General features: G+C 47.2%; 5 protein-coding genes across 6 annotated transcripts; 1 reads left to right on the top strand and 4 right to left on the bottom strand.

Annotated features, from left to right (window-relative positions):
• The first annotated feature begins 22,825 nt into the window (after nucleotides 1-22,825).
• C8H10orf120 (chromosome 8 C10orf120 homolog) lies at nucleotides 22,826-25,054 on the top strand. 2 transcript variants are annotated; one of them, XM_054522992.2, is made up of 4 exons: nucleotides 23,240-23,485; nucleotides 23,688-23,763; nucleotides 24,275-24,505; nucleotides 24,888-25,054. In XM_054522992.2, the coding sequence occupies exons 1-4, from the start codon at nucleotides 23,310-23,312 to the stop codon at nucleotides 24,903-24,905; spliced, it is 501 nt and encodes a 166-aa protein (XP_054378967.1). In that variant the 5' UTR covers nucleotides 23,240-23,309; the 3' UTR covers nucleotides 24,906-25,054. The 2 variants fall into 2 exon arrangements, with proteins under 2 accessions (XP_002821268.1, XP_054378967.1); XM_002821222.4 differs by having other exon boundaries at nucleotides 22,826-23,485; nucleotides 24,275-25,054.
• A 16,630-nt stretch (nucleotides 25,055-41,684) lies between these two features.
• Nucleotides 41,685-48,329, bottom strand: SPADH (spermadhesin family member). The gene is made up of 4 exons (XM_054522993.2): nucleotides 48,252-48,329; nucleotides 45,511-45,540; nucleotides 44,299-44,434; nucleotides 41,685-42,328 (listed from the first exon to the last, which is right to left on the bottom strand). The coding sequence occupies exons 1-4, from the start codon at nucleotides 48,295-48,297 to the stop codon at nucleotides 42,127-42,129; spliced, it is 414 nt and encodes a 137-aa protein (XP_054378968.1). The 5' UTR covers nucleotides 48,298-48,329; the 3' UTR covers nucleotides 41,685-42,126.
• Nucleotides 48,330-80,228: 31,899 nt separating this feature from the next.
• DMBT1 (deleted in malignant brain tumors 1) lies at nucleotides 80,229-162,356 on the bottom strand. Its single transcript, XM_063727239.1, has 52 exons — nucleotides 162,296-162,356; nucleotides 157,072-157,101; nucleotides 152,850-152,897; nucleotides 150,003-150,050; nucleotides 147,130-147,177; nucleotides 145,727-145,774; nucleotides 142,772-143,095; nucleotides 141,651-141,680; nucleotides 140,731-140,772; nucleotides 139,589-139,912; nucleotides 138,592-138,621; nucleotides 137,661-137,693; nucleotides 136,566-136,889; nucleotides 135,135-135,164; nucleotides 134,177-134,215; nucleotides 133,093-133,416; nucleotides 128,132-128,455; nucleotides 126,017-126,394; nucleotides 123,995-124,318; nucleotides 121,914-122,257; nucleotides 121,663-121,678; nucleotides 120,958-120,996; nucleotides 119,858-120,181; nucleotides 117,797-118,120; nucleotides 117,370-117,393; nucleotides 116,473-116,514; nucleotides 115,721-116,044; nucleotides 113,640-113,983; nucleotides 113,389-113,404; nucleotides 112,684-112,722; nucleotides 111,584-111,907; nucleotides 110,163-110,192; nucleotides 109,343-109,402; nucleotides 108,259-108,582; nucleotides 107,231-107,260; nucleotides 106,300-106,332; nucleotides 105,220-105,543; nucleotides 104,223-104,252; nucleotides 103,264-103,302; nucleotides 102,217-102,540; nucleotides 98,286-98,312; nucleotides 97,571-97,603; nucleotides 93,535-93,688; nucleotides 93,038-93,240; nucleotides 92,251-92,571; nucleotides 91,657-91,677; nucleotides 90,644-90,673; nucleotides 90,194-90,344; nucleotides 87,416-87,624; nucleotides 86,304-86,488; nucleotides 83,165-83,574; nucleotides 80,229-80,505 (listed from the first exon to the last, which is right to left on the bottom strand). Exons 1-52 carry the CDS (start codon nucleotides 162,354-162,356, stop codon nucleotides 80,229-80,231), a joined length of 8,184 nt encoding a protein of 2,727 aa, XP_063583309.1.
• A 46,042-nt stretch (nucleotides 162,357-208,398) lies between these two features.
• On the bottom strand, nucleotides 208,399-263,229 carry HTRA1 (HtrA serine peptidase 1). The gene is made up of 9 exons (XM_002821221.5): nucleotides 262,544-263,229; nucleotides 234,927-235,026; nucleotides 234,301-234,505; nucleotides 216,487-216,681; nucleotides 215,971-216,003; nucleotides 214,527-214,641; nucleotides 213,145-213,202; nucleotides 211,220-211,315; nucleotides 208,399-209,116 (listed from the first exon to the last, which is right to left on the bottom strand). The coding sequence occupies exons 1-9, from the start codon at nucleotides 263,139-263,141 to the stop codon at nucleotides 208,948-208,950; spliced, it is 1,569 nt and encodes a 522-aa protein (XP_002821267.3). The 5' UTR covers nucleotides 263,142-263,229; the 3' UTR covers nucleotides 208,399-208,947.
• Nucleotides 263,230-267,297: 4,068 nt separating this feature from the next.
• ARMS2 (age-related maculopathy susceptibility 2) lies at nucleotides 267,298-273,872 on the bottom strand. The gene is made up of 3 exons (XM_063727238.1): nucleotides 273,812-273,872; nucleotides 269,631-269,989; nucleotides 267,298-267,737 (listed from the first exon to the last, which is right to left on the bottom strand). The coding sequence occupies exons 1-3, from the start codon at nucleotides 273,870-273,872 to the stop codon at nucleotides 267,711-267,713; spliced, it is 447 nt and encodes a 148-aa protein (XP_063583308.1). The 3' UTR covers nucleotides 267,298-267,710.
• Between the last annotated feature and the right edge of the window lie 14,486 nt (nucleotides 273,873-288,358).

Below are 288,358 nucleotides of genomic sequence, written 5' to 3'. Positions count from 1 at the left end.
GAGATGACCGAGGTTCATTCTGAATTGGTCCAATGTCACTTTCTCCCATGGCCTACAATTACATCCCCAAAGCTGACACTTTGTCACTCTGAGCACCATCAAACTAGAATCATCTTTGCCACGAGTGGCACAAATATGATGAATGTGAATTTTGAATTCTCTCAGAAATTTCCAAATTTTTGCTATGCTTCAGAAAACTCGATCAATTTCCATACATGTTTGGTATAGCTCACAAATCCCCAAGTACTAACCTGTGTAGTGTTGATCTACTGGAAGACAAGAACTTCTTTCCTGCTATTTGTTTTTAAAATATTGAATCAATTATTCAAAACCTGTTACTGAAACATTGAAAGGGGAAAATATCTTGGTTTCCCAAGGAATTGATGTATCATGGTAAAATGTATTCTAAATCTGATAATCTGTATTTTCATCTCTTCTCAGTTTAAAATATCTATAGTTTATAATTTACAGTGTCTATAATAACAGTTAACATTGACTGAACATTTTCTATGCCTGAAGCACTCTTCCAAGTATTTTACAAACATTTCATTAAATCCCCCAAACAATCCTGTGAATTATATTCTTTTTACATGGGAGAAATAGCAGCACAGAGAGATTTAAAAACTTGTCCAAATTCACTGGTCCAAAAAGTGCCCAGTTAGCACTTGAATGATCCAGATCTTTCTGCCCTAAACCCCATATTCCCAAGTTGAAACTTCATTGGACAAATGGATAAGAAACTAGGCTTAGAAACTCAAAAGATTAAAAAAATTATTGAATCCTTCCTAACAACCTAGTATGTTTTAATAAATGTTTAAATATTGGATATAAACATACTCATACAATTACGTGCAGAACAAAAAAGTTTGAGCATATTACAAACTTTAAAGTCAATTGCTATTGTGTGGCGGGTGAGTTGTGTTTTTCCTTTATAGTTAATAAGAATTATAGTCAAACTACTTGTTGGTCAAGGGTATTTCCAAATGTTCATCTGTTAGTACAAGTGAGACACTAATGTTTTCCCCCAAAGCCACAAAATAATGATAAAAATAATTGAAGTTATATAGATATTTTAAATTAGTTTAGTTCCAAGTTAAATGTAAAATTTCCTTAAGAGGACTAGATGTGGAATACACATTAAAACCAATAATATCAAATCAATCTATTTTTATAGAAACGTACAGTTTTTCAGATTCGAAGGCATCATGAATCAAGTCCAGATAATTTTATGTCATGTCAAGTATTTCAAGCTAAGATTTTTTAATAGTATGTTTTATACCTCCATTCAGCAACAATAAAAAAAATGACTGTAATTCAATACTCCTAGTGCTAAATATCAATACATAAGCCAAAGAACATTTTAAGAACCCTTATTGGATTATACCATAGCCAAGTATTCTTTCTTTGTCTATTTCTATCCAGAATTTCACAATAGAGCTATGATTTTAAAGAGCAATAAATTGGCTAAGGCTTTGCTCACAGAAAACAAATCTTACAGAAAATATTCAATCAAACTTTCCTAAAATCAGTTATGATTATGCATTCAGCGATCATCACAGCAATATCTCATCAGTGGCTGGATTACATTAAGCAGAGTAAAAGCTCTATCTGCATTTAATTTTAAGCTGTTGTGCTGGTGGCCTATGTGCAAATAACCATCCTTTGCCTTTCAAGCTTGTAACAAGGCATGAGTAAAATGAACCTGTGCATCAGCTGTAGTACCTGCTTCAGGTAGAATAACGGCATGGAAGAACAGCAGCCAAAGTGGGAGGGATTGGCAGCCCATGTTGGGAGAGCTTCTAGCTACAGCAAAACCTGGAGTTTCAGCTTTATATACTCTCCAAGTTCCCCTGCTGGAGGTGGGTCAGTGCAACTTACGCTCTTCTCAGGCTTGGATTGGCGGGCACTCAGACCAGCAGACTCATTTGCTTTGGCATATTGTGTGTATTTGATATGGAAGAAAGGGTGATTCTACCTGTGAGAGGCATTCCATGGAACAGTTGGAAGTTAAAATCATAGAGAAGAAAAGTCAAACCATGTGCTAGTACCTGGCTAAGCAGCTGGGGCCCTCCTGACCCTTCTCTCCTGGGGAAAGAGGTCACCAGGAGCCCTGGATCTCATGGAGGGCATCACTTCTCTTTGCATGTGGCTGTTCCCAGTAGACGCTGCTGAAATTCTACTCATCTTTCAATGCCCACGCACTGCCCCTCCTCCTTTCTTGAAGTTTTCCTCTTATTTCCCAACTACGTGTGTTTGCACCCTTCTCTAATTCTATGACATCCACTTGGCATGGCTTTTATATTCTGCCTTGATTGTAATTAATACCATAATACATTCTTAATCATGCTTAATAAATTCTGCCTTGATTATCATTACTAGTGTTTTAGTCTGATTCCTTCCATTATCTTGTAAACTTTGAGGGCAGAACTTCTCTTTATATTGTTTATAGCCTTACTTATAATATTGCTTACTTATGGCAGGCTTAGCGTGATGCCTTTCTACTTAAATCTTTGTTGAATTGAACGTTGCAGTACACAGGGATATCTGACGTTCTACAAATTATTACTTCCCTAACACATATTTTTCTCTTGACTTAGATCATTGTTTTATATAACAAACTATCCCATAATCTCAAATAATTCTTAGTCTTCTAATAGAGGAACCCACCTTCTCTAGCATATGTCTAACTCCATATTCCTGTGAATGAAACAAAAAGACAAGGTTTTTTAGACCCAGTGGGTTCTGGGTTGTGAGGAGGAGTTGGCAAAAAAATATTTTTCCAATCTGAATACTCTAATCTTATTTATCAGGATCACTTGGCAATTTGGGTAAATCCAATGTGTTGGTCACTACATCCATCAGGAATGGCTTCCAGGCTTCTCTTGTGTGTGGAATATTAAAGATTGGAAAGGTCCACACTTGGTCACGATGGCAAAAATAGGGTCATGGGTGAAGTAGAAGAAGGGTGCGAGTTGGGGCTTGGGTTTGAAGGGCCTGCATCTTGTTCCCTCCATCGTGATTTGGGGCAATCCACTTAGCTTCACTGAGCCTTAGTTTCCTCATCTAAAAAGTGAGATAACACTATCTGCTCTGCTTACTTTAGCGGGTTGCTTGGAAAATAAAATTAGGCATATATAAGAGATTTATACATTATATGACCAAGATGACTTCTCAATAGATATCTTTATAACAGAGACTTTGAGCTTTTCTGACAGTCCCAATATTAAGTTGTAAAATAAATTCAGCCAAATTTAGCCAAGGTAGGGAAAAAAAGGCATAGAAGGAGAGAGGGTATGACACAGACAAAAATAACTGCAGCTGATACATCTCACAGACCAAAAGTGAATATTTTTCCATAACTTAACCTTTCCTTGGAAATCCCATTCAGCTAGAGGCACACTATAGAATGACAAGTCAAAATGAATCCCAACCATTTCAGGTTTATTCTTGGTAAGTCCACATGTTCCCTTTCCTCCTCATGACTAAAAGCATAAAGTACGTTGTGGCCCTTGGTGGAGGAGAATGCTGGTTCCTGCGTGTTGGCTTCCTTCACATTGCTATCCTCTGAGATAGATGCTAGTTTTGTCGCATCCTCAGACATGGTCATCCCTCCACCCTGGTACTTGCTGAGGTGTCAGTGGCTCTATCTGGTCTCAGGTTGCAGGGTCCTCACTGCTTTGTTCAGCATTATCTCCAGATCCCTTGCTTACACATCTTCCTTCTCTCTCCTCTGACTTCTGCAACCCTTTTGGGGAGATGAGCCACTCCAGGGGCTACCTTTAGCCTTTTGTCTTTGACAAGCCACCCAGCCCTCTCTCCTCTCACCTCCCAGAGGATGGGAGGGATGTAAATCTCTTTCTTCAGATCCCACAGTCCCCCAAATTATCTGAGCATTCTGTTGTCCTCTGGGCATCAGAGACCCACCAGTAACCTCCTTCCTCACTTCTGTCCCCTTGAGACTTCAGAGGACTTCTAATGGGGTGCAGCTTCTTCCAGATATTCCCTAGTTTACATCTTTTGACTAAAATGTCAATAACATGACATTTTTTACCTTCTAGTGCCATTGTTCCTGGAAATGATGGGGGACAGAGGGAGGTGGGAGAAAGACCATAGACAAATACTCCACAATATTGTCTCATCATACAATGGAGCAGCTGAATCCTCCACTCAGAAACCCCCCTGCTGTGAAATGGACTGAGCTTTGAAGCCAGAGCAGAGGCTGATTGCAGTTTCTCCTAGCTGTACTGTTTCAGCTCTCGGCAACTTTGCTCTCTCATGTAGGAATAGACATGTATCTCACAGGGTTGCTGTAAATAATCAAGAATAAATCCCAGCACTTTGGGAGGCCAAGGCGGGCGGATCACGAGGTCAGGAGATCGAGACCATCCTGGCTAACACAGTGAAACCCCGTCTCTACTAAAAACACAAAAAAAAATTAGCCGGGCGTAGTGGCGGGCGCCTGTAGTCCCAGCTACTTGGGAAGCTGAGGCAGGAGAATGGCGTGAACCCGGGAGGCGGAGCTTGCAGTGAGCTGAGATTGCGCCACTGCACTCCAGCCTAGGGGACTGAGCAAGACACCATCTCCAAAAAAAAAAAAAAAAAACAGATGTCTGAAGACCACCCAGGAGGAAGCCTGGAACATTAATGATAGGTGCTGTTCCTAATTGTTGTTATTGTTAAGAACCATTGCCTCTAACTTCCCGTGGAGTTGATATAAAACTACTGGAGATACGTGTGCAAGGGATTTGGGGTATTTTTATTATAGTAAGTATTGAGAAGTTGAATTGTATAAATAATAAAGCGACCTGAGTCTTGGACGTTTCAACCACTAATATTAGCATTTTGGATAACTTGGATCAGAACAAAAGCTTATTAGAGGTGGCGCTCTACCACACTGAACATTCACATACTGTGATGAGTAGTCGATTGTTTTATTAAGACCCAGTTTCAAATGGGCTTCTGTGAAAGTCAGGCAGCTTTCCCTTCAGAAACTCTAAAGGCACTCAGCTGACATTGGCCTGCAAATACGATATATAGGTGCTTGCCTGTTCACATGCCACTGCTGTTGTGTGCTAAATTGGCCTGGTTTCTCAGAACTTAACCTAGGAAAGCACAGACTTAGAGAAGTGCAGGAAGGACGCACCTTCCAAGCCTTCTGGGAAGGCTCAGCAGTTTCCTGGAAGTGGCTCTAGGATGGCAATGGTGAGCAGTGAGCAGTGATGATGACATGCTGCTATTTATTGCTGGGGTAATGGAGGTAAGGCGGGGGAATCCTACCCACACCTTCCTCCTTCCTTCACTTCAGTAAATACCTACTGAGCACCTGCTATATGCCAGACCCCATTCTAGGCACTAGGATATATCAGTGAACAAGACAGAACACGTCCCCTGTCCCTGGGAGCAATGTGTTCTAGTTGGCCAAGACGAAGAATACAAACCAGGCAAATATACAGCATCTTTGTACTTGAAGAACGATCGAACAGGAAAGTGGGGAGAGAATATGGGGAGGGGAGAGAGCTCCTGGAAGCTGGATAATCCAGGCAGCCTCCTTGAGAAGGTAACATTTGAGCAGAGATATTTGGACAAGGTGGCTGAGAGAAACTTCTCAACATGAGGGATGAGCAGTGGAGCAGATGCAGCCTGGACCACCCTGGTGCCTGTGTTCTAAATGCCCTCCTGGGGCCAGGTCAGGCCGGGGGCTAAGATATAGCTGAACCAGCTTGGGATCGCAAACCAAAGAATGATATAGAGCAAGGAGACATGAAGTCCCAGTGGGTGTCCAGGGGCCTGGAAATTCAGGATCTAGTATTCTTTGTAATACTGACAATGAACTGTCCATTTTAATGAAATGTCAAAAGACTTTCAATTTTCTCCTTTTCAATATTGCATTAGCCCAGGGAGAATATAAATTTTAGCTTTAATAAGTTGTCAAAAGTACTAACATAACATAACATAACATAACATAACATAACATAACATAACATAACATAGCATAGAACACTATCATCATCATAAGAAAATCTGAGTCCTAGTCTACTAGTCTGCTATTTGTTGCTTGTATGACCTTGGGCAAGTGCCTTACTCTCACTCAGGTGCAACTTGCGTAGAATAGTGATGATAATAGTGTAGCTGCCTGAGGCAGAAGGAGGGCCACATAAATAACTCTTGGGATCCTTTCCAGGACTAAACTTGGCCTTACCTTTTTTACCAACACAATATAACGTTGCAAAGGAACACAGTTAAAAAAAATCAGGATTGAATTCCATCAAAAGCTGATCATCTATTTTGTAACTTTTATTCGTTAACATGATGAAAATAATATTCACTAAACAAAATTATAAAGTACATGAAAATCTGCAGAAGGAAATAAAACCAGTACCCCTATGTTACACACTGTTAGTATATTTCCTTTAAAGCTTTCAAACAAAATGTATGTATGCCTTTTGTTGTTGCTGCTGTTAGTTCATCACTAATTTTGGACTTGCACCTTATGGTGTTATGCTTCTGTGCACTGTGTTTTTCAAACTTCTCATTACGTAATGAGACATTTCCAGTTTAAATGTTTTTTAAAACATAACTATGATTCTGAACAGATGCATAATATTTCACTGATAGAATGCTGCATAATTCATTCCACTCTGCTTCTATTGTCGGCTACTGGCATTGTTTCCAGCATTTGAATGAATTAGATGCATTTTAAAGCAACAGATGGTTGAAGATCAGCAAATTGTTTCCAAGTAGCCTCTGCTGCATTCTTAGGCTTGCACTGGTTCCTGCACAGCTGACTCCACATCCATTTCACTTCGGCTTCTCCCTGGAGCCTCTCGATTCTTCTCCTGTCTTTGCTGGAGACTGTGTCTCTAAGGAGCAGATTGCTTTTAGTACTGATGGGGTGTAGGGGAGGCATCAGTGGAGAAGCTGCTTCTGAAAAGTGATAAGAATTAACAGGAAACTCCTATTTTCTGGCTGTTTACCATGCATAGAAACAATAGATTCTTTCACTGGAATAAAATGCAGTCAGGTTGTATTATGTGGACATTTAAAGAAATTGAGACTCCTTGTTCTTTATGAGTGTTCAAAAGAAAACATTCATTTCATCGGTTCCCATTTCAGCCCAAAGTCCCATTTATTCCGCTAGGTTTGTGCCCAACTTGCAAAACTTCGCTGGTCATTCAGGAAGTTAGATCCAGGTAGAAGGCAGAGGTTATGGATGAAATCCTGCAGGGATTGGTCGGCCTCTTAGTTCCCGGGTCTCAGGTTGTCTGATGAGGACTGTCTGCTCAGCGGCTAACCTGGAACTGCTGACAGTTACTGAGTGCTCCCTGCGGCTCCCGACTGTGCTTGGTGTTTTACACACACATCACTCAGCCCTCCCCAACCTCTAGGAGGAGGACATGATGCGTTGCCCAGGTGTTGCCGATGTGGGGATTGTAAAGCTGACTTGGTAGGGTGCCGGTTTGTCATTGCCTCCTTGATGTCTAGATCAGTGGGACTCAAGATTTATTTTTAAAAATGAACTTGTAGAAGTTCACACAGCTTGCTAGAGGTGCAGGCCAGATTTTAACCCAGGGATCCTGACTCCTGCCGGTAGAAGGCAAACAAATTGTTTGGTTGCATCAGCACTAGCTTCAGCCTACGGTTGGAAAAAATACCCACCCTGCAAGATGGTGGCCAGGGGTAAGATGTTTGTGCATGGAGAATACATATTTTACCTGAGATAACTGGGACTGCGTTTATTATACCATTATTTATATTTATGTCACCTTCCAGAAAAAGAATCAAAAGCTTTAATAAAAGTGCAAACAATCTAAAAAGATATATATTTTTAAAGCCACTAGGTGAGGAAATGGGGGAAACAAAAATAAATAAAAGCAGGAGAAATAAATGGAAGCCAAGTAAATAAAAGCAGGAGAAATAAATGGAAGTCAAATGTAGAAGTGAGAAGCAGGAAAATTGATTAAAAGAATAAACTACATTTGAAAGGGGACATTTGCTACAGGAATAAAGTAAATAAGGGTTCTATAACTCCTTACATTTGCCTAGTATTTATTTACTGCTCTGAGTGTTTCACATTCATTATTTCAATTTTCTAAATAGTTCTGTAGGTAAGCAGAACATATATTCTTACCTTCATTTTATAGATGTGAAAACGGAGACAGGGAGAAGCTGACTAAGCCCAAGGTCAGCTGGTGAGAGAGTGAAGCTGTGGAATAAGAACTCAGGTTGGCTGGTTCTCATGCTCTCCATCTCTGTATCTTTTTTTTTTTTTAGTTTGTGTTTTTTTAGAAAGCCACCACAGGAGACACAGTATCTCTTGAGGATAAAAAGTAGGTGAGTACTCTTTCTCTCTAAGGTAGATTGTAACTTTATTATAATTTCTGGTATTAGTTTTAACTTTAGGTGTGTAACACTAGGTAAGAGATTATTGTTGTATCTACGATGGTCATTGTTACATAGCTCCACCAACCCAGCTACTTACCTTTTCCCTTTGTACAAAATGTGGCCTGCCTGGCCTGTGAAGCAGATGCCAGCTCTCTTTCCTAGACCAACTGTATAAAGTGATGGCACTGGATCTGGTTTTTTTTAAATAACATGATAAACATTTTAATCCTCAAGTGATAAAAAGATAATCTTGATATAAGTATACTTCTGTCACATAAACCAGCCAACAGCTAATATTATAAAATGTGGTCCTGCTAGAAATTTTAAACTTTTATTACTTGGTAAGTCATCAAAATCAAATAGATTTATCTCCTTGCTAGAATAGAGGTTGCATTTCTATGACAAAGGCACAGCAAAGGCAAGCTAGTCTAGAAACTACTTTAATTGGTTCTTCTGAACAACTTTTTCTAAGTAAATAGTGATCTCAGATGACAATTCTGATAAAACTCACAACTCTAGTCCTATTCCTACATGACAAAGCCATTCACAAGATGTAAATTATAGTGCCAATAAATACATAGAATTGGCAGCATCCTATAGACTGAGTTCAAAGTACATGATTATAATTCAAAGTGGAATAAATTGGTTTGCTTTTTTAAAACTTATTTTTTTTAAGAAAATCTTTTTTAAACAAGAAAAATTGAATGCACAAGATTTTAAGCCCTGGAAAGTTATATTTTAGTCTATAATAGTCAAGATTTTCCCCAAAGATTCACACAAACTGATTCATTATGACTTGCTCTCTGCTGGGTATGAATAGATGTTTGTTCTTTTTCTTATTCCTCCTGTTTTTCTGGGCTGCACTTTCTGCTTTGCGATCACCAGCATCTTGAGCTTCTGTATCACAGTTATCTTTGTAATCTTCTCCTATGAGGTAGCTATTGATTATGGCACTATACAGACATCGAGAAAGTGCCCCTATGTGTAATCTGCAGCAAAGACAGCTTTGAAAGCATTGAAGTCTTCACTCACAAGAATAACTTAAGAAAGAATCAACAGAAGGTGGTTTGTTCACTCTTCAAATATTTCCCTGCCCCGTGCATTTTTACAGCTTCCTTTCATAGTAGCATTCTTTTCTTTTCTCCTGGGTAGCCTCACATACCACTCAGCCTGGCACATCTGCTCCATTGGAGAAAAGGAGACCAGAATTGTCTGAGGATGATCTGATTGAGTAGGTCAACGTCTCATTTGTGAAATATCATTCAGTTCAAACAGAAAGTCCACTGTAAAACTTGTAGACTCACCAACATCTGAAACTTCACTCTGGAATATTTCAGGAGCTCTAGAACATGCTTCAGAACTGTATTTAGGAGCCAGTTAACATTTTTCAACACAGTTCACCAAAAATGAGGAACTCTCTAGGCAGTGGTTCTCTACCTTGGCTGCACAATGGAATCCCCCAGGGACCATTGCAAAATACTGATATCTGGGTCCCACGCCCAGAGCTTCTGATGTAATTAGTGTAGGATATTACATGAGTATCAGGAGTTATAAAAAGCCTTCCCTATAACCACCTCCCCAGGTGAATCCAATGTCAACCAAGGCTGAATCTCAGTCAAGGTTGAGAACCATTGCTTCTGGATCATCTTCTCCTCCACACTTTTCCCTTCTCCAAGTTTTGCCTTGTTTTCATTCCTTCAGGCAAGTCCCTCTGCAAATACCTGGTTCCTTTTCACTTCATCTTCTTTAGGGTCTTCTGCTACAATGAATACTTTCTATCTCTTATCTAACAGAGGTTGATAGAGACCAGCATACATTTTTTTCAAGATTAATAATTTCCTTATAGAATGTTAATTTTCTTTGGGCAGATTCTGCTGGAAAGATTGTGATGATGTATTAGTTTTCTAGGTCTGCTGTAACAAAGTACTATAAAGTGTGAGGCTTAAATAACAGAAATTTATTGTTTCACAGTTCTGCAGGCTAGAAGTCTGAAAAAGTTGTGGCAAGGCTGATTTCTTCTGAGGAAGGTGAGAAAGAATCTGTTCTGTGCCTCTCCCCTAGATTCCGGTGGTTTTCTGGTGTTCTTTGACATGTAGAAGCATCACCCCAATCTCTGCCTTCATCCTTACTTGGCATTCTCCCTCTGTTCATGCCTGCCTCCAGATTTCTCCATTTTTATAAGCACACTAGTCATATTGAATTAATACCCACCCCAAAGACCTTTTAACTTGATTACCTCTGTAAGGATACAATTTCTAAATAAGATCACATCCTGAGGGTTATGATTTCAACATATGAATTTTGGGGGAGACAATTCAATTCATAACATATAGCATTAACTGAATGCTCAGTCACCACAGGCAGGCTGAAATCTTGATCTTTATTGACAAAGTCAGCATATATAGTTGCAAAAGTCCTCAGTTACAAAGTGAAAGCCATCAAAATGGAGAGCTCCAAGTCACACTCTGCTCCCTCATTGCCATGTCCTGTGTCTTCATCCCTAATCCCACCGTGGCCTCCCCATGTCCCTCTCCTGAGGTGTGTTTGGCCTCTGCAGGATCATGAGAGCACTAAGCTACTTCAATATCGACACACAGTACTTTGATGTCTCCATTCTCAACACTTCCCCCTCCATTCTCTTTATCCTTTATGCCCCACAGCTAGTTGGATTCCTTGGTCAAATGTTTCCACTTCCTTGTTGTGAGAATGCCTAACACCTCAATTGCCCAACCAGAGTGACTGCAGTTGGGATGTAGTGACAGCAAGGACAGAAAAGATGAGAGTGGCTGCTGCTGAGGTGACACAACTGACAGAGGTGGCAGGGCTAAGGTGAGAGTGCTGGTGGAGGCTGCCTCAGGGGGACCACGGTGGGTGATACTGGCTAAGGTGGCTGCAGTTACAAGAACCAGCAACCTTGCCTGGGACTGAAAGGGTGAGAAGCGCAAGCACAGGACAGATGGTCAACTCAGTAGCTGCTGTCAGGCTCCAGAGATCGCTTTTTGTTTTGAACTCTACTATTAAAAATGTTAACAATAGATTGCCCGTTTAAAGAATCAATGGACTCCTGAACAAAAGAGAGGCAAAGCACTGCCTGAAGTAAGCAAGAGCCCAGACAGCCATTTGGAGATTCTCAGCACTGAACATTAGGGCTCTTCCCAGGACTCTGTTTCAAGGCACACAGTTGAAAGATCATGACAATGTACTCTTCTTGATGTTAGATTGCAAATAAGATATACGGTGACTCCTCCCTCTTACCCACCAAAGTTCCAGTACCTGTAGGAGATGCTTTGCCAACAAGGTGTTAAGATAAGATGGTTTCATGTTTGCACGTGGTAATTCATATGATCTTTTTATGCATGCTCAGTTAGGTTCAGCTTTCTTGAAAAAACACAAATCCTCCCCAGGGTGAGCCGAGAGAGGAGTGAGGGTGTACAGGGAAAGTTCAAAGTTATTTGCATCATCCTCTCATGATACAGAGAAAACTTTATGTCCTTAATAACAACTCTTAAACTCCACCTCAATTGGCACAAAAGGCCAGGGTCTCACGCAGGAATTTGCAAATTCTGGGAAAGCAAGCAGGGTTGCTTCTAGACAGAGGACACATCACACATTTCCAGGCAGGGAGAGATAATCAGGGGGGAACACTTTGTATTTTGTGAAATATATAGGAGGCTTTGCCCCAAGATTATGGTGACACTTGGCAAAGTTTCCTGAAAAAGGAAGGGTGAGTCAGGATTGACACCTGTCAGTAGGGCTGCTATTTGACCAGTATAGATTGCTATGGGTGTACCACTATAGAAAGATTGTAAATCTTTCCAACTGGTGGGTAATGACTCCCTGAGTGTCCCCTATAACCACTTGGAGCCCCAGCCCCTTCCCTGATCCAGAACCTAACATCAAGCATGAACACAGCATTAAATCCAGTCAGTGGCCCACGCTGTGCCCTGTGCCAGGCTCCAGTATTTCTAACCTCACCCTGCTTATCAAAGCAGATTCCTGAAGCTGTTAATCAGGTTTGTTTTGGAAGCAGTTGCCTTCCAAGAACCTTTATTACTGTTGTTTAAATATGTGTATATTTAAATGGGTTATGGCAGTTACAGCTGATAGACTGGTGCCTGCTTACGGTAAATGTTCAAAGAATATTAGTTGGTGTTATTATTAATTTTGATGGCATTCCTTGTTTCAGACAAAACATGTTGTTTAAAGGTGGTGACAGTGGGAAGTGCTACACCCTTGATGCTCAATATTTTTCTTTGTGAATTTCACCAGCCTCATATTCCATCTCAATCTTCTTATCAGACTGATTGGCATCGTTCAGTCACCACACCATTTCCTGGGGAATCTGACCTCAGGTTATACTGGGATTGGTGTTTTTTTGTTTTGTTTTGTTTTTTCCTAATTTTAAGTAGTATGACCTTGGGAAAATCACTGAAACTTTCCTTCAGTACATTGGCTTCTTTGTCTGCAAAAGTCTGCAAACCAGACCTCCTGAGAGAGAATGAGTAGGAGGGGTGCGTAGGAGCCCCTGCCTTGGCAGGGCTATTCTATGGGAAGGGACAGTCCTGGCTCCAACGCAGGCTCAGCTGTGATCAGGAAGTGATCTGTCCTTCACACAGGTTACCCAGGTAGTGGCAGCTTCTATGGATTCTCCTCTCCAATTTTCTCCAACATCTGACATCTTCTTTTACACATTCATAAATAGGACCTCCTGGAGGCACAAATGCTATAAATGCAAAATCACCCTTTTTATTCGTAATCCTTCCTTGCAGGATGGGGAGAGAAGGAATTTTTTTTTTCTCTTGAGCAGTCTCTGTCCTTGTAGTTTGATTCTAATACAGTTTCCCCAGTCAGTTCTTCCCTGCTGTGTCTTAGCCACCTCTCTCTTTGTCTTGTGTAAATTCCCATAGACGGGGAACAACAGAGCTGGGAATTGAACCCATACCACTCCTTTTACTGGGAGGCTATCATTTTCTTCTGAAAATGAAAAAGCCTGGACTCTTTCTCTTCCTTCTTCCACCACCGTGTCTCATTTGTGGGAATTGCTCTCCGTACAACCCAGGCCTCTGAGCTGACTTGTTGAGGCTCTAGGTCACATGATCATATTAGCAACATGGGGTTACTACTGCTGGAGTGCACGTCACCTAGTTAAGAGAACTAAAATGATTTGCTATTCTTATTTGTGCTTAAAGTTAATCACCACCCCTTCTCCTCACTTTTCTTTAAGCTAGCTTGCGCCTGTGGGTTTGGTCTGTAAAACACATCATCTTTTATTTTCACTTTCTGGAATACTATATCTTAATTAGACAGAAATAGGTATAGGTCTTAAGAATGAGAAGAAAGCTTTATTCTGAAGCACAGTGTGTCAAGCCTTGGCAGAATAGAGAACAGGGTCTCTATCCCAAGGGCAAGTTACCTGGGTCGCCCTCTCACTGGCTTCTAGCTTCCCATGCTCCATTTGGATTTGGTAAACAGGTTCCCTATCACTTTCCAATATTATGTTTTAAGTTTTATTCAAAAATCAAGCATTTAAAAGTCTACTTGGAGTTGTAGAAACTCTTTCTAAAGTATTTGCGGAATCAGAGCAACTGAAATCGTAGAATGAACAGCCTTCTCAATCTTTGTCAATGGCAAAATGTCTGTAATTTAAGGTGCAGTAACTGCACATGAGAACCTAAACAAAAACTTGCATCATAAATACTTTAAGTCTAGCTAAAATCTGACAGAATCGGGTAAAGTCACTGTTTATTTTTCCCATGCACTTAAAAGAAAAAAACATGTTATTTCTTTAATTGGCCTAAAACCAAGATTCTTAAAACTGTAAATGACCTTTTCAATATCTGAGAAGAAATTTGCTAAATTTTACAAACCAAAAACATTTGTATAAATTATGAAAGTTTATAGAACACTTCCTATGTATATTTCTTGGCATAAGATGAGCAAACATCCTTTACTGCTTCCTTATTTAAAAAAAAAGTAGTTGAAGAATATTTTCCCCTAATAATTGCCACTCATGTTATAGTATGGATAAGTATATATTCTTCAATAATCTTGTAAAAAATAAATGATAACTACAAACTTCCTTAAGAAGAGGAATGTTTTGGTAACTTTTTGATGGCTTTTACATCGAAAGAAGGTTTTTTTTTTTTTCATGCTTAATTATCATATTAGTTGCTTATGCTTAGGCTATCCTAAAGCCATAATCTATATTTACAGGTGTAGATGTTTTTCAATCCATATTCCAAGAACATTTATGACTATTGTTTTAAATATATGTATATTTAAATGAGTTACCAAGCTGGTAGACTGCTGCCTGCTTGCAGGCAGAAAGGAACATTCCAAATATGGAGAGGCTCCCATCCCCCTTGTCCCCTGCCCTGTCTTGTTTGGTGGGACCAACAGAATCACGGTCTGGTTTGCCTGGCACCATCTTCATGCCAGGCTAATACAGCAAGTTGTTATTTAAAGATAAGAGAAACCACAGTTAACACCCTTCCTCCATAATCTAATGGCATCTTGGAACAGCTAAATCATTTGTGCATCGGCCTATGGAGACTTAAGAGGATCTCCGGCCTGATTGTTCAGGGAAGTTGTGAAGACATGAGGAGCAGAGTGCTGTTTAAAATCATAGTCTCCTCTATGACACCATCGGCTCAGGGCACACCACATTCCGGAAAGTGTCTTCTAGGTCAGTGCTTCTCAAACGTTAAAGTGCATGTAAATCTCCTGTGGAAATGCAGAGTCTGATTCTGCAGGTCTGGGCTAAGACCTGCACCTCAAACAAATTCCCAGATGAGCCCAATGCTGCTGGCCCAAGAGAAACAAAGTTGCGACTCTCTGTGTGGGTCACTCAATAAGAGGTGCTCCTCAAAGCATGTCCTTGGACCAGTGGCAGCAGCAGCAGCATCACCCAAGATATGCAGACTGTCAGGCCCCACCCAGAACTACTGAGTCACAATCTGCATCTCAACAAGTTCCCGAGTGAATAGCAGGCGTGGTAAAGAGTGAAAGGAAGCTGGCCTGGGCAACGCCCTCAGCTGCTGCCTGTGAAGGATCAGACGATGCACAGGCTGCATCAGAGGGATCAAACGATGCACAGCCTCCACATAGATAGCGTGGGGGTACTTTGTCCATTAATCTAAAAATATTCCAAATCAAAAAGTTTGTTTTTTAGAAGGAGTACACACTGTGTGATTCAATTTATTAAAAATTATAGAAAATGGAAAGTAATCTATAGTGACAGAAAGCAGATCAGTGGTTGTGGGACAGAGGTGAGGGGAGAGAGAGATTACAAAGGGCATGAAAAAGCTTTGGAAGATGATGGATATATTCATTATCTTATTGTGAGGAAGGTTGTTTATATACATAAAGCCCATCAGATTCTATATCTAAATATGTGTAATTTATTTTGTATCAATTATACCTCAATGAAACTATAAAAAGAAAATTAAAATGTTAGAAATATTTATTCTTAGATATAAATAATCTGTCCCTAAAATAAAAATAACCTATTAGACTCATCACTGACTCCAGAAACCTACCACAAGTCCAGCCCACCAGGTCCCCAGGGAGGATGAATGCCCCCTTGGGGTTAGAATGTTTTAGACAGATGAAAGTTGTCAAAGAGACTAAGCAGATAGTGTCTGCCTTGCCAGAAGCAAGGCTACACTAAGACAAACCTCGTCCAGTTTGTCAGAAGACACAACAGGATTGTCAAGAATAAATTCCACTTGAGAGCAGGAACTCAACAAGAGTTCCTTGGAGAGGGTAGAGACAATGGTGGACTCCACCCTTTCTTGGACCAAAATGTTTGTGATGATTGGAGTGATACAATGAATATTCAGAGACTAGTATTTGCCACAATCCAGGACCCTCAAGCTCTTTATTGAGCATTTCCATGAATGTAACTTCTCACTCCATCTTCCCAACTACCCTCTAAGACAGGTCATATTACTATCCTAGTTGTACATATGAAACAGAGGCTTCCCAGTTTACATGACTCCCTAGAGATAGTAAGCCGTATACACTGCTGGTGGGAATGTAAGCTAGTTCAGCCTTTGTGGAAAGCAGTCTGGAGATTCCTCAAAGAACTGAAAACAAAACTACCATTCGACCTGGCAGTCCCGTGATTCAGTATATAGCTATGTCATTCTATGATAAAAACACAGCTTACATATGTTCATCACAGCATTATTCACAATAGCAAAGACACGGAGTCAACCTAAAAGAATAAACCCATTCTCCTATGTGAATTAATGCAGGAACAGAAAACCAAATATCACATTTTCACCTGTAAGTGGGAGCTAAGCATTGGGTACACACAGACACAAAGAAAGGAACAATAGACACCAGGGCCTACTGGGAGGAGAGTGAGGATTAAAAACCTACTGATTGGATACGATGCTTATTACCTGGGAAATAAAATAATCTGTACACCAAACCCTTGTGACATATAATTTATCCATATAACAAACCCAAATGTACCCCCTGAATCTGAAATAAAAGTTGGAAGGAAAAGAATGACATAGGCGTTAATGTTAAAAAGAAAAAGAGATAGTAAGCTGGCAAGAGGCACCCCTCTCCTCACATCCCACCCAGAAATAGGGTTGCCTGATAACAACAGGATACCCAATTAAATTTGAATTTTCAATAAAAATGAATAATTCTTTGTATAAGTAAATGAAACATATCTGAAATTCAAATTTAACAGATGCCCTGTATTTTTATTTGCTACATTTGTCAACTTCATTCAGAGAGCCGGTTGTTAACATTTACTAGCACGCCAGTGACTCCATACCCATGCTGTTGACCATCATACTCTAGTATCTCTTTATTAGGATCGTGGCATCAAAACCCATCAGAAAAGTCAACTAACACCTCAGAGTTTTATTCTGTGCCCTCAACTGACCACATTTCTAAAGAGAAAATTCAGGCATCTAGAGACATATTTTTTGGAGCCTTTTTTTTTTTTTCTTTGAGACAGAGTCTTGCTCTGTCGCCAGGCTGGAGTGCAGTGGCATGATCTCGGCTCACTGCAACCTCCAGGGTTCAAGCAATTCCCTTACCTCAGCCTCCCGAGTAGCTGGGACTACAGGTGCCTGCCACCACGCATAACTAATTTTTTGTATTTTAGTAGAGACGGGGTTTCAACATGTTGGCCAAGATGGTCTCGATCTCCTGTTCTCGTGATCCACCTGCCTCGGCCTACCAAAGTGCTGGGATTATAGGCATGAGCCACCGTGCCCGGCCAAGCCTATTGGCTCTTAAAATGTGCATCTATTGGCCTTACTGTGAAGATGAATGCCTACCATATTACCTCTCCAAATTCAAGAACCCAAGCCCTCCTGTACTTCAGAAAAGAATTCCTCATGCCCTTCGGTGGATTTTAATAGCAACAGAGGCAACCACAGGGGGATTCCCAAGGTCTCCTTTCAGAAAGAGAATGTGGTGTTGGACAATGGTCTCCATTTAATTGGCCAAGGGAGGCTAGAGAAGATCTCTCCTCATGAGCCCTGATGCCTGTTTATCATCTGCTTGGCCCCCAGTGGGACAGACTCCATCTCAGAGGGAAAGTGCTTGTTGGTAGGGCCTGCAAAGAACCCAGCAGAAATTCTGGGGGAAAATAAAAGACACATGCAGGCAGGAATGTCAGCATTGTTGACTAGAATCTGAAGTTTGATGAAAATCACCCTTTTAGGGTTTTGATTTCCCCAGTCAATAATCTGCTCCCCTAAGAGAGACAGAAGAAGCAAAGATCGAGCTTGTGACACCTCGGTGTGGCTGAAACCTCTCCCAGAGGGCTAAATGAGAATTGGCCTTTCCTGCTCCTGGGTCTCACTCTTCGGTGTGAACCTCTCAAAAGAGGCTCCTCAGAGAGGCACAGCTGACCCCATTCCTAGGTAATGGTTTGGAACAAGCCTGACTGAGCCAGGTCTCCTCAACCCTTGTGCCGAAAGGAAGGAGACTGAGGAAGCTAAGCATCAAAGGACTCTTTCATGCCAAGAAGGGTGAAGGCTCAGCCTGGAAACCAGGATGTTTGAGGCACTTTGCTGTGGAACCCATAGAATTCTGTCCACAGGTGCTCTGCAAAGGCTGTGCATCGTCTAATCCTTCACAGGCAGCAGATGAGAACATTGCCCGGGCCAGCTTCTTTTCACACTTCACCATGCCTGCCATTCACCCGGGAACTTGCTGAGATGCAGATTGTGACTCAGTAGTTCTGGAAGGGGCCTGACAGTCTGCATGTCTTGGGTGATGCTGCTGCTGCCACTGTTGGCCCAGGGACACGCTTTGAGGATCACCTCTTATTGAGTGACCTACACAGAGAGTCACAACTTTGCTTCTTTTGGGAACTTGTTAGAGCTGCAGGTCCTAGCCCAGACCTGCAGAATCAGACTCCGCATTTCCACAAGACCTCCAGGAGATTCACATGCACATTAATGTTTGAGAAGCACTGACCTAGAGGACACTTCCCAGAATGTGGTGTGCCCTGAGCTGGTGGTTTTGTAGAGGAGACTATGATTTTAAAGAGCACAGCTCCTTATATAAGGTGTGGATCTCATGCAATGTGAAGAAGGAGCACCATTTCCACGCTTCAAGGCAGCTACCTGCATAGACTCAGCCTTGGAGTGAGGGAGATGGCCGATGGGTCTTTGGAGAGCCAGCCTCTGCAAGATCCACCAGAGGGAGCCAGAGCCCAGGGACGGCTGCAGGGGCAGCTGCGAGAGGGTGAGGAGTCCCCAGGGTTTTGTGGATGAGTTATTCACACACCCTCACACTTTTTGGTAGCCATTATAAAAATAAGCTGCAAAATATACTTAAAGGAAAATAAGGTGGAAAAATAAAGTTAATAAAATAAGGGTAAGACGTTAACAAACTTCAAAAGAAAAAATATCAAAGGTTTTAGAGAGTGACATAGGAGAATATCACTGTGAATGTGTGTATGTGTCTCTGTGTGGGTGTGTGTATGTGTATGTGTGTGTTTATGTGTATCTGTGTGTATGTGTGTGTATGTGTATGTATGTGTATATGTCTGTGTATGTGTACGTGTCTGTGTGTATGTGTTTGTATGTGTGTGTATGTGTATGTATACGTGTGTGTGTATGTATGTGTATGTAGGTGTTTATGTGTGTGTGTATGTGTGTGTGTGTCTGTGTGTGTATGTGTCTGTGTGTATGTATTTGTATGTGTGTATGTGTATCTATGTGTGTGTATGTGTATATGTGTATATCACCCCTACTTGAGGTAGGAGATGATTTTTTAAACAAGACACGAAAGCACTAACCATAAAGGGAAAGGCTGATAAATTAGAGTGCAGCTAGTATAAAAATAAGGACTTCCATTAATCAAAAGACACCTTAAAGAGAGTAAAAAGGTGAATTGCAGAGTAGGAGTTGGTATTTGCAACACATTTAACTGACAAAGGGCCAATATCAAGAACATATAAAGAAATCTAACACATCAATAAGAAAACAAAAACTAGAAAATAGTGAGCAAAAGACTTGAATAGACATTTCACAAAGAATAATCTCAATGGCCAATAGAAAAAGTGTTCAATTTTATTTCTAACCAGAAAAATGTAAATTAAAACCATCCAAGATACCACAACCAATCTACCTGTATTGGCAAGATGAGTATCAACAGGGGTTCTCATACACTACTGATGGGAATGTGAATTGGTAGAGAAAAGCATGCACATAATCCCAAGGAGACAGGTACAAGAATGCTCCCCAAATCAGAAACCACCCAAATGTAAGCAACAGATGACTGATAAATCATAGCATCATCATGCTAAACAACAATAAAAAGGAATGTACAAGCATATCAATAAGAGAATTGTAACTTTTTTTTTTTCCCATAAGAAGGGGCACAAAGCAGACACAAAGGAATACATACTATGTGAATCTGTTAATATAAAGTTCAATAATGGGTAAAACTATGTATAGAAACTAAAAGCCTGATATTTTAAAACTATAATACATTTAAGCAAATTATTAAAAACCTATGAACTATAAGTAGGTGTCGTGGTTAATTTTATATGTCAACTCGATTAGGCCACGGTGCCTAGGTATTTGGTATGATGTATTATTCTAAATGTTTCTGGGACGGTGTTTTTGGATGAGATTAACATTTAAATCGGTGGAGTTTGAGCAAAGCAAATTGCCTTGCATTGTGTGGATGAGCCTCACGAAGGCCTGAACAGAACAAAAGACTGACTTTTCCTGAGCAAGAAGCAATTCTGCCATCAGATGACCTTTGGACTTGAACTGCAACACTGACTTCTTCCTGGGCCTCTAGCCTGCCAGCCTACCCTGCAGATTTTGCACTTGCTAGCCTCTATAATCATGTAAGCCAATTCTCTAAAATAAATAATAGATAATAAATCTCTCTCTCATATGATTTGTATATATATATGCATATATATATTTATATATGTGTGTGTGTGTGTGTACAAATATTAATTACAAATATTAAGAATAAATGAAATATGTATAAAAGATAAAGGCTACAAGACAAAGAAATAAAGTAAACATGAAGTAAAAGATGAAAGACAGATGTGAAAGGCAGTTCAAGAGAATTTGAAAATGGACCAGGAGATGAGATTGATGCCTATGAATACAAGTCAGGACAAAACCAGGTAAAAGTCAAGAATAAAACCTAATGTAAAAACAATGGAGGGGAAATATCTGTAAAAGAAAACAAAGGCAAAAAGCCTGGGAATGACAATGAGAGAAAGAGAAGGAGAGAAGGAAGTGAGCTAAAAGCAGAAGTTTGTGGAACCAGGTGTGAGAAAACCAGACTTTCCCACAGCATAGAGCTTCGTTGCTGTGGTGACACCCCTCCCAGGTGTATCCTTTCTCACCCTCCTTTTCTCTGAAGTCTGGAGGAGCTGGACCCTGACAACGGCACCTTTACCTGCCTGTACCTGCTGTGGCAGGGCAATAACTTTTCCATCTAAATATCTGGAGTTGACCAGGCTGCTGATGCCCCATCAGCCCTGGACTATCCCCACAAGCCCATAGCCTGAAGTAACCTTAGTATCACTGTGTATTTCCTTTTGGTCTTTTCTTCCTCTTGCATATTTGTATTTTTACAGCATCCAAATTATACCCTATATAAGTTTTATATTCTGCCTATTTTTGCATCCCATTATGTCGTATTACTGAAAATTTTTTAAAGACTCAATTTTTAATGGGTACACGATATTCCATCAATTGGAGTCCAACAATCCCATCGATTGTTCCACAAATATTTGTTGAATGCATATGATGTGCCAGGTGTTGTATGGCTTGCTCAAGGTCACTTAATTAGCAGTTGAGTGTGGGACACATGGGAAAGCCAATGAATGCACTGCAAAAGGCATTTTCTTCACTGCTCAGAGGCCCTCTGCTGATGTTCAGGCTCACAGATGGTCCAGGTAACTGAATTTGCCTGTGTCAACTGGAAAAGTACCTCTGTATTTTAGTGCCTACATAGGTATGAGCACTGGCCCAACTCTTAATATCCACCTTGGATTTCTGGTAAGACAAAGGAGTTTTAGGACCCGTGTTTGTCAGCGATAACATGGCAATCTTTTTCCATGAGCTGCTTCTTTACTTTTTAAATTTATGTTTTCAAATACCTAATACATTCATGTGATTCTACATTCAAGACAATATCATCATGTATACCATGAAATGGCTCATTCCCACCACTTCTTCATCTGCTGAATACCTACTGTTTTATTAGTTTTTTGTGTATTATTCTGGTTTCTTTATGCAAATACAAATATATACATGCTTTTTTTTCCCTCCCCAACACAAAAGAGTATTCTAGAATTTATATATGTTTTCATCTTGCTTTTTGCATTTGATTATGTTTCTTGGAGTTATTTCCATATAAGTAAAGGTCTTCCTTCCTTGATCTTTTTGACTCCTATAGTCCTATACTCCGTTGTATTGCCAACTAGAATTCTCTGACCAATTACTGGTTAATGGGTATTTGAGTTTGCCATGAGGTTTGTCACCTCAAACAAAGTCGCACGGACCAACCTTGGGAGTAATTTATTTTGTACACATAACTGGGTGAAAGGGCAAACACATTTATAACTTTGATACATATTGCCAAATTACCTTCCGTCGAGTTTTGGCAACATCCATTCCCACCAGTGCCACTCTTAACCACACCTTTGAACAGGGACTCAGGACAATTGTTTATTGAGTTAGCAAACTGAGCATCTGCCCTACACCATGCCCTATGCTGACAACCACACACCAAAGAATAAGATGCTGTTGGTACCTTCTTTCAATAGAGGGAGAGACAGACTTACCAAGAAATCTGACTTACCAAGCAAGTCAGTATGTGAGAAAGCACCATAGCATGATGCAGAAAGTGCTATGAGAACATGGACAAAGGGTGGTTTATTCTGCAGGGAGACATGCAGAGGAAGCAACAATTAAGCTGAGTCTTGAGAGACAAGCAAGTTGCCAAGGATAAGAGAGTTATTCAACACATGAGGGGACTGTGAACAATAGCTTAGATGCTTGTTTTGAGAATGATGGATAGTGTGGCATTGATCAAGCATGAGGAGCTAAGGCTGAAGAGACTAGTGAAAGCCAGTGACAGAGATTTTGGTTGACTGAGTCTTCCTCTTGTGAAAACTGAGCAGTCTTGTGGGTTTGTCAGTGGCAGTGACATGGTCAGATTGCCTCCCAGCCACATTCTCTATCCATTCTCTTCCTCTGGACTCCAACACACCAGGAGCCTGGTAGTGTGTGTCCATTTCACCCCAGGGGACCATTCAATGTCTTAAACTCAGACCTCACAATAGCCCCCAGGTAAGCCAGTTATGATGCAAGAAATGTTTGTGACTTACCCTCGGGCCCTCATCACATTGTCTTAGAAACAAACTCCAGGCATGAACACCTCCCGTCCTAGCTTATTGCTGGAGTATGATCAGAGAATGGAAGAATGACTGTCAGAGGATTGAAAAACAGACGGCTCGTGACACAATGGTCCAAGAAAGGAAGAATGAAAAGCCAGTTAGAATATTTAATACCAACTATTCCTTTCAGGATCAAGCCCCAATGTGTTGCCAAGAGGATCTGAGTTCCGCTTCACCGTTGCGGTGAGTCTGACTTGCACTTTAGTCTGTCCATGTCAGAAAGAGGCCAAGTGCAGGAGCTTACCCAGTGGCTACAGAAACCCCTGCTCATGGCGGCCTCAGCCTGGCTAGTGTAGAATAACCCTTTATGAGCCTTCCCACTCCAGGAGGGAAAAGTAGGAAGAGCCTTTCCAGAATTCTGATACTCCTGCTTCTCTTCTTTCAGGATATGGAGCAAATTCTACAGACCAGACCCACAGATTGCCCTTGGGAAATACTCCCCCTTGGAAAAAGAGATCCTAGTAAGTGTCCCACAGTTTTCACATGGAGAGGCCCCACTGAAGCCAGCCAGTTTAGCTAGGGGGAGCCAAAGGTTCAGAAACCACCAGTAACAGAGCCGCCTCTCAAACAGTAGACTCACATTGGTTGAATCTGCTAGTGGCTTCCCCACTTGCACAGCAAAATACCCTTATTGACAAGTCCCACTTACAAATATAAGTAAATAACAAACGTTGAAACAGTTATTTCTTCAGCTCCTACCTTGCGCTGGTCACTTTCATTTGTGTTGTCTTGTCGAGGCTTCACCATGACCCTGTAAAGTCAATAAAATTATTCTGAATTCATTGTAGGTCAAAGGGAAGACAGGATTTGAACCCAAGGTTATCTGACCCCAAAGGTTCACCTGTTTTCCACTACAGTGGGGCTCAAACACTTTCCACAATGGAGGGAGAACCAGCCACTAGCGAATTGTTTCTGTGGGTGCCACCTGCCCCTGTGCTCTTGAGATTTTAATAATCCTTTCTCCATTGTCAGCGTCTAGGTGGCATTCACACCATAGCAGCAAGAAGGCTTTTGGCTTACAAGCAAGAGGAAGAATGCAGAATGCTCAAGGAACTACAGTTGCTGTCTCCGGACTACAAACGGGCAATGGAGTATAAAAAGGAACATTCCTCTCCTTGTGCTATTTGTGTACCCCTAGAAAAAATATGGACAGCAAAGGTGATTGTGCCCCTGGAGGCATTTAAAATGCCACAACGCGAGCAGGTGAATGTCAGTAAGCACATAGAGAGAATGAGGCTTGCTCGGGCTCTGGGAAATCATCAGCTTTTACCCTACATTGAAAGGTTTACACGCTCCTCATTTCTGTCTGGGGTGGGCCTGGGTCCAATGGCAAAAAATAAGGCCAGACGAAAGGAAGACAACTATGACACCCATAATTGTGACGATGCCAACCAAGATAAGAAAGAGGAGGCAGAGGGAAAAAACACAAAAAGACGAGAAATAAAAATGAATGTAGTTTTCAAGTCAAAAGAACCAAAAAAATGTTTAACATACCATGGAAATGATCGCAAATCATTCCTCCCTACAAAGAAACCGGAACGGTCCATCACAGGCCTAACAAACCGAAATCTTTTCTGCATATCAGAATTCCCTGGTGACTTAATGCTAATGAATCAGGATTTTATATCACGGAGAGACCACTTCAGTGATCTGGTCAAGACCCACAGCCTGGAAGAAGAGAGTATCTGGAAAGAGCGCATGCGTAAAGCAACTCCTTATCATTATTAAAGTTTTATTTGTTGCCTAGGGTAACCACGTGTACTAGTCCTTATTATTCCCATCAGCTGTGCCCCAGGCTACTTGCCACTCCATCTTATATTGGGATTTGGGCTTCCCCTGCCCAATCTCCAGGAGGGCCTCAAGGTAAGACCTACCTGCCGAGGTTTCCTGACCTCAGGCAACTCTTGGCTGTCGCTCCCACCCTCAGCAACAGCCCAGGCCTTCTCCTAACCTACTCCCATTGGGGTGTGTGTCTGTTATCTATGTCCATGAAACAAATCAACCCCAAATTTAGTGGCTTAAAACAACAATCATTAATTTTGCTTGTAATTTTGTGGGTTAGCAATTTAAGCTGGGCTCAGCTGGGCGCCTCTCCTGATCTCACCTGGGTTCCTCATGTGTCTGTAGTTAACTGCAGGTAAATTAGTTGACTCTCCTTCTGGGAACTGACAGCTATCAACTGGGTCCATGGGGGTGACTGGGCCACATTTTTCCTCCCTCCAGTAGGCTAGCCCAGGCTTGTTCACAGAGTCATTATGGGGCCCAAGAGGGTAAGTGGAAGTTTGCAAGGCCTCTTAAGATCGAGGCTCATAACTGGCACACTGTCACTTTTGCCACATTTCTGTTGTCCAAAGCAAGATCTGAGGCCAGCCTAGATGCAAGAGGGGGTAGACGAACTTTATCCCTTGATGAGAGGCCACACTGCAAAAGGCATGAAGACAAAGAAGTGGGAATATTTGGAACCATTATACAGTCAATAGCAGAGTCCCTGGAACTGGGAGCAGCCTGTAGTACAACCGAAGAAAAGAACGCTATGCCCACATCTAAAAGTTGGAGGTCTATTTCATGCTCTCCACTTCCTGCCCAGGCATACAGCTTCTGCCCTGGAAGGCAGAGCCAGCCCTTTCCAGCCTTATTTCTTTGCTACCCTCGTCTTCAATGCAGCCAGGCGGTCCACACCCTCCCCATCAAGTCAAGTGCAGCCACAGGGCAGGCATGGCTGTAGCATGCACAGTTCCTTTGGGCATGTCAGGAGCAGGTACCAAATGTCTCTGAGGTCACTATTGCTGCTCCTATCAAGGCTTTGCCTGTGCCCCAATGTGGCAGATATAGTAGACAACAACTAGGGTAGTCAGACTTTACCAAGATGGAGCTCTTGTTTCTTACAGATGCTTGGCCATCAACAAGGAGGGTGGCTCAGAGAAGGGCTGACCCTTCCAGGTTTGCTTCAAAATATGAAAATGGGATCTCATGGGAGGAAAGAATTTGAAGCCAGGATTTTTCTAGCCTCTTCCCTGTACACTGCCTCCTCTAAATGGACACACACACACATAGACAATGCCAAGGGAACTTGCTTATTGTGCAGTTCTCATGACAAGTCTTAAGTTTTCACCAATGACCCTCATACCTGCTCTGAGCCACACTCACAACCAGCCACCAACTCATAGCCACTCTGTCAGACTTTCATGGCTAGCACAGACTTCATCAAATTCAAAGCACACATAGCCTGTATAGAACCTGGACATGTCAGTCCAATCTCGTTCCCTCCTTTCCCAGTAATCAAGACAGAAGACAGCTGGCCATTGTCCATGACCTCAGGGAACTGTTCCAAATTGTAGGCTTGCTCATAGGCCATTTTCTTGATGCTGAGCTATTCAGCGAAAAACTGAAGTGCCCATTAATCAGTGGGCAATGGGAGTTGGGAGACAACCAGACCCTGAGCTGCACAGAGACAGGGGCCCTCACCCTCCTAAGTATCTTATGGGTCAGACTCGAGTTCCAGGTGTAAATATGAGGTGAAGCATTTTTAGACATCTAGAAGAAATGAGGATTATTTTCCCCAAAAGACAGAACTCTTGTTGCCGAAAAAGGGGGTCCTGATCCAGACACCAAGAGAGGGTCTTGGATCTCGTGTAGGAAGAAAGTCAAGGCGAGTTGCAGAAAGCACAGAGAAGAGATAGCTAATTGAAAACTACTCAGTTACAGAGTAGGGCGTCCTCAGAAAGCAAGCAGAGGAATGCATCATCTTTAAGTTTTTCTTATACAAGGGTCTTATCTATGTAAAAGCTAAGCTATGACAACGTGAGGGTGGGCTAACAGCGTGACAAAATGTATTACTTTGTTGGTTTAAAGGAAGTTATTTTTGGTATTTTAGTGTGCAGGTACATCAAAGCATGTCTAGAATCATCTTAAAAGCATATATTATTATGTGATATCGGGACAGCTGGACATTTCATTGTAGTAGGAGTTTCCTCAGCCAGAAACATTTCATGACCACGGGTCATGACCGGCAAGGAATGTGCCTTGCTAGCTTTAAGATGGAGTTGATTTTAAAATGGTGTCACCCTGTTTCCCTAACAATCTCACCCTGAGTCCAGCCAGCACCTTCACTATTTGAGATGCATGATGCACTTACTCACCGTCTGCATCTGAAGCATACAGGAATTCCTCCTCCATTAATCACACTGTGTCCTCAGCAACTCCTCACAGAATTGGGAAGACAATGAACTTGTCCACAGGAGCCTACAACTGCCTGAGGCAAGGTCAGGTTCCTTTCTAGCTCCCTCTTGCCAGTGGATTTTCCACAATCAGCCCTTTCAGAACCACAGCTCCCCTCCAAGCAGAGGGAATGTCATTAGCAAGAGGCTTCACCCTTTCTGATTTTTCAGGACAACTCCATTAGCCACAGCTCCAAGTTAAGACCATTTTGAAGTATTGTATCAGCAGCTGCAGTGGCCAAGGCAGTGATTCTGGGAAGTGTAGCATTGTTCCCAAATATCAGTAGATTCTGACTAAAGAATCAGCATGACTCAAAGAAATGGGTTAGCTTTTCAGCTGAGGCAAAGTTAGAAATTGGAGGTGGGTGGGGGGAGGAGAATATTATTTCCAATGTTGATATAACCTCCTAAATATGTATAAAATAGTGAATACCAAAGCATCATCTGACAACTCAAGCCAGTTTGAAAAAACTGAAAACGATTTATCTGGACCCTAAAAATTGCTTAGGATCAGTAATATGATGTGGTATAAAGTTATCTAAATGAGAAATAAGGAGATCAGTGCTCTCCCTACAGCTCTGTTCTCAACCAGCTGTGAGGCATGGGTAAGCCACCAGGCACTCTGTGACTCAACTTACCCATCAGTTAAACAAGTGCATTGAACTAAATGGTCAGCAAGGCTCAGTTCTGTAATTCATTTAATTAGCTGCGTTCAGTGGAGTTGGGAGTTGACTCAATACTTGCCGACTCCTCACCATCTGCTTAGTGCGGACAGTTACAACCTAAGTATTGTGTTACAAGAAGGCCAGGTGGTGCTGGCATAAGATATTTTCACTGACCCAAATTCTCTGAGATTGTGAAATCACCTCTGAGAACAAATTCAACCCTTTGGAAAGAGAAGAGGTCAACAGAATGCCAAGATATTGTCTTACTGGCTGTTATCAATACCAAACTTGTTGATAAGTGTGATATTAATTGCAGTAAACATTAATTACCTGGAGCCATCCAGAATATGCCCACAGTTTACCATGTATGTGTATGCCATCTTTCAGGAAGTCTATACGAAAATAAATGTAGATTCAGATTTGAATTTTTGAAGGCTTTAGAAAATGCCCTGAATTAAGCACTTATTTATCTTAACCACCACTTACCTGAGTTTCATAAATACATCCAGATGATAATATTTGATAAAGAGATAAGTGACCACAAGGCCCTATGAGAGTCTTCTGCTCAGTAGATTACGCTAATGGTGATGACGAATTTAGAAAGTCTTTGACATAAGCACTGGACGCAAAAGACAGTTCTGGTAATGAGTTGCTTAATCTGAAATTTCTAACAATCCCTGTTCCCTGAGAACGCTGATTAACAAAGAAGCCTTGGAGAACAAGTGATCAATTAAATTTTTACCAAAAGTTTATTATTGGGTTATCCAACAGACAAAAGCAAAATATAAATAGGCTGGGCATGGTGCCTCACACCTGTAATCTCAGCACTTCGGGAGGCTGAGGTGGGTGGATCACTTGAGGCCTGGAGTTTGAGACCAGCCTGGTCAACATGGTGAAAACCCATCGCTACTAAAAATACGAAAATTATCCAGGTGTGGTGACATGCCTGTAATCCCAGCTACTTGGGAGGCTGAGGCAAGAGAATCACTTGAATCCTGGAAGTGAAGATTGCAGTGAGCCAATATTGTGCCACTGCCCTCCAGCCTTGGCAACAGAGCGAGACCCTGTCTCAAAAAACAAAAAGATAGATATTTTGGAGGAAAAGAGTCTGATAGCAGATTTTCATATAAGCTGAAAGTAGTCATTATTGAACAAGTCAGAACTTCTTTGAACTTCCTTTTACTTATAAATTGGTATTGGTTTTATTTAGAATTGCTTTTGTAAACAGACAGCGCCATTTTCTCCATTCCTAGAGGCTATATAGTTTTTAATGTGGTCTCACCCCTGATTCACAAGGGCCCAGTGAAATCAGACAGGGCTCATCTATGATGATGGTGTCAGAAGTGGGTGACTAAATTTGGGTCAAACAAGCTAAAGAAGGCTGAGTGTGGTGGCTCACCACTGTAATCCCAGAACTTTGGGGTGCTGAGGCAGGTGGATCACTTGAGGTCAGGAGTTCAAGACTAGCCCAGCCAACATGGTGAAACCCCATCTCTACAAAAAAAATAAATAAATAAAATAAAATAAAATAAATTAGCCGGGCATGGTGGTGCATGCCTAATCCCAGTTACTCGGGAAGCTGAGGCAGGAGAATAGCTTGAACCAAGGAGGCAGAGGTTGCAGTGAACTGAGATTACGTCACTGCACTCCAGCCTGGGCGACAGAGCAGGACTCCATCTCAAAACAAAAACAAAAACAAACAAACAAAAACAAGCTGGAGGATCCTCAGGTAAAACATCTGGTTAACAATTTGGATATGACCAGACATTTACCTCCATTTCCTGAAGAGACACTGCACTTGTTCTATAATTCATCCCTAAACTGAATCCATTGCCCTCTTCAGGGATCCCACAGCAACTTGACTCTGCTCCTTCCCTCTCACTGACTGGTTTCCTCCTTCCACATGCCATCTGTCTCATGTATAACCCACTGGATAACAAGCCATTTCTGTAGCCAGTGCATAAGCCCAATTTAATCACTCTAGTATCCTTAGTACCTAACATACTATATGTACTTCAATAAATGATTTTAAAACCATAATGAGGCAACATTTATATTCCTTAAGAACCAGCACCCAAATTTATCTTAAGGTAAATTGTTTTTCTTGGGGAAAAATACCTTACAGTTTATTTGGGGCTGGAAGGGGATACTTGAGAAGCCTCCTAACAATGAAAGAATGGTTAGCCTCTTTGCATGGGGAAATGAGAGGAATTTTGTTTTTCTCTTGAAAAGAGAAGGAAGAAGGGAGGAAGAGGAGAGAACCACTAGTGAGATGTACTCCACTGCATGGGGATGAAGGGCCATGTAAAACCCCATGTATCAAGGAGGCTGTGGGCTTTTGAGACAAGAAGTACCTAACATGTTGTAAGTTGTTTGCTATGCAGAGCTCCAGAGATTCCTCCCTGAGACCCTCATCATCAGAAAAGCCCATTCAATTCATGAGTACAGTGTATGAATGAGCTTCGGGGACTGGCGTTTGTGAGTTGAGGACAGGGCTGAGTTTCATATCAGGCAGAGAGTTCAGAAAAGAGACAGCATGTGTGGAAATGGTGTCCTACAGCCTCCCGGCAGTTTGCAGAAATCCCAAAGAAGGCTTTGAACTTCAACCAGAGGGAAATTGAGAAGTGGAGCCTGCCTCATCTAGAGCCTAAGAAGCCAGTGAGCTCAAGCTAGATTTGGGGTTACAGACTGAATGAATGAATGAATAAGTGAATGAAAAATATAGGTGCTTAGAAATGCAGGCAGCTTGAATATTGTGTTGGCCATACATTATCTCAGTCACCCAGCTATTTGCTCTAGTCAGCTGACCATGAACACAGAACAAGTCCACCATTTGTTACCATATTATACCATTTTCAGAGATGGTTCCCTCTGTAGAAGAATTGGTCCCAAGTCCACCTTGCTCTGGTCAGGATGGGTTTCTCACCTGGCTCTTGGAGAGCAGCCCCAGTGGCATTGGAATGAGCTACTGTTTGCCCTGCACATGACCACTTTACACTGAGAATGCACTGCACTGTGTTAAGAGACTGGAAGTCTTTAAGCTTAAACTTGACCATTTTGGAGTTGATAGAATAGTAAATAAAGTAGTTAGAAAATAAAGTTAATATGAATGAAGTGCCTTCTGCTCTGGGGGATGGGAACGTATAAATTAAAAGTGTATGAGTGAGTCAGGGTGGGGCACAGCGGTCATGTCTATTTGTAATGCTGTCACCAAAATCTTGACAATGTAAGAGATAAAAGGGAGCACTCAGGGCTGCCCATAGACAATGTAGTTTGGGACTAGATGCCTTGGACTGTAAGGAGAAATAGATTAAGCGAAGAAGAACCTCTTAAGTTTCCCAAATCCAGAGCCGCATGGAAAAGGAAGAATAATGATTTCTTCCGATGAATTGATGAGGAACACTCTACATACTACACACAAGATATTTTCTTGGAAAGGAGATCATGAGTTGAGTGCCTATTTTTCCTCTTTTGTCTCTTTCCTGGATTTTTAGTAAGTGTTTCTTTTTTTAATGCTATGTCAGTTTTAATTTGACTATAGTGGAATCAACTGGCATTCATCAGGTCTCATACAATTTTGTCAACCAGTAATAATTGAATGGATGCATTGGATTCCTGTTGGATCATGCAGTGATGCTACCCCCGACCTTCAAATAAAAGTTAAAAAAATGGTAGGTGGTTTTTATTTCATTTAAAAGCCAAGTTGTAGCTTTGTTGGCAAATGGAGATTTTGTCTGTTCACTGCCCATTTATGTCTTGGAAATTACTGGGAGCCAGTGAACAGTAATTGCATTAAACATTCACAGGGGGTTGTAATTAATCCTTATGCTCTTATTACCAAAATGTCTAGGGAGTGACAAGAAGCTGGATTCCTAGAGGATCTTATGTAATTTGGTAGAAAGAAAATTTCATAAGAGAAGAGGAAAGGAGGAAGCAGAAAAGCATCGGTGGTCTTTGGAACACTTTCCTTCCTGGATGAGGTTACCCTCTAATCCCTTCTGACCCCAGGCCCAAGGATCCCAAATACGAAGTTATCTTTGAAGATAGGAGGGAGTCTTTGAGTTTTCTGTAAACTTCTGCTTTTCTCAGATCACTACTCTGGTCAAAAACCTTTCATGGTTTCCTATAATGCTTAGCCATGCATAAACATCTCTGCCTCAATGTCAAAGCTACCTGCAATCCATCCAGCAAGTGTCCTGTCAACACCTGCCATGAGCTCAGATGTTGGAGGGGTTATATGAACGCTGGCTGTATCATCTAGGACATCTATCTCAACATCTCTGAGCTTCGAGTTCCTCTCCCACAAATGGAATCAGAACAGTAGCTGCCTAATGGGGCTCCTGGACATGTTAAATGTGAGGTATTAGACAGTAATTCTCAACCAGGGGGAATCTTGTCCCTCAGGAGGTATTTGTTAATGTCTGGAGATATTTTTGATTGTCACAACTGGCATCTAGTGGAGGGTAGAGATGCTGCTAAACATCTTGCAATGCACAGGACAGCCCCGTGACAAACAACGACCTGACCAAAATGCCAATATCGCTGAGGTTAAGAAACCCTGATTCAGAACAAGGCCTAGAACATGATAATAGCTCAATATTAGCATTGATATAGATATATAGCTGTATATCTATGTATCTATATATGGGTATGTGAATATATATACACCCTTGTTAAGGGTAGAGTCCAGACTATATATATACACTTATATATGGGTATACACAACCCATATGTACTTATATATGGGTATATACACACCCATGTCTACCTCTATATGGATATATATATAGAGAGAGAGAGAGCCTGGACTCTACCCTCAACAAGCTTATAAATAGTTGAAGAATGAGACAAATACTCATAAATGATTAAAATAGGAGCCCCACCTATCCAACCTTATCTACCTCTGTGCCATAAATCTCCAGTCTCAGCAAACAAGCCTTCAGCGTGTTCTGAAACAGAGTGCTGAGATGTCACAAAGAGCCTGGATGTGGCAGCAGCAGACATGGGCGGGCATAGCTGCTTCATTATCAGATGAGCTGTGGGATCTCAGCCAAGTTTCTAGGCAGTGCTCAGCTTCATGTTCCCCATCTGTGAGTAGAGGCAATAATAGTGTACATCATAGGGAGTTGGAGGATTAAATGAGATAAGTCATGGGAAATATTAAGAACAGCTAATTGACCATGAGGCTTAGTGAGTACTTCATAGTTACTTCATATTAGCTAAGAGTTTATAATATCTGAGTCTCTATTATTATCATTGGCTTCAAGCTGCCTCACTTCCTGCCTATATTGCAAGCTCAAGCCAAGGCTACAGCCAGGTAGCCAGTTCTCTCCATCCAAACTACCACCATCTTTCACCTGGACTAATGCAGGAGGCTCTTCAAAGGACCCTCTTATAACTCACAATCCACCCAGCAGCCAGAGTGATATTTTTAAAACACATTATGTTACTTCCTTGTTTAAAACTGCTATGTGTTGAATTGTGTCTCCCTCCCTGTAAAAGATATGTTGAAGTTCTTATCCCAGTACCTCAGAATGTGACCTCATTTGGAAATAGGGTTTCTACAGAGGTAGTTAAATTAAAACAAATTTGGGAGGATGGTACCTAATCCAACATAACTGGTGTGCTTATAACAAGGGGGAATTTGGGCACAGACACTTGCGGGGGAAGAGGATGTGAAGAAACATGGGGATGAGATGGCCATCTACAAGTCAAGGAACACCAGAGGCTACCAGAAGGTGGGAGAACGGCCTGAAACACATTGTTTTCTAGCTCCGTCAGAGGAAGTGTGGCCCTGTTGACAGCTTGCTGTTGGACTTCTAGCCTCTGGAACTGTGAGAGAAGTTTCTGTTGTTCTAAACCATCCAGCTGGTGGTGCTCTGTTACAGCAGGAAATGAATGTAAAACCCTTCCATGCTTCCTCTTGCACTTAAACAGGATCCAAGAGTCTAACGGTGACCTACAAAACCTTCCCTGGTCTGGCCCCTGGTCCTTTCTCTGCTCTCACCTCTTCCTCTTCCCCCACCCTCACTCACTTGAGCCACGCTGAACCTCTTTGAGCACCCAGAACAAGCCTAGCTTGCTCTTGCTAAAGATTCTCTGCACTTGCAGGAATGCTCTTTCTGCAGATAGCTGGCTCCACATTTTGGATGAAATGTCACCTCTCCAGAGACAGAGGTCACTGAATGCTTAATATATCTGGGCTTCATCAGCACGACAGAACAAATGGTCTTTGCTGAGCTTCCCTCACCCACAGATGATTGCCAAGGTCAACAATATGTCCCCAGAAGGCAGAATATTTGATGGGCAAAGACAGTTTCCTCATTCCTTTGCTGAATTCACTTTTCCACTGGTCATGTTCAGTTTATCATCACTTTCCCTTTTTAATTTCCTCTCTTTAACCACTCATTTCCTACTGGATACCTGAAGTATTCAGTAAAGATAAGATAAAAACTCAAGTTCAAGAGCAATATGGAAAAAAAAAATGTCGGCCCGGCAGACATGACAGGTGACACTGTAATAGTTTCTGGAATGACTGCTCCTTGGGGCCCCACCAACCTCCCTCTGAAACCTGAGCCCAGTGTTGCCTGAATGGGCACCCTCACATTTATGCTCTATGAGTCTCCCCTGCTGGTGATCAGCCATCCAACCGGAGGTGGATGCTCAACCGAATTCACACAAATCAGTCTCTCCCTGGAAATTTCCAGACAGAAATCAGAGGTGCAAGTGAATCTTTGCTGTCATTTTGAACTATGAACAGTGATATGGCTTGAATCTGTGTCCCCTCATAAAATCTCATGTCGAACTGCACCCCCCAATTCCCCAGCGTTGGAGGTGGGGCCTGGTGGGGGGTGGTGATTGGATTATGGAGGAGGATTTCTCATGAATGGTTTAGCACCATGCCCTTGGTGCTGTTTTCATGACAGTGAGTGAGTTCTCTTGAGATCTGGTCATTTGAAAGTGTGTGACACCCCACACCCCCTGCTTCTCTCTTGCTCCTGCTTTGACCCTATGAAGTATCTGCTCCCCCTTTGCCTTCTGCCATGATTGGAAGCTTCCTGAACCCTCTCTGGAAGCTGAGCAGATCCCAGCGCCATGCTTCCTGTACAGCCTGTGGAACTGTGAGCCAACTAAACCTCTTTTCTTTGTAAGTTACCCAGTCTCAGGTATTTCTTCATAGCAATGTGAGAATGGACTAACACAAACAGATACACTTGGGAGCTGAGCTATAAGGCAGCCGTGCTCTACAATGTGCACAGAAAAGAGGATGTTGCCAGGCTGGAGGGGAGGAGATGGCATCAAAAGGCAGAGGTGAGGGTAGCTTCCCAAATTGCTTCCCTGTCTCCGCCACCCCTTCAGTTCTGAAACTTACTCTTGAATCCTTCGGTAAATTTCCTCAATTTTTGCTCAATCTACCTAAAGTGTATTTCTGTTACTTGTAACAAAAAGGACATTCACTAAGGTAATAGCAAGTGGTTCTTCTCAGCATTCAGTCAACCTGAAAGAAGCAGGTAAATGGAGGTAGATAAATAGATATATTAATATATTGGTTTATACAGAAACATAGATACAGGAACAAATATTGGTGGTGATTCTTGCTGGTGTCATTATCCTGTTTTGGAACAGCATGATAAGAAGTACTGAATCAGGCTGGGCATGGTGACTCATGCCTGTAATCCCAGCACTTTGGGAGGCCGAGGCGGGCAGATCACCTGAGGTCAGAAGTTCGAGACCAGCCTGGCCAACATGATGAAATCCTTTCTCTACTAAAAATACAAAATTTAGCCAGGTGTGGTGGCGGGTGCCTGTAATCCCAGCAACTCGGGAGGCTGAGGCAGGAGAATCACTTGAATCCAGGAGACAAAGGTTGCAGTGAGCTGAGATTGTGCCACTGCACTCTAGCCTGGGTGACAGAGTGAGGCTCCATCTCAAAAAAAAAAAAAAAAAAGAAGTACTGAATCAGATTGGCCAGCCAATCTGTTGGGTCCCTAACTGCTACAGTTTGGTTGTGTATTCCCTCTAAATCTCACATTGAAATGTAATCCCCATTGTTGAAGGTGGAGCCTGCTGAGAGGTGATTGGATCATGGGGGTGGACTTCTCATGAATGCTTTATCACCATCTCCTTGGTGCTGTCTTTACAATAGTGAGTGGGTTCTCGCAAGAAGTGGTTGTTTAAGAGTGTGTGGCACCTCCTCCCCAACTCTCTCGCTGTCTTGCTCCTGCTTTGCCATGTAAAGTGCCTGTTCCCTCTTTGCCTTCCGCCATGATTGGAAGCCTCCCAAGGCCTCCCCAGAAGCAGATGCTGCTATGCTTCCTGTATAGCCTGCAGAACCATAAGCCAATTAAACCTCTTTTATTATAAATTACCTAGTCTCGGGTATTTCTTTATAAGAATTCAAGAATGGCCCAACACACTAACCCAGCTAGATTATAGTATAGTAATAGCCATTAAGTCAGTTCACTAAAACACTGAACTTCCATCTCGTTGGGAGAGGATGTCTTCCCAGAAGGCCACGGATATTTTTCAGTAGAAAATGATTCCAGGAGCCTTCAAAGATGTCAAGTTAACCAAACAGCAATTGGAGAAGGGTACCAGCCTATAAGTGAGGAGTGAAAAGATTAGATCCCACCTCAAACATCCAAGATAGCATTTGAAGTCAACTTTCCACTCAAAGCAAAGAGCATTGAACTGATTCTCGTCCATAAATATTATGGAAAGTTTCATTTTATACATAGCAGGAATGTAAGCGTCATTTGTAGGCCAACTACTATCATGAGCAAAGCAGAACTACTGGTTTTATGGAGAGTTGACTATACATATGGTCATGCACATTTGAGCTATGATTGGAGAGGTTTCTATTCCTTAATCTCTACATTTCACAGAAAAACCTTAGCTGGGTATATTCATAGAGATACCAACATCTGTTCAAAATGTTATGTGACAGCTGAAAACAACATAGGTGACTGGAGTGTGATGATCACACAAACAAGGTGGGGTTTTTGTTTTACTCCATGCAGAGGTTTTTAAGGGACCCAGTTCCATATGTAGTCTAATGTGTTTTTGACCAGTGGGAGATAGTAGAACTTTAACACCATCACCGTAGCATACTGCATCACCACATTGGCAGAATGGTGATCAGAAATCTGGCACCTTCTCAGTTGTTTGTCCCTACAGGTCTTTTCCCAGTACAGGGGAGACAAATAGCAAACAGGCTGTTCTCCTGCCTCAAGAGAGACCTCAGACAAACAAGAATCCATCTTATTTTAAAGACAGGTCAGAAGAGGCTGCATGATCATGCTCAGTGATGCCCAGGCCCCCAAACTGTGATAGGAAGATTGACAAATAATAAACCAAATCCCAACGTAGCTTTAAATAGATTGATATGTTTTGGCTGTGTCTCCACCCAAATCTCATCTTGAATTGTAGCTCCCATAACTCCTATGTGTTGTAGGAGGGACCCAGTGGGAGGTAATTGAATCATGAGGGTGGGTCTTTCCCATGCTGTTCTCATGACAGCGAATGAGTCTCATGAGAGCTGATGGCTTATAAATGGGAGTTTCCCTGCACAAGCTCTCTTTTTGCCTGCCACCATCCACGTACAATGTGACTTGCTCCTCCTTGCCTTCTGCCATGATTGTGGCTGCTCCCCAGCCATGTGGAACTGTGAGTCCATTAAACTTCTTTTTTTTGTAAATTACCCAGTCTCATGTATGTCTTCATGAGCAGTGTAGAAACGGACTAATACAAAGACTTTATTCAAAATGCTTATAGCAGTACTGAGAATGCTCCAACCAGGGGATTGGCAAGGATCTCAGAGGTCAGAGAGAAAGGAATTTGGTTTCTAGGAAGGATGACAGAAGCTGGAAGGACTGAGGGTGGGAGATGGGATGAACAGGTAGTGTGACAGGTGACCAGGAATATGTGTCTCGTGGTCAGCTCATTTCCAGAAGGGTCTTTGGCAGGATTATTCTGCTTTGCAGTGCTTGTTTATCTTGAGGGATGAATCAAAGGTGGGGAAGCTGTGGTGGGAGACCAGCTTAACTAAAGTTTGGTTAGGTCAATTTGGCAAGCATTTCATTTCAATTGATAAGGAAGGAAAATAGTTCAGCTAATCATTGAAGAGAAAATGAGTGAGAATTTGGGGTGTCCAGGTTGCCCAAGGAAAATGTGGGATCAAATGAGTCTTATCTAAGTCATACAGGTAAGGGTGGTCTTTCTAGTAAGCCATTCTCCAGAACAAAAATGGTGAAGAACTTTCCTCAACCTTGTTGTTTTCCATTATCACAGACAAGGAAGATTAGTCTCAGATAAGTTTAAATTGTCACGATAATTGTACCTATCACAGTGGGTGATCTAGGATCAATTGTGTTCTTATTTGTAAAGCGCTTAGCCCATAATTGAGCCCATAATTTCTGCCTTTTAAGCACTAGGTGGATAAACACTTTGGAAATCCCCTATATCCTGAGAAAAACTCTCCTCCCTCCAACCAGCCCCCTCCATGCTGCAGTTCTTCGCTCTTCCTTCAATGCTCTCATCTCTGACACTGAGGATGGAGCCATCCCTCAGCTCTCCAGACTTCAGGGGTTTAGAGGAGTCTCCTCTCCTGGGAACAGGCTCTGGAGGAGGTGGCCACTTTCTCTGCCCAGGAAGCTGCCCAGAAGGGAGGGCAGAGGAAGGTCCCTAGGACTTGGAGTTGCAGAGGGAGAGGGGAGGAGGAACAGGGAGGAAAGAGTGGTGAGCACCTGGTAGAGAGGGTGATCTAGGGATTGTGAAGTGCTTAAGCAGGTAGTCAGTTACTTATTCCACTTTTCTTTGGCCAAGAACATGTCTCAGAACATGATTTTTAGAGGTGAGCTGTTTGGATTCCAACCTGAAAATGCATAGCCTCCTTGTGAGAAGAATGAAGGCATGAAATTAGATTGCCCACATTTACCTCATATCCTTCTTGGCTAATTGATTTTCCATAAAAGGACACAAAACAAAAACAACATGCAAAGCTGGGAGTTAGCTGTAGGTCAAGGCAGGAGAATCGATAATGACCAGACTGTGAAGAGGGACTTGAGTGCAAAGAGATGGAGCTGAGCAGGGAGAGGAGGTGGCATCGCTGTCCCCATCCCTGAGAGCAACGCTGGGTCCCTCAGGGGGAAGGGAGGAAAGAAGGACTGGCTCTCAGCATTTACAGACCAGCTCACTCACTGCTTTCTTCTTGTTTCTTTGATTCCACTCAAAGTGCAATATCCTCACTCTGGAGCCACAGACAGAAAAATCAGCCCTGACCAAGGCAACCTTCACGTCCTAGTTTTTGATAACATTTGTTGTTTAGCACTGAAGTTCTCCTGTCCCTGAAACCTCTTATTCTGGGCAAACCAGAAAAGTCAGCCAATCTAACCCTCACCTGAATATTTCTTGTTTTAAATTCTGTAATGAGACCAATAATCAACCTAATGTTGAAGTAAACCTATTGAATACGTTTTTTTTTTGGAGTTAGGAGAAGTAAGCCATCTTAATTTATGAAATCTTCACCGTTTCAGGGACCTGTCATGGACTTGAATGCAGGAGCCCTGAGTGCAGTCACAGGGCCTCCCTCTGGGACATGGCTCTGTGGGTCACACTCATGATGGACGTGTTGGCAGGAGCCCAGCCTCTGCCTCAGATGGCCCTCGTCACAGTCCTAGCTGGCATGACAGTGTGTGCCTCTGGAGAAGTTATTTTCAACTAACTTTCTTAAATCCTAGGCCAGATACAATGGCTCACACCTGTAATCCCAGCACTTTGGGGGGCTGAGGCGGGTGGATCACCTGAGGTCAGGAGTTCGAGACCAGCCTGCCCAACATGGTGAAACCCTGTCTGTACCAAAAATACAAAAATTAGCCAGGCAAGGTGGAGTGCGCCTGTAATCCCAGCTACAAGGAAGGCTGAGGCAGGAGAATTGCTTGAACCCAGGAGGCGGAGTTTTTGGTGAGCCAAGATCGCGACACTGCACTCCAGCCTGGGCGACAGAGTGAGACTGCATCTCAGAAACAAACAAACAAACATACAGAAAACAAAACAAAACAAAACCTTCTCAAATCCTAAGTAAACTAGGGATAGTAATACTACCCCAAAAGACTTCATGTCATGATGAAATTAGACAATCTGTATGACATTATTAAGGTAGTACCTAGAGAATGTTGTGTTGAATAAACATTTAATGGTTTTCACTATTATTATTCCTTTGTCATCTGTTTCTATCTCCAGTTCACACATGAGAAAACCATGGTTGACAGAGGTAAAAGGTCTGACCTGGAGCCGCATGTCACTCAGCAGGAGAATGGACACAGGTAGCTTCTTATTTTTCTTTGACTCTGCTTTTTGTCCAGGGTTTCCCTGGACCTTTTCCAGTCAAAGATATCAGCATGCTAAGCAGAAGTCATGTTTAGCTGGTAACATTGTATTATTCTACTCGAAGATGCTCTTGGAACATTAAAGACCTGACCTGCTCACACAAAGTCCCAGGCTACCGTGTGCTGTGCACCAGAGCTAGAGGACAAGGCCTACCTGCTGTGTCTCCATATCTGTACATTTAGAAAAACCAGAAAAGCCAACCAAAACTAGGATTTGTTTTTTTTTCTTCAAACATGTGAGTTTCAGGTGATCCTTAAGGCTCCAAGACAAACATTCTGGAACAACTTAGATGACAGACAGAGATGTTTGCTTCATGTGAGGTTTACAGGATCCAGATGCTCTTTCCAGCTTCATGGGTGGAGGGAAACCCCGCAAGGTCAGCTCTGGAAGGTCCCTGACCCTGTGTCCTCCTCTCCCCTGGTCACGTTCAGGGAGGACTGTGGGCCTCCTGGGGACCAACCAAGTATCCCGGGGAAAACAAAACAAAACAAAACAAAAAACTGGACTCATCCAGAACCAAGACCAGGAGCCAAGCCTTCTTCTGTCCCCAGATAGACCTCACCCATGGTGAAGGAAGAAGTAGCCACTTCAACAATGTGCCTGAAATGCACTCAAATATGCCCAACACAGCCCCCACCGGGAGCTCTGCCCTTTCTGAAACACTCAGAAAGATGGAGGGAGCACTTTTCTCCGTGTTCTCTTTGTTCCTAAATTCACCCCATTTGGGTGACTCCACCTCTGCTCACGGCACCTGATCAGGAGGTCCTACTCTGGCCTTTCCAGACCTCCCCATGCTGGAAGCCAGACCTGAGCTCCACCTCACTGGGAAGCCTGGTGTGAACAGCATAGCTGGGTGAACCCCAGACCTCACAGTGTCTGCCGCTGTCACCCACTGCCTGATGGGGGTGTCAGGGACCATTGCTTCTTGTGCTGCTGTTTGACTCTATGCAAGCTGGTTTCAGTCCTCAACTGAATACAAGTCTCTTAGGGATGGAGAATGTGTGCTGTGTATTTCAGTGTGTCCAGAGACTCATAGGGCACCAAGTATAATCTCAGTCCAGGAGGCACAAGTTTCTTATTTATATATATTTTATGTATATATAATATATATTTCTTGTTTATATATATTTTCTAGGATTATATATTCATATAGAATATGTATATATACATTCCTTATAGTATATAGTTCATATACTACTCGCTTTGCAGAAATACACTAGAAATGCTACAGGGCATATAATAAGATCAATAGAGAGAAAGATGGCTTCTCAGAGATACACACTTCTATATCAAGAAGACAGGAAACAAAGTTTTCACATATGATCTTCTAACACCAAAGATGTGGGTGTACAGAAATGCTGAGACAGAACCCGTATCTTTTTCTGGAAGGGTCACAGGGTCACAGTCCCTCTCCCTCACCCAGTGCTGGTCCAGGAGAACTATGACTCAATCTTATTTCTGCAGTCCCAGGTGTAGCCTCTGCACAACAGATGCAGAACCAGGCTCAGGCAGAGCAGGGGAGCATCAGCAGGTGCCTCTTCCCCCGACCTACCTATTAATGTGTTGACCAAGCGTCAACAAAGTAATATATTTCAAAGAAGGTGGGTGGATGACTGGGTTCTCTGGAGTACTTGATGGTGATGATGTTGGAAGAAGAGTAATAGAATGTACTGAAGGCTTTACAAATCCTGCCCAAGGACTCAGACCCTGGAGGTCCATCCAGCACTTCCACGTACTCTTTGCCACATGCAAATCCTCTGGGTCAGAAGAAAAGGCAACCATCAGCATTTGGATTTGTCCTCCAGCCAGGCTGCCACCTCCCTCCACCAATGAATCCACACTAGATCCCAACAGCTTTGCTCATGAAAAGTGCAAGGACAGATGAGAACGAAAGAAGGAAAGCTCGTCAGTTCTTCAATAACGCAAGCAGGGGCCCGAGCACCCCCTCCATCTTCCCAGAAATCTTCCCCTCCACCAGGGCAGCAGGTGGCTTCCCAGTCTCATGGTTTCCATGTCTTCCAGGAAGCCCAGCCCATGGCCCTAGGATTCCAACCCAGGAATTTTAGTCAAAACATCAGCTGTGTTTCAAGTTCCCCAAACAGGGAATGCAGCCAGCAGAGTGGTGTGTTTCCTTAAACCACAACCTCTGTGTCAGGACAAAAATCACCAGAAATGAGTGTGTGGACACCACTCCCTGGTTCCTGCCTTCCTCTCCCCTGGCAGATGGGACAAGAAGAGGTGAAGAATAACCCCCCACTAGCATAAGCTTGGCCTTGCTTACTCATTGCAGAGGAGAGAGGGGTCTCCATCTCCATCCTGTGAGAGACAAGCTGCACATGGAAGCTCTCAGTCCTAGGAGACCTCCCTACTTCCCTCTCCTCCCTGTGCTTTTCCAGTCCTAATCTCCACCCCTCATCCTCAGCCCCCAACAGGTCTCAGTTCACAAGAGAGGGGCTGGATCCTCTCTGGGGTATAATAAGACAACAAGGGGACACCTCACCAGGACACACACAGGGCTGACTTTATACTAGTTTTGCTCTTGGCCCAGCCTGAGTCCCTCCTTCGTGCCAAGGACAATCAGATTCAAAATCAACTTTGAAAAGGACAAAGGGACAATATGGGAAAATGTCCACAGCTGCCCATCCCTCTGGCCCTGGGGAAATTATGACACAGGAAGTGCATGACTCTTTCATTCCAGGTCCCTCCTCAACCTCCTTCTCTCCTTGTTTCCCCATCTGGGTCTTCTTGGCCACACATCCTTTTTTGAATCCCTGGGCCTCAGGTTGGGTAGACAGTTCAAGCCCTGTATTTGAGGCAGCTGTCTCGAAGTGTCCTTGATCCCATAGAACTCCTGCATAACGTAGTGGGATTCTGAGCCCATAGGCTGTCTGGAGGGGACAGGACCTCTGGGTCACACAGTTCCACCATCTGTCTCATCCACCATTGTGGGCTGTGTTTGGCTTGGTCTGGAATTGATGGAAATGTGGTTTCCATGCTGAAATCTGTGAACAGTGCCCTGGGATAGCAATGCAGTGCCCTGGGATAGCAATGCAGTAACTTAGGCTGCATTGGAAATGCCTTCTGTGGCTTTATCACTTCATTCATTTAAGAAAAACACCTGCAATCCAAAGACAGACTCCGAGTAGACACAAACGAAGTCATAGGCAAGAGTAATATTACACTATAAATTCAGTGTAGAGCTTTCCAGGTGTATTATGTAAACCCCTGTGAGAAAAAGATCTATCCTCCTCTGCAGAGAGTCAGGAAAGTGGTTTTATTGTTATGGAGGTTGTTGTCCTTGAGCTAACTCATGATATACAACATGAAAAGCCTTTGCAGAGGGCAGATGAGTCTGGCAGGGATTGAAGGATGCATTCCAGGCAGAGGGCAGGTGTGAGCAAAGGCAAGGAGCTGCTGGACCCTGGTGTGTCCAGGAAACTCAGTGTAATGGCTCAGCCCATAGCAGGATCCAGAGAGGAGAAGTGATCAGAAGTGAGCAGAGAAGAGAAGCCAATTGTGAGGAATGAGAAAGGCACGACAAGAAGATAAACTTTATATGGAGAAAACGAGCCAGTGAAAAGCTTTCAACAGGAAGTGAAAATGCAGTCAAATTGTGTGTCAAATGGCTGTAATGGATAGGGTGGAGGGTGAACCATAAGAGGTCAAGATGGGATCTTTCCTAGAAATAACAACAACATCAAAGAAAACTCACAACCCCAGTACTCACTTGAGGTTTGGAATGGCCACCGTGACTATATCCCCAGGGTTCAACTCGATGATCCAGACACATTCAGTTTTCGGCCCAACGTAGTTGAAGATCCTGCCATATTCATCTGTGTAGTGGCCCCCACAGTCACTGGGTGCTACAAGAGGAGAAACAGGGCCCAGGCACTGCAGGGATGCTCTAGGTCTGGGATTGGCTTGTGTCATTCCAGGGGCCCCCGTTATTACTGATTCTCCCAACTTCCCATCCTTGGGAAGAAAATTCAACCTTAATGGCCCAGTCTGATCGCTCCACAAACAAGGTGAGCTTTTTGGTTTCAGACTTTATTAGGGGACCCACAACTTATTTTAAAGTACAATTTGTTTATGACCAGTGGGAAATAGAGGAACTTAACTCCCCTTACTAAAACTTTCTCACCAATCGTATTGCCCGATTAGTGAACAGAAAATCAGCACAAACACTATCTTTACATTTCCCTACAGATCTTTTCTTAGGGCAGGCTGGACAAATAACAAATAGGCAGTGCTCCTGCCCCAACAGTAGCCCAATCCCTGAACAAATGAGAATCCATCTCCTTAAGGCTCAACGATGCCTCAGGCTCCGAAAGTGTGACTGAAGATGAAAAGAGCACTTTCCTTGAGTGGTCAAATGTGTTCTGGTTTCTAAAGCACTTAGCTTGTGCCCAGCAACTGGTTAAGCACTAGGTGAATCCACCAATCAATCAACAAGCCACCCTGCATCACAAGAAACTGCTCCTCCCTCTAGCCTGCATCCTCACAGAGAAGCTCGAAGGAAGAGGGAAGAACTGCAGCCTGGAGGAAGCAGGTTAGAGGGAGGAGCAGTTTTCTGACACCGAGGATGGAGCAGCTCCTCAAATCTCCAGACTCCAGGTGTTTAGAGGAGGCTCCTATCCTCCAGGAACACAGGCTCTGTGGAGTGGTGGCTCCTTTCCCTGCCCAGCAGGCTGGTCAGACAAGAGGGCAGAAGAGACTTCGGGGGGCTTGGAGGTGTTGGGGAGGTTGGGAGGAGGCTCATGGAGGGGAGCACTGAGAGGGTGGGAGGGGGGATAATGAAGGCTGAATCCAATTACCAAGTCCTTTTGGACAAGAATTATCCCTGGTACGTGCCCTTCTCATTGATCCATTTGGATTTCAACCCCAAAACAGTGTCTCTGTGTGAGGCAAGGGAAAGAGGATACAGTCTTGCTGCATTTACCTGTGGCAAATGGAGCTGTAACAGTTGTGGCTGAAAGACAAAACAAAACAAAAAAACCATGAAAATCTGAACTTACCAATGGGTGAAAGCAGAAGAAAGGAAAATGACTACGCTGTGAGGAGGAGCTTGAGTGCGAAGGGACAGAGCTGAGCACAAAGAGACAGAGCTAAGCAGGAAGAAGAGATGGCATTACTATCTCCATTTCTGGGAACAGCCCTGGGTCACCCAGAGAGAAGGATGGAAGGAAGCATTGGTTCTCAGCACTCACAAATTCACAAACCAGCTCACTCACAGCATTCTTGTTTTTCCCATTCCACTCAATTAAAGTTCAATTGTCTCACTCTGGAGACGTGGTCAGAAATGACTGCTCTGATAGAGTGGTCAGCTTATCTTAAATTATCTGAGACATTCCTGATTTTTTAGCTAAAGGTCTCACATCCCACTTTCCTGGGAAAAAATAAAAGTCAGCTATCTTAACTCTGATGTAAACACTTCTCCTTGTAAATTCTATAACAAAACCAGTGATTAATTTGATTTTGAAATAAATCTGTTGACTAAAATTTTTAAGTGAGTAGAAGTAAGCCATGTTTATTTACGGAAATTTCACTATTCAGGGACCAGAGTTAAATATCTGGATCTCAGCCAGCCCTCCATGCAATCTCATATGTCCCACAGTGCACATGACACTGGGCTCATTGTCAGGCTATGATCTAGCGGGCAGGCACATGGGTTCAGAATCAGACGGCCCTGGTTAACTGTCCTAGCAGCCTACAGCTGAATGGCTTTGGAGAAAGTTTTTAACTCTCCCTAAGCCTCAGTCACTCGTCTATACAATGGGCATCTTGATTTTAACTACCTTACAGGATGAAGCTGGGTGCACGATCCCATGGCCCAATGCCCAGCACAGGGTAGCCTGGCACACACCTGATCCGTCACTCTAATGCTTTCAAGACAGTTGCTTCGTTTTCCAAATTAGATGATGTTTCTTTACTAAGTATATTAGCAGTCCTCATAATGCTACACAACCTATTCTGACAAGAAAGTCAACCAGGACATCTTAGCTGTCCTTCCTGGGCCTGAGACTATATTGGTCCTTTGGGGGTGCAAAAAGCGTCTCCCCACAGCTGGGGCCTCTATCAAGTTGGCTCTGGAAGAAATAAATCATGATTCCCCAGAAAGCAGACCTCAAGTGCAAATCCTGAACATGCCTGTCATATTGAGTGACATTTCTGTACTGTAACCACATCTACCTTAAATTCCTTTCATCTAGATTCTTAGGCAAACACCTTGAGGCATGGGGAAGAAGCTGCCCCTTAACAATCACTAACTACATAGCCTTTCAGGCTGTGAGGCTCGTGATCACTCCAGGGAGCTTTAGTAATGAACTTTTCTAAATTTGCTTGAATGTCATCTTTTGCTTCACTAACTCCTCACAACAGCCCTGTTGAGGCACCCCAATTCTACAGCTGAGGTTAGGAGAGGTTGGGTGACTTGGCCAAGCCTATGCAGCACTCATTAGTTTTTGCATTTAAGCTCGGCGCCTCTGTCTCTTTTTCATCAAGTTGTCTTTGTGTCTCTTGATTTCACCAAGGACAAGGAAACCAAATGTCAAGAATATTAAGTTTTTCCACCAAGCTCTTAGGGTTCCTATGACCAGTTGCCCTAAGGCCTCACTGTAGCCCTAATTTAGACAGAAGCTGTAAGCTGTTATCTGAGTTGGAAATGTAGATGGGCAACTGAAGCTTTAGCCAGAGGTGGCCACGTGGAGCTGGGGCCTACAGTGAGGCTGAAATCCTGGCAGGGGAGGACAGCACCCGGTGATGGGGCAGCCCCTGACGTGAGTGTGCAGTCAGCAAAGTGGAGCAGCGCAGGAGAAATGGGCAAGGTTGGAAAGGACCGGGCAAGGGCAAGAGAGGACAAAGAAGTGAGGAGAGTAGGAAACAAGGAGCTCAGGAAGGAAAGGGGAGAGAAAGAGGAGGATACAAAGAAAGAAGCTGGGGAGAATGAGGGAAACAGGAAGCCAGGGGAAGAGAGACATAGAGACGAAGACATCTCCCTGAGGAAATCTATACCCTCTTCCTTTCCTGCCTGCATTCAAAATCAGTTGGCCAATCCTCATGCATTTGACACAATTCCCAGGGCCCAGCCCTCTAGAGGGCAAGTGACTCCCCCTCTTCCAGGCATTCCCAGCCAGCGGTGGGAGCTGCTGGTTATTGCTCCTTCTGAAGTTGCTGCAGCAGCCATGTGACAACCCGCTGGGCAGATGCAGAGCTCCCTCCTGCTGTGGGCTCCCCCAAGGGCCACAGTTACCCCCTCAGAAGTCCCCAGACACATTCCATGCAGGGCACCCTCACCAAGACACTGCCTGCCGTCAGACCACCTGGAAAGCCTAGAAAGCAAGACCATGTCTGATTTTCTCAGCCGCTTCTGGGTGAGCCCTGCAGAATCTCAGCATACATTGCTTAAGGCAGGAAGGAGGGTCACAGAACACATCAAGACCGGGAACTCAGGAACCCAGAAATGTTTAAAAATCACGATGGCATCAGCACAATGACACAGATATTTTCCTATTTGTCTCTTCCTCCACCAGCACTAAGTGAAACATTTTGTATGGAAGAGAGTATCTTTCAGCTAATCAGCCATGGGCTTCTTCCTTGGCAATAAGCAAATTTAAAAATCTCTGCAGTTGAAAAGGAAAACAGTGCAAGGCCCAGAAGAAAGGGCCTGGGGCCATGCGTTACCTATACTGCACAGCAGCGGCCAAGCGAAGGCTCTGGACAGCCTCATCCTCAGCAGGGCCTGGCACCAACCTCAGGAGTGAGCTCAGCTCTGGTGGCTTGGGGTTATATAGAAACACCCATGAAATCTGATCTTCTCCCTCCCATCTGGAGCCAAGATTGGCCAAGCTGTAGGATCTGAGGGTGCTGCAGGATCACCTGGGTGGTCTAGGGAGGGAGGGGTGAGGTGTGGCTAGATGCTAATCAACACTGATCTTTCTCAGCCAGGTTCCAGGTTTCACCTAGACAGAGATATAATGGCCAGGTGCTTCTTCTCCTTTCCCCCCAGGCAGACTCAAGGGAAGTATCACAAACTGGCCTCAATCCGTGATCTCCTACTGGGGCAGCCCTCTTTCTTTGGGTTAACTTGCAGCATTTGCAGCTGTATTATGTTGCAGAAGCCTCACAACACCCCAGAGATGAGGCAGGCCAGGAGTCCTTGGAAAGCTGAAGATCCGAGACCCAGAGAGAACCAGGAGACTTTCCCAAAGTCACAGGGCATCAGGGGCAGAACCAGGGTGAGGTCCCGAACTCCTGACTGCCCATCTCTCCCACAGCCCTCTCTGTGTCACAGGAGAGCAAAGGCATGAAATCAGGCCCTTGAGCGGATCAAGGTGTGAGTGGGTCACAGTGGGGCCACTGCAGGGACAGGCCCACCCATGTGGGAATGTCCAGGTAGATGGCATGAGTACCTGTGTCTGCCTGTATTACACATGTGTCATGCCAGGATCCACATGGCTCAGTCACAGGGCAGGGTCATGGTTAAAAGAGGCTTCTGTGGAGAACAGGCTGGAAATTTCTTAGAAGGTTACACAGAGAGTTCCTTTATGGTCTAGCAATTCCACTAGCTGTATGCTAAAGAGAATTAACGGCATATGTCTAGATATAAATTTGTACATGAATGTTCATAGCAGCATTGCTTATATTAGCCAAAGAGGGGAAGCAATCTAATATCAACTGAGAAACAGATGAAGAAAACTTGGTATAGCCATAATGGGAATTTTTTCAGCCATATGAAGGAATGCGAGCCAATTTGCCAACCAAAGACTGTGACCAATTTATACAACAACCAGGACTTCATGAGGACCCATTTTCCTAAACTCTAACCAACTCCTGATTTTGTCATATCTTTTAATATGTCTTGTAATCAAATATGATGGAAATAATACCTAATGTTATAAAATGCATTTCCCCAAAGTCCAGTGGGGCTGGCACCCTTTCAATGCCTCCACTCCCACTGCAGCTCTTTCGGAAATGCCTGTTCATATCTTCAGGACAATCTTGTATTGCATCATTTGTCTTCTTATGAATCAAAGAAGCCACCCTTGGCCTTTCCTTCCCACAACTTTGTTTGCACAGGCCATGATGGGTTCACAGTGTGAAGGGGCTTTCCAACTCAAGTAGAACAGACTGACACTGCTGGGCTGGGAGCCCAGTTGTTTCTCCCTACTCAGAAGTCACTGAAAAAGGCTGTTTTAGTGTGAAGCCCCCATGTATTACTAAACTAAACTGCAATACTTCCTCACAATTCTCCTTCCTCCTCTTACTCCAGATACCCTGTCCCATTACCCCTCACTCACCCTACCCCTGGCCCTGGGCTGGGAAGAGGTCAAAGCTCCCCACCATTGGATGTGAATGCCTAGATGGAGCAAATGCTGGAGCCCATGGAGAGGATGCATCCTTCCTCTTGTACCCCAGCCCAAGGATCTTGCCATGGGCTCCAATGTGTCAGGATGGCTATGTGTCTTCCAGCATCATCCCCGCATGGCTGTGGCTACCTGAAGGAACAAAGACCTAGTATCTTTTCTGGAGGACCCTGGAAACCAAAGTCTTAGGTGCCCCAAGTCACGATGTCAGCTGGGAGGAAAGATTTGGGTTAGCACCAGCCTCTGAGGATTTGCGTCCCTCAGATCTTTATCTTCCCAGGTCGTCCCTTGCTCCTATGTAGCCCTAAGTGGATTTGTTTATTTCCCCTTGTATGTTCTTCTCTCATAGCCTGCTGCACTCAGACCTGTCCTCTGCTTCTCCAGGAGAGGTTAGTAATTCTCTGCACCTTGTTCAAAGACCCCTGTGACTGACACCATCCACAGTGTCAGAACTGTCCAACTGGTCTCCTCTGTTCCAGGTCTGCCATTATCTGCCTCCCCACCACCCTTACTTTTACTTTACCAGGAAGAATTTTAGGGTCTAATGGGCATTTTGTGTGTTGTCTCCCTAGCATCATTTCCCGGTTGGAAACAAAAAACCTCAACTTTTTCCAGGTATCTATTCTCACCCAGCATACCCAATGTGTCCTGGGAGCAACTTGCTCCAAGCCTAGCTCCAAACGCTGGCCTGAGTAGAGTAGGAAGGTGGCATGGATGGTAACAAAAGGCTCACCCTCTGCATCAGTGACAGACACAGACTTGAGTATGTGACCCAAATTGGTCCAATGGCATCGAAGGAAGGTGTGACTCAGAGGGAGGCAGACATGGCTGCTCCCCCTTGCTACCAGGATGAGGATGAAGCCAACTGGCAGAGCTGCAGAGCAAGGCAATGGTGGGAAGGCCACGCCAGAGCTGCTGCTGATGTCAACCCCAAAGCCTCTGCATTGTCCAGACACAGGCATCAATCCTTGTCCTCGTTGTTTAAGCCAATTTGAGATGGGGTTTTTGTGCATGTAGCTGAAAACATCCTAAGCTCTACAAGGCCCCTTGAATACCAGAAATTAAAGTGCTTGCTCTTTAGAAAGTCTTAGAATAATGAGAACCATCCATCACCTGCTAAAATCCCCCAGGCTGAGCAGACCTCCCACAGCACCTCATTTGGGAGATTCCAAACAGCTTGGGCAGGTGGCGCCACAGAAACCTCCAAGGTCCCTTTGACAAAATGCCGACTATGTCAACTTCTCAGAGGCCCTGAGGCACATGTGCATGTGGGTCCTTCTATTTACTGCCTCACCAAAATCTCCAGAAGCCAGCCACAGCCATCAGAAAATACAGCCATCTAAATTACAAGAATAAGCAGAGGGAAATATGCAAAACATTATGCTTGGGAAACACTCATCCTGAAGATTTACATAAAATGGTAGTTATTGAGTAAAGTAACCGTAATCTATTGACTGGGCTTCTGAAAATCAAATAATGGAAAGCCAGGCTATGGCTAAACTCCAAGCCCTTATGCTGGTAACTACAACAAAAATTCCATCTTCATTTGGCGGTATCTTTTCCTATGCTTATTTGTTATCTATCTTCTGTGAAAGAAAAATAAAAACTCCAAACTCCAATTTACTATGCCAAAAGGAAAAAGGAAACTAAGCTGAAAGCTGAGGCATGCAAGAAGCTGCCTTTCCTTTTGTGCCTAAGCAGAGAGCTACAGATAAAAGGTTAAATATCTCCACAGGTAGTTACTCTATGTTCACCTCATCTTATGTAAATGCGTATTTACTGAGGGTGAGACAAACTCATGATTGACTATCCCCTAGCTGCTCCTTTTCTTAAGACTTTAAAAACATTTTTAAAGTAATTGAGTTAAGATTATTGATTGGGAAGGAAAAAAAATTAACACAATGAAATGAAGGAACAGAAATGCAAGAGAAGTTGCTTAATCCTACGCCTTCCAGCCAAGATTATTGATTGGGAAGGAAAAAAAAATTAACACAATGAAATCCAGGAACAGAGATGCAAGAGAAGTTGCTTAATCCTACGCCTTCCAGCCCGAGCAGCACAGCATAGACATGTGGATGACCATACCCTCCCTCTTTCTCTTCCAGCCATCTTTTCCCCTTTAAGTATTGATGCCCACAAAATCACCTTGGGACCACAGGCTTTTTCTGTGATTGTGTGTGTGTGTGTGTGTGTGTGTGTGTGTGTGTGCGCGTGTGTGTGTTTGTTTTCCCAATTTCTAGTCATGTCATTAACCTTGGCAAAATAAACTTTTAAATCAATTGAGACCTGTCTCAGATACCTTTTGGTTTACAAATTGGTGACCAACTGAAGAGACTCTGAGTGGAGGTGCCCCTGACCTTTGATGAATCTCCTGTGGGTGCTTGGTACCGGCTTGGGCTATCTTTATTGCTCAAACCAATGGGACAATTTGCTGAGGCCTGGGAGCTTCCCCACTCCAGAGAATCCCTGATCTCCCCCAAACTTGGGTGAGATCTAAGGTGTATTTCACCGTACAACTGCTTTTCTGGAGTTTTACTCGCTTCTGACAAGGAAGGCAAGTTTTCCTGCTTTCCATGACATTGGAAACAGGAAAGCAAGTCCTTCCTGGAATTTCCGCTTATTTGCAACAGGGAAGGTGAGTTTGAGTTTCTTTCCTGCTTCTAAGATGGTAGAGAGCAATCTTCAGCCTGGGCCCCATTCCTAGGTAAGTAGCTGAATTGGGATATTGTGTTGAAAATTCTCCTTAATGACTAAAAGTTAAGACTGATAACCAGCTGGTCTTAATTTCTCCTTACCATTAGAGTGTTCAGTGGGGCAGGTGGTGACACAGAAACCTTCAAGGTCCCTTTGACTAAATGCTGACTATGTCAACTTCTCAGAGGCCCAGAGGAACATGTACATATTGGCTCCTCCAGTTCACTACTTCACCAAAATCTCCAAATAGCCATCGTCAGCCATCCAAAAAATATAACTATGTGAATAAGAAGAATAAGCATATTGTTTGGCTTTTCACTGTTGTTTTTTTTTTTTTCAGTCTTTCTCCCATTGGATTTGATCAACTGTACTGGACTTGGTCAAATCCAGCTAAGAATTCCAAATTATGAAGGCCTCTGAATTGGCTAAAATCTCCCACAGCTGCAAAAAGAAAAACAAAAAGGTGCTTGGCTTCTCAGTTCACTTCCTTTCTTAAAAATTATCGTTTCACTTACTTCCACCCTGTTACCATCTTCAGTACCAAGTGAAAAAATATCTAGAAAGGCTTCTAATAATTTGGATCCCTTAAAGAGCTCAGGATAAAGGCACCACTCACTCCTTTTAGGGGTGTTCTTCTTTCTTTGTGGAGTTTCAAGAGTCTTGGGCAGATTGTTCTCAGGTCTAAAGCTCTGCTGTCTTGTATTGCATTACCTGGTTTCTTTGGCTTTGGGGAGTACCAGAGATTACCTTGTACTGTGAGAGGATCTGACTTTAGTGTGTGAAATGGTGGACGATAGCTACAATTTTAGGGGTGGCTGAGGACAGTTGGCAGGAAATGGTCATTACTGCAGGGAGATACTCCTTTCTTCACACATTTGGATAAGAACATTGTGGTTTAGTCCTTAAGAAATGCATGCATTCTTGGCCCCATTCCCCAAAGAGCTTTACCCTAAAGCCGGTGATCTAATCAAGCTAAGTTAAAAGACCACCTATCATTAGCCGGGCGTGGTGGCGGGCCCCTGTAGTCCCAGCTACTCAGGAGGCTGAGGCAGGAGAATGGCGTGAACCTGGGAGGTGGAGTTTGCAGGGAGCCGAGATTGCACCACTGCACTCCAGCCAGGGCAACAGAGCGAGACTCTGTCTCAAAAACAAACAAACAAACAAATAAAAACACCTATTAAATTAAGTCACTTTAATAAAAACATTTTGTAAAGAAAATTTACATCATTAAAGGAAATCTTCGTTTTGTAAGAGCATCTCTGTCTCCGCATCTGTACCACTAGGAACCTTAACTAGGGGGAAGACAATGGCTTAAAGTTTACATAACAGACCTTGACTTTGTTTAGGTCTAAGTCTGTGCCTTTGAGATGTACATTTTCTACCCTGTTTCACCAAAGTCATGTCTTTGGAGTTGTACATTTAGAGTTGCTTAGGTTAGCAATTATTTTGGACATGGAACAGATCATCAGGAGACTAATAATCTGAAGTAGGGGACAGAAAAATTTGGAAAACACACAAATGAAAAATCTAAAATGTATAAGATCTGCCTCTGTCTGTGTCCTTCTATAGAACTGTATGTGTCATATGGAAGTGAAATTTCATGACCAAGTTATATGAAACAGCGCTAATTGTCTTAAAGAAAAGTCTAAAGAACTCTAATTAATTGTCTTCAAGAAAAGTCTAAGTGTTTATTGGACTAACAGAAACTAGTTCAGAGGCTTTTCAGTTCACATGACTTTGGTAATCTTTGGTCAGATTAATTTGGTAAATTTAATTTTCTCTATTGATTTGAAATCTTAAAGTCATGTTATGTTAAATTAAGTAATCCTAGAATTTTCACTGGGAATTAGAGTTACTAAGAGTTAGAGAAGTAGGAGAATAAGATGTGTTTTTGGTGAAACAAAAACATAAGGGTATGGTTTTTGCTTAAGTAAATGTATTTTTTCTGGTTTACAGGACCATTCTACTGGTATTAAGATAAAAACTACTGCTTACATCCAACCATTTTTTAATAAGCTGGTGAGTTTGTGTTGATATCTCTTGGCTAGAGTCCCAAAGTAAAAGCTATAGGATCTTTGTATGAGTGTGTGTGTGTGCTCAGATGTATTTACATGTGCATACATCTGTTTCGTTATGTGTTGTGGCCAGAAGGTACTAAATTGGCTTAAAAATAAAGGAGTACTCATAAATTAAGGAAATATGCCCAAATGTGTGAGAAGGCCCCATATACTGGAGCCCTTTCAGCACTTTCTTGAAGAAAACTACAAAACAAAATAGAGGACCAGTGACTTAAAAGCCCACCTGAGCAGATGACACCAACCTCTCACCCATGGCCACAGTTACGGGAGAGCAAGTTGTTGTTGGGGCAGCTCCACAGGAGCAGCCCTGTTCTGAGCAGAGCGTGTCCTCCAGGAAGAAGGCCTGCAGCCCTGGCCAGACCAGGCACTTTTCAGGGCCAACACTTTAGCCTGATCTACCACTCCTCATCTTCACTTAGCCCCCAGTGCACCTCCTGCTCCCAGGAGGGAGCCCAGAGGCTCTGTAGGATAAGAAGATAAGAGGGGCACATCCCAGAACAGCAGAAATACGGGGACCTTCTGTACTAGTTTTCCTATTGGCTGAACCTTGAGCCTCTTGGTAACAGGGACCGTCAGAACCAAAAAACCTTTGAAAAAGGAAAGGGTCCTTAGGAAAATGTTCCAAACATCTCACTCTTCTGACCCCTGGAGAAATAGCGACATAAGAAATTCCTGGCTCATTCAGCCCTGTCCTCCCCTCAAGCTCCTTGTCTCTGTTCCCTGAATCATGACCTTCATGAACATACCATTATTTGCTGCCTTATGAAAACAAAGTTTGTGTAGAGGGTTGTAGCACTGCTTGTGTAAGAGCCATTTCCCAGGTGTCCTTCATCCTAGAAAGCCCCGAGTAACTTAGTGAGGGTCCTGACACCACTCCACCTCTGGAGAGGGAGGAGCCCTTAGTCACTCAGATTTCATCACCTGTCTCATCCGTTACTGTGGCCTGCGCTTGGCTTTGTCTGGAGTTGTTGGAAATGTGACTCCCACGTTAAAATCCATGATGATGGCCCTGGGATAGCAGGGCAGTAACTTACTGCTATGTTGCTAATGCGTTCCGTGATCTTATCACACTAGTCACAAACTCATTCATTTAGGAAATATGGCTTGAACCCAAAGTTAGAGTTTCCATAGTGGCAGACAAAAATAAAAATGCAAATAACATTTTATGCTAAAATCCACTATAGATTTTCATGGGGTGACAGATGGGGCAAAAAGGAGAGAGAGACACAGTCACCTGAGGAGTTAAAAAAGAAGTGGCATGGAAGAGGTGTTCTAGGATCCAATATGTTCCTATTTTAAAAGGTTTGTTCTATGCCTGGCAAGTCCTCTGTCCTTGGTAAATAATAAATTAATAAGCTGCCTACATCACAAGGAAACCACTCCTGCCCCCAGCCCGCATCCTCCATGCTGCGGTTCTTCCCTTTTCCTTCACAGCTCTCACTTTTGACTCTGAAGTTGGAGCAGCCGGTCTGCTCTCCAGATTCTGGGTGCTTAGAGGAGGCTCCTGTCCCCCTTGGGACACAGGCTCTGTGGAGAGGCAGCTCCTTTCCCTGCCCAGTGAGGCTTCCCAGATGGGAGGGCAGAGGGGTCCCCCATGCTGGAGAGGAGTTGACAGAGCTGGGGGGATGTTCCAGGAAGGAGACCCCTAAGAGGTCCAGCCTCATATCTGAGCCTCTCAAATGCTCCACCCAGCTGTCCTGCCCCAACCCACCCCAGTGCATACATCTCTGGACCAGCAATGCCCACAGGGACCATGAGGAAATGCCTCTCTCTCCTTGTCCTTCAGTTCACCCCACTCAGGTGACTCCATTCCTGGTCACGGCACCTGCCCAGCACATCCTATTGCAGTCTTCCCAGACCTCCCCATGCTAGAGGCCAGGCCTGAGCTCCACCTCACTGGGAAGCCTGGTGTGATTAGCACAGGTGGGGCCGACCTCAGACCTCACAGTGTCTGCAGCTTCCACCCATTTCCTGGTGGACGTGTCGGGGGCCATTGCTTCTTGTGCTGCCACTTGACTCTGTGTGAGCTGGTTTCAGTCCTCAACTGAACACAAGCCTCCGGGGATACAGACTGGGCATTGTTCTACTCGTGTGTCAACATGAGTTGCTCCAGGCTATAATCATATGTCCCAATGCATTTTTTTGTAGTACCTGTACTCAATACTTGGCCACTGGAAGGCGGTCTCACCTTTTCTTCTGGCAGTCACAGAAACATCTGTATATGCAACATGTCACTCAGCTGGATTCGACAGAGAAGGGGAGAATCAGCAGGTTTCCCCCTTCCTCACCTACCTTCTGAGTCACTATGGTAATATGCATCAAAGAATGTGGATAGTTGGCTGAAAGTTCTGTTATATATGATGGTCATAATAGTGGAAGAGGATTGGTAGGTCAGAGACATATCTTTACACATTTTGCTCAGGGATCTGGACCCCAGAGATCCATCCGAGACTTCTACCTGTTCACTCCCACAGGTGAGGCTGTGGGGCAGAGAACTGACAGGTGTCAGCATTTGGAATCACCCTAACTCCAGCAGGCAACTTCCTCCCCAGCGAATGGCACCAGCTCTCATTAGCTTCACTTCTCAGAAGTGCAAGGCTCGGGGCAAGCAAGGAATGGAAAGTCTAACAGCTCTTCTGCAAACAGATTAGTCTCTTTCCATAACCCCTGAATAAAATAAATGTTTTGTTCACCAGGACTGCAGGCATCTTCCGAGTCCCCTTGGAAGCCCTGCCTGCGGATGGGAATACCACTCAGGAATTTTAATTCCAGCCGCCAGCTGTGTTTCAGGCCCCACAAGCTACAAAATCTGCATCTCAGAGACATGTGTTTTCAGCCACAGCCTCTGTGTCTCGATGAGATGCTCCAGACATGAGTGTGTGGATGCCACTCTGTGATTCCTGCCTCTCCTTCCCTTGGCAAATAGAGGGGCAACAAGCATCCCCAGCCCAAGTTTGGCTTCCCTGACTCAAGGCAGGGAGGGGCCTCCATTTCTTACCTACAGTGAGATATTGTGGACATGGATTGTCACCCTCCTGAGGGGTCTCCCCACTCCTCTCACCCCCTTCGCTCTTCAAACCTGACCTCTCATCCTCAATTAGCCCCCAGCAAGCTTTATGTACATGGGAGAGTGTTTACAGCTTATCTGAAGTATGAGAAGACAGTTAAGACATATCCCATTAGGACACACACAGGGTTGACTTTATACTAGTTTTGCTTTTGGCCCAGCCTGAGTCATTCCTTGATGCCGAGGACAGTGAGATCTAAAACCAATCTTTGAAAAGGGCAAAGGGACAATACAGGAAAATGTTCAGAGCTGCCAATCCTCCTGAGCCTGGAAAAATGGTGGCACAGGGAATTCCCAACTCCAACCTCCTTCTCTCCTTGTTTCTCCATCTTGGTCTCCTGTGCTGCATGTCCTTTTTCAGAATCACTGGAGCCTGTGTTGGGCAAATGGTCTAAGTTCTATATCTGAGGCAGCCATCCGAAAGATGTCCTTCATCACACAGAGCACCTGCATAACCTGGAGGTCCCAGCCCAAAAGCCAGTATGGAGGGAAGGGGGGACCTTAGTCACACATATTCCATCATCTTTCTCATTCACATCCTGGGTTGTGTTTGGCTTGGTCTGGAATTGATGGAAATGTGGCTGCCATGCTCAATCAGAACAGAGTGTGTTGGGTATAAATGCTACAGGGTTTTCTGCCTTCTGGGATCTTATCACTGCTTTCATTCATTCAATCATTCATTCATGTATTCATTCATTATCAATTTTGCCTTGAACCCCAAAAGAGAGCTTTCATTGCAGTGGCGTCAAAGAATGAAACAAGTGTCGGTGTACATTGAAAAGACACCTCGGCCTTTTCTGAAGGTATCTAGTAGGGTGCAAAAGAGAGAGCTCTGCCCAGCTGGAAAGGAGTCACGCAGACACTATGGAAGAGCTGGGCCTCCAGCTGAATCATGAAATCCTCGTAGAGGACCCTAAGAAGAGGGCAGATGAATCTGACAGGGGTAGAAGGAGGCGTTCTCATCAGAGCCCAGTGTGAGCAATGGCATGGAGCTGCTTCACAGGTGGTGCCAGGAACCCCAGTGTGGAGGGGGCCGAGGGCAGGAGTGGGTGGAGGGGAGGAGAGGTCCAGGAGCCACATTGGGAAGTATTTCACAATGCAGGCTAAGGAGGGAGCACCTGACCTGGAAGACAGGGAGGCACTAAATGCATTTGCAGCAGGAGTGGAAGCCTCCAATTCTATTTAGAGGCCTCTGGGTTGGGTGGGGTAAACTGGCAAGATGCCATGTGGATTTCATCCCAGAAAACTGTACCATCAACAAAGGAAATCACATCCTGAGCACTCACTTGAGGAGAGGAAATAACAGATAGATTTTCTCTTGGTTTCACCTGGATGGCCCAGACACATTCTGTTTTGTTCCTGACTGAGTTGAAAACCTTCCCAGAGAATGTGTGAGGACACCCCCCACACTGAGAACACCCCCACACCGAGGACGCCCCCACACCGAGACGCCCCCACACCGAGACGCCCCCAAACCGAGGACACCCCCCACACCAAGGACACCCCCACACCGAGGACACCCCCCACACCGAGGACACCCCCTACGCCAAGGACGCCCCCACACAGAGGTCGCCCCACACTGAGGACACCCCCTACACCGAGGACACCCCCCACACTGAGGACACCCCTACACTGAAAGGGTCCTACAACCAGAGAATCAGGAACCACCGTGGCTCCAGGGCATCTCCTGAGCTGAGGGACTTTGCTATCTCTGGGGCAAATGGTTGTTGATACTCACAACTTTAAGGAGTTCTCAGAAAAATTGGTGATCAGGCCAGGTGCGGTGGCTCACGCTTGTAATCCCAGAACTTTGAGAGGCCAAGGCGGGCGGATCACTTGAGATCAGAAGTCTGAGACCAGCGTAGCCAACATGGCGAAACCCCGTCTCTACTAAAAAGTACAAAAATTAGCTGAGTGTGGTTGTGCACGGCTGTAATCCCAGCTATTCAGGAGGCTTAGACACAAGAATCACTTGAACCCAGGAGGTGGAGGTTGTAGTAAGCCAAGATAGCGCCACTGCCCTCCAGTCTGGGTGACAGAGCCAGACTTGGTCTCAAAAAAACAAACAACAACAACAAACAAAACAAAAACAAAAAAAGAAAATTGGTGACCAGATAGCCATTCCCCCAAAACTAATGTGGCTTCTGTTTCATACACTCAGAGATTTGGAGTTCTCACACCCATTTGTAGTATAATTTCTTTTAGATCACTGGGAAATAGAAATTTAGCACCCCTCACCAAATCTTATCATCTACCCCGCTGCCACAGTGGAAAACAGAAAGTCAGCACGAATACCTCCTTTCTACCACTCTGACTGTCCTTTCCTAAGGAGGCCAGAAAAAATAGCAAACAGGCAGTGTTCCTGCCCCCAGAGAGGCCTAACCCCCCATACATGAGAATCCATGTCACTGTAAGACCTGAGGGTGCGGTTCCAGAACACTGTTCAGAGAGGATGAAAGTAGCACCTAGCATAAGGGGGCAAACGTGTTCGGGTGTGTAAAGTGCCCAGCAGGTACCCAGCAACTGGCTAAGCACTAAGTAAATGAATCCATCCATCAACAGGCTGCCTGCAGCAGGAGGAAACCTCTCCTCCCTCTGACCCACACTCTCCATGCTGCAGTTCTTCCCTCTTCCTTCAAGGCTTTCATCTCTGACTCTGAGGATGGAGCAGCCCGTCAGTTCTCCAGGATTCCAGGTGTTTAGAAGAGGCTCCCATTCTCCTGGGACATAGCTCTGTGGAGAGGCGGCTCCTTTCTCTGCACAGTGAGGCTGCAGAGAAGGCAGGAAAAGAGAGGGGGCTCCACGGGGCTGGAAGGAGTTGAGGGGCGCACAGAGGAAGACCATGTATGGAGAGAGAAGTTTCAGGATTGATCTGAAGTTGTATCAGTGCTGAAGCTGATATTCAGATACATGTACCACATTCTTTTGGCCCAGAAAAAGGCTCAGGTCCTACACTTCCTGTCGAGACATATGGTGTCCAACTCAGAAATATATAGTCCTTGTGTGAGGAGAGGGAAAGGGTGAATATATATTGCTCATGTTTACTTCTTGTCATTGTTGGTAAATGGATTATTCCTGAATAATCATGAAAACAGAAAAGCAAAATGAAAAGCCGAAGTTACCAATGGATCAAGGGAGGAGAATGGAAAATGACCACACCATGAAGAGGAGCTTGAGTGCAAAGGGACAGAGCTGGGCAGGGAGAGGAGGGGACATTGCTGTCCCCATCCCTGGAGCAGCCCTGGGTCACAAGGAAAGAAGGAATGGCTCTCAGCATTCACGGCCCAGCTCACTCACTGCTTTCTCCTTATTTGGTTCGACTCAAAATGCGATGTCCCCATCCTGACACCACAGTCTGAAAAACTGTTCTGATCAAGGAGACTGTCTTGTCCTAGTTTTTGATGATTTTTGTTGCTTTAGCGTGGAAGATCACTTGTCTATGAAACCTTTCATCCTGGGCAAAACTGGAGAGTTTTTCACACTAAACGTTTTCTAAACATTTCTTGTTGTAAATTTCATAATAAAATCAATAATCAACTTGAATAAAATTGTTAAGTGAAGGGAAATTACATGTTTATTTATGGAAGGCTCACCATTTCAGGGACATGTCACGGACTTAGATGCAGGAGCTCTGGGTGCAGTCTCAGGGCCTCCCTCAGGAGACGTGGCTCTGTGGCTCACACACTTGTGACAGACATGGTGGCAGGAGCCCAGCCTCTGCATCAGACGGCCCTCATCATAGTCCTAGCTGGCATGACAGCACGTGCCTCTAGGGAAGCTGTTTGCAACTTATTTACTTTCTCAAACCTTAAAAATTTTGGGAAAATGATTACTATTCAAAAAGTTCCAATCATGATGAAATTAGACAACCTGTATGAAATTATTGATGTAGCACCTAGAGAATGTTGAGTGTTGAATAAGTGTTTAATGGTCTTCACCATTATTATTCCTTTGTTACCTCTTTCTATCTCCAATTCATAAATGAGAAAATCATGGTTGACAGAGGTGAAAGGTCTGACCTGGAGCCGCATGTCAGTCAGCAGGAGAATGGACATAGATGCCTTGTTATTTTTATTTCTTTGGCTCCTTTTTGGCCAGGGTTTCCCTAGACCCTTTCCAGCCAAAGACTCAGCTAGGACTCAGCTGGTCCCACCGTATTATTCTACTCCAGGGTGCTCTGGGAACATCAAAGACCTGGATCTGCTCTCACTAAATCCCAGGGGACCGTGTGCTGCATGCCAGAGCTAGAGGATGAGGCCTGCCTGTAGCACCTCTGTATCTGTTAATTTAGAAAAACCAGAAAGGGCAAATAAAAGTAGGATTTGTTTTTCTTCTTCAAACGTGTCAGTGAGTTTCAGGTGATCCTTCAAGCTCCAGGACAAACATTCAGAACAACTTAGATGACACGACAGAGATGCTCACTTCATGTGAGGTTTACAGGATCCAAATGCTCCTTCCAACTTCATGAGTGGAGGGAACTCTGCAAGGTCAGTTCTGGAAGGTCCCTGACCCTGTGTCCTCCTCTCCCCAAATCACATTCATGGAGGACTGTGGGCCTCCCCAAGGCCTACCAAGTGTCTTGGAAAAAGCCCAGACCCATCTAGAACCAAGACCAGGAGCCAAGCCCTCTTCTGTCCCCAGAGAGACCTCATGCATGGTGAAGCAAGAAGTGGCCACTTCAGCAATGTGCCTGAAATGCACTCGAATATACTCAAATGTGCTTAACTCAAGCCCCAGTGTGAGCTTTGCCCTTCCTGAAACACTCGGACTAAGGAGGGAGCAGCTTTCTCTGTGTTCTTCTTGTTCCTAAATTCACCCCACTCGGGTGACTCCACCTCTGCTCACGGCACCTGCTCAGCACATCCTATTCTGGTCTCATCAGACCTCCCCATACTGGAGGCCAGGCCTGAGCTCCACCTCACTGGGAAGCCTGGTTTGATCAGCACAGCTGGGTGAACCCCAGACCTCACAGTGTCTGCAGCTGCCACCCGCTGCCTGGTGGGGGTGTCGAGGACCATTGCTTCTTGTGCTGCTATTTGACTCTGTGTGAGCTGCTTTCAGTCCTCAATTGAATACAAGCCTTTTAGGGATGGGGAATGTGTGCTGTGTGTTTCAGTACAGAGACTGATTCATAGGGCACCACCTGTCATCACATTCCCTGAGTTATGAGTTTCTTTATTTTATGCATTTTTTCCAGGATTATATATCTTATCTAGACATTGGGTATTATACATCCTTGATATTATAAAGTTCATATGCTACTCATTTCACATAAATACATTGGGAAATGCCATAGGGCTTATAATAAGATCAACAAAGAGGAAGAAAATAGAGTCTAAGAGACACATGCTCCAATATCAAAAGGACGGGAATGATAGAATAGTTTTCACATCCGACCTACTGACCCCAAAGAAGTAAGTGTACAGAAATACTGGAACAGAATCCATGTACGTTTCTGGAAGGGTTACTGGGTCATACTCCTTCTCCTTCACCTGAGGCTGATCCAGGAAAACTGTGGCTCAATCTTATTTCTGCAGTCACAGGTGCAGCCTCTGCCCAACATGTGCAGGGCCAGGTTTGCATGGGCCAGAGGAGCATTGGCAGATGCTCACACCACCTGGAATGCCTCCAAAGCAAGACCATATCTCATTCTCTCAGCCATTTCTGGGTGAGCCCAGGCTGGCCCCCTGTAGAATCTCAGCATAAGTTGCTTAAGGCAAGGAAGAGGCCCATAGATCCAAGAACTGAGAAATGTTAAAAATCGTGCTGACATCAGCCTAGTGACCAGAACAATCCCTGTCTGTCCCTTCCTCCTCCAGTACAAAGGGGAAAGTGACACATTTTGTATGGAGGAGAGTATCTCACAGCCAATCAGCTTCTTCCTATGCAAAAAGCAAACTACAACACCCTCAGAGTGGAACAGGAAAGCAAAGAGAAGCCCAGGACAAAGGGCTCAGGGGCCACACATTACCTGTACTGCGCAGCAGTGCCCAAGCGAAGGCTCTGGACAGCCTCATCCTGAGCAGAGCCTGGCACCAGCCTCAGGAGTGAGCACAGCTCTGGTGGTTCGGGGCTATAGTGAGCCGCTCCTGAAATCTGATCTCCTCCCTCTCACCTGGAGCCAAGGCTGTCCAAGCTGCAGGATCTGAGTGTGCTGCAGGATCACCTGCAGCACTGGGTGGTCTAGAGAGGGAGATGTGAGGTGTGGCTAGATGCTAATGAACACTGTTCTTTCTCAGTCTGGTTCAGAGTCCTCTGTCACCTAGAATGAGATATAATGATCAGGTTCTCCTCTTTTCCTCTCTGGGTGGTCTCAGAGGAGGAATCACAAGTTGACCACAGACCATCATGACCTCCTGATTGGGCAGCCCACCTGCCTTAGGTTTAGCTCATAGCACTTTCACCTGTGTTACACTGAAAAAGCCTCATAACACCTGAGAGGTGAAGCAGGCCAGGAGTCCTTGGACAAGCAAGGAACCAAGACCCACAAAGACCAGGAGACTTACCCAAAGTCACAGGGCATCAGGGGTGGAACTAGGGCAAGGTCTCAACCTCCTGACTGCCTGTGGCTCCCACGGCCCTCTCTGTGTCTGTGGAGGACAAAGGCACAGAATCAGGCCCTTGAGCTGTTCGAGGTGTGAGTGGGTCATGGTGGGGCCGCTGCAGGGGCAGGTCCACCTGTGTGGTAATGTCCAGGTGGATGGCATGAGTACCTGCATCTGTATTTATTATACATGGGTCAAGCTAGGACCTACACGGTTCAGTCCCAGGGCAGGGTTGTGGTTAAAATAACACAGCACAAGCCTCTGTGGAAACAGGTTGGCAGTTTTCCTTAAGGTTACACAGAGAGTGCCTTTATGGCCCATAAATTCCATCAGATATATACTTAAGAGAAACGAAAACATAAGCCCACACAAAAATTGGTACATGAATTTCTGTAGCAGCATTGCTCATAATAGCCATCATGTGGAAGCAACCCAAGTGTCCATCAGCTGATGAATAAGTAAATAAAACGTGGTATGGACTTACGATGGACTGTTCCTCTACCATGAATAGGAATGTGAGCTGCAATGCCTACCAAGGACTGTTGCCAATTTATACAACAACCAAGACAACAGGAGTATCCACTTTTCTGAACTATTTACCAGATCTTTTAATGTGTCTTGCTGATCAAATATGCTAGAAACAATACCTAACTTTATTAAATGTGTGTCTTCCTGAATTCCAGTGGGACTGGCATCTTTTCAGTGTCTCTGCTCCAGCTGAGGCTCTTTTGGAAATGCCAGTCCATGCCTTCAGAACAGTTTTCTCTTGCATTGCTCTTCTTCTTCTTATGAATCATAGAGGACACATTTGTCCTTTCCCTCCCATAACTTTACTTGCACAGGCCCTTATGGGTTCATAGTGTGAAGGAGCTTTCCAATTCAAATAGAACAGGCCGACACTGCTGGGCTAGGAGCCATCTAGCTACTCATAGCATCCCAACTGAGGAAGGCAGGCAGAAGCGAAGTTGGTAAGTTTCCTCTCTGCTCAGAATTCAGTGCTAAGGCTGTTTTAGTGTTAAGCTCCCAGGTATTACCAAAGTAAACTGCAATGCTTCCTCACAATTCTCCTTCCTCCTCTTACTCCAGATATCCTGTCCCATTACCCCTCATTCATCTTTCTTCTGGCCCTGGGCTGGGGAAGGACAAAGCTCCCCACCATTGAATGTGAATACCCACATGGAGCAAATGCGGGAGCCCATGGAGAGGATATGCCCTTCCTCTTGTAGTCCATGCTGAGGATGCTACCATGGGTTCCAATGTGTCAGGGCAGCTGTGCTCCCCGCCCAGCAGCATCCCAGCATGGCTGCAGCTGCCTGGGAAGAAGAAGCAGTTAATCTCTTACTATCTAATTTGTTTTCTGGGGGACCCCAGAAATCAAAGTCTTAGGTACCCCAAGCAGTGTCCTCTTGGAGGAAAGATCTGGGTTCACACCAGCTTTTGAGGAGCTATGTCCCTTGGATCTTTGTTCCTTCAGATAATTTCTAGTTTCCAAATGGTCCTAGGCAGACCGGCATTTCTCCCCTTTGTATGTTCCTTCCTCATGGCCTTCTGCACTGCAGTTTTTCTCTCCGCTTCTCCAGGAGAGTTTAGGAATTCTCTGCATCTTGTTCAAAGACCCCCTCTGACTGTCTGCCCCCCACAGATTCAGAACTGTTGCACTGGTCTTCTCGCCACTGCCCCAGCGTCTGTCATCATTCACCTCCCTAGCACCCTTGCTTTTATTTTACCAGGAAGAGTTTAACGATCTGGTGGGCATTTCATAAGTTGCTTCTCCAGCATAATTTCCCTCCTTTTTCATACAACCCCAATTTTGTCCATGTGTCTATTCTCACCCCATGCGCCCAATGTGCCCAGGGGGCAACTGACCTCATGCTCAGGTCTGAGAACTGGCCTGAGTTGCCACTTCCCACCTGCCCATTATTCACTTAGGAGCCATCTGGGTTACCACATTGAGTGTGTTGGATAGCAGTGCTTGCATCCAAATAAACTTTATTTTATTTAAAAATGGCCTTAAGGTGCAGGACATGGAATCACGGCAATCTGGATATGCCATAGGGAAGTCATGAAGTGCTTTCTTTAAGTGAAAATGTGAATCTTCCTGGCTTAATAAGGAAAAAAGATGTGTATGTGAAGTTGCTAAGATCTACAGTACAATAAGATGTTTTGAGAGACAAAGGCAGACCACATTTACATAACTTTTATTATAGTGTATTTTTATAATTGTTCTATTTTATGATCATTGTTGTTAATTTCTTACCATCTACTTTATGAAATAAAGTTTGTCATAGGTATGTATGAATAGGAAAAAACACTATCTGCAATTTCAGATATTCATTAGGGTCTTCAAATGTACACTTTGTAGATAAGGGGGAACTACTGTATTTGTCGTTGTTGTTTAAGCCAACTTGAGTGGGTTTCTGTTATATGAAGCTGAAAATATCCTAACCCCTACAATGTCCCATGAATACCAGAAAATAAAACACTTGCCCCTTAAGAAAGTCTTTCAACAATAAGAACAACACTCCATCACCTGTTAGTCACGCCCCTTCCAAAACTAACCAGACATGCTCTGCCTGTTCACTTTTAGAGATACCAAACTCCTTGGACAGGTGGTTACAAAGAAATCTTCCAGGTCCCTCTGACAAATGTTAACTTCACCTTCTTAGAGGCATATGGGCATATCTGCGACTTTGGTTCAGTGCTTCACCCCAATCTCCAAAAGCCTGTCAAAGCTGTTCTAGAATACAACCAAATAAATATCAAAAATAATCAGATAGAAATATGAAAAATACTATGCTTGGAAAACACCTATCCTGACAGTTTACACAAAATGATTCTTAATGACTTTTCTAATCTTAAACTATATTGACAGGGCTTGCAAAAATTAAACCATGGAAAACCAGGACATAGCTAGAACCAGTGGACTATATATTGCTAACTACCACTACAATTCCATATTCACAACACAACAAATAACCGCAGTACCCTTGTGAGCAATTATTGCTCATCTTTGGTACAGACTCAGAATGCTTTAAATTAAACAGACCCAAAAATTTCAAAAGACTTCATTTTCGATGAAAATATCCAAATTCCCATATAGATTAATTGATGCTTTCATTTAACCTCTCTTTTTTTTAATTCTGTGGTAATAGCCATCAGAGAGATGAAGCACTTAAGACTTAAAGTCTACAAAAATACCGAATGCATCACTGAATTTCACTCCATTCCAAATTGGCCTATCACTTTTCATTCGGTAACTGCTCTTATTAAAGAGTTGTATAGCTTTTAGCTTTCAAGTCAGCCACTATCTTGAAATCCTTTTCATTCACTGCTTTTGACCATCCAATTCATCTCACATATCAGAGGTTGTTTCAGCCATTTTTGACATGGAGAGCATAAAATATTCTTTCCTGCTTATAGGGGAGCTTTTTCTATTTAAACATGAAATGCTTTCAAAGAGAAATACCATGGCTTTTAAAGAGTTAAAAAGCATTCCTGTCACGGTAGTATTTATTGTTTGTAAGGTGAAGGTTAAATGTTAGCCAGTTATATTTACATCCTAATGAGTAACTGGTTCATAGCTACCAAATGATAAACATTATGACCTTAGTAACTATGTCTCCAATAGAAAAAAGAAAGAAAAGAAAAGAAAGGAAGGAAGGAAGGATCAACATCAACCTACTTTCACATTGCTCCTTATATTGAAGGTGATTGTGTACACCCACAAATGTAGGCCTAAGAAACTTTTATTACAATTATCCAGGCTTATACAGTTCAAGGCTATATGCCAACTGATGAATTTGTTTGTTTAAAGAAAAAATGTCCAAGGCAGAGGGAAGGGTGATGTGAGCAAGATGGCAGAATAGGAATCCCCAGCTCTCACTTCTCCACAAAACAACAATTTGGCAACTATCCACAGACACATATACCTTTATGGAAGCTTCAGGACCCAGGTAGGAGGCTGTGACACACCATTGAAACATAAGAGCATAGAAATCTGCTTCTAGAAGGTATGCCTGTGTCCCAGGAACAGGTCAGCTACCATAGACTCAGCCCCAGACTCAAAACCAGCCTGCATAATCAACTCTAGCCCTGCTTTCCGTAGTGTTAAAGGCAGTCTCTTTTCTCTGGGGGCCCCATAGAAACTATACCCACCCACACCCAGGATAACAGGACTGCCAACCATGGACCCAACTGAAGACATGAAAGAAGCCCCATGACCAAGGGCCATCCCAGCTAAACTGCAGTCCCAGAGGCAGTATATCTGTCTTGAGACCCAGTAGATCGTTTCCTACAAAATCCAGCCTTTAAAGATCAGAAGAGGCGACTGCTCCTTCAGATGCACAGACACCAATGCAAGATTACAAGAACCATGAAGAATCAGGCAAACATGATTTCATCAAAGGAAACTAATAAGGCTCCAGTAACCAACTCTAAAGAAGTGGAAATCCATCAACTACTTGACAAATAATTCAAATAATTGTCTTGAAGTTCATTGAAAAGAACAGATTTAGTACTACATGAAATCTACGAAACAACAATGAACAAAATTATAAGTTCATTTAAAAAATAGAAACCGTAAAAAAGAAACAAGCAGAAATCCTACAGCTGAAGAATACAATGACTGAGCTGAAAAACTCAAGAGATCTTTAATAGTAAGCTTGATTCGCAGAAGAATCAGTGAACTCAAACACAGGTTATTTGAAATCATCTGGTTAGATAAATAAAAAGAAGAAAGATGAAAAAGGGGGAAAAGACTGTGGGATTTATGTGACACCATCAACTAACCAGTGTACATATTCTGAGAATTCTAGATGCAGAAAAGAGACAGAAAAGGGAGAAAAACATATTTAAGAAAATCATAATTGAAAATTTCTGATATCTAGGCAGAGAAATGGACATCCAGATTCATGAAGATCAAAGGTTCCCAATAGGTTGAATCCTAAAACGTTTACACTGAGACACAATATAATAAATTTTCAGTAGTCAAAGAGAGAATTTTGAGAGCAACAAGAGAAAAGCAACTTATATACAAAGGAGCTCCCCTTAAGTCTATGAGTTAATTTGTCAGCGAAAACTTTGCAGGCCAGGAGAGACTGGGATAATGATTTATTCAAAATACTAAAAGAAAAAAGTCAGCCAACCAAGAATACTTTAGACAGGAAAACTGTCCTTTGTAAATGAACGAAATATAAAGACTTTCCCAGACTAACCATAACCAAGGGAGTTCATCAGTTCATCACCACTAGACCTTCCCTACAAGAAATCCTGAAAGGAATTATTCAAATTGAATTTAAAAGAGACTAAAAAGGTGAAAGTCTAAATTTCATTGCTAAAGGTTTTCCAGTCTTCTGTGTTTGATGATTGTTATAGCATCTGGACCTCCTCTTCCGTATAGCCTTGTCCAGAGGCTCTAAAGTGACCAGCCATTCTGGCTTGTCTGGGATTGAAGGGTTCCAGAACTTGAGATTTTCAGTGCTAAAACTGGAAAAGTCCCAGGAAAATAGTACTGAATTGTTTCCGCTACCAAAGTTCTGGGTGTAATTTAAAGGAAAATCCAGTGACCAGAGGAAGGGAGAAGAGACAGAGATTTTATTAACCAAAGTCCCAGGAAAATAGTACTGAATTGTTTCCCCTACCAAAGTTCTGGGTGTAATTTAAAGGAAAATCCAGTGATCAGAGGAAGGGAGAAGAGACAGAGATTTTATTAACCAAAGTCCCAGGAAAATAGTACTGAATTGTTTCCCCTACCAAAGTTCTGGGTGTAATTTAAAGGAAAATCCAGTGATCAGAGGAAGGGAGAAGAGACAGAGATTTTATTAACCAAAGTCCCAGGAAAATAGTACTGAATTGTTTCCCCTACCAAAATTCTGCATGTAGTTTGAAGGAAAATCCGGTGATCAGAGAAAGGAAGAAGAGACAGCAATTTTATTAACCAGGCAGCCATCCTGACACAATGGGAGCCAACCAGATCCTGACCAAACTTAACCAGAGAGGCTTCCACAAAGATTTAAGAGTTCCAGTAGCTTCCTGATACCCCCTCACCAACTCCACTGCTCTCCTCACAGCACACAGAAGGCATCCCTCTGGGAGAAGGTGACAAGCTGGGACAGTCACTGTGGGTCTGTATCCTGAGAAGTTACTGATCCTGTGTCCCCTGTGAGTTTCTTCATAATCTTCCACCCCCACCCACCCTTCCAATACAAAAGTCTGGGCTTGGCACTATGCCTAGGCACCCCAGGTCAACACTCAGCCATCCAGTATTTACATACTTGGGAGAAGACAGGTATCAAGAAGCAGACTCTCCATCTTTGCCACCTGTAGTCCCATATGTAGACAGCTGCAGTGGTGCACGGGGTGGAGGTGGGTTGGTTGAGGAGAGATTCTAACTCATCAGAACACAGGAAAGCCTGGGTAGCTGTGCACCCATTCCAAGCCTCCTTGACCATAGAGAGCTCCCCAGCAGGCTGTGAATGAGGATGGAGCAAATTTTGAAAGCGTTCACTCCTCTATGTTCCCTGCTAGCTCTGTACAAATCTTAGATCTCAATCAGATGAGTCACAACCCAGCATAGTGGCCTCACTCTGCCTTGGCTTCTCCTTTGTCCTGAGCAGCTGTCCCAGGCCAAGCCCTTGGGGCCATCACTGCCCCCACATGACTCCATCACTTAATCTTGGAGCTTAAGCCTCTTGGAAGATGCTGTTGCAGAAACAAATCTTTGTCTCTGATTCAGCAGGGATGCTGTTCCTCATTTCGAAGCTTGGACAAATCATATGGGCTCCCAGGCACTTATAGGTATAGAGTTCCAGGGAAAACAGAACTGTCACCTGAAGGTTGGCTCAGGCCAGATATCCAAAGCTGGGGCTGAGGGATATCAGACTTCCTCATGGCTAAGAGGAGCAGGAGAGGGAATTTGGTGCTGGACTCAGGCGGAGGGAGATGAGGCAGGACTCTAACGTGTGCCATCCCATAGCCTCCACCACCTGGCTCCCCATCTTTGGCCAGCCCCTAACCTGCACCTGGACAGCTTTCCCTTCCCCAGGGGCCCAGAGCAGGCCAAGTGCCACAACCACTGCTTTCATCAGAGCCTGTGGGAGCTTCCCAAGGCATCTCCTTGCCGAGGTAGCTTTGGATTCCACACTTGCTAAAATACAGATGCTTTCCAAAAAGATGTAATGCCAATGAAGGAAACTTGAACACAGTGGCAGGCCAATGAAGGCTTTTTCCAAGCTCTCCTAGTGTGTTTGCCCCTTTCTGGGTGACCTGTAGGCAGTGGGGCGTTGTTAAATCTTTAACAACAGGCTCTGGGAAGGGGGAAGCTTCCTTTGTAGCGTGATTTCCATGGTGCGAATCCTCCACCCACGGCCATTTTATGCCAGCAATAAGACGCCACTGCATGTGCAGCTGGGAGAGCTGGGCAGTCACTCCGCAGGGGACAGTATTTCCAGCAGACAGACACGATGTGATGTAAATATCCTTGGGCACGGATAATAGTAAAATGGAGTCAAATAACCAGAAAGTGCTGAGTTTTGGTATTTAATATTTTTATTTTTAATATAATTTACTTAATTGTAAGACTCTACAATTTGATTTTTAATAATGGTCATATAACATCCAGTTTGTATGATTTCTGAAAATGCAGCATTTCACAGACACAGGTTTCCCGAGAGGACCTTCTCCCTCCAGTCAGTGCACACCTGAGTGGCCTTGCCAAGCACTCGGGACACTAAGTACTCCAGCCAACGCAGGCAATGGGGAGAGATGCTGAGGTCAAAGGTTTCATCCCCTACAGGAAATGACCATTGGCTGGGGCTGTCCCTGATTCCCACACACAGAAGCCATTCAGGTGCCATCAAACTGGCAGAGGATAGAGCCCCTGCCCAGGGCAGAACCCCTTACTAGCCACTGCAGGGATTCAGATGCCAGGAACAGGGCTGGAGGGGACAAGATCTCAAGGGGCTGCTGGAGGCCACCTTCAGCCTGTGGTAGGGACCAGGCAGAAAGGGGAGCTACCATCCACTCTGTTGTCAGACAGTAGATCGGATTCTGTCCCCTTAAAGTAATGGAAAGGAGCCAGGACAGGCTTTCACAAGAGTCCTTTATTAGAGCTGAAAACTGTGGAACCCCTTCCTGTAATGGACAACCACTGGCGCTCACAGTAAACACAGAAACAAGTTCTTCAGGAATAAAATAGCTCCAAGGTTGTTCTGCAGCGCCCTCTGGCACTGGCAGGTGGGATAACAGGAGAGTGGTGAGACGCTGTGGTTTGAAGGGGCTGGAGGGCAGCCTCTGTCCCTACAAGGTCACAGAAGACAGCTCAAAACAGGTGCCATGTGGCCCGGCCTTGTGTTCTCCTGGCCCCTGGTTGTCAGTCACTCTGCTGAGGGTGGAGCCTGGGGCAGGATCACCGGGCTATGAGCAGGTCCTGGAGGTGCGGAGAATTTGGAGGAGCCACCACAGGTCAAGTGAGTAGTCCTGTGGGGCCAGCTGGGGTGTGGGTGTGGTGTAGACATCACAACCCTCCTGTAAGCCCTCCTTTTGCACCTGGTACTACATCTTACACAGGAGCTGCAGACAGGACTGTGTCTGATGCAGTTCTCTGTGCAAACTCAATGTGAGGCCAGGCCTCCTGGGCTCCTGGGCTCCTGGTGCCTTGGGGATGATGGAACAGGGAGGAGGGAACCTAGGACCAGAAGCCAGTGACCCTGACTCAGACCCCAGCTCTGCCACTCGCTACCCAAATCCTGTGCAGTTCTGTGCTGACTTGCCTCTCTCAGCCTTAGTTTCCATCCCTGCCAGGTGAGAATAATACCTGACCACACAGAGGATTAGAGGATTATGTCCAAGGTGCCAGGCTGGCAGAAGATGCTTAATCAGTGTTTCCTCCATGGCATGTTCTTATGGATGGCAGAGGCTGGGGCAAATGTGAATCAGCAGAAATGAGGCACTTTAGGTCAGTGGGATTTTGATATGGTCTTTTGGGACTTGGAAAATAGATCTTTCAGGACCACTCGGGGCAAGCCTGCTGAGACCCCAGCCCCAGGGTCCCCCTTATCCTCACAGCAGGGACCCATAGTCTCCACTGCTCCTTCTTAAGCACAGGGCACAATCTGGACTCTCTCAGAGGGATTTAAGAAGCCTAAACCAGCAGCTCTCAATCTTGGAACAACCTGAGTCTGGTGGGTCACCAACGTCCAGGCCTACCCTCTGGTTAGATTCTGATCTAACTGGCTTGGGTGCAGCCTGACAGCAGCAGGTTCAAAAGCCCCTGGGCCATTCTCATGTGCAGTAGGGTTGAGCACCCTTGCCTCAAACCACAGTCTCAGTTGCTGGGAATCACAGCCACTTGGTGTCAGCCCAATCCTCCCTGAGTGTGGAGATGTGGTGTGGATGGGGAGGATGGGTCCCTGCTCCCAAGCAAGCCCGCTTCTCTGTGTCCCCTGTGACTGGACCCTCAGTCACACTCTGACAGCTTTAGTCCAAAGCCCCTGTCACCAGTGGCCCTGTCTTCTGCTCTACGTGTCACCTGGACCTCACTGCCTCTTCCTACCAAACTCATCTGTCCCTACTAGCCACTCTTCTGGCTGGGCCCTGCTGATAAAGGGGCCATTACCTCCTTCCTTGAGAGGCTGTCAAGTGGCTAAGACTGTGATGGTTATCTATGAAGAAGCACTGGCTTCTGGGGCTATTTTTAAGGAGAAAGGACACTTCAGGAGGTGGAAATGTTTCCAGTGGAAATAAATTTCCCCTTTATAGTGGTGACCCCTGCATGACCCCTCTTTGTATCCACAGGTTCAAGTACAGAGCCTGGCTTGGGGCTGGCACCCATGGGGACCACTCAGGGCAAACCCGCTGAGCCCCCAGCCCCAGGGTCCCCCTCATCCTCACAGCGGGGACCCGCAGCCTCCACTGCTCCTTCTCAAGCACAGGGTACAACTTGACATTCATGAATGAATGAATGAATGAATGAATGAATGAATGAATGAATGGAGTTGAGATTCCATGTTGGGTTCCCAGCCTCTGAACTTTTTTGAATTCTCGGATGTCTGACTTGCCACTTTGTTACTCCGATTGACGTGTATCTCAAACCCGCACACCACTCCAGTTTCCTGCTTCTTCTGCATCTGCTCAGATCCAGTCCTGGGCTGGTGCCTGCATTCCACCGCATTGACATTGCTTTTCAGGGCAGACTCATGGTCACAGGAGAACCCTCAAGGTTTTCCTTAACTGTCCCAGCCTGGGAGGTTAAGGGTGAGTGTTGGGGGTGATGGCAAGGAGAATGGAAACCAACAAGAGACAGTCCCTGGGGCCCCCTAGCTCCTCTGACTCCTGGTAGGGCTCAGGACTCATTCTGCATCCCACGGAGGCTCACGGCCTCTCACCACAGCTGCCAGTGGTGGGCAGCTCTCGGGCAGCCCTAGTCAGAGCTGGCAGCTATGGCCAAGTCTCTGTTGGAATTTTCTGTCCCCTTGTCCTGAGGTTTCCCCTGTAGCCATTGCCCTGCTGGGATCTCATGCAGCTCAACTCACACATCCAGAGTTAGGCTGTCTTAGCTGTCCCCTCTTGGGACAGGGGTCCTGAGATTGGCTTCATGGGGCAAACGCTGGCATTGCCAGGGCAGTACACGAAAGCTCCCATTCCTGCCAAGCCTGACCTAGGAGTCCTGAGCCTGATTTATCTCTGATTTTCTAGGCAAATTTACTGCTTCCTTGGAACCCACCTCATCCCTTTGTTTCTTCTAAGCTCCTCGGGTCACCTTTCAATCTCCTTCTCTCTGGAGACCTCATGCAAACAGGACTCCCTTCCTAAGGGCCCTAAGGAGTTTGCTTCTTTCCCTGAACCGCCCCAGCCCACAGTTCTGGAGATGATGTGTCAAAAACCAAAAGAGGCAGATCCCTAGAGAAATGGAGGCAATCATCTGTAATTTTCAATCACAGCCACTGAAACTTACGACGCAGTTAGCATTCTTGTCTTTCTCCAGGCTGCATCCTGCATATCCTGCTTTGGGAAGAACCAACACTCCAAGGACACTGGGAAGACACACGAGCTGCCCCTTCTCATTCTGTATGACAACCACCCCACCTGTCTGCTTAATTTGAAGGGATCTAGTTCTTAGGGGAAACAAAGGAAACAGTGGCAAAACTGACACTTACTCTGAAAAAGGTTCTTTATTCAGCTGGCTCTACCCTAAGGAAAGGCTGAGATTTATGCTACAGGCCTAAGAAGCGAGCTTATAAAAGGTCAGAAAAGAGGCCGGGTGCAGTGGCTCACGCCTGTAATCCCGGCACTTTGGGAGGCCTAGGCGGGCAGATCACTTGATGTCAGGAGTTTGAGACCAGCCTGGCCAACATGATGAAACCCCGTCTCTACTAAAAATACAAAACTTAGCTGGGCGTGGTCTAGCGTGTCTGTAATCCCAGCTACTAGGGAGGCTGAGGCAGAAGAATCGCTTGAACCCAGGAGATGGAGGTTGCAGCAAGTTGAGATTGTGCCACTGCACTCAAGCCTGGGTGACAGAGCAAGACTCCGTCTCAAAAAAAAGAAAAAAAAAAAGGCTCAGAAATTCCACCTAGAGAAAGCTCTGCTGTTGCTAATGTTTGCCTTAGAGTTGCAGGTGAGGCTTTAGACGTTAGCACCTGTCTACCTTTGACATTTTGACCCAGGACTGAGCCTTTGGATCTGGGGAAAACCTCACTCCACCTTTCTTCACCCCACCTCTACCCACCCCATCTTTCTTCACCCCACCTCCACCCACCCCACCATACACCTATGCCAAGATAAACGGAGTTCAGGTGCTGCTGGGCGCCTAGCTCTGCACCATTGTTTCTTCCATCCTCTCTCGGGTGCCTGGGCTGGCAGAGCCAATATCTAAACACCTTCTCTGGGCTTCACATCTTGGAGCTCAGAGGCCGGCCACTGGTGCTGTGTCTTCCTCCCCAGGGTGAAGGCTGCCACAGCCAGGACCACAGCCAGGAAGACCCCAGCAGAGATGGCAGTGCTGTGATAGCTCCCCTGGGAGCTGGCTGTCTCCTCCACATCAGCCACCAACACGTCTGGGAAGGAAAGGAGACCGCAATAACAGAGAGGGCACCAGGACAGAGCCCGGCAGAGGAGGAGAGGAAGACAAGTAAAGGCCGTGGCCCCCTGGGCATAGTAAAGGCAATCAGAACTGTTCGGTGGGAAGGGATAAAAAACTTGGAGAAGGAAGTGCTGAACGGGAAACTGAGGCCAGACCCCAATGGGCAGCTGACTGTCAGACTAGAGAGATTTCACGTTTATCAGCCAAGGAGAGTCAGGGAAGGTTTTCTTAGCAGGAACTGGGAACTGCGCTTTGGGAGAACAAATCTGGCCTGAGGCTCCAGATGAATGGGAGGGGAGAGAGTTGGGCATTTTAGACCAGCTAGGAAATGATTACAAGAGTCCCAGGTAAGAGGCCCCCGGGACGTGAGCTACTACAGCAGCTGCAGGGAACAGGAGGGAGAGGAAGGAAGTGAGCCTGTGCCCGCAGGCACCTTCGCCCTGTCCTGATGTCCTTTGCTCCTCACTCCGACCCCATTGCATGCACTATTCATGAGACTTATTCTGAATTGCATCTTTTCCTGCAAGACTTTATCTGCCTCCTGGTGCATAACAGTCCTTCATTAAACATGCAGTGAATGAATGAACAAGTGAGGAAAGAGTCTGGAATCAGCTGGACATAAAGACGGCCTGAATAGGAATCAAGAGGAGAGAGAGCTGTCAAAGATGCCCCATGGGCAGCGCCCTGACCAAGGAGAGGGCTTGTGACAACTACTGCTGCTCCACCCACCCCCAACACTATGGCCACCACATCCGTTGACCTGGCCCCAGAATGGGCCAGAAATCCTGGGCATCACTCTGCAAATATTCATTGCCTCGTCCATGCCCACAACACAGCAGCACAGCAACACAGCAACACAGCAGCACAGCAGCACAGCAGCACAGCATCACAGCAGCACAGCAGCACAGCAGCACAGCAGCACAGCAACACAGCATCACAGCAACACAGCAACACAGCAACACAGCAGCACAGCAACACAGCAGCACAGCAGCACAGCAGCACAGCAGCACAGCAACACAGCAGCACAGCCGCACAGCAGCACAGCATCACAGCAACACAGCAGCACAGCAGCACAGCAGCACAGCAACACAGCATCACAGCAACACAGCAACACAGCAACACAGCAGCACAGCAACACAGCAGCACAGCAGCACAGCAGCACAGCAGCACAGCAACACAGCAGCACAGCCGCACAGCAGCACAGCATCACAGCAACACAGCAGCAGAGCAACACAGCAGCACAGCAGCACAGCAGCACAGCATCACAGCATCACAGCAGCACAGCAACACAGCATCACAGCAACACAGCAGCACAGCAGCACAGCAGTACAGCATCACAGCAGCAGAGCAACACAGCAACACAGCAACACAGCATCACAGCAGCACAGCAGCACAGCAGTACAGCATCACAGCAGCACAGCAGTACAGCAGCACAGCATCACAGCAGCACAGCAACACAGCAACACAGCAGCACAGCATCACAGCAACACAGCAGCACAGCAGCACAGCAGTACAGCAGCACAGCAGCACAGCAGCACAGCAGCACAGCATCACAGCAACACAGCAGCACAGCAGCACAGCAGCACAGCAGCACAGCAGCACAGCAGCACAGCAGCACAGCAGCACAGCAGCACAGCAGCACAGCAGTACAGCAGCACAGCAGCACAGCAGCACAGCAACACAGCAACACAGCAACACAGCAGCACAGCAGCACAGCAACACAGCAACACAGCAACACAGCAACACAGCAGCACAGCAACACAGCAACACAGCAGCACAGCAGCACAGCAACACAGCAACACAGCAGCACAGCAACACAGCAACACAGCAACACAGCAACACAGCAACACAGCAGCACAGCAACACAGCAACACAGCATCACAGCAACACAGCAACACAGCAACACAGCAACACAGCATCACAGCAACACAGCAACACAGCAACACAGCAACACAGCAACACAGCAACACAGCAACACAGCAACACAGCAGCACAGCAACACAGCAACACAGCATCACAGCAACACAGCAACACAGCAACACAGCAGCACAGCAGCACAGCATCACAGCAGCACAGCAGTACAGCAGCACAGCAGCACAGCAGCACAGCAGCACAGCAGCACAGCAACACAGCAACACAGCAACACAGCAGCACAGCAGCACAGCAGCACAGCATCACAGCAGCACAGCAGTACAGCAGCACAGCAACACAGCAACACAGCAACACAGCAACACAGCAGCACAGCAGCACAGCAGCACAGCAACACAGCAACACAGCAACACAGCAACACAGCAGCACAGCAGCACAGCAGCAGAGCAACACAGCAGCACAGCAGCACAGCAGCACAGCAGCACAGCAGCACAGCAGCACAGCAACACAGCAACACAGCAACACAGCAACACAGCAGCACAGCAGCACAGCAACACAGCAACACAGCATCACAGCAGCACAGCAGCACAGCAGCACAGCATCACAGCAGCACAGCAGTACAGCAGCACAGCAGCACAGCAGCACAGCAGCACAGCAGCACAGCAACACAGCAACACAGCAACACAGCAGCACAGCAACACAGCAACACAGCATCACAGCAGCAGAGCAACACAGCAGCACAGCAGCACAGCATCACAGCAGCACAGCAGTACAGCAGCACAGCAACACAGCAACACAGCAACACAGCAACACAGCAGCACAGCAGCACAGCAGCACAGCAACACAGCAACACAGCAACACAGCAACACAGCAGCACAGCAGCACAGCAGCAGAGCAACACAGCAGCACAGCATCACAGCAGCACAGCAGCACAGCAGCACAGCAGCACAGCAGCACAGCAGCACAGCAACACAGCAACACAGCAACACAGCAACACAGCAGCACAGCAGCACAGCAACACAGCAACACAGCATCACAGCAGCACAGCAGCACAGCAGCACAGCAGCACAGCAGTACAGCAACACAGCAGCACAGCAGCACAGCAGCACAGCAACACAGCAACACAGCAGCACAGCAGCACAGCCGCACAGCAGCACAGCCGCACAGCCGCACAGCCGCAGAGCACAGCAGCACAGCCACACAGCAGCACAGCAGCACAGCAGCAGAGCAACACAGCAACACAGCAACACAGTAGCACAGCCGCACAGCAGCACAGCCGCACAGCCGCACAGCAGCACAGCAGCACAGCCGCAGAGCACAGCTGCACAGCCGCACAGCCGCACAGCAGCAGAGGAGCACAGCAACACAGCAGCAGGTGCACTCCCTGTTCTAGAGAAGAAAAGTGACATGGCTTGTGCCAAACAGAGCCTGCCAACGATCAGGACAAATCCATGCAGCTGGCGTCCCCATGGCCCTGTCTAGACCCTGATGTCAACACGTCTGCTGTTATAGTTATTATCGTTGTGAGGAATACTGTCATCATTGGTGTTAACATGGATGACAATAACAGGAGTAACAAAAACTACCATTTACCAAGCACTCAATGACTTGCACCAGGAACAGGCTGAGGCAGTTTCACCAAAATTCCTTTATGTAACCCTCTCAACAGTGCTAAGAAGTAAGTATTGACATTTTCATTTTGCAGATGAGAAGCATGGATTCTGGGACGTCAGGTCTATGGGCCATCCAGGTCAGAACTCTCTTGACCTCGCCCTGCAACGGGTCCTCCAAGGACCATGAGGCTTGGGGGAGGTGGGAACCAGGTCTGATTCAACTCTGTATGACCAGGTGTAGCACAATGTAGGGCTCAATTTGAGTTGGAATATGACACCAAGAGGAACATCCCAAGTCCCCGAGTCAGGGGTCTGTGCCCCAGTGGGCAGTGGGGTCTGAGAGCGACCACCTACTGAGGCTCCTCTTCTCGGCGTGTGGGAGTCTGCAACTGGATGGGACCCAGGACGACGTCCACCTTTTCCTGGTAGGAGCCCACATCCCTCTTGGACCTCACCACACAGCCTCGGTAGCAGCGGGAAGAGGGATCATACGCTCTGCACACCACCATTTTACAATGCAGGTACACGGAGGGGAAGCGGTTCAGGAAGTGGAAGGCCCTGAACCGGAAACGGGCAATGCGAAGAGACGGCGGGGAGTAGGGTCCGTAGGTGTCATCTCTCACGCATCTGGAAGAGAACAGTAGCCCTTTAGCTCTCACCAAGGCCCGATTCTTCCTTCGTGACTCAGTTGTACCAGGTGAGGAACTCCACAGCCTGTCCTCACTGCCCCTGCCTCCTGCACACCTCACCTTCCTTCTGTCAGAACGTGTGGATCAGACACTCACTGAGGGGCCTGCAGACAAATCCTGGCAGCTCCGGTACCTCACCGCCATCCTTAGGCAGCAAAGCCTGCGAGGGCTTTCCCGATAGACAAGCAGGCCCCATACTGCACAGTGGGTTGGGGCCTAATCCCACAATGACTACATGCTCCATGCACCCAGGTAAACCAGATGAGTCAGGGAAGTAGCTGGAGTTTGGAGCCCAGGAGCGGGACCCAGAGACAGGGCAGAAAAGTAAATGACCTTCCCTTCTCTCTCCTGGTGTCAGGGCCAGGCAAGGTCTCATTTGGCTGCACTCTGAGTACAGTGCCCTGGCCCTCCCTCTTCCAGGGCCTCCCTCTCCTGAGCCTCCTCAGCCTGCCCTGAGCCCCATGCAGCTGTACTTTCCACACTGGCCTGCGAACCCTCCAGGAGCCCCTACGCCGATATCAACCCCCTCCTCATTCCCTGGGGCACCTCCTCTCAGCAAGGGTCAGAAGGAAAATAACCTAAGGATATGCTTACAGGAATTTTCCTAAGATATGGAAGAAGCAGCTCACACTAACCCAGTTATTATAGATTGGTGGGATTTTGAAGGGCGTGGCAAAGAGAAGAACCAGGAAAGCTGGCCCACTGGCCTAGGATGGGCATTTCTCATGGGTGGTGGATGTGGTCTCCAGGGCAGTCTGGCTCAGCCTGGGAACCCGGCCAGGATCTGCTCCCCAACTTCTGTCTTCTAGAGCCTCCTTCCTTCCTCCATAGGCAACCCAGATTCTCTCAAATACCAAGTTTTTTTTTTTTTTTCTTTTCACAGTAGCTCCCTTAGTGGCAAAAGAGGAAGCAAAAATAGCCAGAGGCTTGTTCAGAGGTGGGACACCTGGGAAAAAGGTCAGGGTCACTCAGAAGCCCCCGGGCAGTCATTGCATTTGCCATAAAACCCTGCCATTCAGGGCTCCACGCAGACCAGAATGCCACAGCGAAGCCACAGCCAAGACTCTACCTCAGAATCACTCAAGAGTTTTTAAATGTAACATACCCAGGCCCCACCAGGCCAAATAGAGGATGTATGGGTGGGGCCTGGGCAGGGTGTGTTTGGAGCCCCAGGTCATTCTAATGGACTTCCAGGTGGATGATCTGGTTGATGGCCAGGTGTAGCCAATAACTCCCTGTGCTCCAGGCATAGCCAGGGTACATCTACCCCTGCACACACATCCCCATCTTCCCAGCAAATTGCATTGTCATATAGAAATGGCAGGATTTGACCAGAAAGAATCCTTTGGCAAGGAAGAACTAAGGTCACCCACTCGTTTTCATTAACATCAATCAATTCACACAAATTCAAAAGTCACCTTATGACTATTTGTACAAAGGGAATCTGGTTAAGCTTTCTCCCCTCCTCTCAGCCACCAAGGGGGCTGCTGTGAATTGAACAAACTGCATAGACTGTGAACAAGGTGAGCTTCAACACCTGCTTACTGAACTGACATATGTTCACACTGTGCCTGGGAAGAGGTGCTATGTTTAGCATATCAAGAGGGTGTCGAATTGAATCTGCCCACCTCTAATTCCTAGTAGAACCCTTTATCCTATTGGTATAACTTCTCTTGGAAGGCAATGAAGTGTCCAGGTCTATATTGTAAGCCAAGAAGTATGGTACACACCCATCAACAGAGACTTCAGAGGGGGCTGGAGTTGCACATCATGGTGTCGTCATGAGTGCAGAAGAGTCAAACCCCACTTTACCCACATGCAGTCATCCAGGGAAGCTGGACTATGGTAGAGCAACCCAGCCTGCACACCCTCTGGCCCCAGCCTGACATCTCTGGCCTGACCTCTGCACCTCCTGAGCTTGACTGGAACCCGTGGACTCCCGGAGCTTCTATTCCCAGGCTGAAGGAGGGCAGCAGGGCTCCTGCCATCTTCAGTGCACATTCCTGGTGGACCACCTGCCGCACACTCTCTGTGCTCAGTGCCACATCCACTCTCTCTCATCCCATCCTCCCAACAGCCTTACGATGTGCGTGTCATTATCCCCACTTGACAGGCGAGCAACTGGTCCATAGAGGTGCTTTCACTGGCCCAGAATCATGCAACTGGCACGTGGCAGAGCTGGCATTTCAACCGTGGTCTGCTCCAAATCAATGCTTTTCCCACTATACGCAGGTCTTTTTAACCGTATGGCTGGAGTTCAGTCACCTAGAGTCTAATCCCAGTTTACAGCTAACCTGCTGAGTGAACACTGCTGAGCTGTTCTATTCTCCAGACACCCATCTCCCCAGATGTTAACTGGAGATGATACATGGTCATCCTACCTGATGAGAAATCAGGGATGTGACACAGAACACAGAGTAAAAGCACCTCAAAGGTAAAAGCTACAGGACGTTACTACATGTAGAAAGGGATCTAGTTAAGCTTGAAATACTGGGAACTGCAGTTCATCAAAATTTGCATTCTTCAAGCGTTTGGGGCTACTCATGTTTGAGTTATCAAGCAAAGGTTTAAGGCCATCCCATAAAGACACTCCTTACCCACTCCGGATTAGATCATAAGTCAAAGACGTGAAGTCACTGGAGTATGGTGATGCCACGCAGGTGTCCACAAACAAGGTCAGTGCAGCATCAGAATGGAGGATTTCAGCCTGAACATACAAGTCCTGGTTCAGGTCCACATAGTAAGGGTGGCTGGTCACAGGATACAAGAAAGAGGAGGAAGTATAAAAGGAAATGTTCACGTCAAAATTGCCATACTGGACTTCCTCGACCTGGATGGTGTCATTAGCAATGTGGGTGGTGCCATTAGCAATGTACATGGTGTCGACCCAGGTGTTCTGAAGCATCCTGCAGCTGACATGAATACGGAGGTCTGTCCTCCTCTTGATGATGCCACCTGAGGCAGCTGCTGTGAGGAAGTTGGAATAGTCGATGGTGTCATTGTCTGCCTAGGAGAGGCAGGCAAGAGAGCAGAGTCAGGCACATGTCACCTGCTAACGGAATCCCATAGCTGATTTGGGTGCGAATGAGAGGGACATGACTCAACAAGACTTCCACCCCTCCCAGAACCACTCAGAGATGGCCATGGCACGTGCCTATCCTTTGGCTATGAACCAGCACAGGGTGCCAGAGCTCACACTCTGGGTCCAGGTCTGGGGAAGACCCACAGGAAGGGGTTCTACCTTGTCCACCTGCTCTTAGCATACGTTTTCTGACTTTAAACTGTCTTAAAATTTTTTTTTTGCTTTATATTTCAGTGCCAACAGTTATCACAATAAACCATATGACTTAAACCATATGACCACAATAAATCCTTTTGTCAGGCCTCTGAGCCCAAGCCTGCACATATACATCCAGATGGCCTGAAGTAACTGAAGACTCACAAAACAAGTAAAAATGGCTGGTTCCTGCCTTAACTGATGACGTTACCTTGTGAAATTCCTTCTCCTGGCTCAGAAGCTCCCCCACTGAGCACCTTGTGACCCCCGCCCCTGCCCGCCAGAGAACAACCCCCTTTGACTGTAATTTTCCACTACCTACCCAAATCCTATAAAACGGCCCCACCCCTATCTCCCTTCGCTGACTCTCTTTTCGTACTCAGCCCACCTGCACCCAGGTGATTAAAAAGCTTTATTGCTCACACAAAGCTTGTTTGGTGGTCTTTTCACATGGACGCACATGACAGTATGACCCTTCTTACTCTTTCAAAGACCCTCTCAAGTGCTTTCCATTGAACCCTGTACATTAACATGATCATTTGCATGGACGTCACATTTGCCTATGGTGCCTACGATGGAGATAAATTCTGAATCCGCTCCAAATAATGAACGTGGAGTGCAGATTTATTTCTTGGTCAGAAGAAGCAGTTCTAATTTTAGATTAAAATTCACTGTCACAGGCCAGCCTGGTGGAGCTGTGAGCAGCTCCAGCCATGGATGGCACAGCCCTACTTCTGTGTCCTATACTCGCAGCTCATGGCCATATGGTCCTGGGCAAGTGGCTTACCTTCTGCAAGCCTCCGTTGCCTCATAATTAAGTGGGAATAAAGTTGTCCTGAGAATTTTAAAAGTTATATAGCACACTTAGTTCAGTGTCTCATATCTGTATGAGCTGTTAATAATACTATATCAACTCTTAGGCTCAGGACCAGGGGCACTGGGGGTTGCAAAGATGAACAAAACATTGGCCCTGCCCCTGAGGCACTCAGTATGATAGACAATATTGTTATTTAAAGAAATAGAGGAGGTCAGGAGCAGTGGTTCATGCCCGTAATCCCAGCATTTGGGAGGCCAAGGCAGGAGGATCACTTGAGCTCAGGAGTTCGAGACCAGCCTGGGATACATAGAAAGATCCCACCTCTATAAAAACAATTTTTTTAATTAGCTGGGTGTGGTGCTGCATGCCTATAGTCCCGGCTACTCTGGAGGCTGAGGCTGGAAGATCGCTTAAGCCCAGGAGTTCAAGTCTGCTGTGAGCCATGATGCACCCCTGCCTGGGCATCCAGCCTGGGCAACAGAATGAGAATCTGTCATTAAAAAATTAAAATAAAATAAAAATAAAATAAATGAGTGGAGGAATAAGAATGTGGCATGTGCTGTGCATGATCAGCCAAGTTAGAAGAAACAGGGCTGACAGAGTTGTCTGGCTGCTCCAAACGGGTGTGAATGGGTGTGAACGAGTGTGAATGGGTGTGAACAGGTGTGAATGGGTGTGAAGGGCCCTCAGCAGGGCCGCTCAGGCAGTCTCCAGGCTGCACACTTGGCATAGGAACAATGGTCACCTTCAGTGGACTGACTTCCACTGACCAAACCACAGCAAGCCAGAACCCAACACAATTAAGGCCGGGCCTTCACTGGGGGAGTATGACAAGGACTAATCACAGCATCTGCCACTTGTAGGGTGACTAACTGTCCTCGTTTGCCTGGGAGTGAGGGGTTTCCTGGAACGTGGGACTTTCTATGCTAAAATCTGCAAAGTCCCAGGCAAACCACAGAAATCTGTGGTAGGGGCTGTTGAAAACTTCAGTATAATCATAGTTGCAGCCATCTTCAAGCCTGTAGAGAAGGGACACACCATTTTGGCTTCACTTTCACCCAAAATTGGATGCAGGGGGCCATCTTAGATGGTGATAGCTCAACAAATGGTAGCTGCAGAGGCCAACTGACTGTGGAGCTAATGATGCTGAAGCTTTTGGGCCCCCTCTTCCCCGCCTAGTACAATGTGCAGGCCTCCTCCAAGGCCTAGCAATGTGTTTGCACAGCCATATGTTTTTGCAAAGTTTATAAAAGTTCATAGATATTGCATTCTTTGACTTAATGAGGCCACTGCCCATCTCAACACCTGCCCCTCACCGCCGAGCCTAACTGTATAAGCTTCGGGCCCTGCAAAATCTGGAGCTGCTCCAGGAGCTGCTGTTGTTATTGCTGATGGGAGTGGCAGCCTGCCAGACTGCTGGACATAGCTGGAGATACTCTGCCTGCTCAGCTTCCTTCCTCCTATTTGGAAGTCGCTGCAGCCATATCATAGCACCAAAGGTTTTTTATCTTCCTTTATTCCAATTTTGTCCTGATTATGCCAAAATCATAATTTCTTCATCTCCAGAATTCAAGAAGCACAGGACATACCACTATAAGAAAGCTTGTGCACTGGGAAATGGAATGGGAAGCCCCAGGCTTACCTGCTTGAAGGTGCCGCAGCCTGAGTAGGGAATTGTGAATATCACCAGGCTCGGCGTTATCTGGGGCCGACACTCGTGGTATCCATTCCAGGTAGAAATGACAAGGTCACTGGCAGAAAAGCCCAAGGATTGGAGGTAGCTCCTGCTCACGCTAGCTTGCATGTGATTTGGCAGACAGAGTAGGTCTGATAGACAAGGACAGATAAGGCACTCAGTCACTGCCCCGGACTCCACAAGTCCTGTGGAGCCAGAGGCTGTTTCCACTTAAAAAGTGCACAGACCAGGGTGGCTGACAGGGAGGGTCGGCACTTAGGATGTGGGCATAGACCTCGCTGCAATCCCCCAAGGACCCTAGGGTCAAGTCAGCCCCATCCTTATGAAAGCCCAAGGAGAGCATGTGGACTCAGGATTTCTCTGATGGAGAATTGGAGGCAGGATTTTTAAATAAGTGGAATGTTTGGCCAAGTTACCATTTATCTATAAAGTAAAGTAACTGTATGGTCAAATCGTGGGAATGTCATGAAACAAGGTCTTTTAGCCATGAAGCAAGTCAATCTTTAATCCTGACTGCATAAGAGACCCTGGATGTCACCTTGCCTGGCCCTTGGCCAATCTACACATCAGTCCATACAGCAACTCAAATCATGGCCATACAGGTTCTGCTGGAAGTGGCTGAGTGACCTTATCTCAGCCACTTCCAGCCACCCAGCTCAGTCCATCTTAAGATAGAAACCAAATGTGTTAGGTCTCAGGCCATGGCCACAGTGTCCCACACTCTGAGAAGGCCACAAGGTTTCAAGCCAAGAGGTCACCTCTGCCTTTGGCACTGACTCATCACTCTCCACTAAAAGCATCATCTAGGGCCCTCTACTTAGTCTCTGCTGACTACAGTAAGACCAATCATCACCCGTCAGCCAGTTCTAGCCCTGACTTTATTTCTGGGCAGCCAGAGTCCTGAGGCCCACTGCTCCTGGCCCCTTCAGCTGAAAATCAAGCCCTGGTGACCTGAAAGGGTTCCTTCATTTCTTATTTCACAACGACAGGACAGTTGAGCCACAGATGCTCTCAGGATGTCCCCAGTCCCAACAGAGCATTTCCACAAGGGGACTTACTGGTGCTGTCATTGGAGGGACTGGAGTAGTACTCAGCCTGGAACCCTCTCCTCGTGATGCTGTGGTCACTGATGAAGCGAATGGACATGAAGTTGGAGGAAGAAGTGAAGGAGCCTCTGGACCCATCACAAACTCGAGCAATGAGAGGGGAACTGTGGTAGGGGCCATCGAAAACTTCAATATAATCATATTTGCAGCCACCTTCAAGCCTGCAGAGAGAGGATACACCATTTGGCTTCATTTCCTCCCAGAATTTGACGCAGGGGGTCAGATCTCAGGGTGGGGTCACACCTCTGTGCCAGAAACTCTGACAAAGTTCATCAATGAAAGTCATAGGTCTCCTTGGCTGGGCGCAGTAGCTCACACTTATAATCCCAGCACTTTGGGAGGCCAAGGCAGGTGGATCATCTGAGGTCATAAGTTCGAGACCAGCCTGGCCAACGTGGTGAAACCCTGTCTCTACTAAAAATACAAAAATTAGCCGGGCGTGGTGGCACAAGCCTGTAGGGTGAGGGAGGCTACTCAGGAGGCTGAGGCAGGAAAATCACTTGAACCAAGGAGGCAGAGGTTGCAGTGAGCCGAGATCGTGCCACTGCACTCCAGTTTGGGCAACAGAGTGAGGCCCTGTCTCAAAAAATAAAAAGAAAAATAAAAATTGAAAAAATAGAAAGTCATAGGTCTCCTTAAATCAAGAGAGTCTCATTTTCCCTCAACCTCCATGCCTGGGTCTTAGTCCTGCCCTTTGCGATCACACATATGAAATCTACAGCCCCTCACCTGTCAGCCCTTTACATCAGGAAAGGAAGGGCTCGCATCCTGATTTAGACCATTTTTCTTCCATCGAAAAGTCCCTAGTGCCCCCACAGAATAAAATCAATATGCATGAATTCATAGTGAGAGAAATAAATAATTGAATAAATAAACACTGGGCAAGTCAAATAATCTCTCTAAAGTTTTCCTGTTTACAAAGGCAAAGTAATCTGATCCATGCACGCTGAAGAGGGCTATGGTGAAGCTCAAATAAAACAACATACAGAAAAAGGATTTGTAAAATGTCACAAATGGTGATGGTCATTGCTATCAAGATGCTGGTTAAAGAACCAGTCATGGTCAACCTTTTCCCATAGGACTGCATCAGCTTTAAGTGCAATCTTTGTATTGTAATGACAAAGAGAATAAAATGATGTATCTTTTGCAAAATCCCAAATGAATTACTAAAGCAGAGACTGCAAAGCCCACTGTAAACAGAAATCAACAGGGAAAACTATTTTGTTCAACAGTTGCTGTTAGAGAAGAAATTAGTGTAGCCCCTTGTTCAGGACACTAGAAAACACTGATGCCTCTTCACAGTCAGCTGGGCCACCCGCCTCCTTGGATAAATCATATTAATGTGCTTTTGATGTCAGGCATGGTGGCTCACACCTGTAATCCCAGCACTTTGGGAGGCCGAGGTGGGAGAATCACCTGAGGTCAGGAGTTGAAGACCAGCCTGGCCAACATGGTGAAAACCCGTCTCTAATAAAAATACAAAAATTAGCCAGGTATTGTGGCGTGTGCCTGTAAGCCCAGCTACTTGAGAGGCTGAGGCAGGAGAATCGCTTGAACCCGGGAGGCGGAGATTGCAGTGAGCCGAGACCGTGCCACTACACTCCAGCCTGGGTGACAAAGCGAGACTCTGTGTCAAAAAAAAAAAAAAAAAAGAGAGAAAGAAAGAGAAAGAAAGAAAGGAAGAAAGGAAGGAAGGAAGGAAGGAAGGAAGGAAGGAAGGAAGGAAGGAAGGAAGGGAAAGAAAGAAAGAAAGAAAGAAAGACAGACAGACAGAAAGAAAGAAAGAAAGAAAGAAAAAGTGCTTTTAGTAATGTCCCCTCTGCTTAAAACGATGATGTCTACTTATGATTGGATGCAGAGCAGATACCCTACCCTCTGCAGCAGCAATTCCTCCATCTCTGCCCGATCCCTGGTGAACTCACATGAAGAAAGGAGAGGGTGGAGAAAAAGGGTTCCACAAAACAGATACAATTGTTCTTTTCGTTTTGTTTTGTTTTCCTGAGACAGGGTCTCATTTTATTCCATAAGCTGGAGTGCACTGGTGCTATCATAGTTCACCACAACCTTCAACTCCCAGGGCTCTGGCGATTCTCCCACCTCAGCCTCCTGAGTAGCTGGGACTACAGGTGCAGGCCACAACGCCCAGCTAATTTTTGTATTTTTTTGTAGAGATGAGGGTCTCCCTGTGTTGCTCAGGCTGGTCTTGAGCTCCTGGGTTCAAGTGATCCTCCTGCCTCGGCCTCCCAAAGTGTTGGGATTACAAGCCTGAGGCACCATACCTGGCCAGTGTGGTTGTTAATAGGATTATTTGTGCTATTATTGCCCCTAAGTCTATCATTACTACTTAACAACCATCTTTTCCATTGGACAATATTTTGTAAATATTTTCACATCTCTCTCCCTCTCTCTCCTCTCTCTTTCTCGTGACCTTCCCAGTAACCAATGAGGTGAGGAAAGCAGGTATTTTATCCCCCTCTTTTGACTGAGGCTCAGGAAAGTTGAGTGACTTCCTGTGGTCACACAGCAAATTGTTGGCAGACCTAGGACTTGAAACCAGAGCTTTTGTCCACTCTAAGGCTCTTGTGGCCCCTCCCCAACTCTCCACGGGATGCCTCTGGGCTAGGTCAAAAATGTCTCCCAGCAAACATCTCTCCTGACGTTCTAAGTACCATTTATTCCCCCTTGAAAGGTCTGTGAGGCCCCAAGGCATTCTTCTTGGCGCACACTTACTGGACGTCTCTGAAGATCACAGTCACACGGTAGTTGTTTTTCACCTCAATGTCCCACACACACTTGGCATTGTTTGGATAGTTCCCGGGATAGAATGGGCTGGAAAAGTCCCCTGATGGTTGGGATAGGAAGCCTCCGCAGGAATAATTTGCTGTCAGGACAAAAAGTGGGAATGTCAGTGACCCCCAGAGCACACTGCACAGTCACCTGGGGACTATTTTAAATTTAAATTACTTTAAAATTTTAAAAAATAATTCCCAAGACAGAAACCAATTAAGAGCAAGAGGTGGCCTAGATCTGGACCGTCCACTGAGGGCTGGCGGGGCACTCTTGCAGGGAGACCACTTTGGGGGAAGCCATCTCCTCCCCAGCCGCATTGTCACTGAGGAAATGGGAAGAGGAATTTCCAGGCCACTCTGCCACAGACTTGTCAGGGAGCTCGGAACTTACTGTTTGGACGGGTGATGTTGAGAAAAGGAGCTGTTGACAAAAAGAAAAGATCAGGATCAGTTTTCTGGCATCCCTGACACAGCTGTCGACTGCTCGTGAGCTGTGCAGATGCTGTGCCAAGCCCAAGTCCACAGGGAGGAGCTGGACACAGGCCTTGCCCTTGGGGAGCTCACTTGCCCTTGGGGAGGTCTGGAGGAGAGCGAATCCCAGCATGCTGGGAAGAGGCCGAGATTGACCAAAGCCTGGGGAAGGAGAGGAGCCCGGAAGTCTGGCCCCTGCTCCAGATGGAGTGGGGAAAAAGGGGCAGTAATTAGGGGGCAGGGAAAGAGGTAGAAACGGGGTGTCCCAGGCAGAGGAACAGCAGGTGCAACTGCACCTGGGTGGAAGAGATTTGGGAACCTCCGTGTAGATGGAGCAGGCAGAGGATGGGGTGAGGCACCAAGCATAGGCAGCAGATCATGGGGAGCCCTGGCAGTCATGCTGTGCTGAGGAGGGGAGTCACCACCAGAAGACCCTGAGGAATCACTTGAAGGGACTGCACAGTGAAGAATGGATGGGAGGGGACAGGCCTGAAGCTGCTGCTATGGGAGGCCAGGAGGGGATGACAAAGCAAGCAGGGGGCGGGGCGGGGGGGGTGCTGGAGAGGTGCCAGGGCCATGCTGGGAACACTTGGAGCAGCTCAGGAGCAGGCAGGGAGTAGCTCTGCAATGCAGTGGGCCCCCTTTGGCCAACACTGGTCAGGGTCTGGTGTCTGTGAGGACAGTCAAATCTGACAGGTGGCGGGCCTCGCCTCGGGACTGACTGGAGATCCTAATCTTAGGTGGGTCAGGCCACTGAAGCACAGAGAGGGGCACACCATCCTGGTGGCCGGCAGGGGAGGGGACAGGGGCTGTAGAGGATGGCACCACAGACGAACTCCTTGGAGAGTGAGGAACATGCCCTGCACAGTCTAGGCAGCAGCAATGGAGAGACCTGGAGACCAGGGAAGTGGAATGGAAATTGGGTGGACTTACCAGGTGTCGATAGCTGGTTTCCTGAAAAGGAATAGAAGAAAAGCATAGGTCGCAGATGTGTGGCTTGGAGGAGGGGCCGGAATGAGGCAGAGATACACTTACATGGCTCATAACCTGACCCCCATCGCCGAGGGCCCCCAGGTCCACCCAGCAATTGCTGTTGAGAAGCCTTCCCAGCTTCCCCAGATGCTCCCTAAGTCCCGTCATACTTGTGGTCATCAGGATTACAGCTGAGGTCATAACACCCATCACTCTGTCCTTGACCATGATTGTTCTAAAACCATCCCAATTGTCACTGGTAGCAAGCACTATCAGCCACCCTGACTCAACAATCAAGGAAACTAAAGCATAAAGAAGTTAAATCATTGCTGGAAGTCCTTCAGTCAGATGAGTGTTCAGCATAATGGCCCTGGGTCCAGAAACTGGCCAAAGATAAAGCAGCCCCCTGCATGCTCTTCTGGAGTGTGCAGCAGCCCACGAGGACACAATGACCAGCTCCTGCCTGGGCCACAGACACCATCAGCCACTGGCCTTAAGCTCTCACTTTATAGCAAGTTACAGGTGAAATGGGCCTTCCATGGCATTGGGCCATACCTGAGCAGATGACACCAGCATCTTCGTGGTGATTACAGTTGTGGGAGAACCAGCCTCGGTTCCGGCACTGCCAGAGAGTGGATTCTGTCCCTGAGCACTCTACATCGTCCAGGGTGATGGGGCCAGAGCCAGAGCCAAAATATGCATTTCCAAGGGCTGAAACTGCACGTCCACACCCTAGCTGTCTGCAGACCACCTCAGCTTCCTGAATGGTCCAGGAGTCGTCACAAACTGTCCCCCAGGTGCCACCATGGTAAATTTCTACACGCCCAGCACATAGACCATAGGATGAATTTAAATTGACCAACCTCAAGGTGGCATCTGAAAGACACATTAACTGAGATATCATGGCCATGTCCCACAACAAATGTCCCACAACCTCAAAGGCCAAGCATCCCCCAGGCCTTTTCCCACCTCCAAAGTCGCCAAATAGAAATGCAGAAAAGCTGGGGTGGAGGTACTGGACCGCTCCATGCAGAGCTGAAAGGGGCTCTAGACATCGCCAAGCTCAGATCCCCTCACCTCCAGATGGAGAGGGGTGGCTCTGAAGGAGAGTCACCAGGTCCCCCGGAGAGTTGGTGGCAGACCCAAGGCCAGGTGTGACCCCCAGTCTGCACCCTTTGCTGCCTTCCCAAGGGCCTGCCCACACAGTCAGTGCCAAGAGAAAGAGAATGGGCAATGCATCGCTGAGGCCCTTCTTTGATTTCCTTGGGGAACCATGGTGCCCCCAAAGAGGCAGCTGGGTAAATCCACCAAGCCTCATAGGCATGGTCTAGCGTGCACTTACCACTTGGGAAGGAGTTATACCAAGCCAAAAAGCCAGTGTTTTGGAAACTGATGTCACTTCGAAAGTGAATGGTCATTCGGTTGTAAGAAGATGTAAATATTTGCCTGGTATCATTACAGATTTTCCCCAGCAGGAGACTGCTATTCAATGATCCATCAAAGATTTCAACATAATCAAAACTGCAGTTATGGTGTGCCTCCAACCTGTATGGAGAAAATGTATTCAAGTCAACATTGAAATTCCTATTGCCCCTCCATTTTATAAATAGGGTGCACTTTACAAGGGATGCCATTGAATAAAGGTTTTTCTTCTAGCTCTTCCTTAATTAAGTCAAAGGACATCAGTGTTCCCTGATGCTTTGTGGTAGGAATCAAAGCCACCAAAAGCTTGTCCACGGCACATGAGAGTGAAAAGCATCCCAGCCCAGGACACAGTCTAAACCAGTGGGTGTGCTGCAGAGGGACTCACCCCTCACCAGATGACCAGGCATTACTTACTGCAGATTACTGAAGCCCAGGTTTATGCGATAACCAGAATTCACTTCTATTTCCCAAACACACTTCGCATTGTTGGGGTAGTATGCAGGGTAGGATGGGCTGGAGAATGTCCCACTGGCATAGAATAAGAAGCCACCACAATTTGAAGAGGGTCCTAGAGAGGAGAAAGGGGACATCTCCATTGTACCAGGTCTTCAGGTATTTTGTGGCAAGCAATCATCTGCGTCAGTATCATCCAGTTTCATCTTCTGCACTTTATAACATGACTTAACTTCCCCTGTAAACAAGTCCCCTCTCTTGGGCCTGGTTCTAGGTGGCCCAACATTAGAAGTTTTGAGTCGAGTCCCTGCTTTACCTGTTGGGCCTGGACAGCAACCCTCTGGGAGGATGTGACCCAAGCTTCAGAGGGAGCATGTGTCACCTCTAGCAAAAATGCCAAGAAAGCAACAAAGTGACTGTTATCATTGTTCAATCAGCTACAGACAGGGACGTGGGATAGTCCTGGCTGAACACAGTGCTGACCCATGGAGAGCACTCCATAACACAGTGTGTTCCCTAGCGTCTTCCTTGAGCCCAGGACTCTGCCAATTCACAAGTAGCACAACATTGGGTAAGGAGCAAGGTTTCTGCAACAAGAAGCCTGGGTTTGCATCTTGGCTCTGCCTCTATCAGCTCCATGATCTGGAGCCAGTTACTTAACCTCTCTGCCTCAGTTTCCTCATCAGAAAAATGAGAGTGGTAATGGCATCTGCCTCATCAGACTCTTACGGGTATTAAATAAGATATGTATACATGAACATTTATACATAAACATGAGATAGGTTTCTATGTCTATATAAACTCTTAGAGAGTGCCAGGCACATAAGCACCCAGCAATATTAGCTATTGTTATTTATCAGAAAAGGATAAATACTAAGTGGTCAAACATTTTGTTGGTTGGTTTATAGTAATAAAAACTTTTTAAAAACATGTGCGCACTCAGTGATAGAAATTAAAACGTTTTCTTTTTTTTTTCTTTTTCATAACTCTTTGTTTACTTTTTCTAAGGGGATAAGTCCATGGTTTTTAGCATACCGAGAGCTCTGAAATCACCATAGTCAATTTTAGATTATTTTCATCACCCCAAAAAGAAACCCTGTACTCATTAGCAATCAATCCCCATTTCTTCTCAACACCCTCCATTCCTGGGACCCACTGATCTACTGTTCTGTCTCTATAGATTTGCCTATTGTGGACATTTCATATAAAACAAATTACACAATACGGTAGTCTTTTTTGACTGACTTCTCAATGTGTTTTCAAAGTTCATCATGTTGTAGCATAAATCAATATTAAATTCTTTTTTTTGTTTGGTTTTGTTTTGAGATGGAGTTTCACTCTTGTCATCCAGGCTGGAGTGCAGTGGCACGATCTCAGCTTACTGCAACCTCCGCTTCCCAGGTTCAAGCGATTCTCCTGCCCCAGCTTCCTGAGTAGCTGGGATTACAGCCGCCCACCACCATGCCCAGCTAATTTTTGTATTTTTAGTAGAGACAGGGTTTCACCTGTTGGCCAGGCTGGTCTCGAAGTCCTGACCTCAGCCGATCTGCCCATCTTGGCCTCCCAAAATGCTGGGATTACAGGCGTGAGCCACCGTGCCTGGCCACTATTAAATTCATTTTTATTGCCAAATAATACTCCACTGCATGGACGTATCATATTTGTTTCTCGATTCGCCATGATGGACATTTGCATTGCGTTCACATTTGGCTACTATGAATAAAGCTGTCCTGAACATTCACAGACAAGTTTCTGCGTGGACATATGTTTTCATTTCTCCTGGGTATATATGCCTAGGAATACAACTGGTGGGTCATATTGGTGACTCCAGGTCTAACCTTTCGAGGAGCCACCAAACTGCTTCTCAAAGTGGCTGTACCATTTTGCATTCCCTGCAGCTGTGCATAAGGTTTCCAATTTCTCCACATCCTCATCAACACTTGCTATTATCTGGCTTTTTGACTACAGCCCACCTACTAAGTATTTCATTTGCATGTCCTTGATAGCTAATGATATTGAGCACCTTTCCAATGCCTTCTCTGCCATCTGTGAATCTTCTGTAGAGAAATATCTTTCAGGTCTTTTGCTCATTGTTCAGTTGGGTTATTTGACTTTTTATCATTGACTACAAGAGTCACTTATATATCCTAGGTACAAGTCCCTTATGAGATAGAAATACGTTCTCTCATTTGGTGGGAAGACAGTGCTTCTTGAAGATCATGTGGCCTGCCCTCCCATTCTATTTCTACACTGGGAAATAATTAAGGATAAAGTCAAACTTTCAGAGACAAGGATATGAATTACATATTTCTAAACATTAAATATAAATGGTTATAAAATATGCTATTGTATATAGTCACTTAACATTATAAAATATAATTGGAAACAATGTTTTTGCTTCACAATTAGTAACCGTTTAGCTAAATGATGGTATATCTATACAGTGGAAAATGATGTAGTCATTAAACCTTCTTCTATAAAGTAATTTCAATGCTATAAAAATGCTAATTTTAAGGTCATGAAGAAAGTATTATATAAACTTAAATGAAAATGATGGGTTATACAATGGGATATAAAGCATGCCATACTGTGTGTGTGTGTGTGTGTGTGTGTGTGTGTATACAGTGTATGGAATATATGCCAAAATGCCAACAGTAATTATGTATTTATTCATTAATTTATCCATTCATTCATTCACTCATTTATTCTTTCAATAAACAGTTCTTGAAAGGAAGACACAATGCTTGATAATAAGGATACATTATGAAAAAGGCAGACATGGCCCCTGCCTTCAGGAAATGCAGTTTGGCAGAAAAGATAAACATGATCTTTTGCAAATATATTTCCAATTAGCTAATTCTCAAGATTAAAATCTTTCTGCAGCCTCCCTACCTTTAGGATAAAGATGGGAGTCTTAACCCACCCACAAGGCCCTGAATGATCTGGCCTCACCTGACAGATTTCCTGCAGTCCCTCCTTGCCCCCACCCTACCCTCCTTCAAACAGCCAAGCTCCTTCCCACCCTATGGCCTTCAAAGCATTCCTTCTGGTTAGAAGACACTTCAGCAAATGAACCTGCTCCTCTATTAACTCCCAGCTTGAATGTCACTTCCATAAGGAACTTCCCCTAACTCCCCAATCAGGGAAGATCTCTACTAATACTTCCTCTTTGCACACTGAATTTTCCCTTGGAAACAGTTGTTACAACTGTAATTTTCTAGTTGGTTTTGTATTAAATAATATTGTGAGCTCTGAGGAAGAAGATCATTTTGTCTCTTACATCATTCCATAATTTTACAACCATTCTTGACGGTAGTTTGACCATACACACAGCAAGATCTTAAAATACCTAACACAGTAAAAGTTAATATGCACGAAGTACGTTCTATGTACCAGGCACTACAATGACGTTGACTTTGGTCCAGTAAACCCATTTATATCCTAAAGGAAAAATTAGTGAGGTATGCAAAAAAATTGTCTATAAAAATATTCTTCATCACAAAATCATTTACAGTAATGATGAAATACAAACAAATATCTAGCATCTGAGGATTTGTCAAATAATTCATGGCATATCTGTATAATCAAATACAATATAGGCATTTAAAATGATTGTGAGAAAAGATTTAATAACACAGAAAAGTAGCCCTATTATTTTTTAAAAGCAATGAAAATCTATTGAAACATAGCCATATAGTGAAATAAAAATGACGTGGAAAAGCATAATTTGTAGTAAAATTATCCATTTACTATTTGTCTCCCTTCTTCCTCCTAAAGCTTTGGAGATACCCCCCAAAATAAAGGCCTTTAAGTCTATTATTTTAAGAATACTTATCTCATTGATTCAAATGAAGAGGTGAAGGGTGTAGTGGGACAGGCCAGGGCTATATGCAGATTGAGGAAGGCTGGGGTGGGGCAGAGCATTCGCTCATGGATAGCCAAGCTTGGGGATAAGAAATGTATGACCTATGGTTCAGGTAGAAAATGTGATACTTACTTGCAGTAGTTGTAGTTGTTGGATGCCACCAATCTAGAAAAAAAATGAAGCTGTTTAGGATTTTACTAGATAATTTTTCCATTCCATAGTCATTTGTTTGACTAACAAAGTTAAATCCTTTTCCTTAGTACAGGACTTCTCAGAGCCTTGACCATTCCAGTTTACACTGCTCATGGCCAGTAAGGTCTAGAGTATGTAGCACCTCCCAACATATTTGGCCCAGGATGTTTTCACTGTGGCACAAAAACACTTTGGGGATGGCTCCCTCAAAGTGAAAGAATTCTTTATTTGACAAATACGTGCAGAAGTATTACTAGGCTATGTTTCTAAAATGAAGGTCCTAATTTCCCATGGGTTAATTTAGACAGTTATTTTCATCTGAAATGATGGGAGGGTTAATTTGACAGTTATTTTAGACAGTTGTTATTTTCATCTGAAATGATGGGAAGACCAAAGCCTCCTTCCACAGCAGCATCTCTGCCAGCACTTAGCACTATCAGCAGGCAATAGCAGGAGGCCACAGTGGCCCTCCGCGGTGAGCCAGACATGAGAGTGATGGCAGTGGGAACTCAGCTCGTCACCCTAACAAAGGTCAGAGTCCTCAGAGAGAAATTACCCCCCAGGGGGATTCTACCCTACTCCTCCTACTTCTGGAAACAAGAGCGGGTGGAATTCCCAAGAGACATATTGCTGGGCTGCGGTGTAGCAGACTCACCTGTCGTAGTAGAATTTATCTGGGTGGCTGCAAGGAAAACAAGAAAACATGAGTCAGTCCCAGTGCCCAGGATGATGAGCGAGAGAAATGCTGAGTGCCTGTCCCCGTCTCATCACTTAGAAATACTCCCCAAGAGTCATCCAGGAGAGTGGAATAGTAGATATAAACCTTAGTGGTTAGTCTCAAAAAAAGATGTTGGAAGAATTCATTCTTACAGCCTGAAAGTAGATTGAACCCTTGTTTGCTATAGGAACCTACATAAGAAAGAAGCTAGTGCCTACCCATAAAATTCAAAGACACCAACAACATTTGCTGAGGTTATTGCCCTGTTGAGGTATCAGAGAAACTGGCCATCTTGAAGAGAAGCTCAGGCTGGGAGGAGGCCAGTGCAAAGAGAAGCCTTGTCATGGAGAAAACCACACACTAAAATAGAGGCCCAAGGTCTTGGAGGTCCATCTGAACAGATGACACAGCATCTTCACTGTGCTGACAGCTGTGGGAGAGCCAGCCATTGTGGGGGCAGCTCCACAGTTAGGACTCATTCCCTGAGCAGCACACATCATCCAGGACAACGGGTCCTGAGCCCTGATCAAACCAGGCATTTCCTGGGGCTGCCATGGCCCAGCCACAGCCCAGCTGCCTGCAGACCACATTGGCGTCATTGGTGTCCCAGCTGTCATCACACAGGATGCCCTAGGAGCCTTGGTACAGGACCTCCACCTGGCCCTGACACTGGTCACCTCCATTCACCAGCCTCAGGGCCAAACCAGAATTGGATTCTAGAAAAGACAGGAAAATTAACTCTCTCCTGTATCTCCTAAAGGAAGAGGATCTGAGGTCGAGTGAAGTTCAGAATTCTTCCAGAAGGCCAAGGTTTCTGGGTCTCCAGTTAATGTTCTCCAGCAGCATAGACATTGATGGAAGCCTGTTCTTCATCATGTTATCCTAAAGGGTTGTTTTCTAGAACCCTTGGGTGTGGACTGAGCTGTGCATGTTCTCTGATGGAGTTAACCCAGTGCCCAGCAATTCAAGAGCTGAGCCAGGCCTTCAGATTCAGAGGTTAAAGTGCAGGAGCCATCAGCATGGATCTGCAGGGACCACTGGGCTCAAGCGCCTCTGCAGCAGGATGAACCGAGACCAGCTCCCAGCTGCCTGGCAAGGTGCAGCCCTAGGACCTGGTTCTTGGGAGATTCCACCTCTCCACCTCTGGCTGACTCACTCTGCTCACAGGGACCACCCCATCAGGCCCAAGGCTTGTTCCTGAGTCACTTTCAAACCCACAGCTTGCCTTCAATCTGAAACAAAACCTGGACCCAGTGAATACCATGAGCTACAGGGACAGTGGGCAGAAGCAACTATGAGGATACTTTGTTGTGCATACCTAGCAGTGCCTATGCCTGAGAATGGAGAAAAAACGGCAGAGTTAGGCCTCCATGAAGGAATGTCACATGCTAGACACAACACTGGGCCAGGCATCCTGATCACTCTGTGTACCTGAACCCTGTCCTGTGAGCCTGGGAGCTGGGCTAAGATACTAACATTAGTCTAGTTCCTCTGGCGTTCAGCTCAGTATCTATAAAATGAAGCCCCTGTTCTCCCAAGAATATATACAAAGGGCCCACCAACACATGAAAAGATGCTCAACATCATTAGTCATCAGGGAAACGCAAATCAAAACACCATGAAATACCACCTTACACCCACTAGGATGGCCATGATGAAAAAGACATCATAACAAGCGTTGGTGAGGATATGGAGGAATCAGAATTCTCAGGCATTGCTGGGGGGAATGCAAATTGGTGCAGCGGCTGTGACAACTGTTCAGTGTTTCCACAATAAATTAAACATAATTACCCTATTACCCAGCAATCCCAATCCTAGGTATATATCTCCCAAAATTGGAAACACAAGTGCAAACAAAAAATAGTACACTAATGCTCATAGCAGACTTATTCACAACAGCCAAAAGATGGAAGCAACCCATATGTCCATAAGCTGATAAATGGATAGACAAAGATGGCGTAGCCATACAATGGAATATTAGTTGGCAGTTAAAAGTAGTGGAGTTCTGACACACGCTAAAACATGAATGAACCTTGAAAACATTGTGTTAAGTGAATGAAGCCAGGCAGAAAAGGCTATGATTCCATTCATAGAAAATGACCACAGTTCTTAGTAAAATCTGTATACAGAGACAGAAAGCAGATTAGTGGTTGCCAGGGGCTGAGGGAAAGAGGAATGGATTATGAATGGTTAAGGGGTAAGAGCTTTCAGCTGGGGATGATGAAAAAGTCCTGGAACTAGATAGAGATGATGGTAATGAACATGGGCAACAGCCAGGGAGAGGGAAGGTTCCATCTCGGGATAGAGGGGTAAAGTCAACCAGCAAAGAGCAGAGAGTATCAAAGGAAAGGAAGGGTCCAACTGAGGGACTGCTAGCTCTGTCACAAACATCCTGCCTGTTTTTTATGCCAATAGAAACAGTCATTCCTATTTTAAAAAGTAGCATCCTACAAGGTTGAAGTAGAGCCTAGTGCCCCCATCCTTCCCATCGCCCCAAAGGAACACAAAGATGGGTATAGAACTCTGGCTGAGCCATCAGAGCTAATAGAGATGGTTTGGAAGAAAGCACCTGTTTACAAGCAGGTCAATCAAAGTCCTCCCAGGCCTTGTCAGCCAGAGGTACTGGGACAGACTGACTCCTTCTCCTGCTGGGATAGAGACTTGGGGCTGCTCACTGCTGTCTCTCAGCCATATGCAAAAAGCAAGTTGATAGTGAAGCCCACACAGATAAAAGAGTAGATGTAAGCAAAGCATGGGGAAAAAAGACTTGGAACTTCTGGAACCAGCTGTACCTGAAGCTCCAGATCCACCACTAACCATTCTGGATACCTGAGCCAATGAATTCCTTTCTAGCTTAAGAGTGTTTGAGTTGAGTTCTTGCCATGTGCAAACAAAAGCATCCCTAATAATAGATCCTCTTTAAAGATCAATTGACAACTGGTAGATAAGGGAACCTTCCACATTGATTGAGGTACGGAGTGGCCAGAGGCTTCAAGCAAGACCCAGCAGTTTCACCCAGACCTGCTGAATGCCAGTGCTTTGGCTGGACTCAAAGACGCTCCTTATAAGGGGTCCAAGCAGATTCTGTCCACCATTTCCAGCTCTGAGGTGATTAACTCTGTGTCTGGATGTGATGTCCAAGTTGAACCAAAACCAACCCTTTCCCTTGCAGGTTTTAGCAATTCACCAAGTCAGCAAGTCTCAGGATACCACTCCAGCAAAAATCCCCTGTGTGATCTTCCAGCCCAAACCACAGGTAATAACAAGGCTTTGCCTGGCAGATCTCATGGGAGCTGCCCTCCCGACACCAGGCTTGCTAGACAGACAATGCACTGCAGTTCTTTGGAAGGAGCTGAAACTGACCAAGATCCAGGTCACACATGCACAGATACCCATTTGCACTCCTAGCCCATATGCCTCCAATCCAAATGCTCCTTACTGGGGTCTTAAGTGAGAATTCCCTACCCCAACATATGTCCTTTCCTTACCATGAGCCTCCTCCTAAGGAGAGGATCCCTCCTCTGCCCTGCTGTCTGTGCTGTGTCCACCATACTCTCACCCAGTGCTACTCAGCAGGGGAGAAATGGAGCGCTGGGGAGCTAGAACTTTTTTCTTCTGCCTCTTCCTTGCACTGCCTCAGGAAGGGGATAAAGTCTGGATTGTTGTTTCAGTTTGGTCCCCTGTCCTAAGTGACCACAGGAACACTAGGCAGTGAATTCATATGGATTCTTAGCAGAGAGCTAACAAGTCTTCAAAAACATAGGAAACATAGAAGAAGTTTTGAGCCAGGAGATCAGAATGTAATTAGGACTTTCTTCTGGAGCAAACTCCACCCCAACAGAGGGAGCTTAAGGTCTTGAAGGCCCACCTGAGCAGATGACACCAGCGTCTTCACGATGGCCACAGTTGTGGGTGAGCCAGCCATTGTGGGGACAGCTCCACAGGTAGGACTCACGTCCTGAGCAGCGCACATCATCCAGGACAATGGGTCCTGAGCCCTGGCCAAACCTGGCATTTCCTGGGGCCGACGTGGCCCAACCACAGCCCAGCTGCCTGCAGACCACATTGGCATCATTGGTGTCCCAGCTGTCATCACACACGGTTCCCCAGGAGCCTCGATACAGGACCTCCACTCGGCCTTGACACCTGTCACCTCCATTCACCAGTCTCAGGGCAAAACTGGATTCAGATCCTACAGGGGAACACAAGAACCCTTCATCCATACTGATTATGAGGTCAAGGATTTAAGGAATGTTCCACACTCAGGGCACTTCCTAATGGCCAAAGTCATGTGTGCAGGTAATCATCTTTGAATACGAATACAAACAGAGGTTCAGCTTCATCATAGTGGAAGAAGCAGTGATGTCCTACTCTGCCCAAGTCTATGGAAGCTCAAGTATTGGGGAAGCACCTGTGACCCCACTGGAGGTGACAGGAATGGACGCCTCACTCCTCATTCTGAGCTCCATTCTCACACAGGATGAAGCTGCACAGCTCAAGATAGGAGGCCAAGACCTGCCTCACGTTCAGGAGTTTGGTGGCACCCACGTGGTCCTCTCTGGCTTCTAGCAAAGTGCCAGGAATGGCAGGACATTGGCCAGACAGCTACGGGGACAGGCACTTTCCCCACTATTCGCAGGTCTGCAGCCTGTGGCCTGAGGGCCAGGAATAAGGTCCCAGTGGGATTAGGGAGCCCTCCAGGGCTGTCTCCCAGGAGAGACAGGTCACCGGTACCCTCCAGCCTCTAACATCAGACCCAGGACTAGGTTCCCAGGGAATCTACCTTCCTCCCCAGGCAACTCGCAGAAACATGAAAACAGAGGCGCCACCTTGAGCCTCATTCTATCATTTTCAAAAGAAACGTTTGTCCAGAGGTAGAGAGTGAGCCCGAGGGAGGAGTGAGAGGATGATTTACCTATTGGCGATGCCAGTAAGTTGGTGGTCAGCCAAGTATCTGTAAATTGCAACAAAGAGAAAGGACAAAATTAGACTTGAGGGTGAAAAGCTACAAAAAAAAAAAAAGTCTCTGGACCAGGCAAGCATCATGAAAACTATTCAATTTCTGGTTCCTGCCACTTGCTCCAAGTGCTACCCAAGTCTTCAGCTCAGTGAGCACAGCCAGGAACAAAGGCCTTGCTGGAGACCAGTTCCATCCCTCCTACCTCTGAAGTGTGAGATGTCCTCTTCTCGGCTACAAAGGGTTAGCCTGCCCCATCCAGTGACACATGGACTGATGGGCACATCTGACACCATTGCTGAGACTCTGACAGTTCGAGCTAAAATGTTAGGGGAACCAAGGAGCCACCCAAAGGGATATCAAGTTTCCTAGTAAGTGGAGGCACCAGAAATATTTATTATCCCTCTCCCTGCCCGAGCATGGCCTCTGCCTTTTCTGGATGCAGATGTGGCCCTGAAAAATCTGGGGTGTTTGAAGGAGTGAGGGATGGAGGTATCAGGCCTGCACTGACATTGCTTGCCCATGGCAGAAGTCATGCTTAAGGCTTGAACTGACGTTGCCTTCCCAGGTGACTTTGGCAGTCACTCTCAATTCTCAGAAAGGTTATATCAGCTCTGAATATAAAGGAGCTAAAGCTCATTAAACATGAGGTCACTTCCTGAACCTGTAAGGGTTGTCCATTGTACAGTATGAAACTGCTTCATGAAAGCTGAGATAAATTGAACAGAAGACAGAAGCCTCCTGAACCCTATGTCTGTTGAAGCACTGTGCTGGGGTCTCAGTTACAGAGTGGTGGGGGGAAAAATAATATGCCCCACAGTATCCACACAGAGAAGCAGGAGAGCTCTGTGGAGTGGGGAAGAGGTAACTGGGCAGAAAGAGAAGGGACATCCTGAGGAAGGATGCTGGGGACTCACCTGGCCTGGGTGTTGACTGGGACTGAGCAGCTGTGAGAAAGAGAAGAGAAGGTCAGATCAGATGCACTATACAGAAAATGGCAAAACTGGAACAAAGATAGAAGGAACTGGGCAAAACTGACACTCAGTCCATCCTAGTCCCTATCACAGAGGGAGGGGCATTGCCATGTACATCCCCACAGAGATGCAACATATAAGAAGGGGTGCAGGCAGATCCTGGCCACTATTGTCAGCTCCGAGGTGATTAACTTTGTGTCTGCCCAGGGTGACCAGGTTGACCCAAAACCAACACTCTCCCTTGCATGTTTTGGCAGTTCCTGAGTCAGCAAGGCTGAGGAGGCCACTCCAGCCCAAATGCCTTGTGTGATCTTACAGCCCCGACCACAGACAATAACAAGGCCATGCCTGGCCAGCCTCATGGGGGCTGCCATCCCCACACCAGACCTGGGGCACAGGCAGTGCTCTGCAGCATTCTGAGAGGACCTGAGGTCAAGGACTCCAAGCAGGCCTGACACAAACAGACATGCATTTGCACTCCTAACCCTTGAGCCTCTATTTCCAGACCTCCTCACTGGGTCTTAGCTGAGAACCCACTTCCAGACAAGTATCTTTAGTTCAGAGTTCCTTGTAGTGACAGGATCCCTCCCTGTCCCTGCTATCTGTGCTGTGTCCACGATACCCTCACCCAGTGCTACTCAGCAGGGGAGAAATGGAGTCCTGGGGAGCCAGCACTTTTCTCTTCTGCCTCTTCCTTGCACTGCCTCAGGAAGGGCATAAAGTCTGGGTTGTTTCAGTTTGGAGCCCTGGCCTAAGTGGCCACAGCTGCACCAGGTACTGTAGCAAAATTCACAAGGATTCTTAGCAGAGAGCTAACAAGACTTCAGAAATATAGAAAACACAGAAGAAGCTTTGAGTGAGGAGATCAGAATGTAATTAGGAGTTTCTTCCTGAGCAAACTTCAACCTAAGAGAGGGAGCCCAAGGTCTTGAAGGCCCACCTGAGCAGATGACACCAGCATCTTCACCATGGCCACAGTTGTGGGTGAGCCAGCCATTGTGGGGACAGCTCCACAGGTAGGACTCACGTCCTGAGCAGCGCACGTCATCCAGGACAATGGGTCCTGAGCCCTGGCCAAACCGGGCATTTCCTGGGGCCAACGTGGCCCAGCCACAGCCCAGCTGCCTGCAGACCACATTGGCATCATTGGTGTCCCAGCTGTCATCACACACAGTGCCCCAGGAGCCTCGGTATAGGACCTCCACTCGGCCCTGACACCTGTCACCTCCATTCACCAGTCTCAGGGCTAAACTGGATTCAAATCCTACAGGGGAACACAAGAACCCTTCATCCATCCCTACCAGGAGGTCAACAATCTAAGGCAAGTTCCACACTCAGGGTACTTCCTAATGGCCAGAGTCACCTGGGCAAGCAGTCACAATTGCATACAACTGCTACCAGAGGTTCAGCTTTATCATAGGGGAAGGAGAGGTGATACACTATACTGCCCGGGTTTATGGAGGCTCAGATTTTGGGGAAGCACCTGTGACCCCAGTGGAGGTGACAGGAATGGATGCCCCACTCCCTACTCTGGGCACACACAGGATGGAGCTCCACAGCTCCAGAGGTCAGGCCCACACTGGCCCCATGTTCAAGAGTTTGGTGGCACCCACGTGGTCCTCTCTGGTTTCTGGTAAATTGCCAGGGATGGCAAGGACTTGGCCAGACAGCTGCAGGGACAGAAATTTTCACCCACCCTTGCAGGGCTGCAGTGCATGATCAGAGGGCCAGGAAAGAGGTCCCAGCGGGATTAGGGAGCCCTCCAGTGCTCGTCCTGAGCACCTGGATGACGATCGTTCCTAACCACTTGGAACAGGTTCCCATGAAAGACAGTCACTAGCACCCTCCATCCTCAAACATCGAACCCAGGGCTGGCTCCCCAGAGACTCCACCTTCCTCCCACCCAACCCACAGGGACATGAAAAGAGAGGGGCCCACCTTGAGCCTCATCCTATCAGTTTCAAACACAAAATACGTCCAGAGATAGTGAGCCCTAGGGAGGGGTGAGAGGATTATTTACCTGCTGTTGATGCAGGTGAGGTCGGCCAAGTGTCTGTAAGTTGCAACAAAGAAAAAAGACAGAATTAGACTTGAAGGGAAAAGGCCTAGAACAAAAGGTTCTTTGGGAGGGGGAATCAACCTGGCAACAATTCCACTTCCTGTTCCTGTCACTTGCCTCCCATGTGTCTGCCCAGGTCTCCTCTGCTGTGAACTCATCCAGGGACAAACGTCCTGCTGGAGACCAGACTGAGCCCTCCATTTCTCTAATCCTGGGGTATCTTTCTATCTGTTAGAGGACGCCCCCCACCATGCCATCCCACATCTGCTGATGCATGGACTGACTAGGACATCAGATGCCATTGCTGAGGCTCGGACACTGGCAGCTAAAATGTTAGGGGAACCAGGGACTGCCCAGGGGACAATCAGGAATCAGGTTTCTGGCTAAGCAGAGACACCACAAACCTTTATTATCCCTCTCCCTGCCCAAGCACAAACTCTGCCTCTTCTGGATATAAATGTGGCCCATCATAATCTCGGAATTTTTCCAGCAGTGATGGATGGGGGTATCGAGCCTGCCCTGACGATGCCTTGAACAGGTCAGAGGGTGACACCCTCAATTTTCAGACACTATATGTGAGTCCTGAATATAAAAGGACCAAAGCTCATTAAACATGGGGCCACTTCCTGAACCTGTAAGGGCTGTCCACTGGGACAGTATGAAACTGTTTCATGAAAGCTGAGAGGGGTTGAAAAGAAGACAGAGGCCTCCTGAATCCTGTGTGTGTTTAAAAAGCGCTGTGCTGGGGTCTCAGTTACACAGCGGTGTTGGGGGTAGAAATAATATGCCCCACAGTATCCACACAGTGAAACAGGAGAGCTCTGTGGAGGGGGGAAGGGGTGATTGGGCAGAAAGAGAAGGGACATTTTGAGGAAGGACACTGGGAACATACCTAGGCTGGGTGTTGGCCAGGATTGGGAAACTATGAGAAAGAGAAGAGAAGGTCAGATCAGGCATGTTACACAGAAGTCAGCAAAACTGGAATGAGGAGGGAAAGAAATGGGCGAGTCTGACACTCAGTCCATTCTGGTTCCTATCACACAAGGAGGGACATTTTCATGCACATCCCCACAGAGATGCACCGTGTAAGGTGTCAATGCGGATCCTGTCTACTATTGCCAGCTCTGAGGTGCTCAAATTGTGTCTGCCCAGGGTAACCCCCTTGGCCTAAACCAACCCTCTCCCTTGCACATCTTAGGTGTTCCTGAGTCAGCAAGGCTGAGGAAGCCACTCCAGCCAAAATCCCTTGTCTGATCTTCAAGCCCTGAACACAGGCAATAACAAGGCCATGCCTGGCCGGCCCTCATGGGGGCTGCCCTCCCCACACCAGACCTGGAGCACAGGCAATGCTCAGCAGTGTTCTGAGAGGACCTGAGGTCAAGGACTCCAATCCCACGCAACCCAGGCCTGACATGAATAGAAACCCATTTGCACTCCTAACCCTTGAGCCTTTATTTCCAGACCTCCTCACTGGGTCTCAGCTGAGAATCCACTTCCAGACAAGCATCTTTAGTTCAGAGTTCCTCACAGTGAGAGGATTCCTCCCCTGCCTTGCTGTCTCTCCTATGTCCATGATACCCTCACCCCATGATACACTCAGGGTCCCCAGCTTCTATTCAGCTGGGGAGAAATGGAGCCCTGGGGAGCCAGCACTTTTCTCTTCTGCCTCTTCCTTGCACTGCCTCAGGAAGGGCATAAAGTCTGGATTGTTGTTTCAGTTTGGGACCTGTCCTAAGTGACCACAGGAACACCAGGCCCTGTAGCAAAATTTATACAGATTCTTAGCAGAGAGCTAACAAGACTATATAAACACAGGAAACATAGAAGAATCTTTGAGTGAGGAGATCAGAATGTAATTAGGATTTTCTTACTGAGCAAACTCCAGCCTAGGAGAGGGAGCCCAAGGTCTTGGAGGCCCACCTGAGCAGATGACACCAGCATCTTCATGATGTCCACAGTTGTGGGTGAGCCAGCCATTGTGGGGGCAGTTCCACAAGTAGGACTCGTGTCCTGAGCAGCGCACGTCATCCAGGACAATGGGTCCTGAGCCCTGGCCAAACCGGGCATTTCCTGAGGCTGATGTGGCCCAGCCACAGCCCAGCTGCCTGCAGACCACATTGGCATCATTGGTGTCCCAGCTGTCATCACACACAGTGCCCCAGGAGCCTCGGTATAGGACCTCCACTCGGCCCTGACACCTGTCACCTCCATTCACCAGTCTCAGGGCTAAACTGGATTCAAATCCTACAGGGGAACACAAGAACCCTTCATCCATCCCTACCATGAGGTCAAGTATCTAAGGCACGTTCCACACTCAGGGTACTTCCTAATTGCCAAGGTCACCCGGACAAGCAGTCACGATTGAATACGACTGCAACCAGAGGTTCAGATTCATCATACTGGAAGGAGAGGTGATACCCAATTCTGCCTGGGTTTATGGAGGCTCAGATTTTGGGAAAGCACCTGTGACCCCAGTGGAGGTGACAGGAATGGACACCCTACTCCCTACTCTGATCACACACAGGATGGAGCTCCACAGCTCCAGAGGGCAGGCCCATGCTATCCCCATGTTGAAGAGTTTGGTGGCACCCGCGTGGTCCTCTCTGGCTTCTGGCAAATTGTCAGGGATGGCAAGGCATTGGCCAGACAGCTGCAGGGACAGAAATTTTCACCCACCCTTGCAGGTCTGCAATGCATGGCCAGAAGGCCAGGAATGAGGTCCCAGGAGTAGGGAGCCCTCCAGAGTTTGTTGAGCACCTGAATAAGGATCTTTCCTGATACTTGGAACAGGGTCCCACAGGAGACAGGTCACCAACACCCTCCACCCTCTAACACCCGACCCAGGACTGGTTCCCCAGAGACTCCAACTTCCTCCCACTCAACGCACAGGGACATGAAAAAGACAGGGGCCCACCTTGACCCTCATCCTATCATTTTCAGAAAAAGCATCTTTCCAGAGGTAGAGAGTGAGCCCTAGGGAGGGGGGAGAGGATTATTTACCTACTGTCGATGGAGGTAAGGTGATGGTCGACAACGTGTCTGTAAATTGCAACAAAGACAAAGGCTAGAATTAAAGTTGAGGGAGAAAAGCTCCAAAAGGAAAGGTCTCTGGACAAGGCAAGCATCATGAAAATTTCTCCATTTCTGGTTCCTGCCACTTGCTCCCCATGTGTCTGCCCAAGTCTGTAGCTCAGGAAGCACAGCCAAGGACTTAGGCCTTGCTGGAGACCAGTATGATCCCTCCTACCTCTGAAGTGTGGAATACCCTCTTCTCAGCTACAAAGGGTTTACTTGCCCCATCTGCTGACACATGGACTGATGGGCACATCTGACACCAATGCTGACACTCTCACACTTGAAACTAAAATGTTAGAAGGATCAGGGAGCTGCCTAAAGGAGTATAAAGTCTCCTGGCAAGTGGAGGCAACAGAAATATCTAATATCTCTCTCCCTGCCCGAGCACAGCCTCTGCCTATCTGGAGGTAGATGGGGCCCTGCCGCATCTGGGGGTGTTTGAAGGAGTGAGGAATGGAGGTATCAGGCCTGCACTGACATTGCTTGCCCATAGACAGGCATGTTTAAGGCTTTAGCTGAAATTGCCTTCCCAGAAGACTTTGGCAATCACTGCCAATTCTTAGAAAGATCATACCTTCTTAACCATGTCTGGTTAAGAAGCTCCATGCTAGGGTCTCAGTTACAGAGCAGGGAAAATAGTATGACCCACAGTATCCACACAGGTAAGAAGGAGGGCTCTGCCGAGTGGGAAAAAGGATAATTGTGCAGAAAGAAAAGGGACATCCTAAGGAAGGACACTGGGGACTCACCTGGCCTGGGCGTCAACCGGGACTGGGCAGCTGTGAGAAAGAGGAGGTCAGATCAGATGCACTATACAGAAGCTGGCAAAACCGGAACAAAGGTAGAAGGAACTAAACAGGTCATGCCTTAAGTCCACCCTAGGTCCCCATCACAGAGGGAGGAGCATTGCCGTGCACGCCCCCACAAGGATGCTCCCTGAAAGGTGTCTGGGCAGATCATGTCCACTACTGCCAGCTCCAAAGTGATTAAGTTTGTGTCTACCCATAGTAATTAGGTTGACACAAAACCAACCCTCTCCCTTACACGTCTTAGCAGTCCCTGAGTCAGCAAATATGAGGAGGCCACTCCAGAAAAAATCCAGCCTGTGATCTTCTAGCCCAGCCCACAGGCATTCATAACAAGGCTTTGCTCAGCAGGCCTCATGGGCACTGCCCGTCCCCACACCTGACCAGTGTACAGGGAAGACACTGCAGTGCTCTGGAGGCAATTGCAGTCAAGCACTCACACCCCCAAAACTCAGGCCAGACATGAACAGACACAGATCTACACTCCCACCCTTGTGTTTCCAGTCTGATGCCTCCTTACTGGGCCTCAGCGGAAGACCCTCCCTTCCCAGCATGAGCCTTTGGTTCTGGACTCCTCCCAGTGAGATCGTCCCTCTCCCAACACCTATATGTGCTGCATCCACCTGACCCTCATCTAAATCTTTCAGTAGGGGAAAGATGGAACCCTGGAGAGCCAGTGTGCTATAGATTGGATGTTTGTCCCATCCAAGACTCATCTTGGGAGTGGATCCCCAAGTATAGCACTGAGGCCTGATGCACCATGTCTGGGTCATGGAAGCCAACATTTCATGAATAAATTAGTGCCCTCCCTGGTCAGGGGTGAGTTCTTCTCTTAGTTTCTAGCAAGAACTGGTGGTTGACAAGAGCCTGGGCCTTCCTTCTTGCCCTCTGTTTCTTCCTCCCTTGCCACGTGACCTCTGCTCAGGTCACCTCCCCATCTTCTGCTGCCAGGAGCACAAGCAGCCTGAGGCCGTCAGCAGAAGCCAAGCAGATACCATGCTCCTATGCAGACTGCAAAGCCAAGACCCAAATCAGCATCTTTCTTCATGAATAACCTGGCCCCAGCCATCGCTTTCCAGCCACACTAAAATGCAAAGACCCGGCCCTTTCCTCCTCTCCCTCTGCTTGCACTGCCTTCGTGGGTGAACAAAGGCCCTTATTTCACTTTGGCCCATTGTCCTCTCTGACCTCCTCAAAACCTGGTAATGGGGCGAAGACTCATGTGGTTTCCTAGGAAAGAGCTGAGGAGATATCAGAAATATAGGAAAGGTTGAAAAAGATCTGAGTGAGGAGATGAGAACATAATAAGACCTTCTTGAACAAAATCTACCCCAAGAGAGGAAACCAAATTGCTGGAGGCCCACCTGAGCAGATGACACCAGCGTCTTCACCATGGCCACAGTTGTGGGTGAGCCAGCCATTGTTCGGGCAGCTCCACAAGTAGGACTCCTGTCCTGAGCAGCGCACATCATCCAGGACAATGGGTCCTGAGCCCTGACCAAACCGGGCATTTCCTGGGGCTGACGTGGCCCAGCCACAGCCCAGCTGCCTGCAGACCACATTGGCATCATTGGTGTCCCAGCTGTCATCACACACAGTGCCCCAAGAGCCTCGGTATAGGACCTCCACTCGGCCCTGACACCTGTCACCTCCATTCACCAGCCTCAGGGCCAAACTGGATTCAGGTCCTACAGGGGAACACAAGAACACTTCATCAATCCCTATCAGGAGGTCAAGGATCTAAGGCACATTCCACATTCAGGGCACTTCCTAATGGCCAAAGTCACCTGGGCAGACAGTCACGATTAAAGATGACTGCAACCAGAGGTTCAGGTTCATCACAGTAGAAGGAGAGGTGATACGCCATTCTCGGGTTTATGGAGGCTCAATTTTGGGGAAGCACCTGTGACCCCACTGGAGGTGACAGGAATAGACACCCGACTCCCTACTCTGGGCACACACAGGATGGAGCTCCACAGCTCAAGAGGGCAGGACCATGCTGTCCCCATGTTCAACAGTTAGGTGGCACCCACGTGGTCCTCCCTGGCTTCTGGCAAATTGCCAAGGATGGCAAGGCCTTGGCCAGACAGCTGCAGGGACAGAAACTGTCACCCACCCTTGCAGGTCTGCAGTGCATGGCTGGAGGGCCAGGAACGAGCTCCCAGTAGGAGTAGGGAGCCCTCCAGGGCTGGTCCTCAGCACCTGGATGAGGATCATTTTTTTTTCCTTATTATTTCCTGATACTTGGAAGAGGATCCCATGGGAGACAGGTCACCAGCACCCTCTACCCTGCAACACCAGAACCAGGACTGGCTCCCCAGAGACTCCAACTTCCTCCCACTCAACGCACAAGGATATGAAAAAGACAGGGGCCCATCCTGACCCTCATCCTCTCATTTTCAGAAAAAAACATTTGTCCAGAACTAGACAGTGAGCCCTAGGGAGGGGTGAGAAGACTATGTACCTACTGTTGATGCAGTTAAGGTGGTGGTCGGCAACGTGTCTTTAAATGCAACAAAGATGAAGGCTAGAATTAAACTTGAGGTGAAAAGCTCCAAAAGGAAAGTCTCTAGACATGGCAAGCATCATGAAAACTACTCGATTTCTGGTTCCTGCCACTTGCTCCCCATGTGTCGGCCCAAGTCTTCAGCTCAGCGAGCTCAGCAAGGGACATAGGCCTCACTGGAGACCAGTCCAATCCCTCTTATCTCTGAAGGACCTTGAGGATTGGATCCTCAACTTTACAGGTGAGGCTTGATGTGCCACGTCTGGGTTATGGAGGTCAACCCTTCATGAATAACTTAGTGCCCTCCCTGGTCAGGGGTAAGTTCTTCTCTTAGTTCCTAGAAAGAGCTGGTGGTTCAAAAGAGCCTGGGACCTCCCTCTTGCTTTCTCTTACTTCCTCCCTCACCATGAGACCTCTGTCCAGGCCACCTCCCCATCTTCTTCTGCCATCTTGCTTCCTCCCTCGCCGTGTGACCTCTGCCCAGGCCAGCTCCCCATCCCCTTCTGCCAGGAGTACAAGCAGCCTGAGGTCCTCAGCAGAAGCCGAGCTGATGCCTGCACCATGCTTCTATGCAGCCTGCAAAGCCACAACTCAAATCAACCTCTATCTTCATGAACAACATGGCCCCAGCTATCCTTTTCCAGCCACATTAAAAGCAAAGACCTGGCGCTTTCGTCTTCTCCCTCTGCTTGCCCAGCTTCGGTAGGGGAACAAAGGTGTGACCCTTATTTCACTTTGGCCCATTGTCCTCTCTGACCTCCTCAAAACCTGGCAATGTGGCGAAGACTCATGCGGTTTCCTAGGAGAGAGCTAAGGAGATATCAGAAATATAGGAAAGGTTGAAAAAGCTCTTAGTGAGGAGATGAGAACATAATAAGACCTTCCTGAGCAAAATCTACCCCAAGAGAGGAAACCCAAATTGCTGGAGGCCCACCTGAGCAGATGACACCAGCGTCTTCACCATGGCCACAGTTGTGGGTGAGCCAGCCATTGTGGGGACAGCTCCACAGGTAGGACTCATTCCCTGAGCAGCGCACGTCATCCAAGACAATGGGTCCTGAGCCCTGACCAAACCGGGCATTTCCTGGGGCTGACATGGCCCAGCCACAGCCCAGCTGCCTGCAGACCACATTGGCATCACTGGTGTCCCAGCTGTCATCACACACCGTGCCCCAGGAGCCTCGGTATAGGACCTCCACTCGGCCCTGACACCTGTCACTTCCATTCACCAGTCTCAGGGCCAAACTGGATTCAGGTCCTACAGGGGAACACAAGAACCCTTTATCAATCCCTATCAGGAGGTCAAGGATCTAAGGCACGTTCCACATTCAGGGCACTTCCTAATGGCCAAAGACACCTGGGCAGGCAGTCACGATTGAATATGACTGCAACCAGAGGTTCAGGTTCATCACAGTAGAAGGAGAGGCAATATGCTATTCTGCTCGGGTTTATGGAGGCTCAAGTTTTGGGGAAGCACCTGTGACCTCACTGGAGGTGATAGGAATGGGCGCCCGACTCCCTACTCTGGGCACACACAGCATGAAGCTCCACAGCTCCAGAGGGCAGAACCATGCTGTCCCCATGTTCAACAGTTAGGTGGCACCCACGTGGTCCTCCCTGGCTTCTGGCAAATTGCCAAGGATGGCATGGCCTTGGCCAGACAGCTGCAGGGACAGAAACTGTCACCCACCCTTGCAGGTCTGCAGTGCATGGCCGGAGGGTCAGGAACGAGGTCCCAGTAGGAGTAGGGAGCCCTCCAGGGCTTGTCCTCAGCACCTGGATGAGGATCTTTCCTCTTACTGAGAAGAGGATTCCACGGGAGACAGGTCACCAGCACCCTCCACCCTCCAACACCAGAACCAGGACTGACTCCCCAGAGACTCCAACTTCCTCCCACTCAATGCACAGGGACATAAAAAAGACAGGGGCCCACCCTGACCCTCATCCTATCATTTTCAGAAAAAAACATTTGCCAGAGATAGAGAGTGAGTCCTACAGAGGTGGGAGAGGATTATTTACCTACTGTAAATGCAGATAAGGTGGTGGTGGACAACGTGTCTCTAATTGCAACAAAGACAAAGGCTAGAATTAAACTTGAGGGTGAAAAGCTCCAAAAGGAAAAGTCTCTAGACATGGCAAGCATCATGAAAACTACTCGATATCTGGTTCCTGCCACTAGCTCCCCATGTGTCTGCCCAAGTCTTCAGCCCAGTAAGCTCAGGAAGGGACATAGGCCTCGCTGGAGACCAGTCCAATCCCTCCTATCTCTGAAGGACCTTGAGGACTGGATCCTCAACTATACAGGTGAGGCTTGATGTGCCACGTCTGGGTTATGGAGGTCAACCCTTCATGAATAACTTAGTGCCCTCCCTGGTCACGGGTAAGTTCTTCCCTTAGTTCCTAGAAAGAGCTGGTGGTTCAAAAGAGCCTGGGCCCTCCCTCTTGCTTTCTCTTGCTTCCTCCCTCACCATGAGACCTCTGCCCAGTGCACCTCCCCATCTTCTTCTGCCATCTTGCTTCCTCCCTCGCCATGTGACCTCTGCCCAGGCCAGCTCCCCATCCCCTTCTGCCAGGAGTACAAGCAGCCTGAGGTCCTCAGCAGAAGCCGAGCTGATGCCTGCACCATGCTTCTATGCAGCCTGTAAAGCCACCACCCAAATCAACCTCCATCTTCATGAACAACCTGGCCCAGCTATTCCTTTCCAGCCACATTAAAGGCAAAGACCTGGCGCTTTCGTTTTCTCCCTCTGCTTGCCCAGCCTCAGTAGGGGAACAAAGGTCTGACCCTTATTTCACTTTGGCCCATTGTCCTCTCTGACCTCTTCAAAACCTGGTAATGTGGCGAAGACTCATGCGGTTTCCTAGGAGAGAGCTAAGGAGATATCAGAAATATAGGAAAGGTTGAAAAAGCACCGAGTGAGGAGATGAGAACATAATAAGACCTTCCTGAGCAAAATCTACCCCAAGAGAGGAAACCAAATTGCTGGAGGCCCACCTGAGCAGATGACACCAGCGTCTTCACCATGGCCACAGTTGTGGGAGAGCCAGCCATTGTTGGGGCAGCTCCACAAGTAGGACTCCTGTCCTGAGCAGCGCACATCATCCAGGACAATGGGTCCTGAGCCCTGACCAAACCGGGCATTTCCTGGGGCTGACGTGGCCCAGCCACAGCCCAGCTGCCTGCAGACCACATTGGCATCATTGGTGTCCCAGCTGTCATCACACACAGTGCCCCAAGAGCCTCGGTATAGGACCTCCACTCGGCCCTGACACCTGTCACCTCCATTCACCAGCCTCAGGGCCAAACTGGATTCAGGTCCTACAGGGGAACACAAGAACACTTCATCAATCCCTATCAGGAGGTCAAGGATCTAAGGCACATTCCACATTCAGGGCACTTCCTAATGGCCAAAGTCACCTGGGCAGACAGTCACGATTAAAGATGACTGCAACCAGAGGTTCAGGTTCATCACAGTAGAAGGAGAGGTGATACGCCATTCTCGGGTTTATGGAGGCTCAATTTTGGGGAAGCACCTGTGACCCCACTGGAGGTGACAGGAATAGACACCCGACTCCCTACTCTGGGCACACACAGGATGGAGCTCCACAGCTCAAGAGGGCAGGACCATGCTGTCCCCATGTTCAACAGTTAGGTGGCACCCACGTGGTCCTCCCTGGCTTCTGGCAAATTGCCAAGGATGGCAAGGCCTTGGCCAGACAGCTGCAGGGACAGAAACTGTCACCCACCCTTGCAGGTCTGCAGTGCATGGCTGGAGGGCCAGGAACGAGCTCCCAGTAGGAGTAGGGAGCCCTCCAGGGCTGGTCCTCAGCACCTGGATGAGGATCATTTTTTTTTCCTTATTATTTCCTGATACTTGGAAGAGGATCCCATGGGAGACAGGTCACCAGCACCCTCTACCCTGCAACACCAGAACCAGGACTGGCTCCCCAGAGACTCCAACTTCCTCCCACTCAACGCACAGGGATATGAAAAAGACAGGGGCCCATCCTGACCCTCATCCTCTCATTTTCAGAAAAAAACATTTGTCCAGAACTAGACAGTGAGCCCTAGGGAGGGGTGAGAAGACTATGTACCTACTGTTGATGCAGGTAAGGTGGTGGTCAGCAATGTGTCTTTAAATGCAACAAAGACAAAGGCTAGAATTAAACTTGAGGTGAAAAGCTCCAAAAGGAAAGTCTCTAGACATGGCAAGCATCATGAAAACTACTCGATTTCTGGTTCCTGCCACTTGCTCCCCATGTGTCGGCCCAAGTCTTCAGCTCAGCGAGCTCAGTAAGGGACATAGGCCTCACTGGAGACCAGTCCAATCCCTCTTATCTCTGAAGGACCTTGAGGATTGGATCCTCAACTTTACAGGTGAGGCTTGATGTGCCACGTCTGGGTTATGGAGGTCAACCCTTCATGAATAACTTAGTGCCCTCCCTGGTCAGGGGTAAGTTCTTCTCTTAGTTCCTAGAAAGAGCTGGTGGTTCAAAAGAGCCTGGGACCTCCCTCTTGCTTTCTCTTGCTTCCTCCCTCACCATGAGACCTCTGTCCAGGCCACCTCCCCATCTTCTTCTGCCATCTTGCTTCCTCCCTCGCCGTGTGACCTCTGCCCAGGCCAGCTCCCCATCCCCTTCTGCCAGGAGTACAAGCAGCCTGAGGTCCTCAGCAGAAGCCGAGCTGATGCCTGCACCATGCTTCTATGCAGCCTGCAAAGCCACAACTCAAATCAACCTCTGTCTTCATGAACAACATGGCCCCAGCTATTCTTTTCCAGCCACATTAAAAGCAAAGACCTGGCGCTTTCGTCTTCTCCCTCTGCTTGCCCAGCTTCGGTAGGGGAACAAAGGTGTGACCCTTATTTCACTTTGGCCCATTGTCCTCTCTGACCTCCTCAAAACCTGGCAATGTGGCGAAGACTCATGCGGTTTCCTAGGAGAGAGCTAAGGAGATATCAGAAATATAGGAAAGGTTGAAAAAGCTCTTAGTGAGGAGATGAGAACATAATAAGACCTTCCTGAGCAAAATCTACCCCAAGAGAGGAAACCCAAATTGCTAGAGGCCCACCTGAGCAGATGACACCAGTGTCTTCACCATGGCCACAGTTGTGGGTGAGCCAGCCATTGTGGGGACAGCTCCACAGGTAGGACTCATTCCCTGAGCAGCGCACGTCATCCAAGACAATGGGTCCTGAGCCCTGACCAAACCGGGCATTTCCTGGGGCTGACATGGCCCAGCCACAGCCCAGCTGCCTGCAGACCACATTGGCATCACTGGTGTCCCAGCTGTCATCACACACCGTGCCCCAGGAGCCTCGGTATAGGACCTCCACTCGGCCCTGACACCTGTCACTTCCATTCACCAGTCTCAGGGCCAAACTGGATTCAGGTCCTACAGGGGAACACAAGAACCCTTTATCAATCCCTATCAGGAGGTCAAGGATCTAAGGCACGTTCCACATTCAGGGCACTTCCTAATGGCCAAAGACACCTGGGCAGGCAGTCACGATTGAATATGACTGCAACCAGAGGTTCAGGTTCATCACAGTAGAAGGAGAGGCAATATGCTATTCTGCTCGGGTTTATGGAGGCTCAAGTTTTGGGGAAGCACCTGTGACCTCACTGGAGGTGATAGGAATGGGCGCCCGACTCCCTACTCTGGGCACACACAGCATGAAGCTCCACAGCTCCAGAGGGCAGAACCATGCTGTCCCCATGTTCAACAGTTAGGTGGCACCCACGTGGTCCTCCCTGGCTTCTGGCAAATTGCCAAGGATGGCATGGCCTTGGCCAGACAGCTGCAGGGACAGAAACTGTCACCCACCCTTGCAGGTCTGCAGTGCATGGCCGGAGGGTCAGGAACGAGGTCCCAGTAGGAGTAGGGAGCCCTCCAGGGCTTGTCCTCAGCACCTGGATGAGGATCTTTCCTCTTACTGGGAAGAGGATTCCATGGGAGACAGGTCACCAGCACCCTCCACCCTCCAACACCAGAACCAGGACTGACTCCCCAGAGACTCCAACTTCCTCCCACTCAATGCACAGGGACATAAAAAAGACAGGGGCCCACCCTGACCCTCATCCTATCATTTTCAGAAAAAAACATTTGCCAGAGATAGAGAGTGAGTCCTACAGAGGTGGGAGAGGATTATTTACCTACTGTAAATGCAGATAAGGTGGTGGTGGACAACGTGTCTCTAATTGCAACAAAGACAAAGGCTAGAATTAAACTTGAGGGTGAAAAGCTCCAAAAGGAAAAGTCTCTAGACATGGCAAGCATCATGAAAACTACTCGATATCTGGTTCCTGCCACTAGCTCCCCATGTGTCTGCCCAAGTCTTCAGCCCAGTAAGCTCAGGAAGGGACATAGGCCTCGCTGGAGACCAGTCCAATCCCTCCTATCTCTGAAGGACCTTGAGGACTGGATCCTCAACTATACAGGTGAGGCTTGATGTGCCACGTCTGGGTTATGGAGGTCAACCCTTCATGAATAACTTAGTGCCCTCCCTGGTCACGGGTAAGTTCTTCCCTTAGTTCCTAGAAAGAGCTGGTGGTTCAAAAGAGCCTGGGCCCTCCCTCTTGCTTTCTCTTGCTTCCTCCCTCACCATGAGACCTCTGCCCAGTGCACCTCCCCATCTTCTTCTGCCATCTTGCTTCCTCCCTCGCCATGTGACCTCTGCCCAGGCCAGCTCCCCATCCCCTTCTGCCAGGAGTACAAGCAGCCTGAGGTCCTCAGCAGAAGCCGAGCTGATGCCTGCACCATGCTTCTATGCAGCCTGTAAAGCCACCACCCAAATCAACCTCCATCTTCATGAACAACCTGGCCCAGCTATTCCTTTCCAGCCACATTAAAGGCAAAGACCTGGCGCTTTCGTTTTCTCCCTCTGCTTGCCCAGCCTCAGTAGGGGAACAAAGGTCTGACCCTTATTTCACTTTGGCCCATTGTCCTCTCTGACCTCTTCAAAACCTGGTAATGTGGCGAAGACTCATGCGGTTTCCTAGGAGAGAGCTAAGGAGATATCAGAAATATAGGAAAGGTTGAAAAAGCACCGAGTGAGGAGATGAGAACATAATAAGACCTTCCTGAGCAAAATCTACCCCAAGAGAGGAAACCAAATTGCTGGAGGCCCACCTGAGCAGATGACACCAGCGTCTTCACCATGGCCACAGTTGTGGGAGAGCCAGCCATTGTTGGGGCAGCTCCACAAGTAGGACTCCTGTCCTGAGCAGCGCACATCATCCAGGACAATGGGTCCTGAGCCCTGACCAAACCGGGCATTTCCTGGGGCTGACGTGGCCCAGCCACAGCCCAGCTGCCTGCAGACCACATTGGCATCATTGGTGTCCCAGCTGTCATCACACACAGTGCCCCAAGAGCCTCGGTATAGGACCTCCACTCGGCCCTGACACCTGTCACCTCCATTCACCAGCCTCAGGGCCAAACTGGATTCAGGTCCTACAGGGGAACACAAGAACACTTCATCAATCCCTATCAGGAGGTCAAGGATCTAAGGCACATTCCACATTCAGGGCACTTCCTAATGGCCAAAGTCACCTGGGCAGACAGTCACGATTAAAGATGACTGCAACCAGAGGTTCAGGTTCATCACAGTAGAAGGAGAGGTGATACGCCATTCTCGGGTTTATGGAGGCTCAATTTTGGGGAAGCACCTGTGACCCCACTGGAGGTGACAGGAATAGACACCCGACTCCCTACTCTGGGCACACACAGGATGGAGCTCCACAGCTCAAGAGGGCAGGACCATGCTGTCCCCATGTTCAACAGTTAGGTGGCACCCACGTGGTCCTCCCTGGCTTCTGGCAAATTGCCAAGGATGGCAAGGCCTTGGCCAGACAGCTGCAGGGACAGAAACTGTCACCCACCCTTGCAGGTCTGCAGTGCATGGCTGGAGGGCCAGGAACGAGCTCCCAGTAGGAGTAGGGAGCCCTCCAGGGCTGGTCCTCAGCACCTGGATGAGGATCATTTTTTTTTCCTTATTATTTCCTGATACTTGGAAGAGGATCCCATGGGAGACAGGTCACCAGCACCCTCTACCCTGCAACACCAGAACCAGGACTGGCTCCCCAGAGACTCCAACTTCCTCCCACTCAACGCACAGGGATATGAAAAAGACAGGGGCCCATCCTGACCCTCATCCTCTCATTTTCAGAAAAAAACATTTGTCCAGAACTAGACAGTGAGCCCTAGGGAGGGGTGAGAAGACTATGTACCTACTGTTGATGCAGGTAAGGTGGTGGTCAGCAATGTGTCTTTAAATGCAACAAAGACAAAGGCTAGAATTAAACTTGAGGTGAAAAGCTCCAAAAGGAAAGTCTCTAGACATGGCAAGCATCATGAAAACTACTCGATTTCTGGTTCCTGCCACTTGCTCCCCATGTGTCGGCCCAAGTCTTCAGCTCAGCGAGCTCAGTAAGGGACATAGGCCTCACTGGAGACCAGTCCAATCCCTCTTATCTCTGAAGGACCTTGAGGATTGGATCCTCAACTTTACAGGTGAGGCTTGATGTGCCACGTCTGGGTTATGGAGGTCAACCCTTCATGAATAACTTAGTGCCCTCCCTGGTCAGGGGTAAGTTCTTCTCTTAGTTCCTAGAAAGAGCTGGTGGTTCAAAAGAGCCTGGGACCTCCCTCTTGCTTTCTCTTGCTTCCTCCCTCACCATGAGACCTCTGTCCAGGCCACCTCCCCATCTTCTTCTGCCATCTTGCTTCCTCCCTCGCCGTGTGACCTCTGCCCAGGCCAGCTCCCCATCCCCTTCTGCCAGGAGTACAAGCAGCCTGAGGTCCTCAGCAGAAGCCGAGCTGATGCCTGCACCATGCTTCTATGCAGCCTGCAAAGCCACAACTCAAATCAACCTCTGTCTTCATGAACAACATGGCCCCAGCTATTCTTTTCCAGCCACATTAAAAGCAAAGACCTGGCGCTTTCGTCTTCTCCCTCTGCTTGCCCAGCTTCGGTAGGGGAACAAAGGTGTGACCCTTATTTCACTTTGGCCCATTGTCCTCTCTGACCTCCTCAAAACCTGGCAATGTGGCGAAGACTCATGCGGTTTCCTAGGAGAGAGCTAAGGAGATATCAGAAATATAGGAAAGGTTGAAAAAGCTCTTAGTGAGGAGATGAGAACATAATAAGACCTTCCTGAGCAAAATCTACCCCAAGAGAGGAAACCCAAATTGCTGGAGGCCCACCTGAGCAGATGACACCAGTGTCTTCACCATGGCCACAGTTGTGGGTGAGCCAGCCATTGTGGGGACAGCTCCACAGGTAGGACTCATTCCCTGAGCAGCGCACGTCATCCAAGACAATGGGTCCTGAGCCCTGACCAAACCGGGCATTTCCTGGGGCTGACATGGCCCAGCCACAGCCCAGCTGCCTGCAGACCACATTGGCATCACTGGTGTCCCAGCTGTCATCACACACCGTGCCCCAGGAGCCTCGGTATAGGACCTCCACTCGGCCCTGACACCTGTCACTTCCATTCACCAGTCTCAGGGCCAAACTGGATTCAGGTCCTACAGGGGAACACAAGAACCCTTTATCAATCCCTATCAGGAGGTCAAGGATCTAAGGCACGTTCCACATTCAGGGCACTTCCTAATGGCCAAAGACACCTGGGCAGGCAGTCACGATTGAATATGACTGCAACCAGAGGTTCAGGTTCATCACAGTAGAAGGAGAGGCAATATGCTATTCTGCTCGGGTTTATGGAGGCTCAAGTTTTGGGGAAGCACCTGTGACCTCACTGGAGGTGATAGGAATGGGCGCCCGACTCCCTACTCTGGGCACACACAGCATGAAGCTCCACAGCTCCAGAGGGCAGAACCATGCTGTCCCCATGTTCAACAGTTAGGTGGCACCCACGTGGTCCTCCCTGGCTTCTGGCAAATTGCCAAGGATGGCATGGCCTTGGCCAGACAGCTGCAGGGACAGAAACTGTCACCCACCCTTGCAGGTCTGCAGTGCATGGCCGGAGGGTCAGGAACGAGGTCCCAGTAGGAGTAGGGAGCCCTCCAGGGCTTGTCCTCAGCACCTGGATGAGGATCTTTCCTCTTACTGGGAAGAGGATTCCATGGGAGACAGGTCACCAGCACCCTCCACCCTCCAACACCAGAACCAGGACTGACTCCCCAGAGACTCCAACTTCCTCCCACTCAATGCACAGGGACATAAAAAAGACAGGGGCCCACCCTGACCCTCATCCTATCATTTTCAGAAAAAAACATTTGCCAGAGATAGAGAGTGAGTCCTACAGAGGTGGGAGAGGATTATTTACCTACTGTAAATGCAGATAAGGTGGTGGTGGACAACGTGTCTCTAATTGCAACAAAGACAAAGGCTAGAATTAAACTTGAGGGTGAAAAGCTCCAAAAGGAAAAGTCTCTAGACATGGCAAGCATCATGAAAACTACTCGATATCTGGTTCCTGCCACTAGCTCCCCATGTGTCTGCCCAAGTCTTCAGCCCAGTAAGCTCAGGAAGGGACATAGGCCTCGCTGGAGACCAGTCCAATCCCTCCTATCTCTGAAGGACCTTGAGGACTGGATCCTCAACTATACAGGTGAGGCTTGATGTGCCACATCTGGGTTATGGAGGTCAACCCTTCATGAATAACTTAGTGCCCTCCCTGGTCACGGGTAAGTTCTTCCCTTAGTTCCTAGAAAGAGCTGGTGGTTCAAAAGAGCCTGGGCCCTCCCTCTTGCTTTCTCTTGCTTCCTCCCTCACCATGAGACCTCTGCCCAGTGCACCTCCCCATCTTCTTCTGCCATCTTGCTTCCTCCCTCGCCATGTGACCTCTGCCCAGGCCAGCTCCCCATCCCCTTCTGCCAGGAGTACAAGCAGCCTGAGGTCCTCAGCAGAAGCCGAGCTGATGCCTGCACCATGCTTCTATGCAGCCTGTAAAGCCACCACCCAAATCAACCTCCATCTTCATGAACAACCTGGCCCAGCTATTCCTTTCCAGCCACATTAAAGGCAAAGACCTGGCGCTTTCGTTTTCTCCCTCTGCTTGCCCAGCCTCAGTAGGGGAACAAAGGTCTGACCCTTATTTCACTTTGGCCCATTGTCCTCTCTGACCTCTTCAAAACCTGGTAATGTGGCGAAGACTCATGCGGTTTCCTAGGAGAGAGCTAAGGAGATATCAGAAATATAGGAAAGGTTGAAAAAGCACCGAGTGAGGAGATGAGAACATAATAAGACCTTCCTGAGCAAAATCTACCCCAAGAGAGGAAACCAAATTGCTGGAGGCCCACCTGAGCAGATGACACCAGCGTCTTCACCATGGCCACAGTTGTGGGAGAGCCAGCCATTGTTGGGGCAGCTCCACAAGTAGGACTCCTGTCCTGAGCAGCGCACATCATCCAGGACAATGGGTCCTGAGCCCTGACCAAACCGGGCATTTCCTGGGGCTGACGTGGCCCAGCCACAGCCCAGCTGCCTGCAGACCACATTGGCATCATTGGTGTCCCAGCTGTCATCACACACAGTGCCCCAAGAGCCTCGGTATAGGACCTCCACTCGGCCCTGACACCTGTCACCTCCATTCACCAGCCTCAGGGCCAAACTGGATTCAGGTCCTACAGGGGAACACAAGAACACTTCATCAATCCCTATCAGGAGGTCAAGGATCTAAGGCACATTCCACATTCAGGGCACTTCCTAATGGCCAAAGTCACCTGGGCAGACAGTCACGATTAAAGATGACTGCAACCAGAGGTTCAGGTTCATCACAGTAGAAGGAGAGGTGATACGCCATTCTCGGGTTTATGGAGGCTCAATTTTGGGGAAGCACCTGTGACCCCACTGGAGGTGACAGGAATAGACACCCGACTCCCTACTCTGGGCACACACAGGATGGAGCTCCACAGCTCAAGAGGGCAGGACCATGCTGTCCCCATGTTCAACAGTTAGGTGGCACCCACGTGGTCCTCCCTGGCTTCTGGCAAATTGCCAAGGATGGCAAGGCCTTGGCCAGACAGCTGCAGGGACAGAAACTGTCACCCACCCTTGCAGGTCTGCAGTGCATGGCTGGAGGGCCAGGAACGAGCTCCCAGTAGGAGTAGGGAGCCCTCCAGGGCTGGTCCTCAGCACCTGGATGAGGATCATTTTTTTTTCCTTATTATTTCCTGATACTTGGAAGAGGATCCCATGGGAGACAGGTCACCAGCACCCTCTACCCTGCAACACCAGAACCAGGACTGGCTCCCCAGAGACTCCAACTTCCTCCCACTCAACGCACAGGGATATGAAAAAGACAGGGGCCCATCCTGACCCTCATCCTCTCATTTTCAGAAAAAAACATTTGTCCAGAACTAGACAGTGAGCCCTAGGGAGGGGTGAGAAGACTATGTACCTACTGTTGATGCAGGTAAGGTGGTGGTCAGCAATGTGTCTTTAAATGCAACAAAGACGAAGGCTAGAATTAAACTTGAGGTGAAAAGCTCCAAAAGGAAAGTCTCTAGACATGGCAAGCATCATGAAAACTACTCGATTTCTGGTTCCTGCCACTTGCTCCCCATGTGTCGGCCCAAGTCTTCAGCTCAGCGAGCTCAGTAAGGGACATAGGCCTCACTGGAGACCAGTCCAATCCCTCTTATCTCTGAAGGACCTTGAGGATTGGATCCTCAACTTTACAGGTGAGGCTTGATGTGCCACGTCTGGGTTATGGAGGTCAACCCTTCATGAATAACTTAGTGCCCTCCCTGGTCAGGGGTAAGTTCTTCTCTTAGTTCCTAGAAAGAGCTGGTGGTTCAAAAGAGCCTGGGACCTCCCTCTTGCTTTCTCTTGCTTCCTCCCTCACCATGAGACCTCTGTCCAGGCCACCTCCCCATCTTCTTCTGCCATCTTGCTTCCTTCCTCGCCGTGTGACCTCTGCCCAGGCCAGCTCCCCATCCCCTTCTGCCAGGAGTACAAGCAGCCTGAGGTCCTCAGCAGAAGCCGAGCTGATGCCTGCACCATGCTTCTATGCAGCCTGCAAAGCCACAACTCAAATCAACCTCTGTCTTCATGAACAACATGGCCCCAGCTATTCTTTTCCAGCCACATTAAAAGCAAAGACCTGGCGCTTTCGTCTTCTCCCTCTGCTTGCCCAGCTTCGGTAGGGGAACAAAGGTGTGACCCTTATTTCACTTTGGCCCATTGTCCTCTCTGACCTCCTCAAAACCTGGCAATGTGGCGAAGACTCATGCGGTTTCCTAGGAGAGAGCTAAGGAGATATCAGAAATATAGGAAAGGTTGAAAAAGCTCTTAGTGAGGAGATGAGAACATAATAAGACCTTCCTGAGCAAAATCTACCCCAAGAGAGGAAACCCAAATTGCTGGAGGCCCACCTGAGCAGATGACACCAGCGTCTTCACCATGGCCACAGTTGTGGGTGAGCCAGCCATTGTGGGGACAGCTCCACAGGTAGGACTCATTCCCTGAGCAGCGCACGTCATCCAAGACAATGGGTCCTGAGCCCTGACCAAACCGGGCATTTCCTGGGGCTGACATGGCCCAGCCACAGCCCAGCTGCCTGCAGACCACATTGGCATCACTGGTGTCCCAGCTGTCATCACACACCGTGCCCCAGGAGCCTCGGTATAGGACCTCCACTCGGCCCTGACACCTGTCACTTCCATTCACCAGTCTCAGGGCCAAACTGGATTCAGGTCCTACAGGGGAACACAAGAACCCTTTATCAATCCCTATCAGGAGGTCAAGGATCTAAGGCACGTTCCACATTCAGGGCACTTCCTAATGGCCAAAGACACCTGGGCAGGCAGTCACGATTGAATATGACTGCAACCAGAGGTTCAGGTTCATCACAGTAGAAGGAGAGGCAATATGCTATTCTGCTCGGGTTTATGGAGGCTCAAGTTTTGGGGAAGCACCTGTGACCTCACTGGAGGTGATAGGAATGGGCGCCCGACTCCCTACTCTGGGCACACACAGCATGAAGCTCCACAGCTCCAGAGGGCAGAACCATGCTGTCCCCATGTTCAACAGTTAGGTGGCACCCACGTGGTCCTCCCTGGCTTCTGGCAAATTGCCAAGGATGGCATGGCCTTGGCCAGACAGCTGCAGGGACAGAAACTGTCACCCACCCTTGCAGGTCTGCAGTGCATGGCCGGAGGGTCAGGAACGAGGTCCCAGTAGGAGTAGGGAGCCCTCCAGGGCTTGTCCTCAGCACCTGGATGAGGATCTTTCCTCTTACTGAGAAGAGGATTCCACGGGAGACAGGTCACCAGCACCCTCCACCCTCCAACACCAGAACCAGGACTGACTCCCCAGAGACTCCAACTTCCTCCCACTCAATGCACAGGGACATAAAAAAGACAGGGGCCCACCCTGACCCTCATCCTATCATTTTCAGAAAAAAACATTTGCCAGAGATAGAGAGTGAGTCCTACAGAGGTGGGAGAGGATTATTTACCTACTGTAAATGCAGATAAGGTGGTGGTGGACAACGTGTCTCTAATTGCAACAAAGACAAAGGCTAGAATTAAACTTGAGGGTGAAAAGCTCCAAAAGGAAAAGTCTCTAGACATGGCAAGCATCATGAAAACTACTCGATATCTGGTTCCTGCCACTAGCTCCCCATGTGTCTGCCCAAGTCTTCAGCCCAGTAAGCTCAGGAAGGGACATAGGCCTCGCTGGAGACTAGTCCAATCCCTCTTATCTCTGAAGGACCTTGAGGATTGGATCCTCAACTATACAGGTGAGGCTTGATGTGCCACGTCTGGGTTATGGAGGTCAACCCTTCATGAATAACTTAGTGCCCTCCCTGGTCAGGGGTAAGTTCTTCTCTTAGTTCCTAGAAAGAGCTGGTGGTTCAAAAGAGCCTGGGACCTCCCTCTTGCTTTCTCTTGCTTCCTCCCTCACCATGAGACCTCTGTCCAGGCCACCTCCCCATCTTCTTCTGCCATCTTGCTTCCTCCCTCGCCATGTGACCTCTGCCCAGGCCAGCTCCCCATCCCCTTCTGCCAGGAGTACAAGCAGCCTGAGGTCCTCAGCAGAAGCCGAGCTGATGCCTGCACCATGCTTCTATGCAGCCTGTAAAGCCACCACCCAAATCAACCTCCATCTTCATGAACAACCTGGCCCAGCTATTCCTTTCCAGCCACATTAAAGGCAAAGACCTGGCGCTTTCGTTTTCTCCCTCTGCTTGCCCAGCCTCAGTAGGGGAACAAAGGTCTGACTCTTATTTCACTTTGGCCCATTGTCCTCTCTGACCTCTTCAAAACCTGGTAATGTGGCAAAGACTCATGCGGTTTCCTAGGAGAGAGCTAAGGAGATATCAGAAATATAGGAAAGATTGAAAAAGCACCGAGTGAGGAGATGAGAACATAATAAGACCTTCCTGAGCAAAATCTACCCCAAGAGAGGAAACCAAATTGCTGGAGGCCCACCTGAGCAGATGACACCAGCGTCTTCACCATGGCCACAGTTGTGGGAGAGCCAGCCATTGTTGGGGCAGCTCCACAAGTAGGACTCCTGTCCTGAGCAGCGCACATCATCCAGGACAATGGGTCCTGAGCCCTGACCAAACCGGGCATTTCCTGGGGCTGACGTGGCCCAGCCACAGCCCAGCTGCCTGCAGACCACATTGGCATCATTGGTGTCCCAGCTGTCATCACACACAGTGCCCCAAGAGCCTCGGTATAGGACCTCCACTCGGCCCTGACACCTGTCACCTCCATTCACCAGCCTCAGGGCCAAACTGGATTCAGGTCCTACAGGGGAACACAAGAACACTTCATCAATCCCTATCAGGAGGTCAAGGATCTAAGGCACATTCCACATTCAGGGCACTTCCTAATGGCCAAAGTCACCTGGGCAGACAGTCACGATTAAAGATGACTGCAACCAGAGGTTCAGGTTCATCACAGTAGAAGGAGAGGTGATACGCCATTCTCGGGTTTATGGAGGCTCAATTTTGGGGAAGCACCTGTGACCCCACTGGAGGTGACAGGAATAGACACCCGACTCCCTACTCTGGGCACACACAGGATGGAGCTCCACAGCTCAAGAGGGCAGGACCATGCTGTCCCCATGTTCAACAGTTAGGTGGCACCCACGTGGTCCTCCCTGGCTTCTGGCAAATTGCCAAGGATGGCAAGGCCTTGGCCAGACAGCTGCAGGGACAGAAACTGTCACCCACCCTTGCAGGTCTGCAGTGCATGGCTGGAGGGCCAGGAACGAGCTCCCAGTAGGAGTAGGGAGCCCTCCAGGGCTGGTCCTCAGCACCTGGATGAGGATCATTTTTTTTTCCTTATTATTTCCTGATACTTGGAAGAGGATCCCATGGGAGACAGGTCACCAGCACCCTCTACCCTGCAACACCAGAACCAGGACTGGCTCCCCAGAGACTCCAACTTCCTCCCACTCAACGCACAGGGATATGAAAAAGACAGGGGCCCATCCTGACCCTCATCCTCTCATTTTCAGAAAAAAACATTTGTCCAGAACTAGACAGTGAGCCCTAGGGAGGGGTGAGAAGACTATGTACCTACTGTTGATGCAGTTAAGGTGGTGGTCGGCAACGTGTCTTTAAATGCAACAAAGATGAAGGCTAGAATTAAACTTGAGGTGAAAAGCTCCAAAAGGAAAGTCTCTAGACATGGCAAGCATCATGAAAACTACTCGATTTCTGGTTCCTGCCACTTGCTCCCCATGTGTTGGCCCAAGTCTTCAGCTCAGCGAGCTGAGCAAGGGACATAGGCCTCACTGGAGACCAGTCCAATCCCTCTTATCTCTGAAGGACCTTGAGGATTGGATCCTCAACTTTACAGGTGAGGCTTGATGTGCCACGTCTGGGTTATGGAGGTCAACCCTTCATGAATAACTTAGTGCCCTCCCTGGTCAGGGGTAAGTTCTTCTCTTAGTTCCTAGAAAGAGCTGGTGGTTCAAAAGAGCCTGGGACCTCCCTCTTGCTTTCTCTTACTTCCTCCCTCACCATGAGACCTCTGTCCAGGCCACCTCCCCATCTTCTTCTGCCATCTTGCTTCCTCCCTCGCCATGTGACCTCTGCCCAGGCCAGCTCCCCATCCCCTTCTGCCAGGAGTACAAGCAGCCTGAGGTCCTCAGCAGAAGCCGAGCTGATGCCTGCACCATGCTCCTATGCAGCCTGCAAAGCCACAACCCAAATCAACCTCTATCTTCATGAACAACCTGGCCCCAGCTATTCTTTTCCAGCCACATTAAAGGCAAAAACCTGGCGCTTTCGTCTTCTCCATCTGCTTGCCCAGCTTCGGTAGGGGAACAAAGGTGTGACCCTTATTTCACTTTGGCCCATTGTCCTCTCTGACCTTCTCAAAACCTGGCAATGTGGCGAAGACTCATGCGGTTTCCTAGGAGAGAACTAAGGAGATATCAGAAATATAGGAAAGGCTGAAAAAGCTCTGAGTGAGGAGATGAGAACATGCATGATAAGACCTTCCTGAGCAAAATCTACCCCAAGAGAGGAAACCCAAATTGCTGGAAGCCCACCTGAGCAGATGACACCAGCGTCTTCACCATGGCCACAGTTGTGGGTGAGCCAGCCATTGTGGGGACAGCTCCACAGGTAGGACTCATTCCCTGAGCAGCGCACGTCATCCAGGACAATGGGTCCCGAGCCCCGACCAAACCGGGCATTTCCTGTGGCTGACATGGCCCAGCCACAGCCCAGCTGCCTGCAGACCACATTGGCATCATTGGTGTCCCAGCTGTCATCACACACGGTGCCCCAGGAGCCTCGGTATAGGACCTCCACTCGGCCCTGACACCTGTCACTTCCATTCACCAGTCTCAGGGCCAAACTGGATTCAGGTCCTACAGGGGAACACAAGAACCCTCCATCAATCCCTATCAGGAGGTCAAGGATCTAAGGCACGTTCCACATTCAGGGCACTTCCTAATGGCCAAAGACACCTGGGCAGGCAGTCACGATTGATTATGACTGCAACCAGAGGTTCAGCTTCATCACGGTGGAAGGAGAGGCAATATGCTATTCTGCTCGGGTTTATGGAGGCTCAAGTTTTGGGGAAGCACCTGTGACCCCACTGGAGGTGATAGGAATGGGTGCCCGACTCCCTACTCTGGGCACACACAGCATGGAGCTCCACAGCTCCAGAGGGCAGAACCATGCTGTCCCCATGTTCAACAGTTAGGTGGCACCCACGTGGTCCTCCCTGGCTTCTGGCAAATTGCCAAGGATGGCAAGGCCTTGGCCAGACAGCTGCAGGGACAGAAACTGTCACCCACCCTTGCAGGTCTGCAGTGCATGGCCGGAGGGCCAGGAACGAAGTCCCAGCAAGAGTAGGGAGCCCTGCAGGGATTGTCCTCAGCACCTGGATGAGGATCTTTCGTGATACTTGGAAAAGGATCCCATGGGAGACAGGTCACCAGCACCCTTCCCCATCCAACATCAGAACCAGGACTGACTCCCCAGAGACTCCAACATCCTCCCACTTAACGCACAGGGACATGAAAAACACAGGGGCCCACCTTGACCCTCATCCTACCATTTTCAGAAAAAACATTTGTCCAGATTTAGAGAGTGAGCCCTAGGGAGGTATGAGAGGACTTATTACTAGTTTACCTACTGTTTTTACCTACTGTTGCTGCAGGTAAGGTGGTGGCCGGCAAGGTGTCTTTAATTGCAACAAAGACAAAGGCTAGAATTAAACTTGAGGGTGAAAAGCTCCAAAAGGAAAAGTCTCTGGACATGGCAAGCATCATGAAAACTACTCGATTTCTGGTTCCTGCCACTTGCTCATGTGTCTGCCCAAGTCTTCAGCTCAGCGAGCTCAGCAAGGGACATAGGCCTCGCTGGAGACCAGTCCAATCCCTCCTACCTCTGAAGTGTGGGATATCCTCTTCTCAGCTACAAAGGGTTTGCCTGCCTCATCCACTGACACATGGACTAATGGGCACATCCGACACCATTGTTGAGCCTCTGACTGTTAGAGCTAAAATGTTAGAAGGATCAGGGAGCTGCCCAAAGGAGTATAAAGTCTCCTGGCAAGTGGAGGTACCAGAAATTTCTAATATCTCTCTCCCTGCCTGAGCACGGCCTCTGCCTTTCTGGATGTAGATGGGGCCCTGCTGCATCTGGGGGTGTTCGAAGGACTTTGTATCTGCCCATAGTAATCAGGTTGACATAAAACCAACCCTGTCCCTTGCACGTCTTAGCAGTCCCTGAGTCAGCAAGTATGAAGAGGCCACTCCTGCAAAAAAAAAATCCAGACTGTGATCTTCTAGCCCAGCCCACAGGCATTCATGACAAGGCTTTGCTCAGTAAGCCTCATGGGCATTGCCCGCCCCACACCTGACCGGTGCACAGGCAAGACACTGCAGTGCTCTAGAGGCAATTGCAGTCAAGCACTCACACCCCCAAAATCCAGGCCAGACATGGACAGTCACAAATCTCCACTCCCAGCCTTGTGTTTCCGGTCTGATGCCTCCTTATTGGTCCTCAGCAGAAGACCCTCCCTTCCCAGCATGAGCCTTTGGTTCTGGGTTCCTCCCAGTCAGACCATCCCTCCCCCAACACCTATATGTGCTGCATCCACCTCACTGTGACCTAAACCTTTCAGTAGGGGAAAGGTGGAACCCTGGAGAGCCAGCGTGCTATAGTTTGGATGCTTGTGCCATCCAAGACTCATGTTGGGATTGGGTCCTCAAGTATAGAGGTCAGGCTTGATGTGCCATGTCTGGGTTATGGAGGCCAAACCCTTCATTAATAACTTAGTGTCCTCACTGGTCAGGGATGCGTTATTCTCTTAGTTCCTAGAAAGAGCTGGTGGTTGAAAAGAGTCTGGGCCCTCCCTCTTGCTCTCTGTTGCTTCCTCCCTCACCATGTGACCTCTGCCCAGGCCACCTCCCCATCTCCTTCTGCCATCTTGCTTCCTCCCTCACCATGTGACCTCTGCCCAGGCCAGCTCCCCATCCCCTTCTGCCAGGAGTACAAGCAGCCTGAGGTCCTCAGCAGAAGCCAAGCTGATGCCTGCACCATGCTCCTGTGCAGCCTGCAAAGCCACCACCCAAATCAACCTCTATCTTCATGAACAACCTGGCCCCAGCTATTCCTTTCCAGCCGCACTAAAAGGCAAAGACCCGGCGCTTTCGTCTTCTCCCTCTGCTTGCACAGCCTCGGTAGGGGAACAAAGGTGTGACCCTTATTTCACTTTGGCCCATTGTCCTCTCTGACCTTCTCAAAACCTGGCAATCTGGCGAACACTCAGACAATTTCCTAGGAGAGAGCTAAGGAGATATCAGAAATATAGGAAAGGTTCAAAAAGCTCTGAGTGAGGAGATTAGAACATATTAAGACCTTTCTGAGCAAAATCTACCCCAAGAAAGGAAACCCAAAGTCTTGGAGACCCACCTGAGCAGATGACACCAGCGTCTTCACCATGGCCACAGTTGTGGGAGAGCCAGCCATTGTGGGGACAGCTCCACAGGTAGGACTCTCGTCCTGAGCAGCGTACGTCATCCAGGACAATGGGTCCTGAGCCCCGACCAAACCGGGCATTTCCTGGGGCCGACGTGGCCCAGCCACAGCCCAGCTGCCTGCAGACCACATTGGCATCATTGGTGTCCCAGCTGTCGTCACACACGGTGCCCCAGGAGCCTCGGTATAGGACCTCCACTCGGCCCTGACACCTGTCACTTCCATTCACCAGCCTCAGGGCCAAACTGGATTCAGATCCTACAGAGGAACACAAGAACACTTCATCAATCCCTATCATGAGGTCAAGAATCTAAGGAATGTTCCACACTCAAGGCATGTCCTAATGGCTAAAGTCACCTGGGCAGGCAGTCACCTTTGAATATGAATAAAACCAGAGATTCAGCTTCATCAAAGTCAAAGAAGCAGTGACACCCTATTCTGCCTGGGTTTATGAAGGCTCAAGTTTGGGGAAGCACCTGTGACCCTACTGGAGTTAACAGGAATGGAAACCCCATTCCCTAACCTGGGCACACACAGGACGGAGCTACACAGCTACAGTAGGCAGGCCAGACTCTCCCCATGATCAGGAGCTTGGTGGCAATCCTATGGTCTTGTCTGGCTTCTGAAAATTTCACAGGTATGACAAGGCCTTGGCCAGACAGGTGCGGGGACAGTCACTTTCACCGACTCTTCACACCTCTGCAGCCCATGGGCTGAGGGACAGGAATGAGATCTTAGTAGGATTAGGGAAGCCTCCAGGGCTTTTCCTCAGCACCTGCATGAGGATATTTCCTGACCACTTGGAACAGGATTCCACGGGAGACAAGTCACCAGCACCCTCCAGCCTCCAACATCAGACCCCGAGCTGGGTCCCCAGAGACTCTACTTCCTCCCATGCAACCCACAGGGACATGAAAAAGAGAGGGGCCCACCTTGACCCTCATCCTATCATTTTCAGAAAAAACATTTGTCCAGAGATAGACAGTGAGCCCTAGGGAGGGGTGAGAGGATTATTTACCTACTGTTGATGCGGGTAAGGTGACGGTCGGCAACATGTCTGTAATTGCAACAAAGACAAAGGCTACAATTAAAGTTGAGGGTGAAAAGCTCCAGAAGGAAAGGTCTCCAGAGAAGGCAAGCATCATGAAAACTACCCCACTTCTGGTTCCTGCCACTTGCTCCCCATGTGTCTGCCCAAGTCGGCAGCTCAGCAAGCTCAGCAAGGGACATAGGCCTTGCTGGAGACCAGTTCAATCCCTCCTGCCTCTGAAGTGTGGGATGTCCTCTTCTCAGTCACAAAGGGTTAGCCTGTTCCACGCACTGACACATGCATTGACGGGCACATCTAACACCATTGCTGACACTCTACTAGCTCGAGCTAAAATGTTTGGGAAACCAAGGAGCTGACCAAAGGGGTATCAAGTTTCCCAGTAAGTGGAGGCACCAGAAATATTTATTATCCATCTCCATGCCCAAGCATGGCCTATGCCTCTTCTGGATGCAGATGTAGCCCTGCAGAATCTGGGGTGCTGGAAGGAGTGAGGAATGGAGGTATCAGGCCTGCACTGACATTGCTTGCCTGTGGCACCAGCCATGTTTAAGGCTTTAGCTGACATTGGCTTCCCAGGAGACTTTGGCAATCACTCTCAATTCTCGGGAAGGTCATATCAGCTCTGAATAGAAAAGGGCCAAAGCTAATTAAATATGAGGTCATTTCCTAAACCTCTAAGGGTTGGCCATTGAGACAGTGTGAAACTGCTTCATGAAAGCTGAGATAAATGGAACAGAAAAAAGAAGCCTCCTGAACCCTATGTCTGGTTCAGAAGCGCCATTCCAGGGTCTCAGTTACAGAGCAGGGGAAAATTGTATGCCATGCAGTATCCACTCTGAGAAGAACAAGGGCTCTGTGGAGTGCAGAAAGGGATAACTGTGCAGAAAGAGAAGGGACATCCTAAGGAAGGACACTGGGGGCTCACCTGGCCTGGGCGTCGACCAGGAGTGGGCAGCTGTGAGAAAAAGGAGGTCAGATCAGATGCACTGTACAGAAGCTGGCAAAATCAGAACAAAGGTGGAAGGAACTAAACAGGTCATGCCTTCAGTCCATGCTAGGTCCCCATCACAAAGGGAGGGGCATTGCCATGCACATCCCCACAGAGATGCTCCTTGGAGGGTGTCTGGGCAGATCCTGTCCACTATTGCCAACTCCAAGGTGATTAACCTTGTGTCTGCCCATAGTAATCAGGTTGACACAAAACCAACCCTGTCCCTTGCACGTCTTAGCAGTCCCTGAGTCAGCAAATGTGAGGAGGCCACTCCAGCCAAAGTCCTGCCTGTGATGTTCCAGTCCAGCCCACAGGCGTTCATAACAATGCTTTGCCTAGCAGACCTCATGGGGGCTGCACACTCCACACCAGACCAGTACACAGGCAAGACACTGCAGTGCTCTGGAGGGAGTTGTGGTCAAGGACTCACAGCCCCCAAATCCCAGGCCAAACATGGACAGACACAGATCTGCACTCCTAGCCTTGTGTCTCTATTAAGACACCACCTTATTGGGTCTCAGCAGAAGACCGCGCTTCCTAGCAGGAGCCTTTAGTTCTGGGCTCCTCCCAGTGAGACAGTCCCTCCACCATCCCCTATATGTGCTTCATCCACATAACCCTTATGCAAAATATTTCAGTAGGGGAAAAATGGAACCCTGGAGAGCCAGGGTGCTATACTTTGGAGGCTTGTCACGTCCAAGTGTTATGTTGCAATTGAATCCCCAAGTTTAGAGGTGAGGCCTGATGCACCATGTCTGGGTCATGGAGACCAACCCTTCATGAATAACTTAGTGCCCTCCCTGGTCAGGGGTGAGTTCTTCTCTTAGTTCCTACCAAGAGCTGGTGGTTGAAAAGAGTCTGAGCCCTCCCTCTTGCTCTGTCTTGCTTCCTCCCTCACCATGTGACCTCTGCCCAGGCCACCTCCCCATCCCTTTCTGCCAGGAGTACAAGCAGCCCGAGGCCCTCATCAGAAGCTGAGCAGATGCCTACACCATGCTCCTATGCAGCCTGCAAAGCCAAGACCAAATCAGCCTCTTTCTTCATAAAAAAACCGGCCCCAGCTATTCCTTTCCAGCCACACTAAAAGGCAAAGACCTGGCACTTTCCTCTTCTCCCTCTGCTTGCGCTGCCTTGATAGGTGAACAAAGGCATGACCCTTATTTCACTTTGGCCCATTGTCCTACCTGACCTCCTCAAAACCTGGCAATGAAGACTCATGCAGTTTCCTAGGAGAGAGCTAAGGAGATATCAGAAATATAGGAAAGGTTGAAAAAGCTCTGAGTGAGGAGATCAGAACATAATGAGATCTCACTTCCTAAGCAAAATCTACCCCAAGAGAGGGAGCCCAAGGCCTTGGAGGCCCACCTGAGCAGATGACACCAGCGTCTTCACTGTGCTGACAGTTATGGGAGAGCCAGCCATTGTGGGGGCAGCTCCACAGGTAGGACTCATAGCCTGAGCAGCGCACATCATCCAGGACAATGGGTCCTGAGCCCTGACCAAACCGGGCATTTCCTGGGGCTGATGTGGCCCAGCCACAGCCCAGCTGCCTGCAGACCACATTGGCATCACTGGTGTCCCAGCTGTCATCACACACGGTGCCCCAGGAGCCTCCGTATAGGACCTCCACTCGGCCTTGACACCTGTCGCCTCCATTCACCAGCCTCAGGGTCAAACTGGATTCAGATCCTACAGGAGAACAAAAGAACCCTTCATCTATCTCCATTATGAGGTGAAGGAAAAGGCATGGACAACACTCAGGGCAGTGGGCAAAGTAGTCAAGTTTGAATACAAATGCCAAAGTCACCAGCGCACACAGTCACAATTGAAGATGACTGGACCCAAAGGTTAAGCTTTGTCATAGTGGAAAAAGTGATGCCCTATTCTACTCAAGTCTATAAAAGCTCAAGTTATGGGTAAGCATGTATGACCCCAGAGGACAGGACAGGAATGGACACCCCACTCCCCACTCTGGGTACACACAGGATGGAGCTACACAGCTACAAATGACAGGCTTAGACCCCCTCCATATTCTGTTTATTGGCACCTGCATGGTCCTCTCTGCCTTCTGGCAAATTGCCAGGGATGGCAAGGCCTTGGCCACACAGGTGCGGGGACCGGCACTTTCACCCACTCTCCAGAGGTCTGGATCCCATGGCCTGAGGGCCAGGAACGAGGTCCCAGTAGGATTAAGGAGCCCTCCAGTACTCATCCTGAGCACCTGGATGAGGATCTTTCCTGACCACTTGGAACAGGATTCCATGGGAGACAGGTCACCAGCATCCTCCATCCTCAAACCTCAGACCCAGCACTGGCTCCTCAGAGATTCCACCTTCCTCCCATGCAACCCACAGGGACATGAAAACAGAGTGGCCCACATTGAGCCTCATCCTATCAGTTTCAAACACAAAATATGTCCAGGGATAGTGAGGCCTAGGAAGGGGTGAGAGGATTATTTACCTGCTGTTAATGCATGTGAGGTGGGCCAAGTATCTGTAAATTGCAACAAAAGGAAAAGACAGAATTAGACTTGAAGGGAAAAGGCACAGAACAAAAGGATCTCTGGGAGGAGGAATCAACGTGACAACAATTCCACTTCTTGTTCCTGCCATTTGCCTCCCATGTGTCTGCCTAGGTCTCCTCTGCTGTGAACTCATCCAGGGACAAAGGTCCTGCTGGAGACCAGACTGAGCCCTCCATTTCTCTAATCCTAGGGTATCTTTCTATCTGTTAGAGGATGCCCCCACCATGCCATCCCACATCTGTTGATGCATGGACTGACGAGGACATCAGATGCCATTGCTGAGGCTCGGACACTGGCAGCTAAAATGTTAGGGGAACCAGGGACTGCCCAGGGGACAATCAGGAATCAGGTTTCTGGCTAAGCAGAGACACCACAAACCTTTATTATCCCTCTCCCTGCCCAAGCACAAACTCTGCCTCTTCTGGATATAAATGCAGCCCATCGTAATCTCGGAATGTTTCCAGCAGTGATGGATGGGGGTATCGAGGCTGCCCTGACGATGCCTTGAACAGGTCAGAGGGTGACACCCTCAATTTTCAGACACTACATGTGAGTCCTGAATATAAAAGGACCAAAGCTCATTAAACATGGGGCCACTTCCTGAACCTGTAAGGGCTGTCCACTGGGACAGTATGAAACTGTTTCATGAAAGCTGAGAGGGGTTGAAAAGAAGACAGAGGCCTCCTGAATCCTGTGTGTGTTTAAAAAGCGCTGTGCTGGGGTCTCAGTTACACAGCCGGTGTTGGGGGTGGAAATAATATGCCCCACAATATCCACGCAGTGAAACAGGGGAGCTCTGTGGAATGGGGAAGGGGTGATTGGGCAGAAAGAGAAGGGACATTTTGAGGAAGGACACTGGGGACCTACCTGGACTGGGTGTCGGCCGGGACTGGGAAACTGTGAGAAAGAGAAGAGAAGGTCAGATCAGGAACATTACACAGAAGTCGGCAAAACTGGAACGAGGAGGGAAAGAAATGGGCGAGTCTGACACTCAGTCCATCCTAGCTCCTATCACACAGGGAGGGACATTGCCATACACATCCCCACAGAGATGCACTGTGTAAGGGGTCGAGGCAGATCCTGTCCACTATTGCCAGCTCTGAGGTGATCAACTTTGTGTCTGCCCAGGGTAACCAGGTTGGCCTAAACCAACCCTCTCCCTTGCACGTCTTAGGCATTCTTGAGTCAGCAAGGCTGAGGAAGCCACTCTAGCCAAAATCCCTTGTGTGATCTTCAAGCCCCAATCACAGGAAATGACAAGGCCATGTCTGCCAGTCTCATGGGGGCTGCCCTCCCCACACCAGACCTGGGGCACAGGCAGTGCTCAGCAGCGTTCTGAAAGGAGCTGAGGTCAAGGACTCCAACCCCACGCAACCCAGGCCTGACATGAATAGAAACCCATTTGCACTCCTAACCCTTGAGCCTCTATTTCCAGACCTCCTCACTGGGTCTCAGCTGAGAACCCACTTTCAGACAAGCGTCTTTAGTTCAGATTTCCTCGCAGTGAGGGGATCCCTCCCCTGCCTTGCTGTCTGTCCTGTGTCCATGATACCCTCACCCCGTGCTACTCAGCAGGAGAGAAATGGAGTCCTGGGGAGCCAGCACTTTTCTCTTCTGCCTCTTCCTTGCATTACCTCAGGAAGGGGATAAAGTCTGGGTTGTTTGAGTTTGGTCCCCTGTCCTAAGTGACCACAGGAACACTAGGCAGTGAATACATATGGATTCTTAGCAAAGAGCTAACAAGTCTTCAGAAATATAGAAAACACAGAAGAAGCTTTGAGTGAGAAGATCAGAATGTAATTAGGAGTTTCTTTTGGAGCAAACTCCACTCCAAGAGAGTGAGCCCAAGTTCTTGAAGGCCCACCTGAGCAGATGACACCAGCATCTTCACTATGGCCACAGTTGTGGGAAAGCCAGCCATTGTGGGGGCAGCTCCACAGGTAGGACTCACGTCCTGAGCAGCGCACGTCATCCAGGACAATGGGTCCTGAGCCCCGACCAAACCGGGCATTTCCTGGGGCCGACGTGGCCCAACCACAGCCCAGCTGCCTGCAGACCACATTGGCATCATTGGTGTCCCAGTTGTCATCACACACGGTACCCCAGGAGCCTTGGTATAGGACCTCCACTCGGCCTTGACACCTGTCGCCTCCATTCACCAGCCTCAGGGCCAAACTGGATTCAGATCCTACAGGGGAACACAAGAACCCTTCATCCATCCCTGTCAGCAGGTCAAGGATCTAAGGCAAGTTCCACACTCAGGGCACTTCCTAATGAACTAAGTCACCTAGGCAGGCAGTCACCTTTGCATATGACCAGAGATTAGGCTTCATCACAGTGAAAGTAGCACTGATGGCCTACTCTACCAAGGTCTATGGATGCTCAACTTTTGGAGAAGCACCTGTGACCCCAGTGGAGGTGACAGGAATGGATACCCCACTCCCCAGTTGGGTACACACAGGATGGAGCTGCTCAGCTCCAGATGGCAGGCCCAGACCCCTCCCTTATTCAAGAGCATGGTCCTATCTGGGATCTGGCTGGCAAAGTACCAGAGATGGCAGGGATGAGGTCCCCGTAGGATTAGGGAGACCACCAGGGCTTGTCCTGAGCACATAGATAAGGATCTTTTCTGACCACTTGGAAAAGGATCCCGCAGGAGACAGGTCACCAGCACCCTCCATCCTCCAACATCACATCTAGTTCTGGGTCTTCAGAGACTCCAGCTTCCTCCCTACCCAACCCACGGAAATATGAAAAAGCAAGGGGCCCACCTTGAGCCTCATCCTATCATGAGCCTAATGATTCCTAATGATCTTCTGGGAGGTCCTGCTCTTGTTCCCAGTGCCGAGCTGACTCTTGAGCCAACTGTTTATCACCTGCTGCCATCCTCCCACCCTTAGCCCACTTCCCCCCCTCTCTTTATGGCAATCATAAGTGAACTATGAAATCCAAAGTGTATCCAGAGGTAGAAAGTGAGCCCCAGGGAGTGTTGAGAGGATTCTTTACCTTCTGTGGGTACAGGTGGTGATATCCCGACAGGCCAACTTTCTGTAAACAGCAACAAAGAGAAAGGATACAATTGGACTTGAAGGGAAAAAGGTAAAAAACTAGCGGTTCTCTGGACCAGGCAAGCACTGTGAAAACAATTCCACTCGAAGTTCTGGCCACTTGCTCCCCATGTGTCTGCCCAGGTCTCCTGCCCAGGGAACTCATTCAGGGACAAAGGACACCATGCAGGCCCTTCCATCTCTCTCTGAGACACGGATGACCTATTCTCAGTTAGGAAACCTTCACCACCCCCATCCCCCACCATCCACTGACGCGTGGACTGACTGGCTCATCTGACACCACTGCCAAGACTTGACACTTGCAGCTAAAATGTTCGGGGTACTAGGGGTCCGCCCTGGGGGAAATCAGGTTTCCTGGTAAGTGAAGGCACCAGAAACGTTTCTTAGCTTCTCTCTCCCCTCAGCATGGCCTCTGCCTCTTCTGAATGCAGACATGGCCCTGCAGAATCTGGCGGACTTTCAAGTAGTGAGAGATGGGGGTATCAGGCCTGTACTGACCTTGCCTTCAACAGAACATTAGAGGGTCTCACCCTCAAAATTCTCAGAAAGGTTGTGTCAGCCCTGAATATAAAGGGACCAAAGCTCGTTAAACAGCAGGCTTCTTTCTGAACCTGTAAGAGTTGTCCATTGGGACAGCATGGAACTGTGTGATGAAAGCTGAGATGGACTGAAGAGAAGGCAGAAGCTGAATCCTATGTGTGGTTAAGAAGCCCATGCTAGGGTCTCAGTTACAGAGTTGGGGGGGAAACAATATGCCCCAGAGTATCTGCAGAGAAGCAGGAGGGCTCTGTGGAGTGGGGAAGGGGTAACTGAGCAGAAAGAGAAGGGGTATCCCGAGGAAGGATTCTGGGGACTCACCTGGCCTGAGTGTTGACTGAGGCTGGGCAGCTGTGAGAAAAAAATAGCAACATCAGACACCAAACACTCAGTGACTCCAACTAGAGTTAACTAGAGTGACTTGGGGTGTCCACACACTGAGCTGATGCCCATCACATGCCCACCAAGTGGGCCCTGCAAGTGCCCACCATGAAGCCCTTGGTGCCTCAGGGACCCCACAGCCCCTGGCATTGCCTTCTCTGTGCCTGCGGCTCACTCTCCAGGGATATGAAGTTCACTTTGTTGCCTGGGACTGGCCACAACAACCTCGGTATCAACACCCAGGGAGCAGCAAACAGCCACCCTAAGCAATGAGTAGATGAAGACCCTAACTCTCCACCCTTGAGCTGCGATGAGTCTGAGGTTTGACGTGGATTCCTGGTGATACTCTGGGAGGTCCCCCCGATCCCTATGCTGAGCTCACTCATGAGCCCACCATTTGTGACTCACTGCCATCCTCCCACCCTTACCCCACTTCCCTGCCTCTCTTCACAGCAATCATAAGTGAACTATTTACAATTGCGTCCTTCCCTCTGGGTCAGCGGCTGACAGCACTCAAGGTAATACAGCGTTCAAGGGGAGGGGAGGCTTCACCAACCAGATCCCCAAAACATGCTGTCCCTGAGAAGGAGCCTTGGGGAAAACGGGGCTATGAGTTATGCGGATGTTCCTGGAGCAGAATAAAAAGCTCATCATTTCTGATGTCAGCATGCTGGACCCTGTGTCTGAACACCAGTGCCTCAGTCACCTCCAAACCAATGTTGGGGCACTGCTCGCAGCTTGGGGATTTGTGCTGACTGTGGCATTGTACCCACAGGCCAGCTGCCCCAACTAAACTCCAGAGCCACCAGATAACCAGGAAAGACTTGGGTGGGGGCCCTGGAGTGAGAAACCTGTTTGTTACTATATTCTCTGAATACAGTCTGTCCCCAGAATGGGCCCAAGTGATTTTCTTTTTTTAATAGAGACAGAGTTTGCCATCTTGCCTAGAGCTGGTCTTGAATGCCTGAGCTCAAGGAATCTGCCTACCTCATCCTCCCAAAGTGTGGGGATTAAAGGCATGAGCCACCACACCCGACGCTCCAGGGATCTTTGATGCCTACCTGAGCAGATAACACCAGCATCTTCACCATGGCCACAGTTATGGGAGAGCCAGCCATTGTGGGGGCAGCTCCACAGGTAGGACTCATGCCCTGAGCAGCGCACATCATCCAGGACAATGGGTCCTGAGCCCTGACCAAACCGGGCATTTCCTGGGGCTGACATGACCCAGCCACAGCCCAGCTGCTTGCAGACCACATTGGCGTCACTGGTGTCCCAGCTGTCATCACACACGGTGCCCCAGGAGCCTCGGTATAGGACCTCCACTCGGCCTTGACACCTGTTACCTCCATTCACCAGCCTCAGGGCCAAACCAGAATCAGATCCTAGAGGAAGGCACAGAATTTCTCTTGCACATTCCTACTGAGGCACAAGGTCTCAGGGCCTGCAGGGCATGCAGGGTCTTCCCCATAGGCAGATATCTTTGAAAGAATCTCTAACTAGGCTGGGCTCTAACAGGCCTTAAGGTGAGAGTTCTTCATGGGGAAGAGGACAGTGACTGCTTGGCCCAAACCCAAGCCTTAGAGCTTCAGCTGGAGCAGAATAAAAGCCTCCTCCTGATCTGCATCCTGGAGGGGGCCTAGAGACACACATGACCCTTCTCTAAGCAGACCATGGGCTCTGCCTGATTCCCTCAGACAGGGGACACACAACACCCCACACTGAAGAGCAGCACGATAACATCAGGATGTCCCAGGAGGAGCTCTGATGTGTATCTGCAGCTCTAAGGTTGGTTTGCAGCACATTTTTCACGTGATATTCCTGGCCTTATAGCCTTCCTCAGGGCCAGGATGGCCGGGGTCAGCACAGAGCTGTGGAGATAGGGGAGCTGGGCTGTCACTCTGGACTGGAGACTGATCCCACTGGTCTCTGCTTCCAAAGCACACAGGCTCTTGGAGACACCATATTCTGACTGATTTCTCCCTACCTCCAGGAACATGGGCAATGAAGGAAGCTTCACTCTAGCTGACCTCTGGGATCCAGAAGGTCACTGTGTACTTAAAACATTCCCTCCCATCCCATTCCCTAAAATTTTTCCTGAGTAACAGTAAAGCCCATGGATATAGTTGGCATCATGACCTACAGAAAGGGATTCAAAGTTACTCATTACCTGTCACAACAGTAGACTCAGTATTTGTAGTGGTAGTCTCTGTTTTTGCCAACTGTAGAAGATGGAAAACAAACCCCCCACCCCCCCCCAAAAAAAAAAAACAGAAAATATAAAGTTAGGTCTCCTCTGAAGACACTCCTGGGCTGAAAGTAAACTAGGATCTGCTGAGGAGCCATCACTCCTGATCTGGATATTGTCTTGCTGTGTAAATTTGGGAAAGTCAAGAAACCTGTCTAGCATTGAGTTCTTCAATTCTAAAGGGCTGCTTGTGGAGGAAATATTTCTGTACCAATATACTCACTCTGATTCTGATATGCCTACAGGTAACCTACACAGAACTCCAGAAGAGGGATGCAAAAATAACTTTTCCCATTCTTAGGCCTCTAATTGATTTCTCTTCTCTCATTGCATTGGCTACTACCTCCAGTACAACACTGAACAGCAGTGAGGATGGAGGGCATACTTGCCTTGTTTTTCACATTAGCAGAAATGCTTCTAATATTCCCCTTTAAGTAAGATACTGGCTTGGAATCTCTGTTTTTGAATTGCTCCAGACCCCTGGAATTTGTCCAGCGCACCTACAGGAGCTGACTGAGTGCTGGGGCTTGGAGAGGAAGTGATCTGAGAGTTACCCTTAACCCACTGCAGCCACAGCACTCAGCTGCTGTCTGAGCTCTCCACTGGGCTGCTACATGAGGTCTCCGGATCTAAAAGAAATGTGACTCCCACCTGACACTAGACTTCCTGATAAGAGCAACTACAGGTAAGTCCTATCTGCAGTCCTGTGTGACAGGCAGATCAACCAAATCCCTCTGCCCCCTCACTTCCATCCCTGGCTGGACCAGTTATACCAAAGGGCTTGTCAGGCCATGGTGTGGTCCTTAACAGGTAATAGGGACCTCAGGGGAAACCACTCAAGAGGAAGGAACAGATTCTCCTCTTATAGCTGCTGCAAATAAGAAAATGTGGGAATCTTGGGAAGGGACATGGCTAAGTCAGAATAAAGCCAGTCTCACCCTCATTTCTAGTGTCTTCTTTGTCCTTCATCATAGGAAAGAGAAAGAGGTTAAGTCAGGCCTCACCCCATGGGTCAGAGGGAGAAGAAAGAAGATGGCCTGAGGAACAGGAGGGCCTGATGCATGTACCATCAGCATTCCCAACTGCATGCCAACCCTGGGAAGGGCAGAGGCCTTGGTGAGAATGTTGTCCTTGAGCTTCTCCTAGGGCCAAGGTTTCCCATGGGAAATGGGAAGTGACTTCCCCTCCCAAAGCCCAGGGTGCCAGAATCCCAGGATGTATTGACTATGTCTCCCAGATTTCTCACTGGAGATACCCAAGGGGGAAGTACATGAGCTCTGATGCCCATGAGCTGAAGGATTGTGATTTCTCTCTGTTAAGAAAAAACAAGGGTGGCATAATATAGGCTTAAAGATAGGGCAAGGGCAAGGATGCTGTCCTAGCAATTTGGCTACGTTAGCAGGTAGGCATCTGACTCTCAAGGCCCTGTAGCCAGAGATCCAGAACCCTAGGCTAGCCAGTGATGAGCACAGCTGGGTGAGGAACACAGGAGTGAGCAACAAGCAAAGATAACAGAATCTCTAGAGACAGAACAAAAGGCTCCACTGAGAACTCCTTGGAGATGCATCTTCAAGTTGATTCCTCCTCAGTCTCAGACATGATCGATGCAAGATATACCTGTTCAGACCTGAGGCCTTATGTGGAAGGGCCCCTCGTGGGAGCTAAGCACCCTACTTTCTATGCCCTCTGCACCTCATCTGAATCAGAGATGAACCTAGGGGTGCAGGGGAGTAATGAGCCTACAGGGATCCCCCATAGTAGATGTTACCTTCTGCTACAGTTGGCTCCAGGGTGGACTCCGAGGGAATCAGAGAACCTGCAGGGTGGAGAAAAGAAGAGCTCACTGATTGTAGCCCTCGCTTAGGGAGGGTTGGTCCAGGGCTTGCTCATCTCTGAAGCAAGGGCTGGAAGCACAGGTCCTAAGGGCACCATCCTTGCCACATTGCTAAAAGCCAACCATGTGCTAATCGCTTTGTCATTGTACTGGCCCCAGACTGGGCTAGGATGCCACATGAGCATCCTTTACTCTTATTACCCTACCCCCATCTCCTCTGCTGCCACAGCCTGTATTCAAAAAGTCACCCAGTCCATTCACAACCCCACGCTAGTCACAAGATTGAATGTCAAAAGACATCTGGCAGTTTCTATGGCTCAAACACACCCTCAAATGACAAATATTCACCATCACTGAAATATTCCTGAGAAGGTGGTTCAACTAGAAAAAAGGTGGTTTCAAAAGAAAATCAACCTTTCCAGAATGCAAAACTAAGCCACTCACAAAGTGGCTGCATGGAGGACGATGCCCCCCTGGGGAGCCCAGTCCTACTTGGTGGTTGGATTACCAAGGACACATCCCAGGCATGGTAGCATGGGTTCAGTCCAGCCCACACTCCAAATGCCAGAGTTGTTCTTGAAGTAGACAGTTTAACCAGAAAATCCTCTTTGGGGAACACGCCATGGGTCAGTGTCTTTGTAGGTCTCTTTGTGAATTAAAAAATCTCTTGGTGTCTGCACACATCCTGGCACTATGTGAACAAAGGAAATCAGCACTGGGACTTCCTGGGTTGGGTCCAGGAGAAGTTCTCTTTTCCATTGAGCATGTTAAGTATCTTTTATTTGTCACTTAATTTCCAGTAAAGAGAATGCCTGGGTTCTCTCCTCAATTTGATGTTGATATACATTTATGTCTTAAGTCCCAAGAGTTCTCCCACCCTCCTCAAATTTTGAAAAGGGAGAAACTGCCACTTAGGAAGATATATATTTGGTATCCCAGGCCAGGTCGTGATGCTACTGAAGTGATTGCATCAGCAGGCTCTGAGGGGCTGAGACTGAAGCCTACATCCACCACATCCAGCTTCAGAAGGACATGCAGATGATCCCTTGGCCTTCATTGTCTATGAAAAGGGGCGGTACTACTTACAATCCAACATCAATTAAGACATCACTTACAGCAAAGCAAGTAAACTACAGAGCACACATACGTGTACAAACGTGCTCATGTGTGGTGATATGGACTCAGAGTTGCACAGCACAAGGTGATATCCACACTACCTGAGCACCTGACGCCAGCACACTACTTTCTATGCCCTCTGCACCTCATCTGGATCAGAGATGAATCTAGGAGTACAAAGAGGTACTGAGCCCATAGGGATCTCCCATAGTAGACATTACCTTCTGCTACAGTTGACTCCAGGGTTGACTCCAAGGAAATCGGAGAACCTGCAGGGTGGAGAAAGGAAGAGCTCATTGATGGTAGCCCTTGTTTGGGGAGGGTTGGTCCATGGCTTCCTCAGGTCTGAAGCAAGGGCTGGAAACACAGGTTCTAAGGGCAACCTCCATTGCCAAGAGCCAACCATGTGCCAATCACTCTGTCACAGTACTAGCCCCAGGCTGGGCTAAGATGCCGCACAAGCATCGTTTGTTCTCCTTACCCTCCCCCAACCTCTTCTGCTGCCACAGCCTCTATTCAACAAGTCACACAGTCTATTCACAGCCCCATCCTAGTCACAAGAATGGATGTCAAATGACATCTGGCTGTTTCTATAGCTCAAACACACCCTCAAGTGACAAATATTCACCATCACTGAAATATTCCCGAGAAGGTGGTGCAACAAGAAAGAAAGGTGGTTTCCAAAGAAAACCAACCATTCCAGAATACAAAACTAAACCACTCAAAAAAGTGGCTGCATGCAGGACAATGCCCCTTTGGGGAGCCCAGTTCCACTTGGTGGTTGGATTATCAAGGGCACACCCCAGGCATGGTAGCCTGGGTTCAGTCCAGCCCGCACAAGGAATGCCAGAGTTGCTCCAGAAGTAGACAGTTCCACCAGAAACTCATCTTTGGGGAGCACACCATGGGACAGTGTCCTTGCAGGTTTCTTCGTGAATTAAAAAAAACCTCTTGGTGTCCGCACACATCCTGGCACTATGTGAACAAAGGAAATCAGCACTGGGATTTGCTGGGCTGGGTCCAGGAGAAGTTCTCTTTTCCATTGAGGATGTTAAGTATCTTTTATTTGTCATTTAATTCCCAGTAAAGAGAATGCCTTGGTTTGCTACACAATTTGATGTTGGTATACCTTTATGTCTTAAGAACCAGCAGTTCCCCCATCCTCCAAAGCCTTTAAAAAAGGAGAAACTGCCACTTAGGAAGATATATATTTGGCATCCCAGGACAGGGGTTGTCGTGATGCTGCTCATCAGAACCAGTCCACAAGGTGATTCCATCAGCAGATTCTGAGGGGCTGAGACTGAAGCCTGCCTCCACCACATCCAGCTTCAGAAGGACAGGAAGATAACCGCTTGACCTTCATTGTATATGAAAAGGGGCAGTACTACCTACCCTCCAAACATCAATTAAGACATCACTTACAGCAAACCAAGTAAAATGCAGAGCACACACAGGAGTACAAACACGTGCTCATGTGTGGTGATATTGACTCTGAGTTGCACATACACAGAGCAAGGTGATATCCACATTACCTGAGCACACGACACCAGCACCCTACCTTCTATGCCCTCTGCACCTTGTCTGAATCAGAGATGAACCTAGGGGTGCAGTGGGGTAATGAGCCCACAGGGATCCCCCATAGTAGACGTTACCTTCTGCTACAGTTGACTCCAGGGTCAACTCCGAGGGAAACGGAGAACCTGCAGGGTGGAGAAAGGAAGAGCTCATTGATGGTAGCCCTTGCTTAAGAGGGTTGGTCCATCGTTTCCTCAGGTCTGAAGCAAGGGCTGGAAACACAGGTCCTAAGGGGAACCTCCATTGCCAAGAGCCAACCATGTGCCAATCACTCTGTCACAGTACTAGCCCCAGGCTGGGCTAAGATGCCGCACAAGCATCGTTTGTTCTCCTTACCCTCCCCCAAGCTCTTCTGCTGCCACAGCCTCTATTCAACAAGTCACACAGTCCATTCACAGCCCCATCCTAGTCACAAGAATGGACGTCAAATGACATCTGGCTGTTTCTATAGCTCAAACGCACCCTCAAGTGATAAATATTCACCATCACTGAAATATTCCTGAAAAGGTGGTGCAACAAGAAAGAAAGGTGGTTTCCAAAGAAAACCAACCATTTCAGAATACAAAACTAAACCACTCTAAAAAGTGGCTGCATGGAGGACAATGTCCCCTTGGGGAGCCCAGTTCCACTTGGTGGTTGGATTATCAAGGGCACACCCCAGGCATGGTACCCAGGCATGGTAGCCTGGGCTCAGTCCAGCCCGCACAAGGAATGCCAGAGTTGCTCCAGAAGGAGACAGTTTCACCAGAAACTCCTCTTTGGGGAGCACACCATGGGACAATGTCCTTGCAGGTTTCTTCGTGAATTAAAAAAACCTCTTGGTGTCCGCACACATCCTGGCACTATGTGAACAAAGGAAATCAGCACTGGGATTTGCTGGGCTGGGTCCAGGAGAAGATCTCTTTTCCATTGAGGATGTTAAGTATCTTTTATTTGTCATTTAATTCCCAGTGAAGAGAATGCCTTGGTTCGCTCCTCAATTTGATGTTGGTATACCTTTATGTCTTAAGGACCAGCAGTTCCCCCATCCTCCAAAGCCTTTAAGAAAGGAGAAACTGCCACTTAGGAAGATATGTATTTGGCAACCCGGGCCAGGAGTGGTTGTGATGCTGCTCATCAGAACTAGTCCATGAGGTGATTCCATCAGCAGGCTCTGAGGGACTGAGACTGAAGCCTACCTCCACCATGTCCAGCTTCAGAAGGACACGAAGATGAACGCTTGACCTTCATTGTATATGAAAAGGGGCAGTACTACCTACCCTCCAAACATCAATTAAGACATCACTTACAGCAAACCAAGTAAAATGCAGAGCACACACAGGAGTACAAACACGTGCTCATGTGTGGTGATATTGACTCTGAGTTGCACATACACAGAGCAAGGTGATATCCACATTACCTGAGCACACGACACCAGCACCCTACCTTCTATGCCCTCTGCACCTTGTCTGAATCAGAGATGAACCTAGGGGTGCAGTGGGGTAATGAGCCCACAGGGATCCCCCATAGTAGACGTTACCTTCTGCTACAGTTGACTCCAGGGTCAACTCCGAGGGAAACGGAGAACCTGCAGGGTGGAGAAAGGAAGAGCTCATTGATGGTAGCCCTTGTTTGGGGAGGGTTGGTCCATGGCTTCATCAGCTCTGAAGCAAGGGCTGGAAACACAGATCCTAAGGGCAACCTCCATTGTTAAAAGCCAACCATGTGCCAATCGCTGTGTCACTGTACTGGCCCCAGGCTGGGCTAAGATGCCACATGAGCATCCTTTGCTCTACTTACCCTCCCCCAACTTCTTCTGCTGCCACAGCCTCTATTCAACAAGTCACACAGTCCATTCACAGCCCCATCCTAGTCACAAGATTGGACATCAAATGACATCTGGCAGTTTCTATGGCTTAAACACACCCTCAAATGACAAATATTCACCATCACTGAAATATTCCTGAGAACGTGGTTCAACTAGAAAAAAGTTGGTTTCGAAAGATAACCATCCTTTCCAGAATGCAAAACTAAGCCACTCACAATGTGGCTGCATGGAGGACGATGCCCCCTTGGGGGGCCCAGTCCCACTTGGTGGTTGGATTATCAAGGGCATATCCCAGGCATGGTAGCATGGGCTTAGTCCAGCCCACACACTAAATGCCAGAGTTGCTCTTGAAGTAGATAGTTTAACCAGAAACTCATCTTTGGGGAACACGCCATGGGTCAGTGTCCTTGTAGGTCTCTTTGTGGATTAAAAAACCCCTTGGTGTCTGCACACATCCTGGCACTATGTGAACAAAGGAAATCAGCACTGGGATTTGCTGGGTTGGGTCTAGGAGAAGTTCTCTTTTCTATTGAGGATATTAAGTGTCTTTTATTTGTTATTTAATTCCCAATAAAGAGAATGCCTTGGGTTACTCCTCAATTTGATGTTTGTATACAATTACGTCTTAAGGACCAGCAGTTCCCCCATCCTCCTCAGCCTTTAAAAGAGGAGAAACTGCCCCCTAGGAAGATATTTATTTGGCAACCCGGGCCAGGAGTGGTCGTGATGCCGCTCATCAGAACTAGTCCATGAGGTGATTGCATCAGCAGGCTCTGAGGGACTGAGACTGAAGCCTACCTCCACCACATCCAGCTTCAGAAGGACAGGCAGATGATCCCTTCACCTTCATAGTCTATGAAAAGGGGCAGTACAACCTGCCCTCCAACATCAACTAAGACATAACTTATATCAAAACAAATAAACTGCAGAGCACACACATATGAACACACACATGCTCATGTGTGGTGATATTGACTCAGAGTTACACATACACAGTGTAATGTGATATCCACACTACCTGAGCACACGACGCAAGCACCCTACCTTCTATGCCCTCTGCACCTCGTCTGAATCAGAGATGAACCTAGGGGTACAGTGGGGTAATGAGCCCACAGGGATCCCCATAGTAGATGTTACCTTCTAATACAGTTGACTCCAGTGGTGCCTCCGAGGGAAACGGAGAAACTACAGGGTGGAAAAGGAAGAGCTCATTGATGGTAGCCCTCACTTGGGGAGTGTTGGTCCATGGCTTCCTCAGCTCTGAAGCAAGAGCTGGAAGCACAGGGCCTAACTGCACCCTCCATTGCTAAAAGCCAACTATGTGCCAATTGCTCTGTCACTGTAATGGCCCCAGGCTGGGCTAGGATGCCACATGAGTGCCCTTTGCTCTTATTACACTTCCCCCACCTCCTCTACTGCCACAGCCTCTCTTCAAAAAGCCATCCAGTCTATTTACAGCCCCATGCTAGTGACAAGATTGAATGTCAAATAACATCGGGCTGTTTCTATATCTCAAACACACTCTCAAATGACAAATATTCACCATCACTGAAATATTCCTAAGAAAGTGGTTCAACCAGAAAAAAAGGGTGGTTTTGAAAGAAAACCAACCTTTGCAGAATGCGAAACTAAACCACTCACAAAGTGGTTGCATGGAGGACGATGCCCCCTTGGGGAGCCCAGTCCCACTTGGTAGTTGGATTATCAAGGACACATCCCAGGCATGGTGGCATGGGCTCAGTCGAGCACACACTCCAAATGCCAGAGTTGCTCTAGAAGTGGACAGTATAACCAGTAACTCCTCTTTGGGGATCACGCCATGGGACAGTGTCCTTGCAGATTTCTTCGTGAATTAAAAAACCTCTTGGTGTCCGTACACATCCTGGCTCTATGTGAACAAAGGAAATCAGTACTGGAATTTGCCAGGTTGGGTTCAGGAGTTCTCCTTTCCATTGAGGATGTTAAGCAACTTTTATCTGTCATTTAATTCCCAATAAAGAGAATGCTGTGGTTCACTCCTCAATTTGATGTTAGGATATATTTATGTCTTAAGGACTAGCAGTTCCCCCATCCTCCTCACCCTATGAAAAAAGGAAAACCTGCCACTTAGGAAGATATATATTTGGTATCGCAGGACAGGGATGGTCGTGATGCTACTGATCAGAACCAGTCCGTGAGGTGAAGGCATCAGCAGGCTCTGAGGGGCTGAGACTGAAGCCTGCCTCCACCACATCCAGCTTCAGGACAGGCAGATGATCCCTTCACCTTCTTTGTCTATGAAAAGGGGCGGTACCACCTGCCCTCCAACATCAATTAAGACATCACTTACAGCAAAGCAAGTAAACAATAGAGCACACACACGTGTACAAACATGTGCTCATGTGTGGTGATATTGACTCAGAGTTGCACATACACAGTGCAATGTGATATCCACACTACCTGAGCACACGACACCAGCACCCTACATTCTGTACCCTCTGCACCTCTTCTGGATCAGAGATGAACCTAGGGGAGCAGTGGGGAAATGAGCCCACAGGGATCCCCCATAGTAGACATTACCTTCTACTATTGCTGTCTCCAGGGGCGCCTCTGAGGGAATCAGAGAACCTGCAGAGTGGAGAAAGGAAGAACTCATTGATGGTAGCCCTCACTTGGGGAGGGTTGGTCCATGGCTTCCTCAGCTCTCAAGCAAGGGCTGGAAGCACAGGGCCTAAGTGCAGCCTCCACTGCTAAAAGCCAACCATGTGCCAATCCCTCTGTCACTATAATGGCCCCAGGCTGGGCTAGGATGCCCCATGAGCATCCTTTGCTCTTGTTACCCTTCCCCCACCTCCTCTGCTGCCACAGCCTCTATTCAAAAAGTCACACAGTCCATTCACAGCCCCATCCTAGTCACAAGATTGGATGACAAATAACACCTGGCTGTTTCTATGGCTCAAACACACCCTCAAATGACAAATATTCACTATCACTCAAATATTCCTGAGAACATGGTTCAACTAGAATAAAAGGTGGTTTCCAAAGAAAACCAACCTTTCCAGAATGCAAAACTAAACCACTCACAAAGTGGCTGCATATAGGACCTTGCCCCCTTGGGGAGCCCAGTCCTACTTAGTGGTTGGATTATCAAGGGCACATCCCATGCATGGTGGCATGGGCTCAGTCCATTCCACACAGCAAATGCCACAGTTCCTCTAGAAGTGGACAGTTTAATCCAAAACTCCTCTTTGGGGAGCACGCCATTGTCCAGTGTCCTTGGAGTTTTCTTTGTGGATCAAAGGACCCCTTGGTGTCTGCACACATCCTGGCACTATGTGAACAAAGGAAATCAGCACTGGGAATTGCTGGGTTGAGTCCAGGAGAAGTTCTGTTTTCCATTGAGGATGTTAAGTATCTTTTATTTGTCATTTAATTCCCAGTAAAGAGAATGCTTTGGGTTACTCCTCAATTTGATGTTGGTATACATTTATGTCTTAAGGACCAGCAGTTCCCCCATCCTCCTCAGCCTTTAAATGAGGAGAAACTGCCACTTAGGAAGATATTGATTTGGTATCTCAGGCCAGGGATGGTGGTGATGCTGCCCATCAGAACCAGTCCATGAGGTGATTGCATCAGCAGGCTCTGGGGGGATGAGACTAAAGCCTGCCTCCACCATGTCCAACTTTAGAAGGACAGGACGATGATCCCTTGACCTTCATTGTCTATGAAAACGGCCAGTACCACCTGCCCTCCAATATCAATTAAGACATGACTTACTGCAAAGCAGGTAAGCTCTAGAGCACACACATATGTACACACACGTGCTCATGTGTGGTAATATTGACTCAGAGTTGCAGATACACAGAGCAAGGTGATATCCACACTACCTGAGCACACGACGCCAGCATCTTCCCTGTGGCCACATTCGTGGTTGTACCATCCGCTGTGGGGACAGCTTGAAAGGTAGGGCTCCCTTCCCAAGCAATGCAAGTCACCCAAGAGAATGTTTCCCAAGCCCTGACCAAAGTGGGCCCCGCCCAGGGCTGACATGGAGTAGCCACAGCCGAGCTGCCTGCAGACAACATCTGCATCCTGGGCGTCCCAGCTGTCATCACACACAGTGCCCCATTAGCCTTGGTACAGGACCTCCACCCAGCCCTGACACAGGTCACCTCCATTCACCAGCCTCAGAGGCAGACCTGCAGTGACACAGTGAGAAGCCTTTATCTTGGTGCTCTCGGCCCCCTTGACTTGCCTCCCTACCCTCCTCACTCCCCCTTCTTCCTCTCACCACCCTGCCTATTTACAATCTTTCTCCCAGCAGGATCTTAAGTATCCCTGTTCTTCCACATTCCCTCTTTGCCCTCTTCGCATTCTGTATTTTCCCCCTGGAGAACCTCATGTACTCTGAGAACTTTCCAGAAGACCCCCAAATCCACCTCTCTGGTCCTGACTCAGCCCTGACAGCCCAGCCCTGAGCTCTAGACCAGCATTTTCAGTGGCCTCCTAGTCATCCCACCCCCTACATCATCCCAAACTCAACATAGCCTCTTCCCTCCATTTGAATTAAGGATGTCATCATGCTCCATATCAACCATGCTGGGAATGAGGGCATCATATTCGACTCCTCCTTCTCCTCACATCCTACATCTAACATCACCAAGGTCATTCTTTCCATGTCATTCCCACTGCCATTTCACTGGGATAAGCCTTCATCCCCTTGAACCTGGCCTCCTCCCAGCTGAATCCTCAATGTCTGCTCTTCCTTTCTCTGGTCCATCCACATTCATTGATTCGATCAGCATTGATGGAGTGCTTACTCTGCGCCCATTTCTATGCTAAGAGGATTCATTGGTCTCCAGGTGGTTTTCAAGTTTTATCTTTACAAAGTACAAATATATTCAATTCAATTCCTTGCTCAAAATGCTTCAGTACACTCTCCAGTCCCATCAGGATCAAGTCCAAGAGCAAGCCTCGACCTACTTTTCCAGCCTCCTCTCCTGGGAGGGGCTGAGAGAGCCTGCTTCCCACCATGGAGCTGGCCGTGCTGGGAAGTCAATAAGCACCACGTTCCTGCCTGACATGATGCCACTAGACCACCCACTGGGGTAAGCTGTATTGATGGTGTGAGGAAAATAGGCACAGGTCCTGAGGGATGCAGCCCACCATCCTGACAGTAGGAGCCAGATCCTGGGTGTGGCTTTTCAATGGTGAGTTTGATATTATGAGAAACTTGTGGTCACAGAGTGAGAGGCTGGAATGGGATGCAAAGGGAGGGGGCAGGTTGCTTTTCCTCCCAGAAGGAGGAAAGGCCAGCTGGACCATCTTCAGGGCATCCCCAAAGTACATTCTGGACTTCCCATGCTCTGTCCCTCCCCAGTCTCAGGGACATAATCCATGGAGAAACCTGTTCAGACCCGAGGCCTTATTCGAAAGGGCCCCTCTTATGAGCGAAACACCCTACCTTCTATGCCATCTGCACCTCTTCTGGATCAGAGATGAACCTAGAGGTGCAGCGGGGCAATGCGCCCCCTCCTGGTCACCCTGTGAATGGTCCCTCCAGGAGAGTGCTCAGTCTCCCTGCCTCAGCCTCTCCCTTGCTGGGTGTTGGTCAGAAAGCTGCCTTTCCCAGGCCATTTCTGGATCTCTCAAGTCATGTCCTAGAAGGGGAGGGACTGACTTCAACAGGGCCAAGGGCCCAGGAGCAGAGTCATCCTAAGTGAACACATAGAAGACCCTGAAAAATCAAACTTGGGCACAAAGTTCTGCACATTCTCACTGGAGAGGCGGGGACATTTAGCCAAAGTCAAAGACCAGGGCAGGGGTAGGAGAAGGCACCCATCCTAGGCTCAAATCTCTGCCCTGCTACTCACCAGACACATGATCTTAGACATAGAAATATTGACAAATTAGCTAACTGTGCCCTGGTTTTCCCATCTGCAAAATGGGTATAATCATATTACTTACCTCAAAGTGTTCTCAGGAAGATTTCATAATAATAGCACCCATTATGTGCATTAGTTGAGCACTTATTGTGTGCCAGGTGGTATTTTAAGTATTGTTTTAAATATATCAATTCATTTCATACATGAAAATCATTTTATGCAGGGTATATAACAAGTGCTTGATAGATGTTAGTTATCTTCAAGATACCTGTCATTATTAGTGAAAAGAAAAGGTAGGCCAGGCGCAGTGGCTCATGCCTGTAATCCCAGCACTTTGGGAGGCTGAGGTGGGTAGATCACGAGGTCAAAAGATCGAGACCATCCTGGCCAACATGGTGAAACCCCATCTCTACTAAAAATACAAAAATTAGCTGGGCATGGTGGCGCGCGCCTGTAGTCCCAGCTACTCTGGAGGCTGAGGCAGAAGAATTGCTTGAACCCGGGAGGTGGAGGTTGCAGTGAGCCGAGATTGCACCACTGCACTCCAGTCTGGCGACAGAGCAAGACTCCGTCTCAAAAAAAAAAAAGAAAAAGAAAAAAAAAAAAAAAAAGGTACTGACCTTTATTTTCAACTATCTCTCCTCACACCAAACTGAAGCTAACCTCATCTAATAAATGACTGAGAGTCAGAGAGCAAGAGGAAAGAGAATGACAGCTGGGATTGGCCAAGTGTGCACTTGAGACATGCCCCAGATCTTGGCACCCACATCTCCTGTCTCCCCGGCATTCCTGCGTTCGACAAGGCAGGCGTTTGCTCTGTGACCTCACCTGTGCTCAGCCTCAACTAGCCTAGCCAACAGCAGCAGAAGAGAACTGGCCAACCCCACCAGGGAAGAGGAGTGAAGAAAAGGTCTTACCATAGTCTGTAGTCCTTGGGATCCACCCACCTGGAAAGAATGCAAATTCGTCTTAGAAACACTGTTTAGAAATGATTTCCTACAAGTCATAGAAATTGGCTTTCGCTTCACCGTACAATCACACCAGAGGGCGCTGTGGCTCAATCTTGGGTTTGTGTGTCCCCTACGTTCTTGCTAAATGAATTTTGCAATAGCAGATTAAAGCAAGTGGATTGGATATGAGGAGCTCAATCATTTTAGATGTAATGAAGCACATGTCTCTTTACTAGGCCCCTAACGCTACAGTTATGGTGACAGGATGTAATCTATCCTTGGAAAGAAGGGCTGGACAAGAGAAGACAGCTTAAGCTGGTTGTCCAGTCTGAAATTTGAGTATAGCTGGCATTGACAACAGCCACTCAGATGACCCCTAAAGAAGAAAATATGTTAATGACAGATATTCTATTCCTTCTGACTCATAAGCTGAAAACATTTTATTCTATCTTGAAGCAAATGGAAATCTAGAGATCCCTGGATCTTTATATTCAGTGAGGCCAGACAAGGTCCGTCGGACGCAACTGTAGCTTTTGAGTTTCTTTTTGAGCAGTTCTAACTATACTTGTGAGTGTTGATATTTCACAACTTTTATATATTTTAGAGGTCTTTCAAAGATCAGAGAGAATATTTATTCATTTTAAAAAAGGATAAAACGCATCCTATCTTATAATCACCATATGGATCCATCAGATCTTTTTATAAATCCAAGGTTCATTATTGGCTTCTGATTTTATTTTTCCTATATCTTGAAACATTTCACTATTTCATCATCCAAGAAAGTATTGTCTCATTCTTCATCAATTATTAAATAGTAAGAAAATGGTAGAATGGTGAAGTTGCCTAGAAGGAAGACGAACTAGTGAAACAAGTCATAATTCTTCCATGCCTAAAGTATTGTATTATCTTTCAAGAAGATTTTTTTTAAGGCTGGAGACACTTTCTTCATAGTCTGCTTTTACCTTTCATTGAATGCAGTTAAGAATTTGAATCTTTTCATTTTCTACTTGTGATGGCAAAGAGAAGAAAACTGACAAGGGAAGATGTTTTTGCAATAATTAGATGAGCCAGAAGAAGAATATAGAGACAAGTTATAGCACTCCAGATACTAATAATTGTAGAATTGATTGTACAACAGAAATCTCAGACTATGAGTCTTCAGATGATGATATCCTAGATGAATTTCTCAAATTCAAGAATCCAGGAGTCAATGATACAATTCTAAGGACGAAAATAAAATACGGTACTCTTACACACTTCAATAGGGATTTCATCATATGATATTTGCAACAAGAACTTCAACCATCTTATTTTGCTAAAAAAAAAAAACCTGTGATGGTATTCTTTTGTCTTTTATGATGTTTATATACCAAAATCTATGTGATACAAAAAGGTCTGCTATGTTTAAATTCTTATTAACAATTCCAGCATACTTTCTTTCATTATTCCTTTTCTTTTTACTTCCTGGTAAAAGGAGGATTAAGGCATTTGACAAAATTATCAGATTATTATTTTATTTTTAGAGACAGAGTCTTGCTCTATTGCCCAGGCTGGATTCAAATTCCTGGGTTCAAGCGAGCCTCCTGCCTCCAGCCCTAGAGTAGCTGCAACTACAGGCATGTGCCACCACGCCCGGCTCTTCAGATTCTTTGTAAATGTGGGTCCTGATAGCAGTGACAATCATGGCTCAGGGATTTGAATTTCTCTAATGGAACCAACAGGCCAGTGACAGGACTTGCTGTATGTCAGAGAACCTCTCCACCTGCCTCAACAGCCTGAATATGAGCTCCACGATGGGCTCCCCCAGCTGCCCTGCTTCATATTGATGGCTTACGAAGGGGGCCACTGAAACCATGTGGCTATGCATCCCTGAAAATGAAGAAGAAACTCGCAATAGAAACCAGAACATTCTTTCAACAGAGATAGCAAACTAGGGAACTCTGTACCAGAACATCCCCGCCTCTTTTCTGACATGCCATCCCTGCTCCCACACTCAAGAACGAGCTGATAGATGTGCCTGAGAGAGCCTTCCATTCAAAACTCAGCCATTTAAACACATTCTACATGACACCATGCAATTCCCACTGCCAGGCCCCAGGTATCCTGCCTAATCTCACGGCAGTCGAACTCATCCAGCCAGAGCCTTGACAAGGCTCATCCACAGCATGGAACACAACATTGAAGTTGTTCCTGGTTCTGCTATGTCCACACATTTTGAATAGACCCTTCTGCACATATTGAGACCAATTTGTAGTCTTCCAAGAATCAACCACATAGCTGTGGATTACTCTAGCTGCCATTGTGGGAATGGTGGTAAATTGCCTGAAGGGAGAAGAATCACTTCTGGAAAATGATTTATTAATTTTTTTGTTTTGAGACAGAGTCTCACTCTGTCGCCCAGGCTGGAGTGCAGTGGCACAATCTCGGCTCACTGCAACGTACATATATATATATATGCCTCCTGAGTTCAAGTGATTCTCATGCCAACAAACAAACACTGGTACCTTCCTACTAAGTTTACTCCAGGCTTTATCTGGATTTTACCAGTTTTTCATTTTCTGTTGCAGGATCCAATCCAAGAGCTCACATTACTTTTAGGAAGCTGCTTTTGGATAAAATATGAGGAAAATGTCTAGAGTAGTAACACTAAATGGTTCTGAGGCTCTGTCCATGTGCCAGACACTGCATGGGTTGGAACATAACCTCCATTTATAAATGAGTAAACTGAGGCTCGCAGAGGATCCACAGCGGGCAAGTGGCAGAGGAGGGGCATTGCTGGGGCTAGCAATGGATACCACAGCCTTTCCTGCCCAGCACAAACCTGGGCATACTGAGTTTTTCTCAAGAGTTTGTGTGAAGACCAGAGCTGACAGGTGCCTGCCACCTCGGTACTTCCAGCGCAAAGCTCTGTGGCCAGGCTCCAAGCACTGAGTTAGATGCCACGGTTCAGTTCATCACCTCAGCTCCCTGCAAGGAGAAGCAAGGGCCAGTGGGCCAGAGCTGTCATCTGAATGCTAGTGAATTTGATCCAGATTCAAGCCCTAACCCAGCCACTCACCAGTGCTGTCTTTGGACAAGGCAATAACCTTTATGAGCCTCAGTTTCCCCATCTGAAATGTGGAAATAATTGTTCCTAACTTCAGGGATGTTAGCAGATTTAAATAAGATAACACAGGTCCACTTCAGAGAGCATGAATTCCCACCTCTGAACGGCAAACACAGGCATGCATGCACGTAACATCATGGGCAAACTACAAATTTCCTCAATCCAAGAGCACTGCTGCCTGTTGTTTCTTTGCAGATAAAGACAAGGCAATTCACTCCCTGTCTACAGAGGCTCATGTGAATTCCATGTCACGGTTCAGAGACAATCTGGAGGGTGAACTCGGTACTGACAAGAGCTGGGGCTGAGGATGCAGCCTCCCAGTTTCAGATGCTTCTGATGGAGGCAGGATGAGGATGCCCAGTCTCCACTCCCCTGAGGTCCTGGGCCTGGTGGCCCCCAGCCCCTCCACATGCTCATCACAGGGTGTGGGCCTGCTCCCTACAACCCAGGTGTGAGGGCTGGGTTTGGGGGTGCTGCTTTCATGAAAGCAACCTACCAAATGAACCTTAATCTTCAAAGCTTCCCCCACTGAGCCTAGGGGGAAAGTGAGAGTTCTGGAAGTTATCTGAAAATTAGGTGGTTTTTACCCTGTATCCTGAAATTCATAAATCTAGCAAAAGGTGACACAAAAGAAAAAAAAAGGCAGTAGGAAAGATAAAAGAGAAGAAGGAAGAAAGAAATGAATAAAGAGACGGAGAGAAAGAAAAAGGGATGGAAGGAAGGTAGAAAGAAGATAGAAACAAAGGGAGAGAGAGAGAAAGAAATAGGGAGGAAGAGTGATAAGAGCTGCCCAATAGATGATGAGAAAGAGCGAGAGAGAAAAAGAGAGGAGGAGGGAAGGTGACAATAGCTGCCTGAGAGAGGAAGAGAAACAGATAGAGAGAGAGAGGAAAGGTGATAATAGTTGACCAATAGTTGAAGAGAAAGAGAGACAGAGACAGAGAGAAAGGTGATAATAGCTGCCCAATAAAGAGAAAGAGAGATGGAGAGAGAAACAGAGAAGGGGGAGGAGGGAAGGAGGAAAGGTAATAACTGCCTGATAGATGAGAAAGACAGGAAGATACAGTGAGGGGGGCGGGGAGAGAAAGGCAGAGACAGAAACGGAGGGAGGAGGAGGAAGAAAAGGTGATATCTGCCCAAAACATGGGAAAGAGAGAAAGATACAGAGAGAGAGAGAAACACAGACAGACAGACAGAAACAGAGGGAGAGAGGGGGGAGAGAAAAGATGATAATAACTACACAATAGATAAGAGAGAAAGATACAGAGAGAGAGAGAAACAGACAGACAGACAGAAACAGAGGGAGAGAGGGGGGAGAGAAAAGATGATAATAACTACACAATAGATAAGAGAGAAAGATACAGAGAGAGAGAGAAAGGCAGAGAGAGAGAGAATAGGCAAACTGAGAATCACTTGTTCCTCTAGTATCTCTGCAAAACGCCATTGAGATGCAGCAATCAGAGTGCTCTACCGACGGCTCTCTCACGTTTATCATCTGACTCTCTAAGAACATACAGCTATGCTTGAGTGACTGGGCTTCAAGTGTTTGTTTAAAGCTGTGCATGACAGACAAACTTGGAATCTTAATGATCTTGTCTGCACTCAATTACTTGACCTGATTTTGCTCGGCAAATATTAGCCATCAAGTCAGACACACCTGTAGAAAGAAGCCACATAAAGGGCATTTACAGTGGGAGTCCTTTCTGCCTGTTTTCATAGCACACAAATTGTGTGTTTAACCAATTGCTGCAAAGTTTGAGGGCCTCTTAATAATACACATCCACCTTTCCTAAACTTCAGAGATTTTTCTAAGGCAAATCAATCATTCCTTTAGTTGAATGACTTACTGAAAACATTGACATAATGACTGACTTTTTCTAACTACAACCATTTATATTTCTCTGCCAGAAACAAAACAAAAAAGAGCCATTCCTCCTGAACACCTGCAAACAATTACAATTATCAGCAAAGGGCTACCCACTCTTTGATATAAAACTTCCCTTGTAATGGAAAGTAGTAGATATAATTTGCCATGATTGGGTCTGCAGGAGAGACATTAATGAATATAATAATTAAATGTAATACCTGTAGATAGAACTTGTCCCCACAAAAGACACATTTCAAGGATGACTGTGGAGATCCCCATTTTGCTGGGTTCTTCTCAATTGAATAGAAAATCCTGGACATTTATAGGTACCTAGCTAAAAGGAGGTGTGTCCTCTAGGGTGGTATATTTCTACTGCTGCTATAAATCAATATAAAGGAAGTGAGGGCTTTTGCTAACAGTCGATGGCTAATATGTGGAAAAAACTTAGGTGTGTTTGATTGATTGCCATATGAACAATCTGGCTGTTGCCCAACTGCAAACGCACTGACATAAGTGAACCACTTCCAACTTCCTTCTCGGTGAACCTCAAGGACTCCCAAGTGTTTCCTGAATACGGGCTTGATTTTAATCTTGGGGAGTTCAAATTAACCTGTGGGAAGTCTGCCCCAAGGTTTGGGGCAGAACAGGATGTGGGCTGCTGAGCAAATACAGGACACAGTGCCAAGGGGGAAAGCATCTCTTTGGGATGGTTTTTCCTGGCAGGACATGCTCTCATTGGCCCCTGTGCAGTGCTAGTAACCTCGCCTTGGAAGAATGAGGATGACATGAGTGTGGATGTGATCAGAGAGCAGAAGTCATGAGGGATGATTCCACGAAGACCATGGGTCCATAACAGCTTTGGCCACAGTCTTCTGGGTCTCACACTAATTCCACAACAGGAGCTGAGAAACACATGACCTCAAACTGAACCACCTCCAACCATTTCACACGGCTTTGATTTCTTGTTCTTGACATGCACATTGTATGAACCTCAGAGCTTGGCAAACCCACAAAACCTGTCCCCAACCTCCACCTATATTGCACACAATCCCCCTCCTTGGATTTGCTATGTAAATATCACTTCACTCTTTGGGACCCTCAGAAGTCATTACCAGATTCTGATAATCCCCCCACACACTCTACTGAGAAGGTTGCCTGACACTTATTTTTTAACCAAGACACTTGATGGCCAGTAACTCTTGGTTAAAAGCAGACAGCTTTCCAGGACTTGCCTCTGTTCCTAGCCTGGGTGAGCTGTGCCCTGCTTCTCAGCTGAGAGGCTGAAGCCATGAAATGACACTTGGCTTCTTTGCCATGCACTGTTCATCAGTAGTCTGTGCTGCATTCTAGAAGGGTACCATGAACCCATGTCCTGTGTTAGCCACCAGTCAGAATTTAGGGCTGGAAGTCTGCATTTGGCTTCATCCAGATGAAAGTTGCATTCAATCTTGGATGCCCTTTTTAATCCTACAACTTTCCTGTTGTTTCCAGGTGCCTCTTCACCCCTTGAGTAGAACAGGAACACAGAATAGGCTCACTGTGTTTCATCCTCCTACTGCCAGATCAGCGACTGATAAGCATTGGGTGACAAGAGAACAGGGTTACTCAACTACCAGGTAATGCCCAAGACCAGGCACATGCTGGATTCCTCTTAGAAGGGGATTGTGATCCCTTGGTTCCTGGAGTGTTGGACTGAGAATAATAATGCAGCTGGGTCTGGGATCATCAGAGTGTCACGACAGATTAGAATTGTCTGCCGGGATCACAGCAGGGAAAGATGATGGTAAGAATACTAAATACCTGTGAACAGGAAGGGGTAATAAGTGTCCTTCCAAGACAAAAGCAGACTGTCTGGTCTTAGAGACAGACCTGCCTGGTGACAATTTCAACAGGGGGTAGCAAGTATTAGTACAAGCTGCTATGAGAAGGTAAAGAAAAGCATCTAAATTAGATGAGGGAGGCCATCTCTCAGAGAGGGTGGCACCAAACGGTCTTGAAATACCAGCAGAGGTCAGCCCAGCAAATGAGAGCGAGAAGATGGGATGAGGAACAGGAGCGATTCTCCCAGCTGTGCAGGAATGGGGGCAGGTAGCCTTCCCCTCCCGGAAAGCATGATGTCCCAGGTATCTCTCAGCTTGCCAGAGACACCCTTCTTGAGAATGTGTGGGATTTTCTGAACTGCATAACCTCCCTGTTTTTGTTGTTTTGACTGCATCCTTTGCCCACGGTGGTTAGCAGAAAAGATTCTGAGACAATAAGGGTTTGTGAGCTTTTTGTTCAGGAGACACCAGGAAGAAGGAAGTAGTGAAGCCTAGCTGTCATTTCAAAGCCAGCCCAGGTAGGCAACCCAGATGGGAAATGGGTGACGTCAGTGGAACAGGAAGGATGTGGCGGTCCTGGGCATGCAGGCAGAAGACAATGGGGTTGAGGGCCACCTGTGAACACTGTGTGGGACCTTGGGCTTCACCGTCAGGTGCCTCATCTTGTCCCAAGGCCATTTTGTGGCCCATAAGACACCATTTAGGGAGGTCTTTCCTTGGACAAAGAGAAGGGTTCAGGGGGACAATCCCCTCCAGCAGCAGCCCCTCCCAGAGGACCCTCATCTTCCCCTTCCTACTGGTTAGAAGCATCTGCTTAAACAGCACGGGTTGGAAGACCACAAGCACAAAGTTCCATTTTATTCACCCCAGAACTGCCATGAAGAACAACAGGAAGCAAGAGAAGCCCATTAAAGCTCAGAGACTCAGCGCCCGGGCCCCATTTGCAAAGCACCTTCCCCAGGCAATTAGGTCAGTGGAACCCCCACAGCATACTCCAGGAGGTGGGACCAAGCCCCTAAATCCCAGCACCAGAGGACTGGTCATCATAGGGAAGAGCCCCCTGGATCATATGTGGCTATTTATTTATTTATTTATTTATTTTAAGACAGAGTCTTGTTCTGTCACCCAGGCTGAAATGCAGTGGTGCAATCTCGGCTCACTGCAACCTCCACCTCCCCAGTTCAAGCGATTCTCCTGCCTCAGCCTCCCAAGTAGCTGGAACTACAGGCGTGCATCACCACACCCAGCTAACTTTTGTATTTTTAGTAGAGACAGGGTTTCACCATGTTGGCCAGGATGGTGTCAATCTCTTGACCTTGCGATCTGCCTGCCTCGGCCTCTCAAAGTTCTGAGATTATAGGCATGAGCCACTGCACCCGGCCATAAAGCTACAGAATCCTTTCCTAAATCGGAATTCATGGGGAAGCCCCAAAACATAAAACAGGCCAGTGGAATGCTCCTGACTGTAGTGAGGGAGTCCCCTTCCAGTTCCCTCCCCTAGGGCCACCTGCCGTCAGAGCTGATGATTACCTGTGGGAGGTCAAGCTCTCCCTTCATAAGACAGGGCACTGAGAGGCCCAGCAGGGCCCCTGGGGCTGCCAGGCACACATCCCTGCCACGAAGCTGAGCTGGGGTCCCAGGCAGACTTCCCAAAACAGCCGGTTGTTCTCCTTCTTCTAAAGATTCTTTTACCCACAGACCAGTGCCCTGGGAAGCCAGAGGAAGACGGAGATCAGGGAGGCAGCCCTGAGTCCCTCCCACCTCCCACCTCTGAGGGGTCTCTGATTTCTGAGCCAGGAGCCCTGTGACCTGACAGACAGACGAGGCAGACAGAAGGACAGGGAGCCTGGTGGGATGGGTCGGGGCTGTAGCACCTTCCGGCTGCTGCTGTTTGCCTTCCCGTCCCTGCATCCTGTAATCTGTGTGACCAGGGCTCCCCTTCAGGTGTCAGTCTGACCCCAAACTCTAATTTTACCCTCATTGAGTAGTACACCATAATTGCCAGTCATTGTTACTGTTGTAACAATCTTTTGACATTGTATGTCTGATATTTATAATGTCGCTCATTTTTGTTGCTCAGAGAGCCGGCAATCGGGTTATAAGGGGACCCCTTCCTACCCTCCTTCACTCACTCCCCAACCCCCACCGCCCTACACCTCCCTGCTGGGCTTTGAGGATCAAGCTGAGACCCATTGTCTCCTGCTGCCCCTCTGTAATCCCAGTGCCCCAGCAGAGCAGGCGCTCGGCAGGCAATGGCTTTGAAGGTGGAGATTGTGAGCGGCTCACCCATGCTGTCCAGAGGTCCCCGGAAAGAAGTTTTGTGGTTCAATGGGGGCTGGTGACGAGCCAGTTCTCCTTCACCACTCAGCCTCCAGCTGGGGACGATGAGGTCCAGAGAGGGGAAATTACACACAGAGCTGAGACCGTGTCCAGGACAGCAGTCACAGCAGCTGCTGCCTCCCATCTGAAGGACAGATGAGCTCCATGTTCATCAGGATGCCATCCAACCGCAGAATCTTCCAGCAACAAACACAGCCCTCTAGGGACCCCTGACACACAGAAATCTCATTGCATGCCTCCAGTCTTGCTCAGAGTAAGGCTCAAAGCCCTCCCATGGTTTATAAGGCCCTGCACAAGATACCCCTGCCTCTCCCTCCCCCTTGCCCACTGTAACCATCATCCAGCCCCAGGGCCTTTGCACTTGCTGCTCCCTCTGCCTGAAGACTTTTTCCCCAAATGGCTGGAGACTCACTCCTTCCCCTCCTCCAGAGATTTTCTAACATAGCACTTCCTCCATGAAGCCTTACCAACTGCCCCTCCCCAGCACTCCCTAACACTCCCATCCTCTCCCCACAGCACCCCTCACCACCTGGCCACCTTCTATTTCACTTCTTTATTCTTTTGCCTGTCTGCTCTGACTAAAATGTAAGCTGTACAAGGTGGGATTTTTGTCTGTTTTATCCATTGCTGTATACTCGGAACCTAGAACAATGCTTCACACATAGTAGTAGACGCTCAAGAAATATCTGCATTCAGGCCAGGCACAGTGGCTCATGCCTGTAATCCCAGCACTTTGGGAGGCCGAGGTGGGTGGATCACTTGAGTTTGTGACCAGCCTGGCCAACATGGCAAACCCTGTCTCTACTAAAAATACTAAAAAATTAGCTGGGAGTGTGGCACATGCCTGTAGTCCCAGCTACTCAGGAGGCTGAGGCAGAAGAATCACTTGAACCCAGGAGGCAAGGGTTGCAGTGAGCTGAGATCACGGCACTGCACTCCAGCCTAGACAGCAGAGCAAGACTCCATCTCGAAAAAAAATTGTATATATAGATATATATATATATGCAGATAGATAGATAGATAGATAGATAGATAGATAGATAGATAGATAGATCTGCAGATTGATTGACTGGATGAGCATGGGCAGAACTGGAAGAGGGGGACTAGGCCCCTTTGCACAGATGGTTCAAGTGAGTTCTGTGTTTGCCAAAGGATAATACTGTTCATTCATCTGCTCATTCAGCAAATACACGCTGATGCCTCCAATGTGCCAGACACTGCTCTGGGGAGTGCTCTAGGGGGTGGGGCTGCAGCCTGATGCCAGATGGACATGCTCCCTGTCCTCACAGGGAGGCAAAACAGACAACAGACAAGAAATCAATCAGTAGGGAGGAGGGTTTCAGATTGTGGTAAGAATTACGGAGGAAATGAACAAGGCAATGGCATAGAGAATAGCTGTGGTAGGGAGGACAACTTTGGATAGGGCATCACATTTACCTACTAACTGCCCCTGGTATGAGAAATCTGAGGCTCAGAAAGGTTAAGTAACTTGCTCAAAGTCACACACCCAGAAACTGGCAGAGCCAGAGCTTAAATCAATGTCTGACCCCAAAGCCTGGTGTTTTTCTAAAAGACGCTGAATCTTTCCCCTTCCCACCAAAAGACTATGTTTCCATTCAAATGGTGGGTTTGAGTCCTCTCCACCAAAGGACATCTTGCTATTCAGAACCATTCAAAAGAATGGGTGGGTAGAGAAGGAAAACTAGCTCTGAGGTCATCAGGAAGAGCGCAGATTTTTTGACATAAGCCCTACAAAAGGTGGTAAGTGGCCTATCCCCGAAAGAGTGAAGGGAGAATATTTTTAACGACAACACTAGATCTACACTGACCTGGTTATAATCACAAAGGCAACTAGTAGTTCAGGAGAGGCTTACAGCAAAGGGGGAAAATAAAAGGAGATTTAAGCTGTGACTGCCACTCCCGGATCCTCTGTGCTACCCTCATTCCTCCACCTCAGATCCCAAGAGCCATTCTGTTTCAACCATCACCGTCCTCCCGAAGTTATTTTGCAACTCTTTCCCATTAAGGCACTTGAGCCTGGTGAAGCACAGTGTGCTGCCTCTCCAAGGGGGTTATTGGAACTGAGCAAAGAAACCCTGGTTTCAGGTCCAAGAACAAAGTCAACAAAGCACCAGCCGGGGGGTAGCCATTTCAGGCGGGATAGCATCACTAAGCCTCAGCCTTTCGGAGTTTGCTCAGCCCAGAGTGATCAGGTTCCAGGAAACCCAGATACACTAATTGTACTCACCAAACACTAATTGGTAAACCAGGAGGCCAATTCATTCATTTCCAATAGGGTGTATACTTTGGCTCCAGAATTAGTCTGCTTGAGGGACAAAATTATATACCAAAAATTTGCTTGGGGAGCAAAGAACAAGGACAAGGAAATTGGATGGTGTCCAAAAGAAACTCTTATCAAGATAATGGAACCTGTCATCGTCCTTCCTGCATAAAGAACTGTTCTGGGCACCTCTAAATGCTTATCAGCATGACTGCCCTCCCAAATCCCACACATGAAGCCTGGTACATAAGAGATATGGGACTCTTAAAAAGAGTCCACTTCTGGTACATAAGAGATATGGGACTCTTAAAAAGAGTCCACTTCTGGTACATAAGAGATATGGGACTCCTAAAAAGGCCAACTCCAAGCCAGAGCACCCATGAGCTTAGGCTAAGGCCAATTCAATTCACTTCATAATTATTCATGTTCAATTCAAGTTGCTTCAGAAGGGTAGTATCTGTTGGTCTTTTTGCTGAATTAAGAGAGTGGGGCTCAGTTCCTTTAGAGGAAGTCTTGTGGTTCAAAGGGGGTCGATCATGGTCAATGTCTACCCAAAGGATGTTCCCAGCTGTAGGACATTCTCTCATCCCCTTCAACACTTGTACACATGACTTGGAAAAGACATAGAGGGAAGGATGAATAGGAAGCCAAAGATACCAGCATTATGCATGTCAATCTAGAAAGACTGAAACGAGTGACCAAACAGACATGACCAAATCAGACCTGTCCTTAAGCCTAGCAAACAACTGCACAGTTCCTGAACAATGGGGACAGTGGGGTGGGTTTTACTGAGTTGTGTGAAAACAAGTTGTATGAAAACAAGTTACAATTGGTTGGAATTGCCTGGAAGTCCAGTAGAATAAGGATGCCACAAAAAGCAGATGGATCGGGCTGGGTGCGGTGGCTCAGGCCTGTAATCCCAGCACTTTGAGAGGCCGAGGCAGGTGGATCACCTGAGGTCAGTAGTTCAAGACCAGCCTTGTCAACATGTGAAACCTCGTCTCTACCAAAAATACAAAAATTAGTCTGGCATGGTGGTGGCCTGTAATCCCAGCTACCCAGGAGGCTGAGGCAGGAGAATCACTTGAACCCAGGAGGTGGAGGTTGCAACGAACTGAGATCACACCATTGCACTCCAGCCTGGGTCACAGAGACTCCATCTCAAAAGAAAAGAAGAAAAAAAAAAAAAAGCAGATGGATCTAAGGGCATTCTAATTGTTGCATGGACCCCTGAACCACTTCTATCTGAATGGGCCAGACCATACCTTGAGTACCAGCATAGTTGCAGCCAATCAGTCCATGCACGAGAGCACTGGTTCTCAAAGCCAGGCCCTAGACCACTAGCATCAGCATCGCCTGACAACTTGCTGGAACTGCAAAATCTGAGGCTGCAGAGTGGGACCCAGCAATCTGTGTTTTAACACACCCCCCAGGGGATTCTGAGGCTTGCACAACACAGAGAACATCTGCATGAAGCAAACCTGTAAGGAACACTGGTCTGTTTGCCAGGCCAGCTCCCCATCCAGGCACACGCAGGTGAATAAGTCATGGACCCTGCATTCCAGGGATGAAGCAGAGCCAGCGGCCGTGGGGAAGGAAGATATTTCAGAGATGATGGGAACTACAGTGAGAAACATGAGCTGGGGGCTGAATGGATATCAGGGGAGGGGGGACAAAGGGCACCAAGAAGCCCAAATGACGCCCAGGTCTGATTGGATTCATTGCCACCAAGTGTGGGTGCCACCATATGAGACAGGTAACCCAGAGGGAGGGGTGGGCTCTGCGGACAGTGAGTGCATTCCAGGCTCTGCTGCAGCCCTCTTCTCCCTCCCACCCCTGTTGGGCTCCAGCTATTCCCACTGACCCTGGCCCTCTCCACCCAGTGCCTGCTTCCTGTCCATCCTCCAACTGCTCACTGGTCATCTCCACCTAAATGAAAGCTTAACCTGCACACCAAGGGCATTTAGCCCTGGAGAGGGTAGGACAGGGCCCTGACCTAAGGTACACAGAAGGACTAACAAGAGCCCAGCAGCAGCTGGGTTTGGGCCACAAATAAGAGGAGCCCACGCCCACTCGACTGTGGGGTCTTTGGCAGCTACACTCGGCCTCATGGGTTAGGGTGAAGAAAACAGCCCCAGGTGGTTCCAGGGGTGAGGGTCTGGAAGGCGGGCAAACAGAGGGTCATGGGTGTGATATCGGGGCTGGGGAATGGTTGTAAGAGGTACCAGGGAAATGGGATGCGGCTCCATCACCAGCCATGTGGCTGCCATCAGGGAAGGGAGGGCTGGGGCCCTGGCCTGAGTGGAGACTGGCACATCAGACCACAGTCCTGGAAGCTGCTATGGTCAGGGTATGGCCATGGGGCTAAGGAGCCAAAGTGGAATAAAGACAAGGCCCCTGGGCACAGAAGCTGGAGAGATCCCTAAAAATCACAAGGCAAATCCAATGTTGTCCTGTGAAATAAACCCTTCAGTGGCAACCCCAGTGTGTGTTGATTGCTCCATTACAGAGCCTCTAGCTAGGGCCACAGGTCCCAGTCTGGCTGCTTTTTCTTTTTTCTTTTCTTTTCTTTCTTTTTTTTTTTTTTTTTTTTTGAGACAGAATTTTGCTCTTGTTACCCAGGCTGGAGTGCAATAGCACAATCTTGGCTCACCGCAACCTCCACCTCCCAGGTTCAAGCAATTCTCCTGCCTCAGCCTCCTGAGTAGCTGGGATTACAGGTATGCACCACCACACCTGGCTAATTTTGTATTTTTAGTAGAGACGAGGTTTCTTCATGTTGGTCAGGCTGGCCTTGATCTCCCAACCTCAGGTGATCGGCCTCCCAAGGTGCTGGGGTTACAGGTGTGAACCACCACGCCTGGCCCCAGTCCTGCTTTTTTTTTTTTTTTTTGGAGATGGTGTCTCGCTGTGTCGCCCAGGGTGGAGTGCAGTGGCACGATCTTGGCTCACTGCAAGCTCCACCTCCCGGGTTCATGCCATTCTCCTGCCTCAGCCTCCTGAGTAGCTGGGACTACAGGTGCCCGTCTTGCGTCTTATCCCAAGGCAGTGATTGCTTCAGCCCCCTTCCCCTTAACCAAGCAAGCGGGTTGGGTTGGGATATTATGTGGTCACCTCCCCCAAAGTCATCTCCTGTGCACATCTGGCCCCTGCTCACGGTCCTCCTGCCCTCTGACCTGCAGCCCAGCCAGGCTGCCTTCTCCTCGGGGCCCGGCATGCTCTATCCACCTCTCTTTCTCACCTTCAGCCAGAAGCATGGGCCTTTCAAGTCAGTGAAACCACACGGGGGCAGAAGAGGAAGGCAGCATGAACAACAGGAGGCAGGGGACGCTGGTGACAAACGGCACTGTGCCTTCACAACTCACTGTGCCCCAGGATTGGAGGGAAGATACACAGGAGCCCGGTCCTGAGCAGGAGCCCAGTAGGGCCCTTGTAGGGCCTCTGGGCAGGGCATCGGCCCAAGCCACCCACGCTCCAGTCATGGAGACGTTGTCTCTGCCAGCCTATTATTCCTACACTGAGGATGGTGGTCGTGGCTCGGGACTGCAAGCAAAGTGGGCCAAGTTGAGCGGCTCAGAGGACACCCATCACCCAGAAGGAAAGCCTTAAAAAAGGAGGGGGGCAAGGATCTGTTGACCATGTTGGCTGAAGAGCCTACTGTAGTCCCAAAGTGAGCTCAGTGGCAGGTGTGGCCCTGGGGGCCCTGAAGCCCTGGCCGTGCCCTCTGTCCCAGAGAGCTGGTTCACATAGAGTTTAAGGCAGAGGCCCAAATCCACTGCTCACTTGTCAACAACTACCAAGTCAGCCGTGGTTGAGAGCTTGGTAGGTAGTATTAAAAACCACAACAAGTACTCTAAGGAAATTGAAACAAAGGAAGAGCTTTAAACACGTATAGGGCAATGACAAGCACACAACACTCAGCCAAACCAAAGGACAAAAGAGCCACTGGTGTCACCAAAGCTAAAGGGGGGCATGGCCACAATGGGGTCCCTATGCCTGACCAGTGAGGAGGGAAACCGCGATGGATGGCCTCCATGAAGCTATCACTGGCGCTCAGCTAGTTCCTTGAGTGGGAAATATTCCATTTATACTTCCTTCTTCCTCGTCATAGCACCAGGCCCAGGAGCCAGTGCCTCTGTGTGTGTGTGCACGTGTGCTGTGTGTGCGAGTGCTCGAGTGTGGGCAGGTGCGTGTGCGCATAGATATGGGTGCATGGGTGTGCACATATGTGTGCGTGGGCACGGGTGTGTGTGTGCACACATACGGGGCACATGTTTGTATGTGGGGGGTGCATGCATGCATGTGTGCACCACTGATTGCATGTGTGTGCGTGCAGGGGGGCACATGTTGTGTGGGAGTACCTGTGTGTGTGTGTGCACGTGTGTGAGAGTGCGTATGTTTGTGCCCATGCATATGGCAGTAACTCACAACAGATGCATAAACAACACCCACTGCAGTGGATGTACATGAACAAACATGCTTTTTCGTGGCATTCAAGGCCACCTTGCTGGTGGTTTTGATGGGACTGAGGGGTCAGCACCAGGGGAACCAGGAGGTCCAGCACAGCAAAGAGCTGGTCCCAGCAGTTCTGGAAACGGGGAGTGTCAGCCCCATGAAAGGAGCTGCCACTCGTCCCCCAGGTGGAGTGGAGCAGCTGCACCCTCCATCACCTCTGCAGTAATGCCCTCCTCAAGACTGTGGCAATTGGGCAGTTTGTTTGCCTTGCTCCAAAGCATTTGATGCAATTTTCACAACTGCACACAAAGCAACAGCAAAGAATGAAGTGGTTAGGAAGACCACATAAATGGAAAAATAACGGTAGACTAGGGAAACAAAGGCAGGGTACATTGAGAACATAAAATTGAGGAATACCACAAGGCCTTCCACTGGAGGGACTTGGCTGCAAGAGATCAACTTGAATTGTGGCTCTAAGGTTCCTAGCAGCCAAAGCAAACAAAGAAACAAGATCAGTGCTTATAGGACTTAACCATTTGCTGTTCTTAGGCGTTACTTCTGTTCCCAGGGCCTGGAAAAATGTTTCCCATGTGGCCTCATGGAGGTCTTGCCTGGGAGAAGGGCTGTGGCTTTCAAATCATGTTTCCACATCCCAGAGATGTTGGAAGTGATGAAACGGGGAGAAGGGATGAGCTCAGCTCCTGGGACTTCTTCCTCCCCACAACCTCAGCTCCTGCAGAGCAGCTCTACTTTTCTGGGTAACACTTAGAATGCTGCCCAGAGCTGGCAGCTGCTCATTTCAATTCACAGCTGCCAGAAATATCACCTTTGACTTTGTTAAAATTTCTTCTGTCCGTTTTCTAGCACCCAAGACTCCCAGGGGCCTTTCCCTTTTCCAGGCCAGCAGAGTGCTCAGTGAGACCCAGGAAGCCCACATCTGGGTCCCTGTCCCCTTCTCCTCTCCCTCCTCCTCACTCCCAGCATACCCAGGCGATGTTCTCAAGCCTTACCTGGGCTAACAAGGCCTCTGGGAGGGTAGATTTTCTCCTAAAATTGCTATTCTCTCGAGAATTCTCCTGTAGGGCTTTTTTCTCCTCGCAAAGAGAAGGGAAAAAAACTAAACACTCAACAGGGAGGGAAAGGTTGTGTCCCCAACATAAAATATTCCAAGTGTTCTTGATTATAGTGCATCATGGATTATATCTAAAACATGTTAATGACCACAATGAGAGGGGAAGGGAACAGCACATTAAAAGTACGTCTCAATTGTGAGACAATTCCCAATTTCACATTAAAAATTGCATAACAGACATGCATATGAGAATTAGCAAAATGGATTTATTAGAAAGGGCTGTCTTTTTATATTTTTTTCCCAGTACAAGAATTTAGAGGCCACCTAATCAATGTCTCTTATTTTTTGAGGAGGAAATTGAGATCCGAATGGCACCTGCTGCCTCTTTACCGGTTTCCAATGGTTTATCACCTTGTAACTCCTTGATAAGGCACTGCCTTTCTAGTAGCAACTGTTAGAAAGTTGCTGTTTCTAACAGTTGCAACTGTTAGAAAGCTAGTAGGTGAGTAGAGATAAGATACGAAGAGGGAAAGAGAGTCAGATTTTTCTACACTGGCTTCCTGGTTAGACTACGAACCTACTTTCTTCTCATCACTTTGTGGCCCAAAGGTTAGGAGGCCCTTTCTGAGGATACAGGAGATAAGTTCCAGAACCTTCCGGAAAGTGTCTTAACTGAACCATAGAAACTTACAGAGAGTAGGAGCCCATTAAACGTCCTTTTTGTGTTTCTATGTTGCTAAATGCAGTGGTAGACTGACAGGTTGCTCAAGACTGATTCCAAATTCGGGGTCATGAGCTGTGCTGGGCAGTATATAAGCATCATCAGGTGTGTTGGTTTAAAATATGCATGCCTGGGCCTCACACCCCATGGATTTTCATATGCTAAGGTTGATATAAGGCCTAGAGATTTTTTTCAAGCTTCCCAGTTGATTTTAATTGTGGTGAAATAGACACATTTCCCAGGCGTTGGTGATGCATGGCCAAGTGTGTGAGAACTGAGGCCTACAGGTGCTGAGCACGCCTGCCTGGCTACAAACCCAGGTGGAGATTCACATTGATGCAGTCTCATATTCATTTGGGAATAGAAGAAAGGAAGTTTGGGCTGCAAAGCAGTGATCTCAAAGAGCTCATGAGGACTCTGTATTTAATTCAATAGGAAATGGGGAGCTCTGGCAGGTTCTTGAGGAGGGTAGTGGTAAGAGATGAATTTTATAAAGACAGAAGATAGAATAAGAAATGGCAGTGTCTCTGTATTGAGATGCATGGAGATGCACACATTTCTTGAGCACAACCGCACCAAATAGCCTGTCCCAGGGGTCTGGAAAGCTACAATCCCAGCCTGAGGAATTTATAATCCAGCTGGGGAGAAAAGTCACTGGTGCGTTGGAAAATAACTGATGAAAACCACTAAGCCACTTCAAGACCTGTGAATCAGAACTGGCACTAGAGATGTGTACTACAAACCTCAGAAGACACTTGACTTTAAGAAAAAAGACTTAGGTGAAATCAAAGACCTCTGTAAGCTTGAATTTGAAGAACAGCTAAGAGTTAGATGGACGATAGTGAAAGATTTCTGAGACAGTACCTGGCAGTGCCTAGACATTCATAAGTTCAAATCTTCATTTATGTTATGGATTACTTTTTTAGAAATAGAAAACCACTGGTTGTTTTGAGTTATTACTTGTAGAAATTGTTTTTTAAATTTAAAGGTGAAAATAAAGCCACTAACAGAGCCCAGGTTGTCTGTCATGCTGTATCAGGAGGGCAGCATGTGCCAGTGCCTGGCAGAAGCCAGGACTGCATGGATTTGAGGGATTGGATGAGGCTTCCCAGAGCAGGTGTAGGGCTTACTGTGGGCCCCATGGGATGCTGTCAAGGCGATCTTTCACATTCCTGGGAAACATGTCCTCAGATCTTACAAGCGTCTGACCACAAACCACTTTAGAAAATTCCAGGCTAGGCGCGGTGCCTCACACCTGTAATCCCAGCACTTTGGGAGGCCGAGGCAGGTGAATTACTTGAGCCCAGGAGTTCGAGACAACATGACAAAACCTGGGCAACATGACAAAACCTTGTCTCTACAAAAAAATTAGCTGGGCGTGGTGGAGCACACCTGTAGTCCCAGCTACTTGTGGGGGGCTAAAGCAAGAGATCGCTTGAGCCTAGGAGGTCGAGGCTGCAAAGAGCCAAGATCGTGCCACTGCGCTGCAGCCTGGGTAACAAAGTGAGAGCCTGTCTCAAAAAAAAAAAGAAAGAAAAGAAAGAAGAAAGAAAATTCTAATGTCTTGACAAGAAAGCAGTTAGCATGAGTTTAAAATGAGGTATAATTTGATTCATATTTGGACTTAAAATGGTCTCTTCAACAAATTGCTGCAACAAGTGATCGAAATTTAATTCCCAAACCATTTTAAATTTTACAATGAAATAACAAAAGAAAGTCTAATTTTTTTAGAAGCAAGGGTCTCGCTATGTTGCCCAGGCTGGTCTTGAACCCCTGGGGTCAAGCAATCCTCTCGCCTCAGCCTCCTGAGCAAGAGTTACCATGCCTGCCTGGCTCCATTTTTTTTTAAGGATAATATGTTTCATTTTTAAAGAGCAAAATATATCAAGAGAAGCTTTCACTTTACATTTTTTATAAAATAACCCTTCCAAACAAATGTGTTTAAGAAGGATGATATGTTTGTATTTTTATCACGTGCAGTGGAGATATTCAGATGGAAGAAGCTCCACATTAATCTTCCTTGATTCAATCAAACCATGCCACAAACCTCCCATTCCCCATTGTTGCTTAGGAGGCCCACATCCATCATCTTCAGGGGTCCTCCTGCCTCCTCGGATTATGCCAAGGTCCCAAATGTGGTCTCGTGTGCCTCAGCCCCGACCCCGTCTCTCCCTGTGGTTCTCTGACGCTGTATTGAATCCTGGTCCTCCCCACTCTGCCCGTCACTGCAGCCTTGTAGAAGCAGATCTTGTGTGACATGCTTCCTGCCCAGGCCAGTTGGCTCAAGCAGTGGTGGGTGACTCTAGTGTCCAAGCATCTGGGTTTAGTGCCCATGCCTCTGCTGGCCCCCAGGTAGCCAGCCCCAAAACTCTGTTCTGTGATTTAAAGTAAACATGGCACACTATTACTAAAGAAGGACCCATGCAAGTTTTCTTCCTGGAGCAGGGAAAGATACTACTAAGGCAGGAGAATGGCGTGAACCCGGGAGGCGGAGGTTACAGTGAGCCGAGATCACACCACTGCACTCCAGCCTGGGCAACAGTGTGAGACTCCGTCTCGAAAAAAAAAAAAAAATTAAGGTACAAAGACAAAAAGTAAGTTTGCATTTTGATTATACCATGGATTATGTTTATTCAATGTATCAACCATACTAGTGAATTTCTAAAGGATAAATATAACTTTCAAATAAGGCACAAAATAATAAAATGAACAACATACCATCATACACAGGCACCCACCTAATCCCAAAGGATTTACGGGTCACATTTCACCCCTAGAAAGGTTCTTCATTACATTCTTCTTCACATAACAAAACCGTCCCAGAATATGTAGCATTCTGTGAATGAAACTCTATTTTTATGGGAACTTAGGGAGGTTGGCTGTGAGGACTCCCTTTGTACATTGAAAAATCATTTCCTAGCTATTTGGAGGTGGAGATTAGTCTGGCTTCCTAAGCATCAGCTTGCTCAAAGAAATCTTTAAACTTCTCTTTCCATTTTAGCTGAGAAAATGGAAATAAAAGTGGCAGTTGGGTTGGCCTTCCAACAACAGAGGCTGGGTGTGGTGGCTAACGCCTGTAGTCCCAGCACTTTGGGAGGCCTGAGGCATGAGTTCAAGGCCAGCCTGGCCACCATAATGAGACCCTGCCTCTAGAAAAAAAAAAAAAAAAAAAACTTAAAAATTAGCCAGGCGTGGTGGCATGTGCCTGCAGTCTTAGCTATTCAAGAGGCTAAAGTGGGAAGATCACTTAAGCCCAGGAGTTCCAGGTTACAATGAGATTGCACCACTGCACTCCAGCCTGGGCAACAGAGACCCTGTCTCTAAAACAAGAGAGCAGGAGTACCCAGCCTTAAACCCACAGGAAGAAGGAAGGCCCCATTCCTTCATGCACACTCAAGACCCCTTTGCTTCTCTGCTTAGAAACCGCCCCACCTGAAGTTGAAGGGTCCCTTAAATCCCAGGATCTGAAAGCTAGCAAGGACGTCAGCAAATATTCAAGCCCAGTCCTTCTTCCTCTCCTCATTTTAGAGATGAGAAGACAGAGCTCAGAGAAGTCAGACCATGGTGCCCAAATTCAAACTAATGGCTGCAACAACTTCCTGCCACCCATGGCATCATTCAGCCGCGGGAAAGGTCTCCCAGGGAAGGGGCTTCTGTGGGCCATGGCAGGGAGTTGCTTGTCATTCCAAGGCAGAAGCCCATTGTGGGGCCCCAGTTTCTCCTCCTTTGCATCAATACAGTTCAGCTGGGGGATGCATGGACAGGAAGGGGACGGGAAAGTGACAGGAGGCCACCATGGCCTCCATGGGAGGAGGGCCATCTCACTCAGCTTCCACACTGTGCAAGGGGCCATCTCCAGGTGACTGTTCCAGAAGAAGGACTGAGCCACCTGTCTGCCTATTAATGAGTATCCACAGCAGGACCCCCACCACACCCCAGAAACCCGGTGCAAGGGGCGGATTACGTCAGCTCTCTTTGTGGGGCAATGACTGTGACTGGGGTGGCTAAGGACTCGAGGGCAGCTTCCTGTTCATGCTACCAATGCAAGTCACCCAGCCCCCCTCAGTCACCCTCAGCTCTGTCACCTCACACAGTCGGTGCCCACAACTTATCGCTCCTCTCCATGAGGCCTTACTCTTTTCCCGCACTCTTCCTGGTCAGTCTCTTTCTCTTTCCTTCTGGCTTGGCCTGGCTTTCTTTCAGGGCCTTCTTGGTTACCCTCTCACCAGCTTACTCCACACCTGGCAGCCTGGTCTCAGAATTCAGACTGGGTATTGCTGACAAGCTGTGGGCATCTTGTCCCTGGCATGGCTACCAGGCCTGAGACCTGCCTGCTACGCTAGCCCCTGCCTGTCTCCAGGCTAACTACTTTCCCATTGGCATGCATGCACCTGGCATGGGTATTCTCCCTCGGGACCTCTTTCACAGCCTTCCTATGCCACTCCCACTATTTCTCTTTGCCTCCGGGAGGCATCCAGAATGTTGCAGCCATCTGTCACCATGAGCTCTGAAATAATGCCTAAAGCTGCAGAGTGTGCATTCAGATGCTCTTCGTTAGGGCATCTGGCCGGGGCTTGCCAGCCACAACTGTCTTCATCACAGATCACATATCTGTAATATCTGAGGATCTCTTGACAAGAAGGGACTTGCTAAGAAGCCAACTTATCCATCTCTCAGTCTTCCAGTTAAAACACCTCTTGAACCACCCCCAGATGGTAAAATCTACATGTTTTCAAACATTTACAACATGAGCTTCTACAACTCTTAGTCACCCTTTTTTATGGGGAACAATGCACAAAAGTCACGAGATAAACATTGTTAGCCACTGCCCAAAATAAAGAAAGGAAAATGCTCATCTCTCTCTGTCCCGGCCCTGCTGGGGCAATATCCCCTCTTTCTTCCTCTGAGACCTGCAGAAACAGGTTTGGGCTGGACTGACCAATGGTCATGCTCCCTCACCTCTCACCCGGCTAAGCTGCAGCCTCTCCCCTAATTAAGCACATGTGCACGTGTGTGCATGCACAAACACACCCAGAGAACGAAAAGAGATTCAGGTGGAAGCCAAATATGAAATGAAGCCTATCATTCAGGGTTTTTTTTTCAAAATTCATTTTGAACTTCATATTTCAGCAGCGGCACGCTCAGGTTCACATATTCCAAGAATGTATCTCCTGCCACATAACACACTTCATGTTGCCTTTCCTCGTTCTAAATGGGCCACATTCATGGACTTCAAAGGATAACTGTTTTAACATTTCCCCTTTCCTGATTTCATAAACTTTTCTTCATTCCCGCTCCAGCTCATCTTTCTATTCCTAAGCGTCTTCCTTTGTCTGTCTTTGGATGGTGGCATATCTATATGTATGAGCAACATTTTCATTTTTGACCATGCTCACTTCCAGTATTCCTTAAAAAGTCACGGTTATGGACCTTTGTGCTCACTCACACAGCCTCCGGAGAGTCTCTTGAACTTTCTCTTGGCCCCTCTCCCAAAGAGCCTGGTGGCATTTAATCATTTGTCTTTTGGAGAGTTTTTGCTCTTTTTTTCATTCTCTTCCACTGTGGATTAGAGGAATTGTGCTGATAGTGCTGACATCCCATATGTCACAGCATCCATGACTAGAGAGGACAAGCCCTCTTTTTTTCTGTTCCTATTCAAAAAATTGGGGAAGGATTTTGGTTGGGCTAATTTAGGTCATATGCTTACCCTTGAGCCAATCAGCTAAGTAAGGCCGAATGTGGCATCTTCAAGAACATGGCAATGCCCCCTCAAATGGATAGAGCAGTTTCCAGAAGCAATTGAAAATCTCTTCTCAAGAGAACTGAAGACAAAGTACTCAAAACAATAGACACTCACAATAATTAGCCAGGCATGGTGGTGGGCGCCTGTAATCCCAGCCACTCAGGAACCTGAGGCAGGAGAATCGCTTGAACCCTGGAGACAGAGGTTGCAGCGAGCCGAGATCAAGCCACTACACTCCAGCCTGGGTGACAAAGCGAGATTCTGTCTCAAAAAAAAAAAAGACACTCACAATAAAGTATTTGTAAGCCTGCATGTAGGTGTAGTGAGCTATGATAACATTGCTGCCTGAAGACATGTTTATACATAATAAACACATCACAAAGAAGTTATCAAAATGCCAGTAACTACTACACTCATTTGGTATAGATACTGAATAACTTTAAGTTTTTCTAGAAAAAAGTTAGAGTTAAGTATTAACTTAAAATGTAAAATTTAAGGGTAAGAATTAAAAATAAGAAATGCACAATTTACAGCTTCCACATCAGCAAAGGAAATAGAAAGGGGAACATTAATAAACTTCAAAGACAGGCTGGGAAAGAAATGCAAACAACAAGGATGGTAAATAGAAAATACAGAAGATGTTTGAAATAAAGTTTAAATGTATAAGAAATCTCACTAAACAGAAATGGATTAAACTAACTTTTTAAAAGAGACTATCCATATGTATTTTTTCAATCAGGCTGCTTCTGTCCTATCTATAAAAGTTATGCCTAAAACAAAACGACATAGAAAGATTGGGAAAAGATGTACTATGCAAATACTCAACAAAAGTTTGCATGGTGATATTAATTTATAGTAAAATATTATGTAATTTATAGTAAAAATTATTAACAGACATAAAGAGGATGGCTACATAAGAATAAAAGAAACTTTGCACCAAAATTTGGTTGCATCTACCAAAATAATCTTGAAACATCCTGAGCAAAACCTGACATAATTGCAAGCAGAAATTAATAAAACCACAACCATCATGGGAGATTTTAGCTCAGACACTATACATCAAGCAAGCACAAAATTCGTGAAAATATAGAAAGGTTATATATGAAAGGGAGCTAGTCACCAAATCATGATTGAAATCCAACCTGTGATGCAATTTTAGGCAAGTTATAAAAAACACAAGCGTTCACACTGTAAGCCCATTGTCAGCGCCCTTTCTCTTATCACTCGGAAAATCATTTACCCATGAATAGCATGACTGAAAAACTATTGCTGCCAGGAAATGATTAAATAATCTGGATTACAACACACATTTACAAAACTTGCCAAAGGGTGACAGTTTTGTAAAAACAAGAGGAAGACAGTCCTTGGCTTTTTATCATATTATTGATCTGAAAAAATGGCATCAGGCTTAAGGAACATCTCCCATAGTCTCTGCCCGAAGACTTGCCACCTACTGACTGGCGGCCTGGTCACTCAGGAACTCTTTCTAGGGCAGGGCTTCCCGCCTAGAATTTTTGCAGGAACTTAAAGAATAAAAGACTCAAAACAACACTAAAGATTACGATAGAATTTTCATGCTGCCTATGAAAGCATCCACAGTTAGCGTGATATTCCCGTGACTGCTGTTTACGAGCATATCCCTGGTCAGGAATGTTTATTGCCCTGTCTGGACTCTTTTATATACTCACGTTCACATCTGGCTCAGGCTCAATTGTACACTAAGCCTCTTAACTCTTCCTCGGAAGAAAGGTCAGGAGAAAAGCTACTTCACTTCAAATGTCCTGCTTCATTCAATGAGCCTGTGATGAACACTATCAGAACAATATATATCATTTATTTTAACAAAAGGTATTTCATACGTTGATCCAAATCCATTGACCCCCTTGAGAAGAATTCATAACACATCAAGATGCCATGGCCCAACACTTGAGAACCACGGTCCTAGGGTCTCGCCATCCTTACATCCTTTCTGATGCTTCATAACACACAACATTTTGCTTTAGTTTAAACTAGCTCCTGGAAGAGAAATGAAGAGTTAATCCGCATCATCCATTCACTAATAAATTATAGAATACCTACTCCATATCAGGTCTTGGCCCAGGCATTGAGAGTCAACATGAATAAAATAAGGTCCCTGCTCTTGAAGAGCTTATGATGCAGGTGGGGAGACCTAGGCAAGCAGGTAATAACACAGTGCAATCAGGTAACCAAAGAGGCCATGAGGGCACCTAGGCGAGTCCCCTTGCTGGAGAGAGTGGCACAGAATAAGAGCATCAAGTCCTGAAGGCAGTAGCTGGGCCAAGTCATGAAAGAAGAGTAGGCAGAAAGGAGGTGGGGGGCAGGTAGTGACAATGGGGACAGCACTGGGGCAGAAGGTTTAGCATGTGCAGGGCATAAAGATAGCAGCAAGCACCAGACACTGGGAGGATTGTGAGTGCAGAAGAAAGTCTAGGAAGTGAGTGGTGAGAGATGAGGCTGCAGAAGCCATCAGGAACCACGCACAGCCTTGTGTGCACCCTGAACAAGGAGAGACACACATGCCTGGCCCTACAAGGAGGCTTAGCTTCATCTCTACAGCAGTTCTTCATGGATCTGGAGGCTCAAAATAGCCTACTTCTTTGTCTTATCTTCTTGGGGCTTTGAATCAATTCTTTAGCCTTTTGTCTTGTATTTCCAGCTGCCATGGGAAGATTCCCATGGCCTAAAGCACAGACTTCCAAGTTTGACATTCCAGGTGTTACACCAACTCCTCCAGGCAGCCCACCTGCCTCTCTGTAGACTTTCTTCTCCTACCCACCTGTGTCCTAGTAACAGAACTTACTCTTCTCCAGGTCTTTTCAATTGCTTGCAGCAGCCTAGCTCTACCTCTGTAACCACATTCACTGTCCAGGACTCACCTCGAGCTGCCCCCTTTGGTGGAGCATGAGAAAATGTTTTGCCAATAATTTGGCATTTTCTGTGCGCCACCTGGCATTGTCAATTTCTTCTCATATGTTTACTTCTCATGTCCTGAGCTCCTGGAGGTGGCGAATGTGCTCTGAAAGACACATTCTACATTTCAAAGTCAGTTGGGTTAGTATGGATCAGAGCCTGAGTTGTGCTCTCTCGTTGTTAAATGGGAGCACCTTGGTTGTTAGACAGTGGTAGAGGCTAACCCCAAACTGAGACGTCTTGACCTAACAGATAAGTGCAGGACACCTGAAAAGGACTCACTTCCTCCCAGTGAGACTCCAACTATTTAATGCTGGTTCCTCCACTGTCAAGATCATCTCCAGGCCCGGTGACCCAGAGATCTTGGGTCACTGAATGGAAAACATGAAGACTATTTACCTCTGAAAGTGGCAATGTACATTTTTGAGGTGACCTTCCTCTTTCTGTATAGATTTTGGTATTGTTCAAATCTATGGCACATATATAACATACATTCATAAGAAAAACAATTATTGAAGTTTTTGATTGCAAAATAATCAAGAAGCTCATAAAAATGATGCCATAGTTGGATGATGTAGGAGGTTGTTTGTTACTCCCAAATACCTCAGCACCTGGGGTACAGAGATGAGTAAAAAAAAAAAAGAATATCAATCCTGCCATTTTAGAGATCAGTGTGCATGCATGTGTGAGTGGCTGTGTGCACATGTGGGGCTTTTTAATGAATGGTCAAAAGGGGGGTGTAAAGGAAGAGAGGAAGACTAAGAAAGAACATGTAAGAAGAAGAAACACCTGCAAAGACCAGGATATGGAAGGATATGGAAGTCCTTCCTCTAGCCCTTGAGAGAAACACTCATTTCTTGAAGCAGGAAAAGGCCCAAGAAGGATGAAGTCTCAAAGTTTTTGGAGGAAGTTCTTAGGAAAAGGAATTGATTCTCCTTGTTGTACCTCCAGAGAGGAGAACTGGAAGTAACACCAGGTGGATGTTGCAGAAAAGTAAAATACAACGCATCCTGGGAAGGTGCGTTCTCCCAGGTCAAGAGTTTCCAGGGGGCTGTGTGGAGCACAAGCTCCCAGTCCCGTGAAGTGTTGGAACAACATGTGAAGGCCATCCAGCAACACACAGGCTCAAGTGACCTCCAAGGCCATCCGAGGCAGTGTGGTACAGCAGATAGCACTAGGGTTTCCCCTTTTCCCCTACTTCTCATATCTCCCATATACAATCCATAGACACATCCTGGTGGTGCCAGAGCCAAAATATATCCCAACCCATCTTTGCCACCAGCTTCCAGCGTCCCAGTCCAAGTCGTTCCCTTCTCCCCTGGAAAGCTGGTGTCCTGGCCTCAATTCTTAGTACTCTGTGGTAGGCTCTCCCCACAGCAGCCAGAGTGGTGTTTCTTTATTGTGTGCATGTGTGTGTGTGTGTGTGTTTGTGTGTGAACAAATACTTGTTTATTTATTTTCATTGATAAATGAAAATTGTATATATTTGTCATGTACAACATGTTATTTTAAAGTATGTATACATTGTGGAATGGCTAAATTGAGCTAATTGACATATGCATAACCTCACAGACTTATTTTTTGGTAGTGAGAACACTTAAAATCTACTCTCAGCAATTTTCAAGAATACAATACATTGTTATTAACTACAGTCATTCACCACGTTGTACAATAGATCTCTTGAACTTATTCCTCCTAACTGAAATTTTGTATCCTTTGACCAACATCTCCCCAACACTCCCCACTCCCAGCCCCTGGTAACCACCATTCTGCACTGCTTCTGTGAGTTCAGCTTTTTTTAAATTCCACATATAAGTGAAATTACGCAGTATTTTTCTGTGCCTGGCTTATTTCACTTAATGAAATGTCCTCCAGATTCATCCATGTTGTTGAAAATTATCAGATTTCTAGTTCTGTGAAGAATGATGGTGGTATTTTGATGGGAATTGCATTGCATTTGTAGATTGCTTTTGGCAGTATTGTCACTTTTACAATATTGATTCTACCCATCCATGAGCATGGGATGTGTTTCCATTTGTTTGTGTCGTCTATGATTTCTTTCTGCTGAGTTTTGTAGTTTTCCTTGTAGTAGTTTTCACCTCCTCAGTTAGATATATTCCTAAGTATTTATTTTATTTTTGCAGCTATCGTAAAAGGGATTGAGTTCTTCATTTGATTCTCAGCTTGGTCACTGTTGGTATATAGCAGAGCTAATGATTTGTGTACACTAATTTTGTATCCTGAAACTTTGCTGAATTCACTTATCAGTTCTAGGAAGAGGTGGTATTTGGTTACATGAGTAAGTTCTTTAGTGGTGATTTGTGAGATTTTGGTGCACCCATCACCTGAGTAGTATAACTGAATCCAGTTTGTAGTCTTTTATCCCTCACCTTCCTCCCATCAGGTGATTCTCCTGCCCCAGCCTCTTGAGTAGCTGGGACTACAGGCGTCTGCCATCACACCTGGTTAATTTTTGTATTTTTAGTAGAGACAGGATTTCACCATGTTGGCCAGGCTGGTCTCAAACTCCTGACCTCAAGTGATCGGCCCACCTTGGATTCCCAAAGTGCTGGGAATACAGGCGTGAGCCACTGTGCCCGACATATATGTCTTTTTTAAAATGCCAATACCACGTTGTTTGGATTACTATAGCTTTGTAGTATATTTTGAATTCAGGTAGTGTGATGCCTCCGGCTTTGTTCTTTTTGCTCAGGATTGCTTTGGCTATTTGAGGTCTTTTGTGGTTCCATACAAATTTCAGATTTTTTTTCTATTTATGTAAAAATATCATTAAAATTTTGATACGGATTGCATTGAATCTGCAGATTGCTTAGAGTAGCATGGACATTTTAACAATATTAATTCTTTCAATTCATGGGCATGGGCTATCTTTTCTATTTGTGTCTTCTTCAATTTCTTTCATCAATATTTTATAGCTTTCAGTGTACAAGCCTTTTATCTCCTTGGTTAAACTTTTTCCTAGGTATTTTTCTATAGCTATTGTAAATGTGATTGTTTTCATGATTTCTTTTTCAGATAGTTCATTGTTAATGTATAGTAGTGCTATTGGGTTTTGTATGTGGAAGTTGTGTTCTTGACCAAGAAATGAACAATAAGTAAATCATGGATCCACCAAATGCTATTAAAGCACAGTTGAGCATAACCATGAAAGAATGATTTTTATTAGCATCAACTGTGTCAGCCTTGTTAGAATTTATAAGAACTTTGGGGAATATATATTGGGTGGCTCAATGCTCTATATGAACCTATGCTTTTTTTCTCAATAAATTTTTCTACAGCAAATAGAGAAGTCAAAATCATTCCATGGATCCTAGGTCCTCCAAACACCTGTGGAATCACAATCTACTGGTTGACGACAGAGTCCCTCCTACAGAACAGCAGCTTGAGAATCACAGATTATCATTTAGTCCACAAATACTTATTGTACCTACTCTGTGCCAGGCGCTGTGCAGTGAACAAAGAACACAGAGCCGCTGCCCTCCTGGGACTTCCAGATTGGTGGAGGAACAATTAAACAAGTAAACATGCTGACAAAGAAGGACTGAACCAATGTTTCTCCCCTTTAGCCTGTCTTAATTTAGTCACCCAAGTAACTTATTTAGACATTTAATGACCACCAGAAAAGAATGATGCAAGCTGTTCAGGATTTGGTTCCTTTCCTGTGAGTTTCATTGGGCTAGCTTGCTTAAATGACTACAAAAGAACTGCTCATTGAGTTGACAGCCATAATGCAACTCTCGTTAGTATTTGTTTTTTAACTTTTTATTTCATGGGTACACGTGCAGGTTTGGTATATAGGTAAACTTGTGTCATGGGGGTTTGTTGTACAGATTATTTCATCACCCAGGTATTAAGCCTAGTACCCATTAGTTATTTTTCCTGACCCTCTCATTCCTCCCAGCCTCCTTCCTCCAATAGGCCCCAGTGTCTGTTGTTCCCCTCTATGTCTCCATGTGTTCTCATCATTTAGCCCCAACTTTTGAAAAAAACTCAACATCACTGATTATTAGAGAAATGCAAATCATAGCCACAATGAGATACCATCTCACACGAGTCAGCATGACTATTATTAACAAGTCAAAAAATAACAGGTGCTAGCAAGGTTACAGAGAAAAAGGAATGCTTTTACTTTGTTAATGAGAGTATAAATTAGTTCAACCATTGTGGAAAACAGTGTGGCGATTCCTCAGAGACCTAAAATCAGAACTACCATTCAACCCAGCAATTCCATTATTGGGTTTACAGCCAAAGGAATATAAATCATTCTATCTTAGAGAGACATGCATGTGTACATTCACTGCAGCACTATTCACAACAGCAAAGACAGGAGATGCCGAAACCAACTGCAACAAAAGCAAAAATTAACAGACAGTAAAAGAAACTATCAACAGAGTAAACAGACAACCTACAGAAAGGGAGAAATTTTTACAAACTGTGCATCTGACAAAGGTCTAATATCCAGCATCTATAAGGAACTTAAACAAAATTACAAGAAAATAAACAACCCCATTCAAAAGTGGGCAAAGGACATGAACAGATACCTTTCAAAAGAAGAAATACATGTGCCCAACAAGCATATGAAAAAAATATATACGGGTATTCTAATCTGAGCATCCAGACTCCTCCAGGGAGCTAGGAAGACAGCTGAGAGATGCTCCCCTCCACTGAGTACCTAGATTATGACCCTGAAAGAACTGTGGCTCAAGGAAGAAGACCAGAGTCAGCCCACTGGACACTCAACTTCCAGAGAGTAAAGGGCAAGTGAGAGGTATAATAGTAACTGCCAGTGCAATTTTACAACCTACTGAACTGGAAGCATGCTGCATTGTAAGTGCTCCCCTAATTCCTGTATTATTCATTTCCTGAGTCGGAGATTCCCAAATCTGGTGCCGCAGACAAATGGACTTCAGGTATCCATGAACTCCTAAAATACAGGGAGTGTGTGTACACTTCCTAGGTACAGAGTACATGGCTTTTATCCAATTGCCAGAAGCCTGAGCTTTAGAGGTTATGTTCTCATCTAACCAGCCATTATGAGCAGAGGCCTAGGTGCAGGATGCAGAGCAGTGAATCCACATTCTGCAGTCATGGTCATCCTCAGGAGAGCCGAGCATTTGACCGATTGGGGAAAAACAGATAATAATGATAGCAATAAGCTTTCTTAGGCTCCACACATTGTGCTGAGTGTCTCAGCTGCTGTATTTCATGCATCCTCCCCATGGCTTCTAAGACAAGTCCTAATATCATTACATCCACTTTCCATATGAAGAAACTGAGGCTTGGGAAGGTTAAGTAACTAGCCTATTAACAGAATGAATAACAGCTCAGATTCAATCCCAGACCTAAATGATTGCAGCGTCGCTTGCTTAACCACTACCCTAGGCTTTCCCCATGGCCAGAAGCACTTGACATCTCTTATGGGAACCAAAAAGCACTATTATTACAAAGAGCCTCTAGCTACCCACTTTGCTATCAAAACCAAGTCCAAAGACTGGTACCAGAAGGTCCCAACAGTGTCTCTGGCAAAATCTGATTTTAAAAAAAAAAAAAAAAAAGGAAAGGTAATCGAGACAAGTTCCCAAGATTACAGATGCTAGCAGCTCTGACGCCTGGTATGTATATACTTCAAAGAGCCATTGTGCATCTTAATTACAGGTAAATAGATAGGTATAATAGTCTCTGTTGACTCTTTTCAAGTCTAACTATTTAATTGTGGTCTACTCAAAAGTGAAAAACCCAAGTTCCCCATGCCCTGTCAAGATTACTTTGCCAAAGTTTATAATTCAACTCAATTCAACCCAAACCTGCATGGTACCTACTACCTACAAGACAATAGGCCCCAGGCAGCTGTAGGAGGGAGGGTGAATCACAAAGATGAATGAAACATTTCATATATCCTTCCTCGCAAGAAATAAGAATGCAGGATGCATTTGGTATAATTGATACAGTCCTGATCATTAGGTGCAAATCATTGCTTTAAATGTTTCTAAGGGATCAGATTGAAGAATAAGAACAAGGACCAAGAACAACATCGGGCCTGGCATATTATATGCAGTGTCTCAAAACCCTATAACAACTCTATGAAGGAGGTTTTATCGGCCCATTCTGCAGGTGATGTACAGTTGAGAAAACTGCCTGGTGGCACACAGCTAGTAAGTGAGAAACTGAGCAAGAGCCTGAGCCCAATTCTCATGGCCTGGAGAGCCCTCATCCTCCCCATGGCCTCCTGCTGAGAACCCTTTGCTGTAAGGAGAATGCAGTGCCTAGTTTATCTCTTTTATCTACTTCATCTTCCAAGAAGCAAATTCAAAATAGTGATATAAGAAACACATTTTAGGCTGGGCACAGTGGCTCACGCCTATCATCCCAGCATTATGGGAGGCCAACTTGGGTGGATCACTTGAGCCCAGGAGTTCCAGATCAGCCTTGGCAACATGGCGAGACCCCATCTCTACAAAAATATACAAAAAATTAGCTGGGTGAAGGGGTCCTCGCCTGTGGTCCCAGCTACTGGGGAGGCTGAGGTAGAAGGATCACCTGAGCCAGGGAGGTCAAGGCTGCAGTGAGCTGTGATTGTGCCACTGCACTCCAGACCAGGTGACAGAAAAAAAAAAAAAAGAAATACATTTAAATTCTAGATTGGAGCACTATGCGGTATGGACCCATGATCTCAGGAGGGTTAGGGTTTGCATGCCGCACTTCCTTTTCAATGTCATTTTTAAGAAGTCTTCCATCCACCACTTGCATTCAACCTTTTCATGTGCAACTGACATTGTCAGCAACAAGCACAGGTCCCATGTTCCAGAAGCCCCCCTCCTCAGGAGCTGTGTGACACTAGCTGATCAAGCTGGCTTCCTCTGTATGAAAATAAGCATAAGAAATCGTACCTGCCTCCTGTCACCCCATGCAGGAATATTATCTAGCGAGCCCATCTTTACACTGCAGTTAATCATTGACAGTATTTCTCACAACTTAGACAATGCCAGTAATGTATAGCATAAAAATAATCTACAGAAAGGTTAGTTTCTATGACCCCATTATGTTATAAAACATCCAGATTACTGGCATTTAGATTATCAAGCACTTGGTTTGTGGGGAAATGCCTTATCTCAACAGTTGCTTTATTATTATGGATAACTCTGATTACCAAAAGTTTTCTAGGCAAAGTCCACTATCTTCAATTTTTCAAACATCAGGCTCATTAGAGCCGCATACTCTCAACTTACGGTATGCCAAGTATTGCATAAGATCTGATATGAAGTGTTGAACAGGTGTGATAATACATTTTAATTTACTGAAATTGATATATGCTGGAGATGCCATAAAATACTTATCATTATTACACCTGATAATTGTTAACAGAGAGCAATTATGAAATATTTTATTCGGACTTTTCCGTAGTATATAGAAATTTACAAGGAAAATCAATCACAAGAATCAGGTGGTACAACATGGGTATACTAAGCCCCTCCAAACTTCATGTTGATTAAGTTTCTAAGATTGCTAAGATTATTAATATTTTGAAAACCTTTTGTCCAATAAAGGGAAAAGTTACCCTGTTCTCAAATCTTAGGTGACATCAGAATCTAGGGGTCTGGAATAGGCATAAGGATCCTAATATAGGCTCAGGTCATTCTAATTCAGGTGATTTTGGGGAATTGCACATTAAAGGGATATAACTGACCTATTTCAGTACAGGGCAATCTCTCCCCTGGCAAGAAGCCCATCAGAAATATCCTGGGGCTCACACACACGCTGGTGCAGGGAAGTGATTGAAATCGTTCCAGCCCTTGCTTTCCACTATCCTTTTCAGACCTAAGAGCTAAGGTGTAATGATAAATGCCACCTTAACCTTGGAGAATGTGGCTAATGTGTTTGCTTAGCAGTTCAAAGGCCGGGATAAGAGGTTATAACTCACAGAGGTAAGCATGATTAGAGTTCACCAAGCCCTTCTTCATCCCAGAAACTCCCAGCCCCTTGGCACCTACAGTATTCATCTTATCCCTTCCTCCCGCTTCTTGCCAACCTCCCCTTTCCTTCATCTCTCTTGGGCTCTGGCTGCCTCCCCTTTTCCTTGTTGTTCGTCATTTGGAGTTAAACTTTTAAAAATGTTTGTCATCATGGCCATTCATTTAAAAAATCAAGAGTCCCCTACTTCTAGTTCATTTATAAAAACTTACTATATTTATTTGTGTTTTGTTTTATATGACCATATGTTTTCTCTGTAGTCACTAGCTAATTCCTACTCATCTTTTTTGTGCAAGGTTTTGAGCTGGGACCTCTAGCCACGCAAAATCTGAGACACTTGTTTTCTGGAGGACAGAGGTATGCTTTACTCATGCCTGCATTGCCTCCCCACACAGGTAGTGTGCTCAGAAATACAGCAAGTGTCCAAAATATTTCTACTGAACTGAATTAAGTGTGTCTACGTGGCCAGAACTCACCTCCTGGCTGGGAGATGGATGCAGATGCAGAGAAAGGAGATCACAACACAGACTATGTGAATTTCCTGCAGCTGCTATAACAAATGACCCCAAACTGAGTAGCTGAAAGCAACACAAATGTATCATCTTACAGTTCTGGAGGGTAGAAGTCCAAAATGGGTCTTACGGGCTGAAGTCAAGGTGTCACAGGACTGTGCTCCCCTAGAGGCTCTAGGGGAACACCCATCTCCTTGCCTTTTCCAGTTTCTAGAGGCCACCCACATTCCTAGGCTCACGGCTCCTTCCTCCATCTTCAAAGCCCATCATTCCAACCTCTGCTTTGGTCATCCCATCTCCTCTTCTTCCTTCTGATCCTCCTGACATCTTCTTATAAGGACCCACGTGATTTACACTGTGCCCACCAGAAAATCCAGAATGATCTCCCTGTCTCAAGACTCTTAATTCAATGATGCCTGTAAAGTCCTTCTGCCGTATAAGGTCACATATTCACAGGTTCCAGGAATTAGGAGAGAGACATCTGTGGGCAGGGGCAATATTCAGCCAAACTTGCAGGCAAGCACAAATCTAGGAATCCAGAAAACAGGGTTGGGGCAGGGAGGGCCCCCAGGCGGGATGGCAGGGCTTGGCTTTCTGGAGGGAAAGGTCTCCAGGTGAGCCGTGAAGGACAGATCAAATTGGGGGATAAGAGCATAAGTTTTGGAGTCAGGCAAAGCTGAAGCCTTGATTTCCTTATTTGTATATTAGTATAATGTCCATTTCATAGGGTCATTTTGAGGATTCAATAAGATAATGTATGTAAAGGGCCTGGCATGTGGTGAGCATGCCATGTGACTAAAATCTAGGACACGAAACGGCAGACAGGATTTCGGAAACATCAGAGATGATAACCAGCTTAACTGCTCATTTCAGACTATTGCCCTCAAGGCTAAAAGGACACAGCAAAAGAGAAATTGTTGGGGGGGGGAAATGTAGTGTCCTAAGAGTGACCATGAAAACAAACTTCGTGCCATTCTCCTTCCCAGAAGTTGTTAGCTCCACATCCAGAGGTCCCAGTCTCCTGCCAACCATACGTGGCTATTTCCGTTTAGAATCAAAGATGCTTGGGGTGTAGTCCAGCCAAAGGAAATGCTTATGACCACGATCAGGAAACCGTTTCCACAACAACCCAGTGCCAAGCAGCAGCCCAGCAGCGGTCATCTTGGGCCACGCCTGGGGAGCTGGCCATTGTCCTCATCTACCACGAGAGAGCGCTCCTCCTCAGGTTTCCTCAGACATTGTTTTCTTTTAGAACGTTGGGTTGGGTTCATGAGAAAAAGAAGCCTGACAGGGACTGTTGGTTATAATCCCAGTGGTGGCTGGCCGACTGGACCGTGACTCCTGGTGACCACCTCCTAAATGTGCAAAGCCAATGATGTTGGGGTTTGATGCTGCTGAATGTTTATGTTACCCCCGAAGTTCATGTGTTGAAACCTAGTCCCCAAGGTGATGGTTTGGAGGTGAGGCTTTGGGAAGGCGATTAGGTCATGAGGGCAGAGCCTCATAAAAAGGATTAACTGCCTAATGAAAGGGATCCCAAAGACAGCCCTCGCCCACAGGAGGACACAGCAACAAGACAAAAATCTGTAAACCTGGAAGAGGACCCGCACCAGACACTACATCTGCCAGTGCCTTGCTTTTGGTCATACTGGGCTGCTGGGGGTGGGGCAGGAAGGGGAGTGGACCTCCTTCTTAGGCGACATGATTTTTCCAGCAATTAGATGAAACTGATGGAAGCAGGCCCAGATATCGGCATATTTCCTGAAGCCTTGAGTTGGACAGTTCTCCTGGTTGCCTAAACTTCAAGATAAGTTACAAGCACAGGTGTTTCCCACTGAGAGCTGATTTCCTTGTCTCTGGACCAGATGAAGTGGTGGAATGGGGTCCCTAACAAAGTCCAGATTGACCCTTTTGTACAGGGCAATGACTTGGCCCTACTTGAACTTCTGGTTCAGTTTCCCCTGTGGCTCCTATGTTGTATTTATGTCAGCACTGAGTCCTGCTGCCTTCCAAGTCAATAGAGATGGCTTAGGATAAAAACGCATTACAAAAATGGACATTTAAAGGCACAAGAATAGAAGCTATGCCTGGGGACAGGGAGTAGAAGGGGAACAAGGGGGCAGACCTGGCTTTGGAGGGGGTCAGAAGATCACTTCAGCAATAGAGTTGGTGTGACTCCATGTTTGCATGAACCAAGACTCTTGTGGTTGCAAGAAACAGAAACTGGAACTCCCAAACAGAAAGGGTGTTTTTAATGCATATCTAGGGTGTCTCATGGTCCCCAAGGGCTAGGGTGCAGTCAGCCCTTGGGAGTGGATGGGAACTAGGGGCCTGGGCTCCTTCATCATCTCCCAGTCCCTCGTCTCTGCTCCCTCAGCACTCTGGAACTCCCATCTTGCTCACACTGCTTCCTTCCCCTTCTCTCTTACTAGTTTCCTCTGCAAGGAAACCTCAGGCTACCAGCAGCTCTCCAATTTGTATCTGCTCCTTTTAAGAAACCAACAAATTTGAACCAAGAATCTCTTAGTTCCAACCTAAGAAAATCAGTGCTTGACACTGCATTTAAATGGCAATTTATGTAAGATTGAGAGCCACTAATTGTTTACATCAAGAAATGGGGCCCCAGAGGGAGATTAGGGGCCTTGGGAAGGAGAAGTGGAGGTTTTAACCCCTTCTCAGAGCTGCCATTATCCTGGTCCAATCAACTGTGCCAGGAGGCAGAGCCACTTCGCAGAAATGGTTGCCTGGGTGTTCACTGCACTTTCCTTGTGAACTGAGTAAGGGAGAGCTCCAAAAACAATTGTGGATGAGGGAAAGAGAAGTAGGCAGAAAAACTAACAGGTACTCAGTACCAAGCTGTCTGTACTTAGGCAAAAAGCTTCCACCGAGGATGGGCACCTCAGACTTATTTCTGACATAATACTGCGGGCCCAAGCATTTCAGCAGGAATTCAACCCAAGCAGGAATTTATCATCTAGTACAGGAAACAGGAACACATTCAGAGGATGAACACAATGGTGAGGGCATGGGAGCCCACAGTCTAGGAAGGCTGCATTCCTTTATTATTTTATGTTTTGTTTGATTTTGTTTCTTGTGGCTGTTGGTTTTCTATAGTTTCAATGGCTAGAAATCGTTTTTACATGGTGGCTGTTTCACCTAGAAAATTAAAGACAGGAGTTGAGATGGGCATAACTGTGGCCTTTCAGTATGCAACAGGCTTGCTGCCAAAGTGGGATTTGGTGGTTCTGGTTGGCCCCACAGCCACAGCTGGGCCACAGAAACAGAACTTACCAGGGCACAGATTTTTCAACTCAATGTAAGACTGAGTTGCCTTTGGGTACAGGGAGTCTCCCTTCCTAGGTGTGTGCGTTCAGAGGCAGATGCCTACAGTAGCACTTTGAGGGATGCCAGGTCCCATTCCTGGAGGTGTTACTCAGGATGAGCATCTCACAGTGGCAAGTTGTTGGGGGAACTGGGTCAGAGGACTCCCCAAATTCCCTCCAGTCTTAGCATGGAGCCACCAGTGCCAGCCCTATTCTGTGAGTCACAGCCCTCCTTGATGGGTGCAGCCTGAGAGGCTGCCATTACCAGACACTGGGGAAGACATGGGGGCACAGGTGTTCTGCAACAGCAGTCATCCTGGGGACCAAAATCCCCTCTCTGTGGGAAGACCTGAGAAGGTTCTGGGGCCAATTACCTTGGCCAATCACCTGTGCCCCTCACATAGCCCCAACATATGGGAAAGGTGTAAGGATCCCCAATACAGATAAACACACTGAACCCCAGCACCATAAAGGCTTATCATCCAGAAAATAGAAAAAATGGGTTGTGGCATACGCATGTGATAGAGTACTATGCAGAAGTCCAATGGAGTGAACTATAAATATGTATGTATGTATACACACGCACATACACGTACATATACATATATCTCTCAACAGGATAGACCTCACACGGTAAAGCTGAATGAAAAACAAAGTTGTAGAATAACACACAATATCATTTATGAAATTCTTAAGACCTACATAAGACAATGTGTACTGCCCATGGATATATATGTAATATATAAACGTATGAAAAAAACAACACACTAAAGTAATAGCAGTGGTTGCCACTAGAGTGGGGAGGCAGGAAGAATGGGATTGGGTGGGGGTGATCAAAGAGAGTTTCTTTTTTACTTATAAAAAAGCAAATATAACGAAGTGCAAATTGTTAAATCTGGTTAGATGGAGCATGGGTGTTTGCTATGTTGAGAGGCAGAAACAAACTGAGGCCCCCAGAGATTAAATCATTTCCTCAGCATTGGCTGGGATGCTGCTTAACACACACTTGCCAGGCTGTGCACGAAACAGCAGTGGATATTGACCCCAGGCTGCCCAGAGGCCACCTCCACTTCACTCTGGACTTGGACCATCATGCTTGACCACCCCTTCTCCACACATGCCTGCCATCTCTCCCCCATTCATCACCTGGAACCCCAGCACCTTCAACTTTTAATAACAGGGAAGGCTCAAGATGTCGAGGGAAGGTGAACCGCTTGCTCCACATCCCTGTAAGAAGTGACGCACTTCAGAGCCCAGCTGGTGGTAGGGAGGCCTGGGGGCTGGGTGGCGGATGGGAATAGAGGAAGGCAGAGGTGGCTGTAAATTAACACTCTTGCCACGCTAGAGAAGACTGACTTATCACCACCAGTTCCCAGCATTTCTTCCTGGGAGGAAGAGGGCCCAGCATGAGATGGAAACAGATTTGATCTTTGGTGTCAGGGGTTCTCATGCCTGAATGCCACAAGTCACCCCAGGCCACTGAGGCAAGAATTCCTCTGTGCCCTGGGTAGGTCAGGAATCCACGGGGGAGTGGGACCCCAAACCAGGTTGGTCCCTATGAACAGACAAGGAGTGGTTTAAACCAGATCACAGCCCAGTGCCAATAGGGGAGATTAAGCCCTGGTCATCAAAATGGGGAGAAATGCTTAGCAAGCAAAGAAACCATGAGTAGGGAAGATGAACACAGCGGGAGAGGACAGAAGCCACCCAAATTAGGGAACAAAAAGGTGCTCCTAGCCCTAAGTGATGCTCCCCTGCCCCTTAGGGCCTAAAGTAGCCTCATGTTTCAAATTGCATGAAGCCAGAGGCAGCAGATGCTTCCCACAGAGCAAGCAGGAGGCTGTAAATGTCTGTGGGTCCCTGTGGACCTCTCTCCACAGCCCCTCCACTCATTCTTCATTCATTCCTCAACTGTTCACGTACAGGGCTCTGGAGAGTCTGTGCACAAGGTCCCTGCTCTCATCGGGAAAAACAAGCAATGAATAAGCAAGGCAATGAGGCTGGGGTGTACAGAAGGTGCCAGACATGGCTGGGGCATAGAAGAGAACAGACAGGGGCAGGTGGTCTTGGAGCCACCTCCCCTGAGCCTGACAGCGCTGCCCACAGTCCGGCTGGAGGAAGCTGCCCGCTCCTGCCAGCAGACTTGTGTGTCCATCCTCTCTCGATTACTTCCTCCAGATATCCGTCCCTTTCACACCCAGGTCGTCTGACACCTCCCTGGAGTTTCACGAGGCCAGCTCACCCCCTGGTGGACATACCTCCACCATCATCACAAAATTTTTAGAAGGTGTTTGCTTTTTATTTAATCTTTATTTTAAATTCATGGATACATATGTCTGAACAAGTTTACCTACACAGCCACAATTTTTAGTAGGGCCTTGCCTTCTCTCCTAGCCCAGTAATAAATATTTGAAGTGTTCTAGACCTCCAATGCAATATACCTACCTCATTGTACTAGTCAGCGTTCTCCAGAGAAATAGCACCAGTAGGACATATAGAAATCTACAGAAAGAGACTGACTATGGGAATTGGCTCACATGATTATGGAAGCTGAGGAATCCTAGTCTGCTCTCTGCAAGCCAGAGCCCCGGGAAGCTGCTGGTGTAGTTCCAGTTCAAACCTAAAGCACCAGAGGTGCTGATGTCAGAGGGCAGAAGACAGATATCCCAGCTTAAGCAGAGAGAGAGGATTTTTGCCCTTACTTGATGTTTTTGCTCTATCAGGGCTCTCCACAGGTTGGCTGATTGATGCCCACCTGCAGTGGAGAGGGTGAATCTTCTTTACTTGGTCTGCTTAATCAAATGCTAATCTCTTCCAAAAACACCCTCAGAGACACATCCAGAAATGTTTTACCAGCCCTCAGGGCATCCCTTAGCCCAGTCAAGTTGACACATAAAATTAACCCTCACATCCACAAATAAAGAGGAGGTAATGCGGTTATAAAATGAACCAGTGGGAGGAGGGGGCCCTGTGTGAGCAGGGACCAGGTTGTACCAGATATAGCAGCCCTGGGCACTGTAGAAAGGGCTTGGCAGATGAACGAAGGAAGCAGGGAGAGCACATTAGCCAGGCAGGTGCACCTGGGGTGGTGGGCAGGGCACAGGGGCAAGAGGCACCCCCAAAGAGCCTAGGAGGGAGGTGATAGTGGCTGCATGGAAGAGAGGCAGCTCAGGTCTTTGTCACAAGGACAGGTCACTGCCCCCCGCCCCACCACAGGAGAAGGGTTTGTGTGCCCAGGGCGTAGGACTGCATGGGGAAGGCAGCCTACCTGGAGCACCTCACAGAGTCACACTGACCCAAGGCACAGCATATGTATCCATCTTGTCACAGCCTCCCAGTCCTCATCAGTCAAGAACAGATTTTCTTTCATGGGAATGTATGTTTCTGTCATGGGGAAAGAATGGGGTTAGGAAGCACTGGCAGGGAAGGTCGGGAGGAATGCACCTTAGTGCCACGTGGGAGCCAAATGAGAGCCACCTGCCACACTCTAGCTATTGCAATGAGATTTTTCACTTTTATTTCAGGCTTAAATTCAATAACATGAACCTGCTGGGGGAGTCGCTTCCTTTGGGAAGTTCCAAAACCGTGAGAAAAGTATGACAGTGAAAGAGATCTGACCTAACCAACCCCCATCTTGCCTTTAACCTCAAACTGCCTTTGGTCATGCCTCGACTTGGGCCAAATTAACTTTGGGAGAAATTTAGTTTATACTTTAAATGATAATAGCCCTTCCCCAAAACTAAACCGCCTTTGTAAAGCTAATGAAATTCCCCCAGGTTAGGAGGATGACAGGTGCCTGAATTCTGCTAAGGTGTAGACAGGTGTCCTGAGTAAGGGTGAGCAGATAGTGCTCTTCAGAGAAGAACTGTAACCGCCCAATGGGTTTTTCTTGCCCACTGCCCAGATAGAGCCAATTTATAATGATTACATTGATAAATAATTACCAGCCATTATTCTGGAGGTCACAAGATTTGCAACTTCCCCAATTACTCCTGCAGACAACAACACTCTTGCAGAACCTAAGGTTGGCCTTTTGAGATGTCTTTTCAGGTGTTTTGCATTTCTCATGACCAATGGCTCCACCCAGACCCACCAACCTGTCCTGTGGCCCCACCCAGAAGCAAACTCAGCACACATGAGGACCATTTCCCACACGCCTAAGATTGCAACCCCCTAACCAATCAGCAGCACCCATTCCCTAGCCATCCCCCTATCCCCAAACTATCTTTGAAAAACCCTAGCCTCCAAATGTTCAGGGAGGCTGATTTGAGTAATAATAAAACTCTGGTCTCCCATTTAAGCCAGCTCTATGTGTGTAAAACTCTTTCTTTATTGTAATTCCCCGTCTTGATAGATTAGCTCTGAGCAGTGGGCAAGAAAAACGCATTGAGTGGTTACAGTTCTTCTCTGAAGAGCACTCTCTGCTCACCTTTGCCCAGGACACCTGCCTTAGATCTGCAACCTGAGCCAATGCAGGATGCTGCTGGGGGGCCATCATGGGGGTCTTTTTCTGGGTCAGACAGGTGCTTCTTCTGGCTCTAGAGCTTGATAATGAGCCTCGGATTATTCCATTTTTAAATTTTAATTAATAGACTTTTTTAGAGCAGTTTTAGTTTCACAGCTAAATTGAGCAGGATGTATAGATAGTACCCCTATGCCCCCTGCCTGCCCCAACCCCCAGTCGCCCCCATTATCAACATCCCTCACCAGAGTCGTACATTAGTTACCTAATGATGAACCTACACAGACATGTCATCATCACAAAATCCATAGATTACATTAGGGTTTATTTTTGGTGTTGTATATTCTATGGATATTGACAAATGTATGTGTCTATCATTACAATATCATGCAAAATAGTTGCACTGCCCTAAAAATCCTGTGTTTCACCTCTTTATCTCTCCCTCCACCCAACTCCTAGCAACCGCTGATCTTTTCACTGTCTCTGTAATTTTCTAGAATGTTACTGTTTCTATAATTTTCCAGAATGTTATATAATTGGAATCATATACTATGTAGTTTTGTCAGATTGGCTTCTTTCACTTAGCAATATCCATTCAAGTTTCCTCCGTGCCTTTTCATGGCTTGATAGCTCATTCCTTTTTAGCACTGAATAATATTCCATTGTCTGGGTGTGTTGAAGTTTCCTTATCCATTACCTGCTGAAGGACATTTAGCTGCTTCCCATTTTTCGGTAATTATGAATAAAGCTGCTAGAAACACCCATGCTTGGGTTTTTGTGTGCACATAAATTTTCTATCCAGATGCTTTTAAGCATTTTTATACTTTGAGGGTTTTCAGCTTAACATACTTTAAGTAATTTCCACTGATGAGAACACTGTGGCTGAAAAATGTTTACCCCTTAGCCCATCCAGGACAAGACTGTGCTCAGGCAATCTGACCAATCCACAGTGGCCCCTGCAGTGAGAACCAGCATACAAGCCCCTAGGGGCAGACAGCCTGGTTTCCACCCTCTGCTCTGACTTCAGTAGCTCTGTGTCATTTGGCAAGGAAAGCTGCCTCTCTGAGCTTGTTTCCTTCTCTAAAAAGATGGGTAGCAACATTGACTAAGGTGTGGTGGGAATTCAATGGGTTGGGGACTGTATAGACTTAGCACAGTACCAGGCACAAAACCAGTGCTTGATAAAAGTTAGCAAAAATGGGTGTATGGCCAAGGTTAAAAGTAGACACTGATGTGACAAGCCCCTAACTCAGTATCCCGAGAGAACATTCTCTTGAAACCTCCCTTCCCTTGGATGTGCCTTCGTGCATGTAAGAAAGCTGCTCATATTCTTCCATCTTGACTCCACCTTTCTCAATTGCTGTCCTTAAACTGAAGTCAGTGCAACTCATTTATGAAGGAAAGGACAAGAGTGATAAATGGGAAAATAGCTTAAAAGTTGAGGAGTCTTGGTTGTTGGAATTTCTGATGCAGTTTGAATACCACACAAATGACTTCCTTGGGCTTCTCTTCGTTGAGGTTCCTAGAGCCTGTTTATGCTCGGCATCCATGCAAGGCCTTTGGTGATGGTGCCTATTTTCTACACTGGGTATCATCTCAGACTTTGTGTCTGAATATAATGACTCATCAGAAGGGAACACAATGGAAAATGTACAAGACAGACGCGATACTCAAGAATCAACGGAGCCAGGCATCTGAGATGGGGAGACAGGTGTCCCTACGGGCTCTCCCTCTTATTGCCTACAGCATTGATGACCTTTCACAGGAGGTGATGCCCATGGAACATGGTGTGAACTTTTCAGTCTTACAAAATCATTCCCACAAATCAACCACTGAGCTTGTGTCAGGCCGGCTTCACCACTTCAGAGTTAGACCAGTAGAAAATTACATCACGGTGCAAAGTGGGTCTTCAGTTACAAACGTTGGGCATCAGACAAAGGGGAAAATGGCATGGGGGTTAAGAGAGAGGGCTCCAGGGCCAGATATACTGGGTTTCAATGTGTCAGCTACCCCTCCTCCCTGCTGTGTGACTTCAGGCTGGTTACTTAACAGCTCTGTTCCTCAATGTCCTCATCTGTAAAATGGAGATTCTAACAAGATCTCATGGGGCAGCTGTGAAATGCTGTATGTACATCACATGTCATGGTGGTTGGTGGTGCTGACAATGATGGTGGGTGAGGCGCGGAGATGGGCTGAAGGAGGACCAGCTGGCGTGCATAAACGCTTACCTGACCAGGTGAGACACAGTTAACTGAACGCTGTTTCCAGACAGAGTCTGTGCCACTTTTTATTCTTTTTTTAAAGTAAAAACGCATTTGTTAGTGTTTATTTCATTTGATCTTTGCTGATTCCTGGCAGAGCCGTAACTGAGGCAATGTCTTTTAAAAGTTCTAAACGAAACAACTGCCCACTGGCAGGAAGTCCTCTCCCATGTGTGTGCCCCATCCACATTCTGACGGAAGCAGCAGGGCCTCGGCCTCCGAGTTGGGAGCTGGCACTGGCAGCAGTGAGTCAGCCCAGCTGGACCCCCCACATAGGGGGTGGGCAGCCCAGATAGACTCTCCCAGAACCAGGCCCAGTGCCCTGAAAAGACTGGGGCCCTACTGATGGGTTTTCAACCTGCAGACATGATTTGATTCCAAAACTGGCATCCCCTTGGCAGTCAGACTCCTTTCTGGGGGCCGTGGCTGAGTGATGTCACCCCTCAGGTATTTCCCAAGATCTCCAAACAACAGAGGAGCCTGGGACCCTTGTGCATGGTGGAGAGAGAAGGGGGCCCAGGGAGAACAGTCCACACCCAGACACACCACGGGGTGACTTGAGAACTTTTTCAGGGACATGAAGGAAGCTCATCCAATCAGATCAGATAATACTGAGGAGGTGAGAGAAAGAGAGAGGCAGGCAACATAGTGCTGGAACCTTGAAGAGTCTTTGGGGCATTGGCAAATCAGCAGTTTTTAAACTCAAATGACCATAACTTTTATCGCCTTGTGAAGTACGGGAGCTAGATAATAATTATAGGGACAGTAAAATAGACAGAGGTGAGTGTGGGACGGAACCTGGCATGTCCCCCTACTAGCTCCAGGCACTTCTGTTTCCCCATGTGCTAAAATGAATACTTGATCTAACAGCACAGACAGCCCCAACTTACAACGCTTGTGGTGTGGGAGCAATACACATTCAGCAGGAGTCCCAACACAACCATTCCGTTTTTCATGTTCAGAACAGTACTCAATAATTGATGACATGAGCTATTCCACAATTTATTATAAACAGGCTTTGTGTGAGGTGATTTTGCCCAATGGAAGGCTAACGTCAGTGTCCTGAGCATGTTTAAGGTGGGCTACGCTGAGCAATGACGTTCGGTAGATGAGGTGTAGTAAATGCATTTTCAACTTACAGTATTTTCCATCTACAATGAATTTACTGGGACAAAACCCCATCTTGAGTCAAAGAGCATCTGATCTGCTCACGAGGTGCCTAGAAGGAATGATGTAAGACAGCCGTGGTGGTGCCACTTATGACCAAGCATGAGCACATGGCCGGTGCCCACACACCATTCCCCGGCGCCTCAGACACGAGGAGGGGCTGACACCGGCCACTGGCCACTTTTTACAGATGAGGACAAGGAATCTCAGCAAAATTAAGGGAATTGCCCCAAGTGTCATGGTCAGTAAAGCCCAGAGCTGGGACTGAACCCACGATCAGGAGCATTCCCTCCACTGGGCCTTGGCTGCAGTGGTTTTGAGAGCAGCTGTTGAAAGAGGGGATCAATGGTAGACTCAGAGATCCCTTCTCGCCTCCACCTGAGGTTCCCCTCCCTTCGAGGTCAACGTGTGAGGCCCTCACAGGTCCTGTAGTGTATCCCTCACAAACCACCCACTTGCACTACTCTGAGAGTGAGACCCCCTCGCTTTAGCCCCTGGGCACCCCACTGGCCTCCTTCTGTTCTGGGCCCCACTCTCTCCCTCCCCAGCCTCACCCCCTCCTCACACTCACACTCCCAATATGCCCAGCACAGTCCTGGGTGCACTGTGGTTATGCAAAAAGATGGATTCCATGAAAGAATGCATGCTAAGAGGATTCTTTCCTCCAGTGGCAGATGTGACTGTCCAGGGACGTGTGGGCCCACCTTAGCTGTCGGCTAATCCGTATTGACTGACACCTGCTTTGCAGGCTGGGTTCAGCCCTATGGCCTCAACAGTGGAAAGGCTGATGGACTTGGCCCCTTGGAGCTGCAGCCCCAGAGTGAGTCCCGACAAGGGAACAGGCAGTTAGGACAGCACATGGCCAGCGTGCAAGCTCCTGGCAGGGTGGCCGGGTAGGGCAGATGGTGAAGAGATGGGGAGGAGCTTCCATGCACGGGGCAGGGAGGGTACTAGGATTTAGGTGTGGAGACAGGAGAAAGAACAGCCTGTTCAAGGAATGGAAGTGAATTCCACATGACAGAGAATCGAGAGCAGGAGAGGAATGGAGAGGTGAGAGTGGAAGGAAAGTGGGGACCAAGTCAGGAAGGGGCTCAGATGTCCCAGAAAGGTGTTTAGTCTTGTTCCAGGGAGACTGGGGACGAGGCAAGGCTGAGTTGTGTGCTCCTGACCTGTCCCAGACATGGGAGCACTTGTCTCCTCTGGTCAGATACACCAGGCCAGGGACTTGGGGCCCCCACTCTCCCCACTCTCCTCCCTACTTCCCCACAAAGGCGTGTCCTACCCCCACCAGAGACAAGCTGAGTGGCCTTGGGCAAGTTACTTAATCTCTCTGAGCCTTCATTCCTTCACCTATAAAATGGTATAATAATAGTTTCTATTCCCTGGCGTTACTGAGGGGACTAAGTGAGATATGTGTGTAAAATGCTTGTACTGTGCTTGGCACAGAAAGCCTTAGCAACAGCACCTGCTGCCACCTTCCACACCCTGCACGCCACATCCACACTCATCCTACGGTAGCATTTACTACGTGACATTGCCATTTCTATTGTTAACATCACTCTTCTCCCCCGGATGCAGCTCAGACATGATGCCTCCTCTCACCGGTTTCCCTTTACCATGGCAAGGAAGCCTCCAGTGCCCACCTGTTGGGCTCCAGAATGCTAATCAATGCACGCACCTGTCCCAGTTGGTCCAGGGCAGCAGTGAGCAGGGCTCCAAGGCTAGAACGCTCACAAAGGTCACCAAAAACACGTGTCTCTAAATGGGACTGGCTCTTCAAGAGAGATTTGATTGTTCTCTTGCCTCAGGGATAGAAAAGAGTCCCATCTCCTGAGCAAGTTACCCTGGAGGTGGGGGCAGTGCAGCAAAAAGCAGCCCCCAGGGCAGCCCACCTGCTCCCATGAGCCTGCTCCAGACTCCTCAGGCTTGGCTGTTCCCCGGACTCAACCAGGGAGCTGATACTGGACACACACCCAGAGCAGGGACCTCATCAGAAGGTCAGGGAGCTGAGAGGGAGGCCCAGACAGCAGGTCTCCTATTTTTTTTTTTTTTTTTTTTGACAGGGTCTTGCTCTGTCACCCAGGCTAGAGTGTAACGGTGAGATCACAGCTCATAGCAGCCTTGACTTCCCAGGCTCAAGTGACCCTCCCACCTAAGCCTCCCAAGTAGCTGGGACCACAGGCACACACCACCACGCCTGGCTAATTTTTGTATTTTTTGTAGAGACAGGGTTTCACCATGATGCCCAGGCTGGTCTTGAACTCCTTGATCCACCTGCCTCAGCCTCTCAAAGTGCTGGGATTATGGGCACGGGCCACCACGCCCGGCCACAGGTCTCTTTTAAGCTCCTTCACACTGAGCCTCACAATCCGCCTCAACCCAGTGCTCTAGATGGTTCTCACCAATGGATCAGCATTCGCAGGATGGACAGCAGAAACCTATCGCCCTCCAGCACTGAGCCACTCTGACGCTGTCATACCTCTGACCTTATCTACAACCACCTTCAGAGGTGCAACCTTGAACTGGACTGGCCCATTCACCCAGATATATGTCCACACAACCTCAGCGAGGCCTGGCCCTGACTTCAGTGGTATTTGCTGAAATGGGCCAAGCATCCTTGCCAGCCCATGGAAATGCTATCATCCAAGGTTCAGACCTGTCTAAAATATTAACCAGGTGGAGACAATCACCGTGCAGGTTCTGATAACAACATGTGCTGCTCCTCACCACGCCCACCAGACAGGAGCATTCTTCCTAATTTTCAGATGTAGAAATGGAGTCAGAAAAGACAAGACCCCCCAGGCGTGGTGGCTCCTGCCTTTGGGAGGCCGAGGTGGGCAGATCGCTTGAGCTCTGGAGTTTGAGACCAGCATGGGCAACATGATGAGACCCTACCTCTACAAAAATTACAAAAATTAGCAGGGCATGACAGTGCACACTGTATTCCTGGCTACCCTGGAGGCTGAGGTCGGAAGATCACGTGAATCCGGGAGGTCAAGACTGCAATGAGCCATGATCAAACCACTGCACTCTAGCCTGAGCAACAGAATGAGACCCTGTCAAGAAAAAAAAAAAAAGACAGAGGACCCTGTATAGAGCTGCCCATCTCAGATTCACTCAGCCAAGCCTGAAAGGCACAGCAAGGAGACCCCTGCACACCAGGGCCTCTCTGCTGGCCAGTGCATCAAAAGAAGTATCTGGCAGGGCGGGGTGGGGACAGTCACACAATGCAGATGTGCTGGGGAAGCCCAGCCACGTGGTTGGCTCACAATTTGCAGAAGCTGGAAGCAGAGGACTAGAGCCAGGGGTGCTGGGATTGGAAGAGGCACTGCTGAGCCCACATTTGGTGAGCAGGAGTTCTCCAGGAGCCAGAACAGTGGGCAGGTGCTGGCCCACCAGCCAGAGGGCTGTTAAAGTGACCTTGGAGAGACCAGAAGCGGCCAAGAAGAACTAGAAACTGAGCTCCATGGAAGCAGAGATGGACCCAACTGAGGGCATTTTACAGATGAAAAATAGGCAGACAGGTTAAGGGACTTGCTCAAGGTCACACAGCCAGTAAGATATATAGACACTAGATTTAAACCCAAATCCATCTATAACTCCGAAAGCCATGCTGTTTCGACTCAGTGCTCTGCCTCCAGGCTTTAAGACTAATTTATGTTGCAAGACCCTGCATCACAGCCTAAAGCAAGCAGAAGAAACAACTATTCTGGAGGTCTTCAAATGTGAGGTGGAGGTTCCAGGACAAGTAGCCCCCGTGGGACACAGGGTCTCAAGGGTAAATGCAACCATATAACCAAACATGTAATATGCAACAATGTGGCAAGCTGCCATTTCTGTCCTGTGTGTGACCACATATGCAGGCAAAACTCCAACCCCGTCCAGTGTCCTGCAGAGATGTTGCAGAGTGTTTACAGAGGCCGCAGGCCGGTCTGTCACCAAGCCAGTTTCTTCCAGCAGAACTGTCTGTGATCTCCCAGATGCCTGACAGGCTGAAGACAGATAGGCTCAGGCCGGGGCTGGGTCTGACCTCAATGCCACCCACGGCATCCTCCCCAACTGTGGCAGCACCTCAGCTCCGGGGACCACCCAGGAAAGCAGGCCCACATACAAAACATCTGAGAATGAACCCCTGAAGCCACAAGCCATTCTGAGTCATCACCTTTAATGGAGAAGGGAGGGAATGCAAAACACACTCCCACAGCTAAAGGACTGGCTGGCTCCTTCCTGACTCTACTAGGTCATTCAACCTGAGAGCAAAGAGACATGCCAGGGTTGCAACGGGCCACAAGCTGCCCAGCCGCCGAGCACCAACACTGATGAGGGCCGTGCTCAACTGGACTGCCCCTGCATTTAAGTTGGCCCTTTGGCCTTCCGCAGCCTCCCCAGTTACGAGTTGGACCTTATGCCTCTGTTGATGGAGGAAGGATTCAGCTCTCAGTCGGGAGAACTGAACCTCCATCCGGTCCAAGTTCCTCCTTTTGACTGCTGACAGTTGGAAAGCTTTGACCCGCTGCTCTTGGTGTAAACAGCATCCTCTCTGGTGTATGCTCCCCACAGGGACATAGGTCTGTGCAAACTTCCAAGCTAAAACTGTGCAAGTCCTCTTGGGTCAGCCTCCCAAACTTTTGGAAAGCTTTCATGGAGATAAAGGTGCCTGCGGCTGCTTCTAGCTGCACCTGTTTGAGGGCACGTCAAGGGGAGTCCTCCTCTAAACTCACCAAGGCTTAAGGCCTAGTTCTCATTTCACAACCTAGGGCAAATGAGGTCAGCTGCAGCCGTGTGCATTCTGGGCCCATTCTGGGGTTGCATCCTGGTCTCCTGAGCTGTCTCCCTTTCAGAAAGAGACTTGGCTTCTGAACTGAAGCTCTACAGAGGGAGAGCCTGCGTCTTTCCTGCTCTCACTGACCACACACTTACAATGCCTGGCACAGAGCAGAGACCCAGAAAATCTTTGTTGACTAATTGCATGCTGTATGAGGTCAACAGACTCTCTTTCATTTGACAAGCTCCGGATGCGAGTGCAACTGTCCTCAAGTCCCGCTTCATAAAGCCAGGGTGTCCGAGCAGAGTTGTTCTTAACCCTAGTAAATCCCATGGGATGATTTTGAAATAACTCATAAGACTAAGAGCTCAAACCTGCGTGGACAATGCAGTCTAATGAGGAGCCCACTGACATTAGAATCATTCCAAAAAGACTGCAATGAGCTGCTCTTGGGAAAGGAAAATAAGCACTACAGAAAGCAATGTGTAAGAAGTACTTTAATAGCTCAAACTCAAGAGTCATCGTGCTCCCAGTTCCAAAGAGATTCCTAAAAGAGGCAACTTTGGCCATTTCAGAAGCCGGCGCTCACCCACCCGGGGTCTCTGTGCATTGACCTTTGGGTGCTGACTTGGAGAAAAGCACAAACATGACCAGTCCCATCCTGGCTCCCGTGGGGCTTCTTCTATCTACGCATTGTATCGACTGCATTAGTTGGACTAAGATGATGACTCAGTTAAAGGAGGAGACAAATGCTGACTGTCTAAGCAAGAATGGCCCAAGCTGGCAAGAAAAAGCACACTGCATACATAGGATACAGAAGGGCAGAGCTTCTGCCTGCGGATCTGCAACATTACACTTGTTTTGCCTGCAAACTATCAAGGAGGATTCTGTTGGCGAGGGAGTCTCCACTGAACAAACAAAATGACGGTCAAAAGTCTTGAGAGTCCTATTCCAGCAGCCCAGAGTCCTCATCCGTCATCCACGGGAGAGTCTTTGAGGGAAACATGAAGTCCAGCTCATGCCTCTGCCTATGGGTCAATTTCTTCAGGAATCACTGTGATCATGATGTCTTCATTACCCCTGCGGACCACCATGTTCAGGGTGCTTTCCCTTTTAATGACGTCACTGACATCATTGGCGGAGACCACGGACTGTCCATTGATGCTGATTATGACGTCGTTTTCCTTGAGACCACCACTGCAACACACAGGGAAACACAATGGCAATGTTTCATGTTTCCATTCCTCCTGGTCTGACTTTACATGGACAGAGGCACAGTTTAGAACCTAAAAGCCCAGAGCAAACAGGATTGGATGGTGGTGAACTTAGAATAATTCAAACCATCAGTGGGTCAGGCACAGTGGCTCATGCCTGTAATCCCAGCACTTTGGGAGGCTGAGGCAGGTGGAACACCTGAGGTTAGGAGTTCAAGACCAGCCTGGCCAACATGGTGAAGCCCCGTCTCTACTAAAATTACAAAAAAAAAAAAAAGAGCCAGGTTTGGTGGTGGGCACCTGTAATCCCAGCTACTCAGAGACTGAGGCAAGAGATTCACTTGAACCCAGGAGGTGGAGGTTGCAGTGAGCCAAGACTGTGCCACTGCACTCCAGCCTGGGCGACAGAGTGGGATTCCATCTCAAAAAAAATAAAATAAAATAAAAAATAAACCATCAGTAGATTGGTTTACTTTTTAAGGTTTTTTTTTTTAATAATGTTCGTTTTTCCCCACTTTTTTTAATTTTTATTTTTTGAGATGGGGTCTCAATTGTTGCCCAAGCTAGTCTCGAACTCCTGGGCTCAAGGGATCCTTCTGCTTCAGCCTCCTGAGTAGCTGGGATTACATGCATGTGCCATGATGCTGGGCTCCTTTTGAGATTTTTAGGCTAAATCATCCATTGTGTCCACTGTAGAAATACCTACTAACACTTGTGTGGCCTTATGACCCCAGGGAGATCAAAGGTCAAGATTGACCCCAAAGTGGGGAAAGATGTACCAGGTACTATCTGCCATGTAGTTGGCCAGATATCTGCCAGATAGTTGGCCACTATCTGGCCAACTTGCTTATAATGGGTATTGCAACTCAGAATGCAGTTCCTACAGGGGTGGGCGGAATGCTTCTGTTAAGAGGCACTTCCTTTGTGTAGTTGCCACTATAACTGTAGCTCTTATATAGCTCAGCGTCAAAACGCTGTCATGGTCCTTCATGGGCTAGCACAAGGGTCTGCAAACTTTTTCTGTAAAGGGCTCCATAGGAAATATTTTAGGCTTTGCAGTACATATGGTCTCTGTTGAAGCTACTCAACTCTGCTGTTCCAGCACAAAAGCCACCATAGATGTCATAAACCAAATTTCAGTGGACACTGAAATTTGAATTTCATACAAATTTAACATGTCACAAAATACTATTCTTATTTCAGGATTTTTTCAACCATTTAAATGTTCTCACTCATAAGTGGGAGCTAAGCTACAAGGACACAAAGGCATAAGAATGATACAATGGACTCTGGGGACTCAAGGGTAAAGGCTGGGACAGGGATGAGGGATAAAAGACTACAAATTGGGTTCAGTGTACACTGCTCGGGTGATGGGTGCACCAAAACCTCACAAATCACCACCAAAGAATTTACTCATGTAACCAAATACCACCTGTTCCCCCAAAAACCTATGAAAATAAAAAATAAGTAAAAATAAAAATAAAATGCAAAAACTATTCTTAGCCCACAGCTCCATATAAAAGCAGGCAGTGGGCCAGATCCAGCCCCCAGGGCACATTTGCTGGTCCCTCTCCAGCACTTTTCTCTGGATATTCCGCCAATACAGGTAACAAACCCTGAAGGATGGTTGAACTACTTCTTGTCATGTTACTCTGATATCACTTGGGTTATTTTTCTGGTATGGGCCTGTCAGAGACAATCTGGAAGACTCCAGGAGGAGAAGGGTCCCAAAGCCTAGAAAAGGACCACCACGTGAGGGTTTGGGGACACTGTTCCTGAAACCCTCTCTCTGGCCAGCCCAGGCCATTCCAGAGACTCATTATGAGTCTGCTACTGCTCTGTCCATCTGGAGGGTCCTTGTGGAGTGAGGACTTCTGAAGACAGAAGGCACTCTCCTATGGATGAGTCCCGAGCTGAACCGGGTCAGAAGGCCCAGCCAGCAGGAATGACCAGCAACGTCCGACCACGTCTGTCAAGGATCAACACAATCATCTGAGCCAGTAGAAAAGGAACAGCGCTCCCTCTTCCTGCTACCCCCACAGGAACAACAAGAATATTGGGAAAAGAGAAAATGACTCTAACTCACGCTTCTGCTGGGGTATCAGGAATTACTTCAATTATATACGCTCCTGAGATCACGTCTGGGAAGTCCCGGTGCCGGTCCTTCAGCTCTTTGGCTTTGCTGCTCCAGAGAAAAAGCACCCGTGTTAGTGTGAAGCAACACCAGGCCTTCCCCAGGCAAAACTCAGCTCTCACCAGTTCCCGTCTTCTCCCTGGGTCTAATGTAAAATTCCTCCAGGAGTTCTGATCCTATTTTAAAATTGCCTGTCTACCAGAGTCAAAGAAAGATTTACTTGGTAACAGCAAGGAAAGTGCTTTCATCATTACTATTATTTCTTTTTTTCTTTTTCTTTTTTTTTTTTTTTTTTTTTTGAGACAGAGTCTTGCTCTATCGCCCAGGCTGGAGTGCAATGGTGCAGTCTCAGTTCACCGCAACCTCCATTTCCCGGGTTCAAGCAATTCTCCTGCCTCAGCCACCCGAGTAGCTGGGATTACAGGTGCCTGCCACCAAGCCCGGCTAATTTTTTATATTTTTAGTAGAAACAGGGTTTCACAAATTGGCCAGGCTGCTCTCGAACTCCTGGCCTCAAGTGATCTGCCCGCCTTGGCCTCCCAAAGTGCTCAGATTACAGATGTGAGCCACCGCACCCAGCCATCATCATTGTTATTATTTCTTAATTAATAGTAGCTATTACTAAGGAGTCAGTAAAGTACAGTGGTTGGCCTGGTTTGCAGCCCTAGCTCTGCCATTTGCTAGCTGTGTGACCTCGGACAGTTGCTTAACTTCTCTGTGCCTTCATTTCCTCACCTGCAAAATGGGGATAATAACAGTACCCTACAACATGAGTTGTGAGGATCAGATGAGGTCATCCCAGTAAGGCACCTGGCCCAGTACATGTGATACATAGTGGCTGGCATCACTGTGGCTGGTGACCCCTGCCACCACTCCCTGATCCGAGCCTGGCCACACACCAGAAGCACCTGCGCTGTCATCCCCATCCTGAAGAGGAGGAAACTGAGGCACTCAGGGGTCATATCATTCCCAAGGTCACAAGGCAGGAAGTATCAGAGCAGGGACAGGAACCCAGGAAGCTGGGCGCCAAGGGCCTACCATCTTTCCCTACACCTCCTAGTCCAAAGGCAAACAACTGAGGGGACATTTTAACCTTGACAAGAGGCTCCATCTTCTGGAGTGCTGAGAAAGGGACCACTATTCACAACGTGTATCAAAATATATTAATACTTTTACAGTGAGTGAATCAGTAATTCATCATAGTAATGAACACATTCATCTATCTGTAACTATATTCTAGTCTTTACCTACTTTACCTCTGACAGTTTTAGCCATGCCAGGTAAATCTACTACCAGGACTCATGAGATTACACCAGAATTTTTGATCCAGGTTAGAACACCAGGATGCCATGAGCCTGCCAACCACAGGCCACAATTCCGCCAGCTCGGGGAAAACAAGCACATCAGTCATTCACTTCCCTGCGCTGGGCCTGCCCTGGCATTCCTGGATCCGCAGCCCACGAGCTGCAGAGCAACGAAAGCAGAGTGCCTAGAGCTGCAGGAGGGGCTTGGGGCCCTCCTGGAATGTGGGTTTCGATAGAATGTGGGGTAAGGAAGACGTGAGCCAGAGTGAATCAACAGCCCCACCACACACACACTGTTCAGGCCTGCCTTCAAAGAGGAGGGCAGAACCTTCTACACCGGAGGGCCTGCTGCCAATGAAGAAAACCAGCTCAGAATGCAAAAACACAGGCTAAAACCAAACAAAGGGGCCAAGGCTAATGACCTGTCCTCTTTCCCGATGCTACTTCATTATAAGCAGAAACTGAGATGTCTTAAGGCAGCATAAGGTTTCTCTTTCAGGGGTGCCCGTGAGCACCTTCTGAAGTTCAGGTTTATTAAAATTTAAGACACAGACACGCATCCTGTTTACCCACCTGGACGTGAGTGACATCATTCGGATACCAATATACTTCTTCTTGGTAATGGCTTTTCCTGGTGAGACAACAAAGGGACAGCAGAAGGTCAGCCCCAGTTGGTGGGTGTGCTGGGGACACCAGGGGCCGGGGGCCCAATCCCCCAGGTTGCAGGAAGGGCCACAGAAGGGTACACTGAGGTTGCGGCTCAAATCCTGGTCTGGACCCCTCCCCTCTGGGGGACCCTGGGAAAGTCCCATTGTTTCAATTAATGATCAGGTACCTGGGCATGACCCTTAATTCCTCATGGCTGCATCCTGACAGCTGGCCCTTCCCCAAGCTTGCTCTACCCCCCATATATATCTGGAATGTGACTCCTCTGTCCCACCTCCACTGCCACCACCCTTGTCTGAGCCCCCAGCATGTCTCATCCAGATGACTGGGAGAGCCCCTTAACCGGTCCCCAACTTCCAGCAACTGCTTCAGCAGACTCCCCGCAGCCATCAGAGTGTCCTTTCAGTGACATCAATCAGATCATGAACTTCCCTGTTCTTAAATGTCGTTAGGATGCAACCCAGGCCCCTCACCATGGCCTGCTGTGAGCCTGCTCGCCCTGCCTTGGCCAGCTTTCCACCCTGGGGAACTCCATGCTGTCACTGTGCTCCGGCCCTCAGGCCACTTCACGGGCCTTGTGCTCACTCATGCTGAGTCCTCTGTCTTTCCTTCTGGAGTGTTCCCCCGACATCCCTGCCCGCTGGTTCCTCCTCACTCAGACCTCAGCTTGGAAGGCATTTCCTGGCCACACCATCTCCACCAGCTGCCCCTCCAGTCGCTCCCTTGCCAGCCACCCTGATCCATTTTCTTGGGAGCACTAATAGTATCTTATGTGTTTGATTATTTACTGTCAGCCTTCCCATCCCCCAACAGAACATAAAAGTCACACCGGCAAAGGCCCCAGTTGAGCCCCAGGCCCCAGTTGAGCTGTCCACTGCCAAGCTCCCTGCTTGACTTAGTGCAGATGGGGCAATAAACGTTTGTAGAATGATCTCCCTGAACCTGTTTTCTCATCAGCAAAATGGGACTAGTAATTCCTAACTGATAGGGCAAAAGAATTAAGTGACATACATAAATAAAACGAAATGATGTACAGAAGTCACCTAGGATCATGCCTGGTACATATTAGACTGACTCAAGTGACATTGCCATGATCAGAGGAGAAAAAAGGCGAAATGTCTGTGACCTTCTATGAGGGATTTAGTAATGTGCATTCCTGTTCACTTCTGGATGGGAGACGGCTTGGCTAGTCCTAGGGGCTGCCGCTTTTCCCTTCCCCAAGTCCCAAAGGGCAGCTGAGCTTCAGGCCCAATCTCTGGAGTCCCCAGGGCTGTGTGGGCCTCGCCTACCTTTGGCCTGTCGGTCATGGGACTCCGTGAGGAACTTTTTAATCTTATCAGATGGGATTGCAAAGGAGATTCCAGCTGTCACTTTCAAAGTGTTAATTCCAATCACTTCACCGTCCTGAAAAGCAAGAAGGACACGGCTTACAGAATCGTGAAGCTTTACCGGCAGGTACACACCCAAAGAGAATATGCATGAAAGAAGTCCCTGAGCTATTTCAGAGATTGAAGTGGGGAGATGCAAGGAGAGGATCCCCATGGCAGCAGGGAGAGAGGCATCAGGACACCCAGGCAGCGTGAGCCATGCGCAGCTGTGGAAGAATCGCACACACTCCAGGTCGGCACTGGGTGCTCACCTCACGGTAAGCACAGATAGTTTCAAAATGCGCAAGTATTTGCTCCTGTTTCACAAGGAATATGTTTCCAAAGGCTCAAAGTCCTTTAGGTGGCTGCCCACACCTTCCTGCTTCTCCCATGTCTAATGATCTTAAGATGACTCTGCTGACTTCAGGGGGAAACAACCCTAGAGCTTAGGGCTGTCATGCTTCATTACCAGCAAAGCCATCTCCACTCCATCCCCATGGTGCTGCGCGGGGAGGCAGAGGACAGAGCTGGGAGCACAGCTGCCCCTCTGCTGGGAAGGGAAAGCTGCCAAGCGGGGATACATCACTCTATGCACACTACCCATGAGTGCTGAGATGTCAGTACCTGATGCCAAGACACCATCTAGGAGGTGCCATCACACTGGGCCTTGCTAAAGACGGCGCCTATAAATGGCCCCGGAGCTGCCCGCTATAAACGGCCCCAGAGCTGCCCTCTATAAATGGCCCCAGAGCTGCCCTCTATAAATGGCCCCGGAGCTCCCCTCTGTAAATGGCCCCAGAGCTCCCCTCTATAAATGGCCCTGGAGCTGCCCTCTAGCTCTGATGGTCTGTGTTCTAAGGCTTCACTTTTTCTGCTCAAGTATTTAAGGGTAGACTTGAGTGATATCTTTGTGGGTGGGTAACTCCTCCTCATTCCAGCCAGGCCTTAAGGGAGGATTCCTGGCCAAGAGAAAATGTGTATGAGCCCAGTCAGCTCCTTCAGCAGCCCAGGAGATTTAATTTGGAGGAGGCGCTTTCGGTGACTGGCCAGCACTTTTGGTGACCTTCACCTTACTCCTGCATTGGCCCTGAATTTCACGGCGTTTACCTGTAACTCTGAGACACAAGTGTGTTCTCTGGCATAACATTTCCAACTCTCACCTCCAGCCTGCCTTACTCTTTCCAGAAAAGATCCGTAGGGTCATTTGCAAGCATGCAGTACATTTACAGAGCCATTTTAAAGGAATTTGATAACACGCTTTGGCAAGCTTATGTTTGAAAAGAACCCCTGCCTCAAAAACAAACAAAAAAACAGCGTGTACATAGATTAGAAACAAACGACATAACATAGGTTTAAAAGACCTTACCAGGTTTACTAACGGGCCTCCCGAGTTTCCATACTGCAATTAAACAGAAATGAAAAGGTTACAAATTGTGTCATAACATGGTCCAATCTATGTCCCTGCCTGGCCGTTTCCTGAGCATGGTGCCTAGAGTGGGGGGCATGATTCTTCTCTGAGATTCATTCCCATTAAACTAATATTTTGCCGGAAAAAAATGACCTTAACAATTTTCAGAAAGTTTTAGAGGTGGCATAAACAGGGAGATTTTCTCTCTGAAGCCCAGAAGCCAACTGCAATCACCCTAAAGCACCCAACACAACTTCTTCCTCCTGGGAGGAGGCTGGCTGTCCACCTGCTCCAGTGTCACTGTCCCTGCCGTGTGACCCCTGCCCCGCTGCTGGCACTAGAATCCACATGGCTTGGTCTAGTTCCATCCCTTCACACAGACTACAAGAAAGTCAGGGGCTGAGACCTATGCTGACTCCTGTCCCCTGGTAAAACCCTGCCCCAATCCCCACCCGCAGAGGGACAGAGGCTCACGTTGATGATGGCGTCGGTCTGGATGTAGTCCATGTCTGAGTTCCGGAGCCCCAGCTCTTTGCCACCTCGCTGGGTGGTGCTCACGATCCCAGTGGTGACTGTGTTTTGAAGGGAAAACGGGCTTCCGATGGCGACCACGAACTCTCCCGGCCGCAGCTCTGAGGAGCGGCCAAGCAGCAGGACAGGCAGCTTGCCCTGAAACCACAATGGCTGGCGTTGCTGAGTTGGTTTAATTTAACCAAATGGGTAAAGGCACAGATACCATGGAAAACCAAGCAGGGACAGTGACAGGCCATTTGGAAACACCAGGCCCGGTGGGGAACTGAGCTCACGACTAACATCCCTTTGCTGCGGGCAGGACTGGATTTCCCTCCCACCCGTAATTCACACATTGCAAGCTGTGCGGGAGTCATTGAACACGGAAGCCACACACACACCAAGGAAACCGTGGGGAGGTAACTGGAGGCCAAGTCGGGGTCTCATCACATCTTGAAGCTATCAGCACAGACTCACTCTGAAACCTTGAGGCCAAGAGACAGAGGAAGACAACATGAATTTAGGGTTTGGGGTGAGACTGCCTGGGGCAGCCCTAGAGAACCAAGCCCCAGGGAAGGATCCCAAGCTACAGGCGGTGAAACCTGCCCCGACTCATCATGTACACATCCGTCCTGAGGCCTGGAATATTTGGGGTGCTCTGCGGGCAGGAATTGCACTGACTCGGGTGCTCGCCTATGCTGAGTACAGGCCCACGCTGGTCAGGGGGATGGAGCATGGGGATAGCAAGGCCTCCAGGACCCAAGACAGCAAAACCCAATAGGTGGGCTGTCTCTCCTCTCCTGAAACGGCCCTCCGTCAGCCACTGTGCTCCCTGGTCTGGCGGGCTAATTGGCCAACTCCAGAAGCCCTGATCTCCAGTGTCCCACAAAGGCCAGGCAAAGCCAGGAGTCCCAAACAACTCTGCACAACAAAATGGAACGGAAGCCAGCTCCAGGTTCACCCAGGCCAAGGAGCTGGGGGGAACCACATAAGGGCCTCCCTAGCTCTATCAGGGAAGGCATCGGGGCCCCTTCCCTCTCTGCTTTCCTCGGAGCCGAGCAGACCTCCCGAGTTCCTTTAGCCTTTATTCACTTAGAACGAGCAGCTGCCCTGAATAACATGGACCAGGCCCAGAAAGCAGAGAGCCACCCCAGCCCTCGTGGGAACTGCAACTCCAGAGCCTCACATTTGTCTATCTCAACAAAGAAAGAGCCAGGGGACCAGTGGGGTGGGGCAGGTGGAACCCCGGGGTTACTTGAGTCATCTCCTCCACCAGGGATGGAGCAGACACTAGCTGATGAGGTGGGGTGACCACCATGCCCATTCAACAGATGAGGAAACTGAGGCTCCAAGAGTCTGGGTGACTTGAGACAGAGCAGGGATTGAAATCTGGGACTGGGACCGGAAAAACAGACTCTCTCGTCCACTACACAGTGCCACGCCACGCCACAAATATCCCCCAACACACACCAAATAAGGAAGGTGCTGGGTGAGAAAGCTCACGGAGGGAGAAAGGGATATGAAGACAGAGTCCAAGACCTAAAACTGACTATATGAGACTGAGGAGGAGAAAGGTCCCTCAGATCACAAATACCAAGAGGACCAGGAGAGCACTGTCCATGGTCAAGAGCACACACCTGGGGCCAGGCTGCGTGATTTAGATCAGGGCCTGAGCTTATGACCACTCAGGTCCTCAGTTCTCTCATCTGGAAAATGGGACTAACGTACAGCTACCTCAATGGTCCACTGTGAGAATGAAGCAACCTAAGATCTGAACAGCTCTTTGAATACCCTCTGGCTCCTGTAAGCATCATCTAGGTGTTGGTTTTGCTGTGAGCATCTGGGCCTGTGCAAATCCAACAGCGGGAACCACCAATCACCTTTCCACAGCCAGCCCGTGTCACCCAGCCACGGTAAAGGTCTGCCCTGAGAGTGGGTGACCCTTTCCCTGTGGGGCTGCCTGAGATTGCAGCGTGCAGGGCAGCTGCAGGGAGGTGCAGGCCTGCAGCATCCCTACTCAGCCCCACGCTCACTTCCCACACTCCTCAAGCTCATCAGCAACCAGCAGCACACCAGCGAGCTCAGCGCAGCGTGTTTACTCTGGGCCTGGGCCAGTAGCCCCTGCCAGGCATGACTTCAGCACTCATGGCGTGCAGGCGGGGCAGGAGGCAGGGCTGGGATGTGCACTAGGCCACGCCGGGGGAGGTCCACCAGGGACACTGCCATCCCTTCAGGCCCTGGACTGGCTGGAAGACCAGGCCTTTGAGGCCTTCGGGGCTGGGCTTGGGACAGGTAAAGGGACAGGGTGGCACAGGTTGCTGAAGCGGGGTGACCTGGCTGCCCAAGGAGACAGACAGGAGGCAGGAGGTCAAACTCAACTCAGGAAGGGGGCCCAGCAGGCGTCTGCTTCACCACACATTGAAAACCCATCAGAAAGTTATGAGGCAGGGCTTGCTGTGGGGATCCTAATTCACATCTCACTCATCCCCTATCCTTACCACCCCTTGGCGCCTCCTAGAAAGGGAGGCAGGCCCAGGCTCTATGTCTCAGGAGACCTCAGAAAGCAGAGAGACTGAAAGGCAACTCTCCTTCCAGCTCTTCTTTTCCACTGTCTGAGCTCAGGCCTAGAGGATGCAGCAAGGAGACAAACACTTTCGGAGAAGCTGTGAGGCTGGGGCGGGGGAGCCCCTGGGCAGGGATGGAGTCTGCAGGCTGCTTGCCCATAGGCGCTACTCCCCATGCTCCCGGGGAGGGCCAGGCCTCCAGGGGATGCTGCCTGCTGCCGAAAATGGGGCCCAGAGCACCCCGTGGGCAAGCCTGGCTCAGTCACACTTGGGTGACCACATGGGCTTCGACAAGATGGACACCCATGATGTGAACCCAGGCAGTCTCCCCAGGAACCAGTCCTCACCTGAACACAGACGAGGAAATGTGGCTACGTAAGTGGCCATTTAGTTAGGCAAAGGCTGCACCAGTGGGCACCACCAGTGATCATCTCGTTTATGTTTTTATCCACTCAGACGTTTCCTAGCTCACGAAGGGCAACCCTAAGACAGAAAAAGGCAAGCAGATACATGCGGCAGAGTCGGGAGGGGTCTCACGTTGTAAACCCTGGATTTCTGTGAAAGGAATGAACCTTTGCCTGGCAGGTGACAAAGTACTCTCATGGCACCCTTAGGAGTTGAGCTATATATTTCCCCCATTTTAAAGATGTGGAAACTGAGGCTCAGAGATGGGGGCACTTCTCACAGCTGATGGGCAGCCTGGCTAAACAAGAGAACAGGTTTCCCAGCTGTCAGACCCACATGCCCAGTACATGTTCACCCAGAATTCCGATCACAGGCAGAAATCTTTGCAAGGGAATGATGTGTTGCAGAGATGTTGACCAGGCCAGATTTATGGCTCTCCATGAGGTCAAACCGCCTTTTGGGGGTCACTGCCCCAGCTCCCCAGAGGACCCACTGGCTGCAGGAGCATCGGGCCCCTCAGCTCATTCCAAAGCCAGATGGGGCCTGTTCTCAGCCATGAGCCTCACCTCGAGTCTGTCTGCTCAGCAGCTATACCTCTGCTGGCCAAATTCCTACTCAGTAATTGAGCATTTAATTCCATAGCTGTCTAGACATCAGCTCCACGGGGGAATGTGGAAGAGATGCAGAGCACAGATACGGCTGGAAGTGCACAGCCACAGGTGCTGTGAAGCCCCGTGGAGCCCACACACTCTGAGTCCAAGGCCTCTGCACTGCTGTCCCCAGGCTGGTTCCCACGCCACCCACAGCAAAGCACCTCTGAGTCTCCCTTTAAAGCAGCACCAGCCACAGGCCGTCTTGAAGGTGGCAGCTCCTCTCCTTGGCCACTTCACCATCTCCCCGGAGCCCCACAGTGAGCCTAGAAGTAAACGCGGCAAACATCTGGCCCCCACTGACAGATGAAAAGGCCAAGGGGAAAAGGAGAAAAAAGAGGGCACGCGAGTCCCACTCCTCATGCCAGATCCTCACACTGCTGGGGGGAAAAGAAAATGCAAGTGAAGTGTGGGCATGACAGCAGTGACGGGGCAGAAACAATCCACAGCTGCTCTCACAGAGCCCAGGCGGAGACCTCAGGTCCCCCTAAAAGAGCTTGTAGCTCAAGTTTGGCGCAAGACCTTTGGGGACCACAGTCTTTCTGCAGTGAGCCCAGCACAGGTCAGTTCTCACAATCTCAGGAGCAGGGAGCCTGGGAGGCCAGAAGAAGAGAAGGGGCATCTAGAAGAAAAACGCCCACTGGCCGCCAGCCTGCAGGGACTCACAATGCTAAATTGTGTCCTCTTAACAGAGCCAGAAGTCTCTCAACAGAGGGACTTTAGGAAGACACGAATCCTCTAATGTCCTAGACAGCCACCCAGGTAGATGTAGAAACAGCTCCACTGAGGGTGTCAGAATCCTGGCCATGGGCTCCAGGTCTCCCCACCGTATCTATGTAAATTACAGAGTCCTAGCCATAGGCAGGATGCTGACCAGGTAGTGGGAGCAATGCTACACCTTGGAAGAGGCTGGTCCACAGCATGATTAAAGAGGGCTCTTAGCATTCATGCAGATTACAACCAACAGACAAACAACAAGCAGGCCTGGCAGCATCATTTCACAAAGCACTGCCTCCGTGAAAGAGAACTCTCTCAACGACCATTCAGTGAGTGTCTCCTACATGCTTGGTGCAGGGAACATACGATTAAGAAAATCCGCCCTCGCCCTCTCGGCTTTTGTCTCATGGGCAGAGACACAAACAAGCCACCAGGACACAGAGCAGTAAGAAGACACGAAGTCCACCTCCCTCACCATGGGCAGCTCAGCCCAGAGTCTTCCATAAGGGCCAAACACAGACCAGCACTAAAAATAGTTTGTGTGTATCACTTAGGGTGTTTTCAACTGCAAGTGACAAAAAAAAAAAAAACTCCAAATGCAGTATGTAGAGTAGACATCTGTCCAAGGGCTGGGTGGTGCCAGGGTGATAATTCGAAGGCTCACAGACAGCATCAAGAACAAGGCTCCTTCCTTCCCTACAACCAATCAACCTCAGCCTGTTCTCACAGCCACAAGATGGCCACCACCATTCCAGACATCACATCAAGATGTAACTGTGTCCATGACTGTGCTGTGGAAGCACCTCTTCAGAAGAGCAAAGTCCCAAAAGTGCCCTGGCACCCTCCTCCTCGTAGGTCATCAGCAGTATCCAATCAAGCAGCGACCTCAGCACCCGCTGGAGGAGGGAACGTGGCCCCCCTGACTGCACTGGACCCTACGGATTTGCCTGAGTCAGGAATGCGGTGGGGTCAGGGGTGGAATTAAACAAACCCAAGGCTCTGCCAGCAGGGATGGAAGTTGGAGGGTGGGCAACCATGAGTGTCATCCAAAGCCTGGGGAATATGGTTCATTTTAAGAGAAGATCCTGACACCAGCACTTAACAATGTTTAGAAAAGACTCTATAAGTCCACACTCCTTCATGCATGTTTTTGTTTGTTTGCTTGCTTGTTTGTTTGTTTGGCGGGGTGGAGCAGGAGATGTCTGCTAATCTGCTTAAGAGGAAAGCAATGGTCACAGCAGTTCCGTGGTGGTGACAGGCAGATTCAGGTGATGGGAGCAGAGTCTGGGCAAGGCAGGGAAACCACTCCTAGGGCGCGTGTCCATCATCTTCCCAGAGCTTCTCCCGCTCTGCCAGGTATGCAGCCTTCACGACCCACCACCCTGTGGACGGGCAGGATGGCTTCACAGCCATTCTGCTGATGAGGGGACTGCAGGTCCCACAGCAGGTGGGGGTGGTACCGGGACTGGGACCCTCCCTGACCCCAACCTCCACTCCAGGTGTTCTTCTCACCAGCCCGCTCCCCACCTCCCAGATGCTCAGGGCACACAGAGGCCAGCAGGGAAACAGCTGCCCTTGTGCCCCGGATCACTCCACAGGGACAGGGGACCAGGGTGGGTATAACACAGAGCAGGGCAAAGGGGAAGTTTAGGAAGAACCCAAGCAGGGGCCCACCACAGGAAGGGAGGGGAGGTCTGTGCACGCAGCCTCGGCTTTGGGGGCACTACGTGTGGTGTGAGTTCCATAACTGAACCACAGATGAACCATAACTGCTGGAACTCCCCCAGGGCAGAAAAGTTGGGCCTGTGCTGAATGAGGCCCCCAGGCTGACAGCGCGCCTCGGGCTCATTCTCCAAGATCAACCAAGGTGGGGCAAAAGTGAAAACTTAGGCAAAACACCTATGTGTATATGCGTACATGCACACACACGCACACACATTACCCCCTCAGGCTCCATGTATGCTGGGAGAACACTGTCCCAGACAGCAGGACATCTGGCCTGGGTCTTGGTCCTATATGAACTCAGTCTACGACCTTGGACCACTCGATTAGCTTCTCTGGGTTGCGGTTTTACCACCTCTAAAATTAGGGAGTTGAGCCCAGTGATCTCCAATGGTCATCTCAGCTCTGACAATTAGCTATTCTTTACGGAAAACCTGGTTGCTTTCCAAAAAATCCATTAGCAGACAATAGTTAAATGGGTAAGATCCAAAGAGGCAACAGGGTCCCTAATAAATCCCTTTTTTCATACAACTCCCCAATGGGGTCAGATGATCCCCACAAACTTATACCACTGCAAGAGGAGGGGGGATTCCTAGAATTCTCCAGATGCTGGCTTGGCCAGTAATCTTTCATAGATGACTGTGAAAAGCAATAACCCATCGGTATTTCAGCTTCCTTCCATTCAGGGTTCTGCCTAGTAGCACTTGAGTGCTCATTCAATCTCATTCCCTGAAGCTTGCAGACAAGAAAAATTAAAAAAACCAATAACACCAAAACCAAAGAAAAAGTTGGCAACTCTTTTTCAACCTAATAAGCCAAGTCAATTACTTCTTTCTCTCCTTTGAAAATTACTAAGTGCTTCTGAGTTACAAAAATATTTTTGTTGCTGAATCTGCAGAATCCACTGCATCGTTTCCTGAGGCTGGGACTTCCAGGCTGGTCCTGTGTTGGTTCCAGTTTGCTTCAAAGGCTAACATTGCAGCAATTGGCTGGGACTCAAGTGAGTGATTCAATGTGCCTTCTGGAAACAGTTATGCTAACCTTTCATTTTCTTTAAAAAATATGCAGTGGACAAAATAGCACATCCTCCATACCCAGCAAGAAACAGTGCCATAGAACTTGCACGCCTCCTAAGGAAAATCAAACCAGGCCACAGAAGGGTTGTTTAGGGGGGAGGTCAGCACCCAAAGACTTGCTTGAGGGAGTGAGCCAAGCTGGGTAAGGAGGGAAGTGAGCACATGGGCAGGGGAGGAACTGTGAAAAAGGGCGGGTCAGTGGACTGTGGACTCAGATGAACCAAAGATTTGCTGACTTGGGCTACTAGGGGGCAGGACCAGCTACAAAATTAGCAAAATTTTGCACTGGCAGGACCAGTGCAAAATGCAAATGCAGGCTCCTTGTTCATAAAGCATACAGAAAGCACTGTTAAAGGTACTAAAATAGAAAGCTTTTTCCTTTCTTCCACATGCTGTCTCTCTCGACCTATCACAATGTTTTTGATTTGCTTGTTATTACTGTGGTTATTTATGGGACAGTGAGTGCACACACCGGAGGTCCTCATGACTTGACATTGCGCCCACCAGCCCCTGGACCTCGGATTGTGCCCTGGCTGGGGGTGGGGAAGTCGAGCCAAGCATCTTCCCTAGGGGCCCGCTCCTTGAACACATAGATAATGGATGACCCCAAGGACACAGCCGCTTCTGTGTCGGGTACATTAGATACCTGGATCAGGGTAGGAGTGGGTTGGCCCTGCCCAGTAGCCCACAGAACAACCACGGCATCATCAGCCTGAGCCCTGTACCACCAAGATGTTATGCGGTGCCCAGGCTGGAACCTAGAACTGCCCTGTGCCTACACCCCTTCCAGGGATGGAGGGTAGCAATGACCCCTGCATAGAGACAGGGAAGGGAATGTCAGGTGGGGCTGGAGGTCTCAGGGGACCAGGGAGTGGGAAGGCAGTAGGAGGAATCCAGCCTGAGCTAAAGCCCCAAGTTCCCTGAGCATGCTCCATTAGCTCATAGGGCTTTATTCACAAAAATACAAATTCAAAGATAAAATTAAAACAGCGAGCTCAGGGCACAGGGCCTGTGAGTACACGGGTCACATGCCCATGCAGCTGGCTCTTCCAGCTTCTCCAGACGGAGAGGCGGTGGACCAGGAATTCTCCAGATGCTGGCTTGGCCAGTAATCTTTCACAGAGATTGTGAAAAGCAATGACCCATTGATATTTCAGCTTCCATTCAGGGTTCTGAAGAGCTTCAGAACCCTTCCTTTCAGGATTCCATTCAACTTCCGTTCAGGGTTCTCAACAGCTTCAGAACCCTTCCGTTCAGGGTTCCATTCAACTTCCGTTCAGGGTTCTCAACAGCTTCAGAACCCTTCCGTTCAGGGTTCCATTCAACTTCCGTTCAGGGTTCTCAACAGCTTCAGAACCCTTCTGTTCAGGGTTCCATTCAACTTCCGTTCAGGGTTCTCAACAGCTTCAGAACCCTTCCGTTCAGGGTTCCATTCAACTTCCGTTCAGGGTTCTCAACAGCTTCAGAACCCTTCCATTCAGGGTTCCATTCAACTTCCGTTCAGGGTTCTCAACAGCTTCAGAACCCTTCCGTTCAGGGTTCCATTCAACTTCCGTTCAGGGTTCTCAACAGCTTCAGAACCCTTCCGTTCAGGGTTCCATTCAACTTCCGTTCAGGGTTCTCAACAGCTTCAGAACCCTTCCGTTCAGGGTTCCATTCAACTTCCGTTCAGGGTTCTCAACAGCTTCAGAACCCTTCCATTCAGGGTTCCATTCAGCTTCCGTTCAGGGTTCAGAACGGACGAGGATGGGAGGTGGTGGACCAGGAGTGAGAAGCTTGGGATTCAGATTAGAGAAGGTGAAGGTTATCAGTGATCACAAAGTCAAGGGTGGTTGCAGTGAGCAGAAGAAGAGCCAGGGCAGGAAGGATCTGCCGGATGGGCACTGAGATCACCGACATAAACAGACTGAGAAGAACGGTGTGACCAAGTCGCCATCATGTTTCTCCAACTGACATGTGATTACTACTGTCTAGGGAGGGGAGTAGGGAAGGTAGGATGGATGGGAGGGCAGCAGGGTAGAAGGGGTTCAGGTGGGAGAGATCAGATAAATGGGGAGATGAAGGGAGAAAAAGGGAAAAAGAGAAGGAGAAAGAGAACAGAGGACAGTGTGCAAAAACAGAGAGAGAGAGAGAGCACACAAATGAAAAAAATGAAAAGACTTTCCTCCTCGGTGTTTATGAACACCACCAAAATATTTAGTCTCCTTTACACTATATCAGATGTTTGCCATTTCCAATATTGCCTTACTCTTCGGTGTTTAAACCACAAAATGTCAATAGTGCTACATGGGGGCCCAACAGCTAATGACTGTATATATTCGTGGCATCCAGAGGAGGAATAATATTGTCTTGGTCAAGTCTAACTTGTGTCTCCTCCACGTATCAGCCCCTTTGATCCGTCCCCTTTCATCCACCAACTTCAGAGTGGCTGATGCTGCTACAACAGCATGTGGCCATGGCAGATGCTCCATAAATATTTACAAAATCAATGAATAAGTAAATAAATGAAAGAATGAACCAGCTAGGTCTTAAAACATCCATTAGGATCTTAAAATTAGGTAATAACTGGGGTTAGCCAAGGCCTGACATTTGGGTCTGGGTAACTGACTGGGTAACTGATGCAGCCTGCTTTTCAGCTGTCTATAGGCTATAAAGCTCAGGACTCAGGGAGGCAAAGGGAACAGCTTGTATCTCCCAGCTGTCACGGTGGACAGGGGCTCAGTCCTACTCTGTTTGGTGGGCTCAGCGTCCAGCACACAGCAGCCTCTCAGCATCTGCTGAACTGCACTGAAGGCACTCTGGCTCCTCATTACCCATAACCACATAGAGCTTCTTTGAGCCCCATATGCAGGGAAGTTGCCCAGGAGGTAGCATTCTTTTCAGATTTATTTTTAAATGTTTAAAACATGTATAACCTCTTCTATATAAGAATAATTTGATATGCTCAATGACAAAGAGCCTTTTATAATAAGTTAATTAAATATATATTTATGACATAAAATGGGAACACAGGGAAGGCCAGTGGTTTCTGTGAGCTGCCTGGTAGATAAAGCAAAGAGGGAAATACCATGAGTCACATGTTCCCATTATCAGACTCTGGTGCTTTGTTTAACCAAAGGAACTGTTAATTCGCATGTTTATTAGGATAATTAGTCCTCAATTCACCAGAAAGTCTTATTTCTCTCTTGCCACAGAAAGAGATCTGGATGGCTTTAGGAAACCAGCTACGGAACTGCATCAACGCTGCTATGATTGAGAGGTGATCGTATCATTGTGAATCTTTGTGCTTTCAGACTCTTGGGAGACTGACTACTTAAGACATTGGAGCTTTCCAGAGTATGTGTAGGAACCCCAAAGAACCAGAACCAACAAGAAATGAGACAACACACAGAGAAACTAGCTAACCAGAAACTTGTTCTGGAGGGTTCTAATAAACTCATGAGGAAATGACAGTTTGCAATTAGTCCAAGATCCAGGTTCTGCAGGCTGAGCAGAAGTGGGAAATTAAGCAACTCCACCTGCAACTCTTGTCACCCAACTTGTTTCCTTGGCTGGCTCTCACCGTCCTTTCCATCTCAGCTTAGATGTCACCCCCTCAGATAAGATTCCCTGCCTACACTATCTACTGTCTTTGCAGCCCGATACCTTCTACCCCTTCACCTGTTTGCTTCATGCACTGTACTTATCACCATATTTACTTTACTTCACCCATTTCCCACACTAGATCTTAAGCCCCATGGCTTTGCCCACTGTTGCTGCATCCTCAGCACCTAATAAGTATTTGGCCAAGACAGATGTTCAACACACATTTATAAAATCAGGGAATTAACAAGGAAGCACTAAAAGAATGAACAAACTAGACCTCGAAAGATCCATTAGGATCTCAAAATTGGATAATTGCCAAATAGCTTGGAATTCTGACAAACTCCTTTCTACCAATGTCAGAGAAATGGACAAAAATAAGGCCTCCCTCTGCTTATTGCAGCAAGACCAAATCTTCATCTCTGCAAAAAAAAAGCACAAACTCTGGCAAAAGAAAGGGCAAACAAAATCAGCTTCTCTTCCTGCTCCCCTCGGCCACCTAGTGCTTCTCTTCACTTGGTTCTTATGAGCATTCCTGCCTCCAGCCACTTTCAGCTCCTCTAGGACAAGGTGTTAATTGCCTACCACTGGGGCTGGCAATTTTTTTCCTGTAAAGGGCCAGGAAGCAAATATTTTTGGCTTCACGGGCCATGTGGTCTTCATCCCAACTATTTAACTCTGCTGATGCAGAGTGAAAGCAGCCATACACTCTACCTAAATAAGTGAGCATGACCATGTCCCAATAAAACTTTATTTACAACAACAGATAGAGGGCCAGCTTTGGACTACTGGCTGTAGTTGGCCAACCCTGGACTCTAACACTCTGTCACCCACTTGATAAACTGTCAAATGGAAGCAATTTGTATTCCCCCCTCAATGAAGAGGACAGGAGACATTCCTAAACAAATCCAGTCCCAACAACTTGGGAACTGCTTTGTCAGAACCATAAATAATAGTCTTAATCCAATTCCCTGAAAAGAGAGTGCCAGAGTGAAAAAAGGCATTACCATATTAAGAGAAAAATATAGCCAAAGAATTTCCTTGACAATCAACTAAGTTCTTGAATCTGGGCCAGAGAACACACAGGGGATCCAGTTCTGAGAGTTTGGGGAACTGAAATGTTTCCCATGCCAGAAGGAGCTGCAATCAAGAGCTTAGAAGCCACGTCCCCACCCGCCTCTGGACAAAGCCTGGCACAAAATAAAAGCCAGCTTCTACTTCACTGTCTGGCTTCACATTCCCTCATGAAATATTGATTCCTGTCCCCCTAAAAATGGTAAAAATCAATACGGTAATAGAAGCCTTATAACGTCAACAGCGTCTGTGGGGTCACTAGCAAATGCAATGGTAGCCCTCAGAGTTCTCAGAGAAAAAGAAGAGACCACAAAATGCCCAGTACAGAAGGAGTGGGGGGAAAGAATCCAAAATGGAAAAACACAGAAAAAAGAGGGGAGCTGGGGCAGTGCGATGTGCATTCCAGGCTCCCAGGCGCTTCCTTCGTGAGGATGAGTGACAGATGACTCCAGAAGAGGGCAGCGGGTGAGCCCAGGCTCTGCGTTCTCTGATTCGCTTTTGGACGAGCTCAGGCCACTGAGTCAGCGCATCTGACCGTCAGGTTGCCTGAGGAGAACCGGCGTGAGTCACAGCAAGCACCACCCCACTCCACTCCCCAGCCACCGCCACGTCCTGGGGGGCTGCGTGAACCCCCTCACTCAGCTGACTCAGGGAAGATTCGCCATGTGCAGGGCCAAGTTCTGGTGGCCTGGAGAAGAGTGGCCTGCTCAGCAGCTCCCAGGACATGTACAAGGCCCCAGGCCCCTCACCCGCAGTGACCCCCCTCTGAACTTGATGAGGATCAGGGGTGTCGGCCTTCCTTCTCACTGCACCAGCCACCTCAGCAGTAAGAGGACCCTCTGCAAACACAGTGGCCCCAGCGCCCAGAGGGCTCCCTCTCTGGCCACTTCAAACAGGTCTGTGGGCGCCATCTGGCCCGAAGGTGGCCAGGGGGTTGTGGGGGTGGCGCAGGCCTACAGGGGAGGGAGGAAAACCACCTCACAAGCCTCAACAAGGCTGTTTCCAAATATTTACCTGGTTGTTGGCGTCAGGGAAAAGCACTCACAGGAAAGCTCACTGTTTCACCAGTGCTTTCCGTTACCAAAGACCATAGACCTGCTGTAGCCCTGACAGGACCACATGTCCATCAAACTCCAGGCAGGCAAAGCGGGGAGGCAGGGGCGTCTGCAGCCAGCCTGCTGCAGTGTCATTTCCTCATTGAATATAGGAGGGAAGCTCGATGCGGGAGCCCCGGGTGCCTTCCCCTCAATTCCATCCACGTGGCGGGTGCCCTTGCTTCCTCCGGGGCAGACAAGTGTGAACGTCCTACTCGGAACAAGGTTGCCAAGCACCTCCTACCTGAGGACTGACCAGCCGGATGTGCCCCCAACCCCGCAGTCCAGCTGCAGAGATGAACTTCATTTGACAAATCAGTGAGGCGACTCTAAATTGTGATAAATAGACGAGGAGGGAAAAACCAAGAGTGGAATGCAGTTGTCCCTGGGGTGATGTGTCCCCAAAGTGAGGCAGTGGGGTTGAGGGGACTGGGGCATGGGGCGCTACCTCACACAGCTGGGTGGGGAGAGATGTCTAAGGCAGAATTTAATCAGAAGCCTGAAGGACGGGAAGGTTGGCTGCATGAGGAGCTGGAGAGGGGCGCTCCTGGGAGGGGAACAGCCAAGGCCCCAGGGGACAGCCCTGGCCTGTGGGAAGCAACCAAGGAAGGGGTGTCTGAGCCGAGCAGTGGGGGTGGAGAAAGGAGGGGAGGAGGGGAAGGGGAGGACGGGCAGAGAGAGGGAGGGGTGCCCAATCAGGTGGGACCCTCAAGGTCCTGGTAAGGAGTTCAGATCTCTCTCAGAACAGCAGGAAATCTGCAAAGGCTGTATATAAGATGGGAAGGACATGATTCCAAAGATGCTTTTCTCCAAGTTTCTTAATCAGCACAGCTGGACAAATAGCTGTAGCTAAAGTAACTTTCCCTCCTACCTTCTTCAATATATCCCATTACCTCTGCCTTGTACTCCAGCCTGAAGAAACCAAACTGCTCTCTTTTACTTTTCTCTCTCCCTGTCCCCACCCCTGCCCCAAACTGCTTAGGAAAAAAAAACCCTGCAGGGACAAAATGCCACCATTGGATGAAAGCTTGACATATGCTGCACACAGCCAGTGGCTCATGTTAAACACATTTGGAAAGAGTTTGTAACTGAAGCTGAACTAGTTTGCCCTCAAAGCTGCTTTCTATTAACATGTTTACACGCACACTGTCCTGACTTTCTGCAGCTGGGATTCCCTCCCCAGGCAGGCTGGCCCCAGTCGTGGGTCCCAAGAAAAGGGGAGTTTCAGATTTGGGCAGAAGCACAGAAAGGGATGCCCGGCTGGGGCTGCGGGTGGACACCTTCTCCCCTCCTGCTTGGAGGGAGACAGCAGGGAAGGCAAGAGGGGGCTGGTCCGTGAGTGTCTCCCAAAAGCTCTTCCGGGTCCCAAGACTCAGCAGGCAAAGTGAGCGCACATGTGTCTGCTCAGCAGTGAGAAGCAGAAAAGGAGTCATTTGGTCACAAGCCCAGAAACATCTCTGGCAACTTCAAGCCACTGGAGATGTGAGGGGAGCTCCAAGAATGGGAGGAAAAGCAGATATTAAACTGGACTCAGAAAGTGCAAGAACTCAGGCAGTACTGGGGGCTCAAGAGCAGGGGCTACAGCAGCTTCACCATGTTAGTCTCTGTGGGTGGCATCCAGCTTCACTTTGCGATTCCAAGGGGAGCCTCCGCTTGCCCTAACTGGGTCATGTGTCCACTCCTTGGCCACAGAGGGTAGGACACCATGACCGATGGTCCCACCTACGCTGTCCGACGACAGAGATGTGAAATGCCGGCTGCTGCTGCCAGAAAAGGGGCTAGGTGGGTGGCAAGTGGACGATGACCACAGATGTCCATGGTAATTTTTATTTCACTGAAAATCTCAAGAATATCACGTTTACAGCCGCGCGCAGTGGCTCACACCTGTAATCCCAGCACTTTGGGAGGCTGAGGCAGGTGGATCACCTGAGGTCAGGAGTTTGAGACCAGCCTGGCCGACATGGCAAAACCCTGTCTCTACTAAAAATAGAAAAATTAGCCAGTCATGGTGGTGCACACCTGTAGTCCCAGCCACTCAGGAGGCTGAGGCAGGAGAATCACTTGAGCCCTGGAGGTGGAGGCTGCAGTGAGCGGAGATGGCGCCACTGCACTCCAGCCTGGGCAACAGTAAAACTCTGTCTCAAAAAATAAAAATAAAATAAAATAAACATGTTTATGAAGGACAATGGAGGCCCCTCCAAGTGAAATCAGGATGCCAGGGGAGGAGCTGGGCCCAGATGATAAGCCACCAAGTTAGTCACTGGCCCCACGGACGTGGCAGGCAGTCTCTCCAGCTTTACTGGGTTACTCTTAAGCGACTTTGGGGGAGGCTGGGCCACAGTCTCATATGACAAGGAGCTGTGTAGGTGATTTTCATTCCTCAAGCACAGTTTCTGCTGGTTCTGTTCTGCCTTCTTGGTTTTCCTGATCTCTTTCATCGTCTTTGTTATCCCTAAGATGACACAAAGCAAGGCCAGCCAGAGCCTCCCCCGAAATAACCCATCATCAAAACAAGGGAACAAAAGAGAAAGAGCTGGAAGAGATGCTGTTACTCTCCCTACTTTCAACTACTATCAGCAAAAAAAAGCAGTTTAGTCAGTGGAAACCAGTCTTTTGTGTGGGTGTCTGCAATTTAATATCCTTTCATTTCCAATTCCATTTTGAAAAGCCACATCAGTTCAATTTTAAATTTCAAGCACCCTTTCGTGGGGAGCTTGAAACACATGTCAAACAGCATGCTGCTGGCTGAAGAGCTAAACTCCCAGGACAGCAGGAGTCAGGTCAGACACACTCTGCAAAGCTCATCTATTGAGATCGTTCACGTCTTGCCAGGACATGCCAGGGATGGCACGAGGAGACAGTCCCCACCTTGGCTCAAAATCGGAAAAGAATATCCCCCGGCCAGAAGCAGCTGCACGGTATGTGCCCACGCATTCCAAACACGAAGTTACTCAGTGGGGGCGGTGTCCAGGCCAGCGCCTCGCCTGCACACAGCCCATGCCCTGCTGCTGGCTGCCTCCCAAAGGCTCCATGAGGCTGAACAGGCCCCACGTGTGGCCACAGGCTGTGCTATTCTGACTGGCTCCTTCCGGTGAGACTACCACATCCTGGATACCTTTCTAGCAGCCTGTTCCTAAACCAGATGCACCCGCCTTCCCATGGGCTGTTTAAGGTCAAGCTGTCTCATCATGCCACGGGGCCGGCCTCTATCCCTCCAGCAACAGCTATGGGCTTGGACTCATGGAGCAGTAGCCTGGCTGCCTTAGGAGGGCAGGGTCACGAGGTATTTGCTGTGTGGCCTCACACAGGTTACTAGACTTCTCTGAGCCCCTGTTTCTTCTTCTCTAAAATTGGGATAACACAGCTATTATGCAGATTAGGTGAAAAAGAACAAAGGCAGAGGCTGGCCCAATAGTCCTGTGACCAATAAACACACTTTGAAAGATTAGTTGTCGCTAGAAATTCCACACTGACCTAATAGAAATAACACACAACTGCAGCCTCACTCAAGGCCAGTTACACACACCAGGCACAGAGCCTGTATCTACGCTAAGCCTCTTCGGCCATGCCTGGCCACCCAGCCACAGAGAAGCAACAGGAACATCAGGGAAGGAGGGTTGTAAATGTGTTAGCTGGTGGTTTTCTGAAGACTGGCCGTTAAGGAGCCTAAGCTGGGCAGCAACTTGATGCTATAAAAAGACGGAGAAGGAGACCCGGAATCCTACCACCCAAACAGCACACGCAGAGCTGTTTCCAGAAGGAGGTGTAACCAGCGTGCCATCAAACAGCACAAACAGCCGGATTAACTCCACACTTGTCTGGAATTACTCAGCCCACTCCCAGGTAAAGGGAGACAAGCAGAGGGCTGGACAAGAGACCCCACCTGGCTCAGCCTCTGGTCTTTTCCTTGGCCAGAGGCAGGATTCCAACCTCCTCTGATTGTTCCCTCCATCTGAAGTCTAGAAAATTATAAGGATGTGAAGAAACTGGAAACCACGTTTTCACTGAACATGCCACACAGCAAACAAAACCTCTCTCATCAACGTGTCGAGTGGGGGTTTTTGATGAGTCAGTAAGAAATGGATATTGTCCCAGACATGAAGACTTCGCTAAGCAAATCAACAGAGCAAAAATGATTGCAAAGAGAATATTTAAATAGAAAGCATTTTCAAATACAGCATTTCCCAAACTGATTTTGGTATGTCTCAGTTCTGCACCCCCCCAAAAAGTTATATACTCAAATGATTATAATTTGGGCAAATAGTTCAGTCAACACCCTTTTGTAGGCAAGCCACATACACACTAGCATACTAAAAGCTCTGAGAAGGTCTGGAAAGAAGAAATCCATTAGCTCTGTTTTAATTCAAGGTTTTCAAGATGTTTAAAGTATGAAACATTCTTTTGAAACACATCTCATAACCCCGCAAAACCCCAATTCGGGAGAGCTGGTTTGTTTTCAAAGTAACTGTTGACAAGTTAAGGATGGCTCAGTCTAAGACCCAGTAAATTCTATGTTCATTGTGAATGCATGACGTATCTGTGGAGGATAAATAAAATCTGTAACAAGAGTTGCCTCAGGATTGGGAATGGGAAGGAGACTCAATTTTCACTACTTACCTACTGATTTCTTTACAAATCTATTGCTTTCTTTGACAAACATTTAAAACACTATTTTAAAAACTTTTATCTGGCTCCTTATAGAAGTTTTCCTGAGCCCCTTCCTCTCCCACACCCCCAGGCCATACTCAGCATCTCCTCAAGGCCCTCTTGTGACTGGTTCAGACTGGCTTCAGTGCCCCCCGAGAATCAGCTGCAATCAGAGAGCTCTGGTGCCTTTGCCAAGGGTGTTCCAGGGCATCTGAGAACTCACCTCTAAAGGCGATAACACACTTACCTCGTGGTCAATTTTGATTAGCGCAATGTCTGCTTTCTCATCCACATCCTTGATTTTGGCTTCATAGGTGGCACCATTCTTCAGCTCAACTTTGACCCGGTGCTTGTTGGTCACTACGTGGGCATTTGTCACGATCAGTCCATCTTCCGACACAATAAACCCAGACCCACTAGCCACCGGCACCTCTCGTTTAGAAAACGGAAGCCTAAAATCCAAAGGAGTACACACTTAAGCCTGTAGCACCTTAAAATGAACGCTTGAGCACATTGATTAATGGGTTGTGCAACAGCCACACACACCTAGCCATCGCTCCTTTATATATCGGGCTTAGCATTTAAAAACTAAACATCCTGCCAATTTTTTGCATGCATCAAAAAATTCCACTTACAAAATATTCTTAGGGAATCTCTTCAGAGCCCGAGGTTCTTTAAACATTTAGAAGGGTCAAGAATGTAGATTTATATAGTCGAATAGGGAAAATGTTCTAAGGGAGACACACTTATCTTAAAGTAGGAAGATATTCAGTGACACTTTGACACTTTAATGTATCTCAAAAATAGCTCTCATGTTTTGCTAGTGGCAGTGAAAGCTTCGGAGGTTATAGGAAAAAGGAAGGCTCTCTTTACTTGCGAAACAATTCGATATGAACCACGGCAGGGGCGATCTTCTCCACCACATCCGCAATAAAGTTATATTTATGGCGCAAACTATTGGGATCTTCCTGCCCTGAGAACAAAAGCAAAGAATAGATACTTAATGACACTCTGCTGTGGCCACCTAGAGAAAGACATGGGTTAGAGGAAGCCAAGATGCATGCCCAGCCTTTGGAATTCTGAAGGCAGAGTGAGCACAATTCCCCCACCTGGGCTCAGCTGCAAATGTCCATCCAACTCCCAAAGGAGTGCCCACCCAGGTAAGGCAGTAAAATCCACTAATGATAACCTCTTTGCTCAGGTTCTCTCCTCAATAACCTCTTTGCTCAGGTTCACCACAAAAACGTTGAGCAGAGGCACCAGCAAATGCTTCAACCTCACACCAGCCTCTCCAAGAAGCTGACGGCCCAAGTTTTTTTTTTTTTTTTTTTTTTTTTTCAATTTATTTTTAGATGGAGTCGCACTCTGTCGCCCAGGCTGGAGTGCAATGGCGCAATCTTGGCTCATTGCAACCTCCACCTCTCAGGTTCAAGCAATTCTTCTGCCTCAGCCTACTGAGTAACTGGGATTACAGGCACCCACCACCTTTGTATTTTTGTATTTTTACTAGAGACAGGGTTTCACCATGTTGGCCAGGCTGGTCTCAAACTCCTGACCTCAGGTGATCCACCTGCCTCGGCCTCCCAAAGTGCTAGGATTACAGGCGTGAGCCACCGCACCCAGCCAAGGGTCCCTTTTTGATGTGGCGTCACCCTCTGCCTGCATCCCTTCCCTGAGTCCTCACCATTACAAAGAAGCAACAACCCTCCTGAGAAACACCGCAGGAGCAAAGAGCACCGGGGCTTTTTCTAGGAGAAGCCCACCAGGTGGGTAGATCTGAGATTATTACGAAGAAACACAAAGGCAAAGGGGCAGCTCCTATCTTTCCCACTGACACCCCAAGGCAAGCTGAGGCCATCGTCTGTCCCCAAAGCAGTTTCCACCATGCCTTAACCATGCTTTCCAACCCTGCCTGGGACATCCCAGACAAAAGGCATAAGAGGTGCCTTAAGACTGCGGGTGAGAAAAAGAGAAAAATCAAACGACCGTAATGCTTTATACCTACAGTCATGCACCACATAACATTTCAGCCAACGGCGGACCATAACACCATTGTTTTTACTGTACCTTTTCTATGTTTGAATACACAAATACTCACCATTGTTACAACTGCCTACAGCATTCAGTACAGTAACATACTGTACAGGCATGCAGCCTAGAAACCACAGGCTCTGCCATCTGGCCTAGGTGTGGAGTGGGCTCTGCCATCTAGGTTTGCGTAGGCGCACTCTAACATTCCCACAGTGATCAAATCGCCTAATGACGCATTTCTCAGAACGTATCCCCGTCGCTCAGTTGCATGACCGTTTATACTACCGTGAGTGGCCCCACGTGGTGGGCGTTTCCAAAGCTACTTTCAACAAAGCTATCACATGTCCCGATGTGAGGCTGTCACCCAGCAGGGCTAAAAGTTAGTTTCCATCAACCAGAGGCACAAACCCAAGGTAACCGATTCAGAAACGGACTGCTAGAGATTCAGGGTCCTGGGCTCCCATTTTGGTGGCACGGGTGATGGCAGAGGCAGTGTATCCCTGGAAGTGCAGGCTTAGCCTACTACTCCGGCTCCTAATCTGTGGCACCTGCTGCTACCTCTTAACAAGTCTCTGCTCAAGCAGGCTGGAGGGGTTCCAGGCTGGTCTGCAGCTAAGAGCCATGCACCGCACTCTTCCCCCTTGGACTAGCTCAGCGTTGCAGAAGCAGGCTCCAGGGACCCGCACTCCTCTACTAGCTGCTCGCTACGAATTGACAGGAAGCTTTTGGAAACTTTCACAGCAATTTCACATGGTAATCTTATGCCTGTTGCACTGAAAAATGAATAACTGGGGCTTGTATTTCCTGTCTCATATTTTGTATTTTGTAGGTATTCTGTGTCTCATTTACCAACAGGCCTGTGTGCCTGCCCCTAACACACATGCACATATACACAGAGATGCACATGTACACACACACACAAACTCACACATACACACTATGCATACACATCCACACACGTACACACATAAACACACCCACACACATACACCCACGCTCATACACAGACCGTCACATAAACACCTATACACACTTCCACACACATTCATATACTCACAGATGTGCACATACACACAGTCACACATTATATACATACAAACGCACACATACATACACACGCATACACACACACATGCCTCTCTCACCACTAGAGTGGCAACCCTTCCCCAGGCTCTAGGCTGTAAGTAAAAGCTGTGGGACGTCCCAGCCCTCTTGTGACCCATCACAGCTTCACACCCACTGGCTCCCAAATCCCTGCTGCGCTGGGTCACCAGGGGCCATAGTAACCCAACTTGACACCATGGGACACACAGACATCGGGAGGACCACCTGCCTCTCCCACACTTGCTTTCTTGGAAGTGAAAGCGCTTCTGTGAACAAAGGGCCACTTTCTGTCCTAGCCCCTGACCTCTGAATTGTTTTATTTAAAGATTGGAATAATCTCCTTTTACATAGCATGGTTTTCTAAGGTACAGAAAAAGATCTGCACTACTAGGAAGAATAATTTAATAAATTCAGGACAGTATCATATTATTATTTTTGCTTTCAAAACCCTTTCATCAGCTGTCTTAATTTAATTTTTTCTACCTTCATGTGGAATAGGAAAATCAGGTATCCTTCCCATATTATATATGGGGAAACTGAGGCTCACAGACTTTAAATAACTTCTCCATGGACACTGAAGTTTCTTAATAGAGAGTATAAGTAACAGATCTTACTTATAAGTAACAGATCTGGGCAAGCCCTCCCAAGCCCACAGTGTCACCAGATCTACAGCTTCTCACTTCAACACTGGCCTCCTACAGATCTGCTACCCTCCCAGGTTTCCAGGTAGTTGCAAATAATTGGAGTGCTCCCCGAGCACTCCAATGGGAGGTGTAAATAAGGGAATGGAAATGTTCCTTCTGAACACAGAGCCTGGCGAATGTCACCAGACAGCTGTAAACAAACGCATCTGGGCTTCCTCAGACCAGCTTCCTGGGGAAAGGCCAAGAAGAGGTTTAACTCTGGCCAGGCCAGCAACACAGAGACAGTGTGGTGTTTCAGAAACTCTCATGAGAAGGACCATTACCAGCGCCTTCCAACTAAGGATCATTAACTCACTTCCTCTTTCTGGCTTCCTGAATTAGGTATGGGAGGATTTGCCCACACCAGGGGCAAAAATGAAGATGGATTGAAGATGGATTTTGCTGGGTAAAATGAGAGGCAGTTGCCTTCTCACACAGCCACAGAAAGTGGTTCCAGGGTCTGCCCATCAGGAAAGCAGCAAGGGAGCTCAAGGAGGATCTGGCCTGGCCACTGGAAGGCCCAGTTCCAGCCTCAGTCCACTGGGCAGCCTCCATTTCCTCATCTGTAAGATGGACCAAATGCCTCTGGAATGAGATGTGAAGTCTGTTCCAGCTCCAACCTTCTATGATGGAATCCCTGTCTCTTTCTCTCCCCAGCGTGCTGCAGGAAGATAAATAACATGCGAAATTTGAGATCAGGTCCAGGACTCTCCAAATTCTGTAGTGAGGAAGCAGAAAGGAGCAGTGGGAGCACAGACCATACGACAAGTCTGACTGACAAGCCTTCGTGGCACATCTCAGATGAAAAAGCAACCATTGACTTCCATTCTTACCATCCCTGGGTGGACCAGTGGCAACAGGAAAATAGAACAGAAATAACTAAACAGAAGAAACATCAACTAACTGTTCAAAGATGGACAAAATGTCAACTGAAAGAAGAAGAAATATTTGGTTTGTCCAAACGCCGTTTCAGAGTGAGGAATAAAAGTTTGTCTAAAAGCAGCTTGGTTCAGTGTTAGATTCCTGTTCCATTAAAAAGTCTTGTCCATTAAACTAGATGGAGTGGCCACTGCCTGATGGTCTACAGACACCCTGGCTGGCCCACCTGCTGTGATCTCAACTGTGGGTCAACTGTCTTCCTTCCAGAGGGGTCAATCCCGATGGAGAATCCCCATAGATGGGCCCAGGCTGGGTCTGCCACTGCCCACTCTCCAAGGGGATCAGGGGACAGAGGGTAGGGGCATCCACTGCTCCTTCTTTCTGTTTCCCCGTCTATCAGCATGAGGAGAAGGCTGGCACAGGCTCTGGCCTCAGATGGACCAGAGTGTGACCCTCAGCAGGGTACTCACTAGCTGTGTGGCCTTGGACGTGTTACCTGACTCCTCCAAGTGTTAGCCTCTCATCCATAAAATGTGGTAACACCATCTACCTCAATGTGTTTTCTATGCTGATTTCATGATTTACTGTATATGAAATGCTTGATCAAGCCATGGCACACAATTTAGAAAGAAGAAAATCCAAAGGACTGGCCATGGTGCTGCTCAGTGGCAACTATGCATAGGTGCAAGCACGTCACACATCAGTGGCACAGCAGAGAGGTAAAGGGAGGTGTCTGGAGACCCACACAGCCACCTCGGCGCCTCCTAACGATGTCGTCATATCACTGTGAGGGTATGATCCAGGGAAGTTGTGTGGCAGGCTGTTTTTTCTGGCCTTCACGTGTATCTCTTCTCCCTGGCTTACAAGGGTACCCCACAGACACTACAGAAAGGAGACATGGTCAGGTCGGCAGATAACCTAGCCTGCACTGCAGCCCAGGTGAGCTCTTAAACCTGACAAAGCAACCAACCTGAAGAAGGCCAATGTAATGCCCTAGTAGGTAAGGACCATGCCTCCTCTCCATACTGTTCTGTTAAGCCAGAACCGAGGCAGCAGAAGGCAATGAGGATGGGAAGCCCCCTGCAAGTTCAAGGCCTGGCCCTTTTAACTGCTCCTTTATTGAACAGAAAGCTGGAACTGGCTGCCGTTCAGTAATGGACCACACAATGAGGAATGAGAAAGAAACAAAAGGCATAGAGATTGGAAAGGAAAATGTAAAACTGTCTTTATTTGCAGATGATATATATGATAGTCTATATAGAAAAATTCTAGAAATCTACAAATATATGACTGCGTTTATCAATGTCACAGGATAAGAGGTCAATAAATAATTTCACTTCTATGTATTAGCAACAATTGGAATCAAAAATTTTAAAATATAACAGCATCAAAAATAAATATCAAATAATTAGGGAAATATTTAACAAGATATTTGCAAGATCTGTACATTGAAAGCTACAAAACGCTATCAAAATAAAGAAGACCTAAATAAATAGAGAGAAATACCACACTTGTAGATCAGAAGATTCGCTATTGTTAGGCTATCAATTTCTCACAAATTGACCCATAGATTAAGCATACTTTCAGTGAAAATTCTGAGCAGGAGTTTTTGTAGAAATTCACAAGCTGTTTCAAAAATATATGTGGAGAGCACAGAGCCTAGACAATCCAGAGTAATTCTCCAAAATAAAAAACTGAATGACTTATACAGTGCTACATGATTTCATTTTTAAGCAGAAAAACTGAGTAACTAAGATTTGTGAAATGATAAGTTACAACAATTTATAGAAATGGATCTTTCCACTTACCTAGTAAATATTTATCATTACTGATTTTTAACACAACAAATGGCCCATTAAGAGTAGCCAACATTTCCTGTGACTTTATAGTTTAAAAATTGCCAGGATTCAATCCCAAGATAATAAATGATTCGTCTTTCCTCTTTATAAACTACTAGTCAAGCACACAACTTCATAAATGTTGCTTCCTTGAAGCACATAATCCCTGGAGTTTTACACATAATACTTCTTAACTACTTTCAACAACTTCTTTCAAGGAGGAAGAAAAGAGATGTAGACAGTGTAGATAAGCTTCAGTCATTATTCTCCAATATGTCATGTTACTGAAAAGAGCAAGGCATTAAGTGTTTGACATTCATTATCACACTGAACAAAATTTGTTGCAGTAAAAATGAAAATCATAGTATGGGGAGTATGAATTAAAGGATAGACTTTTATCTGTGTTTCTCTCAAAAGAATAAGCACAAAATGAATATGTGCTTTTTTTTTTTTTTTTTTTTTTTTTGAGGCGGAGTCTTGCTCTGTAGCCCAGGCTGGAGTGCAGTGGTGCAGTCTCGGCTCACTGCAACCTCTGCCTCCTGGGTTCAAGTGATTCTCCTGCCTCAGCCTCCTGAGTAGCTGGGATTACAGGCACATGCCACCACACCCAGCTATTTTTTGTATTTTTAGTAGAGATGGGGTTTCACCATGTTGGTCAGGCTGGTCTTGAACTTCCAACCTTGTGATCCGCCTGCCTCAGCCTCCCAAAGTGCTGGGACTACAGGTGTGAGCCACCGCGCCTGGTCGAATATGTGCTTTAAATACATCAAAATGTATGCTTCTTTCATCTTTAAGGCAAAAATGCCAGGTAAAGATTAGATCTGAGGCAGGAAGAAGCCAAAATCAGGTCCTTATGGTCCTAATTCCATGGTTCCCATAGTGTGCCCCAAGGGACCCCAGAGTGCCACAGAAAATTCATCGATATTTCAGGTTTTCTAGGGAAATACAGTGATACTTGATCACTGTTAGACACCTTGTAAACTAGCTCTAGATCGATCATAGTTTTGAAATCAGATCACACTACATCCCTTTTCATGATTCCATATGAAGTTGGATTTCTGGCAGTCACTGTGATAAAAAGAATGTACCACACAAAAATCAGAGTTGAACTGGAAATGGGGATGGTGGTGTCCAATCTGATTCCAAGATTTGAAAGGTCGTGTGACACCCAACAGGTGCACATATCCCATTCATAAGTAATCATGCTTATTGAACAATGAAATTAAAATGTCTTTTTTTAATGACCACTGTGTTGTAGGGACACAAATACTTATCAAATTGTTTGGACCCCACTAATTGATAAATGGAACTGTTGTGTATTTTTTGGCCTTACTGGGGACCATGAAAAAATGACTGCACTACTGTATTAGTCCATTTTCACACTGCTGATAAAGACATACCTGAGACTGGGTGATTTACAAAAGAAGGAGGTGTTATTGGACTTACAGTTCCACGTGGCTGGGGAAGCCTCACAATCATGGCGGGAGGCAAGGAGGAGCAAGTCATGTCTTACATGGATGGCAGCAGGCAGAGAGAGAGAGCTTGTGCCAGGAAACTCCCCTTTATAAAGCCAACAGATCTTGGGAGACAGGAACAGTGCAGGAAAGATCTGCCCCCATGATTCAATTACCACCCACCGGGTCCCTCCCACAACATCTGGGAATTCAAGATGAGATTTGGGTGAGGACACAACCAAACCATATCCACTACTAAAGGTGCCACCAACCACGATAGTTTGGGAACCTCTGCCTGATGCTCTTGGGCTCTCTGCAGTGGTGGGGCCTGAATCCCTGCATAGGCAGGAGCAGAGGTGGATAGACAGCAAACATCCACAAAGCTTCAGTGTGGAGCCCTCCATCTGCCCTGTGAGGGGCCTAGCAAAGTGCTGTCATCACAGCTTGTAGAGAGTATATAGAAGTGAAAGAGTGAAGCTGCAGCTGGTTGGGGCCACGGTCTCCTGCCCTCCGTCACACATCTATCCCATCAGGGTGGCTGCCAGCATTTGGGGGAAGAGGCTAAGGGAAAAGTAAAACTGGATAATCATTTTGTTTGGGTTAAATGAGATATACTTGTGTGCTTTGAAGTCCCTTCTGTGTCTAGTTAAATTGCTGTATCTATCTTGCTATATGTGTGGCCTCCAGGGACACCCTACTGCCCACTCTGCTGGTTCCCCTGGTGCAGGGAAGAGGGTGGACAGAAGACAGTGAGTGTGTGGGTAGTAGAAAAATATTGAATTGATCATAATAATAATCCAAAAATAATAAAAGTAATAATAAATTATTCTATTTTCTCTGTAGTAAATATTACAAAAGCATTGTCACACGAAAAGGTGAGCAAAGAGTTCACAGCCAAAAAATAGAGGAGGAGAGAGGGGTATTTTCAAGACGAAGGAGTGTTCAGCAGTTGGCTTTTTTTAATCGTATTTTTCTGGATTTTGTGATGTTTGTAGTATTTGTCTATTTTCTGAAGTTTGTCATTTTGGGCATTTTCTTTTTTCAATCTATATCAATAATAGTTTCATACCTAATGTTATATTCATAATTTTGAGGGGTGTTTTTCTTGAAGAGGGTATCCTGAATTGTACAAGTTTCAGATTCCATAAAACCTGGACCTGCCAGTGGCAGAAGGTGCCAATTCCTGCTCAGGTGGCAGGTCCCACTGTCCCTTGTCCTCCCACCATCTCCCTCCAGAGCACAGGGCTGGCTCCCAGCATGAGGGGCACTCACGCCTGCCAGCAGGACACCAGAGCTATGCCTATAGGACATGCTGCCTCGGCCAGACAGCTAGCAGGGACCCTCAGTCACCAACACTCCACGGCCAGCATGGGGGCTTCACTTTAGGGGACCAAGGCAGCTTTCCCTGGCATTCCCATTAGACTCCCAGGCCAGCTCTCTCCCCACACTGGCCAGCAACTAACCCAGGTGTGCCAACTCCCTTCATTGTCCCTGCACAGGACCCTGGGGCCCTGCCCCTGTTCTTGGTTCTGTCCCTTGTCCCTTCTCTCTGCAGAGCTTCCTGCCCTCGCCCGCCCTGATGTGGCAACTTGGGTTCACAAACGCAGAGCATCCGGGATGGGTAGGAACACCAAGTTGTACTCCAACCCACACACGTTCTCCGTGGGGCCAGCCACGCTAAGAAAGGTCACACCTTTCGGCTCTAAGTTAATGCGTCCATGCCCACTTCTGCCCCTTACAGCTGTGTGACTTCAGACCATGAATGTCCCTGCTTGAGCCTCAGTCTCCCTTTCCGTAACACAGAGCTGATATCACCTACTCCACAGGGCTTGGGAGTCCTAGGTGAGATTGTACATAAAGCACTAAATATCATGCCCCATCTTCAAGGCCAAGGCTACCTGGGTTTCCGTCTCCCAGCTCTCAGCCCAGAGCCGGGTTCCCACATCCCTCCCAGGTGCATTTCAACACCTCCAACTGGCTCTTCTCAAGCTTCTGAAGCTTCCAAGAATCCCACTCTATGCCAATTCAGGTAGGCCTCACCTCTGTCTTCAGTGTCTCCTCCTAACTGACAATGCCACTTTGGGGCGCATAAACTTCCTGCAGGATCCCCACAGCCATCTCCATCTCCTCGGGCCCACGATCCCCTCTCATTCACCATGTGGCACTGATTCCTCCACTCTCCCCAAGACTCCTTAATGCACGCTCCCACCCTGCAGACCTCTCCCCACACTTCCAAAGTGCTCCACTCCATCCCTCTGCATTCCTGTCTCTTTTCCTTCCGGCCTGGATGATCTCATTCTCGTCGCCTCCAGCTAGTCAAATCCCACCCAACCTTCAATGTTAGCAATAAAATAATATTATCAATAAGAATAATAGGATCTATTTATTGTAGAGCATCTACTATATGTCAAGCCCAATAATAGGCACAAATGTTATCTCTAATTATTCCTGCAAGCCTGCAAGCCTGCAGGGTGCATCTTATCACCAGTCTAGAGAAAGATGAAAAAAAAAGGATCAGAGAATTAAATGATGTTGCCCAAAGCCTCAGAGCTGGCGAGTGGCAAAAGCAAGAGCCTAACCCCGTCTGTCTGGCTCCCAGGCTGGCCTCCCTCCTTGGTCCCCACCTTCTCAGCCAGCCTCCAGCCCCCCGCAGCCCACACCATTGTGGGAACATGCTTCACACTTGGGGAGATCAGGGCCAGGACGCAGGATTAACAATCTAACCTTCCCTTCCAGCCAGAACAATCCCCCCTTCCAATTTCTCAGCTGAGTTGATACGTAAAGCTAATTTGGAAAACAGAACGCAGTGTATTCGAGGGAAAAGAAATGAATCCTCCTTTATTCACAGGGAACAGCATGTTCCCAAAATTCAAATCAGTTGCAAGAGCAGATTGATCCAATCAATGGCATTTTAATGCACTGTCCTAGATTCAAGACTAGCTACATAATATGCAGTACCCAGTACAAAATGAGTATGTGGGGCCCTTTGTTCAAAAATTATTAAGAATCTCAAGACAGCATTAAACAGCAGAGCATTAAAACAGGTGCAGCACCCTTCTGAACACTGGGCAATGTGTGACTGCACAGGTCCATGCCCATGGGGCCAGCTGTGCCTGCATTTCAAATTCATTTGATTTAATACCCCAAATCCAGATTTAGTACAGAAAAGCATCTCAGGAGCTGCTCAGGTGCTACTGGAGATGCTGCCTTAATCTGGTCAAACTCAACTGGGCGCGGTGGCTCATGCCTGTAATCTCAGCACTTTGGGAGGCTGAAGCAGGCAGATCATGAGGTCAGGAATTCGAGACCATCCTGGCTAACACGGTGAAACCCCATCTCTACTAAAAACACAAAAAATTAGCCGGGCGTGGTGGCAGGTGCCTGCAGTCCCAGCTACTCCGGAGGCTGAGACAGGAGAATGGCGTGAACCTGGGAGGCGGAGCTTGCAATGAGCCAAGATCGCACCACTGCACTCCAGCCTGGGCAACAGAGCGAGACTCCGTCTCAAAAAAAAAAAAAATCTGTCAAACTCAGGAGCCCAGGAGCAGTCTGCAGGGGCTGACACAGTCCCCCTCCTGCAGAGAGGCAAGGTACCCACCCTCCCTGCAATGCCAGGACAGTGCATACTCCAGCCAAGGCAAGCTGTGCAGCCCAGGCAAGCCCCTCATGCTGACGCTTCCTCACATTTACATTCTAATTTCTCTTCCAGTTTGCAAATCACTTGTGATTCCTCGACTGATTTCTTCCACTTTAAATACCAGCAAAGGTATTCCTACTTTAAAGATTACAAATAAGAATACAACCCAGTACCAACTGTTGCCAGGATTCAGGGTTAAGGATGAGATGTGAAGACAGAAACTCAGCCAAAAATATGGCTGGATTGGGCCAGTGTCTGCTCATCAGGATGGAGGCCGGGATGAGCTAAGACACTGGGCAGGTCCGTCAGCGGCAGCTCATCCGCCTCCCCTGTCCCAGCCTCCCTTCCGTCTGCCATGTGGGTCTGGGCATAAGTGACAAGAAAATAAAAGTTCTTTCAAAGGCAGGAGCACAAAATGCATCATGCAGAGGTTGGAAATTAAGGCCAATGGATAGCATGTTCCATCCGCACTTGAAGGGCCAGGCAGCAACCTCTCGACCATGTAAGGACAAGGAGAAGTAACTGCGCAGGAGATGGCCTGCTGGGCCCCCACTGCTATATGCTCAAAGTCCTGCCCTAAAGCCTGGGACATTTCTCCTGGTCGCCTGCAGACACACTGCCACTCTCTCTGGCAAGGCTGCTAGACACCAGTCAGAAACTGTAAATAAAGAAGGCCAGCACAGCAGGCCTCCAGTGCGGTGTCAGGAGAACTTGGAATAATCTTTGGGAATAGCTCAGTGAAGTCTGGGACAGACTCCTCAGCTGCCATCAGTACTTTCCCAGCCCAGCAACCCAGCAGGATTGAGGTCCAGCCTCAGGGCCTCATCCTCCAGGTGCCAGCAGGTTTTGGGAGGTCCAGAATCCAGTGACTCCCAGAATTTCCTGGGGTGTATGTGGGGGGTACATGCTGGAGGCCTCATCTTCATCTTTAGGACATCTGAGGGGCTCATCTTATATTTCTTTGGCATCCCCTTCAGCCCTGAGCATGGCTAAATTAAAAGTAACTACAGGCCGGGCACGGTGGCTCACACCTGTAATCCCAGCACTTTGGGAGGCCGAGGTGGGTGGATCACAAGGTCAGGAGATCGAGACCATCCTGGCTAACACAGTGAAACCCCGTCTCTACTAAAAATACAAAAAATTAGCTGGGCGTGGTGGTGGGCGCCTGTGGTCCCAGCTACTCGGGAGGCTGAGGCAGGAGAATGGCGTGAACCTGGGAGGCGGAGCTTGCAGTGAGCCGAGATTGCGCCACTGCACTCCAGCCTGGGCGACAGAGAATCCGTCTCAAAAAAAGTAACTATAAAGAGGCTACTTGCTGAATAAATAAATCCAGACCCAAATGCAGATGGGACTCCCAGGAGGAAACGACACACCGGGAAACTTATCGGCAGGTGCCCAGGGCCACTCTCATCCACTTGGTTCCACTCACTGCTCAGCAGCTTTACAGAGAGGCGGGGGAGAGCAAATGCAGTCAGGGCTGGATGCAAGCTCAACCATCCCTCTAGCGCCCACCTAGAAGGCCCCCCCACCTGCATTTCTGATGGGGCAGGGGTGCAACAGCAAAGACAAAGCAGAGAATGCAAGGGCTGCAGGCCCAGGGCAACTGGGACCCAGTGCCTGCAAATGGCCAGTCGCTGGGTGGCAGGAAGAGAGGACCTGGAATATTGATCTTTACACGAAATGCAGGGTCCCCACCACTGAACTTTAGCTGTCAGGACTGGAATGTGGGCTCCACCCCTCTGGACGAGCCACAGGCACCTGAGGGCAAGTTGGATGCCTGCAGCAGGTGTGAGTAGGCCTGTCCAGACAGGACCCAGATGGAGGCAGGTGGTTAACTAACCTGATGCTGTGCAGCTGGGGAGAGGGGCTGGTCCACGTTCGGGAGGCCAAGGATGACCCTTCCCTAAGAAAAGCTCCCTTTGTGAGGTTTCTCGCTGAATTTGAGAATGATCATGAGAAGCACAATGGGAGCAGGCAGAGGAGTGGGGAAAGACAGCACGTGGGCTGCATTTAAATGAGCCGTGAACTGCAGAGAAACACAGAGCCCTTCCTCCTCCTCCAGGGAACTTGGACTATGTTCTCTCAGAGGGTCAGGAGAGAAATCAATTTTAAAAGGTTCCCTTCATGCCAATGAGGCATGAAGGGAAAGGGGATGGGGCCTCCTGTCTGCAAGAGGGGTTGCCTGGGAAAAGAAAAAGACGCATATATGACCCAGTGAATGCAGCAAAGCTGCCCCACAACACTCATTTCTTTCCCAAGTTTTCAGTTTGAGTGGCTGCACGCTGTCTGCCCCGCTCCATTAAATTCCAAGGAAACTTGTCAGCCACGGCTCCAGCCCAGAGCCCGGCCCAGCACTGGTCTGGGGCATCGAGGCAGCAGAAACAGAAGCGAGACCTTGCACATTCCGGGAAACCAGACCCCCATTCTAATCGCTGCTGCTGGTACTGCACATTCCAGGGCGCTGGGGACATGGGCACAGAGGGGCCTGTGCGACTGGATTTCCTCGAGTTCTGCAAAGAAAATGCACAGGAAGGACAATGGCATTGCTAAGTGGTGGCCCAGGCAGCCAGCTGAGGTCCAAAGGAAACCTGAAACCCTATGCACCATCAGGGCCGCTGTCTGCAAATCTAAGGAAAGACATGGCCAATGGTCCTCAGACCTACTCTTGTTAAAATACACTGAATTCACAAGCAGGAATTATTATTTGTTTAAAAAGGCTAAAATCTGAATGATGAATGACCACGCTCTGTCTTTTGTATAGTAACAAAGAAATGAAATTCAGGAGAGTTTCGTGTGGCCTCTTTCTTTCCTTTTAATGAATCAAGGAGGAAGAGGCGGGGGAGCCGGGAGCCTGGCCTCGACTTTCAGCACGCATTGGCACTTCCAAGTGTTGGCAGCCCCTCTCTTTCCGGGACAGTCTCCCAGACGGCTCCAAGTGGGAAAAGCTCGCCGGACGCCAGACCTCAGGCTGCTCCCCCGTCCTGCTTGTCCCGGGTGCCTTGAGCAGTAACTGTTGCAGGGGCTGGGCCAAGACTACAGCAGATGGTGCCTGGAAAAGTCTGTGGCAGGTGAAGTGAAGGAGGAAGACGTACCCAAACAAGGCTAAGGCAGTCTCTCTCAAATAGAGCAGATTTGAAACATGCTTTTGGGGGGCACTTGGCCAGCTGGCTGTGAACCCCTCACTGTGCTGTCAGTCACAAGCACAGCCTAGATCTGCATCTTTGGCTTTACTGGGAAAAGATGCCTTTTCCAGAACAACTATGTTGTTGTTTATGTTGTCTATGTTTAAAGGCGCCTGTCATTGAAAATCACTTTTCAGACTCACTGGCAAAAAAAAAAAAAAAAAAAAAGGAAATCGTGTTTTTCAGTCCTTGCTTGGATCTATCCTTGCTTGGATCTATGGTGAGTGCTTGGGTTTGATCGGTGTTGTTACATTTGATAGTCTTTTCTGGCCTATTTTATGTATTAGAGAAAAGCTTCCAATCAATTCCACTGCACAATTTTTTTTTCAGATGCCTCCTGAATGCCCAACATGATGTGTCTATTATTATCTTCGGGGAAACAGCTGACTGCTCGGTTCACAAAAACACCATTAACTTTGCTCTTGATAAGCGTCTGGCTCCGGTCCTGACCTTCGCAGATTTCTCAGCTGGGTTCGCTTCCTGCGCCAACTCCTCAACATAGGTTGTTATGTCTGGAGCTGCCGGGGTTGTTCAGTCTCCCTAGCCCTCCAGCCTCTGGCCGCGGACTGGGAGGCAGTGCCCACCTGGGTTGAGTCTGCCCCCCGGTGCAGGAGGAGGGCCTGAGGCTGCAGAGAGGCAGAAGAGACACCAGGGAGGGAGGTGATGGTGAACGAGCCCCTGTATCAAGGAAGAGACCAGTTATTCCAAGCAGTACCCAGCCCCCATGCGAGGGGAACTTGTGAAACAGAGACAGACGCCAGAAGGAAGCTTTGGCTCAAATAAGAAATGAAGAGTGGTCCTGGACCCAAAACAAGCCACTTCCCCTTCCTGGGCCTCAGTTACCTCAGTGGTAAGATGAGGGGGTAGGCTAGATGGTTTCCGACATCCTTTCCAGCTCCAAAAAAGTTCTATGATCTAATAAATCTGAAAAGTGCATTTCCTCATGTTTTCCTTTCAGTGCATAATCCCCATCCGTATAGAATATTCTTGGTTTTAATGCTGGCTTCCTGAGTCAGGTGCTACAGTTTCTTCCAGTGGAACCAGTCAGGATCGCCTCCACAGTTTAGACTTTCGCAGTGACTTTCCGGGCTGAAATTAGGATTCCCCATCAGGGAGGGGAGATAAAATAGAAGTCTGGTCTCCCTGTATCCATAAAAAGGCATATTTTTAATCATAAAATGAAATGAAATAATGATCCACGCTACAATGTGGATAACCTTGAAAACATTATGCCAAGAGACAGAAGCCAGTTACGTATTGTTTGATTCCATCTATATGAAATGTCCAGAATAAGCAAATTCATAGAAATAGAAAATGAACCGGTGGTTGCCTAGGGCTGGGCAGAGGAGAAGTATGGGGTGGCTGCTAATGGATACGGGGTTTCTTTTTACGGTGATGAAAGTGTTCTGGGGCTGGTAGTGATAGGTGCATGACTGTGAATACATAAGAACAGCAAATTGTACACTTTAAAGGGGTGAATTTTATAGTATGTAAATTATCTCTCAATAAAGCTGTTTTGAAAACAAAAATAATAATGTTCTTTGTTTCTTTTTACTTTTTTAATGTGACTACTAGAAAATAATTTTGTATATGCAGCTCCTGTTATACTTCTGCCTGTGTGTACAAAACATTTGAATAAATATTTTCATCACTTTTCAAAACAGACCAAATCAGTCTGGCCTCCTCCCACATCCTGGACAGAGCTGGCATCCGAGAGTCTCAGCGCAGCGAGCCCTGGGCTGGGCTTCCTGAGACCCGGCTTCTCTGTCGCCTCCTAGCTTGTGACCTCCAGCCTTCAGGTCACCTCACTGGTCCCAGGCTGCTCGCCTGAGACACGAGTGTTAGAAGGACGAGCTGACAACCACCCAAGCCCCTCCCAGGTGAGACTGTCTGTGATCACAACTCACCCCCTCCCGAGGTAGAACCAAATTTTAAAAGTGCTCGTTGTTCTACCCCAAACACTGCTCAATTCTAAGAGCAATCAACCTGAGAATAAAAGTAACCTGTAAGACCAAAAAAGGAATCTAACAGTGAGCAGAATGGCTGGGGTTTGCCACCATCTTCTTCCATTATTCCTGAAGGATTGCTTTTGGGAGAATTTCTTTCAGTGACTTACGAGGTTGAAATTCTAGAGCTGATGGCAACAAATATGGCTACAACCCTTCTGGAAAATAATTTGGCAATTTATACCAGATCCATACAAATTTCATATCCTTCTTTCCAGTTTTTGTACTCCTTAGTACCTCTCCTAAGAGAATGACCCTAGATACAGAAATAGCCATAAACATGAAAATGTCCATCTCAGGATTGTTTAACATCGCAACTTTGGCCCAAATGGATGTGAACAGGGGAACAGTTAACTAAATGGTGGCAACACTTGGGACAGAAATGATGGAATTAGGCCAGGCATGGTAGCTCATGCCTGTAATCCCCACACTTTGGGAGGCTGAAGCAGGCCAATCACTTGAGGCCAGGAGTTCGAGACCAGTCTGGCCAACATGGCGAAACTGTCTCTACTTAAAAATATAAAAGGTAGCTGGGTGTGGTGGTGCAGGCCTGTAATCCCAGCTACTGAGGAGGCTGAGGCATGAGAACTGCTTGAACCCGGGAGGTGGAGGTTGCAGTAAGTCAAGATCGTGCCCCTGACTCCAGCCTGGGTGACGGAGCAAGACTCTGTCTCAAAATAATAATAATAATAATAATAATAGTAATAAAGAAATGATATTTCTGGGGAGATGGTGATGGTGAAATATGAATCTTCTTTTCTTAATTTTTCATAGGATTAAATTACATTTATAATTTTAAACAATTGAGTAGTACAATATGTCATCAAATGTATAAATGCATTTTCCATCATGTCTAAAAAGTACAGAGAAAAGATACAAAAAAAAGAGTCTTTATGCTAGGAGAGGAAAAACTTGTATATTCTGCTCGAAGAAAATCTAACCACAGCTGAAAAGACATGAAAGCATCTCAGTCCTCATTCCATGTGTCCACCATGGTATTTATACTGTTATTTTCCCTTCAGCAAAATTATTATAATTACCATTCAAAGGCATTTATATGTGCTTATAACTCTTGAAGGGAGACATCAGTCATCAGATGAATAGTCTTTTAGTCATCTCCTAACCCAGGGAAATTATTTTAGAGAGAAGAAGGGAGAAGGGTTTTCTGCAACCTCATTTTGATTAGAGAGACTAAGGGAACAAGGCCTGTTTCTCCAGCCTTACAGGAAAACCATGAGCATGGACCATGGCCTCTCCCAAACACCTAACTGCTCCAACAGGAGGATGCGGCTGAGATGGGGAGGGCTCAAAGGCTCAGCCCTGGGTCTCAGGACAAACAGACTCCACACTGGCCCCTACAGATGAGCTGTGCAGCTTGTGAGAGTCATGTTCCCATTGGCTCCCTCAGTTTCCCCACCTGTGAAGTGAAGGGTTGAGCTCTAGGACCTGCCAGGACCCTTCAGCCTCAGGTTTCATACTCTGGGATTCTGTCTTCTCTACAAGTCAGTTGGTGGCTTTGGGAAGCCACCAGTGTCTTTACAGGTAAGGTGGTGTCCTTCATCCACAAGATGCATGAAAACAGAGAGTTGATGTGGTCAGAGATGGGTGTGAAAGGTCAGAGCAGAATGATATTTTTCAGAGGACAGAAGGACTATATGTTTGGCCAATGACGAGAATTCCAAGGGAACAGACTGTAAATGACAAGTGTCACAGAATCCCACAGACAGAACGATATCCATGCACATGGTCCTTCCCAGATGCTCTCAAATCCTCACCCTTCCTCCTGTGCCTCCTCTGCTATTATCAGACTTTTCCTACTGGGTTTCATCCAGTGGGGCTAAACCACACTGGGCTATATTTTTCAGAGCCACAAATGCTGGTGGAGAAAGGTCAGACTGGGATCTGAAGAACCTCAGCTCAGGCCATTTCCTGACCAGCAAACATTAAACAGAAAGTCGGCCTGAGAAGAACACAGGATGCAGGCCACCCCGGGAGGAGCATGTGCTCTCCACCGTGCAGGCAGAGACGGCTGTTTGCTTGGTATAATGATTGGGATGCTGATGTTCTGGACCAAAGCATCTGCCCTTGGACATGATGGTGGTGAACCCTGAATTTGGCCTTCCTGAAACAGAGGGTCAAGTTCAGTCACTTTGGCCAAGAGCTATCATGTCTCAGTAGGACAAGAGAACATGCCCAGAGGAGACCCATGCTTTGACACCCAGGAGGCATATTACTATTTCCATCCTTCCGGCTTCACTATTCTTGGTGTTGGCTCTATCAGGAGTCCTGGAAGAGTCTGGAATTGCCAACTAGAGGTCCTAATCTCTTACAGCTTCAATGCTTTAGGACTCCTAAAGCACTGAAGCTTTAGGAGTTGAAAAAGCTCCTTCATATTCCTTATATGATTGGACTTCAATGCTTTAGGATTCCCAGCACTGAAGCTTTAGGAGTTGACAAAGCTCCTTCATATTCCTTATATCATTGGACTTCAATGCTTTAGGATTCCTAGCATTGAGGCTTTAGGAGCTGACAAAGCTCCTTCATATTCCTTATATCATTGGACTTCAATGCTTTAGGATTCCTAGCATTGAGGCTTTAGGAGCTGACAAAGCTCCTTCATATTCCTTATATCATTGGACTTCAATGCTTTAGGATTCCTAGCACTGAAGCTTTAGGAGTTGACAGAGCTCCTTCATATTCCTTATATCATTGGACTTCAATGCTTTAGGATTCCTAGCACTGAAGCTTTAGGAGTTGACAAAGCTCCTTCGTATTCCTTATATCATTGGACTTCAATGCTTTAGGATTCCTAGCATTGAGGCTTTAAGAGCTGACAAAGCTCCTTCATATTCCTTATATCATTGGACTTCAATGCTTTAGGATTCCTAGCATTGAGGCTTTAGGAGTTGACAAAGCTCCTTCATATTCCTTATATCATTGGACTTCAATGCTTTAGGATTCCTAGCATTGAGGCTTTAGGAGTTGACAGAGCTCCTTCATATTCCTTATATCATTGGACTTCAATGCTTTAGGATTCCTAGCACTGAAGCTTTAGGAGCTGACAAAGCTCCTTCATATTCCTTATATCATTGGACTTCAATGCTTTAGGATTCCTAGCACTGAAGCTTTAGGAGTTGACAAAGCTCCTTCATATTCCTTATATCATTGGACTTCAATGCTTTAGTATTCCTAGCACTGAAGCTTTAGGAGTTGACAAAGCTCCTTCATATTCCTTATATCATTGGACTTCAATGCTTTAGGATTCCTAGCACTGAAGCTTTAGGAGTTGACAAAGCTCCTCATATTCGTTATATCATTGGACTTCAATGCTTTAGGATTCCTAGCATTGAGGCTTTAGGAGTTGACAGAGCTCCTTCATTTTCCTTATATCATTGTACTTCAATGCTTTAGGATTCCTAGCATTGAGGCTTTAGGAGCTGACAAAGCTCCTTCATACCCCTTATGCCACTGGACTTTCACAGTATCCTGCTGATGTCTCCTGGGCAGCATCACTGTCCCCCTGTTGTAGATGAGGAAACTGAGGCGGAAGGGAGTCATCCCAAAGGCCCAAATGGGGACTCAGGTTTTCCAACTCTAGTGGTTCATCATGGACACCGCAATTCAGTGTTTCAGAATAGACTCAGGAGACATCAACACTTCTCTTTCAGGAACTGATAGATCAGTAGGCAGAAAATCAGGAAGGATACAGTTGACCTGAATGGCACTATCAATCCACTAGACCTAAGTGACATTTATAGAACACTCCATTCAACAATGACAGAACACACATTCTTCTCAAGCACACAGGGAACACTCACCAAGACAGACCACATTCTAGACCAGAAGATACACCCTAACAAACGTAATAGAATAGAAACCATACAAAATATGTTCTCAGCCCACAATGGAATTAAACTAGAAATTAATAACAGAAAGATAGCTGGAAACACCAACCAAATATTTGATGAATAAACAAAACATTTCTAAATAACACTTGACTTAAAGAAATCTGAAGAACAGTTTGGGAGTGAAACAGACATGGGCTCAAATCCTGGCTCCGCCTCCTTGCACTGGCTGGCCTTGGACAAGTTACAGCTAACCTCTAGGAGCCTCTTCTGTAGCCTCAGCTAGGAAGCAAGGATAATGCCCTGCCTCTCTGGGTGGCTACAAGGTAAGAACAAAGCAAGGCCCATAACACAATGAGCACAGTGCCCAGCTCCCACAGAGAACCCAGTGGCAGCGGCTCTTTGGGTCACTGTTCTGTTTGGTGATATTTCCCACTGCCCTAACTGTCCTGGAGAATACAATATTCCTGTATAGCTCACTCTGTGTCACAGAAAAGCAGATGTGACTGCTGAACATTGAGGCTTCCCTCCCCTATGTCTAGCTGGCAAGATTGCCCATCTGCCTGGGCAATCCCAACTGTGTCCATCCATCTCCACCAAGTGGTAACTGTGCTTAGAAAACTGGCACCAAAGAGACAGCTCTTCTTAGTCACAGGATATGAGATGATGACTCATGTGTTGGAAGATCGGGTAAAATCTTGCCCAAGACTATGTGAGAAGGAATTCTACGGCGAATCTCATCAAACTTTGAGAAAAAAAAAACAGCTCATCACAGAGATAGGCCTACCATCTTTATTGCACAACTAATGAAAAAGATGTTCCTGAGGTTTGAAAATATTGCACAAGCCTCTGACTCATTAGGACTGAGGTTGTTCAATTTGGAAATTATCAGAAACTTCAGCCACAACAATATGCCCTCAGAGACTTTTGTGTGCACAAGGAGACATAATTATTCTGTGGCGAGGGACCAGCTGCTGTCACGGGATGCTGCGGAGGATTGTTTTTATGAAACGTGCTTATTCGACAATTTGTCCTGGAATCTAAAATAATAGGGTATCCATGGACTCCCAAATTTGCCTTTTTTTCCTTCCTTAAGATGTGACAAATCTTTCCTTGTGAGGAATTCCCAGAGCATGGAAACCAAACGAAGCATCATTCAAGAAGGTTCCAGGGCTTCTATAAACTGCCATCTCCTGGGTGTCACGAGCTCCAGGGAGAGTTAACGAGATGACATCTGTAAAATCCCAGGCAGTCCAGACACGCAGCTCTTAATTCAAGAGAAGCCACACACTGGTCACATGATATAGGCAACAACTGGGACCTCAGAGGGTGACAGGCAAATCAACTTTGGATACCTCTGCCCAGAGAACCTTTTCCAACATATTAGTTGGCAAATTCCGAGTCAGCTCCCGGACAGAAGTCTCACATCACCCTCCTTCTCTGTGAAGGTTTCCTAACCCACCCACCCACCTCATCCCCAGGGAGACAAGAGTGTCCCAGCACTCCTCCCACACAGCTGACTCCTTTGTCAGTGCCTTGAAGATGATGATGATGATGATGACAATGACAACATGCTAATATTGCCCGAGTTCTAGCAATGCATCAGGCACTGTGCTTTGCGTTTCATATAAGGAGGTCCTTCCACTCTGCAATGCCCTAAGAGCTATGTATGTATCTGCTATTACTTCTATTATCTTACTGATGGGGAAACTGAGACTTAGAGATGAAGTCACCCAAGAAACGCCACACATCCAGAAAATGGCAATCCGACTTCAGAAGCCCAGCCCTTAAGCTGAGCATCATACTATCTACCACGAGTACCTTGAGATCAGGGGCCACCAGTCCTTACCTCTGAGTCCCCATACCTGATACACTTCTGAGCACACAATAGGTGTTAAATAAATGCTCTGAATGAATTTAGAAATGGAACTCTCAGCACTGACTCCAAAAGCTGAACTCTGCACCTTTCCAGCAGTGATGGACATGCCTCTTCACAGCCACTTACTTCTGTCCTGAGGCGTGTTGTCCTGGCTAATGCCCCCCTGTGGTTCTAGGCACACATCACCAAGTAGTGCTGAATCACTCTAACTTCCATGCCACTTCCAGGAGCCTTTTGGAAACACAATCAGAATAGCTACACTTCTCGGTTTCTCTATTAATAGCATTTTTCTTTCCTTTCTTCTTCTTTTTTTTTTTAAAGGCAGAGAAGGTGGAGAAGGAAAAGATGAAATGACACAGGGGTATCTCACTTCAGACGACCCGAAGGCCTTGGAGCCCCAGGGAAGGAGCAAGCGGTATGAGGTTCGTGGAAGCTCATCTCTTGGGGATGAACATGTCACCCCTGTGGTCTCCTGGGGACTTTCAGCAGCCAGTACAAAGCTGAAACACAAAGCAACCAGGCTCAAGATGGATCACAACCATTCGATGCCAGCCTTGGCTTTAACCGTCAATAATTTAGGAAAAAGAAGTAGCTCATAAGGAAGCCTCCCCAGGGTTTAAATTAGGAATGAGGTGACCACAACCTCCTCAGAGACTTGTTTTCTTACAAAAATCACAGACCATTCTAGTTAAAAGGAGCCTCAGAGATCAACTGGCCCAATCCCCTCACTGCCGAGGCTCCGAGAGGTCGAGGGAGCCGTTACCTGGTCAGGTAACACCCCAGGAAGGACCAGAGCCGCTTGTCATCAGCCCCTCCGCCCCAGTTGGCCTTCCAAGGAACCCTCACCCACTGCCAAGCTTACTTCTTCAAATTAAGCCTGACCAGAGCTATTTATTCACTTGAAATATAAGCTCATGGAAAGTCTGATTTCTGAATCCAAGGCATGAAACTCATCCAGGATCACACGGCTCCAAACGGAGAATCCAGCCCCAAAGCGGAGGCCGTCAGGCTTCTGACCACAGTTAGCTCATGGTGCCCGCCACCATCACTTACTCAATGCAGTTATTTTAAGTTCCAATGCAACTCATTTACAGCTCTCTCAGTGGAATGAAGTAACTCAAACACTTGGTTTTTGAGCTTGTTAACTTCCTAATTTTATGAATTTTAACTCTTTAGCAAAACCAACAGAGCAATAAAAGAAGGCAGCCGACCAGAGCAGGCAGAGACTCATAAACTGCTCAAAAGACCTCCAAGTTTCCAAGTTTTGGGTGACTAAAAACTGGAGACTCACAAATGTTTCCACCCACCCTGCCCTAAGATGAAGCTCAGGTCCCCGGCACACTTGTTTTTTAACTGACAAAAGGTGTATTTGAATTGCCAATAGTGGAAATGACTCTCTAGCAAACTGCCCACTTCAACAGTGGAAAAATGCAACCCCAGGGAAGCAGTGATGTATTTTCCCCCATTGTACTGAATATAAGCTACCTGTGGGCAGTGATTTGTTTTATTCAACCCTGTCTCCCCAGAGCTCAGCACAGGGTCGGCACTCAGCTAACAATGATTGCTTGTTTGAGGCTCCCATGAAAGAATCACCTAAATAAAGTACATTTTGGTGCGGGTGCAGTGGCTCACACCTGTAATCCCAGCACTTTGGGAGGCCGAGGCAGGCGGATCATGAGGTCAGGAGATCGAGACCAACCTGGCTAACACGGTGAAACCCCGTCTCTACTAAAAAAATACAAAAAAATAGCCGGGCATTGTGGCGGGCGCCTGTAGTCTCAGCTACTCCGGAGGCTGAGGCAGGAGAATGGCATGAAGCCGGGAGGTGGAGCTTGCAGTGAGCCGAGATCGTGCCACTGCACTCCAGCCTAGGTGACAGAGCGAGACTCCATCTCAAAAAAAAGTAAATTTTACAAACAGTCCAGGGCTCCAAGAAGTAAAGCAACCGTCTAAGCCCTTGGTTCTTCACCAGGTATGTACATACGGCCTCTGCCTTCAGAGGCTCTGGGGTAAGACCAGGAGCAGGAGATCCTAAAAGCCTCCAGGGGCGGAGTTTCTGGGCACCCCTGCAGCTTGCAGACCTCCAAGCTTGTCTGGGCTGCTGTATGGAGTAGGGTGGGCTTTCCTGGAGGATGTACTAGGAGCAGAAATGGATGAGGCTTCTGCTGTTTGGGAAGTCTGTTTCAGGTCTCGTTCTTGGCTTCTTGTCCATGTTTTAGCAGAGGTCCGGAATCCCGGCTGGTCTTTTGGGACATGGGGGAATCTGGAAGGGCTTTCTCTCTTCAAGAGCAGTTTGTCTGGATCTCTGGCTTGGAAAGAGCCTTCCTACAGTCCCTTGGCTCTTTTTGCTTTTCTTTAGTGAGGGCTGCACTAACGGCAACTGGAGGCAACCTTGTCTTCAAGCTCCTGAGCCTGCAAAGTGAAGGCTGTGATGTGTTCTGTTCCATCTCAAAGCCACAGCCATCTGGAGCCCTGTTTATTTCAGCTATTAACTGGGGCTTAGCTGGGGTTGGTTTATAATCTCTGTTGCTCTGTCAACAGCACAGTATGGTGGTTATGAATGAGGTTCTGGATCCAGTTGTGTGGGACCACCAGTCCTAAGCAAGGTACTGCTGTGTAACTTAGTTGCCCAGCTGTAACCCAGGGAAGACTACAGCACTCACTCATAGGACTGTCAGGAGGATCAAATGAATTAGTATGCACCCGGCACAGAATAAGCACAACATATATGTTAGCCCTCATTATTAGTATCCTATTAGTATTTCAATTCCTTTCTTTTTTGTAATCATCTGACCAGTAGAGCTGGAGATGACAGATCTTTGTTCTCTAGTTTAATTGTATACTTTCCCATCCAAACCCTGCCAGTGCATTGACTTCTGAAATAGATGATTTGCCTTCATTTCCAGAGCGGTGAGCAGAGATGTTCTCTGAGGTCTATTCATTAAACAGCTTACAGATGAAAGTGCTTTCCTTTGAATGGTGACATGCTCCTCTATCCAAAGATCTACTGTGACCCAAAGTGCTGGTCACCTCCCTGGGGACCCCTGATCCAATAACATTTCTACCTCTCATCCCCTGGCATGCTCTGCCCCAGACAAAGCCTCCTTATAATATTTGAAATCACAGCACCTGCTCCTGCCTCGAGAGCTCTGTCTCCAGATCCGTGTATGACTTGCTCCAACTTCAGGCCTCTAGTCAAGTGGCACCCCTTGAAAAGGCTCATGTCTATTGCAGTTAAAGTAGCTCTCCCGCCAATCTTCGAGCCAGAGCAGGCAGCCAATTCACCTCATTTAACAGTGACGTCAAGTGACCTGCCCGTGGGCACCAGCTGCTGAGTCCTGGAGCCTGGCTTGGACTGAATGAAGTCTGCTGGCTCCCAGGCGCCTGTCCTCGGAAACACCTCCGAAAAGTCAAGGGTGCAGTGTGAGATCCAGAGAGGGGGCGCAGCAAAGCAGTGCCTTCCACTAAGGAAAAACAGAATGGCTGTGTATCGCAAGCACCTCCTGTTTGTCTTCATTCATTCATTTATTCATTCAGTAATCCACTCATACCAAGTGCCTCTGATGTGCCCAGACAGACAAACATGCAAACGGTGTCAGACACCCTACAGAGCTCAATAAATATTTGCAAAAGAAGGAGGGAGGGATAAAAACAGCATTGTACCCACTCTGTCTCTTCCTCCTTTCAAAGCCACCATGCTTATCCCTCTGTGGCTGTCCCCTCACTGGTACACCAGGAGCCCGCTGTGAGCCTGATGGCCAATGGGGGACCTGTTTTCCTCCACACGGGGACTCAGCCAACTCCAAAGCTTGTTAAGCAACTTGCCTCACTAGCAATAAATTAGGCAGCTTGCATGGTGCCAGCAACTCCGGACCCCGTGCAATGAGACCACAAACAGCGAGACCAGTAACAGCTGGCTTGTTTTGGACAAAAACATGCTTTTTCAATGTTGTCGCCTCACACCCAGATTATTGCAGTAGTCTAAACTCTCCACCCTGGATGCATTCCGCACTCCACTGCTAGGTCAGCCCTACACTACAGTAGGCTTTGAGTTGCCCCAGTTCAAGAACATCTGCGCACAGGGCACGGGGCACAGCCAGCCTCTTCAGCCCTGGGACTCTGGGCCACCAGCCTGGCTCACTCCTGCTGCCCTCCCCAAACGTTCCCCAGCCACACTGATCTATTCACCTCCAAACAAGTCTTAGGCTTTGTGTATGCTGTTCCCAGCTCTGAGGGGGTTGCACGTCCAGCCCACCAGGAAATTTACAGCACCTGAGCCCTCTCCCACACCCTTGGAGTTAAGTGCTGGGCTGACTCCTCTGAATGAGGCTGTCTGGGTTTAAATTCCAGCTGAGTGACCTTGGGCAAGTTTCTCAACCTTAGTTCCGTTATCTGTAAAACAGGAATGAGAAGCTGGGTGTGGTGGCATCCGCCTGTAGTCCCAGCCACTTGGGAGGCTGAAGCAGGAGAAACATTGAGCCCAGGGGTCGGAGGCTGCAGTGAGCCATGATCACACCACTACACCCCAGCTTGGGCGACAGAAGAAGACCCTGTCTCTTAAGAAAAAAAAGAGAGAGAGAGGAGAAACTTCCTCCTCGTGAGACCAAATGAGGGCACAGAGGTAACACACCCGGCACACAGACTGGGTGCTCAACAGGCGTGTGCTATCATCATGCCCATTCTCGAGTCTGCAGGATCACTTCTCTCTGGGACAACTCTCTACTGCCTAACTAGGCTGACTTTCCCGAGGGCTGTGCTCCTGTGTTGGTGAAATACTCAATCTCGAATTTCACCCAGTTCAGCTCTGGCACCTTCCCGTCCATGTAAGCCAAACTATGCTAAGCCCTAGTTGGTCACACTGAACCATATTCCTATAAAGTAAACTCTAGACCAGTCCCTCTGCACTGCGCTCCCCTGTGCCCCTCTCCTGGCACTGCCCGTGTTGAGGAGGCAGCGCTGGGGTCCGGCAGCAGCCGCACGGCTGCGCCCAAGCGCACTGCCAAGCCCCGCTGTCTGGTTCCTACACCGCGGGGCTGGCCGCCGCTGAACTCGATATTATTTTTCCACATGGCCTCTGCCTGAAGATGAGGAGCATCTCTCCGGAAGGTCCCGCGAGAGAGTTAGACATTGCTCCATTCCACTCCTTCCCCCATCACCACCATCTCCCCTGCCAGAATAGGTCCTGTGTGCGGCTGGAGGAACAGAGGGGTAGACTTCTTCCTCATCACTAACCCTGTCCCTTCTCCGCCTCTGCAGATTTCGTGATCCAAAGCCCGATTCAGCTTATTCAAAAGGAGCCACTTTCATTTTTGTAGGGCTAGCTCAAAACGAGGAAAGCAAGACAGGCAGCAACGCCGCCGAAACGAGAGCGGTGCCAAACCGTTCCCTGCCCGGGGTAGACTTTTTGGGGAAACTCCGGGGCGGGCCGGCAAACACTGTTCCTTTCCAAAAGAGTTACATACAGTTTTCACTGAGCGGTCCCGTGACCAAAGTAATGAATTTTAAAGGGGACGGAGGAAGTAAATAGAAGAAAAAGCAACCGAAATGACTTCTTGTGGTCCTGAAGCCGCTCTGCGAGGCGCCAGTTCCCAGTCCTGAACTTCTCTCCTTCCTTTATGCCCCCATTCCTCTTATTCGTCCTGGGGTCCCCGCGCTGTGTGGCTGCCCTCAGGGCACTCCATGGCCGATCGCCCGGCGTCTCGAGCCCCAGAGTGCAGGCCGGGCGTACCGGCATCGCCTGGGCGCAGAACCGGCCCCGGGCTGGGCGCGAAGCTCGGTTCCGAGGCAGCCCGCGGAAATCCGCCACCCCGGGGCTCACCTGCCTGTCCCCGAGAGTTACCCTGGCCACCCCACAACGCTTCGCTGCCCCTCAACCTGCCCACCAGTCCCGCAGAAGCAGGTCCGAGCTGGGATGGAGAGAGTGGGGAGCTGCCCAGGAGCGCGGCGGAGTACCTTGGCCGCAGGCTCCGCGCTGCAGGACGATGACCGGCGGCCGGTGCAGCCTCTCGGAGCGGCGGCTGGCGGCGCGCAGCTGGCACAGGTTGGCGTAGGTGTTGGCGTCGCTACCGCACACCGGCTCGCTGCTGGCGCACACACAGAGGCCGGCCTGCGCGCGCCGCCGCACAGTGGCCGAGGCTGGCACCCCGAAGGGCACCACGCACTGCAGCCCCTCGCCGCACGGGCCCTCCTGCAGGCCGCACGCGGCGCCCTCGGGAGCGCCGCACACCTCGCAGCAGCCGCACGCGTCCCGGGCCCGGCCGCCCTCGCAGTGCTCCGGCTGCGGCGGGCAGCGCGCCGGCTCGCAGCGCTCTGGGCACCCGGCGGCCAAAGGCGCGGAGCGGCCGGCCCGGGACAGCTGCGCCGAGGCGGGCGCCGCCAGCAGCAGCAGCAGCAGCGGGAGGAGAGCGGCGCGCGGGATCTGCATGGCGACTCTGGCGGCGGCGGCGGCGGCGGCGGACAGGGCGAGGGCCGGAGAGCGGCGCCGGGGAGAGTGCGGGAGGGCCTCGGGGGCAGCGGGTGCGAGTGCGCGCGGCCGCGCGGCCCAGCCCATTGGCCTCGCAGCGGTGACGAGCCGCCTTGGGGACGGGCACGGCGCCCGGGATGGGGGCTGGCCGGATGGCGGGAGGGCGGGCGGCTGGACCGGGACCGCCCGCGGAGGGGGCAGGGCGGGCGCGCCCGGGCACGGCGGAGCTGGTGGGGCGCGGGCGGGGCAGCGCACAGGCCCGCCCTCTCGTCGGACTCAGTTTCCCCGTCTGCGCGCCCCACATATTCGCCTTCCGCAGGTTCTCTCGCTGAGATTCGCGTCCTTCAAACTAATGGAACTTTGCAAGGGGGCCCTGCGGCGGCTCCGCTTGGGAGCGCCCGGGAAAGTTCCTGCAAATCGCCGGACTGGGGGCCCGCCCGGGAGGCTCGGACTGCAGGGGCCTCTGCGCAGACCCGGGTCGTTGCGGCACCGCTGACCCTGGTCACGCGCTGGTTCTGCCCCCGGTACCCCGTACGCGGGACCCTGACCGCGGGGCCTGTGCGGCCGGACGAAGGCAGCGTCCGCGGAGCTGGCAGAAAGCCCGCGCCCAGACCCACAGTGAAGTGATAAAAGCAGAGAGCAGAAGTAATTCGTATAGAGTCCTTCACACGTCTGATTCTTTTAAAAAGTTGTTGTGGGCGGCACGCGTGTCCGTATTCGCAGAAAGCCTAGGAAGCGGCGCAGAAGCTCGTAACTGGGTGGAGCGGTCTTAGATGGGAAAGGGGTTTTCCCCTCTTTGAATTTTTCACCACGTGTGTGATTATTTCAAAACACTTTTGTTATCAAAAATTTGATTTCCCGCTGGAGAATCTTTGGTGCATCCTTTGGGACAGATGCGAGTCTGAGGGTAATCAGGAGGGCCGAGGGCGACCCTGGAGGTGGGTCTGGGTGCCCAGGCAGCACCAGGCCTGTGGGCAGTAGTCCTGGGTCCACACTGAGCAGATGGGCACAGCTCGTGACCAAGGACCTGAGAGGAGGCAGTTCGTCCAGCCCTCATCCCGAACCCTCAAACCTCCACCCAGAGACACCCAGGGTTGGGTGGGCCGGCAGAGCTGACTTTGGGATAGAGTAGCATGGGAGGGGGCTGGGGGCTTGGGGATTTTAATATTCTGTATTTGGGTTGTTCCCTTGTGCACACGTTACTTTTCCAATACAAATAGTTTAAAAAGTAAACTCCAAATACTTATAAGCCCCCTCAAAGCACCTTCCAAATATGAACCTTGTTAATGCCCAGGGCCCAGAGGGGTCCCCCAGAAAGGCCCAGGAGCCTGGGGCATGGGAAAGCTGTTGGGGTCCCCATGCTGACTCCCTGGACTCCAAGCGATATTCCATAAAGCCAGGGCCTCATGGCTGCGGGAGGGAGGCCTTGACCCAGAATTCATTCAGCCCTGGATACTGGAGAGGCAGAGGCCTCTGCTGATGAGAAGCCCTGAGTTCCTGGCTAGCTGTGGTTAACCACAAAAAATGCGGGGGGGTGATGATTTTCGAAGTCCATCAGCAAAGAAAGACTCTCCCCACTGCAGTCCTGGGGCAGATGGAATTAAAAGGACACGTGGTGGTGAATAAATTGGTGATAACTTATTTTTATCGAATTCCCTTATTTTACAGAGGAGAAAACTGAGGGCCAGAAAGGGTGACTCCCCTGAGTGTCATGCCACAAGTTGAGTGCTGGAGCCAGGACACCTTCCAAACCGGCTGTGCCTGCCTGCAAGCCCCATCCTCCTCCATCCCCCTGAGCAGCCAGACTGCAGAGGGAATGAGCGGACCGAAAACAGTGTGGCGGCAGCTTCCCCACTGCTTTGCGGGAGGTGGAGGGAGTTTCTAGGCTCTTTCCCTGTTGGGGAATTAAGTAGCTGGGGGTCCCACTGAGTCTCCACCACCCTCTCACCCATTATCTACCCCTCCCCCACCACATATACACTCTGCTCCCCCAGTGCTGAATAACTTGCATTTTCTGGAACATACCTTTCTGCTTGCGGTCTCTGTGCCTTTCTTTGCCCACATCTCCCCTCTTCTTGAAACACCCCTCCTCCCCTCCAGCGTGGGCTCATGTGACCTAGAGAAGGCGTGGGAGCCCTATCATCTGGGGGACTTGGGTTCAAATCCCACTTCTGGTCCTTAAGTCTATGACTCTGGGCCTTTGTTTAATAACTGGAGGAGTTTCATTAGGAAAATGGCAGTGACCGCATATGTCCCTGGAGTGACTGATGTGCCACCCACAAGCTTCTATTTGGTCAGTGCTGGGTCCCATCATCCCATCTAGCATGCTCCTCTTCCATCCTCATGCCCCCACTCAGTGCCATTGCCTCTGCCTCTCACCCTCTGTGCTGCTGTTCCTGCCCTCATCACCTCCTCCGTAGGGCAGAGTTCCCGTCTTCTTTACCCCTGAATGCCCCAGTGCCAGCACAGTGCTTTGGCAACTTATTCAGTACTGCGGGAGTAGAGTGTATGTGTGGTGGGGACGGGGGTGGAGAATGGGTAAGAGGGTGATGGAGACTCAGGGGGACCCCCAGCCACTTAATACCCCTGAGGAAGTGTCGGCTGAACTGGACCCACTCCTGTGACGGTTCACAGCCTAGAAGAGGCATTTGTAATCACGGTGACCAGTAAGTGCCAGCCATGGGGCCACGTGGCTGTTCTAGAGAAGGAAGACAGCACTACCCCGAGAGCCACGCTGGTGGCTTCATCAGGAAGGGAGTCAGCAGGGGGAGGACTGGGGGACCGAGCGGTCCCTAAGAAGCAGAATTTGCAATACCCAAGGTTTTAGAAAGAGCAACCTGGCAGGGCTACTGCACAGTGAGGTCACAGGCTCATCTGCCAGCTGTGAGTGCAGCTCACCCCACCTGCTCTGACCCAGTCACGGGTCATGAAGAAGACGAGCAGCGCTACAGAGGGGCCTCAAGAAATCCTTCGAAACAGAGAAATCAAAGTCTTGCTGGAAGGATTGTGGGCACCCTGGACTGTCCACATGAGAGGCTGTTGGTGTGTGTGCCTACGCGTGTCCATCAGTGGACGCACGAAGAAGGAAATGGTAAGTCCATTGAAACCTGGCCTCGTGGGCCCATCTCTGACCTTCCCTTAGTCCTAATGTTTCCATATCGGGAGGTAATGCTTTCAACCTGCAAGCGTTGCTCTTTCTCTCTTTTAGATTCTTCCCCACCTGCTGCCATTTATAAAGACGTTTTCTTAAAAGAAGCATTTTTCTTTTGATACATCATGAAAACTCATTTCTCACTCACCAGGCCTTGGCACGGTATTCTAGAGAGGATTTTTCCAGAGAAAAGGGGGCAGTTTTGAAGCCAAACAGACGAGTTCCCCAACATCCTCTCTGCAGCCCTCATTTGCAGCATTGAAGCTTTAGTTTTGAACAGGGCCAAGTCTATTCATGAATAATGAACAATGAAACACCACAGCTGCCAGAGCCTTAATCAGGAAACGAGGCTTCTGAATAGGAATGGAGTAGCCATGTTTGTGCTGCCCAGGAGGACGATTTCCCACTCTGGGCCTCTGTTCTCCCAAATGTACAAAGGACCCAGAATGCTCAGGGGCTCCTATTGCCTTTCCTAAGTCACAGGATCTAAGATCTAAGGAGCTGTATTAATAATTTTGGCTCCTCCTATAAGCTTAGCTTATCACTCTACTGCTCAGTAATTTCCAGGGTCTCTCCATGCCAGTAGAATGAAGTCCAAGCTTCTTACCCTGACTTCCAACGTCCCCCATGCCCCTCAAGCCAGGTTGTCCTCTAGATCCAGGGTGGTGTAATCCATCCCTACTCATCCATTCTCCCATAGCAACAGAACCCCGGCTGGGACCATGCCAGCAGGTAAAAGATGACTTCTCAGCTGGTTTCACCCCCTTTCCTCAGACTGCCAGGCCCACTCCCATCCCCTCTGGCCACTCCAGCATCAGAGGTCATAACCTCCTTTAACAGCAGGTACACCCTGATGACAAACCCACATCAGTTCAGTTAGGTTCATTTCAGGAAAAATTTCCTGAGCCCCTGCTACAGGGTAGACACTGCTAGACACTGTAAAGCAGTGTCAAATGATCAAGCCCCTGTCCTCAAGAAGCTCAAAGTCTAGAATTTTCTTCAGTGATGGAAATAATCTCTATCTGTGCTGTCCAAGAGGGTAGCCACTAACTACATGTGACTGCCAAGCATTTGAAATGCAGCAAGTACAAGGATGATCTGAATTTTTATTTAATTTTAGTTAATGCCTATGACACGGGAGAGAGAGGAGGGTAAGAAAACAAAGGCAGGATGACAGGAGGGAATGCAGTGACAGAGAGGAATCCAGATGTTAGGAGGAGAGTGGGCTGCATCTCAAGGGTTGAGAAAGATTTCACCGGCTTCGCAGAGCAGAAGATGCATCCAGTTGGTGATGACGCAATGAGTCCGCCCAGGTGGGGAAATTCCAAGTTGCATAGTGTGGCCACAGGTGGGAAGAGAGTCCTGCGGACAGTTGAGGCAGCTGGAGGGAAGGGGACCGGTCTAGGTTGTGAGGGACTCCCTCTGTCCTCCTAAGGATTTTTGGCTTCATATTGATGCTGATGAGAAGCTCCAGATGGCTTTTAAGGAGATATGTTTTAGCAGAATCACCTTGCTGCAGTGTGGATGATAGACTGAAAAAAAAATAGATTTAGTAATATGCATTTTTAAATATAGACACATGACTATATTTTAGGTTGGGAGCACTTTAAATTTAATTGGAGATGCGGTTAATGTAACTCAATAGGGTAAGAAGTATAGACATTCCATTTGTTTTGTAACAATTAATTTATTTCTGTATGATCTCTTCAATGAAGACCCCTCCTTCAAAAATAGGACAAAGGTGGGGAAGTTCAAAATATTTTTGAGAACTTTTTTTTTTTTTTTGAGACAGAGTCTCACTCTGTTGCCCAGGCTGGAGTGCAGTGGTACGATCTTGGCTCACTGCAACCTCCACCTCCCAGGTTCTAGCGATTCTCCTGCCTCAGCCTCCCAAGTAGCTGGGATTACAGGTGCCTGCCTCCACGCCCAGCTAATTTCTGTATTTTTAGTAGAGATAGGGTTTCACCATGTTCACCAGGCTGGTCTCGAACTCCTGACCGCAAGTGATTTGCCCACCTTGGCCTCCCAAAGTGCTGGTATACAGCCATGAGCCACCATGCCTGGCCTATTTTTGAGAATTTCTGAAGCACTTTAGAATTACAATACCAGCATTTCTTTTTTTCTTTTCTTTTTTTTTTTTTTTTTTTTTTTAGATAGGGCAGCCTCTTGAGCCAGAGTAGGCTCAGAGACTCCAGTACTAGCATTTCTAATATCAAATCAAAACATTCATGTCTATTAGTTAAATAAAGATACTTAAAAGCCAACCCCAGGCCTGCTGCTGCTCAGTTTCCTTTTAAGCCTTTAAATTCTATGTATTTGTTAAGATCTATAATTCAGATCTTTTATTAATTTAGGCGAACCCTTCCCCTAAATCAGTTGCATGAGACCAGCAGTCCGTCTTTGCATTAATTGGCTCCTTCCAACATATTTGCTTTAGACAATTAAAAGCATGGCATGTGATCAAATTTTTCACTCTCCATGGTAAAGTATCAGACAGATACAATTCAAACAGAGCCCCAGGCAGCTACCAAAAGGTCTTGAATGACAGCTTGTCAATTTCTGTCACTCGGGAGCAGCTTGAAAAGCTGAGCGCGCTCACATTTAGAACATGCTGCCATTTAGGCAAAATGGTATAACATTGAATCAAGGACATTATGAGCCAGAATTTTAAATCTGCTTGTAAAAAACAAAAATTAAGAGAGGGAAGGGGTTCAACCTTTGAGTTCTTTCATTTGTCTAATTATATAGTACTACAGCAAGCACAAAGCGCCACAGTTCCGTAAGCATTAGAAAGCATTTACTAAGCTTATTTGGCAACATGGTCTCTAAGGTGCTTGATGTCTAAGTTTTAAACCAACATGACCTAGAAGGCCCAGATTCTTTCTCTACAAACTTGCATTGTTGTTTTCTTACACATACAGCCGAGGCATTTTTTTTTAATCCATAAATGAGCAGGAAAAATGAGCATTGGAAAGCAGAGAGAATATTGAAAGAATGGTACAGCTTTCTAAATGACTCCTCTAACAACCCGGATGAGAAGCAGGCTGAGGTTTCCACCTCCTTCAGTAAACCCTAAAGCCAATTCACTGGCTTGAGGGGCCACTCAGATGGCCTTCTATAAGCTTTGGGTTTCTGCTCACCCCGTCACTTTCTCAGACCTACTGCGTCTTCTTGTTTCCTTTTTCTGGCATGTAGCAGGTGCATTGGAAGTATTTACTGATATTCCCAACTCTCCAGCTATTCAACCAGAGGAGGGCTGAATTGACCTTGGGCCCTGCCTCGGCCTCCCTGTGGCCAGTGGTGCTCAAACCTGAGCATGCATCAGAAGCACCTGAAGGCTGGTTAAAATGCAAGCTGCCGGGCGCCAGTCCAGAATTTCTGATTCAATAGGTCTGGGGTAAGGCCTGATCATCTGCATTTCTTACCAGTGTCAGGTGGTGCTGAGGCTGCTGGAACCTCCTCTGGGTTCCAGCAAGAGAGAAGAAGGCTGGTAAGCAGAGCTCAATGTGGATTTTAGCAGCTGGGATCATGGAGTGTGATAAAGACAGTTTGCTCCTCTGCCTGTCACTGGCTCCTTCTCCACCAACTCCAGTGTCCAGCACAGACTCTCGCAGAGTGGAAATGAAGGACGCAGGAACCACCAAGGAGGACAGACTTGCCATCTCAGGCCCTTCTTTCCCCTCCGCCTCAATTACCATCGGTCCTGGGTGTAGGTGCAGCAGGTAGTGTACAGGGACATAACGTGGTGACAAAGGTGCTGTCCCCTTGCCAAGCCAGCTGCCATCTCACTCAGCCAGGAGCATTGTCTTTTCCCGTCACACAAAAAATGCCCCCAGGAGTCAGGGCGCCCTGATAACTCCACCCTGAATTGTTGGGTGGTCTCAGGGAGGGTCCACCCCTCAGTCCTGCTCTGCCAGAGGGGGCAGCAGAGGTCCCTAGTATCCATTGAAATCATCTGTGAAGCTTTTAAAAAATGGAAAGACCCAGGGATTTGAAAACAAAAAAACCTTGATTGTAGATCATAGTATTGAATCAATGTTGATTTTCCAATTTTGATGGTGTTACTGTGGTATGAGAAAATTTTTTTTTAAGAAAAACACACTGAAATATGTAGAAATAAAGGACATGCAACTTAAAGCCTGCAACTTAAATGTTTTAAATGTTTCACATGCTTTAAATGTTTCCAAGAACTAGAATGATGTAGCAAGGGTGGTAAGTATTCGGGAAATCTGGGTTAAGGGTCAATGAGAGTTTTGGGGGTTTTTGGGTTTTTGTTTGTTTGTTTGTTTTACTATTTTTCAACTTTTCTCTAAACCTAAAATTATTTCAAAATAAAAAACTTTTTTTGTTTTGAGATGGGGTCTCATTCTGTTGTCCAGGCTGGAGTGCAGTGGTATGACCACAGCTTACTGTAGCCTCAGCATCCCCGGGCTCAGGTGATCCTTCTACCTCAGCCACCTGAGTAGCTGGGACTACAGCCACAGATGTGTACCACCATGCCCAGCTATTTTCTATATTTTTTGTAGAGACCAGGTTTTGCCGTGTTGCCAGGCTGGTATCGAACTCCTGAGCTCAAGCAATCTACCTGCAAAAGTGCTAGGATTACGGGCATAAGCCACCACGCCCGGGCCCCCCAGCCTGTTTATTTTCTGAGACAGGGTCTCACTTTGTCACCCAGGCTGGAATCCAGTGGCATGATCATGGCTCACTGCAGCCTCATACTCCTGGGCTCAGGTGATCCTCCCACCTCAGCCTCCCAAGTAGCTGGGACCACAGGTGTGCAGCACCACGCCTGGCTAATTTACCTTTTTTTTTTTTTTTTTGGAGATGGGGTCTTGCTATGTTGCCCAGGTAGGTCTTGAAGTCCTGGGCTCAAGTGATCCTCCTGCCTCGGCCTCCCAAATTGTTGGGATTACAGGTGTGAACCACTTCTCCCAGCCAAACACTTTTTTAAAAGGAAAAAAAAAGCCAGGCGCCATGGCTCACGCCTGTCATCCCACCACTTTGGGAAGCCAAGGTGGGCAGATCACGAGCTCAGGAGATCGAGACCATCATGGCTAACATGGTGAAATCCTGGCTTTACTAAAAATACAAAAATTAGCTGGGCATGGTGGTGCGTGCCTATAATCCCAGTTACTCGGGAGGCTGAGGCAGGAGAATAGCTTGAACCAGGGAGTCGGAGGTTGCAGTGAGCCAAGATCGCGCCACTGCACTCCAGCCTGGTGACAGAGCAAGACTCTGTCTCAAAAAAATAAAAAATAAAAGGAAAAAAAAAAAACGACTCCAGACCAACTGAATTAAAAACTCTAAGAGCACAAATAAGCACATGAGAAGATGCTTGGCATCTCTAGTCATCAGCAAATCAACAAATCAAAACCACATCGAGATACTACTAAGGTAGCCAGAATCAAAAAGTCAGATGATAACGAGTATCAGCAAGGATGTGGAGAAATCAGAATCCTCATGCACTGCCAGTGGGAATGTAAAATGGTATAGCTGCTTTAGAAAACAGTCTGGCAGTTCTTCAAACAGAGTGAATATATGACTCAGCATTTCCATTCCCAGGTAGCTACCCAAGAGAAAGGAAAACATGTGTCCACACAGAAACTGGAACACACATGTTCATAGCAGCACTATTCATAACGGCCCAAAGGTAGAAACAACCCAAATGTCCATCAACTGATGACAGATAAATTATGGCATATCCATAAAATGAAATACTATTCAGCCATAAAAAAGAATAAAATACCCAGTACAACATGGTGAACCCTGAAACCATGGGGCTAAATGAAAGAAGCCAGATACAAAAGACAACATATTATATGATTTCATTCATAAGAAATGTGTATAACAGGAAAATCTACAGATACAGAAAATAGATTTCGTGTTTGCTTAGGGCTAGAAGAGTGGGGAGAGGCTGGGCACAGTGGCTCATGCCTGTAAACACAGCACTTTGGGAGGATGAAGCAGAAGGATTGCTTGAGGCCAGGACTTTGAGACCAGCCTAGGCAACATAGCAAAAACCCATCCCTACAAAAAATAAATAAATAAAAAATAAAATAAAATAAAATGTTTTTTTTTTTTTTTTTTAGTTTAGTGTGACTGTGCACACTTGTATTCCCAGCTACTCGGGGGGCTGAAGTGGGAGGATTGCTTGAGCCCAGGACTTTAAGGCTGAAGTAAGCCATGATCGTGCCACTGCACCAGACTGGGTGACAGAGTGAGACTCAGTCTCTTAAAAATTTTTTAAATAGTTGGCCAGGTGCGGTGGCTCACACCTGTAATCCCAGCACTTTGGGAGGCCGAGGCGGGCAGATCACTTGAGGTCAGAAGTTCCAGATCAGCCTGGCCAACATGGTGAAACCCTGTCTCTACTAAAAATACAAAAATTAGCAGGGCATGGTGGCGCGTGCCTGTAATCCCAGAGACTGAGGCAAAAGAATCGCTTAAACCCAGGAGGCGGAGGTTGCAGCGAGCCAAGATTGCACCACTGAACTCCAGCCTGGGTGACAGAGCCAGATTCCATCTCAACAGAAAAAAAAAAAAAAAAAAAAAAAAAAAAAAAAAATGTTTAATAGAAAATAAAAAGAATAGCTAAAGAGTATGGGGTTTCTTTTTGAGATAAGGAAAATGTTTTAAAATTGACTGTGTTGGCTGGACTCGGTAGCTCAAGCCTGTAATCCCAGCACTTTGGGAGGCCAAACCAGGCAGATCACCTGAGGTCAGGAGTTCGAGACCAGCCTGGCCAACATGGTGACACCCCGTCTCTACCAAAAATACAAAAATTAGCCGGGCGTGATGGCACACACCTGTAATCCAAGCTACTCGAGAGGCTGAGGTAGGAGAATCACTGGAACCAGGGAGGCAGAAGTTGCAGTGAGCCAAAATCACACCATTGCACTCCAGCCTGGGTGACTCCATCTCAAAAAAAAAAAAAAAAATTGACTGTGTTGTTGATGGTTGTCCATATCCATGAATATACTAAAAACCACTGAAATGTATACTTTAAATGGGTAGATTGTATTTTATTTGAATTGTATCGCAATAAAGCTATTTTTAAAAACTCAGGGGGAGGGGGCAGAGACTGAGCATCCCTAGCGTCTCTAATTTGAAGAGCTCCCAGGGACTCCAATGAGCAGCAGGGCTGAGAACCACACACAGGTAATTTCTGTGTACTGACACTATGTGGATCCACGTTTAAGCCACCCAGTTAGTCTAGAGCCAGAGTAATGTCCTTAGAGATGTGAAATTCAGCAGCACCAGGTATTTTATTTGTCTAACTCATAACCCTTATTTAATCAGCCAATCTGTGTCCAGGTGGGCCACCATATTGTCTTCCTCAGTCAGGTTGGGAGTTGCCTGGCACAGGACCCTGCCTTGCCCACTATGCCCAGACAGCACCCGCCAGGTAGCCGGCGCTAGTCTCATGTTGCTTGTATTAAACAGATGCTTGCAGCAGAAGGTATAGCACTGAAGTAATGCGTTTTTATCTTAACTTTCATTTACTTTCTTCCCTTAGAATTGATTCCATTCTTGATGTGACTTTCAGCTGTCAGCTGTCTGCACTCCCAGACGGGGTGATGGCCTGGCACCAACGGAGCATTACCCTGATGAATCATGGTCGAGGTACTTTTCCACTGGGCCAGCCGCCACAGCCCCTTCTCCATCCTTCGGAGAGCTCTGTCACCTCGCCTTGTAGCACTTATGTCTCTCCCACTGGCCTCCACTTCTTGTGGGCAGTTTCTGGATGCCCAGGCCTAATCCAGTGCTGGCACTCAGTTAATTCTCTCTTCTTTTAAAGGGAACAATTACCACCTTGAGGAAGGAGGCCTGGAAGCTAAGTCTCTGCTATTGCATCCGCCTTCTTCTCACGAAGACCTGCAGCTTGAAAGGAGGGGAGGGAGAAATAGCCCTAAGCTCCAGGAAGACCAAGCCCAGCCGCTGTGATGATTCCAAGGAAATTCAGGAAATCCTTGCTAATGGCCAAACTTCCTGGGTTTGAGATGCAAAAGGAAATCAGATCCCAGGGTAATGCTTTTACACTAAGCAAGAAATTGCAGGATATAAAGCTGTGCAGACCGTTGCCTCTGATTAAGAAAGCGATTCCGAGACTCCAGCCTGGAAGGAACTGGGCCCCAGTGTTAACTGTGGTTAATTCTGGCTGGAGGGATGATGGGTGATAATTTCTCCTTTTTCTTTTCTGTACTAACCATTAATACTGGGGGGATGGGCAGTTAAAAATCAAAGGAAGAAAACATAAAGAAAGCCAAATCCTTTTCCATCCGTAGCCGTTCAAGCTACTGCCTGGACACGCTCTCCTTGAAGCTGGGGCTCCTCTCTCAGCCCCACCTAACATGGCCCAGCTCCTTCCTGGGGTCACTCCGTGTTCCTCAAGCACTTCAAACTCATCCTCTCCTGCCTCTGAGCTCAGCATATGGGCCTCTCCCCTTCCTTTATAAGCTCCATCCGTGACTGCCTTCTGGGGGTCAGCCACATAGCTGAGTGAGGACCACATGCTTCACACCAAATGATACAAGAAGCTTGTTCCAAATCTATGTGGGTTTTTTGACATTTTAGAGAGCAGATGCTTTCCCATGCTTTCTAATTCCCTATTACATCTATACATCTCTTTTAAAAGATCCTGCAAGTCCTTTTAGTGTCTGGACACTTTCTTTTTTCCCAATTTCACCTGCCCCAGTCCTCCTGGCCAGTCCTTCTGTTTCCTGCACAAGGAAACAGCCTTGCAAACATGATGAACCCTGAAAGCATGCTGGAAATGAAAGAAGCCAGGTACAAAAGACAACATACTATATGATTTCATTCACAAGAAATGTGTGTAACAGAAAAATTTACAGAGACAGAAAATAAATTCCTAGTTGTTTAGGGCTGGGAGAGTGGGGTGAGGCCTCTCTACAGAGATGGCAATGCCCAGGATTCCTTTGAAGATGTTGTTTAAATATCACAGCATAGTCAGACAATAGTGAGGACAGTCTGGCATTGGTGTACAGATGAACAAATAGATTCATGCAATAGAAGAAGCTAAACCAGATTCCAGCCTCCTGATTTACTTCCAGTCACCTGATTTAACAAAGTCAAAGTCACAAATCAATAGGGAGAGGATGGTCTTTTCAGTAAATGATACTGTATCAATTGACTCGTCATATAGAGAACAAAATGAACTTTGGTCCCATACACACACAAGTCATAAAAGTTCATTCAAAGTGGATCATAGACCTACATTTGAAAACAAAAGCAATGCAGGGTCCTGGAGACAGGGTCCAGGTGGGAGAATATTTTTATGACCTTGGGCTAAGCAAGAGATTCATAAACAGGACACAAAACCACTAACCACCAAAAAAAGTACTGATAAATATGACAATTAAAATGAAGAATTTATGTTTATCAAAAACAAAAAGGGGAACCATCGACTGGGAGAAAATAGTTACAATACTTGTATCCAACCGAGAATTTATATTCAGGTTAGAAGACTCAAAAACAAAAAGGCAAGCAATCCACTAAGAACAAATTCTGGGCAGAAGACTTCACAAAAGATCTGCAAATGACCAATGACATCAGGTAAACATGGATTAAAACAACAAGAAGACACACCCACAAGATCCGTGACAATTTTGAAAATGAAACCCTGAGGCGGGCAGAATTCTAAGGTCATGTCCCAGATTCCCCCTCTTGGTGTCCGTGCCCTCCACAGTCCACTTGAGTAGGGGCCAGGCCTGTGGATATGATGGATGTCTCTTCTGTGATCAGGTTACATCATATGCCAAAGATGGAGGGATTTTGTGATTAAGTCTCTAATCAGTTTACCTTCAAGTTCACCAAAAGCGAGAGTGGCCTAGGTTGGCCTGGCCTACTCAGGTGAGCCCTTTAAAAGAGAGCTCAAGCCTGCCCTGAGCTTGGAGAGAAGCTAGCTAGCCTTGAAGAAACAAGCAGCTGTGAGTTCTGCAGCTTCACAGAAATGAATTTGGCCGACAATCATGTGAGCTCCATTAGAAATGCACCCTAAGCTCCCTCAACCTCTCCCATCCCCCACAGCACCTATTTACTGATTATCTGTACGTGATAGCAGGGCAGGAACTAGACTCTCAGCCCCCTGAGGACAGACATTGTCTGTCAGTGCATTTCACTGTCTGTCCCAGCACCTTGCACAGAGCCTGGCACATATCAAGAACACGGCACATTTTTATTCAGACAGACTCCTTAAAGCTGGAATCTAAAACCAATGGCTCCTAAATTCAGCCAAAAAGGTTAATGTGACACCTGTGCTTTTATTACCCATTTCTGCAGATGGAAGGGTTGGTTGTCTGTGGCTATCTCAAGTGAAATGCAGAATTAGTGAATAAAATTTTCATCTGAATTTAAAGAAAATCTTAATAAGATTTTGTTATTGCAATTTTGTTGGTACCACTATGGAGTAAATTACACTATTCAAATAGTCATTTCCTTCCCTGTAGAAGAATTATATTAGGTTAAACCAAATACAATTGAGGTATTCAATCACTTTTGACTTCATAAAATGCCAATCTCATATGGTTCAACCTAATTCTTCCCTGTCCCTTTGATGTCCAGCTTGATCATGCTATTTTCTCTGGCCAATAAAATGTGATCTTTAGTGGCACGTGTCACTTCTTAACAAAGTCGTAGTGATTGCATGTTGGCCAGCATGCCTTTTCTCTCTGCCATGACCACCAGAAATTTTCCACATAGAGGTTTTTCAACTTGCTTGGGTCTCAGAGTGAAATGACAAAGAGCAGAGCCATAGCCAATCCATCTGGACATGTAGCACAACTGAGCAATACACCTGTGTGGTTATAAGCCTCTGAGATTTTCATTACTGTGGCATAACCCAGCATGTTCTATCAGTACGTTCTCTTTTACTTTGCCTTGCAATAGAGGTACATTGTGTGTGTCTGCCTCACTTATATCCCAGAGTCCAGCAAAATTTCTTGTCCATAAGAAGCCCTTGAAAAATATTGATTGAATTTAATTAAGTGCTTTTTTTCTGCTGGGAAAAGAACTGGCTGAACACAACCAAAGACATTTTGTGGCATTTATTAATGCCTGTTCTACTTTTAAGCCTAAGGACAAGAACCACCCATGAGCCAAGCTGTATTATGTCAGCAAAACTCCCAGAACCATTAAGCCTCCTTTAAAGCTGGCAGGGAGCTGTTTCCAGAATCAGCATGAAATCCAGTACTCAGCATGCCTCTGCTAGCTCCTCCTCTGGGGGCCCTCCTGTCACTCTGAGCAAGGCAGTAGGAAGTGGGAGGTGAGTTAGGACCAGATCATGTTAGGCCTTCACAGACCAGGAGATATAAAGCAGTGATAACCTATCAGTGGAAACTGTCAGAGGTTTTCATGCAGGGGAGTGCCCACCTGATATTTTAAATGTTGTGACAGCTTACTGGCTAGAGAATAGATTAGAAAGAGACAGGAGTAGAAACAGGGATGGAATAGAAATTTTCTCAGAAATCATAAATTACCAATTTTGACAAAAGAAAAAATCTTAAGTAAACCAGTATCTATGGTGAAAAAGAAATATTTGTAAAAACAAACAAACAAAAATCACCTCTGGAAAAATTCTTGAGGCTAAATGGTTTCATGGTTGAATTCTTTGAAACTTCACATAAACAGATTTTACATTCTTTCAACTGATATTGACCATGGGGAAAAAATGAAAAACTTCCCAATTCATTTTGTAAAGCAAGCACATCCCAATACTAAAACTTGTCAAAAATTGGGAAGAAGGTAAAAGGATCATTTATTGCAGATGATACCATTGTATTACTGAAAACACAAGAGAATCAACTAAAAAAAATGAATAATTCAATACGGTGACCAGTATAAAAAATTAATTTATACAAGCATTAGTTTCCCTATAGACCAGCAATAAACAGCTGAAAAGTAATAGAAAAAAAATTTTATAGAACCAAAAATATAACTAGAAAAATTAATTATAATGAAAATATAAATAAATATTAACATTTTTAAAAATTAAACAGAACTACCTAGGAATTTACTAAACAAGAAAAATACAGGAGTTATATGAATACAATTACTGAAGGATTTAAATAAAGACTTGGCTAAATGGAATGACATACTGTAATATTCCTAGATGGGAAAAACATGTAACTGGAATTTTCCAACTCCTTCATCTGTAGATACAGAAATCTCACCAGCTCACAGGCCCCTCCTACATGACAGCCGGACTTTGGCCCTACCTTACAGTTTCCTGGGTTATTTCTGACAGTCCCCAGAGTATTCCACATCACACAAGTGCAGGAATCCTCTGCCCTTCCCTTGCAGTGATTCAAGTCAGCTGTTGGCAAAGCCTCTAGGGGCAAGCTCACAGTGCCCCCAGTGCCAGTGGTTCATGGGAGAGGGGACGGCCTCCTCCCCAGGGTACTGCTGGACTCCCTCCTCCCATGTCCCCAATTCAGAAAACACTTGAAGTGGTGGTGTGCTGGCAGTTCTCTAGAGAGAAAAAAAAAAGTTTATTACAAATTTTACTGATATAAGGGATACATAGCATATGATTCACAAATAATAATAGTTTCTAAAGCCAGTGTGTTTCCTGATTTTCTACAGCCTGCCATAGAAAAGTGGTTTTTACATTTTCAAATGATTGAAAAAAATCAAAAGAATAGTATTGCATGACACATGAAAATTATATGAAATTTAAACTTCAGTATCCACAGATAAAGTTAGTACAAAAACCCAGGCTCACTCATGCATCTAGGTATTTTCTATGCTTTTGCTCTGTAAGAGCAGAGTTAGTCATTGTGACAGAGACTGTGTGGCCTACAAAGCCTAAAGTGCTATCTGGCCCTTTACATAAAAATTTGCCAGCCCCTCCTCTAGACAACCAGGAAAACAATCAATCAAGCCCTAGTTTGTAGCATTTGCCACTTTCCATGGTGTAAATACTCCCACAGTGCCAGTGTCAAGTCTGCCATCACTGAATGTGGAATTAGGAAGGATGCACAGTAGCATATCGTTACATAGTATTTCCACCATATAGACAACAACAGATGTAAATAAGCATAGATTGTAGTAAGGTGTAGTAAAATGACTAACGAATGATGAATTTTGAATATTCATTACCTTTGTTCCTCACATAACTCATTTAATTGTAAGTTTATAAGTTTAATTTTTAATAATGGTTCTGTTTAACAACCAGCTTGGAAAATTCTTGGAAATTCAACAATTGGGTCTCAGGAGCCAGCTCCTGCACACCACTGATTTGGAGTGACCAATGGCATGTCAGGGGTGGCAGCCCTTGTGGCTCTTGTCTGTGCCAGGTGCCACAGAAATGGGGACAGTGCTCTTCTCTGCGCCCCATTCTGCCACCATTGTCCTGAAGAACAGCACTTCTTGTCTTCTCTATCTTCAAAATGCAGATTTTATTCACAGCCTTCTCTATCTTCAGAGCACCAATCCAATCTTCCTCTCCTTCCATGTACACAGCCTCCTCAAGGCAAATCTCCTTCCTCCAAAGACAAACAGTTACCTGGAAGATCCATAGGTGGGAGAATCATCCGTCCACAGAGTCACCAAACACAGCTAGTGCCACAGTCTGACTGTTGGTGTCCTCCCAAAATGCATATGGAACCTGATGCCCAACGTGATAGCGTTTGGGAAGGGGGGTACCTTTTGGGGAGTTATTGTCGTGAGGGCTCTACCTTCATGAATGCGATTACTGCCCTTATAAAAGAGGCTCAAGCAAGCTCCTTCACCCCTTCTGCCATATGAGGACACAGCAACAATGAGCCATCTATGAAGCAGACAGCAGCCCTCGCCAGACACCGAGTCTGCTGACACCTTGATCTTGGACTTCCCAGCCTCCAGAAATGTGAGAAATAGATTTCTGTTGTTTATAAATCACCCAGTCTATGGTATTTTTGTACAGCACCCCAAATGGACTAAGACAGCTAGACTCTGAGTTTCATCTCAGGTTTACAGGAACAAGCACTCTGATAATATTGTAAACTTAATGTAATTCCAAGTTTTTAAAAGTAGAATTTTTTGGAACTTCAAAATAAGCAGTTGGAAGTTCAAGAATACTGAGAATAGAAAAACATTTCTATCAGATATTAAAATATAAATAATTACTAATATATAATACTATAGAGAAATATTCACATTAGTGCTATAAAAAGTTGAGAAATGGACTCCTGTGTAAGTAATCAGTGCCTGAAATAAGTAATATTCCAAATCAATGGGAGAAACAGATTTTAAAAACAAATAGCATAGAGAAAACTGGCTGAATTTCAGGTATGAGGTAGAAAAGTGTATTAGATCTCTATGCTATTTGCCAAAATTATTCCACGTGTATTTAACTTTTAGAAGTAAAAAATTAAAATAAATGTATTGAAAGGTATTATAAGTATATATATAAAACCTTTGTGTGGCAAATTATTAAGTGTGACAACAAAGGCAAAATCCAAAAAGAAATTTAAAATAACCATATTTAAGAGACAAATGATGAACAGAGAATATTTCAATACAGGACAAAGATAAGTAACATAGAAAAAAGATTAATAGGTTATATATAAAGGATTCTTGGAAATAAATAAGAAAACTTCAAACAGCAATGAAAAACTTGAGATAAAAACAGGCAATTCACAAAAAGGATAAATAGAAATGTTAACATTTTAAAAAACCTATAGTTTTCAAAGAAATATAAAAATCATAATATATCATTTTTCTTTAATCAGATTGCCAAAAATTAAAAGTATGGACAAAACCCAGTACTGTTAAGGATGTGCGGAAATGGGCACTCTTTTTTTTTTTTTTTTTTTTTTTTGAGATAGAGTTTCGCTCTTGTTGCCCAGGCTGGTGCAATGGTATGATCTTGGCTCACGGCAACCTCCGCCTCCCGGCTTCAAGCAATTCTCCTGCCTCAGCCTCCCAAGTAGCTGGGATTACAGGCATGTGCCACCCCACCCAGCTAATTTTGTATTTTTAGTAGAGACAGGGTTTCTCCATGTTGGTCTGGCTGATCTCGAACTCCCAACCTCAGGTGATCTCCCCACCTCAGCCTCCCAAAGTGCTGGGATTACAGGCGTTGAGCCACCATGCCCGGCCTGCACTGTTATGCACTATTGATGGGAGCATAAATTAGTATATCTTTCCTAGGTCTTTTGACCACAGTAGGAAGTGCATATACCTTTGAGAGCAACAAACCCATGCCTGGAAGTGGAGAAAAGACATGGTCTGCAGTATTGTTAAAATAGTGAACGGCCAGGCACGGTGACTCACGCCTGTAATCCCAGCACTTTGGGAGGCCGAGGCAGGCTGATCACGAGGTCAGGAGATCCAGACCATCCTGGCTAACAGTGAAACCGTGTCCCTACTAAAAAAAAAAAAAAATACAAAAAATTAGCCGGGCGTGGTGGTGGGCACCTGTGGTCCCAGGTACTTGGGTGGCTCAGGCAGGAGAATGGCGTGAACCCAGGAGGTGGAGCTGGCAGTGAGCTGAGATGGCGTCACTGCACTCCAGCCTGGGTGACGGAGCCAGACTCCGTCTCAAAAAAAAAAAAAAGTGGAGAAGTAGAAACAATCAAAGTGTCCAATAAAGAAATGGTTAAAGTTTTTTTTTCTCTATAAATACACAAGGGAAGACCAAAGTTTAAACCTTTATAAATAGTGGTGTCCATATATATTTACTGATAAGTGAGGGTGTCTGTAACATACTGCTACACGGAAAACAGGCTACAAAACAACATGTATGGCATGGTCCCAAAAACGTCAACTTGCCAATGTCTATGTGTAAATAAGCACAAAGAACCATCCAGAACAAAGTCGAGTCATGAGAAGTCTGGTGATTTTTGCTTTTGTTTTGTGTGGTGTGTATGAGATATTTGGCTTGTTTACAGAGGCTACAGATTTTTACACACACAAATATAGCTATTCACATACACATTTAGTAAAAGACTTGGAAATATAATCACTGAAATGTCAACACAGGTCACTTCTTGATGAAATTACAAATTATTTTTATTTTTTTTCTTTTTGCTTACACGTTTGTTCTACAATAGGGTATTCACTTTAAAATCAGAAAAAAAAAAAAACATTAAGGCTATTCTTTTTTTAAACAAAACAAAGATTCTTGTCTTGAGGAAGGCTTAGGCTCACAAAAGAAAAAAAAAGTAAAGACTCTAATACAGTAACAGCGATGGTGGCTCTGTGTCTGCAACAGCATAGAGACCAAAGAAAGGAATGGTCAGTACCAGCAGTGGGAGCCAGGGAGGCTCCGTGTCACATGGAAAAGTGAGTCATGGAAGGTAATGAGGAGCTCACGAAATGGACAGACAGGGAAGCTATGGGTGTTTGAGTCGGAGGGAAATCACCTCCACGGAATTACACTCGAAGGGTTGTCCTTGCTTCTAAGGGTGAATATGGAAGACCACCTAAAAATTTTTCTACAAAAAGTGTCAAGGGCATTGGTCCTCACGTTACTCAGTGTCCCCTGTAACACAATCCACATCATAAAAGATTCCAAACGTTTAATACCTGGACGGTTCTCTAGCTCTAAAAGGTGATACGGTTAGTTGCATCAAACAACAAAGGCTATTCTAGAACTTAACGTTTTCCTTTTCAGTTGCCAGAAAGCTCAGTTTAGTTGGTGTTTATATGTGGTAACCACCTTTCTTTGATTCCTGATGAAATTCTGTCTATATGGAAGACCATCAAATAAAGAAATATTTTTATTCCAACCTGTGTTTCATGTTCAGTTGGTCAGAGCCCGTTCATGCACGCAGCCTTTTTCAGTGGGTTCTTTATCTGAACCACAGAACACAGGCAGTGATTCAGGTAACTGTTTTCTCAGCTCTAAGGATACTATGTAACAAAGGCCATCCTAGATGCATAGGAGAGAAGTTAATTCCTTACATGTAATGGATAATGGATATCTTAGGGCAGAGGATCTCAAACTTTTTTTTCTTTTTTTTTTTTGGTGGGGGGACAGGGTCTCACTCTGTTGCCCAGGCTGGAGTGCAGTGACATGTCAGGGCTCACCACAGCCTTGATCTCCCAGGTTCAAGCGATCCTCCCACCTCAGCAAGCAATGCGAGTCGCTGGGACTACAGACACACACCACCATGCCTAATTCTTTTTGAATTTTAGTAGAGACGACGTCTCACTATGTTACGTAGGCTCATCTCGAACTCCCGAACTCAAGCAATCTTCTCGCCTTGGCTTCCCAAAGTGCTGCGATTATAGGTGTGAGCCACCATACCCAGCCAATCTCAAACTTTAATGGATGTCTGAATCACCTGTAGGTAGGCCTTGTTAAAATAGATTGCCTGCCATAATCCCATAAAATCTGATTCAGTAGGACTGGAATGGGAGCAATAATTTGCATTTCTAGCAAGTTCTCAGTAATGTTGACATTGTTGGTCTCAGGGACCACACTTTGAGAACCACTGCCTTACGGGATTAGGATTTAATTTCTCTCACAGCAGACTTAAGAGGAGCCCATGAGGTGATTGTTAGCACCTAAAATTAAACATAAAACCAAACATACATCAAATATGAAAGGGGCCCAGGACCAGCTGCTGAAACCACTGCACTGGTGCAGTGCTTATACAGTGGCCATTACTACTAGAATTCATTTGCATTTTGCTTATCTTATTCATGTCCCCTTTGGGCCAATCTAATCAACAAAGAGCTGGATTTGGACTGTTTTCATTTTCTAATCTCTTCCAAATTTTGAAGTCTTTGGCTTTTAAAAGGGACTACAGTGAAAGGAGAAAAGCTATTTAGTAGGCCAAAGTTTAAGAGCAAAAGCTTAAAGTGAATTCTGTTCCAATGAACTGTACTGAATGTTGGCATGGGAAGGGAGAAGGCAATCCGGTGTTTTGGGGTCACCAAGGCTTGTGTGATGGGAAAGATGAGAAAGCAATTCCAACACCTCAAGGAGAAAGTGGCATTTTGGTGAGAATTGAAGGATGGGTGGAATTAACAGGCAACAATTATTAGGAAAGTGGCATTCCAGGCAGAAGAAATAGCACAAATAATAGCAGGAAGGTGGGAAACAGGGAGATGGAAAGGTTCAGTTGAACTGGTGTGCCAGATACACACAGAAGCACTGTGTGAGGTGGACATGGAAGGGCCATGAACGTAGGATAGGAAGTTCAAATGCTATTCGCTACGACAGTGTTTCTCAAATGGGAAACCTAGACATGTTCTCCAGGAACCACATGTTCTTTACAAGAAACTATACTTTTTTCATTGAATTTTGATAATTTTTTAAAGACTCCTAAATTTAATTTGGATGGCCTCCTGTTACCTGAGTACTACCACTTTAATCTGGTGGTACGTTTGGGATCACATTGCTGCCAGGTAAGAATCAGAAGATAGCACAACTTGTCATATAAGCAATCTTCACAGCAGTTGTATATTTTGAGTTGAAGAACAAAGTGGGATCTGCAGTAATGCGTTTCTCCTTAAATAAGTTCTGTACATTGTGCTCAGCTCCACGCAAATACATTTAAAAACTTAGATAAAATGTATAATTTTCTATGGATATAATTGATCAAAACTGACCCCAGAAAAGACAGAAAGCCTAAGCATATCAATTTTCATAGAGGAAATGAGGAAGTTGTCAGTGGCACACCCTCAAAAGAGCACTAGGTTGAGAGGATTTCCTAGTGGAAGTCCACTAACTCTTTAAGGAGTATAGAATACCAACTCTTTTTTTTTTTTTTTGAGATGGAGTTTCACTCTTGTCAACCAGGCTGGAGTGCAGTGGCACCATCTTGGCTTACTGCAACCTCCGCCTCCTGGGTTCAAGCAATTCTCCTGCCTCAGCCTCCCACGTAGCTGGGATTACAGGTGCCTGCCACCATGCCTGGCTAATTTTTTGTATTTTTAGTAGAGACAGGGTTTCGCCATGTTGAGCAGGCTGGTCTCGAACTCCTGACCTCAGGTGATCCAGCCTGAGAAATGCCTCGGCCTCCCAAAATGCTAGGATTACAGGCATGAGCCACTGTGCCCAGCCTAGAATACCAATTCTTTTGAAGCTGTTCTGTAACAGCTTAAAATTTAAAAAAAAAAAAAAAACCCTTTCAAGTATTTTCTATGAAGCTAGTAAAACACCACAAAACCTGCAAAGATTAGAGCTATACAAAAGAAAAATGCAGACCAGTATCATTTATATTTATGCAAAAATCCCTAATAGCAAACAAAATCTAGCAGATTTTAAAAATAACATATCTTGACCAAATGGGATTTATTCCGGAAATGTCATGATGGTTAAATATTGAGAACTGGATTAATAGCTTTCACCAAATTAATTAAAGAGGGATAAAAATATTATTTCCAGACATATTGAAGATATTTAACAAAATTCAATCAGCATTCTTCACTTAAGAAAAAAACTCAACAAAATATGAATAGTTGGATACTTCTTTAACCTGATAAAATATTTCTCAGCCCAAAAGCCAGCAGCATGGGGAACCACTAGAGCAAGCTTGTCCAACCCACAGCCCGCAGGCCACATGTGGCCCAGGACGGCTTTGACTGCGGCCCAACACAAATTTGTAAACTTTCTTAAAACATTATGAGACTTTCTTGCGATTTTTTTTTTTTTTAGCTCATCAGCTATCATTAATGTTAGTGCACTAGAGGCTTTTCCACTGAAGTCAGGAGCGTGACAAAAATGACTACAGTTATCAGTTATTGAACAGTGTCATTCATGCACACAAAGCTCAGTGGGTTTTCAGTGCTGCTCAGAATATCCTAAATGTCCCTAGTCCATTCCTTCTCCCCAATCCTAGACATCTATTCTCTCATGCCTTTCACACCTTTCCCCATCTTACTTGCAGTTGAGAATTCTGTTTCCTAGTTTACTGAGACTAAGGCAGAGACTTTCAGAGACTTACCCCTCCACATCTACCAACTTTACCAGTGGCTGCACCACATACTGTACCTTCCTACCCCAGATAAACACCTGTGCATTTGCAGAAGTCAAGCCAACTTGTGCCCTAGCTTCCATCTCATCTCACCTCCTCAAGGACTTGTTCCAACAATCTTGTACTCTTCTATATCATCAATCTTTCTTTTCCTACTGGGTCATTTCATCAACAAATAAGCCACCATCTTTTGTTATTGTTTTTGGTTTGTTTTTTGAGACAGTGCCAGAGTGCAGTGGCACAATCACAGCTCACTGTGGCGTCAACCTCCCCAGGCTCAGGTGATCCTCCCGCCTCAGCCTCCCAAGTAGCTGGGACTACAGATGCACGCCACCACACCCTGCTACTTTTTGTATTTTTTGTAGAAATGGGGTTTTGCCATGTTGCCCAGGCTGGCCTTGAACTCCTGGATTCAAGCTATTCTCCCACCTAGACCTCCAAAAGTGCTGGGATTACAGGCGTGAACCACTGTGTCTTGCCAAGCCACTATCTTAAGAAGAAAAGACTACTTTTGCTACTAGCAACCATCACCTTTCTCCAGTCCTCTTGCAGCAAAACTCCTCAAAAAGAGTTCTATTTGTCCCCACCACTCCATCAGAACAGGCCCTGGCAAGATCACCAATGACATCTGTACTGTCCACATTGCCAAACACAATGGGCATTTCTCAGGCTGCCTCTTAACTTGACCTACGAGCAGCATTTGACACATCCAATCTTCTCCTCGCTTCATTTTCTTCACTTGGCTTCTAAGACACAACGTACTCTTGATATCCTATTGACGTGGTGGTCACACCTTCTCATTCATCATGGCTACTTCCTCTTCTTCCAAAGCTCTTAATATTGGAGTGCCCCAGGGCTCATTCCATGGTTCTCTTTTCTTTCATCTTCATTCTCTCTAAAGATGATCTCATCCAGTTTCAAAGCCTTCATAGCACCTAATACTTTGAAGATTCCCACATTTTTATGTCCAATAATGATTTCTCTCAATTCCAAATTTGCATATCCAACTGCCTGCCTGCCATTTCTACTTGGATGTCTGACATGTCAACCCTAACATTCAATACTGCGACCAATACTGCAATCATGATCTTTTCCATCAAACCTGCTCTACCTGCAATCTCTGCTACCTCAGTTCATGGCTTCTAGTTGTTTGGACCAAAAATCTTGTCATTACCCTTAATTCTTCCCTTCCTTTCACTTGCCATATCTGATCCATTGGAAAATCTTCCACCTTCAAAATAGACAGGCAAAAAGCAAATGGGAAGAAAAGATGACATGAGTGACAATACAAACCAAGACCATGAGCATGATGTATGTGAAAGTCATCAAGAAACAGATGCCATTGGGACCAAAGGCCCCTGTTTGGACATAATAATAAATGTTTCCACAGGGAATAGGTTACATTCATATCATGAAGATACGGTACCAAAGACAGGCAAAAAAAAAAAAAAGGCTGATGTAAGTTCCTGACCATGGAAAGTTCCCCACATCCCCTCCTTTCCTCCTCGCTAAAGAAAACGTGCATGAGAGATATACATACCACAGTTTGGGAGGGAAAGAGGCAATGGAGCCTTAGGAGAACAATTTAAACTTTCTCCATCACTTTGGACCCCTGAATCAACATTTAGAAATTTATAAAGTCACATGGCTTTTACTTAGAAGTACCTTTTTCTCTTATGGGACCCCCCAAAGGCCCTCTCCATCACAACACTTATCTTACCCCCACCATCACCCATGCATCACCCATGGGCCATCTCAGTCTCTGATGCGTAGTTTTCCATGCTACTGTAGTTTTCCATGCTAGATTTTATCACATATTACTTTATATTTTCTTTTGGCAGATTCCTCGTGGACATCTTTGTCGTCTTCTTAGGCCTCCTGTGTGCTGCATGTTGTACACTGAAGACACCAATTGACCCAACTCCGTCAGGTCAAAGCTTCTCCACATGGAAAAAACCTGTTAGCCTACACCAAGTGATTATCTTTATAACCAGGCCCTATAGCTGTTTCCAAAGCAAGAATCCAGCATCTTAAAGCTATTTTAATCTGTTAATTACTATTTAAATTATTCTGGTAACCTTATTTATCAAATGTCAGGGCTTGAAATCTTTCAGGGAAGTTATAATTTGATACTTACCTATGATTGATTCTCAAATGTTAAATTTAAAGGTATGTATAAATGTCATTTGAAATAGTATGGTTCTAGAAATGTTGAGAACAGA

The sequence above is a fragment of the Pongo abelii genome, chromosome 8, assembly GCF_028885655.2.
Source record: "Pongo abelii isolate AG06213 chromosome 8, NHGRI_mPonAbe1-v2.0_pri, whole genome shotgun sequence".
Lineage (NCBI taxonomy): Eukaryota > Metazoa > Chordata > Mammalia > Primates > Hominidae > Pongo > Pongo abelii.
This window is presented reverse-complemented; position numbering and strand designations above follow the sequence as displayed.

Bases quoted from the DNA above. Each gene is read 5' to 3' on its own strand.
- C8H10orf120 (XM_002821222.4), top strand. From the start codon at position 23,310: ATGATCAGAGAATGGAAGAATGACTGTCAGAGGATTGAAAAACAGACG. The intron at 23,486-23,687 runs GTGAGTCTGACT...CTCTTCTTTCAG, and splicing joins AGTTCCGCTTCACCGTTGCG to GATATGGAGCAAATTCTACA. The intron at 23,764-24,274 runs GTAAGTGTCCCA...CTCCATTGTCAG, and splicing joins CCTTGGAAAAAGAGATCCTA to CGTCTAGGTGGCATTCACAC.
- SPADH (XM_054522993.2), bottom strand. From the start codon at position 48,297: ATGAGGCTGTCCAGAGCCTTCGCTTGGCCGCTGCTGTGCAGTATAG. The intron at 45,541-48,251 runs GTAACGCATGGC...TTTGTCTTTCAG, and splicing joins GCCGCTGCTGTGCAGTATAG to CCACAACTGTTACAGCTCCA. The intron at 42,329-44,298 runs GTGAGTACTGGG...CTTCTGACCCAG, and splicing joins GTGGCCATTCCAAACCTCAA to AGGATTTGCATGTGGCAAAG.
- DMBT1 (XM_063727239.1), bottom strand. From the start codon at position 162,356: ATGGGGATCTCCACAGTCATCCTTGAAATGTGTCTTTTGTGGGGACAA. The intron at 136,890-137,660 runs GTAAATAATCCT...GTTCTCCTGTAG, and splicing joins CTCACATGCATTAACAGCAG to GATCTGAATCCAGTTTGACC. The intron at 91,678-92,250 runs GTATGGCCCAAT...ATTCCTTTTCAG, and splicing joins TGCTGGTGTCATCTGCTCAG to GAAACCAGCTATCGACACCT.
- HTRA1 (XM_002821221.5), bottom strand. From the start codon at position 263,141: ATGGGCTGGGCCGCGCGGCCGCGCGCACTCGCACCCGCTGCCCCCGAG. The intron at 235,027-262,543 runs GTACTCCGCCGC...TTTTGTTCTCAG, and splicing joins GCGCGGAGCCTGCGGCCAAG to GGCAGGAAGATCCCAATAGT. The intron at 214,642-215,970 runs GTAAGGTCTTTT...CTTGCTTTTCAG, and splicing joins GAGGCCCGTTAGTAAACCTG to GACGGTGAAGTGATTGGAAT.
- ARMS2 (XM_063727238.1), bottom strand. From the start codon at position 273,872: ATGGAGAAGGGGCTGTGGCGGCTGGCCCAGTGGAAAAGTACCTCGACC. The intron at 269,990-273,811 runs GTAATGCTCCGT...TGGCTGAGTGAG, and splicing joins CTCGACCATGATTCATCAGG to ATGGCAGCTGGCTTGGCAAG. The intron at 267,738-269,630 runs GTAAGAAATGCA...TTTTTTTTTCAG, and splicing joins CTCAGCACCACCTGACACTG to TCTATCATCCACACTGCAGC.